The sequence below is a fragment of the Cyprinodon tularosa genome, unplaced genomic scaffold (assembly GCF_016077235.1).
Source record: "Cyprinodon tularosa strain WSP-4 unplaced genomic scaffold, ASM1607723v1 ctg325, whole genome shotgun sequence".
Lineage (NCBI taxonomy): Eukaryota > Metazoa > Chordata > Actinopteri > Cyprinodontiformes > Cyprinodontidae > Cyprinodon > Cyprinodon tularosa.
In genome coordinates, this window is record NW_024039036.1 from 199,752 (window position 1) to 488,109 (window position 288,358).

At 38.3% G+C, this 288,358-nt stretch overlaps 5 protein-coding genes across 11 annotated transcripts; 1 reads left to right on the forward strand and 4 right to left on the reverse strand.

The window, feature by feature from the left end:
* Window positions 1–14,164: 14,164 nt before the first annotated feature.
* On the reverse strand, window positions 14,165–16,747 carry nkx2.1 (NK2 homeobox 1). Its single transcript, XM_038293362.1, is given in 3 exon segments — window positions 14,165–15,382; window positions 16,116–16,239; window positions 16,241–16,747. Coding segments are annotated over 3 exon segments (1,050 nt in total). The 5' UTR covers window positions 16,484–16,747; the 3' UTR covers window positions 14,165–14,699.
* Window positions 16,748–27,027: 10,280 nt separating this feature from the next.
* On the reverse strand, window positions 27,028–28,438 carry nkx2.9 (NK2 transcription factor related, locus 9 (Drosophila)). Its single transcript, XM_038293373.1, has 2 exons — window positions 28,247–28,438; window positions 27,028–28,107 (listed from the first exon to the last, which is right to left on the reverse strand). The coding sequence occupies exons 1-2, from the start codon at window positions 28,404–28,406 to the stop codon at window positions 27,521–27,523; spliced, it is 747 nt and encodes a 248-aa protein (XP_038149301.1). The 5' UTR covers window positions 28,407–28,438; the 3' UTR covers window positions 27,028–27,520.
* Window positions 28,439–44,993: 16,555 nt separating this feature from the next.
* Window positions 44,994–52,309, forward strand: pax9 (paired box 9). Of its 2 annotated transcripts, XM_038293369.1 has the most exons (4): window positions 44,994–45,146; window positions 45,575–46,189; window positions 47,569–47,711; window positions 51,187–52,309. In XM_038293369.1, exons 1-4 carry the CDS (start codon window positions 45,143–45,145, stop codon window positions 51,439–51,441), a joined length of 1,017 nt encoding a protein of 338 aa, XP_038149297.1. In that variant the 5' UTR covers window positions 44,994–45,142; the 3' UTR covers window positions 51,442–52,309. The 2 variants fall into 2 exon arrangements, with proteins under 2 accessions (XP_038149297.1, XP_038149298.1); XM_038293370.1 differs by lacking the exon at window positions 47,569–47,711 and having other exon boundaries at window positions 44,996–45,146.
* Window positions 52,310–57,687: 5,378 nt separating this feature from the next.
* Window positions 57,688–210,381, reverse strand: slc25a21 (solute carrier family 25 member 21). Of its 2 annotated transcripts, none has more exons than XM_038293371.1 (11): window positions 210,221–210,381; window positions 210,021–210,115; window positions 111,052–111,100; window positions 98,016–98,099; window positions 73,037–73,103; window positions 71,926–71,985; window positions 65,919–66,026; window positions 65,648–65,812; window positions 62,401–62,582; window positions 60,202–60,254; window positions 57,688–57,784 (listed from the first exon to the last, which is right to left on the reverse strand). In XM_038293371.1, the coding sequence occupies exons 2-11, from the start codon at window positions 210,088–210,090 to the stop codon at window positions 57,723–57,725; spliced, it is 900 nt and encodes a 299-aa protein (XP_038149299.1). In that variant the 5' UTR covers window positions 210,091–210,115; window positions 210,221–210,381; the 3' UTR covers window positions 57,688–57,722. The 2 variants fall into 2 exon arrangements, with proteins under 2 accessions (XP_038149299.1, XP_038149300.1); XM_038293372.1 differs by having other exon boundaries at window positions 210,021–210,111; window positions 210,221–210,380.
* Window positions 210,382–219,726: 9,345 nt separating this feature from the next.
* Window positions 219,727–273,616, reverse strand: plekhh1 (pleckstrin homology domain containing, family H (with MyTH4 domain) member 1). 5 transcript variants are annotated; one of them, XM_038293382.1, is made up of 30 exons: window positions 273,373–273,616; window positions 267,746–267,923; window positions 258,679–258,741; window positions 253,504–253,653; window positions 253,333–253,416; window positions 253,110–253,191; window positions 250,144–250,320; window positions 248,624–249,384; window positions 247,375–247,453; window positions 244,808–244,899; window positions 244,506–244,653; window positions 241,868–242,004; window positions 241,678–241,788; window positions 238,677–238,763; window positions 238,264–238,422; window positions 236,142–236,222; window positions 235,831–236,010; window positions 235,635–235,746; window positions 232,919–233,031; window positions 231,613–231,789; window positions 231,430–231,527; window positions 231,142–231,319; window positions 230,583–230,738; window positions 228,792–228,889; window positions 228,556–228,697; window positions 225,377–225,519; window positions 224,871–225,000; window positions 224,683–224,766; window positions 224,003–224,149; window positions 219,727–221,085 (listed from the first exon to the last, which is right to left on the reverse strand). In XM_038293382.1, exons 2-30 carry the CDS (start codon window positions 267,887–267,889, stop codon window positions 220,933–220,935), a joined length of 4,266 nt encoding a protein of 1,421 aa, XP_038149310.1. In that variant the 5' UTR covers window positions 267,890–267,923; window positions 273,373–273,616; the 3' UTR covers window positions 219,727–220,932. The 5 variants fall into 5 exon arrangements, with proteins under 5 accessions (XP_038149310.1, XP_038149307.1, XP_038149309.1 ...); XM_038293379.1 differs by having other exon boundaries at window positions 273,365–273,615; XM_038293381.1 differs by lacking the exon at window positions 273,373–273,616 and adding an exon at window positions 268,950–269,075.
* Window positions 273,617–288,358: the final 14,742 nt, after the last annotated feature.

The window sequence follows — 288,358 nt, forward strand, 5'->3', positions numbered from 1 at the left end:
GAAGGGTGAAGCATGGCATTTTAACAGCACTCTGTTAAACAACAGATCATTTATCTTCTTATGGCAAATAGGCACATATAGCTGTCTGAGTTAATATGAAGCACAATTTTTGAAAACAATACTTTTTATGTCAAATGATGTTTAATAGGCTTTTCAGAAATTCTGAGAAAAAGCTGAGTTGGAAAGGAACATTAATAACCAATTCATTAGGCGCACTGGTAAAACCTTTTTATCATCATCGATTTTTTTTTTTTATACAATCTTAAAAAATAGGATTATTTTCAAAGTTCAACATTATGGGTTTATCTGTAGACTGAAAATAGAGGTGAGATTGTCTGAGTTTTTGCAGATATACATCTTAGCAACCAAAAAATAAAAACTGGGGTTTCTCAAATCTTTCTTGTGTCACTTTGAAGAAGATCTCAGAACTCCTTTTTTTTTGGAAGCCTGACTACAAGTGGAGCTCCAGACCAAACCTTGGGAACATCTACCTCATATTCATTGAGTTGATTGTATGCGTGTCACAAACTAATGGTTCACTGTCTACATACAGATCAATATTGCTGTTGGTCCAAAACAAAGCAAGGTTTGACGTCGTTACAACTAAATAGACCCCAACAAATACTGTTTGTTTTTGTTCAGGATGAAAAATTACTGGAGTGTCAAAAATTTCCCTGGGAGCTGCATTTTGGAATAATAAATCTGAGCAGAAAAAAAAAAGATTGAGTAAAGTGTTCTCTCAAGATACTTCTATGCAATAAATACTTGCTCCGTATGTTCCAGATTATGAGTATTACAACATCTATTACTGTAACAACTCTAATGACAAGTTTTCTATTTCTTTTACTCGACATAACTATAAACCACTGCATGGCAGAGTTTGTGTATCCATACTGTAAATAGTTGTTTAGGTTAGAATGTCCTCTATCTCAATGCAGAGGGTTTAGGGTTAGACTTTTATACTTTTTCCTCAAAGATACAAAGTTAGCAATCAGGACTCAAGACTAAATGAAAGACCAGACAAAATACAGGAAGTCTTTATGGGAACAGACCTAAAGTTTAACATCCAGGTGCAGCCTTCTGCCTTTTTATAAACTTTGCCAGATTAAAAAATTTCTTGACAAAACAGAACACAAATAAACTGCACTAAATATCCTAAATACAATTGCAGTGGGCTGGTTTATTATATTTTAATTAGTAGAAGAAATATCTATCAGGCAGCTTGAGCACTCCTAGAAAGTGAGCCCAGTAACAAACATACATATTTAGTGTTTTTTATAAACTTTCCTGCTAAATTCTTCATATCAAGAATGAAAAGACTACTATTAAACAAAGTTTGATTTAACGGTTCATATTTCCTACCTGTATACTTGTTCTAAATGTGTATTTCATTCCTTCTTTTTGTAATGTTTACATTTGTATTTTTTGGTGCCCTTGGTCTGTCCATTTGTTTGTTTCAGTTTATCTGTCCCTCTGATCAACTGTCACATTGCTTGTGTTTAGTTATATGAAAAGAATCCAATATAAAAACATTACATTAAATGCTCAGATGAGCTAGACTCCTGCCAGTGTCTCTTTTCTATCACCTATCAGGATAGAACCAGGGGTGAGGCAACTCCTATTTCTGTGTAGCCCACATAAATTACTTTTAATGAACATGTAATTAATGTAAATAGACTGAACGGGTTTCAAAGCAAACAACGTCTCAAATTGATTTGCATTTCTCTTTTTTAAGGGAAGGGGGGGGCTCTCCGTTTCGTCCTTTTGTCAGGCGCCTCTATTGATCACTCGATGTGTGTATCGCTTCGCATGTGTTTTCCTTCATTAAGAAATAACTGCTTCCTGATTACGCCCATCCCCGGGTTTAACGTGGCTTAATGTCTACTTTGTTCCCGTGTCATGGCGGTGGGCAGAGAGAATAATGTGCAAGTGGGTGGGCCGTGATTGGCCGTGCAGTAGGGCAATGGTGTTTAGGACGCTGGCTGCAAAGGGGATCAGTGGAGGGGTTAGAAAAGCAGAACCTTTTGGGCTGGCTCAAGCTCAGCATGTGGTCCCTCTAGCTCTGATTCATTCCCAGTTCTACCACTGCTTTTCAGTGAAGCTGCAGTTTTTGTTTCCTATCAGCGGGGGCGCTTCCAGGATATTATGAAAGAGGTTGTGAGATGGAAGCCATTGATCATCAAGAAATAGAACACATACCCTATGTGTTTAGTTATGCATACTGGAGCAGTAGGAAGGCCCATATCAATTCATATAAGTTGATAAACAAATATTTCAGTAAATCTATTTACTCAACATCTCCTTTTCCAGTAGTTCCATACTTCTACTACTACCAATAATGTGTTATTGGTGTTGCATACAAGTATAAATTACCCGGCAGTACGTAGGAGGAGCAATATAATTTGGTCTGTTAATATCTGATGCCATAACAACAGACTTGGAAAGACATCTGTGCTAAAAGAAAAAAAAAAACAGAGAAGTTTTGCCGAAATGGAAAAGTAGCAAATTTTACATGTTTTGAGGTGGGCCTAAATAAAGTCAGGAAATGGTTCTGAGCATGGACACGTTTTCAACAACTAAAAATGGAAATTTTACAAATGATGCGACAAAAGATCAGGAAAATGCGAACAAAAGGAGTAGTTAGCAACAGAGGAACAAGAACATTGATAACCACTAAGCTAATATTCTGAGGGATGTGTGGAGAATGACACTGAATCCAGTTGAGAAAATCAGGGGATTAGGAACAGCTGTAGAGAATGAAAAACAGGCAGACTAAAGGAAGGTAAATAATAAACACAAAGGAAGTGAAACTACACACAAAAAACACAGACCGGGAGGGGGGGGAAGACATTCACTCATCTAAGATCATGTAAAGAAGAACGAAACACAAGAATAAATCAAGGACAAAGGATGTAGGAGCATGTTAAAGGCACAATGTTGGGACAAACAGGTTAGGATTAGTCGTAAAGCCAATACTTGTGGTTCATTTATGACTCATTCAATATCATTTAACTGTATTTGTTTGTCTTTTTTATGTTTTCGCACTACTAAATAAGTGAAGTAAACTTCCACTGACCCAGACACTGTAAAACAACCTTTCTCACTGTGCCGTTTGCCTTATCTCACTGGACAGGACACAAACAAATATATAATTAAATGAAATTAATTGAAGTTTTTTCAAAATTCCATTTGATTGAAAATATATAATGCTTATCAGACACCCTGACCAGGGGTACAACTAGGCAATCTCAGTCCTCATTTAATAGTCCCATTGAATCCTCCAGGAGTATTAAACTTCCTGTCAGCCAAAGACTTTTGTTATAGGCTTTTTGAGAAATCTTTAACATAAAGCCTCCTCAAACGCTGCTCCTCTTTGGAGATTAGAATTCAAGCCTCTTCTATTCCTCAGATTTCCTTTATTTAATCATCAAATTGACAAGATTAAAAAAAAAAAAAAAACAACTTATATAGGCTATATCCTACTGTGCAATTGAGGCACCGGAATTACATACAGTGACGACTGGCCACCCCAAAAAGGGAAAACTATTGAGTTGTGAGCAGAATTGCATGTTAGCTAATTGTTAATTTAAGCTGCTCGCAGTGGCTAATTATGTCAGCACAGCCAAGCCATTTGCATGATGGACCAGCCACCTGCCTGAAGGCGCTGCCAGGGCAAACTATATAATTACTGAACAGCAGTGGGGCAATTTTTGACTGTCGCCCCTTTTGTGTCACATGAATTCCTCGTAATGACATATTTCATTAGGGGGGCAAATATCACCCCCTCCTCCGGGGTGCTGAACAAAAAAGCACGAGTCTCAACAGGTTCTAATATACAGGACCTATTTACATTCACCTCCAGCCTGTGTTTTTATCAACCTGCAGTTATGTGCGTCTTTACTGTGAGTTAAATGGACAAGCAGTGGTTGTTTCTCACCTCGCCTCACATAGACTGTGTGCGGGTTAAAATGGACCAGGGCTTTTCTTAAAGTGATTGCAGCCTGAACTCATTAAGCTGTCAAATGTCTGGCTTTGGGATCTTGATTGCATATTGTGTTGCAACATTCAAGGAATTTTTTTTTTTTTTTTTTTGCTTGGCGAAAGAGACATACTATTCACTCACATGGAAAAATGGCTCAGTGATGGACCGATTGGGTTTAGGATGATCCAGCCAGTTGCGGTTCTTGAATGGATAAAGACATGGGTTGTTGTTCCATGTGTGCCCCTGAAATCCCACCTACAGACAGACAGATAGACAGAGATGATAGATTAGCAATGTTGTCAAAATTACACACATTTGTTACCTAAGTAGAAGTATAGATACTGCAGTTTAAAAACACTGGTAAAAGTTGAAGTATCAACTTGACCTCTTTACTCAAGTAAAAGTGAAAACGTATGTGCTCCAAAAATTACTTAAAGTATAAAAGTATAAAGTAACCTTTAAAAAAAACCAGCCAGATGCCACTATATGAAATGAAAGCTAAATTTTTCAACTATTTAGAAAAATTCTTAGAGATAGAGCCAAGGATGAGGGAGGTCTTGTTGGTCTCCGTCTCCCGATACGCTCTCGCCTGTGTCCGACCTTTCAGACATTTCAACATCTTTTTCTGAATCCGACATTGTAGCATGGCATAGACAATTCATGTTTGCTTTTTGAAGAACACCTGCTTGTTTCTGATGATTTCCTTTAGCTAACCAATGAGTGTTTGCTTTATATGACTCCTCCAATGACACTAGTTTTCACTAGATGTGGATGGAGCCAATTATCTGCATTGGATGGAGCACATGATGGGAAATAAATATTTATAAACATAAAACCGAAGCCAAGACTAACGAGTAACGTTTGTTTTAAAAATGTAAAGATTAGAAAGTACAGATACTTGTGTGAAAATGTTATGAGTAGAAGTCAGAAGTAGGAAGAAGAATAAGTAATGGAGTAAAGTATAGATACCTAAAATGTGTACTTAAGTACAGTGATGAAGTATTTGTATTTTGTTACTTGACACCTGTGTAGATTAGATAGATAGATAGATAGATAGATAGATAGATAGATAGATAGATAGATAGATAGATAGATAGATAGATAGATAGATAGATAGATAGATAGATAGATAGATAGATAGATAGATAGATAGATAGATAGATAGATAGATAGATAGATAGATAGATAGATAGATAGATAGATAGATAGATAGATAGATAGATAGATAGATAGATAGATTTTTGTATTAGAGTTGATCAAAGGCAATCCACATTTTTAAAAACAATAATGCAGAAAAGTCCTTTCATATAGCCCTGAATTTAAAGCTGTGGATCAACTCTCAAATCTTACTATCATTACCAATGCTGCTGTATTTTTATACAGTTTGCATGCTATGCACATCCCCACTCATTGAGAAAAATACAAAAATAGCAATAAAAACCCAGTACAGGAAATATCCAACAGGTGCTTTTGTTTTTTAGTTCTCCTGCCACCCCCTAAACTGTGCTTCCCAAGGCTGGCAGCCATGTCACTTAATAAGAAATTGAGTTTTCCCATTTTAAAAATGCTCTTGAAAATGGGTAATTTTCCAATAAGGTAACTTCAGATGATACATCTATAATACCGGTATCTGTTATAGACTGATTAGAAAGTAATTTCAGACAGTTTTGCAGTGTGCTGAAAGTTGATAAAATAACAAGTCAAGATAGAATAGAAGTACCTCAAAACCTGAACGCAACATAGTCGTCAGAAGCCCTTTTTTTCCAGATCAATTCTGCCAAGGATTTATTCTAGAAATCATAAGCGTTCTCTTTGGCATAAAAATCAATTCAAATGAACTTTAGACCTGACTGTTTGAACAGAATAACCTTGGACTATTCAACCTATCATTAAATGGAGCAGTTACTCCCGCAGGCCAATAGAGTGAGCAGCGGCCCCTGGGTCTGTGTGGAGGGTCTGGTGTTAACCGGGTTAGTCAAGGCTCACTGCCTTCTAAAGGACTCCTGCTGGTACTGTACACAGACAGGACAACCCTGCTTTAGTCTGAGTTCATTTAATTGGCATGTTTAACAGGAGTACTGCAGGCATGGAGAAAGAGAGGAGCAGGAATAATGACCACACACACACACACACATTTTGGAGGTAATATCCATACAAGGACCTTCCAATTAACTAAAGTTGAAGATTTTAAGGTGGAAAGTTTAGAAGTAGGGGGCCCATCAATCAACTATAGACAATAAAGCCTATAAAAAATTCCACTACTTTTTTGCACCATGCTACAACCAAAATATATATATTTTATTATAAATGATGGTGTTAGATCAATAAAGATTTTTGGACCTTTGTAAAAGAATACCCTAAGCTCTTAACCCCTAACGGATATATTGAATGAAAATCAAATAGCATGTATGGCTTAATCTACTATTCAAAATTAACGTAACTTTTATTCAAAACCTGGGCATTAATCAGAAAGAGTCAAGAGGTCCATGGGAACTCTGGACCAGTGGCAGCTCCCACCTGATTGCCCCCCTAGATTTAAATGAAAATGCAAAAGATTATCTGGGATTCTGGAGTTTGATAAAATACATCACATAATGCTCACAATATATTGATCTGTTTTTTCTATTACCTGCAGAAAGAAGTTGAAGCCAAGTTCCTATTGACTTTGCATGCATAAACCAATCAAAAATCTGCTCATTATACAGTTTAGAGACATTTATAATATTATAGATGAATCATCTAGAGACCCCTGTGCCTCTTCCTAATGTTGCCCCTGCCACTCATTGGCTCATATTAAAACCATCACAGGTGACAATTGTAAAAAAAAAAAAAAAAAAAAAAAAACAGATAGTAAATTTATTTAGCTGTTTTGCAAAAGTCATGTAGCAGAAACAGCAACATGGTGCACTGGTTGGATGAGACCAAAACCAAACTTGTTGAACTGTGTGCAAAACAATGTTCATGGTGGAAAAGCTAATTTTGCAAATTACTTTTTATACAATCCCAATGATGAAAAATGGCTGAATTTGTATTTTTTGTGGCAGAAAAAGAAAAGCTGGTCCGGATTGACCAGAGAATGCTTTAAGCTAACGGATACCCTGTCACAGGCTGTAAACCATTTGAAGCTTGGAAGAGAGTTTTAACTTCTTGTTGGGCAATGGCACTTAACATAAAATCTGAGCATCAATTGAAGGGTTTAGATCAAAGTCCAGAACTTTATCATGTGGAGCATTTGAAAATTCCCTTGAAATTGATGTCCAAAGGCGTCCTGGAACCAATCTTAGTGTAAGCTTTTCCAGTTTATGTTTAAAGCTGTTACAAAAGATGCTCCAAGGACACACAGATATGTCTGTCATTGCCCAATATAGACAGCCTTAAAGGAATAGTACACCCAAAACATGATTAGCCTTCATTTTCTACTCACCCTCATGCTGAACAACACCCTGGAGTACTTTTTTGATATCTCAAATGCATCTGAAGATCTGGGAGGCTTCTTGCTGTCTGCTGACATTCAAATAATGGAGGTCTATGGTGCCCGAGACAGAAAGGTCCATAAAAGTCCACAAAAAACGTGTCAATATTCCTCCATACTGCTCGTCCAATGTATTCCAAGTGTCCTGAGTGGGTAGCATCCAGAATTTACTCGAAACGAAGTCATTTAGAATGTTTTTAGAGCATAAACAGTAGTGTATAGGATTTCCTGAAAGCGCGCACATGCGCGATCACGACGCTACGGAAGCCGGCAGACCAAACCAGATGAAAGTGCGCATTCAGCGTCTGCTCTTCCAATAATGCAAGCGTAGAAGAAGAAATGTACCGTTTACCTGTGCAAAGAAAGAAACAACGAAAGAAAAATGTCTGAGGACTTCAGTGTTGAGGAAGAGCATGAGTTCTTTGCCGAGCTGAATGCGCTGGTTTGGTCTGCCGGCTTCCGTAGCGTCGTGATCGCGCATGTGCGCGCTTTCAGGAAATCCTATACACTACTGTTTATGCTCTAAAAACATTCTAAATGACTTCGTTTCGAGTAAATTCTGGATGCTACCCACTCAGGACACTTGGAATACATTGGCCGAGCAGTATGGAGGAATATTGAATCGTTCTTTGTGGACTTTTATGGACCTTTCTGCCTCGGGCGCCATAGACCTCCATTACTTGAATGCCAGCAGACAGCAAGAAGCCTCCCAGATCTCCAGATGCATTTGAGATATCAAAAAAGTACTCCAGAGTGTTGTTCAGCATGGGGGTGAGTAGAAAATGAAGGCTAATCATGTTTCAGGTGTACTATTCCTTTAATGTAATCAGGCAAAACTGCAGTGCTGATTTAGTTGTTGGAATCAGTTTTTAGGAAAAGAGAGAGACTCACAGAAAAGATCCTGATCCGTGAGCAAAGTTGATACATATCATGTAATTACAAAGCCAACAAAAAAATGTGTCAATAAAATTTTGAACAAAAACATTTCAAGACCTAGGCTTGTTAAAGCGAGTGTATAAAATATCCCAACCATATATATAAAAATGGAAACTGATATTCTTCAAAAATAGATGCTCTTTCCCAAAAGCCGCAATGGAGAAAAGCCATTGAGCAAGTTCAAAAAGCTGGTTCAAAAGCTAACATTTGTGAATTGCATTAGTGCACACGACCTGGCCTACTTGGATATCAGTAAAGGCACCATTAGAGCTACACAGATTTTCCAACAGCTTGTTGCCATGATAGGATTTTCTGTCTGTTTTTTGTAGCCATCCATTCCTGTCAGCGACTTCAAGCATTTGAAATATCATAGAGCCATAATATTAAGTTTGACCCATCTAAAGCAAAATCTGGAAATATTAGACTTCCAAATCTATAAGAAGCATCATGCTCAAATGCAACGTGTTATGGAAAACATGATGCATGACTATTGAAATTGTTTACTACTTTAAAGGAATATCTTATTTACTTTGTGTAAACAATGTTATTAGATACATTTAACATAGAGATGATTTAACTAGGCGTAGATAAAGTTTGGGATTATTGTTCATGTAAAAGCTAATTCTGGTTTCTTAATACCTATAATCTATACTCTATACCTAGATTTTTGTGAATAATAAATAGGGTTAGGAATGATATTCCGAAATTGCTTAATTTGAGCATTTCACAACCTATATTTTTTTTTACATGTTTTTTTTTTTACAGGAATACATTTTGGACAACTATAGCTAAGTACACCTAAATATGTGTGTAATGTACAAACAGGCCATAACAGGATCATCAACATTAGGTAGCCTTTTTGAGCATATAGTTAATTTTATGTAAATACGGCCATAAACTAATCGCCTACATAGACTACATGTGTTGGTCTATGCTGTTTTTGATGCTTTGGTTTGTTTATTCTCACAGAATAGTCATGATCATGATGATGACACTCTTCTATTTTGTTAATGAATTTAAAGATGTACTGTATTGTTTTCATACGTTACATGTAGTTGAATAACTAATGAAACAACCTAGATTTGTTTATTCTATATTTTCATCTTTTTATTTTATCTCTAATAACTAAATGCTGGTGTGGTTCATCAGTTAACGACTATTTGCAATTATTACAACTTTTGCTTTATTCATATGTATAGTAATTCTTTAAATGAAGCAAGCAACTTAGACCTTTCTGGGACTTTTACTAGTTTAAATTAATTTACTAAGTAGAACTTTCTAAGGCAAATATTGTTTATTAAACTGAATCTGATGTAATTCTGCCTTAATCAATTTATTAAAGGATGAATAATTGTTTTTTCCTAATGTCTAACAATAAATTAGACAAAAAAAGTTCTAGGTGAGCTAAGATATACCAGAATAATGAAGGTTAACTAAATTATAGAATAACAAGTGAGATATTTGTTTCATAACTACAATTGTCAAAATAGATAAACCATAGCAAAGGAACATTATGGAAATATCTAAGTAACATCGCAACACATCAGCCAGTGGGATTCAAGTTTGTTCTCAACAGGATCTTCTTAATCCTACCAAGAAATTTGTCAGAAAAGTGCCTTATGAAAAACAATGTAATTTTTTTAGAGTTGCCAAAACCAAACTACTAAAACAGCTTGTTGGAAAGAAAAACAACATGTTTGACCCTAGTCAGAGAAGTCAAAACACAACTGACCAAAAACAGGAAAAGTGTGGTATGGTTTAACTTAACAAGGGAAATTTAATTATGTATTCATGATATTCCTGAAACTTCCTTTATTTATTTTTTTAAGCTTTGATCATTGCAGATATTTCTTAAGTAACAAACAAATAAGTAAGGCAGCCCTATGAGACATATCTTTATTTTGCTTATCACTTTCTGTTAAGATGCCTGCTTCAAAATAGAAGTTCAGTTAGAGAAGAATCATATTTTTGAAAGCTCGCTATGTAGAAATCATTTTTTTTTTTTTTTTTATCAAACCAAACTTTCTGTCTTTTAAGACTGAAGATAATTCCATTTAGGGTTTCAGTTTGAGAAAAAACCCTCTGATTGTCAAAAGTGTGGTTTTCTCTTCTTTCTTATTTTCTTTCTTTTTTTTTTTTCCTGTCGGCCAGTATTAGCAAAATGAAGTTAAATTGCAGGCAGCACCAGGAAAAAAGTCTTCAAAAGAAACAAAGCCGAATGTACACCTAAGATGTAAAAATTTGCTATGTTCATCACGGGGAGGGGAGAGAGAAAAGACTCCACTCAGTGAGCCCTGAATACTGCATTTCATGCCTGCAACAATTATGCTGAAAGGTCAAGTATTACAGCATCTTATGCTCCGCTTTGCATGCAAAGTATTTCAGTTCGCAAATGACCCTCGTTTGCGCTCTTTGCACAATGGTTTGAAGAAGCAGATAAACGCAGGACAATTAAAGATTTTTTTTTTTTGCATCTAGCTCACAATAACATTTACCAAAGGGGGGTGATTGCAGTTTGCCGTGTAATTGTCCCGTTTGAAATGCACGTGAATGCTCGGGCCTGCAGCAACAAAATGCCTCGGAACTTTGAAAGGAGGCAGAAAGTGAGATTTTTTTAAAGACGGTACGTCTTTTTTGATAACGTCAAATGATTGCTTGAACGTATTAAAAAAAAGTGGAAGAGAGAGAGAGCATCCCTTGCTTTGTCCCCCTTTTTTCTCCAGTTTTCTGTTTTTCAGAACCACGGACAGCTCCAAGCTGGTATTCCTGCTTTTACAATAGAACCCGACTTACTGTGACACGTTAGGTGTAAAATAACGACAAAATTATGTGTTTCATATTTACATATTTCACACATTAAAGTCACATACGATTACCCATATATTTTTTTTTATAGCAAACTTTTCTACAGTTCTTCTTACATTCATGTCCATTAAGAGAAATCTCTAGTGTTTTAGTGTCCGTTTATTTTTAGTTCGCAGGAAAATCGTGGATACATTTCGATCTAAAATTAGTCCCTGTAATTTGGTAAGAGTGTTAGGATCTTTCGTCTATTTTCCATTTAACATATTTATGCATCACCTTAATTTCACATTTGAATACGTTTAAAATAATAATGATAATCACAACAATAGCACCATTTACAAAATTTAGTAGGCCTATTCTTCATTTTACAACGTGCTGCACTTATTTGTATTTTTTTAAGCAGCTTCTTGTTAATTTTCCTCTTTTAGTTTTAAGACGCACACACAATTAATAACCGTTCAAACTTCTCTTCATCCTGTCACAGAGGGAATCCAGTGTTAAAGAGGCGAATAAAATTCACCAGCTAGTCACTAACTCAAATATGATTACCTTGAGATTAGAGACTAATTGCTTGGGGTTCATTGAGGCAGCCCACCATAAAGCCAGGAGGACTCGGGGAGCTGCACCGTGGGCTTTCCACAAAGGAGAGCGATGAGAGCGCACACGCTTCCAACAAGTCATTCTCGACAGCTACAAGCTGTGCACAAAGACCACACACGGTGCAAAAGACATGTTAATGTAATCCCAAAGTTCTCACTTCTCTCCGTGAACAAAACCAGCTCTGAAAAATACCTAATAGAAGACAGTTTCTGATGTTGGGTTTCAGAATTTAACTCAAAGGTCCTCTGGAAGCGCTTTTTATTTATCCCGGGAGGCCTCAGCTCAGCTTGCTTCTGGAGTAAAAGTGTCAGAGGACATGCCTAAATGCAGTCGTATGCTGAGTTAAATCAAATCTTTAATAGTAACTGTGGAAGGGACGTTCAGCTTTTGACAGCTGTTCGTAAAAGAGCATAAAAAAGTCTTCTAAAATATTGCGACATGCATTGCATAAATAAAAGATTAAAGAAAAATATGTCAATTAATGTCAATTAAACTAAGCGCAAAAACCGATAAACTATTAACAATTAACAGTTAAATTCAGATTTTGAGAAACCGTATCAAGAGGAAATTGAAAAGGCAAAGATTGATTATATTAGGCAAATTTGATCATTTTGAACAAAGCACTAGTATTTGTCTTTCCAAACGCTCTGGTGAGACTGAGAGGATAATAAGTAAAAAAATTCCTCCATTCCTCTCCAATGAAGTTATGTTATTTTACAGACATGAACTTTATGGACACATCTGCAGATTTGTAGGCCTACTTATATATATATATATATATATATATATATATATATAACAGGTATATATGAGCATAGAGCTTGTTGGTATGACAAGAGTTAGAATGAGATAAAGGTTCGAGTTTCAAGTTCATTAATTAAGTATTGATTGAATATAGATAAACAAAAAAAATGTGAACCAAGATTATTTCTCTGGCTTAGTCGTTTGGTTTTACAGCTGTCTGCAGTATCCCAGTGCCGACGCAGAAAAAGTCAGAAAGGAGGAATTGTCAGTGATTTATTTTGCAGTTTCCAGCAACAATCTCAATAGAGTCTGACATGCAGCACAGACAAAAGCAGCAGAAATTCTTCCCGTGCTCAGTTTGAACACGCTTATCCATATTATTATTATTATTATTATTATTATTATTATTATTATTATTATTATTAATAATATTAATAATAATAATAATAATAATAATAATAATAATAATAATAATAATAATAATAATAATAATAATAATAATAATAATAATAATAATAATAATAATAATAACAATAATAATACATGTACATTTTTGAATATTTTAACTTCAAATTTGAATTTTGGAGATATACCCTTATGTTAAGGCTTGCGCTCAGATGGACCCCTTCCTACCTGGCGGGGGGTGGGGGGGTTAAAGCCAGCTTAACTCACGTGTGCCTTGTGCCGCTTCTGAACATAAACAGCATAGTGTGGTTAAATCAGCAGCACAGACATAGAGAAGTCAGTAAATATCATATAGACCATATTACAGCATAGGCTGTACTGTGCTGAACGGATACCCAAATAACATAATGAAAAACAAACAAACAAAATAAAAGGCGATTGCTGAAGGAAACATGAATTCACTAAATCAAAAACAGCTTATTATAACCATATGGCAAAGTAACTAATTACAATTGCACCTATCATTTAAACACAAGTTGGTTAAAGGGCGTGGCTTAACTTTTATTTAACGAAAGAAAAGCAATAATTATTCAGGTTTGTTATCGTGACGATATAATTTATAGTCTAAATTGTGATTAAAACACAACAATAGTCAAAGAACGAAAGTTAAACAAAACGAGTGGCGTGAAGTCGCACCAATCGCCTTTCCTTTCAGATCCTCTGATTGATTATTGATGAAGCAGCTGATAAGGGCTCGCGCCGTCATTCGAGAATTCCGCGCGCTGTTTGGTCAGGGATTTCATCGATAAGCTGCCCTATGAGCAGCGCTTGTGTTTGATGTGAAGCTCCGAGAGACCTCGCCTCTCTGACTCAGTGAGTACACATTCGGAAAAAGAAGTGAAGAAAGGGGGAAAAAAGCAACACATAAAGGCTACAAAGTCGTTTACTCTGCGGGCCACGCGGGCGCAACCCTGTGAATAATTGAAAAATAAAAAAAAGAATCAATACAAAAAGGAGTGCTGATATCTAATATTGATTTTGTAATTTTCACACTGAAAAAAATCCTTATTTGATCAGCTTTGTTTGGAAATTAACGAAAAATTAAATTCTGCATCATACAATAATAATAATAATAATCTAATGTTTTCTTCAATATTTTTTTTCAGATAATGCCACAGCGCAGGTGCGAACTTATTTCACAAGAGAACAGTTTAGCTGTCTCGTTTCCATAATTTATTATTAAGACGGTTTTGTAGGTCAAATATCTATATAAGTTACAAAGAAATAAAACGTACAAATACCAATGAAACCACAACAAACTAGCAATAGCATCAAAAGGTTTGTACAACAAAGAGCTATGATTCAAACATTTTACAGAAATATACAAGCTAGAACTACGGCTTACATTAAATTCTATTAGAAAGAAGCAGATTGCATGTGTTTCTCTGCAGTCCAGACGTGCTTATGCGTCCTGCTCAGAGACAGGTGTCCCCTGGCTATTAGTCTACGGCAACAATCTTCTTTTGTCTCTTTATATAATTTACATAAATAAATCCCAGGACGTTCACATCCAGTTTATGAGGGACAAAAAAGTTTCTTCCATTTGAGTTTCCTTAGAATAAAAAGCTTCATCGGTTTCTCTCGGGGTTTTTCTTTTTTGTTCAAATTCGTGCATGTGTGCTGAAACATGTCTTATTTTACTTTAGAGGGAATATATATATATATTTTTTTTTTTATCATAGCCGGTGCTTCTTGTCACCACGTCCTGCCATACAACAGGGCCGAGCACTGTAAGGCCGAGCCGTACTCCGCTCCGGGGGAGTTAAGGTGGGAGAGGCCGGCCACCTGGCTCTGCAGAGACGGCGGGCTGGAGGAGTGTTGCCCCAAATCTGGGGAGTGACCCGTGCTTCCCACCTGCTGGCTCTGATGCTGGCTGAGCCCGGATGCGTTGTTGGACATGATCATAACATTGCCTCCCTGCTGGTGATGTGTTTGCGTGGAGGACGTGGGTGTGTGACCGCTGCCTTGACACGGCTTGCCGTCCTTTACCAACACAGGCACGGCCACCCTCCGAGGAGATTGCTGCTGCTGTTGCTGCTGCTGGCATGAGCCGCTCTCCTGCTGCATCTGCTGCTGCGACACTTTGTCTTTGGCCTGCCTCTTCATCTTGTAGCGGTGATTCTGGAACCAGATCTTCACCTGGGTCGGGGTCAGGTGAATCATGCTCGCTAGGTGCTCCCTCTCGGGCGCCGACAGGTATTTCTGCTGCTTGAAGCGGCGCTCCAGCTCGTAAACCTGCGCCTGTGAGAAAAGCACCCGTCTTTTTCTCCTCGGGGTGCTGGACAGGGAGCCCATGCCTTTGCCCACATCCGCCAGGGAACCGAGGCTACCCATGCTCCCCATGTTCATGCCGGACGAGGAGCCCATGAAGCGAGAAACTGGGGGAAAAGATTTGAACTTGAATTAAACACAAATCTTTATTAATACCATTTTTGGGAAAATGCGATCGATGTATATAAAAAAAAGAACTTATTTGCTATGGACTTATTTGTAGGGAAACTAAAATCACAGCGTAGCATTCTACTTTGGTTTACAAGTTAACTAGTTTAAAAATTTGGCTAATATTATGTGTTTAAATATATATACAAATACCATTATTAAGTTTTATCTGATTTTTAAAAGATAATTGGAGAGTTAAAATAACTCAGGTCGTTCATTTTAGATAAAAATAATATAGCAAAAACAGATTGAAACTGCTGCTGTATCCCTTTGGCTGTGGATCACGGAAAATAAATGTGCAAATATGCTTCTTTCTTTTTTATTTTATATTATACAGTCAAATAATGAAGCGCATTACATATTTATGATGATTGTCCATCTAGTTTTCTGGAATTATCAGCTAAATTACAATTTGTTAGGAGCGATTTTTCTTTTCTTTCTTTAAATATGCAGCGACCAAAAACAAAATGTTCATTTATCTCAGCGCTCGCGTGGAAATATTTGATGCGCTCCAGATGTTGCACTTGATGGAAAATGCTATATATATGAATGTAGGAGAATAAAAACCAATCTTAATAGGAGGATATAATATATTTAAACTCTATTTTATAGTGTCCACAAAATAAAATCTGATTTAAAGCGTAAAAACTGAGCAATGATGTGGATACTCACTGGTGGAGAAGCGCGGGTCGGGGTTGGCTCCGTACCAGCCGGTGGCCGCTGCGCTGCCCCTCATCCCATCCTGGTACGCCGGGAGCTCCCCCATGTTACCCAAGTTGCCGTTACAGTACCCCCCCCATGGCAGTGTGTGACAGCTGGGACACACCTGCCGCAGTCATATGGTAAGCCGCTGACACAGTCCCGTTGTGGCCCATGTGGTGCTGCTGCATCGCCGCCTGGGAGACCTGCGGCTGCCGGTAAGAAGCGAGAGGTGCCCCCAAGTTGTTATTCTCCATACTTACTTTCTTATAGCTCTCCTCAAGGGGACTCAAGATATCGGAAACAGAAAAAGGAGTCGTATGCTTAGGGCTCATCGACATTGTTCTGTGGCTTGGAGAGGGAGAAATTAGAAGGCAAGGCAATCTCTCCTTCTCTTCTCTCTCCCCCTTCTTTTTTTTTTTTTTTTTTTGGCCAAAGCCCCTCTGGTTCCTGTTGTCTCAACGTCGATCCTGGTAGATGAACACGTAGAAGAGCGCCTCAAGTCGCGCCTTTAATTGGATTGAGTGGGGAGCTCGGTGCTGGCTTTGGTTTGTTTTAGCCGGGTGCCAGGTTTAAGGCTACCATCAGAGGCGGGGCATAGCCAACAATACAAAAAAAGAAAGAGAGAAAAAAAAACAGCTCTCCCCTCCTAGCGTAATTTCACTTAGAAGACATGTGCTCCCCTCCCACTAACAATAACATAAGCGCCGCCGCACATGATCATAAGCGCTCATCCCCGGCGCTGCTGCGGGGCGGTTTCCGGGCGCTCCGGCTTCTGCATGCTGGAGTTTGCGACTTGCTGCTGTTTGCTTCCTGACCACAATGCACTTTATTAACTGTAGTGATGTTTACGAGGGCCTCTTGAAGGAAGGAGGCCTATACGGACTTGAGAGTTGGAGAACCACTCCTCGGTTGAACTACTGACTTTTAATGGCCATGAGAGGCCTCCAGTGATTACAGGATTGTTTGTGTTATGCCTTATCGTACTCAGACATGCAAAAGTGCACTTGCAGGGAAGGAAAAACACCAGATAAGTAAATAAATATACATCGGCGTGTTAAGTGGCTGCGTAGTGATTAACCCCTGAGTTATTTTTTTTCTCCCTTCTTGCGTTTGATGTCATTGGAGGAGAGCAGCGCGTTACCCAAATACAGATGCACACCCTTGTAAAAAGAGAGGGGAGAAAAATCTAGTCTGGCGGAAGGAGAGGCTCTCATGTGAAGTTAACAGTGTTCAAGTAGCTACTTTTCTGCAGCACAGGTCCAGGTAGCCCTGAGCACCGCGTCTTGCCTTAATGCTCAAGGATCGATTACAGTTTAACCCAATCATCTGCGCAATTTTACACAGAGGCACAGGAAACGGACTGTGCTTTGACTTCAACGGATTATTGTTATTATCAAAATATGAATCACGGCTTATAGCAGTAGGAAAAACAACCAAACAAAAATAAAGCTTTTTAAAATGACTTTAAACTGATTTTTATACTAACAGGATTTGACCGATGTGATGGAAAATCAAGAAGATATTTAGAAGTGAAATCATTTACCGAAACACACCTGTATGGTTTCAGGTGCTTCTCAAAAGATACTAAACCATTTTTAGGACATGAAATATCTACCTATTAGTTTAAAAATATTTTTTTAATGCATTTTAGTTTGTCAATTTAACATATCTGAAAACACTCATGATTTATTAAACATGGATATTTCATAAAATACTGTGTTTGAATTACAATTTATAGGGAAATTGTACAGCTCAAAACTTATGCACAACTTATTACTATTGAAAAATGATTTTGATGAAAAATATATCAAGAAAAAATAAAAATGCAAAGAAAAAACAGTTGGACATTTTCTAAAGCTTATGCATATTGTGATGTCATCAAAGGTATAGCAAAGAAAAAAAATGGATGTCTTTCTTAACGATTTACAACAAAGTAACAAAATAGCAAATCATATGTTGCTCTGTTGGTGACTAAGATAATTGGAATAATTTTATATTAAACTGTAAAAATGCTTTAAAGTTTAATTGCTAAAATTGATAAACTTCATCTTTATGTTGGGAACAAGTCCTGCATGAGCATTTTGTAAAGATTTTGTTTATATCATCTGTTGTTGTTATTACTAATTGTATGCTGTATCCAGTAATAAGTTGTGTTGTAAATCAAAGCATTACTTTAGTAAAAGTCAACAATTCCAAAAAGAACAGCTTAAGGATTTTGCTCTGGAGCCTGATATAAGCTGTGCTTTTTGTGCTGTAATATGGTATTTTAAATTAGTGGTCACTGGGAGTTAAACATTGTTGCTTAGAATGGTTTTATTTTTGTTCATTTTCCAGGTAGGTTTAGCTTATTGAGCAACAATGCAAAAGCTAGTCTCTTTGTGGGCAATTTGTAGAACCTATATTGATTTTAGCGTGTATCCATTCTTACCAATAATAGTGACAGAGCTATAAGATAGAAAACAAGGTGAGCTCATTCCACCTGAGGCAGCCATTGGTGAACATTACATCTTGATTGTAGTTGTCGGGGTTACTATATATATTCTACCTTAGAATAGATTTAATTTCTACTGTTGTTTTGATGTTTTCTTCACTTTAGAAGAGACAATAAGAAAGATCAGCAGCAAACAATATGTTTCTTTTTTAATTTGGTTGATTACATTCCAGTACTTTAATATTTATATCAAATATACTACATATTTATATTTATGTTAGACCCATTTTTATTGGTTTCACTATTTGTTTTGTCCATCTAATATTTCATGCATTCTTTTATCTTAATTAGTGATTTATTATGCATTGTTTTCTTTTCCTGAATCCTACATATTTATTTTTGAGTTTATTTTATTATGCATGATATATTATATAACGGATGTATAGGGCCTATATTGTTTTTTACTAAATACAGTTATCAAACAAAGTTTTTTAAGATACCCAGTGAAAAACAATGTTTCAAGGATTTGGATTGGGTGAAACCTATTATCTAGGGGTCAACCTTCAGAGCAGCAGATTTCTCCAAGGCTGCACCTTGGAGAAATTGCAGCAGCACAGCGTCTTCTGGTGGCAGCTTGTCTCATCAGACCCTCAGTGACCTGTTTGACTCCAAAGGAAATTTTATCACAGAAAGATACGCTTTAAGTATACAATCTAGGCAACCAAGAGCCAGAGTATGCATCAGTAAGAGTGCGCTGTCTGCAGTATCCTTTAGTCAGGGAGTTATCCAGCCTCCGATAACTATCAGTCATGTCACTTTTTCTTTTTTTTTATCCTGCAGAGCCAATCTTTAATTAAGCACCATGGCTAAACATATTGTTTTTGCACATCAGCCAAAGCACTGGTACATAACTTGCAGCCAGCAAATGAAATTACAGCATCTCCATACATCCACGCTAAAGCTTGCATATGCATTCCTTAATTAAAGAATTCTGCAAGACATTCTTAATCATCTAAATCACTACCGTTCCTGTGCTCCACTACGCGCTCATTATGGCCAATTAGCAGCAATTAGTCCAAATGTTCCCGCTAATTTCTCAGAATAATGAAACATCAAGAAAGTGGTGAATGTGAGCCTTTGTTATCGAGGCCACAAGTTGCAGTTACTCAGCTGATTGGTACATGATATGACCCCTGAAAAAATAAACAAAAGCAAGAAGTAGAAAAGAAGAGGACTTATTTTATTCAGAAATCACTGATTTAGTTGATATTATGGTGTAGATCCACAGTAAGTTCCACAATATAAAACATCTTACAATATGCTTCTTATTCATCTTTAAAGCATGATGTGTGTGGATTTAAGCTGATACTATTTAATTAAAGCTGTATTCAATATTTTAAAATCACCGCTCTTGGGCTATTAAAACATGATCTTTCATACTCAAATGTTTTCTCTGGACAGTTTTAGTTCAATTTGTTAGAGGTGGACTTACGGAAAATTTTAAGTCTTGGTTCTTATTAGTCAATATTTAAACAAAACATCTTTTTTGGCATTAACATACATAATTACTGTACAACACATTATGTCTAAAAAATATTAATTCTCCTGATTTTTAGGCTTTGCTGCCCAGTAGATCAAGCAGATTGAGGAACTGCATTACAAAAATCAAGGAACCTTGATTTTTGTAATGCAATTAGCAGCTTTGATCAGTTTGCATTTGTCTGATCCACAGTATATGATAGAAACTTTTTAAACTGCATGAATCATTTGAAGTCTAAATCTAAGCATTTCAATCATCCTGCCATGGGACCTTTGAGCAAATGTCCATATATTAAGTGTTCAGGATTATGTCACTTTTAGGACTCCCACTTCAGCAGCACCAAGGCTCTTAATGACATGTTGTTTTGGGGTTAAACACCCCCCCTTGTGGATCATTTAAGTCTCTCCACCAGTTGAACTCAGTTTCTTTTATGTCTAGTTTCTTGTATAATGAGTGTTATTCCACCATCTAGTGGGGAATACGGGGACTGGGAAAAGTCATAGTAGGCCTACTATGAAATTGTCAAATAACAAACAAATTAAACAGACAAAAGGATTTGGCTATTTTTAAATGTCTGTTTTAAATGGCTCCCTTTCACTTTCTGTGATACTATTAAAACAATCAGTATTTAACCAATAAAATTGGTGCAATTACGTGCATACATTTTATTTTAAAGTAGAAAATATTTGTCTGTTACTTAAAGAGGTTTCAGGATCAAGACAAACAAACTAAAAACTTTTGGGGAGCTAAGATCTGCTGTTCATCAGCAATCACTACAGATGTTAACTTTGCAAGCTCACTATTATGCTCACTAATTTGATGTCAGCACTGTTCCTAAACTCTACTTAAAACTGGATTCTTGAAAACAAAATTTTCCTCCAACTCAGAGCCTTCTCAACCAGCAGTCTAATGAAAGTGATAATTTCATTAATAATTCAACCAAAATCACCTTATAACTTCCTCACTGCAAAAAAAAAAAAAAACAATTTTTTTGAACCAGTGCTTTTAAACCGAAGTTGCTACAAAATATCAAAATAGGTCATGTGACTGAAAATTAACACATTTTCAGTTGAACTGATATTATTTAAATGAGTGAAATAAATTTATTTCAGACAGTTAACAAATAATAAAAATAATAGATAAATCAATTTCAGAAAATATTTCTATCAAGCATGTAGAACACAAAAAATTGATTGGTTACAGGTTGAACATTAATTTTCAGTTCCAAATAAATGTACAGTAATGGGTGTTATGAGCCGGTCCAAAGCAGACGCAGCCTTTGCTGCTAAGAAGGAGAATCTCTAATTTGGGCCATTGACCTGCATACCACTTGAGAAACTCGTAATATCTTAATAACCCTTACACAGTTCTACAGCTTACCCTTGATCCATTTTATAAATAGTTTTACTAGATTGTAGTTTTCTCTAAACAAAACCTCTCTTGTAAATCACAGTCATTTAAGATTAACTCGGAAATGCGTTATCAGAACTCTGGAAATGAAGTCATACCATACCTATTTTATTAATGAAGCACATTTGACACCCAATAGGACTAAAGTGCTATACAAAGATTTTCTCCCGCTTAGGGTCGCGGTAGGACCGGTGCTCATCTCCGGCACTCTATGGACAAGAGGCGGGGTAAAACCTGGACAGGTCAGCAATCTGTCATAGGGCAACACAGGGACACACAAACTATGCACACTCACACCTAAGGAGAATCTAGAGAAGCAAATTAACTTAACAGTCATGGTTTTTGGACTGTGGGAGGAAGCTGGAGTACCCGGAGAGAACCCACGCAAGCTGAGGGAGAACATGCAAACTCTATGCAGAAAGACCCCGGGTCAGGAATCAAACCAAGAACCTTCTTGCTTTAAGACAACAGTGCTAATAATGATAATAATGAATTTTATTTGTAACGCACTTTACATTTGAATTCAAATCTCAAAGTGCTACAGTTCAAAAAGGGAAAAATAAAACAAAGGTTAAAAGACCATAACAATAAAAACAGAGTACAAGACAATCATTAAAAGCAGTGCTGCAACTAGGTCCACCGTGAAGCTCTCATAGACAGTCCTACTGTCACCTTGCTAATTGCACACTCCCTAAAATCTTGCAACATCTTTAGCATTGTGCTGTATGATAAAACTGCACCTTTCAGAGTTGCCTTTTATTGTGGACAGTCTGAGGCACACCTAATCATGGTGTCTAATCAGCATCATTATATGGCACACCTGTGAGGTGGGATGGATTATCTCAGCAAAGGGGAAGTGCTGACTTTCAAAGATTTATGCTCTGTTCAAAAACCTAGGACGTGTCCTAGGAAGGCCAGATTCAAAGGAAAATTACGTCATAGCGCGGCGCCGTGGTCTGGTCGGATTCCAAGAGTCCTTGTTATGCGGCCTTAAAATGCGTCCTTCTTTTTGCCCGATTTGAAGGACGGGTCCGATGTATCCTCGGTATCCTTGGATATCCCAGGATTCATTGCGAGACCAAGCAAGCCGTGATCAGAGGAAAGGTTACTTGGCGCCGAACAGTGGTGAATATTGGAAGTTCAGTTTAATATGATACAAGTCTGTGAATAGTTCCGTCTGAAATGAATGAAAAAAGTTGTTTTAATGATCATTGAGTCAGATATGTGGCGGTGATGTTTGATTTATTTAAAGGTTTTAATCTGTTACTGTGTAAATGGGTTTGGCTGTAATTTAAGGAAAGATTCTAATATATCTGCAGAGTGAGACCTACAAATCTGATAGGAGTTTAATTTTTTTATTGCTGTTTTGCACAATATGCTTAACTAAATATTTTTTTGTTGTTGAATATTAGAGATTTTGCAGATATATTTTGTACATACATTGTTTAGATTTACTTATATCTTTCTACCCCTTTTATTGAATAGAAAATCCCTTCATTGTCCCACAATGGGCAAATTTACAGCAGCAGAAAGATTATTGAAAATGGTCACACAAATGTGGACCTTAGAAAAATGTATAAGAATAACATAACAGCGAAGAGTTAAAATACAAAAAATAAAACTCTGTAAAGTGTTTTAACAATATAAAACTGGAGAATAAATAACCAATATGCAGCTATGGACATTTTTACAGTAATGGATATTTGAAAATAGCAGTAACATCAGAGATGTGCAAAATGACAGCAGCAGGTTATTTAACTGACTAAGGTTTCTATCATTACATTTGATTTTATTTGTTCCTGCTCCCGGTGGTTGGAACCTTTATTCCACTCTGGATTCTCGTGAGTGTAGTCTTTGTTCACTTTATAATAAAACATAAATGAATAAATAAACAAACAGTTTTGAAAACCTCGGTATTCATTCTTTTACTGCTTTGTGTGTCAACTTTCACGGTTGCTAAGCAACAGAGCATACGGCGGTAAAACCCGCCGAAGGGTAGACCTGTTTGAATTCACAGCCAAAACACTTCCGGTCTCCTTATTTTCACGGACTTCGAAGGAAGTCAAGGATGGTTTGTGTAAAATAAAATTTATGTTTCAGTTCCCCTCATGAAAAATGGGAGCAAAACCAAAAGAGTTGCGTTTATATTTTTGTTGAGTGTATGACCAATAAACTTGATTTCTTAGAGTAGAAGAACAAATTGGGTCTTTGTGGGAAAGAATTTATAAATAGTAAATGGCCTGTTCTTATATAGAACTTTTTCAAGTCAGAGGACTTGACCAAAGTGGTTTACTATTCAGGCTTTAACCCTTCACAGATGCACACTGATGGTGGCACTGGAAAAACCATCTACAAATAAGTAAAAATATCTTAAGTGTATTTACCCTTAATTTGAGCAGAAAAATGAGATAGTTTGCCAATGGAATGAGTATTTTTATTCTTAAAATAAGATAATTAGATAATATGCACTTGAAATAAGACAATGCAATTTTTTTTCTTATTTTAAGTGTAAATTATCTTGTTCCATTGGCAGAATGTCTCTTTTACCTCCTCAATCCAAGAATAAATGCATTTATTTTAAGAAAAAATGACTTATCTAGATTTAGATTTTTTCCAGTGGGCAAACTACATTGTAGCCACAGCTGCCTTGGGGCTCTCTGAAAGAAGCGATTGTATTTATTGCAAAAAATGTGAAGTGAACAGGGTGAACAGTCCATATGCTCATCTTAAGTATTTGTCCAATGTTAAACAACAGCGAGCTGCAACACATGCAATTTTCAAAGGGAAACACAAAAAATAATTTTGTGTCCTTATTGAATAACACAGAATATGTTTAATCAGTTTAAGCCTTACTTATCAGATGACTGGTGCATGAGCAATGCCTTGGTTATGACACTGATGTGAGCAATTCATATTTTTTCCTTTAAGTAGTATGATTTAAGAGTATAGGAGTATTAAGTGGGTAAAAATATCTAGATTTGTTACATAAACACCTGTAATTGGTTTTCAGTTTGGGAGTTGTTGGAGTAACCAAATAATGGCAGGTGGATGACAGGATAATTTAGATAATGATTATATATTTTCCTTAAAGTATTACATGAGAGATACACAAGGAAACAATAGAAAAATGCTGCAGAAGGAGAAACTGCTCAAAGTCAGTGTTCAGACTGAGGAGGGGCTTTTCTGGATCAGGTAAGAACAATTAACACAATGTGAAGCAGCTGATTGGGGACATAATCAGAATTAATTATTGGAAATTGATAATAGCACAAATTATATTGGAGAAAACAGTCAGGCTTGGAGCTAACAGAAGACTATTAATAAAAAAAACTTTGGTCATCATTACAAACTGTAAACCACAATTAAAAAACTTTCTCCATGGGCCACAACTCAACCAACTGTATCCCCTGACTTCCAATAAAGTAATAATTTTAAATGTAAACCATAATTGCTTTTAAATCCTTCCCTTCTAAGAAGGTTTTATTTAAAATCAATGCTTATCTTTTTTTCCTGGTTGTATATAATGTGACTTTGAGGCACACTAAAAAAAATGGGAAAAACTAGAAAATGTGCCATTTAAGACAACAAATGTGTGTTTGGGAGGGATTCTTATGGCATTCCTTCCTGTACTTAAAGTGGAAATTGAACTTTGTAAACATTCAAACTTTTATAAATATGGCACAATGAGGAGCTGAAGATGTATCACCATCACACATTGAAAAGAGTAAAAATAGAGAGTTTAAAAAGTCTCCAAAGCAAACTATTTGTACAGTAAAGCTAAAATTCTAGCTTAAAAAACTGTTATAAAAGGTTGATCAGTCCTAATATTTTAAACCTATTTTGCAGGTGTGCCAATAATTAAGAAGAGAGCTGCAAATAAAGACTCCGGAGTAGCAATTTAAAGGTCAATTTCACTAAATTATTTACTGAGTTTAATCTGTATTGTAATTACAGCACAAGTTATGTCTAAAAACTTTACCAAACACCTTCTGAGGCCTAGTAAATGTGGGTCTTCTAACTTTGTGGGATGCCCAGAGCCAGCCAGTGAGTAAAACTAAAGGATGGGCAGACCAATACAAGCCAGTCCCCATTCAGACAATTCTTCTGACTAACTTAAAAAACCAATGGCAACCTCTAAAAGCCTGTCTTTGTCACTCTTAAACCCCCAAGATGCTCTAAAACACCATTGTGTGGTCAAAGCTCATAAATTTGTCGCAGGGACTGATTAAACATCACGAGAATTGAAACACTAAAGATTTTGTCTCAGTCCCCTTTGGTGGAGGTACAATGGTCCATTCAGGGGGAGACACCCGGACAAAGAAAGCGTTTAAGGGGAGATGCTGCAAGCTGAGGGGTTCAGTCAGTCCCCTCCATATGTAATGCAAGGTGGCCCCAGTGATGGGGACAAAGGGCCAGGTGACAGGGACGATGAGCTTCGGGGTCACAGGACGAGCAAACAACATTATAGGGGGCGTGGAAGTGCACGGGCCCCCCAGGCACTGACATGATTTTAAACACATAGACATATTTTTCATTTTGGGCCAATGATCAGGGAAGTCTTGCTTCCATGAGGCTGCTGACAGAGGAGTTTTACATCTAAGCTGTGCTGGTTCCATAATTAACCTATATAGAGTCATCAAAATTTCTAATTCCACCTTCTGCTGATCTTATGCAGCAGTTTTTGAGCTGCAGGATAAAACATTTAAGTTTCAAGCTGGGAATTAAACGCATCCAACTCAACATTGTAAGTTAACCATACCACCCACTGTTTACCTAATCCGGCAGGAAGGGGCATGTAAAAAATAAAACAAGAATAACTGTTATTAAATGATAACAAATATATGGAAAAAGTTCAGTTTTCTTTATCTTTTTATGGTTATAAGAAGCACAAGCCAACATTTACAGAAAGTGCCAATAGCTGCATTTAGCTTACTTTCATCAGAATAACAAAACATAACAGAATAAGCGAAGGACCCCCTGGCCTCAGACCCCAACGTGGGGCTTTGATAAAAGAGGCTGCCTTTCTCATGCTTAACCAAATCCAGTCCTTTAGAGGAGATGTTTGCTCAGCTTTTGGCTGCATAATTAGCTTTTTTAGCTTTTACATTAACCTGAAACCTTCTTAAATTCTTTCTTAAACAGCAAGGATTTACTCTATTTATATGCATTTTAGAACTGACACAAATTAAAAATATATAGTATAACTATCAATAAACACAATTGATATAATGATTTTTTTTTAAATGCATCTATTAAATATAAAACTAGACAGATAAGAGTAAAAGATGTTTAAATGAGGAAAAACTACATATGCACTTTAACTAAATTAAATGAATAAATTTTATGTAATGTTAAGGTATGCATTAACATTTTTCAAAATAATAAATATTTCCAGCTTTGGAAATAAATCTAGTCAAAAAATATGTTTTAATATGAGAAAATTAAGCAAAATATGCCTGGTCATTAAGATCCAATATCACAGCTGGTTTACATGGGAAAGTAGCAGAATACTCAAAAATGAATTATTCCAAAATAGAAGGGTTTATTCATAAAATTTTTTGCAACATGATGAAACAGTTTAAACTTTAAAGGCAGTTCAAAGGAAGACAAAATAAAATAAAATAACTAAATATTACATTTTCCTTTATACAATGACACTACAGGCTGATTTCTTCATATAGGATGAACCACTCTTTAACTACTGAAATGCGTAAAGTTATATATACACATAATTAAAAACATATAAAGATGGGAAGAGAAAAACAATACAAAATGCATTATCACTTTAAAAATCTCCTACAGTACAAGAGTATCAAAGAAAGATCTTTCATCATTTATATAAAAATAACCCCAACACCAAACATATTCCAACAAAATGTGCAAAATAGTATTTGTTCTAAAATCTAAATGTTTAAGTAGCTCAAAAAATGTTTTAAACATTTAGAAAACATTTGATGCCATTCTAAATGAGTATGTGCTTCTTTATGAGGAGCCTCATTTCAGAGGATTAAAGGGAACCGAGTCGCTCCAAAAGTCCCTCCAAGCAAACCTGGAGGCCGCCGCAGCTGGAAAGTGCTGTTGGTACCGGGGAGGAAGAGGTGCAGTGGAGGGGTGCTGGAGTGGAGGGAAAGCTAAGTGGAAGGAAGCTGCCTGAGGATGAGGAGGAGCAGGAGAGGTTAAGCAGCCCACTTTCTCCGTTTCAATAAAGCAGGTGTGAAACGGCTTCCCGTCCCGGACCAGAATCGGAACAACAACCCTGCGCAGCAGCGGAGGCTGCGGTATGTCTGCGTCCGGAGGCAGCGCGCCTTCTGCCCGGCCTCTCTTCATCTTGTAGCGGTGGTTCTGGAACCAGATCTTGACCTGGGTCGGTGTGAGGTTGAGGAGCCGTGCCAGCTGCTCCCTCTCCGGTCCGGACAGGTAGCGCTGCTGGCGAAAGCGTCTCTCCAGCTCCAGAGTTTGGGCTTTGGAGAACAAGACGCGGCGCTTCTTGCTCTTCTTGATCCTCTCTGGCTCCAAATCAAGGGACGAATCATCCGGCTTGGTTGAGTCGGGGGACAGTTCCAAATTGCCTTCATCAGAAGCTATGGTGGAAAACAGAAATACATATTTTTGAAAACATTGCGTAAAATAATGTTTTACTTTTTTGATAGATTGTTGGAATCCTTATAATTAAATATAAACACTGCATGCATTTGCCTGTAAAATCAACCATGCACTTACACATGCTGGGGCTCCGATCACACTCGACCCAGGAGGTGTATGGTGAGCTGGAGGAGCAGGAGGAGTGAACCGAAGAGGACCGCGGCGCAGCCTCCGCCTCCTTCTCAGGTAAATCCAGGATGCTCCTGACGGAGAAACTGAACCTGTTCGGTGCAGTCATCGCGTACAATCGGGTATAATCCTGTGTTTTCTCCCCTTAAGATGGAAGAGAGCTCTCAAAGTTAATCTGTCCCACTTCGCTGCAGCGTTCAAACAACAATCCGTGCGCCTGGCACAGTGTGTACAAACAGAACTCTCCATGCGCGCCTCCTGTTAGCCTATATAGCCTCCTCCTCCGCTCAGCACCTGAATGGCTGGAGTGCTGTCACCAATGATGGCTGGGTGTGGACTTTAAAAAAAAGAAAAGAAAAACTACACAAAGAACCAAGGAAACACTCGTCATCATTACAGATTCGTCCCGTATCGTCCAACTGAGAAACAGATAATGGTAATTGTTGGAGCTGAATCACGTCTTGGGTGGCAACTGACAACAGAGGCTGTCCCATCATCAAACTGCCCTCCCTCCTCCTCCATGCCCCTTCACTCTGTCCCCCTTCTCCTGCTCTTGTCCAAACAACGTGTCCAATATTTGCATACAAAGTGAACAATTAGCGTGATGCCCGCAGAGTTGGTTTAACTAATGCGCCACTAATGTGCGGATCGCTTGCAGCGTGAGAAGTTTGGAGCTTTATGGACGCTGGAGGATTCCCAAACACTCCAGTAGGGATGCCCTCTCTCTTTCTCTGCCTTTTTCAGGATAAAGTGTAATTTCATGCGAGAATAAACTCTTATTACAAACGTTTTTGGCTATTTGGCTTCATATATGTGTTTTTTTTTAAATAGTTTTGATTGTTAAATTAAAATTATTTACATAAAAAGCAATATATGACTGAATGGACTGCCTTCCCGCCAACCACAGGACGTCTTTTTTTTTATATATATATATATATATATATATGTGATGTCGGTTTGTTCTTGTCTTTACTCATGGCTGCGGTAAAAAACTATATATTTTTTGCCAACAGACAGAACAAAATATTATAATTCACCAAATAGCTATAAAATTAGTTTAATTATCTTATCTTTAAAATAGTTGTACTTAAATTGATTAGTTTAAGTATTCAAAGAGATCTGCTATTGTTCCAATATTACTGTTCTAAATTAGATCACATTTAAAAAGAAATATTTAACAGGTTTTATTAATCAAAATGCTAAATCCATGCTTAACTCTATTAAGAGTCTAAATGTTCCCAAAGTAAAACCTGCCAGATCAGACTGCTCATATGTGGAGACATTTTATGGATGTAGGGGGTCTTTCCAACTACAACAGACCGGTGGGATCGTGTTGGCTGCAGAATCACATGACACAGGTCCCATTTTAAAAATCCGCAGGGTTTAACTTGCAGTTAGTGAGCCAGTGATACCTTTTAGGCGGAAACAAACATACCATTGTGCTCTAGACTTGATTAATTTAATATATTAGATAGTACATTAATTTCTAATATTTAGTATTATTAATAGGCTACCACACGTGTGTCTACTCATCAGCCCTATGTTGGCTGCTATATTCTATAGATTACATGAAAATAAATTACCTACAGTTTAGTTGAATCCCGTTGTTCCTAATCATTAATTTGTCATACGCATAATTATAATAAACCATTGCTTTAATTAAACCAAAGATAATAACATTTAATTAATTAGTTTAGTAATTTTTGTGTCTATAGACGTCTTTAAATTTCTGATTCAGATCGGACAGTAGATGCGGCTTATTTACAATTTTATTAGGACTTTATCAACATGTGCGGCCTAATTAGAACTTAATTTTATTAAGTTGAAAATAAAGTTTCTCCATTAAACCACTATATAACCTTTAACTTATTTTTAACCTTTAACTTCCCTTAGCAAAAAGTAGTTTATTCAAGTATACCGTACTAAACGTGCACTAATTTCATACTTAAAATCAGGCAGTGCACTTAGGGCCTAGTGTACTTAGGCTATTCTAAACTATATTTCATATACCTAACAATGCACACTGTATAGTCAAGTATACTTGACTATGTTTACTTTATTGTTTACTAAAGTATACTTTAAGTATACTTTAGTAAACTTAAAAATGTCCCAAGTTAGTTCGAAGAAGTATTACTTTAGTAATACTTCAAGTACACTAAAAGTACATTGTTCGGTATACTTTCAAAACTTATACTTATGTATTCTTAATAGAATTTACTTCAACTATACTACTTTTTGCTAAGGGTTCTGAGTCATCCTTCACCATTTGTCACATCCTTTAAACCGAAATTATTTCAACAACATATTTTCCTTTTTTATCTATTCGGAAACCTATAAATATATTATATCATCTCTTATAAACTAACTCTTCTGTCCTAATTAGGAGCATAAACCATTTAGAGGGCGTGTCATTTAACTAGTTTTAACTTCCACCAGTTTTTTTTTTCGCGTGATTAATCATCCCTTATATTAATTGGTAAAACAAATGATCAGCAATTCTTCATTCTACCGACCAGGGAAATGGAAATAACATCTTATCATTAATCACTTTCTTCTGACTTCAGGCAACTTAGAAACAAAGACCTGGGGAAAACTTGATGCGCCTGTTGATCCAAACATCTTTTATTAGTTGATTGATCCAAACATCTTTTATTAGTTGATTGATCCTGCCTGATGTGTGATTTTCGCTCCTTCACTGACATCGCGCCTCTCCCTCCTCATAGAGGACCGAGGAGGAGAGCGCGGCCTCCCCGGGCGTCCTGGGTGGTCGGGTGAGAAATGGAGGGGGGCGCAACACCAATACATGCCAACCAGAGAAGGAGAACAAAGAGGGAAAATGTAGCCCCGCGTCCGAGACCCGTTGGAAGCATTTGTTCCAGTCAAGATTTTGCATTTGTTCAGTGCGGCTATAATGGCTGATTGACGCCCAAACACAATGTGCTTTAACCTCACGGGATAAATCTGAGCTTGTTCTGTGTTGTCATGGTTTTCAATGGAGCTCATCCGGGACACTATCTACTGCTCCGCGTCTCCTGCCGCCCAGTCTATAGGCCGGAGCAATATTACATGTGTGATTAAGGCCATATTAAATTCCATTTAGGTTTCAAAGATCAGCAAAAATCGGTGTCTTTTCTTTTCTTTTGCAAGTTGCTTAAAGATATTCATCTGATTTTACCTCTGCTCCAAATACATTAAAAGGGAATAAAAATAACAGCAAGTGACTCAGAAATTAAAATGTAGAAATCTTATAGTCCAACACTATTTGTGCATGTTTACACTATATATATACAGTTTGTGTTGGAGCATGAAGTAGGCTATGTCAAGTCATGAATGCTAATGCTAAGCTGTAGCTTTAAGCTTTATTGCTGTTTAGTAGATTGTTCATCTTAAAAAAAACAAGGTAGTCTGTGACAAAAAGCTCACCTTAGTTGTGGTTATTAGGGAAACTACTAACATGTCAACTTGAATATATATAAAAAAAAGTTTAACTATTTCAAAATATGTTTTCTCTTTATCAAAAGTTTTATTTTATGTTGCAGTAGGAAATAAATATTTGACTTATTTAGTTGAATACATATAAGCTCAAAAAGAACTCTATTCATGTAGACACACTAAATATAATTTGCATCTGCCAAATATGCAGTACGTTAAAGTTTTTGCAAGTCTGGGTTGAATACAGTAGCTCTATTAGGGTCAGCTGAAGTGGATTGCTTACAGAGGCCACTAGATTGGAGAGCAAAAACACGCAAAAGCAAAGAAGTCATGTCCAAAGAGCAGGAATTTCTCTTTCCATAATGACCCAGTAGCCCCCTTAATCTATTTAACACCCACAGGCTTCAGCCGAAGTGGGCACTCTGCCGCTTCCAAGAGCTCTCCACTGCCAAATATTTACTCTGTTGTTTAGCCCTCCTTTCCCAATCCCTCCTCGGCCAAAAGGCAGATTTTTCTCCCATTGTCCCTGGAGTTTGCTGTTGGGCTAACGCTTTCAGCTATCTACGGTTCACGAAATGTATTTTAATTTTGTATTTAAACAAAGGCCAAGACTTTGCAAGCAAAGGCATAGATCAGGTGTAGATGTCTTAGTGTAGAATGTACACCACTTCAATCGAGGCTATTGTTTTACTGCCTGTAAATGTTTGGCTCTCACCTTGGGAGATGATGGATGTGCACAGCATGTTTCGTATTAAAGAGAAGGGCTGTGTTCAATTTCAACTGTTTTAGTCAAGTTTATTTACTGAAGCTATACTTTCAGAAACAGCTTTTTGGGTATTACATTTCAGACAAGTAATAAATCTGATACAGGAAATCAGATATAATAAATCCTATCATCTGATAAGTTAAACGAGAATGTTTGTTCAGTCAAGTGTTATCCAAACTAGTTTAGTCAGAGAGCTAATGCTAAAGTCAAACTCGCAAACAAGATGAGTGGCTTAACCCTGAGAGGTATTTGTCAAAGAAATGAACGTTTTAGCTAGGCTGCCATGGAAAACGTTCACATAAAGAACAAAGTAAGGGCTGTGATGAAGAAGGTATTTTCTGCACTGGGAAAAATTGAATTTTAGATAAGCAATTTTTTCTAAAAATAAGTGCCTTTTTTTCTTGAATTGAGGAAGAAAATTTGCAGATGGAACAAGAAAATTTACACTTAAAATAAGAAAAAAATGTGCATTGTCTAAAGTGAATATTGTATAATTCCCTTTTTTTGAGAGCAAAATACTCATTCCATTGGCAAACCATCTTATTTACACACTGGAAAAAAATCGAAATCTAGATACGTTTTTTTTTTCTTCTTAAAATAAGTGCATTTGTTCTTGGATTGAGGAGGTAAAAGAGACATTTTGCCAATGGAACAAGACAATTTACAGTTAAAATAAGAAAACACAATTGCATTGTCTTATTTCAAGGCCATTTTATCTAATTGTCTTACTTTAAGAGTAAAAATACTCATTCCATTGGCAAACTATCTCGTTTACCTACTCAAATTAAGGGTAAATACGCTTAATTTAAGACTTTTTTTACTTATTTCTAGATGGTTTTTGCAGTGTGCTTGGCAGCAGTGAAACGAATCTTTATTAAATCCAGTGGTCTTTATAAGTAAGTCTATATCAAGAGGATTCTTTTTTTTTTTTTGCATGCCCTTATTTTGTTTGCCATTTGCAAATCTTACAGTATGAATAAAAAAATGTCACTTGTAGCATCTTTGTCGATATAATCAGAACAATAAAAGCTTAAATACTTAGAATGAGTGATTCAATTCGTAAATACATGAAAATCAATATTGTTAACAATATTCCTTTCATGAACTTATGAGTTACTATCTTTGCTCGTTTTCAATGCTTAAATGTACATTTTTATACTTTTTACACTGAATTTAAAGTGCTACACCAATCAGAAAAAGCACATAGTTTACACATGGAGAATAGAAGATAAAAATAGATTTATTTTCTACATAAAAGATTACTTTCAAACACATAACTTATCAAATTTCAGAAACTTATCTCTGTGTATGTGAGGTTATTTGTTTAAGGTCAGATGACAGGGTTATAGCATTGGAAACTTTAATGCTATTAGATAACCATGTAGAATATAATCTGCATTTTCTTGCTCATTATTTTCTAAACACACTAATAGCTCAGCACCAGATATCTCAATCATCACTAGTAAGTAAGTAAAGTATGTAAAATAAAACAGTCAGTGTAACATCCGTTCAGCTTATTTGAATCACTGTTACCTCTTGGTGTTGTCTATTGCTATTGAAGTGTCCTCCTCATGATGGCTAATGAGACTCAATTATACACAAAGTAATAGGATGTATTCAGCAGAGCTTTATCTGATTCCAGTCTAAGGATGTATCCATCACCTAAACAGCCACAATGACCCCTCTGTTGGCCCTTAGCATACTTTAGTGTCTCATTGCAGCATCTCGCTTCAGCAGCTGCACCTGCTGCTGACATCCTCTAGCCTCTCTGTCTCCTGTAAATCTACCATTAGCATTTTGGAGGGGGGCTATAGAAGCGTGGGGGGGATAATTACTTGGCAGCCACATCAGTCTCTCTGTGGTAAACCAGAGTTTTGTGAGGCTGCTTGACCATGCAGCAGCTGCATGTTGGTGCTCTCACTGAGGGCAAGTCAAAAAGTCAGGTTTGTTTAAGCGCTGCAGAGTCACACAAGAAGGCCTTTGTGAGTTCTCCTCTCCATTTTGTAATGAGAATAAAGGAAGCTTTAAAAATGAAAAGCATTTTTAATTAAACTGAACAATGTTGACATTATTTGTAGCATATTTTTGTTTTGGGAGGTGTTACATTTCTGCCAGATTTATACAGCTAAAAATGTCCACTCTGTGAACATCCATTTTCAACTCATACCCCAGAAACAATAAAAGAAGGCATGAATATTGATTTAAATCATTTCTCTGTAACTCTGTCTGGTTTTTAATGTTCAGTTTCTGCAGATAGTCCAACCTCTGCCCCAGACTGGAGGCTTTTGCAGTCACTAATATATTCTCCTCCAGGATTGGCCTTTATTTCCCATCCACTCTGATCAGCCTCTTTGTCCCTCCTGAACATGTCCATTTCCAGAGCATGATTCTGTCACAACCATGTTTCACCATGGGAACAGTGTGTTAGGGTGATGGTTTGATTTTTCAACTCTTACTTTTTTTTTTTTTTTTACTAACTAGGTTAAGACACATTGTTTGTTTTAATAACTTCCTTCTTCAATAAAGGTCTGATTTATGAGTAAACAAAGAATAGCTGTCCTATTGATAGAGCTTACCACCTTCTCCAGTTATATCAAGTAATTTTCTCCTTTCCTGTCCTGTCAGTTCAGGCATCTAACACATTAATAACATTTTCTGAAAAAAAAACAAAAGAACTAAGAGGTCTTTTCAGAACAGCTTCCTCTAATAATGCTGAATTAAACACAGTTGGACTCTATATACCAATTAGACCTTTACATTTAGGGATTTTAGGGAAATCTTTTTGTTTTATATTTTTAGTGGAGAATTATTATTATTTTTTTTTTTTTTTTACAGTGTCCTGTCTGGCAATGTGGCAATAAGAATAATTGTGTAGATTCCAAAAAGAGCCCAACAGATTTTACTTTCACAAGTGTAGCAGTATGGCAATTGCCATATAGCTCCACTTGTTACATGCATATGCTTTATTATAATTATGCAGGGAGTTTTACAGTTTATATGGACACTGCAATGTAAATAGAGCAGAAAAACAGAAGAAGAAATTGAAAAAAGAAAAAAAGAGAAAAGATGAAAGAAAGAAGAGATAGGAAGGAGACAATGACAAAACAGTTTCAGTCTGCTTCATCACCTGTAACGAGATGAAATAAGAACAGCACAACCGAAAGACATGGTATGAGATATACAATAAAGCAACACCTTGAAACTATCGCTAAAGTAATATTGAATTTATTTATTTTTAACACAGCTGCTTTGATTATGGTCAACCACTCAAAATAACAGTAAAATTGAGGATTATGGTGATAATATCTTTATGTGAAAATATTTAGGTACTGTGAATATTGTTTTTTTTTTTTTTTTTTTGAAGTCTTGATGATTTAAATATCAAAGATCAATTTTGTTTTTAGTTGAGTTTTTTTTCTTCTTCATTTTTTGAATCAAAATGTTCAAAAAGAAAACCTGGTTTTTAAAACAAATAAATCGGGTCCCAAAACTTCCATTCCAAACGATGCGTCATACTCTGTCGCCCCCTACAGGACAAATCCTCTCTTTATTTAGACCATAGCAAAGCTTTTGATTCAAGTGAAACAACAAAAGAAAATCTACCTTTAGACTGACTGTAGTTCAGTCTGTGTTCCTTCAAACCAGTCAGCTCTGGTAGTTGTTTTTTTTTGTCCCAAACATTTACAGGATATAGGCTATGTAGAGATGAACAGAACCTTGAAATTTTTATTTTTTTTTAGCAAATTTAAAGATACCTTAAAGGGGAACACCGTTTTTTTTACATTGGGCCCTTGCTTTTACGTTATTCCATCATGTTCTACTCAGCCATATTAATTTTGTGTCATTTGGAGCCGTTCTGAAGATATTCCATTAGGTTATATCCAAGCAACATCTTCCTATGGGCAACGAGTTGAATGTGAGAAACTAAACTGTTCATAATTTATTCTTTATGGTACGCCAGCATTCATAACATGTAGGCCAATCACTGTCCCCCAGACATCCGCGGTTATATTTTTAATATTTATATTTTTAAAAACAAAGCGTTGCCCATAGGAAGACGTTAGTTGGATATAACGGAATATCTTCAGAACAGCTCCAAATGACACAAAACTCATATGGGTGAGTAGAACATAGATTTAAAATATATAGCCTTGGCTCTCAGTGCTAGTGAAAGTTAATGCTGCAGATTTTAACACTGATGATCACTATAGTTCACTGTTCTGTCCATTCAAGCTCTCATCATTTTTATAATTGCAAAAAAATACAGAATACATTAAAAATGTATCTATATAGCACCAGTTTACTAAACGTCTCATCTCAAGGCACTTTAAGGAAATAATTCAATCAGATCATACAGATTGGTTAAAAGTTTTTTATATAACTGATTCACACTTTAAAGCTACAGTGTGTAATAATTACAGGGATATACAGTCAGAAATGTAATATATTAAACATAACTATGTTATTTATCATCATCTACGAGCTCAGCCTCTTAACCTTAATATTTGCGTTGCCTTAGAATTCGTTATTTATAATTACATAGGAGCGGGTCTCGCAGCCATGGAGGCAGACATCTTTGCGCTACGGCAGCGCAGAGCCAACAAACTAGCGATTGCGAGATCGCCAAAACGTCACAACGATGTAGAAAAAATAATGGGTATATTTATTATCTTAAAGGAATAGTACACCCAAAACATGATTAGCCTTCATTTTCTACTCACCCCCATGCTGAACAACACTCTGGAGTACTTTTTTGATATCTCAAATGCATCTGGAGATCTGGGAGGCTTCTTGCTGTCTGCTGACATTCAAATAATGGAGGTCTATGGCGCCCGAGACAGAAAGGTCCATAAAAGTCCACAAAAAACGTGTCAATATTCCTCCATACTGCTCGTCCAATGTATTCCAAGTGTCCTGAGTGGGTAGCGTCCATAATTTACTCGAAACTAAGTAATTTAGAATGTTTTTAGAGCATAAACAGTAGTGTATAGGATTTCCTGAAAGCGCGCCTGCGCGTTCACGACGCTACGGAAGCCGGCAGACCAAACCAGATGAAAGTGCGCATTCAGCGTCTGCTCTGCCGATAATACAAGCGTAGAAGAAGAAATGTGCTGTTTACCTGTGCAAAGAAAGAAACAACGAAAGAAAAATGTCTGAGGACTTCAGTGTTGAGGAAGAGCATGAGTTCTTTGCCGAGCTGAATGCGTGTCGTGAACTCGCAGGCGTGCGCTTTCAGGAAATCCTATACACTACTGTTTATGCTCTAAAAACATTCTAAAGGACTTCGTTTCGAGTAAATTATGGATGCTACCCACTCAGGACACTTGGAATACATTGGACGAGCAGTATGGAGGAATATTGACACGTTTTTTGTGGACTTTTATGGACCTTTCTGCCTCGGGCGCCATAGACTTCCATTATTTGAATGTCAGCAGACAGCAAGAAGCCTCCCAGATCTCCAGATGCATTTGAGATATCAAAAAAGTACTCCAGAGTGTTGTTCAGCATGGGGGTGAGTAGAAAATGAAGGCTAATCATGTTTTGGGTGTACTATTCCTTTAAGTCTACATGAAATCTATACCCTACACAGACTAATGAAATACTATCTGTAAAATTATCTATGTAAACAAACCTCATCACTTGAGAAGGTAGGTGATGCGGACATTGTGGAAGACATTTTGTCCCGTAACGCTCGCAATACTGTTGGGGGGGAGAAGGGGTGGGGGGGAGATGTTCATGTTGCTGCGGTCTGCAGTCTGACCGTTAGATGTCGCTGAAAATTACACACTGTGGCTTTAATATATGCCCTAGAAAAAATAGGCTAATGTTAAATTCACAAACATGATTTCCGAAGTGGAAGAAAAATGACAAACTTGATTTTTACAAAGAAAAATCTGGAAAGTTTACTGCGTATTTTCACAATTACTCTGATACCCGACACACAATAAAATCCCATGCATGTAAGTTAACAAAGTCTAACTGAACATTATATAAGCCAGGTTTTAATATTTCTGGGTTTGTGAAGGATTTGGGGGTTTGTTTAGAGAACTGTAACAAAAACAAGCATGAAGATCAAGAATCACAGCACTCAGGCCAGGGTTAAAGATACTGGGAAATTTCCAGCAGGATTAGGGTACTTCATAAAACCTTAGCAAGACATGGTTCTCACAGACTGCACAAGAACAGCATTGATCAGGGAAGGAGCTAAAAGGGCTGTATCAGTTTAGAGGAGCTGCAGACACACAAAAGGAGACCCCAACAGGAAGAAATTGCTGTCCTGATAAAGAGAAAGGAAACAGATGACCAGGTAACCAGGACTGCAAACATATGAGAGAAGGCGCTGTGGTTAGATAAGACTGAAAATGATTTGCCTTATACATGTACATGCTATATAAAGAGTGAAGCTAAATCTGCGCATAACCTGAACACACCAGTTATATATGGTGGTTACACTGTGGGGATGTCTGCTCAGGGTGGACTGGGAAGCTGGTCAGAGTTGATGGGAGGATGGATGGCGCTCATACTGGGCAAGCAGCTTTGAAATAGATGGAGATCCTTCTAGCAGGACATCAACTCTTACATACCACCGGTTTAAACTGGTATTATAGAGTATGTGTTGGAATGGCCTAGTCAAAACCCAGGCAAGCATCCAACAACAAGATAGTACAGAGAAAAGGAACATAATAAAGATGCAGTAGAAGAGATATTACACTTTATCATTGAACTAGTTAGCTGTTATTGGATAATGTTCGGTCATGCTGTGGTGTGATCAGAGCTAGTTTACTGGCCTTCCCATCCGGTGTCCTGCTGCAGCGCCCTCCTGTGATAGGGGGGTTTCTTTCTGTGTATAATGCTGTACCCGGAAAGAAGCTTCCTGTTATAAATAGTCCCATTATTGTCCACAAGATGGAGCCACTGTGCTATTAAACAAGATTATTGGTTGTTCTTATGGCGAGTGTTGGCCTGAAGTTAGTGACATCAGGGGCCCAAAGCAGAGAAAGACACAAGGGCGCGCAGGGAAAGTTGGAAAAATATAAACTATGTTTGATTTTAACATTAAAAAAGTGGGAGAAGAGAAAAGAGATGCTCATAAAGTATTCACGCTCGTCTCTGGACTCTCTCCAAATAAGCTGTTGTAGAAGAAATAAAGCTTATAGTTGTGTTTCTATTACGCAAAATTTGAATGCATTCATTTAAACTCTTTATTATACAACAATAAATCTCTCAGGAGATACTTTGTCAAAGCTTTCTCTGGCATGCTGCACTCTGCTCTCCTTGGCCTGTGTTTGTGTTTGCTGACAGTAAACACTCAGCCCACTCTGTTTCATCCAAACGCCTGCTTGAAGATTGTGACGCAGCTGGACTCTAACCTGACTAATTGCTGGCATAACGGGATCTTAATGAATGAGGAAATCCAATATAGGTCACATTCAGGTAGGAGTAAACGGTCTCCTTAGTTCCTGAGGTGGCGGCGGGTTCTGTATCAACAACCCATTTGCACTTTTCTGCACAAACAGGCACCGCTGCGTAAAAGCACAGTAAGCGAGGAGCTCTCAGTATTTCCCCCCTCGGTGTCTTCGGCTCCAAATTTAGAGCGGGATGAAATATTTATTACTAATGGAGGCCAGGTGCCAGTGAACAGATGTCAAAGTGATGTATGCGTAAAGGTGTCGTAAATATTGTTGCTTCTCGGTCCCTCTCCGCTGAACCCCGGGCCTGGCCTCAGAAACAGGACTACATAGGTCATTAACCTGCGTTCGTCCTCATTAAGGCCGCACTAAAGTTACCGGGCCGCTGGGCCAAGACGAGTGCTAACCTGCACATAGACTTTAAAAGTGTCACAGACGTGTTTCTTTTAGCTTTAGGGTCAGAGTCATCAGTGCGCATTATTTTAAAGGCAGAAAAAAGACAGAAAAGACCCAGCAGTGTTCACATTAGCCTCCATATAGGCCTGCTTTTATTTCCATTAAATAGCTACAGGTGAAACCGATATTATTTTCTAACACAACAAAATAAAAAAATAATACGGAACTAAATGAATGACATATTAATGGAAAAAATGGAACCTATAGGGAAACACAGCTCCTCTGTCGCAGCTGTCAGTCTGGGGACAGTGAGTTGACTATGGGATGACAGACCTCCAGCCTCTCTGAAAGGAGAAATCATTGCGCGTCGCCATAATAACCCATTAGTGGTGACTTGGATTTCCCACAGGATCACACTGGGAACATTAAACCACCGACTGGGAGCCATTTTTTTTCTTTTTGCCGCTTTCTCCAAGTAGAAACGGCTCAGCGTACCTCTGTCTGGACCAAACAAAAACTTTTATCTTTAACAGACACATGTGATTATTGCCACATTAATTATATTATGAGAAATTATAAAATACATAATAATAAGAAACGTGATAGCCAAAATAAACGAATGAGTAAATATAAACAAAAATCTAATTAAGGGATAGTGCAATGGAATTTATAATAAACATTTTTTTAACATAAAAATAATACCAATAATAATTATTATAATGAAAAACCGCTACATATTATAATTTGTACAAACCTTCAATGAGATGTTTTTATCGTTTTTACTACATTTTCTTCTAAAGATTCAGGAGTTCCTTAAATTAAGAGCTTGATATAACTGATTATTTTTTTTAAGGGGGAATAAACTATTATAATTATAAGCATTTCCGCGCAAATGAAATGGATAAGATGGATCGTATTATTATTAATATTACTATTATTGTTATTATTTATGTTTTTACTATTATATTGATAATAATACTAATAATGATTATTATTGTTCTATATTAAATCGCATAATGCAAAGATGTAGAATATTATCAGGCTCACTCCTTGTTTTTTAAACCCAGGTTTTAACTTAAATGTGGCTCTGAAAGGCGTTTTCCATTCATGAATAAACCCATTTATCTGGTAGGTGTGATAATACACAATTCGAAGAAAACGCCGAAAAAAATCCGATTTTCTGGGGAGAAAGAAAACGATGGTTGAGTAGAAATAATTTCAACCAGATAACAGGTTAACGCTAAAAAAATATTTCTTAATCATCGGATTAAAAGCGCGCTTAACGAACAGCTGATCAGATGCACCTTCTGTCTTCCTCATCATTTTCATGCTGATGTGCAGCTATTCAGAGATGCAATGCATTTCTCTTTACGCTTTGTCTATTTTATTTATCTATAATTTTTTTATAGACCTATCGCTTAATAAAACCCTCTTTATATTTTTATTTTCTATTATTTTTGTTGTTTACAGCGGATGGTGTGAGGATAACTGGGGGTGTGGGTGTCCATAAGCCAATTTATCCTATTTATCTCTTTGTTTACCGCAACCTGGATGGATCAGATCCAACAGCTTCAAGCAGCGCATGATGAATGGGATTTCTAGGAGTTTTTTCGATAAGCAACGATCTAAACGCACCAGGTGGGTTGGAAATAGGTTTGAGCAGCTTTATGGTTTTGGTTGATAACAAAAACAGCCCCAAAGCAGGGAACGGGGAAACAGTGATGCTTCTTCCGACCTTTTCAAGTCTTTGCATGTTCAAAACGCCATAAATCATAATAAAAGTGTGATAGAATATTTTAAAGAAATTTAAATTGTGGGAGAGTTTCGCCTGAAAGCACGGCGGTTTTGCAGTAGCTATGGTACCACCATGCAGGTAAACAAACTACATAAATGCTTTTGTAAGTTCTCTTTGCTCCGTTGGTAGTCAGTGAGGTAAGATCAGAGCAGTTATCGTGTGGTTTAGCCTCATATCTTTCAGTTTGACAAGCTCTAGTAAGGAAATGCAGCTTTGCAGTGAGGAATTTAAGGATGCTTTTTATTTTCATTCCAAGTATGTTTAAGGACACGGACAAAAAGCTGAAACAAATGCTGGAAAGATTACTGGACAATTAAATAAAAATGTGGACCGGCTCCAGTTACTCAGATACAATAAGTCAAAATATCATTTGTTCAAGAGAAAGTGAGAAAAGGCAACTCAATGTCGCACCAAGAAAAACGGACTTATTTGATTTGCTCTGAGGAGGTTGCAGGTATCCGGTTCGATTCCCAAGGCCTCCCCTCTGGGACCCTGAGCAAGACCCTTAATCCCACACTGCTCCACAGGCGCCCCACGATGGCAGCCCATTGTGAGATAAATCTCTCCAATGTGAGATCAATAAAATGTTATTATTAGATTCACAACTTAGAAAGTTGTTGAAAAGAGAAAAAAGTAGAGAACAATGTAATTGTTAATAACCCCCCCCCCCTCCCCCCAATAGTGATAAATCTATTAGAACTGTAAAAACTGCAATGTAGCAGGACTAGTCCTCAAACAAAGCTGATTGGAAAATACTTACATGTCATCTTTTCGTTGAGGAAAAAGGACAAATTCCAGCCTGTCCTGCAATCAAAAAACGTGCGCAATCTGTCAGAAAGACAATTCAACTTGAGACGTCAAGACAGCAATCCTATTTAGAGCGACGCATACACTATATATCCAAATTAATATAAGTCAGCAGAGAGAAAAATATCATTAATATTTACAAAATTTGTAGCGTAAAATTTGACAAAATATCTGCCATATTTTGTTTATTGTTCTGACCGATTTGGTTCGGTTAGACCAAGTAAAAAAAAAATATGACTATAATCTATGTAGACAAAAGAAATTAGTATTAAGTGTTATTATTAGTTAATTATCTTCTAGGTATTTGTATTCACCTGTGTTACCTGCCTGCAGCATCATGGGTCTGCAGCTTGGACATTTATCTTTCAGGCCAGAGGGAGGAAGGGGGCATTTCCGTCCAGTGTGAAAGTGCTGAAGATGAAGAGGAGTAAGCAGAGACCTCTGATCCCTCACAGCCGACCGACCCTCTGCTATTCCAGTTAGAGAAAGAAGTGAAGAACGTTTCCCAAACTGCAAACATTCTACCGACTCGCTGGAAATAAGGAGATTGCAGGTGGGACGCAAAGGCTGAAGTGGCACATTTTATTAGAGAAAAGGGTCTTTTTCGATGTTTGGATGAACAATATTTGCACTGATTTACGCTTTTACTTAAACGAGTGTATTTATTCGCTTCCAGGGAATTATTACTACCCCCCCACACCCCATTCACAAGGTGGGAAAAGGTAAACAAAACACAGCATGCTTCCCCTCCTGCATCTAAACCTCAGAGCTGTGCGTGCTGGAACAAATACCGTGGAATCATCTGTGTACCTTTTGGCCCCTCACAGCCGCTCAGCTTGTTTAATGTCTGCAGAGCCTTTCAACAATATTCCTAATTACATTGAAAGGCCGTTTGATGTCAACATACAAGCTGATCCCTTCACACTGGGAGACCTTTCTGAAAGAAAAAAAAAAAAGGAAAATTTAAATTTTGGAACAAGATTACCTGAAGCATGTGTCATAATAAGGAGAAAGTGGATGTGCAAAGTTGTGGCGTGTTTGTTTCTCGTGTAGAGAGGCAACAAATCTTTTTTTTTTTTTTTTAAATACAAGTTGGCTTCTATTCAAAGTGCATGTTCAAAAAGGTTTGGAAACAGTTATTATTTTATTTGCGTGCGAGCGTGCAATCTGAAGAACTGATGCAAAAGAGGGATATCCTCTCATAAGTTTTAAAAGCCTGCATCTTTCAGGTCAGATTGTAGAATTTGGGGAATATTTGACCTGAGCGCGCAGTCAGGATCCAAACGAAACGGATTCACATAATGGAAAAAGATCTGGATAAAAGTTACATGTAATTTTACACAATAACTATGGAATTCTGTGTTTTAAATGAGCCAAACTGTCAGATCCTCCACTCTGAAGTTAACTTTTTTCTTACTTTCACCCAAAACTTTCCACATGTTCGCCTTTTAGGAAACTATTTTCCTACGAGAAGACTGTTGTAGTGTTTCGTGCAAGAACTGCATTAAAAATAATTAAAATGTTAAAAGATTGGGATATAATCATAATATCATAGCCATGCAAAATGAGTTTTTTTTTTTTTGCTACATATTTAAGCGCTTTTGTCAACAGCAAGTTTCATAAACTTTTTAAATTACCTTCTTCTTTTTTTTTTTGCAATAATCAAAAACAAAATATACAAGCATTGAATGCTCTGGTGATTTATAATGGAACTGTTTCTCTTTTTTTTTTTTTTTTTGCAGGGATATCCCTAATCACAACACCGGGAGCCATCTTTGTGTTGCTCGTCACTCTTCTGAAAGTGAAGGATCTGATTCTGCGTAAAACCCACCCAATCTGTCTCAATAACAAACACATTCATGTTGGTTATCCCCAGATTTTAGAGGTGGGGAACACGAATAAGAAGGAGGAGAGAGATAGATCTGTCAGGTCAAACGTCTCGCCTTCACCAATGACAGCCAGCGCAGGGCGATCCCGACCATGGATTGGAGAGGTTGGCCAATCAGAGGACGCAGACGCACCGGGAAGCCCAGCCTCCCTGATTTCAACAGATTGAAATGTAAGCCTGTCTCTGGCGCCTTCGGGAAACAGACAGAGAATTTTGTCCCCTCTTCTTCATTTTGACACACAAGAAGTGTTTTTTCTTTCTTTTCTCGAGTGTGGACACGCTGGACGCGCGGCAGGACCCAGGGAGGCGGCTCAGAGCGGACACCGTGTACTTCCTTTGCGGCTTCAACACGATGGGTGAGTTCAACTCTCATTTTTACCCCGTGTCTTGACGGGAGGATGCGGGATTCGGTCACTATGATGAGGTCTTAAAATATAGAGAGAATGCTGTTGTAGTTTCAGGAAAACTAGGAAAGGAAAACAGATTTCCAAACATCTGCGTGGCGTTTAGACTGTTTTTATTTAAGCAAACACCTCGCAAAGCTTCTTATGAAGCGAGAAGTTTTCAAAGAAGAAAGCATAAATATTCTTTTTGGTTTTATTTTAAGCGGCTATAAAAAAAAAAGTTTATAAGTGGAAAAAAAACGTTTATCTGCTTCATTAGTTTAAACAGAAATCAGATTGTGAGAAATCGCTTCCATCGTATGAGATGTGTGTGTGAGTGTGTGAGATGGGCCTTGACGTTGCGTCTCACTGCCTTCTGTTCTGCTTGATTTCCACACCAGAACCGGCCTTCGGTGAGGTGAACCAGCTCGGCGGTGTCTTCGTGAACGGCCGACCTCTCCCCAACGCGATCCGCCTCCGGATCGTAGAGCTGGCCCAGCTCGGGATCCGGCCGTGCGACATCAGCCGCCAGCTGCGCGTCTCCCACGGCTGCGTGAGCAAGATCCTGGCCCGCTACAACGAAACCGGCTCCATCCTGCCGGGGGCCATCGGGGGCAGCAAGCCGCGGGTCACCACGCCCACAGTCGTCAAGCATATACGGACTTACAAGCAACGGGACCCTGGGATTTTCGCCTGGGAGATCCGGGACAGGTTGCTCGCGGACGGAGTGTGCGATAAATTCAACCTGCCCTCCGTCAGCTCCATCAGCCGGATCCTGCGGAACAAGATCGGAAACCTGGCGCAGCAGAGCCAGTACGAGTCGGGCAAGCAGGCACCTCACCCGCCGCCTCAGCCTTCATTATCCTACAACCATTTGTACTCCTACCCTGCGTCCAAAGTGCCCAATCCCCCTGGCATGCCCACCCTTCCCGGACACATGGCCATGCACAGGATATGGCCCTCCTCGCACTCTGTCACAGATATTCTGGGGATTCGATCTATCACAGAGCAACAAAGTAAGCAAGGCTGCGCACAGGGCTACAGCCACTCATTTCAGCACATTTTCAGCTACTTTTAGCCTGCCTATGTGTGTAATTTCCAAAGCATGCTGTTAAAAACAGGCCTAATATGTACCGTGCAGTGAGTTGATCTTGATTTGAAATGGCTGCTGAACATGAAACAGATGACATTAGCTTTTAGATGAAGTGTGTCAGAATATGTTGGGTGTTATTTGGCCAAAGGAGTCCAGTTTGTGTGACACATGCAGGTAAAAGGCCCAGATGACTTTGCCTCCCCTCCTCAACACGACCGCAGATGTTTTGGAAACAGTGAAACAGGATCCGGCATAAATCAGTGTTAATGGTGGGCTCGGGCTCAGCAGCTTGTTTACCAGGGGCAGGAGGGGAAGTGCTGTCAAGGTTCCGGGCTCCTCTACACTTCCACCACACTAACAATGTATATCTGTAACTTAAGCGACCTAAACGAGACAAAATGCGAGGCAGATATATCTGCTAGAACTCACAGGGGGAGGATTGTGTTTTGAAAGGCTGCCTTTCTAAACAATTTATGCTTTTCCAAATAACTTGCAGATGGCTGCAGCTTTTTACCTTTTTTTTTTTTCACCGATTTCACCATTTAAAAAGCTTTAAAGGTGGATTTAGAACTTATGGGGGGTGTTTAAATAGGCAGGGAGCTTATTTATTTTATTTTAAATACGCATGTATTAAACTATCCACTGCGAGCAACAAATGCAAAACTGCTGAGATTGATTAAAAATAATGAAGACATTTTTTTTCAGCGTCTAAATCATAATTTTTGTTTAACTGTTTAATAGGGTTTCTCTTCCAGCCATAAACTCTGGAAGTATCAAGCAATGGAATTGGATGAATTGATTCGCTTACATCCTGTATAATAATCTTATCTTCATAAATAACCCAAAAAAACTCCAGCACATCTTCACAAGCATGAACAAATAAGAGAAATAAAACGCATAAATTAGCTATTATTTCAGTTGTTCCAATCAACACGCATTCCATTTATCTAAACATGTTAAATTAATAGTTGTAGAAGTATCAGATTTAGAGTTTAAAAATATTAACATGTAAAAAAAAAAATGCAGAATTTTCTTTTTTTATTGAACGCTATATTTTCAATTTTTACGCATCCCAAATTACGTAGATTTATTGTAGCATTGGTGCGTAGAAATGGCGAATGCGCACGGTTCAGTGCAAAATGTCACGGGGTTTATTGTCTACAGCAACCTGGCTAACCTGCGGCTGATGAATGCAAGAGTAGAAGCGACCTGGGCCGCTATTTTTCTCTTTCTCCCGAAATTTTCTTTAAACGCCCTTCCTGACTTTCCTGTTCTTCTTTTTTTCTCTTTTACCTCCCCCAGTTAGTGACAGTCCATCCTTTCCCAGCACCAAACTAGAAGAATGGAGCGCTATAAACAGGAGTAATTTCCCACCAGCAACCTCTGCACTAGTCAATGGCATGGATAAGGCGCATTTAGAACCCCACGAAGCAAAATACACACAGGTAAAATTTGGAAATGTCTCATTTTTAATCAGTAACTTTATTCAGATTTTTCCCATATCATTTATAACAATCTTCATTTTTATTCATTTAGATAAATATAGGCCTTTGGCTTGGAAATGTCCCCCTTTTAAATGAGCAACAAACCTGCAGGTTGGCACAGAAATTGTGCTTTCCAGGATATTTATTTTCATATTATAAGCAGCTTTTTCTGTTGGTTCTGCAGCTCGTTATTTAGCAAATGAAAAGTCCGATTTTTATCAAATAATATTTTGGTATCAGATTGAATTGCAATTTATTTCCAGTCCTAAAAAAAAAAAAAAAAAATACCAAAAGTCCTTCGTAATATTTTTAGATTTTCTGGTCAATTATTCGAATATGCAAATTAGTTGATTTAACGTGAGTAATTTAAAGCAACATTAGATGTTTGAGCTGTTCATGGGATCAACATTTGCTTCAAAACCTATAAAACAAAAAACAACTAGGCCTATATAAGAGATGCAACAACACTTCTCATAAAGTTGCAATGATTTTTTTTCAGAAGCATGCTGTATGGGTTTGTATGATATACACCACTATCTTTTAAGATTCTGCATAAAATATACTCATACTAGAATAAATGTCGCTGTTGGGGAAAAACATTTAAATAATGTTTAATTACAACTTTTTCGAATAAGTGTTTTTATAACTGAACACATGTTATAGAGCAAAAATACGCGTTAAGATGCTTTTACAAAATAACTGACTCTGTAGACACTACCAAAATGAAGTCCAATTTTTAAACGTAAGCCATTTATTTTTAATTGTAATGAGTTTCCTTAACATAGAAAATACTAACAATTTGATTTTCCTCTAAGGGTTTGTTTCGCTATAGCCGATTTTAATTTTATAGAAATTAACATTTACATTTAATGTAAAAATGACAAAACAAAACAGACTCTTTTGAGTGGTTGAGTGCGGCCATGCGTGTTTTCCAATTCTCTTTCAATTTGCCAAGAAGCGCAAAAACCTTAGAAATGCCCATCAAGTGTGATTGATGGTCCCACTCTATCAGTGGAGGATTTTTCAGGCTGTGTGTAGTAAATCTAGGCGGTGCTGTCGCTTTAAGCGCTCTCCGGAAAAAAAAAAACTAATACGGCGCTTGATAGACGGCTACGCAAAAAAATAAAAACGAATTAGGAAAGCAGGTGAAAAATACGTGGTGAAAAATAGGACACAAAGCCCGTGGAGATAGCTATCTGCTGTTAGAAGAATGGAAACATGTTCAGCTCCAAAGTTTTCTATGTTACAAACACCTTTCTAGATTTAAAGCTGCTGGATTTATGTTTAATTCCACTGGTTCTTAAAAAACAAACGACAACAACAAATCAACAAATAAATCGTTAAAGCCTTTAGAGGACAGTACGGCCGTTTATTTTTAGCTCGAATATGTATTGGACAAAAATAACTGAGAGCTAAAAAGGGCTGAAGGCCAAAGGCTGCAGTAGGAACACATGACCCGCGCGCGCTCATCGCAGATGGACAGATGTATCCATGGTAACCGAGAGCATCACCTAGACTGATTAGAGGACAAATCAAGCTGGAACTAGGATAACGTGTGTAAATGTGCAAAACAAAGGGAACTGTTTGCGTCCACCCCCTAAAATTTTTTAAAATGTTTAAGAATTGAGACCTTAACAAAAAAAAAAAAAAAAAAAAAAAAAAATCCTTTTTTTTTTCTTGAGTTACATTTATATTTTTTACAGTGGTGTTTTTAGTCCAGTTACCTATAATAAAATTATATATATATATATATATATATATATATATATATATATATATATATATATATATATATATATATATATATATATATATATAGCTAAAATACATCAGTTGTAAATATGCAAGAAACTGACAAAAATTTAAAAGAAATTAAGCAAAGCTAGTAGATTATGCAATCTAAACAGTGTGTAAAAACAGTTAACTACTTAAGTGCTATACAGTCATAAAAATGTTTTAATTTTACTTGAAACTGGAAGCAAAAAAAACAAAAACAAAAAAAAAAACACTGCTTTAAACATAACATTGATATTTACAGGTTTTATGATTGTATAAAAAACTTTATTAATTGCCGTTTCAATACAAAGTAAATGGAAATGGAATAAATATCCATGTTGTTTCAGCTGCTGTCTGCATTAAATATTTTCACTTTGGGTCATTCCGCTCATTGTGGAGAAACACAAATATAGAAGTTGGATACTAGCAGGTTAATAACTGTAGATATCTGCTTAGGTAGATAACCTTTCAGTCTACTGCTTTGCAGAAATGGTACTTTTATCTAAGCAAAGTTTTTTTTTTTTTTACCAGCGTTACTAAATGAAAAGCTGCAGGGTGTGCTAGTTTAATTTTCACACAAGAACTGCTGCTGTGTTTTTTTTTTTTTTTTAATAAAACTTTAAATAAGAGCTTATTCTTTCTTATAAGAATGACAAAAAATAGAATTTATTTCAGCCAGCTGACCAGCACTGTGCAGCAACATATTATGGGAGGGGAGATACCTTGTTTCTCTTTGATCCATTGGAAAAAAAATGTATGAAAGGAAATCTGTTAATAAAAAAAGTAAATTTTCAAAACCTAAATGCATTTTAATAGCTAGAAAAATCCCATGTATAACTCTAAATTAGATATTTTCAAAAATGTATATTATTTGAACCATATTAGACAAGCATGTAAATGCAGGGAATTTCCTAAATGTATGAACAAAAAAAAACATTTGGTCTAGCACCAGCAGACCACCCATGAGAAGAAATTCTGCCTCTATGATCCAAATGTGAAATCCTCCAGTTAAATCCTGTTCCTGTGCCAGAGCCGGTTCCTTCTGCAAAGCCCTCCCTTTCCTTATCCTCTTTCATATTTCCTCTCCTCCTGCCCCCCCCCATCCCCTTAATCTATCATGACATCTGTTTTGTGGCATCCCCCAACAAGTATGTTTCTCCATCGTCTGGCGTGGTATGTGGACGCTGATGGACAAATGTCCACTTTCAGAGTTGGAAAAAAACAGAGCAGCCATGCATGTATGGTTGTTACACTCCTTTAATGTGTGCCAGGAGCATGAGTGCGCATAATTGATCATCCTTACTTTCATCAAAATTGGGAAAATGGGATTTTTATGTGGTGGCTGTGAAGTTGGGATTAAGGTCTGCTGTTTATAATTCAACTAACATGACTTTCACTTATTTCTGCAGCTTGCTTTTTATAGCTATTGTGTGTGTGTGCTTGTCTGGGATGGGTCCTTTTCATAAGATCTCTCAAAACCTTAATTTAATCAAAATTCAAAAGGAGTTTTGTCACAAAATAACATCTGTTTCATTTATCTAAAGAAAGTGAGTAATAAAGAGGACCCATTTGGGGACAGTAAAAAAAAAAAAAATCTGACTGAAATGGTCCTTTTTGATCTATAGTGAAATTTAATCTTGATATTTTCTTCTAATTCCAGACGCCGAGTGGATTGCCCACAGTGAACAGCTATGTCACAGCGCCCAGCATCCCTCCCTACCACCCTCCCACCCAAGTGTCACCCTACATGGGGTACAGCGCCACCACGTCGGCTTATGTGACCGGACCCACATGGCAGCCGGCCAGTGGCAGTGCTCTATCTCCCCACAGCTGTGACCTCGCTGCCCCTCTTGCCTTCAAGAGCATGGCAGCAAGCCGTGACGCCATCCACCCCGTCGCCGCGTCGGCACTCTGAGATCCCCTCCAAGGACTGGAGATGGACGAGGGGAAAGAATAGAAGGGGGCAAGTCGACAGGACATAAGAGGAGACTTCACGTCACATCATTTGGTTTCCACTGCCCCTTTTCTTTAAAGGACTCAGAACTTTAATTTGCTCCACTGAGTGCAGGACGCTCCCCCTCCAACCCTCAGCACAGCGAGGCTAAAGACTCGCAGGGAGTGAACGGTCAATACAACAAACTTGTTGTCTAAAAGCACTTGCAGAACAGGTGTTCTGAAGGGACTGGTGTGTGACCACCACTCCACTCTTCAACACTATTCCTCTCAGACTCTTTGGGCAAAAAAACGGGGTAATGTACAACTTCAGAAATATACAATCAACCTAAGGGAAAACACTTTGCATTAGTGTTTCAGGGTGCTTGTTTAATACTATTGTTTTTTTTAAAGTTTGTATGCGATTTTTGTTCATGAAAATGGAGCATTACTTTTCCCACTTCACTAAAAGTGTAGCCAGAGAGCTCCACAAAGAAGTCTTTATTTATTAGATTAAGGTACGTTGAATGAAGTGCAATTAGTGTTGCAAACTGCATGGGAGTTTCCATGCGCATTTGGACAGAATTGGAATTATGTTGCAGAGCATTATCAATTGACAAATGTTGCACAATGAAATTGAATGTATCTTATTAAATTGTTTGGCTGTTTACTGATTTTCCCTGGGGATTTACTGGGTATTTTTGGAGGGGGGGGATGAATCATGATGATGTATGGTACAAATGATCCCAGTGAAGATGTTTTTCAGCTTCACTTATCTCTTCTTTGCTAAAGTCAGGGTATTCCGTCCTGATTTCCATGATTAGGAAGCTGCTTTCCATAAACAAAAAAAACAAAAAAGAGGCAAGCACGCCCTTACAAAGTCTGCGTTTTTGATTTCCATGTGTCATGCCTCATTGGGCAGTTCATCAGAAAGCCTTTGAGTGCACAGAGTTCATAACCGCATAGAGCCGCAGTGGCCAGTAAAACAGTACTCACAGGAGTATTATTTATGCCCTTTATTTTAGTGTAAGACAATAAATCTGTGAAGAAAATACAAAGAATTCCACTAGGAACAGTTATTCTGAAAGGAAAAATGTTCCCAAACAGATTAAAATCATAGAAAATATATTGCCAAGTACCAACAATAATTCAGATTAGGATTTTAAATTATTCTCACCCAACCAAGTAGGTTATTTTTCTCATAAGAAATTAGATGGGTACCTCTCAAAAGACATTAAAACATTTAGAAAGGAATATTGTTTAAGAAAAAACATTAACTTTAAATTTGAGTTTTAAGAATTATCACTTGTCAAATTTTGTATATAGGATCAAAAGTACAGCAAGCGGATCCCTTCTATGGGGGGCAGGCTTGCATTTTCCAACTGGTGTTTTCACGATTTTATCTTTCCTTGCCGTCACCCTTATATTTACTTCCCACCAAATTTCCTAAGTTTGCTCCTAACATTCATTAATATTTATTCCATTGTAAGGCTCTGTTGTTCAAATAAGACAGTTACTATGAACAAAAATCTGCGTATGAATAATTCTAGACCCAGCTGTATATTTTTCATTTAAAACTCTACTAATAATTATATATAAACATTTTGGCAACATAACTTTACAAAATCCTGGAACCAATAAAGCAGGAGAGTCTTCGAAATTAAAATCTGATGTTATCATTTGGAACTTTCATTTTAATTCATGCCGGGATAAATGTCAGCTTTTGGCTATTAAAAATGAATTGAGCATTTTAGGCTATATGTAAGGAATGTTTGCTGGAAGCTGTTGGAGGCACATTGATAAAGGATGAGGAAGATACCAAGGGGCCGACCGGGGTCTGTTTTGGTGGAGGCCCATTTCCACGTTCATTACTAAAGGAAAGCAAGTGAATATTTTTTTTTTTGTAGATGGACACAAAAAAGAAACACTTTAAGCAAGTTTCGAAGAAGGGGAAAGTGTGGAGCAATAAATTATTCGGTGAGTCTGGCAAGCCTCGTCTAGCCCTGCAGTGAAAACCAGAGTTTTAAACAAACTGAGCTCCAGCGTAGAGGTGTAGATTGATCTCTTGATAAAGCTGCTCACCTGCTCTCTTTCTCTTCCTCCTATGTTGCTGCTCAGGGAACTTAGGAGGTGTTTCACTTTTTTTTTTTCACTGTCCGTCCTGTGTTGCAGCATAAACAGTCCCTTTGCGTTGCAGTGTCAACAAGTCCTCCCAATGCAGGAGCTGATTTGACTTGGAAAGCACCTCTCCCCGCATCCAGTGGTCACGGACCGTTGCTCACGGTCGCAGTGTTTGACCGTATGTGAACCACATCGCAGAGGCTGGCCATCACAGCCGTCCTTCTAGCAAAGACAGTCTAACACCAACAGCAAATGACTCTTTCACTTGCAGGAGAGAGTTGCATGTTTAACAAAACATTTCTCTTTACTTCAGAAAAAGACAAGAAATGGCTTTCTTTGACATAAAACATTAGAATTCAACCTAGTTATAGAAAATATTATAATATGTACAAAAACAATCAAGTTTTCAAAAAGACCCTTGCTGCTCAGGTTTATGGTCTAAGATGTAGTTTTGAAAATAGAGGCCGACACGTGTTTATAATTAATTATGTTGAGTCTGACTTCAGTGTCATATGGTTATCTTTACTTCTCCACATGCAATCAGAAACAAGACAGCCCCGTTTTGCAGAGTAACACAGAGCAGAGAATGTTGACACTGGCTGAAAACAGAGCTCCATGCGTGCTTCTGCTCAGTGAGCACTTTTAAAAGAAGCTGACGACAGCCAGAGTGTTTTCCTAATGCCTTGAAACAACAACATTGACCAGACAGGTGAGCAAAACCTCTAAAACAGAGAAAAGAAAAAAAATCAGCAGAGAAAAACCCCAACATGTCTTTGTGTATGCATGCACCCTCACTGGGGTAGATTTTAGCACACATTAATCACCGACTGTGTTTGCATTGGAAAACACAGGCAGAGCTGCACGCAGAGTGCAGGTTTGTCAAAGTGGAGCCACTGAGGTGAAACATTTCATATCAAGACTGAGCATCTTGCTGATTTATGATGCTCGAGATGTGCAGGGAATTCAGGTAAAGGGTGGCTTTGTTGCCTAGCTATCGGCAATTTTGGTACGCATGTTGCAAGCTGTCAGGCCCCAAACAAACATCCACACTGAGCACTTCATTACAGAATGGGCAGGTTAAGCATCTACGATTTCATCAGCCTGCAAGACACAGTTGTTCGTCTGTCACCACATGCCCCTGGGCAAAAAACCGGCGGCCGTTTTAGTTTGGCGCGAAGAAAACTCCCACATTAAGGAAAGCTGTCAAATACCAACGTGGCTCGATTTAAGCTTCTACCAGATGAAGTTATGATGAGTGTCTTCGAGGGCAGTCCCTTCGCCTGCGGCTGTAGAGCAGGTGTGTGTGAGACTGCATATTTGTTGAAAAGATAGGCTGGTAAAGGGAAGGAACGTGTGCAGGAACCCCCCCCTGGTTGAAAACTGCAGCCACATTAGAATTTTTCTTAAGCGTGTTGTTTTAGCTTGCACTAAAAACTATGCTCACACACGGAAGAGACTGACACTTGGCTGGCAAGCGCAGCTTCTTTGGCTGACAGCTAGTCAAACAACAAAAAGCTAGGATGGCAGAGAGACAAGAAGCGAGTGATGGCGCAGTAAACGTCGGAAAGCTGATATGCTTATATCAGTGCTGAACTGAAACACAAGCAGAGAAGACGGGAGTCTGACAGCAGAAGTCGGCCAATAGGATGGGTCGGTGGGGTGTGGGTGGGGTGGAAACATTGAACACTGAAAAGTTAAATGTTTATTTATTCTTATAAAAAAAAAAATGTCCTAAAATTTTAGACCATTGAAAAGTAAAAAAAAAAACATTTCTATAGAGATGGAATTTAATTCAATAAAAAATATTTTATTGATTCAAATGATAATAGTGAATCATACTTCAGAGATCAAAGTATATATTTGCAACTATAAACACAGTGCCTTGAAGGAGAACCCATTTTTTGTAAGGAAACCACCGTAAACCTTAAAGTAATTTATTTGAATGAATTAACATAACCAAACTTTTGCCAAATGTGGTAAAAAGGTGGTGTAAAAACTAACACTGCAAGTCATCATATTACCCCTGCAGTGAAAACAGAGTGGTTGCACCATCTTGCTGTGGTAAAATCATTTGTATGGACAGGGAAACAGATTGAGGAGGATAAGGAGATAGATTGAGCCAAGTATAGTGCAATCGTGGAAAAAATATTAAAAGCTGAAAAAGACGTTATTCTTGGAGGTTTCATTTCAAACAGGAGAATGACCCTAAAGATGCAGCTATAGCTATGATTGAATGGAGTACAAGTAGTTATTTGCATCTTCAACAACAACTCTAAATGACTTTGACTTATAATAAAAAAGAACCAAATGCAAGTTTTAGACAAGAAATATTTCTATTAGAAATCGCCAAAATTTCACAGTTTCAGATATATTTGTTTTCTAGCCAATTTGTACATAATTTTCCACAAATAACATTCCCTAGAAAACAAAATGGATCCATCATCTTTTTGTAAAATGTTGTTTTCCATCATTCCAAAACCAGTTGTCTTTATTCTAAAGGTCATGCAAAATTATTGGCTCTAAATCAGATGTATTTAGCCAAACTGAAGTCAAAAATGGCTCTTTGGACTGTAAAGGTTGTAGACCCCTGGTTTAGATCTGTGAGCCGGGCAAATACCAAACTTTAATTCAATTGACAATCTGTGGAAAAACTTGAACATTGATGTTTATTTTCCATCCATTTGGACAAAGAGTGGGTAGAAATGTCAGCTTTTATAACTGCAAAGCCAGTGGAGACATACCCCAAAATCCTTAACTTACAGTGAAAGGCTCTCCAAAGTGTTGACTGACTGGAGTCTTATACAAATACACACTATTTTTTAATGTTGAAAACCCTGTATCATTTTATCTCCACGTCATGATTGGTCTATCACATTAGATGCAAGTTGAATACAATTTTACTACCTGGATCTGTTAGTATCTGTTAGTATTTGTTAGTATGATTTGGTAACTCTGACTAACCCGAAAGTCCTATTTTTCACATGGATAAGTACAAAGATCCTTTAGATGCCAAGTGATTTATTTTGTGTCGTCCGTGTGTTCGCAATGGTTTTTTTTCCATAAAACTCACTAATTGGTTTGGACTGATTCCCAGAAGGGATGGGTAAAGAACACAATTCTGTTAAAATAAGAACAACCACATGTTTTAATGACAGAAATTACCTACGCGCTTAAAAAAAAAAAAAGGAGCACAATGAAAACCTCAAGGGGGAAAAGCATCACTGATGTGCAATTCTTTCGGTGAAGAAACACCAGAAAAGCTGAATATTGTGAAACACTGAGGAAAAAAAGATTTCTAAGATGTTTTATATTGGCCTGTTGTGTGACTTGTAAACTGTGTCTGTGTAAATCCAAATTTGAAGTGCATAAAAAAAAGCAAAAAGCATTTAACCCTTTTTACTTAGCATGAGTGATAGTTTACCAGTCAGGGAAAAAAACACGTTTGGTTTATAAAGCCATTTACATCTTAATTTATGGCAGACAGAAAATGGATTATCATGTAAACAACTTCAAAGTTTTTTTTTTACTTTCTTACAGTTTAAAGCTTTACATATGTTGGTGTTTAAATTCAATGAGGATCAAAATACTGTAATCATCCACATCGTCTTAACTGTAAGGGAGTCACAGCGTCTCAGACGGTGAAAGCCATCACATGATTCTAAGTTTAATTCATTATATTCTCATCAATTTCTAATAAGTGGGAACAGAAAATAAAAATCTCTCATTCAAGATGACTAATAACTCATTTTAACAATGCTAAGATTTACCTGTAAAATGAAACCTGTTGTTCTGATGTGTTTTCTCAACTAACACCAGAGCTTTGTTTACAAAGGTCTCTTTATAAAGTCAGCATTTGCTTTGCTTATGCTGGGTTGTTTGATACTGAAAAAATAATAAGATAAAAAATATAATTAGGTGCAAACTTAATCTGTTAAAAGATTCTATTGAGCAACAGAACTTCATTAGAAATAAGCTCAGCTTTTATTCCTGAGCATGATGGTATTTCGACCAAATATGCTGATTTGGTATCTTTGTAAAATCTTTAAAAATAAAGGCTTTGTGGTCAGTTGGTAAATCTGTTAAACAGGAATAACTTGGGAAACAGAAATGAAAGGCTTTAATTTATCTTCCCTGTTCACCTTATTACCAGTTTTTCTGTAACCAGGCAGACATGTATTCATAGACCAGTAGCATCACCGCTCCACCTGAAACAAAATACGACACAGTCAACAGAAACCAGGCTTCCTGTACACAAGAAGAGAGTATTAGACAAATGTACTATTAAAGTCTCTTTTCAATGTATTTGGATATTGATTAGAAGATTTTAAATAACAGACAAATACAAAGTCAGGCAGAATGATTGGAACTAAAGATTTGTAAGAACATTATAGAAAAAAACAGCTTTGTGCGGATTTCAGAACTCTGCAGGCAAAATAAACAAGGGAAACTCTCTGATTTTGTTAAAAATAAACTCAAAATGCATCAATTTTTTTAGTTTATAAAGAGCCAGAATGTGTGGAAAAGCTGCTCTGGTTGTATATGATCACAATGTAAATGTTTGGCCTGAATGTAAATCCCGAAACATTAAAATATGTCCCGAAACAACTTTTTCAATTTTGATAAAATATTGTTATTGCAGCTCTGAGTTTTGGCCGATACAAACTCTGACCTGATAAGAGATCAGAACGAACCACAAATATCATTATTACCAATTTCATAGCATTAATGTTAGGAAAGGATTGATCAAGTAATATTGCTTTTATATTACATAAATATTACATAGACAACCACAACAGGAATGAGAAAAACTCGTGTTGAGGAAAGGACATCCTTCCGCAACACTGTATGGCCATCATTTTGAAACATGACAATGGCAGCATCATATTGAGGGGATATTTTGTTTTATAGACAAAGTAACATCAACAGGAAGATGGATGGAGACTTGATAGCACTGAGGAGGTTCTCCTCCCAGCAGGACAACAACCCTAATTATCCCACTGAAGTTCCTGGCTGATGTTCAAAAACACTCCATCCAATCTAATTGTTTTTGAACTATTTCTCATGGAGGAATGCACACATATTTCATTTCTGAATTGTAGTCTATCACAGTAACATAAGATAATAGGATATTCTACAAAGCATTGGCTCAGAGGGGACTGAATGCTAATGCTCAACACTTGCAATTGTTTTCTAAGTAGAAATTTCGATAACAATCTTTTATTCTTCATAATTATGCATTAACTTGTGTCAGACTGTGAAGTAAACTCTGAAGAGCATTCACTGAAGTTTGGAGTTGTAAAATGATGACATGTTAGAATAAGTTACTGTGAAGGAAACTATTAGACAAGTATGGGAAATGTATAGGAAATATTATTCAGATTAGTATACAAAAGAGAGATAGACATCCCTGTTATGACTACGGGTTGCTGGAAATCTGCAAGAAAATTCCCAAATAAGATGTTGGAGTGTATGTGTGGATGTGTTTTACCTGCAATGTGGGGACAATATTTTGTAAAATATCCTACATGTGGGGACTTACAGGTACATATGGGGACATTCAACTGGTCCCCATATGGTATAGTTCTGTCCTGTGAGTTAGGGTTAGGGGTGTAAATCACATCCATCATGACTATTCGATTCAGTATCAAATTCCTGACCCAACGATTCAATTATTTTCGATACTCAAGGATACACCACGATTCGATTCGATTCGATTAATCGATTAAAATTTTTTTTATTATTAGTATATTTTTTACACCTTACAGGCTAAACAAAGTTTCAAGTTTGGAATAAATCAATGAAAGTTGTAATATCGTTATGCATTTTTTTTTAGAAACAACAGCAAATAGCAGAAGTAGAAAATTTGCATCAAAAAATACCGCAAAAATACTCTACAAAATCAGTGCAATGAGTTCAATGAAATACCTCGGCTCCAGAGTGTCGACGGCCGAGAGACGCTCCGCTGCTCCTCTCCCAAATTGTAGCTGACCGCAAACAGTGCCGCAGAGACCAGCTTGTTTTGTTTTTATGACCGAAATTGCGGAAAACAAGTCGTGAAGTTTGACCTGCTAGAAGAGCGAGGTCCGCTCTTTTCTCTCCTCATGTCCCTCCGTCGTCGGACTAAACTCGCTCCCACTTCTTTGCCGCCTCGGCCGTATCTAGACCCACAATGTGTAGCACAGACCACGCTTTAATAATGAGCATAATTAAAAAATGTCTGTGTCAAGCTTGCTGCAACACACTGCTGCAGGAGTATAACCAGGAAGCGAGGTAGGAGAGCAGAATAGGTTTAGCGCCACCGCAGCACGGGAGGGAGAATTACGCCCAGGAGCAAATGGATAAAAATAGACCGGAGGAAAAAAAAAAACATGAATCGATTCTCTTGCGGATGTGTCGATGCATCGGATCGTCAGCTTTTGGATCGATGCATCGATACAAAACCATTATTATTTACACCCCTAGTTAGGGTTAGGTATATGTTGGTAATAGTTGGGGTTAGGGTAAGGGTCTGGGTTAGGCCATGTAAAATGAATGAAAGTCAATGGAATGTCCCCACATGTCATGAAAATACAGCTTTGTGTGTGTGTGTGTGTGTGTGTAAACTGTCACTGAAAGTTTTTACCTGGTCCAAGTCTCATAATCTTGGGAACCAACCCCTTGTATAGAGCCAGGTAACTGCAATAAAAAAGGTACAATGTGTTCAGTTATTCATACAGACAAAAATGAGAAAGTTTTTTCCCAATTCTGCCTTTTTTCAAGAAATGTCTCTATCCTTTATTTGTTGATATCAAACAGGAAATAAAACAATCAGCAATTAGATTATTAGGTATTTAAATTGGTTTAATTCTAACAAAAGCAGATTTATCCTTAAGAGATGAAACATCAAAACAACAAAATCCTTTATTTCATTATAAGATTTATCAATCTGAGAAGAACCAGTCTGAAACATGTTTCTCATGTTTATGTTGATTGATCTCGCCTTGCTTTCCGTCCGTCTCCTTGCCGGCATATCTGTCACCCCATCGGCGACTAACCGGCAGCCTTGCAGAGTACCTGCACCTTAATGCGTTCAAGGTGATCAGTGGCTGCCTGCCTCTGCCTCGTGCTCCCTGTCCTGTTCCCTGCCCCCGCCATTGATGGCGTTAATAAGGCTCGACCCACTTCCTCCCTAGCCCTGTGTCTGATTAGATTGACCCGTGGAGCGCCGCGCGGCTCGTTAGGGTCTGCTTAACGACGTCTCCCATAGGGACCACTAATTAGCTGAGACTGTGTTGTGTTAAAGGAAGGGGACTGGATGTGGCGCAGGGGGCACAGTTTGTGCACGCCTGCCACAAGGTTGCAGTGCCATTCAGGCCACTACCCCCACCTCATCTATAAACTAACAACATCCACTAACGACAAACATCTCTTGGGGTCTTGTCTCACAGAGCGGCATGGGGGCAAAACAGAAAGCCTGAGGCAACTGCTACCATAACATACATCTTTTCTTGAAGCCTCTATTTGGAGCTGTCATTCTCTGAGGCTGGAATATATGTTCACAGTTATTACAGGAATGGTAAACTGCTGCAATAACAGATGAAACAGAGTTTACAGGATTTAAAATCTCTGTCTTATGGTTTGGATTAAATGTATAGTTCAGAAACGTAAGGTGGTGTTAAAAGCTTATAAACAATCAATATGTTTCTAGTATATTTTTTGCAGCTCAAACATTGATTGTGGCTGAAACTTCTGGCAAAACAACTGGAGTGAATAAATATATGTTGATTGCAAATCAAAAGGAGAAAGCTTTTAGTTTTCAAAAGGGTTTAGTTTTTTTTCTTTTACACAATCCATCAAGCACACACCTATGAACATATCATCCAAAGCCTTGGTAATCATGCTGTATGCAGATGGGTCTATAGAGAGATGACACTTTACTTGTGGCTTCAGGAGAAGCATGTTAAACATGCATCAAACATAAATGGTATTATGCCTGTGATCAGTGTTTGTAAGTTCCTTTGTTAACTTATAAATGACAAACATGTAAGATACCGCTTTCAAATTAAAATCCTCTTATCACTAATTGAAAGGCCTGGAAGACAGACCTGGTATCCCAACAGATACGCAACAAACCCAAGCAGAGAGTGGCATTAAGGCTCTTCCTAGCTACAGGACTGCCTGACCTTCCTCACTGCAATGTGTCCAACCTTTTCCGGGCTTTTTCGGTATTTCAAAGTGCCTCGATCTATATTACAACAGTTTAAGAAGCAGATTAATAAGCTTATATTCTCCCATTCTTTGAAAGAGGAAGGTGTATTTATGAGTAAATTGTTGAATTTAAGGCAGTCGTCTGAAATTCCAGTCCTTCAGGGTCCGTGTTTAACAACTTTTAGCTGACTGCACCCCTAACACACCTGACTCCAAGATCAGCTCATTAGCAGAGCTTTGCATAGCTTAACTGCATGCTAGTGAGGCAGTTTAACCATTTGATTCAGGTGTATAGGGCAAGGAGCAGCTCCAAACGTTGCAGGACAACCGAGACTTAAAGGTTTGAGCTCGGCATCCCTGGTTTAAAGGTTAGGATTGGCACAAACTATTCTAACGCTGTGGAAAGTGGAGGGTTTTTTTATGCAATAGAAGTCCACTTCAGTTTCAACCCTTTTTGAAATTACCATTACTTTCACTCTCTGGTGCCGACTACTCAAAATGTATTCTAAATGAAGACGCTGCAGGTAAGTTCTAAACTAATCTTTTAAAAGAAGCTGAAATTTAGTGTAGAGTGTAAAATGCTAATCACAAAAGAATAAAGAAATATCAGCTTTGTTTTACATGCTGCTCGTACCCCTCTTCGTGGGACACCAACGCCATGGTCTGGAAGCAGGTGCGGTACTTGATCTCTCCTGGTATTGCCTGGGGGCCTTGAATGCGGCTCTTTGCTACGTCGAAGGGAATATTCACACATGAGGAGATGGTTCCCGACATCAGGCCAATTGTAAATTTCCTCAGGAACTCTAATGTGGGGTCCTGTTAGAAGATAAAGTGGAAACTTATTATCTTGACAAGCAAAATTTTCCATATCTAACAGTGAGCTTGGAAAGCTTTATCTAAAACTTAAATATATAATTGCTGACAGAAGACAAAGATGACAGTGTTAAAAAAATAAAGCAACAGTTAGTTGACACTCATAGTAATTTGACACTGCGTATATTTTTACACTAGAGTGAAAGTGAAACAGAGTTGATGGGTCCGGAGCGTATGATTGCAAAGCTGGCATGAAAGCCCTGATCATTTTATGGTAGTAAAGGAGGGAGAGGGGGGTGGTTGGAGGGGCAGATATTTGCTTCCTGACTGTGGTGCAGCGTTATGATTGGCTGAGCAGAACCACATGTTCTTTGGATAGCCAAGACGGAGGATTTATAAACAGGGTTCATGCAGGCAGACTAGGGAGGCATATGGGGACAATTTGGGTAATTGGGCTTTGACTCGGCACAGGGGTATTACTGTACCAAAGAAGCCCAGACTAGAAGAGCTCTGACAGCTAATTGGCCAGGATATTTTTTACAAATGACAGCAGCCTCTCCGGTCCAGGGCTTTCTCAAGCGGCTGGACACCCCAAGAGCTGTGGTAAATCAACATCTAATCCCACTTCTTCTCTTTTTTTCAAGTGGGATAGGGGTAAAGGATAGGGTGAGGGGTGGGTGTGGGTGGTGGTATAGCCACGGCCTAAGTACACCCATCAACCCACTTCCTAACAGCCTTAGGCAAACATCTCCTCACACATCCTCTAGTGAATGATGGCAGTGTGCTATCTGCCTCCTATGTGCTATTCAAATGTCCGTACAGCAGGAGCCTGGGCTCGGTAATCTGAATTTGACTATTAACACGATTGACTTGAAAGCTCATTGCTCATGTTGCTGACATGTTGTAGCAATGGGCACATCAGTTCAGGTCACCAATATACACACAAGGCACACTTACAGTACAAGTGAACTATTTTTACTTTTGAAACATAATAACCACAAACTTTAATATGTTAGTGTAAAAAAGTGAGGTTGAGTACAAAAGAAAAAAGGGCTTTAAAAGAGAAAATCTGAAAAGGTATTGTTCTTATATCTCAGGATGTTTAGATTCAACCAGGGCTGCCTAATAAGTAAACAATATCCTTTTTTAATTAACTTAATCTTAGTATAAATTAGGGCTGAACAATCAATTCCATGTGCAATTCACAGTTTTGAGAAATGTCATTTTCGAACTGCACATGCACTCAATGTTGAGTCGTTTTACATTTAACAAGAGTAAAACACTCCATTTCTCACTGCAACACTTTAGATAGTGATGATACGCTTAAAATGAGTTTACTGCCACACAGAAGGGAAGAAAGTGCTGCAGCTAGTGTGCAGATTCATGCCCGGTAAAAGCTCTTGTGACAACAGACTTTGGCCATCAGAACAGAAGGCAAACATGTATGTGTTTGTGGTAATGCAGAGGAAAATTGTTATAAAATCGCAACTTTGATTCAAAAATAAAACAACAAGAAAATTTTTTGGAAGCTCACACAGCTCTATTATAATTCCAGCTGTTCTTGGTCTAAGAGTTTTCTTAGAGGACTTTAGTAGAACAGATTCAAAGAAGATAAAGTAATGCAGCGGACGAGTCAGTTTAAGCTTAAAAAGGGATTAATTAAAAAAAAACATCCCAGGCTTTGTACATCTTACTCAGTAATATTTAATCCAACATCCAAAAATGCAAAGTGTTGGACACAACTCCACACCTAACAAGAGATGGCTGTCCACCTAAATTGACCTTAAAGGACAGCTTTTAGATTTACATTTCACACATCTGATAAAAAGATGAAAGCTATAACTGAGGAAGGAGAAAGAGCAAACATGTGGAAGATGCTCCAGTCAGATTAGACCAAAATGCTGTTTTACATATAAACCTGAAAACAAAAACAATGTGAAGCAGAGGAGCAAAACTGAACATCACCATCGACATCACACACAATGAAACATGGTGTGTGCAGCGTGGATCTAAAGGAATACTTTTGTTTAGTCAAGACAGGTTACCTGCTTTGGGATAATGATATTATGCTAAATGCAGGGCAAAGAAGTGAATCTTTTAGCTTAAAAGATATTTGTATAATAGAGTGGCTTAGTAAAAGTCCAGTTTGAAATCTAGAAGACAATAGAGAGACAGGAAATGTCACCTTCACAGATGATCTCCACCTAAGCTGAGTTAGCAAAAAAAAAAAAAAAAAAAAAAAACAGATTTCCGTCTCTAGATGTGCAAAAACTGAAAGAGATGCATCCAAAAAGCTACGGAAAATATGTATGCCTAATATTTCATATAATGCATGACTTTATCATATTCTAGAAAAGAGAGAGAAATTTGATCTGAAAAAAAATATCAAAGTTCAAGAGGTATGAATTCATTTTAAAGTGATATTTTTAAAAGTTCGCACTTTCATTGGCCTGAATAACTGCAGTACACATACAATTGGATGAGAAATGGCCATAACCTAAGAAGAAAGTTATTCTAGTCACCCAGCCACATAATTATTATTCACAGAGAATGCCCACTTCGTCGTACATTATGCAGTTTTGGAAAAATGTTGAAAATATAACAGCAGGGCCTCCCACTGTAACCCCTCGAAAATAGTACGGTTGTCTGCTTCCAATTAGTTCATTGGACTTCTAATCTAATGCTCTGGTTTGTACATGTGGAAATGGCGTATGGTAACGTTTCCATTAAACAAAATTAACTTTTGTTTGGGCCATCAGGCACTGCCGGATGTGTAATCTGAAACTTTGAGGATGTTATGAAGAGCAAACAGACGAGGTATTAGCAGAGCTGATCTTGGAAGCTCCTTTCTGATTTCTGCTTCCTCCGTGCCGTGCAAGCTAATCATACTGTTAAACACTTGTTATTCTCCTGCAGCAATGTGGCTAGGACATGTGAGGATCACAGAGGCTGAGGTTAGCCAAATGTAGGCAGAGTCAGGAAAGGTTAGGAGGCACTGAAGCGCAGCAGCAGGAGTATACCACAGGAAAAAAACTCAAAGCAGCACAGATTTTTCACTTGCATATTACCGGGCTGGTGGGAATAGCATCTTTGACATTAAAGTAGAAGCCAAAGTAGATCATGTTGAAAACTCCATGGCGTCCCAGTGTTGATGTTAATCCTTTATTCAGACCTCTCAGTCCAAAACCATCTGACTTGATTATATACCGTGCTTGGGCAAAAGCAGAGGGTTGCTGCAGAGTACAGAAAATAAAGGGGTCTTGTCAAAGAGCTACAAGGAAAATGTGAACATGTAGCAGCACTTTTTACAAATTAAATGCGTATTTTGTTCCACTCTACCTCTTTGAAGGAATCTCTGTTGGCCTGCAGACTGACTTTCACCACTTCGAATGGATTGACAACAACAGCCTCAGTCAAGCCTGAGCCGAGGCCTGCTGCAGACAATGCCTGGAGGGAAGATGGACATTATTTAAACCCAAGGATAAGAGGATAATATTTGGGTATGGGTGTAGCAGATCAAAGGAACTGTTGCAGGTGACTTTCGAAACCTCAACGGTGAAGTGCTGTTTCAAGAACTCGTTCTGTTTTTTGTTTTGTTTTTTGTGTGTGTGTCATTTTTCTTTTTAAAAATGCAAATGCGTATGCGTCATGGTTGTCAGTGTCATTGTCAGACAAATGGCTGCAAAAACACACAAGACACCTGAGGGTGTTAGTTGACAATATGCTTGATGTTATCTGTTGGGTGAAAGGAAGGAGAATGAAAGAAAGCAAGACTGCTGCAGTTTCAAGTAATTTATAATTAAGAAGGCTTGTACAGTTTTTATTATCTAATATACCTGTTATATGATGAAAAATGAAATTTACACTGGGCTTTGCATTTCTGTGTGTTTGTGTGTCTTCATGTGCAAATGTATACCAATGCATGCTCAGCAAGAGGCGTAATGGGAACATGTCGAGAACGTGTCTGTAGCTCATTACTCTTCCTACTTCTTTATCCTGCTGTCAGAGCCGCAGGACCCATCCTCTCAGACATGCCTCGTGATGTTTACACAGCCAGGCGGCCATGTTTTAATTGCCTATTTGTATTATTACTGTGCGTGTCCTCATTAATCAGAGTGAAGGCATTCAGCAGTACCATGCTAACTAGGATATGGAGAAAGAGTTCTAATATCTACAGTAATAAAATTGCATAAATGATCTGAAGTGATTACAATGCTTGATATGGACAGACCTCAGAGGAATTTTTTAGTTGACAGGTCCAATGAAGGAAGAGGTGTAAGAGAAGTGGAACAAGAGCATGGATAAGGTAGGTAAACATTTCTCCTCCATTGGATATAAAACTAGCAAATGCGTTCTCTGTGCAGATGTAGCTTTGATTTGGCCTTACAGGTAAGAATCCATTACGGCAAGCAAATTGCAACTACATTGTGGCATTTGATAACCCCACCGTGGCAAGTTAAATCTAAGATTATTCAAAACTGAGCCACCATGAAGTTTAGTTTAATATCTCGTAATAAGAACCGCCCTCATGGCAGAAAACATCAACACTAAAAAAAATAAATATTGATTTAGGCTTTAAAAGCCATTTTGGTCAAACTGAAAATCTACACTTTGGTAAAGTGAAGAAAATAAGTATTTGAACACCCTGCTATTTAGCAAGTTCTCCCTCTTAGAAATCATGGATGGGTCTGAAATTGTCATAGTAAGTGCATGTCCACATAAGTGAAAGCCCTTTGGGAAACTCCTCCAACTCCCATTGTCATTGTGACACAGCACACACAAGTGAACACTGCACACCATGAAATTGCATTTATTTATTTAGTGCAAGGGGGCAGCCCTCAATGGCGCCCCAAGGGAGCAGTGTGGCGGGACGGTACCATGCTCAGGGTACCTCAGTCATGGAGGAGGATGGGGGAGAGCGCTAGTTAATTACTCCCCCCACCAACCTGGCGGGTCGGGAGTCGAACCGGTAACCTTTGGGATCCAAGTCTGACACCCTAACCGCTCACCCACGACTGCCCATAATCTAAAAAAAGAATCCAGAAATCACAATATATGATTTTTTTAAGTATATATTTGTATGATACAGCTGCAAATACATATTTGAACACCTCTATCAGCTAGAATTCTGACCCTCAAAGACCTGTTAGCCTGCCTTCAAACTGTCCATCTCCACTCCATTTATTATCCTAAATTAGATGCACCTGTTTGAGGTCATTAGCCACAAAAGGACATCTATCCACCCCATACAATCAGTGAGAATCCAACTACCAACATGGCCAGAACCAAAGAGCTGTCCAAAGACACTAAATTGTAAACCTCCACAAAGCTGAAAAGGGCTAACGGAAAATCGCCAAGCAGCTTGGAGAAAAAAAGGTCCACTGTTGGAGCAATCATTAGAAAATGGAGGAAGCTAAACATGACTGTCAATCTACCTCAGACTGGGTTACATGCAAGATCTCACCTTGTGGAGTCTTAATGATCCTAGGAAAGGTGAGAAATCAGACCAGAACTATGAGGGAGGAGCTGGACAATGATCTGAAAAGAGCTGGAACCAGCGTTTCCAAGGTTACTGTTGGTAATACCGTACACTAAGAGGTCATGGTTAAAAATCATGCATGGCACAGAAGGTTCCCCTGCTTAAACCAGCAAATATCAAGGCTCGTCTAAAGTTTGTCATTGACCATTTGGATGATGAGGCTGGGTCTTCCAACATGATAATGCCCTGAATCACACAGTCAGGATAACCAAGGAGTGGTTCTGTAAGAAGCACATCAAGTTCTGACATGGCCTAGCCAGTCTCCAGACCTAAACCCAATAGAGAATCTTTGGAGGGACAACCCAGGATTCTGACTGATCTAGAGACGATCTGTGTGGAGGAATGGGCCAAAATCCCTCCTGCAGACTGTGCAAAACTGGTGAAAAACTATAGGAAACGTTTGACCTCTGTAATTGCAAACAAATAGGACTGTATCAAGTATTAAGACAGAATTTCTCTGCTGTTTAAATACTTATGTGTTGATTTATTATACAAATAAATAGTTAAAAAAATCATACATTGTGATTTCATGATTTTTTTCCTTTTTTAGATTATGTCTCTCACAGTGGACATGCATCTATGATGGTAATTTCAGGCCCCTCCATGTTTTCTTAGTGGGAGAACTTTCAAAAACTGCAGGGTGTTAAAATACTTCTCATTTTATGTCTGGTTTAAAAAGGAAAACAATTATACAGTGTATACAAAAAAGTTTTTTTTCCCACATTAAGTTATGTCTCAGCCTTGTTCTACTTGGTTTCAAATTAATCTATTTCCTCAAAATTGTATACACAACATTCCAATCCAAAATGTGGGGAAAAAAATTCTTAGTTGTTGTAAATTCATTAAAAACAGAAAACTAAGAAACCACATTTAAGTAACTTTTCACAGCCATTCCCTTGTATTTAGTTATTCCACCATTTGCAGCAATTATAGCTTCATTTTTCTCTATTAGGTTGGACAGGAGATACCTGTGCATATCTATTTTCATTTGGATTTAAGTCTGGACTGTGGTTTGGCCTTCATGAAATTCACAGTGGTTGGCTTTGTGCTATGGGTCGCTGCCCTAGTCCCTGGAGCAGGTCTTTATCCGTGGTTGACAGTCATGAAGGCTTTGCTCTCTCCTCACAAGAGTACTGGAACTCTGACAGAATAACCATAAGGGTTCTTGGTCCCTGCCGTGAATAAACCCCCTCTCCCCCAATCACTAAGGTCAGATAGCTGAACTATTCTAGGAAGAATCCAGGTTTCAAACTCCTTCCCCTTATAAATAATGAAGGTCACTGTACTCATTAGGAGCTTCAAAGTAAGAGACAATTCAGCCTCTAGAGGTTTACAGACAATTTATCCAACCCCATGGTTAGTGTTTGTTCTCTGACATCCACTGTCAAATGAATGACCTTATATAGAAAGTTGTGTCTTTCCTAATCATGTCCAGTTAAGTTAATTTGCTACAGGTGTATTCTTTTTAGGCTCCATGAACATCTAAAGCAGGCATCCCCAAAGTCGGTCCTTGAGTGCAGTTGTCCTGCAGGTTTTAGAGGTTTCCCTGCTCCAGCACAGCTGATTTGCATTAATAGTTGATTAACAGGCTGTTTCTGAACTGCAATCATCAGCATCAGCTGTGCTAAATCAGAGAAACCTTTTAAAACCTGCAGGACAGCGGCCCTCGAGGACTGACTTTTTAGGATGCCTGATCTAAAGTATGAATAGTGGAGACAGTATGCACTTCAGCTCAATTCTGACGGTCACAGTAAAAACTGAGATTAGTTAAAAAAAAATTGATTACTTAGTTTTCCATTTTCTATAAATTTGCAGCAAAAAAAAAAAAAAAAAACTCTTTTTTTTTTTTACATTTCCACAGTGGAAATAAAGATGGAGAAAGATAAGGCACTGTGAATACTTTTGGGATGCACTGTATATAAAAACATGAGGCAGAATCCGCAGAACAAGCCAAAGCCTGATCTTTCAAGAGATCTGAGAGTTTTTCCAGGACATAAAAAATTAAGGTTTTTTATTAGGTTCTGCAGGAGTCTCCCCTTGAAATGTTTGTATGTTTGGTTACATTAAAAATAGTAACTTTAATGTAGTTCATTGGATTTTATGTGATAGTCCAACACAAAGGAGAACATAACTATAAGGCCAAATGAAACTGGCAGTTTTTCAAGATTTTTTGAGGAATAGAATCCTGAACAGTGCGGTGAAAATTCCAGCCTAGAGAGTCAATACTTTGCAGAACTCTCTGTCACAGTTATTACAACAGCAAGGGTTTTAGGAGATAAAACACAGAACAAAAGACAGACATTTCTGCCCTTTCTACTTTCACTAATCTTCCCCTCACCTCTTCTTTGTCCCTTTTAAACCAAATCATCCCCATCGGCCTGATGCATGTTTTACATTAGTGATGGCAGTTTGGGGTGTTAGTTTACCATCAGACATAGTCATTTGCATGTAGGCCAATGAGAATTTCGGTCTCATCAAAATAAACACGTTCTTCCATGTGTTTGCTGCGTTATCTGAAGCCAGGATCAAATATGTCTTTCTTTCAATCATTTCTTTGTGCAACACTAGGTCGGAGTGATAAAAAAAGGAAAATAAAATCTTTTGAAGTACCTCACCAACAGCTGTCCTTTCAACTGATTATTTTAAGTTTAACTAAGGTCCCTTCTGCTCCTCTCGAGTTTGAATGTGTAATGTTGTCCTTACTTGCTTTGTTAAATGTACAGTCATGTCTTGGCTTTAAACTTCAGGTAACTTTACGTTTCATTTCTCTGCTGTGAACCTCGGTTTTCATGATGCCATTTTTTCCCTAATTGTCTATAACAAAACTCTGAAGCTTTCAAAGAAAAGACAGATTTGGGTTTGGATTCAAGTATACACAGGAGGACTGCCTACAAATCAGATGCAGTTTTAATGTAAATTGATCCCTTAAATAAAGGATCACAAAAATATCTTACACTTGTCGGATTTTTCTTAAAGATATTTAAAAACCCATTTACGCTTTTTTCTACTTGTGAATATTTTTTTTTCCAAAATAGCCCTGATAAACGCTCTTACTGCTAATCTGTTGATTATCATGAAGGTAACTAACTAAAGCCAAATTATACACAAAACTCCATAAGCCCCAAAACAGGCCAACAGATTGCATGTTTACCATTTCTCTTCCAAGACTTCCTTGAGTTTTGGCTTGGAAAAAAACAAACAAAACAAAAACCATAAATTTTAAACAACAATCAACCTCACAGGTTTGATTTAGCAACTTATTAATATGTTATAGTGTTATTAATATAACACTATTAGGCCTGGCATTTCTGAATGTCTGTCAGTCATCAAGGATGCTTAGTGCTTAACATTTGACAAAGGTTGTATTCAAGGCTTTTGTTGGTTGATCCCTACTTAGAGATATTTCTGTTTGTCCAGTGCCATCTAATATGTCTCAATGCCTTATAAAAGAAAAGCAGTGCTGTATTGGATATAAAAAAATATATATACTTAAAATAAACTACCAAGCGTCTACAAGGAGCTGTGTCAATAGATGTATAATGCCAAGAAATGTAATAATCTAGAATGAGCAAAATGGTCATGCAGTTATGCATTACTTATTCTTGAAGCACCACTAAAGGCTGAATATTAAGAAGAATATTTGCACTTACATGAAGTATTATTCCTGCTAAAATTCTTCATGGTTCTTTAAACAGACGTTTGGCAGGTAAGCAGAGCTCAGCTGAACTATTCTTCCTGGTTCTCTGTGTACGTTTATTATTTTTTTAAGCAACGGTGTACTTAGGTGCTGCTGTTTGGCAGACTCACCAAACCCGGAGACAAAGGGCTCAGACTCAGCAACTTCTTGTACTGCTCAAAGGTGAAAAACTGCAAAGGAAAAATGAGGATTAGCAAGCAACACCATCTACATACAGTACGAACAGAGACGCATCTAATTCATCTTTATTCCAGGAACAGAAACTGATCTTAAATCTTGTCATGTCTGTTTGTTTCTAAGGGGTTTGAATATGATGTTGCATAGAGGCCCATTTCTCTCAGCCACCCTCTGGGCTGGATGAGGAACTATACTCATCTTCTCATCTAAAGGGTTAAAAATATTCTCAAAACAATTCACTGTAAGATAACTGCAGCAAATATCCACATCTTAGTGGACCAGATTGATACAAATGCAATAAACGAGTTGTTTGGAAACAAACCATTTTCTGTCCTTCACATATAACTGGGCAATAGGTTACTAACAATCAAGTTGGATCTAAACTGGAACCATGTGATTTGGTCAGACTTGAGATTTGAAGTGGGTTTAACTTGAAACAGAGGATGATTATTTGAAAAGATAAACAGGACCAGTATTAGTACGATCATATGCATTTAAAAACGGAACTTCAAATCTTAGACAGTCAGAACTAGAAAGCATTTTTATTGATTTGTGATCATCTGTGCCAAAGAGCAGCCATTTGCTTTAACATTTTCACCATTAGCTGGTTTTGTTTGCAGTGTGAGCGATTACTCCTTTCTCCCAGCGTGAGCGTTTATTTATAAAGTTCACTTTGTCTCCAGCATCTCATTACAGAGAGGTGTAGTGCCAAATTGCGCTCTCCCCCTGCACCCCGTGCCCCAGTTTAACCTTGGACGAGTAATTCTGCCCCTTAAAAGATGATGCTTATAGGATGGCTTACAGCAAATGCTTGTAAGTCAATATTTGGTTGGTGAAAAAAGAGCAAACAGGAGTGTCTACAGAGGCAGACATGGTTGAGGGCGTTATGTGTTTAATCAACACGTGCGTATCATGTAAGAGCAGTTTGAGTGTTTTCATATGGCAGTAGAGCTGTGCACAATGAAACCAGATCCAGATCCTTGCGTGACATCCTGAGAGGCTTTTCAGCTTTCAAAAGGCAAACACACACATCCTTTGTCCTACCTTCACTGCTCGCTTTGGGGTCTCTGCCAGGATCGGAGGCAGGATTCCCTTGTAGAAGCCAAAGATCCTGCAGGAAGAGAAAAAAAACAAATCTTTGTCTCTTAATTAATCACCACACAAATAACCTTAAACAAAGTTTGATTTATGACCAAGAGTGTCAGTTCAACATTTACTTTAAATTTCACATCAGCAAGCAGGCTTTGAGGAGGACTAATTTAAATCCAGATTAATCAGATTTCATTATTGCTTGTTTAATATATAGACCCAATTTAAACAGAACCTTGGTGGACATTATGAGAACTGAATACAAAAGCAGAAAGCTTTCTCTGTTTAAACTTGTTTTGAGAGTTTTATGCTGCTCCCTCTCAGAACATCAATTGCTGGTTAGGTCAAATGGCATTTCTAAATCTGCAGTAGGAAATGCCCCTTCTCATGTTTACAAAGTGTAGGTTTAACCTGCCTTATGAAATCCTTAGTGTCCGTTTAGTTGATAAGAATACCAGATGGAAGATGACCATAGTTGACACTATAAACCAGACAAAAAAATTATTTTCATTGAGTGATGATCTTTTCTATGCTGATCACCTGCTCCACCGTCACACTTTGTCAAAAATGCTGATTGCACTTATTCTATGGCGATGAAAAATGCTGATTAAGTTCCACATATGGACGCAGTTTGTACCTCTTATTGCAATATGCAACCATTTTCCTCTTCAAGATCTAAATATGACTTTTCAGCCACCGAAACAGACGGTATAGTCGTAATAGAGTTGCAGAAAAACATTTCCTCAAAAGGAGCACCATGTTCAGATGAAATAAGATGTTCTGCACGGCTAAAAAACTGAAAACCTGGAACATATTCAGGACAGCATTTCTAAATGAGTAGTGGTCTAAATGTGTGGTTAAACATTTCAACTTGTTAACTAAAGATTAGGCGCCAAGTAAAATTACCTTTTATTAGGTAGGAAAATAATTAAATGTAGCCAATACAATTATGTACTCTTAAAAAGTTAGCCGCTTTGAATAATAATGAGAGGTGTTATTTAAATAGTTGATGCACGTTCACCAGTCATCTTATATGGAACACCAAATGGTTATTTAAGTACCTAACATTTTTTTTCTGTATTAAAATTACAATGACCTTTTAAAATAAAAAATCCTGCTTGAAAAAAATCTATAATCTTAATAATGTTTGTTAAAAACAGAAGTGATATTTGATTGCAATTACATCATTTGTGCAGTAAATAGAAAAATGTTCTTATTATAAGCTATGTAAAACGCAGATGTGTAAATGGCAAATGGTCTAAACTTACAGTTAAGACAAACTGGAATATTATTTTAAAATAAGGATTTGGTTTCAACCAGAGAAAGCCTTTGCTCATTTCCTCCACTGTATCTACCTCAACTCTGCAGTAACTTCAACTAGCTGTCAAGAAAATCCAATATTCACACACTTTTAAGGTCATATTGGAGCCTTCTTTCAGAGATTCTAAATCTACAAATAATAAAAATGCAAAGAAGGGCTTTTATAAATTACAAAAAACAACAAAAAAATATCATGACCTGGATTATACCATCCTACTTTTCCAGCCTCCACCGCCGTACATCAGCGTTGAGCCACAGAGGACACTATAATTCTTGTATACTTCAGCTAAGAAGACCGGAACAGTAAGTAAATCATGGTGGTTTGGAAGCATGACTACTGAGACATATTTCTAAACCACAAACCTAAGTAAACAAGTTCTTCAGGTGTATGACGAGGAAACGATTCAACAGTACTTTCAGAATATGATATACTGGACATTTCAAAAGTGGTTAACAGTATAATTTGAGTCAGATTTCCAGCTTAGCTTTGCCAGCACTGATTTAAAGCATACTTTGAGCCAGAAAATGAAGATGCATGCCTGTATATAACACAGGCTGTATTTTAAAATGAATCAGTGGAAGTTGAGGCATTAGCAGACAGCTGCTTAGATTAATGTTCAGAAGCGTATAAATCATTTTTGATAATGTACTAGTATGTATTTTGTGTACTGCATTGAGATAAATTTGTATCTTTTTGGTGTACATTGCAAGAGATTTTACAGTGCTTTGTTTTGATAAGAGAGCACAAAGGGTGTTTCGTGCACATTTGGAATTGCACATGCATGCGTTTCCCACAGTCTTAGATGTAATGAAAACATGGGTAAACTGTTCATATGTTCGTGCTTGTAAAGTTTAAATTAATGGGCTACCCTAATTAGTGTTTTGCCAAAATGATACAGGCACTTAGAGAAACTTTAAATCTAATCCTTGGATATTTAGGTTAACTAACATTATGTATTAAAACTCTTTTTTTTTTTTTTTCCTGAACTCCATAGTTTCAAAACACACTAAAGATTAATGATCAGATTCTTGCAGGTTTTTGGTATTTTTGTAGATAAAAAACTGTTGCTGGCAACAGCCAGCTACCTGTGCCCTACTCTCATGCCTAAATGTTGTTTTTAAAGGGATTGTCTCAAAGTAAAACAGGTAGAACAGGTCCAAAACAGCCCTTACACATTTCACAGGACTATCAGCAAATCGAAGATATTCTTTTGCAGTTTTAAAAATATAGAGTATTTCTGAGGAAGATTAGGAATTTGTTTTGACGTGAACTAAACTGAACCTGTGGGAAATAATCAGTGCATAAACAGTAAACGTCTGTTGCTATGGAAACATGCTGTCAAAAGCTTTTCATATCCTAATACTTCCTTGTATATTTGTAAATGGAGCATTTTCCATGGTATTACAGATATTCCATTCATGGAAACTGTATTTGAGCTGCAGCTTTTTAAAACTGCATGAGTATCTGAGTTATTTACTATATATATTACCCTGAAAAGACATTCTCTCATTGCTGGTTGTGTTAAAAATACCCCATGGATTTAATAAAAAGGTGCTTTGACAACTCATTTTCAGTACTGGCCAAAGAACACAAATTTTTTGTACAAAAGCTATATGCACACACACACACACATATATATATATACATATATATATATATATATATATATATATATATATATATACATATATATATATACATATATATATATACATATATATATATATATACATATATATATATATATATATATACATATATATATACATATATATATATACATATATATATATACATATATATATATACATATATATATATACATATATATATATACATATATATATATATATATATATATATATATATATATATATATATATATATATATATATATATATATATATATATATATATATATAATATGGTGTCGGTAGATTCAGAAGAATAATTCTTCAGAGATTTCAAAACTTCAAAACATTGTTGTTTTATATTAATTATGATCATTATAACTTCCAGAAATGTACATCCTACACCCATCAATATGTTTCAAATGTTCTTAAAGTGAGATGAAAAAGAAAACATTTATTCCAATGTAAAGTAGCTTAAATCCAACAAAAGTATATAATATTAGCTGTGCATAATCACTAAGTATTTTAGGAGGTTTGTCTTGTTTAAACCCAAAACATTTAGTTTTCTATGCTCCTGACTACTGATGTTATAGCAGAATCTCACGTAAGATCAAAGAGATGTGAGGTCTTTGCAAAGAGGGCATTAGTGGCTAATAAGTCTGGCAAGAGGTTCAAATAGGGCGTTTAATTAAAAATTTCAATTAACAATTTCACTGTTTGCAAAAAAGTCTTCGAGAGGAGGACAATCTAAAGAACTTCCCCCATGTTCAGAAACAGCAGACCAAGCAAATTCACCTGCCATCTTAATGCAAGATGCTAATATAAGTTTTAGAAAAGAAAATCTGAGCACCACACATACATAAGGCAACCACCTCAAGGTTAGTAGCTATGTTTACATGGACAAAGTTTCACGATAGGTTGGAAATGTATTCAGAGTAAAAAAACTAACTTTTTTTTGTTTTTTATGGATATAATTAATTAGAATAAAACGGCAGATCGGACTAAAACGATTCATATAAAAATGTTGGTTGGAATATCCTGATTAGAGCTAGCAAGGCTGAAATAAATCATATTAATATGGGAGAAAAGTTGTTTGGGAATCCTTTCATACGTCCCTATGAGCACTCTAAACCTGCCTTCAATGCGCTTTCTGTCAAGTGGTGGGAGCTTATGTGTTCACCTACATGCAGCACTGACAAGGTCTTCAAACATACAGGCTTCTGACATGTATGTGCAAATAAATAGGTAGCTTTTTTTAAAACTGTGTCTGTGGCATTACGCTCCTTAACATTTAGCATAATGGCCTAATTTTTATGTAACAAAGTGACAGTAGTCTCCAGTCTCCCCCCAACACTCGACCCGTTCCAGTTTGCCTACCGGCGAAACCGCTCCACTGAGGACGCCATCTCCTCTGCTCTTCACCTGAGCCTGGCCCACCTGGAGGAGAAGAACACCCACGTGCGGATGCTGTTCCTGGACTTCAGTTCAGCGTTTAACACCATCATCCCACAGCACCTGGTGGGAAAGCTGGAACATCTGGGCTTCAACACACCCCTTCGAAACTGGCTGCTGGACTTCCTCACCAACAGACCTCAGTCAGTCCGGGTCGGTCAGAACACCTCTGATGTCATCACCCTCAGCACGGGCTCCCCTCAGGGCTGCGTCCTGAGCCCCCTGCTGTTCACCCTGATGACATATGACTGCGTCCCCAGGTTCACCACCAATCACATCGTGAAGTTTGCGGACGACACCACGGTGGTGGGCCTCATCAGGGACGACAACGACCGGGACTACAGAGAGGAGGTGGAGCAGCTGGTGGACTGGTGCAGTGAAAACAGTCTGATCCTGAACGTGGAGAAGACGAAGGAGATCATCGTCGACTTCAGGAAAAACCGCCCCCACCATGCTCCACTGCTCATCAACAGCTCAGCTGTGGAGGTGGTCAGCAGCACAAAGTTCCTGGGGGTGCACATCACGGACAACCTCACCTGGACTGTAAACACTTCATCTCTAGTGAAGAGGGCACAGAAGCGCTTGTACTTTCTGCGGAGGATGAGGAGAGCCCGCCTGCCCCCGCCCATCCTCACAACCTTCTACAGAAGCACCATAGAGAGCGTTCTGACCAGCTGTCTCTCTCTGTGGTGTGGAGGCTGCAGAGCTTCTGACTGGAAGAATGTGAGGAGGGTGGTGAGGACAGCGGAAGGAATCATTGGGGCTCCTCTTCCCTCCATTAAGGACATTTCATCACAGCGCTGTGTGTCCCGAGCCCGTAATATCATCAAAGACCCCTCACACCCCCACCATGGACTGTTCTCCCTGCTGCCCTCTGGAAAGAGGTTCCGCAGCATCCGCTGCAGATCCACCAGGTTGTGCAACAGCTTCTTCCCCACTGCCATCAGACTGTTGAACCTTTGATCCACAATCCGAACTCTGCACCTATTGCACATTATCGGGCATCAAATGCTGCTGAACTTTTAACTTTTAGCCCTTTAAATTGTTCATCTCATTGTATTTTTCAATAACGCATTTTTTGCACAAATGCCATTTTGCACTGAACCACTGCAACTTGCACACTGTCTCTTATCCTCTGCACTGTTCACACTTTGACCACTGCTGCACTTTTTGTATTTTTCTATAACTCGTGCCATTTGAAATATCAATGCAACGTTCATAAGCTGTATGTAACGCAATTTCGTTCTGTATGCACCCTGTGCATACAAAATGACAAATAAAGAAGTCTAAGTCTAAGTCTAAGTCTATGTCTAGATTACATGGAAATGAGGAGAACCCTGCTATCTCAGTTCCCCTGCTCTGCAGGGCAGTCTTCTCCTGCAGCAGAGTTTCCCCTTTTGAGAAAATTATTTAGTGGAGATAACAAGCTGTATTAAACATTATGGCATTATCAATATGTAGAAGTTAGAATGTAACGTAATATATATTTATTGGGTAGACACCTTATAGATGTAGCTCATACTATGTCTTGATTAAAAAGGTCCACAGGCCCTGATATTGAGCGCTGAATGAATACGGAATAATGTTGGTATAGAAATATTTAGCAAGCAGTCTTTTATCCAAAATCACCAAATCAATTTAATTGAAAACCCTGGCTTTGAATATTAACTCAGCAGACAATAGCAATGAATATGCAAGATTCTCCTGTAAACTGACAAAGAAGAACATTTGAGCACAGACCATGGTCAGCGGAGAAAAGAACAGTGTGGCGTGACCGACTACATCCTGTGAAGGTTTGCTCCAGCTCTGTTGTGGAAACACACTCTGCGTGTCACCAGAGATAATCTTGGCTGATTGAGTACAACTGTAAATATGTTTGCTGCTGGCACATATTTCCACTCAATATAACCTGAGAACGGAAGGCCATTACAGTTCCAAAGAACACCCGCCATCTTCCATAAACTGCAGTGAACCGCAGCAAATTATCAAAACACCTGTCATAAGGAGGTGGAGCCAACCAGGATATTTTTAGACAGACAATGTGACACATTGTTCATAAAGTCGAATGCAACAACATATGACTTCAGTGGAGTGATCACACCATAAGGGTGGTGGAAAACACGTCACTTTACAGTACTTAAGATTATACCAAAAATATCAGAATACAAGGTTAGCAATTTATATATTGGAAAATCATTTAGTAACTTCAATAATTTAATAACAGTGTTTTAAGCTTTGGTTAATCAACAAGACAAAAGACAATTGAAAATATATAAACAATTTGTAATTTCTTTTAAAGCACCACGCTATAACTTTTTACCCAAATATTACCTTATTGTGAGATACCCTGTATATACATTTCCTTTACAGGTCAGTATGGTGCATATTGATGCTCTGTATGGGGTGCCCTCCTGACTATGTAACTTAGAGGGTCGGATCTGTCGCTGAAGAATTCATGTGACCCAGAGCGCAACTTTATGGCAGTCTGCGCTCCCTTTAAACAAGAGGGCCAAGTAAGTAAAATATTGTTACGCAATAAAACAGAAAATTCTCTGATGTAGGAATTAATCTAGCGGAGTAATTGTCACCTCCTCTTTACAATTAACTCCATGACAACTTAATTTGCTAGTCCAATGTGGTCTGCTACCAGATTCCAAAACAAACAGTGCAGTGTTACCTATAGCTTTTAGGGGCACTAGACCTGGTAGTAACAGGTCCAGCTACCAGTTATGGTAAAAACTTACAGCTTTGCTTTAATTTAAGAAAAAAACAAAACAGTGGTGTTTGTTCAGTCCTTGATATGAAATGATACAAGATATTTGGTTCATTAGAACTATGGAATTTTATCAATATTTTTAGGAAGCTAGGAATCCTAATTTTCTATTCATATAAACAGATAAATGCTTCATCGCATCCCTGTGGTGTCATGAATTCTTAATCAGTGTAGAGTATTTTGACTAGTTCAAAAATGTTTTCTGCTTGCCTAATTTCAATGTTGTCCCAATGCCCAAGAAGTACCGACATGCTTCCTATTGCATTTTCAAAAATAGAACAAGCTTTAATGTAAGCTTAAAAGGAACCTTTGTTAAAGGTGTAGTGGAGGATTTTCGCAAAAAAAAAAAAAAAAAACCATGCCCACCCTGTACACGCTCGCGAGAGGGAAGGCCTATTAAACGCGTGCAAGAGCCCATTTCTCCTCGTGCACGCTCTGCTTAAAAGTTGCTGTTTGCATCACTCATACAAGCTTACTTTCCAAAAGAAAAGTTACAATTTTTCCACTATGTCAGACTCACCGACTGTTAGTGTAAAAGGTGCACACATAGGATGGCCTTACATAAAATATCACCAGAATGATTGACACTTAGGGGACCACTTATTTTGATGATCCACCTGGAAAAAGAATGCCCTCCAATATACCTTTAAGTGCAAAATTCTGCAATTCTGCACTTTGTTTTTCTACCGAGGATTCACAAATTTTCCCAGATATCACTTTAAAACTAGCTGGTTTGTTTTGGCTTCCGCAATGCTTTGCAACAAGTGGTATCAGGCAGCAGGACAAGCAACACGTGCAGACTGTGTTCGTACAACGCAGAAAAGCAGGAAGGTATCTAAACTCATAAATTGAAATTCTTGCTACATTTTTAGGGTCGTTCTGATTTTCCAGCTTGAGCTTCAAGTATTTCCTGCTGGTTGTTGAGGCATCTCTCTACCGGTCTCTCATTATCCCTTTCCAGTCTTGCACGTGATATTCATTCAGTAGAAAAGTGTTACAACATGATGCTGCCTCTAACTTGTTAAAAATAGAAATAATGTGTTCAGTTTTAATTCTCAGCCACAAATCTCCTGTCACGCAAAACAAGACTTGAAAAAAAGTTTTTTTACAGAACTGTTACAGAACAGAACTTTCTTCAAAATGTTTGATTTGTTCACTTTCTTCTTGCCCCTTCTCCATATAGGATACATATGTATAGCGTAGGACTACATAGTAACTCCCATCAGCAGCATTTAATGCGTATTGCAAAAAGCACTCATATTATCTTCAATAAAACGCCCCATTCTAGTAACATTTAGCGAATGACCAACAGTGCAAAGAATGGTGCTACTGTACATAATCCTGTTTGAAATGGAGCTTTGTAAATAAACTGAAATTAACTAATTCTCGTCGTCTCCCGCTTTATCCGGAACCGGGTCGAGGGGGCAGCAGACTAAGCAGAGACTCCCAGACTTTCCTCTCCGCTGACACCTTCTCCAGCTCTGTTGGGGGAAGCCCTAGGCGCTCCCAGGCCAGCCAAGAGACATAGTCTCTCCAGCGTGTCCTGGGTCGCCCCCTGGGCCTCCTCCCGGTGGGGCGTGCCTGGAACACCTCCCGAGGGAGGCGTCCAGGGGGCATCGGCAGAAGATGTCCGAGCCACCTCAACTGACTCCTCTCGATGTGGAGGAGAACCGGCTCTGCACTGTGCCTCTCCCGAATGACCGAGCTCCTCACCCTATCTCTAAGGGAGAGCCCAGCCACCCTGCGGAGAAAGCTCATTTCAGCCGCTTGTATCCGGGACATGAACTAATTCTGATTTATTCAAATAAAACAAGTCCAATCTAGTCCAAGGGTTCCTTTTGTAAGTAACTAATAATCTGAATCGATATTTTTAAACAGAGCTACACAATTACTGTTACCCTATGGTGCGTTTGTCCATTATTCAGGTGAGGACAGTCCCTCGAGAGATTTGATGTTTGAAAAAATAAATAGCCGATTCTCTGGATGTGCATGGGTGTTACTCTCACCGCGCACACTTCCTCACCTGGCTACTTTGTTGAGCCATTGAAGCATCAGCGAGAAAACAGCCATCACATACTACACAGAAGAGTGAGACAATAAATTGCTGAAAAGGAACAAATAAAACTCAAACTTAAATCCAAATTTAAATATTTATAACTTTTTTTCCTCAGGAGACATTGTGCCTCTGATAAAAATAGCTGTAGAGTGGCAGTGTCACACTATGTTATTTTTCCTCCTTTCACATGGTACGTGCACAGGTGTCATTTCAACTTCTGCAGAAACTAGGTGTGCTGTTATGGCAGGTATTTTCCATCTTTGGATGACTGTTGAACAAATTCCTATGACTTCAAAAAAGAAATGGACCAACACTATTTTTTTAAATTTTTTTTAAGGCCGATGCCAATACAGATCAGTCCAACTCAGTGGTTTTAATACTCGCTCCTCAGCTAGTTTTCAGTATTTCCCTGCCTCCACACACATGATTTAAATAAATGGGTCATTAGCAGGTCCCTGCTGCCCGTTGTGGCTGATGAGGAGGGAGTTTAATCATTTAATGCAGGTGTGCTAAAGGAGATACATATCTAAAACATGCAGGACATTGGGTCCTGAGGACATATTTGAAAGTCCATGGTTTAACTGATGAACTGCCAACTTTTTGGGACGTTCTGATTTTTGAAGCCAGTGTTACCAGTGTTACCACATCTTAATTTAGACAACAACAAAAAAATCATGAACAAATAAAACAAAACATTAACAATGAATAACTAATGAATATATATACATACATATATATACAGGAGAGCTATATGTGTATATATTTTATCTATTTTTATATATTTTTTAATCTTTAACAATCTTGTGTTGTTGGATGTGTGTGTGTATATATATATATATATATATATATATATATATATATATATATATATATATATATATATATATATATATATATATATAAATAAAACTGTAACTGGAGCGTGTAACAAAAGTAATTTCCCTCTGGGATTATTAAAGTATTTCTGATTCTGATGGAGCGAGAAGCAACACATGTGCTTCAAGTTATTTCTGCTAGGCTAATAAATCTGCAAAAAAAATCACTGAATCCATGCACTTATCAACTGATGTCAATAGCAAAAAAGACACACAAATGTCGGCTGGCTGATGTATCAGTTTATGTCTGGTTTAAAACTCGGGGTATGTTTAAAAATATAACATATCTTTTTTTCAATTTCAGATCAGACTTTAGAAAAATTAATGTCTTGATTTTCAAAATTCAAACAATTTTAAACAGAGTTTAACAGAATTTTAACTATAAAATTAAATTAGCATTTGATATATGTGACTGAATTCAGATTCCAGCAGTTGATCCCAACAAAACTTCGTGTGTTTTTTAAAGTTATATTTCATTTTGATGACATCTATTATGGAAAAAAAAAAATGAACCCACCAAAAAAACTTCCCCTTTCCCTTTTCAGTGAATGGGGATCTGTTTACATGCTAATTAAACCAGTGGTAACAACTTGCTCTCCCAGCCAAGTCTCACAGCCTGCCAAATCGCAGTGGTTGGTCAAAGCTGAATCCCAGCCAAGACCCAGCTTTTCATTTTATCAGTTCCTCATATAGTGTTGCACATGCAAATCAACTAAACTCCCATTCAGTAAAGGGTCCAGATTATGTCCCCAGATAGCCCACACAGACTGGATGACTAATTTTACTGGTCTAATTCGAAGAAAGTTTACGAGGATTTAAAAGTACCATTAGTAAAGCCAACAGAGAAAGCAATTACTTGTGGATTTTGTTGATTGGGGACAAACAGTATATTGTAAGTGTTCATAATGTCTTCTCATTTTACTACATAAAAACAATGAATTTCATTGTTTTTTGTAGTAATTTTAAGAGACAGATCAACACAAAACAGTCCATGGATGTCAAGTGGAAACAAAATGATGGTTTTATAACCTTTGACCAATAAATATCTAAAAACAAGTGGTATTCAGAAGAAATTTTAGTGGGAATTAGCTAAAAGTCTCTGTAAGCTCTCCACAACTAAAAAGAAATTTTTGGTCATAAACAAAATAGTTCAAGTTTAGTTGCACTAGATTCAAACCCAGTAGAAATGCTATGATTTTCTTTATTGAACTGTAGCTTTCATTGCACACTTCTGAAGTCTTTTGCAGACTCCAAGGCCAGCTTCACACGAGGCGTCCAGTATGCTTCCTTATCTGTTGCAAAATATGCTGTTTAGCAATTAACAATGAATGCATATAGAATCTGTTCAATTCTATTCAAAAATGTTTTATTAATCCCAAAGGGAAACTAAATGTTACATTAACTCGTGGTCAGTTTTTTATAAGATGTTAGAGGTGTTTATAGCTGTAGGCAGGATGGATCTTCTGTAGTGGTCTGTCTTGCACCAAATGTCGCTCTATGGTTGTTTCATGATCTTTTGAAGATGATAACTGTTGCCCATACTGTTTTCAATTTAAGAAGAATTCTTTGTGAAATCATCCCCAGAGGTTATAGAGGATTTCATACAACAGAGCCGGCCTTCTTTATTAGCTTGTTGAATTTTGTAAAGTCTGTTCTGATGCTGTTACCCCAGCAGATGATGGTAGAAGAGATCACATTCTCCACAACAGACTCATAGATATGCAGAATCTTGTTGCAAATGCCAAAGCACCTAAGCGTACTTATGAAGTACAATCTGCTCCGTCCTTTCTTGTAAATCACTTCACAGCTGCGTTTCCAGTTGAGTTTGTTGTCTAGGTAAACACCAAGGTACTGTATTTATACTCCACCACCTCCAATCCCTCTTCCTTGACGTTGAAAGGTTTCAATTTGTTACAGTTTCTACTGAAATCTACAATAATCTCCCTTGTTTTGTTGACATTCATAATCAGATGATTGTTTCCACTCCATGCCACAAAGCAACTCTACAGCTTCCTCTAGTCAGCTTCTAGCCTATCTCTGATGCACCCGATGACTGCAGAGTCATCTGTGCATTTCTGCAGGACAGGACTCTGTCTGGTAATAGAAATCAGAAGTGTACAGTGTAAAAAGAAATATTGAGAGTACTGTCCCTTGTGCTGCTGACTACTTGATTGGACAGTTGACCCTTCAGTCTAACAAACTGTGTTCTGTTTGTTAGGTTGTCTTTGATCCATATAGTTGTTGATGCCTCCACCTGAGTCTTCTGGAGTTTCTCACAAAGTAAGTTTTGCTAAATAGTGTTAAATACACTGGAGGAATTAAAGAACATGATCCTGACAGTGTTGCCTTGTCTAAGGCTATGTTCACACTGCAGCCCTTGATGTTAAATTCCGATTTTTTTTGTGAAATCTGATTTTTTTCAAATGCGACTTGTATGTGATCTCCTGTGTGAACTGCAGTCATACAACGCAAGTGTCCTGCATGCGCAGTAGAGGACGCAGTGACGTCACAGGCCAGCGTGCTCCATGTTTATGGAAGTAAACATGGATGGTAGTGCCAGCGCGCATCTAGCGGCCTTTTCCAACCATAAAAACTCATTCTTTGCAATATGTTGAACTGTAAAGCGCCTTGAGATGACATGTGTTGTGAATTTGGCGCTATATAAATAAACTGAATTGAATTGAAATTGAATTGTTTAAACATAAATACTGCTCTCCGCATCATCATCTGCTATTGCTGTTGTTTTTACTGCCACTTCTGCGTAGCAAGGCGCAGAATAATGACCTTTGTCGGTTATTAATGACGGCCAGGTCGGACACAGGTCGCATTTGAAAAGATCAGATTCGTATCGGATTCAGGACCACATAGCCAAGTGGCCTGGGTCGGATTGGAAAAAATCGTATCTGTGTTGTTCAGACAGCCATGAAAAGATCAGATCCAGGTCGCATATGGGCAAAAAAATCTGATTTGGGTCACTTCAGGCTGCAGTGTGAACGTAGACTAAATGACATTGGGTTTGTTGAGGAGGGTGTATGGTGGAATCTTAACTCCTAATCTACAGTGATAAACAAACTGCAGGGGGTCTTGCTAGCCGTTTGTTTCCTGATGTCAACCAACAGAAGTCTCTCTAGGACCTTCATGATACGGGATGTCAGCAAAACATGACAATGGTCATTGACGACAGTTGGCTAAGTTTTTCTTGGTACTATAACAAGGCAGGATATCTTCAATGTTATTGAAACTGTCTGCTGGGTCAGACTGAAGTTGACGAGGTGCTGTAGAATCACACAGAGCCGCTCTACACCGGGCTTCAGGACTCTTTTGCTGACACCTTCAGGACCTGGCACTTTTTACGATTCAGTCTCTCCAGTTGCATCTTCACTTGACTTCTGGAGACAGATAGATGAAACGCAGAGGGAGACAAATCTTCTGATTTGGCTGGAAAAGTTCATAGAAGCAGATGAGTCAAATGCAAAGGAGGGCAGGATGTCCCTACGTCTGTGGGCAACAGAGAAGGATGCTGAGCTTGTTCCTGCACTGAATCTGTTGAAGAATGTATTAACTTAATTTGCTGTTCAAACTTCCATTTGTCTGATCATCCTTCTGCTTGAAGCCTGTGATTTTCCTCATCAGTGACCATACGTCTCTCATATTCTTCTACTGAAGCTTGCGATTGAGCCTCTTCCTGTATGCTTTCTCTCAAATTGACTTTAAAATGCTTCTGAATACTCCTCATTAATTCCCTCTCCCCCTTATTGAAGGCTTGTTTATGGTTGTTAAGCAATTCCTTCAGATCACTTGTGATCCAAAGTTTATTACTTGGAAAGCATATCACTGTTCTGGTGGCGATTGTCTTATCTTCACAGATATTTATGTAGTCAGTCACACACTCTATCATTGCATTAAAATCCTCTTCATGTGGCTGTCATAGTGTGTACCCTCAAAAAAACCTTGCAGGCTTCTTCAGCTTCCTGTGAACATATTCTTCATATTCTTGCAGTTCCTTTTAACGTAGGTTTTCTCTCATAAAGCTGCTTATATTTAGAGCGAAGAAAAAAAACATTGGGATATTTTTTTCCCCAAGAGGAGGTCTTATTGTAGACATGTATAAGTTTTTGACATTTGGATAAAACAAGTGAAAAGTTTTGTATTCTCTGGTACAACAGCTTAGAAACAGTTGGAAAGTTGGCAGTGTAGTATAATTGAAATCATCAGTTATTGCCACAAACGTATTTGGCCTTCATGTCTGTAGCTTAGCTACAACTAAACTGATTACATCAAATGCAGTGTCTGCAATGGCAGAAGGTGAAATGTAAGCGGTTGCCAACAAAACACTGGTAATGTGCCACAGTGACATAGTTATATGCCCTGAATGATGCCATCTGCCAACCCACCTCCCATGAGTTATTCAGTCTTCTTTAAATCTCCGCCTGCTTGTACGGCCAGAAAGCCTGGCAGAGAGACACCAGAGTCCTACATATCCTGCAGCCACATTTCAGTAAAAAACAATGTTGCATTGCTGACATTCTGGCTAGTTCTTGCAAATTTTTTCTTAAATATCTCACATTTCCTAAAATGATTGACGGAAGAAATGGCTTAATTTTCTCCTTCTGCATCCCGGGCTTCGCCTTTTCAACTCAGCTGGTACTTGCAAAAGTAGTTCAAGTATTACTTTAACTCTAGAGATGCTAATGAGGAGATCCCCGGTTTAAAAAAAATCTCCTTGCGATGGTTGCCATGGCCATGCAAAAGTCAGTGTTGCCAACTCAGCGACTTTGTCGCTATATTTAGCGACTTTTCAGACCCCTCCACCGACTCTTTTTCAACAAAGCGACTAGCGACAAATCTAGCGACTTTTCTGGTGTCTGCCGTGGGGAGCTTCACCTGTCCCAACCCCGTTCTCTCTCTTCTGCAGGAGTCCCTCTCAGCTCTGCAGTTAGAGTCACAGCATGTTTACCCACAGCGTCAAGACTGCAATTGAGCTGCGTAGATGTGCCGGGATTGACGGCGCAGGTTGATCACGCTGGACTCAGCTCCCTCAGTTGCTGAACCTGCCACAGAGAGCCTTGACCAACATGACGATGACACACCCTTTCTGTGAGCAGGCAAGCACAGCCTGTGTGTGTGGAGGGGAATCTTATTAGTTTAAAAAAACAAAACAATAATTACCATTATTTGCTCACACTGTGATTTATTCTTTTTAGTCTTATTTTTGTTCCATTTAGATTGTTAATGTTAATGTAATGTAAAAAAAAATTGTATGGTTGAAAATGTTCATGTTTTACACTGCTTTCTAAGCCCCTTAGTTGACCACAAGGGAAAAAAGAAAAAGTAAAAAAAAAAGTTGGAAAAAAATAATTATGCAAATTAGACAATGACGTCATTCAGCGACTTCTAGCGACTTATAGCACAGCCAAGAGCTACTTACCTTACTGAGGAGTTGGCAACACTGCAAAAAGTGCCAAAAAAATTAAGTACAAGATGTAAAAAAAGATATTTCCAGTTTTACAGCATTCAATACCAGAGGCAAAAAAAAGAACATCAGAAAAAGAAACTCTTTAAAACTTTAAAAAACCCAGAGCTATGTCCAACATAGAGTGATATTAAGCAGTGCAATTCTAGAAAATGTAATTTCAGGCATCTAAAAAAGCCTCTCCTCTTGTTATGATATTTATCATATATACATTACTACTGCCATCCCTGACCTCCTTTATGGCTCATTTGTTTTTTAGAGCAAATTTTGTTTAGTTTAGTGCCAACATTTGACAGAAATCTGTATTTCTCATGTCGGGAATAAAGCCATCGCCTTGAATTACTTTAATTTGCAATGGGATGGAGGATGCAAGGATGACGGAGTCTGTGTGCATGAGAGGTAAGGGAATTCTTTAAAGTTAGTCCTTTTTTTAGCTCTTATCTTTGCTTTTATCTTGACAAGCTTGTCTCTCCCTGCAGAAGAAAAGAAATGTCTCAGCATTGTTCAGCCACTAACAAGGGTTACTGTGTACAAGTAGGATTTCCAATTGCTTCTGTCTTTTCCAGGTGCGGCTAGCTAAGATTTGTCCTGTATTAAACTGAGCCGTGGATGTCCACAGCTCATCCCCTTGGCTGCTTCTCTGTAAATCTTTACCTAGCTTGCCCTTTAACTTTTGGTGGACCATGTTCTGGTAGGTTTTTACATATTGCATTTTCAGACAATGGATCGAACTATGATCCAGGAGACGTTCAGATCTTTTAATATTGTCTGATCATAATATTATCAGACCATTAAACTTCTCCAAAACCTAACTGACCTGTCTGTTATGGATACTGGTTTCCATGATTCCACTTGTTCTTTGAAATAACTCAAGAGACCTTCACGTAATAGTTGGCTTTTATATAGAATAAGTCACACACAGGAGCACCCTAATTACAAAATCAGGGACCTTTGAATAAAAATGATTACATTGGATCAATTTAAAGGTATCAGTGTTGATCTATAATTGTCCTTTCCTTTGGAATTATGCGCACTGCTTTGTGTTGATCTGTGTCAAACCTAATATCCCAATAAAACATTTTGATACTGCTAATAGTATGATAAAATAAAAAGTTATCCTTTAGGCCAGGGGTCACCAACCTTTTTAAGGCTGAGGGCCACTTCAAGGGTACAGAGACGTAGGAAGGGCGACCATTACTGACCCATGAGCTGCAAGGGTTAGCGTTAGCCTAAACTTTGTTCATTATCAACATATTTTTATTGTTTCTGTTAATTTCTAAGTTCATTTAGACATTGTCATTTTGAAATCTCTATAAATTATTAAAAAGAAGAGCAACAGAATAAAATAAAATTTCAAACTTAGCCCACTGGTGGGTTGTTCTTTATTTAGAAGACTCTGAGGGCCCCCCATGTGGTCCTTGAGGGCACCCTGGTGCCCACGGGCACCGCATTGGTGACCCCTGCTTTAGGCCATGTAGACTAAACAGTAATTAGTTGCATAATAATTTTATCACAATAAACCCTAATTCATAGCTGTTGTAAAAAGCTTTGTCTGTCTGTAACCACAAAATAACAAAAAACAACTAAATTAATGTTTGTGAGGAAAAAGATTCATTTCACAACTTACTGTTCAGCTGTAAGCATTTAGATTTCTTGGGTCTAGTTTATTACAATAATCTTTAAAACTGAGTTTTTGCAAATATTTTTAAGCAAAAGCTGAAATTGGTTTTGGTATTTCTGCTTAGCATGTTTATTTTATAGAAAACAGAAGGAATCACTTGAGTTGTCTGTGTTAACAAGTTATTTTAGTCAGACGGAAGGCCCTTCCCTCGGCTCTCTATGTTCATGCAAATGGTGGCCACAGATTTCCCGGGTGTGGTCAGACTGGGGAGCCACTGGGTGATGAAGGAGGAGTGAAATTTGTTACAGAACAAATATGGACTCCAGTGAGTGGCCGTCATTTGAATCCTCATTTGATTGTCAATGTAAAATACGCACTAAGTCCCTTTTTGTCTTCCCTAAACAAATGGCCTTATGACACAGAGTTGGGCATGAGGGGAGAGCTAAATGGATGCAACTTTGTGTTTGTTTATTCTAGTGTGTATAATTTGGCTTTCATTTTCATAAACCTTTCCTTTTTTAACAGCCTCCATCCATCTGGACAGGAGTGTGCCAGTGACAGAACTGCTCTGATGAGAACAATCAAGTAAATCCATGAATGTGAAAAGGCATACTGTGCAAACAGATGTTTTTTTATTGCTTAAGAAAAAAAATCTGCTTGACACCACGACTTTAAGAAGATTCACAGGAAATATGAACCAACAAGGGGAACATTCTACCACATAAACAAAGAGTCTGCCTTATCTGCAAATATTTTCCATTTCCTTATGTCTGCTTTCACCTTGACCTTGTCAGTGAGGAACAACCCAGCATGACACACAAAATGTTAATATAGAATTAAAATATTTTAACTCTTTGAACATAAATGGATTTGATCCTACTTTGATTTGGCATTGCTCTCTCTCCTCTATGCTAGACCTGGTGTTCCCAAAGTGAGGATTGGCCACAAGATAATTTTATGGTCATTGTAATCTGACTGTATGGACGGTCAAAAGGGACAAAATTAGATTTAAAAAATTAATAAATTAACAAATGTCAATTTCTCTATCAACAATTAAAGTAAATTAAGTAAATGTGCCATTCATATTTTTTATTCAAATAAATATTAAAGATATAATAAAATTATTATGAAATACACAATTGAATGATTAAATATCCCAATAATTAATAGACATATATCTGAAAGGATAAAACTGAACATATTCTTAAGTGTCCTTTTTGATCAAATTAATTTAGAAATATGTTTATTTATTAAAGACAATACTTAAACATAGAGCGGAATAATTCTATGAATCTTTAGGGGTTTACGTGATTCCCAATAAGGGATTAAGTCTCTAGGCAAGGCAAGGCAAGGCAAATTTATTTGTATAGCACAATTCAGTACAAAGACAATGCAAAGTGCTTTACATGATTAAAATACAGGAAGATAAAACAGAATCAAAGCAAGTAGGAAAAAATAGAAAATGAATAAAAAAAAAATGCAGAAACAAAAAAGAATATTAAAAACAGTTGGGTTAGCATTTGATCAAAAATTTCTCCTTGGGCAGTTGACAATTCCCCAGAACCTTGCCTTTTGTTCTACTACCATATAACTGCAAAACCTTTCCCATTATCTACAGGTAATTTAACTCTGCCCGATACACACCAATCCTATGGTGCCAACCTGGATAACTGGGGGGGGAATCCCACTCTAGATTACCGACGTCTCAGTAAAATTAAATGCCTTCTGGTGGCACCTACAACCTTCCTCTCAGTCTTAGAGAGAGCCTAAGCATTTCTATTTTGAGGGTGGTCACAGGTTTAAGTCATATGGGTACTCCTGTTTTATTCTATCAAATGTTATATTCTATGGGTTATATTAAAGACAGTTGTTGACTAGATGTAATTTCTAAATTATGAGCAAAAAAAAAAAAAACTGGCAGGACTTTCATAGTGTGAAAAAAAGGGAAAACCATCCATGACTGGTAATATAGCAACAATTTGAAAAGCACAGTAAGTTGGTGAACAGCATGTCTGTTGAGACAGCCTTCTGCAGACTGGCTACCTAAGCCAACATGCAGATTAATTATCAATTCATGTTGCAATGGGCTTGTTAGACCATCAGAACAGAACTTGAATTAAGAAGACCAGAACTGTGAGAAAGAATAATCGTCTTCCAAATGTAGTGGTCATGGTCTATATGGCAAGCCTAACCACTTTTTACCTCTATTTGCAAAAGGAAACAAAGCTCAGCTTCATGTTAACCAATCTAATGCTTTTAATAAACCAAAATAAGCTCACAACTTTACAGCAGATGTGGCATAAAACAGAATCAGCCTTTAGTTCTTGCGCTCCACTAATCTGGAATAAACTCGCAGAACACTGAAAAAGTGCTGAAACACCAAGTTGCTTTAAATTGAGATTAAAATGCTTTTTTGTCAGAGTGATATTTGACTGCACTATTTCAACATTATTACTTACATTTCCAGCCCATTGTGTCCTTTTATTTTTTTTTTTATCATTTTCATTCTCTTTAATATTTGTGTTGCATTTATGCTATTGCGATTTTCTTTTCATTTTTTTATGAACAGCACTCTGAATTTTTGGGCTACCTAAATATGCTTCATCAATAAATGTGCCTTTTTAGAAATGTTTAAAAAGCCTTTTTTTCCAAGATACAGTCAAGTCTCGAATAAATGAAGTAATATTTCAAACTGCCCTTACATCGTCTAGCCTGTTGAAAGTGTTTAGGAACTTTGAAACATAATTTTATATGACTCATGCTAAATCCCTTTTTTATAAATCAGACAGTAAATAAATGAGAAAAACACCATAAGTTGCTTTAATAAATGTGAAAAATTTATAAAAGTGTAATATTTGCCAATTAAGTAATCTAAATCTGGATTTAAACTTAAAGGAAAATAAAGGAAATAAAGAAATTAACGTCTATTTAACACCAACCATTGACTACCATAGATGGTATTATTATTTAAGTTATTTCACAAAGTTATGCTGCAGTTCTTTTGGGGATTCTTTGTGCTACTTGTGTTTATGCTTATATGTTCTGCACAGAAATTTAAATCTGCAGCATTTTTACTCTTTGTGGCTTTTCTCCACTGTACCTAATACTCTGACAGTCTTTAGGGGGAAGTTTATGGCAGAGACAGCAAGCATAGGACACCATACTGCATATAGAAACAAAAAAATCCAATATATTTGATGCCTAATGTCATCCAAAAGTCAGTCATTTTTTTACAAATGTTGATCACAATCTGTTGGTCACAGTTATATTTACAGTATAGGTTACCTCCTAAGGTCTCTAAAGACGTTCGTATTTGTGAACCTTTGCAAGTAGGAGCTCTTGCTTGTTGGTAATGTTCTTCAATGGAACTGTCTAGGACTTTGCTAATCCTCCAAGGTAAGATGTGAGTTGTGCAGAAGTCCCAATGAGACGGCTGGCTGCTGAAATGGTGTTATTTTGCCACATGGCTGAACTGACATTGTGGACATATTATGCATTACCCAGCTTAAAGCAGCAGCAGCAAGTAGAGGAGGCTTTTGGTTGTACTTAAAAATCTTTCTGTTACTCCTGTGAATCAGTTTTATTTTCTAACCGTTATTATACCATTGGAATGCCACACTGGGCATGCCTACTTCTATTGCCAATGCACTTCTGACAGCTACTACATAATAAAAATATCAAAACAAATAAAATAAAATAATAACCTGCTCCATTAATTGTTTTTTTTTTATTATACTTATTCTGCAGTAACTTTAAGTAAACATTAGGGAATTTCATGAATAAGGAAATAAAAATACATCCTAGAGAATATGTTTGTTCTCCTTTCACTCCCAGATTTGAGTTTCTAATATGTTTTACAATTTAGAAAACCAACTTTTATATGCCTGCTTTTCGTGTTTAATCTTTCAGGCTTTGTTCAATTTAAATGCATAGCTTAAGCTAAAAGCTCAGATTTCCTATTTCATCAACTCAGAGAGAGAGGGGGGTCTGGTGTTAGCTGAGTGCTGCCATAAGCTGGCCTGAAATGTTTATTTTTAATAATAACCCTACAATAGTGGGGCCTATCATACCATTTGTATAATTATAACTAAGTGGTTTGGCCTGGAGGTGATCCACAAGGTGCTACTGGAAAGCAGACTGAACTAAAATATAATGCAAATGAGGATTTACCAGAAAGGAAAGAGGATCTACTGTCTTTTAACTCCTTCAACACATGCCAGTAGTTTGCTGGGTAAACCTTAAGTCAGGTTACTTTCCTAGCTCATCTTACGGATATGGCTTAGTTCGGCATGTGTTTTATGGCGTCACAGAGCTCTGGAAATTCACATGGGCCAGCTTCCCCAGTAGCCAATTTAAAAAAGATTCAGTAGCAAATATATTAAATATCAAACTGATAGCGACTACTCCAGCAGGGTAGCCATGTTTGATGAACCCCAGCCAACTGAAGATTATCAACTGTCACTAACCGCCCTTTCACCGCATGTCTGCTTACACCTCTCTGCAGATCAACTTTATATCCGCAGTAAAGCTGTCGACTCGCCGTAAACAGAGCAAGTGGCAAACACTCTCTCTTACACCTGCACTGTCTCACAGAGCTGTCATGAGGCAGGCAGAGCAGGACGGAGCACAGCGGGATCTCTGTCAGTAGTTAGTTTTCTCTCCTCTGGCGCAAACCACTGAATGTTTAGGTACTAGCATAGGACCATGTTTAAGAGTCGAGAACCAATTAAAGGGAAAGAACAGACAAAAAGGTTTTAACCTTTGAAAAAAATTTTGTAATCAAACTTAAAGGGCCCACTAGCTTGTGATTTCAGCCTTAACATGACAATATATGGCCAAAGTTTGACTTTGAGCAGGACAATGGTCTAAAACACACAACCAGAGCTTCAATGGAATAATAAACACCAGTTGTGCCAGAGTCCAGTTCTTCAGCTCTGCAGATTTAGGGGTGTTGGATAAGGGATTCGTCTAACACTGGCAATATAGTTGCTTTGGATTTGGGCACTAAGTGTAGCACAGTAAAAGACTTATGCCCCATTTACATTACCCCTCTGAAACTGATCCGTGCCGAGCTGGGACTGAGCTTGGATCAGGTAACCATACCGAGCTTGGTTTTTACGACTATTTCCACGTCATGCTAGCACGGTTCCCCGCCTCATACCTACGGTCCACAATACTACAGCTATCAAGGTGGGAACTACGCAAACAAAAATGGCGACGCTCATAACATTCAGAAACATAACGTCCTGCTCCCAAATTTAAATCAGAGCCTCAATCTCTGCATCATCCCAGGTCACACCACATTGTTTTGATGTCAATTATTGTTATAAGCTGAGAACTAGTTGGTGTTGTGAACAGATGAAGAGATCTGTGAATTACAAAGCTGGAAACGCCAGAAAACTCTAAAAAGGAGATGACACGGTCTGCTCATGTGCTCTTTTGCCCCATTTACACTACCCTTTTGAAACCGTGCCAAGAGCGGTCAGAGCTCCATAACAAAGATAACTGTTGAGTGTAAATGGTACGCAAACTGAGCCAAACCATGCCAGACACAACTGAACCATGCTAAATTTAGTACTATTTCATAAGTAGAGCTGGACGTTACTCAGTTCAGGCTCGGTTCTCAAGGAGCTCACGAGCAGACTAATGTCTCCTTAGAGTCAAATAATCATAAAAATACTAGCTTTCCTACCAAGCCACACAATTTCCAGTGATGATTTTGCTTAGCTGTGTGATGAACCTCAACGTTTGTCATTGTTTCCTGTGTCTGTAAGCCCTGATTAAACTATAATTTATTGTATCAACTTCCCAAAAGCCGACTCTGTCAAGTAAATTCACTTAAGGCTGCCATTTTTGCCTGACTCTCCGCAAATAACGAAATATCACAATTATAAAGAAATATAACTTCCTAAATGTTATGGGCACCGCCATTTTGATTTGCTTGAATCCCTCCTTCAATCCTAGAGAGCAGTGGTACTACAGATTGTCACTAGGAGGCGAGGAACCGTGCTAGCGTGATGTTTAAACGGTCGTAAGGAACCAAGCTCGGCACGGTTAACTGATCCAAGCTTGGACTGAAGTCGGCACGAAACGGTTTCAGAGGGTAGTGTAAATAGAGCTTTTGTTATCAGAGAACTGAACCACAACTGAACCGTGCTGAGCCCTACTGTTGAACTAGTACTAGTTTTAGCACGGCTCTGTTGTGTCTGGCACTGTCCAGCAGTGTTGGGCACGTTACTTTGAAAAAGTAATTAGTTATAGTTACTAGTTACTTCTCCCAAAAAGTAACTGAGTTACTAACTGAGTTACTTCACAATAAAAGTAACTAGTTACTAGTAAAAGTAACTATTGCGTTACTTTTGCGTTTCTCGCCCCCGTAACCCTCACCACCCAGCCCCCACCTTCTCGCCGTGTGTTTCTAAAGCCAGCTGAATAGAATGGATGACAAAGACAAGAACCTGCAGAGAGTTTTGCATTTATTGCAACTCAACGTAAATGACATCAGGGGGGAACGCTATGTGAAGTTTTTTAACAGGGCATTCAGATCTGGTGAGTTAACGAAATTAATAACTGGGGATGTCTAATTCTGAAATCCTGTGTGTTTGGGTTGTTATAGATACTGCAACATCTATCTATTCATCTATCTATCTATCTATCTATCTATCTAGATGTATACTCTGTGTGTGACATAAAATATGGATCTCCATCTCTGCCACAAAGGCCATCAAATAATGTTTAAAATAAAAAATACAGTAGGTTGAAAAGGCAGAGTATCCATCCATCCATCCATCCATCCATCCATCCATCCATCCATCCATCCATCCATCCATCCATCTTTCTCCCTTTCTTTATATAGGCTATCATTTGATCGTTCACGCTCTCCATAGTTCTCCTGTGGCGCGAGCACAGGGCGACTTTTGCGCGCCTTTAGCGAGCATGTGCGTTTCCTGTCGCTTGCGCGGTGAATCGTGCCGCCTGCGCTGTGCGGAGATGCAGGGGAAACCGTATGTGAAGGGGAAACGCAGCTCGACATAACACTGGTATTTCCATGTGGAAAACGCTGTTTTGCTGCTGGATCCTCCTCACTCTCCATCTCTCTGTGTGTGCTGTACGTTAACACCCGCCAGCAGAAACACCCACCTACCCAACTGACAGACGGAATCTCACTATACATCAGCCAATCTCATCCTCCGCTCTCTCATGACAAGGCGTGCACGAGTCCTATCATGAAAAAAAGGTTAATTGTGCGACCTGAGTAACGCGCAGTAACGGGGTGTCTGCAATGGTAATTGCGTTATAGTTACAGTCAAGGTAATTAGTTAGATTACTCGTTACTAAAACAAGGTAACGGCGTTACTTTGAACGCCGTTAGTCCTATCACTGCTGTCCAGTTCAGTTAAGTTCACTTTACACTAAACAGTTAGTTACTGTGCTCGGACCTTTCTCTGCACGGTTTCAATAGTGTATTGTAAATGGGGATTTAAGCTACCTGTGAACCTTTGACAAGAAATGAAATGTTTTTTTCATCCAAACTGACCCCAAAAAATATTTTTATAAGAACAATAAACAAAAAAGTCTTCAGGAAGCCCAAAAGAAGCATGCAGCTTTGATTCTGACTATTGAAGTAGTGTAAGGCACTATAAAGGGAATTCATCATAGACATTTATCTGTATATACATATATATGCATTTTCTGTGCATTCTAATGTCAAACCTGGTTGTGAAATACATACCCTTCTCTCTGGAAAATTGTCCGGAAGCAGTCTCCCAAACTCTTGTAGCTGGTTGGGTCACTCGCTCCACGCTGGATTTGAAACCTACAAAAACATTTTTTTTTACTCAAACTGTGATATTCCAACAAGTAGTTTTTGTTCAAACTGGAATTTCACCTATGTTTGTGTTTCCTGGAAGCAGTTTCACACGAGCGTAAAACACACTGAACAAATTTGATGCTATCATTAATGAGCTCATTTCCCACTTTATTTTTCTCCCCTCTCGCCTTCATGTGACCCCTCCCCTCTCCTGCAAAGATGAGAGGCTCCAAATCCTAGGTTGTGTTAGTACGGGGGAATACTCAAACATTTATTTAACCCAACTGATCCAATTAGTAACCCTACACCCCAACACTGAGCGTTCACGGAAAGCTTGCCAACAGCTAAAATGCCAGTAAGCCTATTTTAACATGTACACTATTGATGTGGTTGACATGGTTGTGGGAGTTTTTGTTGCATGCCAAATATGCAGGTAGCTAATTACTAAAGGATGATCTTATCTGTGTAAAATTGTAAAATACTAAAGAAAAATATATGCAAATCCTAAACCATGCTCTTTAAATGATTGCCAAATAGATTGTGGATTATTATGATGTTTGGACCTTTGGCATAACAAAAACATCACCAAACAGATCATCGAAATTATTGGATGAAATGCAAGAAAAATTGAAAAATTAGCTTAGGATCATATACATATAACAGACGACAGCAAGTCTGCAAGGACCCAGAGAGATGTCAGATGTAATGGTACAAGAGAAAGATTCCCTCTTTATATGGCTTCAACTGCCAGGTCACAAGGTTAGCAGTACGTCCTCCATGTGGGTGCCTGATGGAAGCATAAAGAGCTCTGGGTTTCAGCCATGGGGGAAGTTTAGTGAGGTTAGAGGCCTTTCATATCGCTAACAAATTGACATCTTGGAGGGGCGTTCCTAATATCCTATATGATGGAATCCCAAGAGCTTGTAACCATTCCTGAAAACCAGTAAAAACAGCATAATAAATAGATGTCTGACACCGTATTAAAAATGAAGAAGAGGAGAGGGACTCAAGGTATGAGAGGTGGTGAAACCAGAGGGATGGGAGAGAGAGAAGAGACCTCGATGATTTAAGACCACTGTGGCTTGTAAAAAAAGTTAAATCTGGCTTAGTTGAAGTCAAGGTAGGGTTCTGAAGGGTTTAGAAGACTCCGTGTCAACGGTCCACAGTTTGCCTTACTCTTCACGCTTCGACCTAAACCAGCCCTAAAAAAGAGGGGTTGTTAGGGCCTTGGTCCAGTTCCAGCCCCTTGACTCCACTTGTGACACAGGGGTCAACTCATTTCCTCATGGCCCTCTTCTACCCTCCTATAAAAGCCAGGGACCAAACAGGGGGCCAGAAGAGTGGGAGATAATAGGGTGAAGTTGAAGTACTTTTGGCAGCAGGGGAACTATCAGGGAGCTTCTCATGTTACTTTTAACAGCAAATATGTTTTAAAAAAATAAGATTTTTATATTTTGTGAATCCGAGATGGATTTCCTGTTTTTGTGATTTGCACAGGAAAAAAAAAATCTGGTTTTAGTTACAATGACTCAGCAATGTCAAGTAAATTGATTTACATGTCCTTTAAAGAGACGCAAACATCTATATGACTCTGGCAAATTCTTTTGGGCTTGTAGATCATAAACTCTAAATAGGAGCCCTTGAAAACCTTGAGGCTTTTTCCAGACATACAGTTTGGAGCATCCTTTTAAATCGTCACTGAAAGATAAATATACAGCAAACTCAGAAGTGATGAGATGTGCGAGTCTATCAAGACGCTCTCCCGGGACCTCTTCACCCACATTCCACCTTTCCTGTATTTGAGGTTTACGGGCCCAGAGGTGCCCAGGTGAGGTTGAAGGTGAGGGCAGGTTGGCGGCTCCATTAACAAGACAAGCACTGGCATAAAAAAAAAGATTGAGTCCATCTGACCCTACTGCCTGTAAAAGTACAAAAGGTATGCATTCACAAGGAGTCAAAAAGGTAAATTACATTAAAAAGGCGCACCAGAGCCCCAGTCTTTGCTTTTTATGAACATCAGCGAAGAGTTTGTGGAATTTCAGAGGTGCCAGACTGGTAAACTGAAAGACCTGGGAAACTAAAAGGAGAACAATTGTTTATACATTTATAACTTCTAATAAGGTTACAAAAAAATCTTATAAACATTTAAAAAAGAAGTGGTTTAATATTCTAATTGCAGAAGTTCATCCTCATTTTTACCAGATAATTTAGCCCTATCATCTGTAGGGTTGTAACATGGTATTGTGGCGTAAGATACGATGCTTCTGGTCAAAGGAAAATCTCTTTCACATAGCGCCCTCCAGTTGTTGTTGTGCCTTTGATAGCTAAATTAACATAAGTTGTTATGATAGAAACATGGCACAAGTGCTTTAGGTTTAGCACCTTGCAACATTGTGTGGAACTTGTATTTTTATTTATTTATTTTTTTAATGAAAACAGCCTATGAGATCCTCATGTTTTCATAGTTTCATTTTATTTGTTGAACAATGAACAATTATCAATAATTAAGCTCATGTTTGACTAGTATATGAGGATTTTATTAAAAAAAGAAAGAAAAAGGATTACAAAGTAAGGCTAAACATTAAAAAAAATCAGTACTTTGTTATAAAGATTAAAGACTTGATTTGGTTAAAAACACAAGTCGTCAACAAGTGGGGTCAGGGATGTTTTCCTGAACCGTCATTTTAGAGCAATGCAGTTCATATTTGATGTATTCATATTTTTTGAATGGTTAAATGGAGTCTAGATTCCAAAGTAAAGGAAGCAATTTATCATATAAATTCTATTTTCTGAGTATTGAATATATCCAGCTTTTACTATTGTATTTATTAAACACAAATACAAATACAATGGGGTGAAAATCCTAAACACAACAGAAAACCATTTGAAAGATTACTTATTTGCTTAAGTATTCTCACAAGATTGGCGTCCTGAGCTATGTGAGTTGCTATCATGTTGTACTAATGGATTTGGTTAATAAGGACATCATCAAACTGGCAACAACGTCCGGTTACAGAAGCATTGCTAAAGCCAGAATCTTTGTTTTACACTTTTTATGTGACAGTCTACAAAACAGTTTAAAGTCCAATCCAGTCTATGATCCAAAAGGAAGCTCAATAAGAGATCAACATATTTGTTTAACAAAGAGGTGGCCAATTTTAATACTAGCCCATTGTCTGTCTGTATTAACGAAAATAGCAGTCCTATCTGCAACCATCCCGTTTGCTTATGAATGAATATTTTCTTACTTTAAAATCTCTTAGTTTTTAATGTATTTAAGCAAACTCAAATTCTAAATGTTATTGAATATATGGGTTTGTTGTGTTTTAGTTGTGTGGGAAACTGAGAAGGGACAATTTTTTTATCACCAGCCGCCAAACCTTCCTGAGAGCAGCTTGGATTTTAGCTGCATCTTGATTTTTTAAGCACTTGCTGTTGTACTGACTGTGGATAAGGAAGGATGATTTACTCTAGTTGTTCAAAAGCAACAACATCTTTATGTCCATTTTGGACTCTTTTTCACATCCATAAAACTGATTCCTCTCATTTCCTAAATAGCTATGTTGGGACCAGTTTGTTCGTCCAGATGTTTGCTTATGTACTACGACCCCTGTGTCTTGAGATCGCAAAGTGTTACTGGAGAGACGCAGGAGATAAAACAGCACAGGGAGACTATTTAAACCTTAAAACTAGTTCAATGGTAAAGGACTGTTATGTCAAAGCAGACTTTTGGAAATCTTAAAAACATGGCTCAGGTGGTAAAACAAGCAATTTCAGCATCGTGTCCAACGTATCAGTATAACAAGACCTCCTCTCCAGTGATAAGGTTACACCTAATGCAACCAAATAAAATTTGGTCTAAGTGATAAAAAAATTAACAAAAATACTTGTTTTCTTTTCCTGCGGTCCTGAAACAACACATCAAAGGTGACATCAAATGCTTTCCATCTAAACCTAATAACCTTTTATTAGGAAAAAGACAAATCTGTGTGGGAACTTTTGATGTATATAGTGTAGATGTGGTAAAGGTAATGTGATTAGGTCAACTACTGTTGCTATCGATGAAGATGGAAGGTATAGAGGGTGCCACTCTGATGTGAGGAAATGCTGTAGGAATCTGAAGGCTATTTTGAAAGCAGGACATCACTGTGCACCCTAGAGAGAATTAACTGCATGCCTCCAAAAGAAAAATAGCGGTTAGATGTAGTATGTAGTCTTCTGTACTAAATCTTTTGGTTACACTTTCAGTTTTTTTTTTCATTTGCTAAAGTGTTTATTTGGCCTTGTTCAAAAATAAAAAAATAAAAACAAAAAACAGTGGAACAGTTAACATGGAAGTACTGCACCGACTTTTGAGTGATTATGATTATTTTCCTTTGATTTCACATTTTAGTTAAACCTGGAGACCTAAGTAGACCTTTATATTTTGTTTGATGTTCATTTTTAACTTTATACCTAGTTGTTCTTGTGATCACTTAGCCACAGCTGTATTATACTTATATGTCACATCCTATCAAAAGCTTTTAATTCGCCCACCCTTCCTCTCTGACCATGAGCCATTTTCTTCAAGCATATTTCCTACAAATTTGTTTGTTTAGATTGTTTTTGACCACAGTTCCCTGTGTTGCAGCCTGCTTCCTGCATTTGGTTCCCTTGAAGTGAACAGAGACCTATGTATGCGTTTAGGTGGGCCAGAGTTTGTTTCTTTGATCTGCACCAGATTTTGATTTTAACAGGACTAGTGAGGATTCCCATAACAGACAACTTTATGAAGATTTCCCTCTACTTAAGCCCATCTATCTTCCTAGAAATGTTGACGCTTTTCTTTTAACACTCAAATACATTATTATTCTGCCACCATCACTGAGCTACACCATGACGATGTGTGTACAAGAAAACATACAGCCCCCATACTTATACATTTTCATGGGAACTAAAAAGTTTCTTGTGCAAACAGAGCAAGTTCTCCACACACCTGCTGTGTCTGTTAGAAGGCATTTAGCAGCAAATTGAACTTCTTATGTTTTTATCAAATAAGGGTTTACCACTGTTACATAAAAGTTGGACTTGCAGGATGAACTTGTAGCAGTTAATCTGCCAATCTTCTCTCATCTGATTGAAGCTCTTACTGTTGTGTTTCATTTATTTATTGTCTGTACTGTAGGTTGGCAGTTGTGCCCTAATTGTATTGTTATTGAATGATGAAATATAAATTGCTCTATAAGATGCTCATAAATTAGGATAAAGGTTTAAAGCCTACCATGTCACCAGCCTACTATCTCCTTCACAATTTATCTCAAGAGTTACTTAGTTTTATATGATGACATTTGTTTATTGAAGCTCTCCAGCAAAACTAAGGCAGTTGGATTTAAACTTTGATTTAAATGACAGTTTTTATTTAATTAATTAATTATTAGTATTTAAACAAATTATTAGTATTCAAACAAAAAAAACGGATCTATACCAAAAAACTCTTTTATTCCAAATTTATTTGCTATTTTGTCTTGATTTATCCATCTGTTTACAACATGAACAGATTTGAAAAAGTTCTAATTAAGTAAGACGGAGAAAATTATTTTCCTTGGCCAAGTTATGATTTTAATTTTTTTGGATGACGATCCTAAAGAAAAAAAAAAAAAAAAAAAACCTCTGCTGAAACATAGATCCAGAAGGAGATTCTGTCCTTTTCAAGCTGCAACCACAGAAGCCTTTTTTAAAAAGACTTGGAAGGCACACGGTGGGCCTTGAACATGGCAAAAGTGGTGAGCTGTGGTGGAAGATGTGCTGCAGACGGAGTACTTTGGTTTTGGTAATTTTTCCCATCACTTGCATGATAAGGTTGGATTCCTTTTATGTGTGGTTTTGCTGCTAAACTCTGCCTATTACTTTATGAACACAATTTCACAAAAGCATTCACAAAGAGGGAGGTCACCTAAATTGAGCTAAAGGCGCTATATTTAAAACAAAGCTTTGTTTAATTAAGGAAGAACAGATGGGTTCACTGAGCAACTGGTTGTGCTGCTGCTATTCCAGCTAGAACACGAACAGCCGAAGAAATAGACTATTAGTAATAAGTCTCTCTTTTGTTTTAAAGTTTCTAGACATGATAGAACTAGACCATGAGACAAGGAGCCACTTTTTGAGTTAGAGCAGCAGGAGACCAACACTGTGGTTGTTTCTCAACCAGTATTTAGAAAAATCAAAAACTTGTTCTCTGTAATCAGCATACCGGAATGTAAAGCCCTTCCATGATAATGATGAAAGATAATTACTTTAAAATGAACATCTGCTCTTCATGTAAATCTTTATCTATATCTAAGTTTTCTATAGTAAACCATTTGCGGCTGTTAGCCAAATCCCCAACATCTGTGAGTAACTACAGCAACATCTGTCACCACATTAAAAGTTATGCGTCTGAGACCTAAAGTTTATTTTTTTGTCATTCGCCTTTATGAGATAACTATAAAATGTGAAGAAAAATGGATAATGTAGTTACATAGTATCCTTGACAAGACCCTTTAAACATAAATAAACTTAGCTTGTATATCTACGTTTTCAGATTACCCCAAAGTTACATATTAAATCTTACTAAATCTATACCTACTCAAACCAGATTTGTTTTCATCTTACCAGTATTGGTTGCCTATAGCTAAGCCTTACTCCACACATTTGTTCCATAAAATTGCTCTTTTCCTCCCAAAAAAACAGAATTACATCAGAGTATTTGTTCATGACATCCAGTAATGACACACCGGGTGCCTAACAGCTCCACTGCCAGGGTCTGTTTGGGAAAAAACTCAAGAGGCTACCAACTTTAATAAGACACCTTGAGGTGAGATGCGGTTTTAATGGATCAGGTGAAGTTAAAACTGTGGCAAGTAATAGAATGGCTTACTGACAGGAAACACTGACAGCGGCTAGTAACAAGAGCGCATTTATTTGCTCCGTTGAAGAAGAATCAACAGCCTTTTATTCATTTTTTTTAAATTACAACCATAAAAATAAGGTGATTAATAGAGTTAGGCCAATATAATTTGCTTAAAAAAGACAAAAAATGAAGCATTCAGCTGTATTAATCTTGTACCACCATCATTTGTTGCATTTACAGCTGTGACTCTTTTAAAGGAATAGTACACCCAAAACATGATTAGCCTTCATTTTCTACTCACCCCCATGCTGAACAACACTCTGGAGTACTTTTTTGATATCTCAAATGCATCTGAAGATCTGGGAGGCTTCTTGCTGTCTGCTGACATTCAAATAATGGAGGTCTATGGCGCCCGAGGCAGAAAGGTCCATAAAAGTCTACAAAAAACGTGTCAATATTCCTCCATACTGCTCGCCCAATGTATTCCAAGTGTCTTGAGTGGGTAGCGTCCATAATTTACTCGAAACAAAGTCATTTAGAATGTTTTAGAGCCTAAACAGTAGTGTATAGGATTTCCTAAAAGCGCGCGCCTGCAACTCTTCCTCAACACTGAAGTCCTCAGACATTTTTCTTTCGTTGTTTCTTTCTTTGCACAGGTAAACAGCATATTTCTTCTTCTACGTTTGCATTATCGGCAGAGAAGATGCAGAATGCGCACTTTCATCTGGTTTGGTCTGCCGCGGTTTCCATAGAGTCGTGAACTCGCAGGCGCGCGCTTTTAGGAAATCCTATACATCACTGTTTAGGCTCTAAAAACATTCTAAATGACTTCGTTTCGAGTAAATTATGGACGCTACCCACTCAGGACACTTGGAATACATTGGACGAGCAGTATGGAGGAATATTGACACGTTTTTTGTGGACTTTTATGGACCTTTCTGCCTCGGGCGCCATAGACCTCCATTATTTGAATGTCAGCAGACAGCAAGAAGCCTCCCAGATCTCCAGATGCATTTGAGATATCAAAAAAGTACTCCAGAGTGTTGTTCAGCATGGGGGTGAGTAGAAAATGAAGGCTAATCATGTTTTGGGTGTACTATTCCTTTAAGGTGTGTTTTTCCACCAGGAACTGAACACATACAAACCACGTTACATTTGACCTTACATTTTTATATTTACAGATTGTGCTTTTCTTCACCTACAGATAAGATGGTACCCTGTGGAGATTTCACATTTATTTCACAAGTCAGTCACTATTCATGTATTTTAGAAACCTAAATGGTTAGATGATTTAGATGCAGTAGGGTTACTGTAAAGATTACTCAGAAAGCAATGAATCAAAGTTAATCCTACTGAATATTCTACGATACTGCTGTGATGCTTGGAAACTATCTGCTCTACATCCCATGACAGGAACTCTTGAATTGCTCCTTCCGATAAGCGACACTAAGTTCATCAGTTTATTGTGGATACACACAGCATGCGTTTGTCTTAACGCTGCGAGTAAAGTCTTGCCCTGAAGTCTCACATTGCCAGAAGGGATTGGAAGCCAGTTTGACTACCGCTGACCTGCATGCTCCTTTACAATGAAAGATCAGCTATCAGGCCTGTTGCTGCTTTGTGCCCTGCTGTTTGAGGGTGGTATAAGGGATTCCTCTTTAAGTGCAAAGGGGTTCACCAAGCAGTTGGGGGTAAACTGGGGCAGATGGAGGAGGAGGTGAAGACTTTCAGACATCTTTGATGCTGCATAACTAAAGACTGGTTGTCAATAGTAAATGCCTTTCTCAAAAATCACTCTCAGGCCCTATAAGAGAATTATATCTTCAGGTAGTTCTGTTTCAAACACTACAGTAAGCAGCTTTTTCTAATCAGACCTGAAACAGGCTACTGGCAGGCTTAGTGGTTAACACTGACAGCCATGTCATACAACACAATTTACAGTATTGCACAAGTCAATACAGACTCCTTCATGCAGGCCCATTTTTCTGAAGCTGAGGACACAAACAAAACATTACATAATTGTTTTTAAAAAAAATACAAATTCACCAGAAAACCACAGGAAGCTAAACAATAGATTCTACATCTTATTTATGAGGAAGTTTTGTAATACGGTTTGCTGTTAACAACAAGCAGAGGAGCTTATTCAACCACGAGTTAACTGAGGTAGCTGATGAAAAACTGAAACCACAGAAAAATCATAGTTCATATTGGGGGAGGAGTTGAAGCTGCAGAAAGTTGGGAAAATAGGAATTGAAATAGAGAGGGGAGTGAGAGAGAAGGAGGGGGGCGTGGAGAAGGGGCTGGAGACTTACTTTAAGAAATACACTTCTGGGGTCTGTCCAACACAAATTAGATCATGGTGTAAAACATTCACAGAGACTCAAACACAAGAAAGGCGTGGTCCTTCTGCTCTGAAAGCATGCAAAAGAAGAATGGTGAGAAGCTGCTTCTAGATTGGTAAGTACTGTTTGCACATGCATGTTTTTTGAGGGCAGAGTCCAACGTAACAGGATCTTGACATGAAGGGAAATCCAGGCTCACAGCAACTCTCTAATGAGAAGTAGACCCTGATCAGAGTCAGATGGGGTGCCTCAAGCACACAGCCCCCCCCCCCCGACAGAAAGAGCCGCCTGGCACCCTTTGTTACCTCCAAGTGAGCTGAGACCAGCCCATGAACCATGTAACTTGGTGGTTTCCAGGTTAATGAAAAGCTGTAACTCTGGTCCCACTGTCCCCGACGAAGGCCTTTCACGTACCGCGCCACCCCTCTGTCTTCACCAACACATTCCCACCTCCATCTATGAACACGGTAACAGGGTCAAGGCTAATTAACTGTTTACTTTGTGTGAGCTATGCTACATTTACATTTTGGCATGATTATGGTCAAGATGTGCTTAATATTTTGAAGGTCTGATTTCACTTTCATATTCAAAATGCAGAGACGATAGTTATACACAATAATAAGTGAAAAAGATGCAAACTGAATTTAGAAAAGCTGTGCCACAGCAGACACTTCTAGGCGCATTGCTCTATGGTTTTGATGATGCTGTTTGTGCAGGTATGTTTTCTAACAAACCTCTGAGGCCTTTAGAAAAGCTGGTGTTTTTCTGACGTAAAGGTTCAGAACTGATTTTTTTCAGGGTTTTCAGAGTAAAGGAGGTTAAATACAAATATAAACAGCACATTTCAGATTTAGATAAACCGATTTCAACAATTTTCACATTAAATCCTATTAAAAACATCAGAGAATATGGCTGTAATGAGGCAAAATGTGAAATTATTACTTTTGTTTAATTTCCAGCGACAGACACTTTGTGGTACTAGATTTGTGACATACTAAAATGATCCATTGACAAGATTTTGATTTTTTTTTTCACATTTTTAAGGTTTCAACAGATGTTCTTCATATGTCTGCACATAAAGAAAATCCCTTTTTATTAAAATTGCAGAACAGCTCTGTGTCTGCTTCTGTCTCCTTTGCTTACAGTATGTCAGCAGTTTAACAACGGTCATTGGTCGGCTCCATCTGACCTGCAGGGTTCAAAGCAAACATGCTGGTTAAAGCTGTTAAATGAAGAACGTTGGAAGCTCTGCACGATGCATGATGAGCATCTAGAAAGAGATCATACTTTGGCTCAACTAAGGAGTTGAAAGAAAAGACAAAGAAACTGTGTTTCTTTAAGCTGCTGATTACACTCTAAAAGCACAGATTTTTTTTTATCTGCAACTTTACAGAAATATTTAAAGAAATACTCAGTATGGTTGTTTACCACTGGGCCTGAGCATCTTAGCAGATGCTCTCTTAGGAGAACTTAAATCCACATCTTTTATTTCCAATTCCACTTTAAAATATTTAGCATTTACAAAATGCTAAATATTTGTGTTTTTTAATCAAGAAATAAAATAAATAGTTGATTTATTGTATTTATTATGCTAGAGGAGTCCCTTCATTCCAATAATTAATTCTTTAAAGGACAGATTATTTTCTCATTTATATTTATAAAATTTATCAATTATTTATTAAAAGTTAGAAGCAGCAATGAGCACAAGCATTAAATCTAAAAAAATGGCAATTGATTTATAGTATGAGATCTGTTTGGCACAATACAGATTATCTATGCATCAATTAGTAATTTTACAGAATTTGCTCTTGCACATCTATCAGAAATTTTCTCCCACTCTATCTCAACAAAAACAGAGTTTTTAAATTCAACCAATTGAACGAGGAAGTCCCTGAGATGTAAGAAATATGTACTTGTTTGGAAGAGGGGATATGGCTTTACTGATCATCGAGTGCACCAGAGAAGTAAAAAGAAAACACGAAAAGAAAAAAATAAATTTAATTTAATGCAATGTTTAGGGGAGAAGCTCCAAAAATATCTACAAAGTGTTTTTTCTGTCATTGTGTTCCTCATCATGAGTGTTACTTAAAAATAGATCAAAATGTGGTTCCGTTTTCCCAAATGGCAATCTTTGTTCTGTTTTTAATTTAAAACAGAAGGATTTTAGCTATTTGTTTCCAACTTTTGCTAATTCCTTTCATACATAAATAGGACAGATAAAGCCTGGTGTGAATACAATCGGGTACCTTTATTGCCAAGATTACCTTTCCAAAAAAGGAAAAGGGGTAACAAACCTCCAAAAACCTTTGATTTTTTTTTTTGGTTGTGGAAAAAAAGAGGTAAATTCACTCCAGTTGCTTTTCAATTTGGACTGGTGGACATTAAAGCAGGAGCCAGTCCCTAATAAGAGCCATGCCTGAGAAAGAAACACACACAAAGCTGGGGAGAGAAACCCAGCCGAGGTGTGTCTGAGTCTCGGCTCCAAGGTTCCTGCTAATAGATTTCAGCTCCCCAAGTGTCCCAATTAGCCAGTATTTATCCGCGCTTTATAAATTCATCTCTAGATGTTGGGAGTGTGAACATGAACATATTTTCACATGACTTCCTTTGGCTTCCATTTCATAAAATACAGTAGAAAGCTTCCTGTTGATTAGCCAGACATATTTATTTCTATGCTATTCACAACTTTAGACAAGTTATTGGGTCTCCTGCATGCATATATGGAAACAATTAAACTAATTTTTAAAAAAGGAACCAATTCACTAAGACCTAACCTAGAATAACAAAAGTCTCATCAGAGACACAAACAGAAAAACAAAGATATAGCGTTCCAGTTCTAAGGCATCTTTTATCACTTCTAAGGGAAGATCATTACAAAGAAAATAGCAAGCGCACTTTTAACCCTGACCTCATGTGTGGACGGACAGCCAGAGCTCAAGACTTACCTGTAATAAAGCTAGCAGTTTCCACACGTGACCATAAATCACAGTGTGTGCCTTCAAAGTATCAAATATCGACCAATACAGCACTACTCACCCTTGGCTTTTATCCCTGCGTCTAGCTCTCTGTGCTCTAACAGTGGCGCGGCCTTCAAAGTGAAAGCGTCTCAGTTTTTTAAAAGGCACGCCAAGCAATTCATTTACGAAGAAACTGCTGCCGTAAATGACAAAAAGGGGGGTGGGGGTAGGTGGTTTGTGAAGGCAGAGGTCTTGGCTGGTCTTGTGGAAGACTATAAAGCTTTAGTAGTGGCCCACGATCTGTTTATGACTGACTGAGACACTGTGGTGTTAGGCTCCTAACACCACAGAGAAAAGGAGCCCAACTCGGCCGATGCGGTTCTTGAGATGGTAACGGAAAGGCAGCCGATGAAATCATAAGGTGCTTTCATTCGGATGTGACTGGTTTAGCGGGATTTGAAAAAAACAAAAAACTTATTTTGATTTTTTGATTACATAGGAGACATTATTTTAAGCAGCGCACTTGGACATTTTTGTGAGGTATGAACTGTGAAATGGAGCATTTCATTTGCAAGAAAATGGGAGTAGGTTACAACATTGGCACCTACTGTTGTGGGGAATGAGTCCAGAATCGAGGGGCCTACTAATCTTAAGATTTAAAACCCTGCATACTCTTAGCAGCGGAAACCCTCATCAGAAGAATTTCTGAGGCAGACGTCAGCTAAATTAGTTTTTTCTTTAATCTTAAGGAAACAATAAAGCAGAGTATGATTTTAATGTTCATGGCTTACCTTGTCTTAACAACATCAAGTGGATGCATCAAACAAATCTCTACCAGACCTGATGAAGAAAAAAAAGAGATGATTAGCTTTCAGTTTTCAAATCATCTCATTTAGAACACTGCTTTAGGGCTTGAAAGCTTCCTCACAATCACAGCATATGTCTTGTCAGTGTGTAAACCTAAGATAAGAAATCCAACCAGGGTTATTCAGAACAGACAGGCAGTAGATAGCTATCTGTTCATTTCTTCTGTTTCAAGACTTTTACAGACTTTATTTGACAATTGCTTCAAAATGATGTGTCCAATACTTAAAGGAATAGTACACCCAAAACATGATTAGCCTTCATTTTCTACTCACCCCCATGCTGAACAACACTCTGGAGTACTTTTTTGATATCTCAAATGCATCTGGAGATCTGGGAGGCTTCTTGCTGTCTGCTGACATTCAAATAATGGAGGTCCATAGCGCCAGAGACAGAAAGGTCCATAAAAGTCCACAAAAAACGTTTCAATATTCCTCCATACTGCTCGTCCAATGTATTCCAAGTGTCCTGAGTGGGTAGCATCCAAAATTTACTCGAAACGAAGTCCTTTAGAATGTTTTTAGAGCATAAACAGTAGTGTATAGGATTTCCTGTAAGCGCGTTCACTAGTCTACGGAAACCGCGGCAGACCAAACCAGATGAAAGTGCGCATTCAGCGTCTGCTCTGCCGATAATGCAAGTGTAGAAGAAGAAATGTGCTGTTTACCTGTGCAAAGAAAGAAACGACGAAAGAAAAATGTCTGAGGACTTCAGTGTTGAGGAAGAGCATGAGTTCTTTGCCGAGCTGAATGCGCACTTTCATCTGGTTTGGTCTGCCGCGGTTTCCGTAGACTCGTGAACGCGCTTTCAGGAAATCCTATACACTACTGTTTATGCTCTAAAAACATTCTAAATGACATTGGACGAGCAGTATGGAGGAATATTGACACGTTTTTTGTGGACTTTTATGGACCTTTCTGCCTCGGGCGCTATGGACCTCCATTATGTGAATGTCAGCAGACAGCAAGAAGCCTCCCAGATCTCCAGATGCATTTGAGATATCAAAAAAGTACTCCAGAGTGTTGTTCAGCATGGGGGTGAGTAGAAAATGAAGGCTAATCATGTTTTGGGTGTACTATTCCTTTAACTGATAAACAGGAGTAAAAAGCTTAAGCCAGATTAAAATCTTGTATATTTACAGTATGATCATTTCTGACTGTTTGCACCATCTCTCTGGATCAGGGTTGCCCAAGTCCAGTCCTTAAGAGCTACCATTCTTCAACTTTTGTTTCTTCTCAGGCCCACTTAAATCTCAGCATGTAATTTAGCTTAGCACAGCCTGGTAATAAGTCACCCATTTGATTTAGGTGTGTTGGAGAAAATATGCATCTAGAAGTTGAATGATGGTAGCTCTTGTAGGCTAGACTTGGGTACCTCTGCTCTAGATAATCCAGGGTGTCTCGTGGTGTCTTCTATTCCACTCCACTGTTCTAGGATTTACGGTATGTCTAGATACTGAAATTAGCACAGATATAATTTAGCCTTTGATTCTGGTGAAAGATTTCTGCCCCAATCTGGTCATAAGCCTGGATAAACACGAAGTTAAAAGATTCAAAGACCCAAACAAATAAAATATTGTGTCACTGACTAGGCAGGAGGTCCCAGTCTGTGACAAGCAGAGACAATCCCTGTTCCTAAAGTCAGCAGGCCTAAAGCGCCAAATGATTTTTGACCAGTCACCCTCACGTCTCTTTTGATGAAATCATTGGAGAAAATTACTTCTAGGGGGGAATGCATTTTCACTTCACCTTATGCAATTTGCTTAAAAGCTCCTTGGAGATGTTGAAGATGCAACACTTACCCTGGCAACATTTTTATTTAAAAATCTGGAACGGGAGATTGAATTTTATTGATTTTTTATCAGCTTTCAACTCCAGCTGACCTCACATTCCAGCCATGAGGCTTAATGAGCCCTTCTAGCTAAACCAAAATCTGCTGGGCTTTAGCATTTCATTTGAATCTCTATGTTGCTCTACTGAGTTACCTCAGGGATGTTTTCTCTCTGTTACTTTTTATCCTTTAAACCGATATTTGCAAGAGTTTCTATGAAAACAAACACATTCTAAAATTAGCAGACATTAAAATAATTGCAAGTTTATTGCATAACAGTGAATCCAGCCATGGTCCACTTTGGAGGATTTTATCATTTGGTGCAATCTTTCAATCTAACCAGACGCACCTGATATAACATCCAAAACAAAGGACATGATCATCAATTTTAGAATGCAGGCTGCAAGCCATTATCCCACAGCTATTGATGGCCAATCTGCAGACTACTGCATGTATGTTGGGATGTATGTTGGGATGCATGGCAAACTGACTTAACAAGACCTGTGATGCAGTTTGGAAGACGAGACATCAGTGATGCTATAACATTGACATAACTATACTAATCGTATTTACAACTTATAATGCCTTTTTGAAGCTTATCGTTTGCCTTAGTGTTTCGGTTTAGTGGTTCCTAGAATTTCTAAAAGTAGAATGGGAGGCAGATCTTTTAGTTATCAGGCTCCTCTCCTGTGGAACCAACTACCAGTTTTAGTCCGTGAGGCAGACACCCTGTCTACTTTTAAGGCTAGGCTTAAAACTTTCCTTTTTGATAAAGCTTATAGTTAGAGTGGCTCAGGTTATCCTGAGCTATCTCTATAGTTATGCTGCTATAGGCTTAGAGTTCTGGAGGACATAGGGACCCCCATTTCATCATTTTGCTTCATTCTATCTCTATTCTCCCACTCTGCAGAATCTGTTAGTTCAATCTCTAACGTTCTGCTCTCTCTGCTTTTCCTCATAGTAGCTTCATCTGGTCTGTTCCTGTTTGGCTGTGACTCCATCCTGGAGAGAAATATCTGCTGTGCTGCTGCCATCAACACTGTTGTTTATAGATGTTGGAGATCGGCCTGTTTTCCAGTGTGGTCCTGTTTCTCTGACCGTGACTAACTGAATGTGCTCTCTTCGTCCTCTGACATGGGAGCTGGCTCGGAGCTCGTCTGCCTGGCTGTGTGTTTCCTGGACGGGGCCGCCTTTTACAGCTGCTTTTTGTATCTCTGCTTCTGTCTCCTTGAACCCCAGTGGGCCTCAGCAGATGGCCGCTCACACTGAGCCTGGTTCTGCTGGAGGTTTCTTCCTGTTCAAAGGGAGTTTTTCCTCTCCATTGTCGCTACAAGCATATTTAGTCTAAGGGATGGCATTTGAGTCAATGAGTTGATGCAATCAACTGGTTTCCCTTAGATAGAAAACTTCAATTTGGCTGTATGATGTGGTTGAACTGTAAAGTGCCTTGAGATGACATGTGTTGTGAATTGGCGCTATAGAAATAAACTGAATTAGATTGAATCTATCAGTGCTGGTTAGAATTACGGTACCTTGAACCAAATCACTATATGTGCTCGTGGGGCTAATTGGAAAGCTCAACTCACATTGCCCCTTTCCCACTGGCCAAAAAACCCATATAACCCGCAAACAATTGGGTTTTAGTGGGAGTATGAACAGCTTATTGACCCGTGCCCACCCACGTCAAACGACTTGGCAAGCAACGTGGGTTAAGATCACGTTGAAACAGCTCAGATCGGAATAGAGTCACAAACCAGACCTGGGTAGACCAAGTCGCACCGGACATAACAAGTCAAAACAACTCTGCTTGTATTCATAAACATAGCACAGGACTGGGGAGAGAGATTTGGACATACAAAAGAGCGAAACAAAACAGCACGTCTACGCCTTGGCTTCGTTCCATGTTGCTCTCCATTGTTTACTTTACTAATTGTTTACATTGTTTACTAATTTTTGTCGCATTGGTGACATAATCAACGCTAAACAAGTGGTTGGACATAGGGGTGTCAGAGCGGGTAGACCCAGATTTAAAACCCTGTGTCGACCCGCTCATTTCAGCTAGTCTTCTCATTATGACACACGGTTACAACATAAAGCTAATTGCATTCTCAAAGATGGCTCACACCCTTTTATTTGGTGTGTTACAGCTCCTCTGGCCATCTTGGTCCCCAAGAGAAGGACAAAATAGTACAGAAAGTACTTTGGACAAACTGAAACTGTAATGCTGGCCAGTAAGGCTGAGAGGTGATCAGCCTTGTTTGAATGGAACTATTGATGCTGATGTACTTTTTCAATGATTGCACTTTTAATGAGTGAATATGCTACACAGCGTTTTTTTGCTGTCACTTTATACTGACATTGCTGTTTCCATTCCTGCTTTCACAACAAATTTACTAGGAATAAAGAAACCTTGAACCACTAGTTATTTCAAACCCCTGATTCTCTCTGCATCACTTCTCTGCTGTTAAGAGGGCTTTTTTTTCCAGATTCCACATGGGAATGTGTGTGTACACAGCTGCCCTGCAGTGTGGACTCTTTCTAATTTGCCCAATTACACATATTGTCTATAGAAGAGTGGGTCTTCTGGGAGTTTTCTAGGGAAGTAATTATCAAGCAAAATTCCACAGATTAAATGACTTTGTCTACAGTTGCAAATTAATGTATGAATGGGAAAAGCAAGAACTAATGAACCAGGGTGGTAGGGGGCGAAAAGTCAAACAAAATCCACTCCTTTGACCTGGTTGTGGTTGTTAATGATACTATGTTGAAAGGGTAGTAAATGCATCACCTTGCTGGAATGATCATTTTCTGTCTCTTCTATGAATAGCCTTGCACAGGGGAGCGTCAAATCTTTCAGTAGCTAATCAGATTACATGACGAAACTAAACCTGTCAGCCAGCGCCATCGGTTTCTGCAAACAAAAAGAAGCTGGGAGGTGACCGAACACGTTTAGGTTGAGCTAATGATGGGGAGTCTGAGTGAAAAAATAACAAAACTCCAACAGCTTCCACAGAGCAGTCGAAACCAGGCCAGATCCTTTTTTTTAACTAAATCTGTGACATAGAAGAAAAAAAAAATCATGCAGATTGTATATCCCTAACTGAGCCATAGAGACGATTGGAAATGAAAATAGCCGAGATGCCGACAATAAGCCATGTTGTAATACTAACATCCCCCATTCCTCCCTATGAACCTGTGACCTACAATTCAAGGACATTATTGGGTGGTGACTAGCAGAAATCCAAGCATTTTTCTCTCCATGTAAGCTGATGGCAGATGAGATGACAACCTGTGAAGCTTTGGGTAAAAGATATCTTAAGTGGCAAAACAATTGACCCTAACCTGACCTCTGTGGAACAGCTGGCGCAGCAGTATCAGGTTATTAACAGTAACTATGAAATGATTCATCATCAACTTCATTCCGGTTAGGTTAAAATGAAAGAAAAACATAACACACAATGCTACACTGTCTTGTCAAGTCAAAAAAGCAAATTCAAAAAACCCCAGCTTAACAGAAAAAAAAAAAAAACACCATGGGAATTTTCCTCATGCAGATTGTGGGTTATGTTTTTTCTACTCCTTCCTGCTGTTTTTGTTTTGGAAAAGATAAGATTACACCTGATAAGGAAGACCTCAACCCTAATAGAGGCCTAGTCACGCATTGTACATGATATCACAAATTTCCATGAGTAGTTCTCTCTAGTTGATATTGATAAGTAATAAATAATTACACCCTGTTGGCTTATTATGTCTTTCTTTGTAAGTTTTACACTTAATTTTTTTCCTGTTAACATACAAAATATTTATGTGTATATCCTCCATAACAAGACCGGAGGTATGATGTTGCACATGCTCCAAATGATAACTGCTGGAGCCCTATGGAATTGAGCACAGCGAATTAATTCAATTCAATTCAGTTTATTTATATAGCGCCAAATTCACAACACATGTCATCTCAAGGCACTTTACAGTTCAACCAGATCATACAGAATTAGCAAGGCTCAAGTTTGAGATCAAGTTTGCAAAGGAGCAAAAATAATGGTCAGTGGCAGCTGGTCACTAGAGGGCGCTAGGGTGCCGCCCCACCCATCCAATGAGCTTGATTAAGACATAAAAAAAAACAAATAAAAATTAAAATGTAATTATATTAATCAAATATTTCTAAATACATTATTATATTTTTTAGGTGCACAAGATAAATATCTAATCTTAAAAGACGAGTTGAAAAATTAATTGTTTCGTATATCATCAGATTGGTGACGTATTTCCACCCTGGGGTGCAAAAATCTTTGGCCGTAGACTCTCGTTAAAAGTTGTACATGCGCTGTAGCTCCTCTGCAACACAAAAGGATAGGAGAGCTGAGGTGTCGTCACAGTTGTAGTGCGGCTGATTGAAAGGTCGAGTCGTGGAAGATGAGGACGACCAGTGGAGAGAGAGAGAGAAATGATGCAAGAAAAATGTAATTAAGTTAAGTCCCTTAAAGCAAACTTACAAAGAGATGACACTGTTTGGACCTGTTGAGCCAAACATAAAAATTAATCAGCAGTCAAGAGACAGATGGAGACGGTTCTCCATCAGACTGTCTTTTTCCAGGACCTGGTTTAGCTACAAGGCTAGGCTAACTGCATGGAGCGAGGCCAACACTTTATTCTTCTTTCCCTGCCTCCTTTTTCGAAGGTCAGGATCTGACCCAGCATGACCCTGAAAAGACAGGTAGAAACTTATTTAAAGCACTTTTTAATTATTTATTTATTTATTTATTTATTTGATCATTTATTTCGAACACTTAATAAAAAGCAAATATAAGTAAATTATTAAAGTCATACAAAACAAAACAAACAAAAAAGAAGAAAAAGAAAAAATAACATATGTACATCCCATCATGTTCGAAAAGGAGTAGGAAGAAGTAATAAAACTTATTAAATCCTACCCCTGTTCTATATTAACATCTACCTATGTTTAAGCATACATACATATCCATATATACACACACACTCACCCATACATATATACATATACATACACATACTCACAGATACCTATACATATATATACACACATGCATACTTACACATACACCCGTAATAAAGGCAAAGAGGCATGAACAATCTGGGATTCATAAGGAAAATAATATAATATAGTGTACTCTTTCTAGGTGTTTGTTAATTTGCACAGTTACTCTTAAATAAACAAATTCTCTGAAAATAAATGGTTTTTATATATAAAGAAAATATCAAGCTGACTAATAGCTTTTCCATTATTAAACTGGTCCATGTCCAATATGGTGTTTGTGACACCATATTGGATCATGCAAAAGACAGATTTGCCTCCACAAAGCCTCAGAAGGGCAAAATATATGTACAAATTATGTTTTTGTTTTTATAAAGGGTTTTTATAACGTTTTTTGTTGTTTGCATTCATATAAATATACTGGTGTGATAACTATGTTTGAATGCTTTTTGGTTTACGTCTATTTTGAATTTGTAGCCTCCCCTGGAGAAAACTCCACGATATAGTTTTTATTTTATTTTAGCCACTAGTAGCCTTTATATATCTATTTATTTTAGGCACTTGGCAGAAAAGAAAAGGGGTTAGAAAGAGAGGGAAGACATACAGTAAAGGTCACCTGGCCTGGCGTTGATCCTATGACGAGGACCAAAGCCTCTGAACATGGTTGCGCGTTTAACCCCTGTATCACCAATGCACCCTACTTGTGATATTACTGCTATTATGAGCTTCATAGTAATATATACTGAAAGGTTTATACAGTACGTAATGTGCACAATATTCACGCTTTTTGAAGATTCTAATGTGGTAATATAAGCTACAGGCATATTTTATGTTTATGGGCGCAGATTACTCCCGGTGCAAAAATTATTTTCAGACTCAAAGATAACTGATTAAACCTAATCAGATCCAGAGAAATTATCCATAATTTATCCTTTGATATCTCTTCAAATCAAAAAAAGGTAGCACAAAACTTTAAAGATACATGATTTCTAAGGACTTCATAAATGAAAGAAAAAAGGAAGACTGAAATCATACATGGGTTGGATGTGTCTGTAAGGTTATGCAGCGTCAAGACTGCCTTCCTCTCTCCGCAGTGACCCAGTGGATCACCGCCCTTCAATTCCAGCTGTCAGCACATGCTACTGTTTAATCATAGAGCTCAGCAGTACTGAACCCACACACTCCAGAGCACTTCACCCGCCTCTAAAGCCTCCCTCTGATGCAGTAACTTAGAAGGCTGATGGCCCCGCTTAAAAGACAATGCCACCGAGTTACTTTCATTCACTTCTCTTTCTGTCGGGCTCAGACTTGTCTTGCAAGCACCCACCAAACCCCAACTGTGGGTCACATCATAATATGTCAACATTTGCCCATCTGGTTGAGGTTTATGCCTTTGCTTTACACCAATGACAACATTCAGGGATATTTTGTTATTTTAAGAGTCTTTTGTTTCTGCGCTACAATGCAACTGAAAGGGCTCATCATTCATTAGGACATTTACTCCGATGCAAATGTCTTAATAGCAAAGGAATGTCTAGTGAGGAGCTTATATGTATAACTATGAATAGACAATGACTCATGGCAAAAGTATATATACAGTGCCTTGCAAAAGTATTCGCCCCCTTAAACTTTTTTACCTTTTGCCAGGCTTCAAACATGAAGATAAAAAAATATATATTTTTGTGAATAGTGGGAAAAATCATGAAGTAGAACAAAACTTATTGGACATTTTAATAATTTCTTAATAAATAAAAACTGAAGAGTGGGACGTGCAAAATTAATCAGCCCCTTTACTATCAATGCAATGAACTGTCTCCAGAAGGTCAGTGAGGATCTCTGAATGATCCAATGTTGACATTAATGATTGATGATGATAAATAGAATCCACGTGTATGTAATCATGTCTCCGTATAAATGCACCTGCTCTGTGATCGTCTGTTTAAAGAGCAGAGAGCATCATGAAGAACAAGATACACACCAGGCAATTCTGAAATACTGTTGCGGAGAAGTTGGAAGCTGGATTTGGATACAAAAAGATTTCCCAAGCATTAAACATTCCAAGGATCGCTGTGCAAGTGATAATATTGAAAAGAAAGGAGTATCAGACCACTGAAAATTTACAAATACCAGGCCGTCCCTCTAAACTTTCTGCTCAAACAAGGAGAAGACTGATCACAGATGCAGCAAGAGGCCCATGATAACTCTGGATGAACTGAAGAGATCTAGAGCTGAGGTGGGAGACTCTGTCCACAGGACAACAATCAGTTGTATACTGCAAAAAGCTGGCCTTTATGGAAGAAAGCCATTTTTTACCCATAAAAAGTCTTGTTTAAAGTTTGCGACAAGCCACCTTTGAGACACAGCAAACCTGTGGAAAAGGGTGATCTGGTCAGATGAAACTAAAATCTAATGTTTTTTTGGAAATACATACCGTAACATTACGTTTGGCATAAAAGCAACACAGCTCCTCACCCTGAACACATCATCCCCAATGTCAAACATGGTGGTGGCAGCATCATGGTTTAGGTCTGCTTTTCTTTGGCAGGGACAGCGAAGGTGGTTAAAATTGATGGGAAGATGGATGGAGCCAAATACAGTATAATTCTGGAAGAAAACCTGTCGGAGTCTGAAAAAGACCTGAGACTGGGACGGAGATTTATCTTTCAATAAGACAATGACCCTAAACATAAAGCAAATGTACCATGGAATGGTTCACAAATAAATGTATCCAGGTGTTAGAATGGCCAAATCAAAGACAAGATCAAAAATCAAGGGCAAAAATTTCAGTCTCTTGATGTGCAAAACTGAAAGAGACAAAGTATTAACTTTTTATTAACTTACAAACACCATTTTTCTGTTTTTTATTTCTTAAAGTTTAAAATGTCCTATAAATCTCTTTTGACTTCATAATGTCCCACTTGTTGATTCGTCTGAAGCCTGAAATCTGGCAAAAGGCCAAAATGTTCAATACTTTCGCAAGGCACTGTACCTCATATTTGATCATATCAAAACAAACGTTTACAAATCCTTTGCAGCATTCAAAAGGTTTTCCTATTATCACTGCTCCATATTCATTTCTCCATCCATCTTTCTATTAACAGTCCACCTCACGCTTCATTGCTGCAGAAAATAGATCCTGACACCATGATGCCATCACTACTGTGTTTCGAAGTGGACTTTTTGTGTTAAGGACTGTTTGCAGTGATAAGTGCACATATCATGTTTAAAGTTCAGAATATTATTTTATAACATAACAAAGCACAATGAAATCTTGATATAAAATATAACAAAAATTCCATCCAGTTTCATCCAGTGTGTTCTGATGAATTTAGAGAGCATTGTTAGCATTTCTCTGATTTTTATTTGCAAAAATAAGTTGAATTCATGCATCCTTTTTTGCCTTTACGATTCTGTTCTTATCTGTATTAAACTATCAAATAAAATCTCAATATTATGCAGTGAGGTTTGTGATCTAAGCGGCACAAAATATACTACAAACGAACAGCCTAAGTACTACATTTAAAGAGACGAAGATGATTTAGAGTTTATTTTATATTATTTTATATAAGGACTTTTTTATTTCAGAAACAGGAGACAGGTTTCAAAAGTGCTGCATCATGCTTTATTAACATTTGCACACAATGTACAGGTCTGAGAGGCTGAGCCAACAGGTAGCTTCACTGGTAGCGCGAGAATCACGACTGCCCTACTGGCAAGACATTCCACGTCTCCTGATAACTTGTCCTCCAAAGAGAGCAGATCATACATCAAGCAGATGAGATGATTATCTGGGTTGGTTTTGGCTTGGGGAATGCACACAGTTAGCTCCCACGCAAAAGTGAGAAACAAAAACAATATAACACCAGGGAGTGATTGCTCAACGGGTGCAGGTGTCATTCATCATGCCGAGACACTCAATGAATGACTGTAATTTCCAGCAGCCGTTGGGAGAAGGTCACTGCAGCTGGAAGAGAGGCTATGTTCTCCATTCATGAAAGAAATAGAGGCCCATCATTGCACATGCCCATTTAAGTCTAGGAAGATACAGCAGCTTGCCTACGCCTTACTCCTTAGTTTCACTGAATACTCAGAAAATAAATGTGGTATGTGTTGAGTAAGGCAGAAGTGTTTTTATCAGTTTTTTAAAACAAAAGAAATAAGAAATACAAAAATGTGTTCAACTTGAAATTTAGAACTGACCTAATTGTTTTACAAACATGGTGCTTTTCTTGGTTCATTGAGAGCCAAGGTAGAAAAATGCAGCTTGCCTTGTGGTTTGAAGGTGTGACAGTAGTGGAGTGATGACAGGGCTGACCCTCACAGGCCCGCTTTGGTTTTGACAGCATGTCCTGACTCAACCTGCAGGTAATATCTCATTCCTGCATTTCCTCCATTAATACTTTTCAAAACATGGCGAACCTGGAATGCTAAACAAAGCCTGCAAGGGGATGCTCCCCTGTAATTTGTCTGCTACAGTTAACAAAGACAACATGACATGCATTAGAAGCAAGTCTGAGGTACTCTGTCTCAGACAACTTGAACTTGATTAATTTCAGGTTCTTTTAGTTTTCAGGCAGATGGAGGGGTGAGAGAACAAAAGAGTCAAAGCCTTCAGCAAAAAATAACATACACAAGAAGAGTTGGCGCCATCATGTTTTTTTTTATCGAAAGCAGACTAATATTTAGCAAAAATAGTTAAAATCAAAGGCCACCATTTCGCTGTAAACACTGCAAAGATAATTGTTCATTTAAAAAGCAATTTGGAGCTAATATTCAATTGTTTTATATAAATGGGGCCTATCAACTGTAACAGATGACAGTAAATTTACACTTTAACAAGGTAAATCCAGGATGTAGAGCTTAAATGTAACATTAAGCATTAAGTCTTTGCCAATAAACTGTAGTTAGAACCAAGTGAAGTGAGTAAAGATGCACAAAGCCAATTTAGAGCCAGTGTTACAATCCTAAACTTTTAATAAGATCTCTGACTGACAGCTGAAGTCCATTTATCAGGTAAAGATTGGCAACAAAAAGTCTTAAAGCTAGCTTATCGTATATCCCTTTAGCCTGATTTAACACTGAACTGTGCCAAAGCATTTATTATTAATATATATGGAAAGAAAGGAAATAAAAGACAGATAAGCAGTGTTTTAAGGTTTTGAGTGACTGTGTAGTTCCTCTCAGAGCTGTGGGCTCAGTCAGAAGAGGAGCCCACAGTGGAAACTGTCAAGTACCCAGACGCAAAACCTCTTTCGGTCAATCAGCTTTCATTGTACAAGGCACCAAAACATGGAACACATTACCTGCAGAACTGAAGGGAGAGGCAAACTGGGTCCTTTTTAAACATAAACTTAAAGACTTTTTATTGAGAGGTCAGTCATGTGAACATTAATAATCTAACTGACCTGATTTTATTTCTGTGATGTTTTAATGTGTAATTTGCTATGTTGTTCTTGTGTACAGTCACTGTGTTTTGTGTAAAAGCCTAACTGGGGACAGACATTGAGAATTAGCCTTAGCTACAGTAAAATGTTGTAGTGTGTGACATGATGCAACATACTTGTCCCTATCAAATAAACGAATAAATAAATAAATAAATGTTTCTTTTTGTGCTTAGACAGCACGCAGTCTTGTCCTGTAACAATATATACAAGCCAGGTGTGTACAGGTATAACAATCTGTAACCATTCTTCTCTGAGCCCTCTCTCTAAACACGGTTATTGGGCTAACCTCTCAGGTTATCTACAGGATTTACTTCTGTGGACCAAGATGAAGATATCAAAAAGGTTGTATTTGTGTCGGGTAAAGCATTTTTTGGTTATGTTTTTCCTTTGTCAGTGTTTTTATTTTATCATATCCTACAGAACCTCCATATGCTGATCTGCAGTATTTGCAATTTGCACCTTGATAAGGTGATCAGAACAATTGGAAAACATCTCAACAGGAATGTTATTCAGAAAAGGGTGTTTTTAAATTTCCTATGAAAAGAACTACAACAGCAGCAAACAGCTATTAAGCTAAATTTGTTAATTAAGAATTGCATTTAATCTGTTTGCCCTCAATGCATCCTCCTCATTGTAAATGGTGAAATAACATGGGTCCCAATCTAGCCAATGAGATTAATAGCAATGACAAATAGGCCTATACTTTGCCTCCTATTTATACCCCAGGGAAAAAGAAATGATGCATTTAATAGTCAGAGACTCAACCGTAAATATATAGAGTATAAAATAGTAGTTATTTTTATTTTAAAGAGATTGTTAAGGGTATACCCATTATTTCATAAAAAAAGGTATTTGTCTCGTTTAGTGCCCAAATAAATCAATTAACTTTCCTTTTTCAATGTAAGATTCTGCTCAAGTAGTTAAAGATAAATTTACTCATATTTGAGTGTTGATAAATAAAAAATAAAAAATAAAAAAAATAGATTAAAGCTTAGAATATCTGGGAGAATATACAACAGGACAGAAATCTAGAAATTACAGATCTCAGGTTTCCTGATTCCGGAGCATAGAAAAGTCAAATGATGATCTACACCAGCTCAACCATATCTAAAAATAAATCTTATAACATGCACATAAATAAATAAGGCACTTATTACAAAGGTGAATAAATAAAGAGGCTAATTAAGAGATATATAAATTTATGTCTCACTGTATAATTTAGTTTCTACCTACATTAATTGCTTTTTATATTTTGGGGGAAATTAATTGCATGCTTATCTATTTATTGAGCATTTATTTCTGTATTTATTTTTAAATGTGGTAGAGCTGATCCTCCATAAAAGAAACTAAAAGCATAAAAAAAAGAAAACAAGTGGAACCATCTCCCATGATAACAGCAGACATTTATGGGCCTTTGCTTGCTGCTGGATCACAGCCTCTACGGTTGTTTTGACACATTTATTTGAGTACTGTGAATTTCTAAACATTGTTTGAAAAGTTACATGTAAATATGTATGTTTGTTGGACATCCTCAGCATGTGTGTTCCACAAAAGCATGTTCAGAAAAACATGCTAAGCGCTGTCTGAATACAAGAGATAATTTCCCAACAAGCAGCAACTTCTAACATCTTCTGTTTGTCTGCTTATTTGTTGCATTAGTCTTTATGAGGCACTAATAAGGGATCCACAGATCCTCCACATGATGGTTTTTGCATGATTTCCAACCTTCATTGCAAAATTTAGTATCCAGTGGTGAGAAAACACACACAATTACACCAAAACTGTGTGCTTCTTTGGATCAAAATTAACATAAAAATGTTTCTCCTAAAAAGCAGATGCTAATAAATATTAACATGGATCCATTTTCTATGTTCATTGATAGAACCTCGTCCGACTGCGGAGATTAAACTTATAAAACAGCAAACAAAAAAACCCATAAATTTAAAAAAGAAGAGCAAAGATGCTATGGTAAAAAAATCCATTAAACTATTATCTAATAATGTGTTTCAGGCCTTTTAAATAATTCACTATCAGTAACATTAACAAAAAAAGGGTTGCATGTTGCTTTAAACTGTCAGATTACGCTTTATTTGGAATGAGCAGCAATTTAATTTCGATAAGCAGAGTTCCTAATAAATGCCTGTTTAAATGAGTCAATTTATTACTTATTTCCCATAAAGATGTTAATTAGGATATTTAGGTGTTGATCTCATGTCAAGTCGTCATCTGTAATTATTTCACTTTTTCCTGAATGTTAAAGAACCAATTGATGGAACAAAGTTTGCTTGTTTCCATCTCATGCTTTGGCCTTTTTCACTCAAAAGAATATACTAAATCATAAGAATTATTAAGACTAATACATGAATAATAAAGACTAGATATAGGATCTTTTTTTGCTGCAGTAAGAGCCTTTACCTGCATAAACCTCTTTACTAAAGAAATGAGTGAAGCTCTTTTAGAAATTGATTTATTTTGAAAAATATTTGGCTAAAACAAACAAAGCTAAATTCTGCAGCGTATTACAACATTTTCAAAATCAAAAATAACTTCTTGCAAACCAAAATCAGAAAAGCTTGAATTATGTGGGCTTTATTTTTGTCTCAGGAGATGAATCCACTGAAAGATATATGCTTAACAACAGTTAACAAAAAGAAACATCCAATTAAAATTTAACCAAAGTAATTACAGAATATGTACCTTTTTTAATTCAGATTATTAAATGAAATTATTTGATTTCATTATAATGATTTGATTATCATCAAATAAATGAAGTAACCTTACTTAATCAGGTAAATATCAAATTAATAGTTTTACTATTATATGAAGATTATTTTAAAGCCGCTAATATTTTCCTCTCATACTGTTCTGATTGTTTAAGTTCCTTTTCGTTGAGAGATCAGTGATCCAGTCCCTGTACTTTTTACCAGCTTTTTGATCCATTAAGTAGCGATACTTACATTCTTCTGTTGTGCACTGCTGGTCAGCTGACTGAAAAAAGGCTAACTCAACCTTATTATACCAACACAAAAGAAAAACATTTTGGTTTGGTAATGGTTCTGGTTGCAACAAAAACAGAAGGCCATGAAGTGGTAATTAAACCCACCCCACCTATTAACATAAAGCTGTTGTAAAGCTACAGTAACTAAACTACAACAAGATGTGAGCCACCGGTCTCAGAAGTCATCATCTGACTAATTTAGCCTTAAAGCTTTTGGTCATTCTTCTTTTAATAGATCAAAATAAGATTTAAGCACTGGCAAACTGGGCAAAGTTGTTCTGATGTTTTGCTGAAGTATGTGTTACAATCGATAAAGAAAATGTTGCAAATAACATTATAGCATTTAAATTGTTCTAATAATTAGTGCTTTTAAAATATATAATTAATAGTTTTGATAATTCTTGTTTGTTTTTGAAGAAAGTTGATAGTGTGAGAAAACGGGAACTCTGACCTCACCTGACTCCTTTTTTGTAGAAAGGTGGAAGTCAAATGATGCACACAAACAAATACAGAAAACAATAAAAAAAATGCACCCTCCCTTTAATATGTATGATATACACCTTTACAAATTCATGCAAAAAAAGACAAATATTTGATTCTATACTACACTAGTGTGCGCTTTGTTCCTGATTGTGGTTTGAGCAGTAAAGTCTGCTCCTGAAAGTGATGTCACAATCACCCTGTGACTAAGCACAGAGATAGGCGCTGGCATGGTATGTCCGCATCTGTCAAACTTGAACTGAACTCTGTGATGTTGATGGATGTGTAAAGGTGTGAGCGGCTGACTGGGTCAACCAGGCCTGCCTGGGCGGACGTGCTTATGATAAATGTCAGCTGTCAGAAGTCGGTGTCAGAACCTTTTTTTTTTCTTCATTACTGTCTCTGTTGTGGCTTGTTGTGTGCGTTAGTATGTGTGTGTGTATGTGCACATGTGCACGCTAGTGTGTGTGTGTGCATGTGTGTGTGTGTGGGAGGGGTGGGGGGTATTTGGAAATACATCATGATCAATGCAAATAGGGATACCTAAGTGACGGATGTGTGGGACAGAGTAAAAAGAAAAAGGCACAAAATGGATGCAAAACCTGCAGTAACTGCTGTTTTGGAGAGGAACTGTTGTCTCAGACTCCTTTCTTTTATAAGATTTGCTTTTTAAACAAACTATCTCCATCCCTCTGCACGAGACCTGCTTCCAGCTAAACAAACAGTAGCATCCCCGAACAAAGGCAGGAATTCTAGATTTTTACATTTGACCACAAGCTGCTTCAAACCTTTATAATGAGAACAGACAAAAATCCTAGAGATGCTCAATCTTTAGTAAACATGACACCTTTTTGTGTTTGGAAAAAAACATCCACATTTATCTCACAAAGTTTGTACACTAAGAAAATGATTGTTTCCTTTTTTGCTGAAATATTATATGCTCAACTATAGTTCTAGATATAATGGGAATGTTGCAAATGTTGTTTAAATAGAAGAAAACCAAAAAAATATGTTGGGCATTAAATACAAGTAATCGAAATATTCGAAATTGAAATGCATGTTTAATCATTTATGATGTTTAGCTCTGGTTTAATTTTAAATAAGTTAATTGCAATATCTTAATAAAAATATATCTCACCTAAATGTCTACATTTGAATTAAATAGAACATGTGGTCCAGTCAGCTGTTATTCTAATTTGTCGTCTGTAGTATCCAACGGGGAATCGGTATGTTTAGATGGGTTGTATTGTGAATGTATATGTCTTAGCCAAAGTCAAGATCTGTCATAAGACTTTTTGCAGAGAAAGTTTCTGTTTCAGGGGTAGAGTCAGTGTGTGCATCTGATGGCGGGAGCGAAAGATTGGGCTGATGGAAGGTAATAAAGGTGAAAGAAGCTTTGAAACATTAAAGATCTGTAGATATTTAACTCATTTTACTTTATTTACAGAGATGGTGATCCCAATTTCTATTCAAACTAACCTTCTTGGTTAAATGAAAATGATTTTAAATCTTATGCTGGGAGTAATTTTCGTCTTTAAAATCACTTTTATTTGTTGTAGGAATTGTCAACAACAAAACTTTTCCTTTTCTTTTAACAACGTATCCTTCAGGCAGCAGTGAGCACCTTGGAAAAGCACTGGAGGATTAAGGGTCTCGCTGAGGGACCAGAGTGAGAATCTGATGTCTAAAATTATGATTTTAGAATCTCTAGGATGCAAACACTTAACACCTAGGCTTTCAAATGCAGCTTTTAAAACATAAAAAAATTATGCCTTATTCATAATAACATATTCTTATTTTTTGGACATTTTTAACATTAGACATCGATAGATCTTGATAATTCTGTCAATGAACAGATGGACGCGCTTTAAAAGTTGCTTTCCCAAAAAGAGCTTAAATCCTCATTAAATTTATTATGCTCACAAGTTCAGGTCTTTAACTTGCACATACTAACATTGTTAAGTAAAAAAAATAAGTTTTTGTTTGCATTTTTTTTAGTAGAGCCAAAATAGTTTACAGTATTCTAGCTTCATTAATCGTCTGGCAGGGAAGGACATTATTTGATTTAAAGCAGCAACACTGTGCTGATAAAAAAATCCTGACACCCTTTAAGAAAAATTGAAACCAAAACTAGAAAAAAAAATAGTAAATGAGTCTAAATCTGATACTTTGAAAGTGTACAGAAGACCATCATGGCGAGACTTTATATTCTGCTGAGTGATGTGGAGCAGTGCAGGAAATACGTGGACCTTCCTCTATAGGCATTGAAATTATTCCCTTTACCACATCACTATAACATCACTCCTACCCTGCCCATACCCTATAGGCCTAAGTATTTTACCTTGTGTAAACAAAGATTACACTGCATCCCATCCCCAACCCCTAAAGGGGAGACCTGTGTCATTACTGTCACCTAGTGGACAGAGGGGAGACAGAGATTAATTGAGGTGATGTAAAGCACATGTGGGAACCACACAAAAGATGGCTCTTTACTTGAGAAAGAAGGCAGCTGAAAAAGCATATTTCCATTTCATGCAGCAAATAGAATTGCAAATGAGTGAACTGACTCAGTATCTACCCCCTCTAACTCTACCCTCTCGGTTTCACAGCTGCGGTGGTGTTTTTATACGTCATAACTGACCGCTTGGCCAAAACATGCAGAAAGTTCTGTGGAAGCTCACCTGTGTCCATAAAAGCTGATAATAGAGGCAATAATTGGGAGGGAACAGCAATAATAGTGTTTTAGTGAGGCAGTAAATTCTTTAATTAGTTGTTAACACCCTATGTCTATAGGATAGGTAGAAGCCCCCCCCCCCTCCCCTCACAATCCCATTAGAGCCTGCTGTCTAGTGCAGACTGGATGGACACTCCGGCAGAAGGCCAGAGACTTGTCTTTAAAAGAAAGGCCTTCCCTTTAACTGTTACCAGGACATGCAAACTGCTGGGAGACAATTAAAGACAAAAAAAGCCACTGAGAGCTTGAAGCTTTGCAGCTATGGGGTGCTTAGAAGTGGAAAAAAATATACAGGGGAAGAAACCCCCTTTACTGGCAGATGTTTCGGGATCCACCACCGAAGAGATGTTCTCCAAACACACAGTCATGGCGGGCACAGAAAAAGGCTGCAAGGTAGATAAATGCAAATGATGCAGGGACTGAAAAACCAGCAGACATTCCTGTGGGGTGATATGATCTTCTGTGTGATTTACAAACTATTCATGGTAGGAGTGATACAGACGTGGCGGTGTTGAATAAGCTCACGGGGTGGTCTGTCTCATTTGGCTCAGGATTTTAGACATAAGAGGAATAAAATAAAGAGAAGTTGTAAAGGTCTGTGTTAGAAGAAAGGGAAACCTGCATCCTTCTTTCTTATCCTCAACTGTAGGATCTCAAGTCAGGAAGTGATTACCAAAGAGCTAAAGGCACTCACCCATTACTGGTTAAACACAGTCACAATATGCTCCAGCACTTAAAAAAGTAGCAGGAATTACAAGAGGGTTGGTCTTGTTCAAACAAAAAGTGTTTTCATATTCATACTACCTACACAACATACCGGCTTCACACTCATTGTTAACAAGTTTGCACTGAGTCTTTCCAAATATTGCATAACACCGATCCAGATGCACAATGGCAGTTTGCTCCTGATGAGAGACAGTGATTATGCTCCATAAGACAGCGGTTGGATGCAATAATTATGTAATCAGCAGCTGAGCTCTGTGTTGTGTCTATGATTCGTCTCCATTATTTGAATTAGGCTAATTCATTTTCACAGCCGGGTGATGAGGCAGGCTTATTGGCTTTCTGTGTGAAAGGGCATCTCTGATGGCTTTTGTTTTGGCAGGTGGCTCTGTGCCATGTTGCTCGCCCTGCACTAGTCAAACAGCCCTTGAGTTTAATCACAATTCGTGCCTTTCATTGCTTCCTGGATTATACAAAGACACAGAAGATGAAGAGATAGCACAAAATTCACGATTCACGGTAACAACCGGATCTCTCCTGCATTGGGTTAGTACAGAATGTAGAAAAAAGATGGTCGTGTTTAAACGATCGCTTGTCATCAGTGCTGGAAATGAGACTTCAGGCTCTCTGGACATTAGAGGGACAAAACTTGGAGCCGCTCCACTGCCGCTGAATGAGAGGCTGACTTTAGGAGGTGATTTGGTGTCTGAGGTGCTGCTGAGAAAGGTCAAGCAAACATTCTTTGAGTGCATAAGTCTTGCATTCACTGCTGATGGAGCAAATCAGTGTTTTGTCTCCTGATGGCATCAGATTATATTAATGCTTGCTTAGTTTCCTGGCTTAGTAAGAAGCTTGAAGCATTTGGACAAAGTAAAGAAACACATGTGAGCAGGTTTTAAAATGAGATATTCCAAAAAACCTTGAAAGCATCTTCAAACCTGTGTTACTTTGAATAAAAGTTCTGGTTACAGCTGTCATGATACTGAGGTTTAGAAAACAATTGCAGTTTTACAATTCTTCTCTTGATTTGTAAAAATAGATTTGAGTTGCAGCTGGGTGTAAGAAGGCCACAAAATATTCCCCTACATTACATTAAAGGTAATTTGGATAAAACCCTGTCAATTCAAACGGAAAGTTGCAGTATAGAAACTAAAGGGTCAGACTATTAGAGGCAATTTTTAAAAAAAAAATTTTTTTTTTATAAACTGTTAGCAGCTTGTCTTTAAGGCAGCTGCCTGATGATCCTACCTGAGGCTCACTGACCATCTAATGTACTGCTTGTTAAAAAAGTTGTCAATTTATGAGAAAGGTCCCCAAACGGTTCTACACTGTCAACATCTAGACCCAAATAGCATCTGATCTGTACTTAGACTCATTGTGATTTTAGGGTTTTTCTAAATGTGCATCTTTTTTTACCATGTTTACAGCAAAACATTTGTATGTGGGGCTTTATAGAGTGTATGGTAGTTGAGGTTAAATGCAGAAGCCACATGCTTTCTCACATTCTGCAAAGTGAAAGGTGGGTAAAGCTCAAGAACAATACTTTAAAAAATAGGAAGAAGCTCTTTGATAGGTGGACTAGTTTTAAATTTGATGAGATTATTTTCACGTGAAGACAGAAAATAACCCATTTACTGCTTTTTTCCCCTAATATCTTATATTGAGTTCTTCCAAGTAATTATTATTATTTTTTTTTTAAACTAAAGTGTATTAATGTCCTTCTGATTAATCTATGTAAATATGTTGTACCTTCTCCCACTTCTTTGTAAATATGTAAATTATAGTAGTATTTTTTCTTGCTGTTGTTTTTTGGGGCTGTTTTTTTGTCTGTGTTTTCACAGGTATTGATTGAAGAATTAATTTAGTGTATTTTCCATTCTTTACATGTTCAAAAATAAACCAAACCAAATGTAGAAATCATGGGCGTAGGTTTGCATAGGACCATAGGGACATGTACCTACCAAAGTTTTGGACCGACCTACCAAAAATTAGATGTGAATATCATGTTTATAATTTACAATACAGCTTTGTTGCAGCTGTAGAGGGGATGCAGAATATTGACAGACGAAAACATTTTGGTTTATATATTTTTTTTGACAATTTTGGTATAATTCCTGCTCTAAGTGGGTCGCTCTGTGAGCTAAATCATGTTTTAGAGTCTCTATACAGTTAACGATTAATTGATTACTAATTTTTGTTGAAATTTCAATAATGGATTATTCTGATGAATTGTTTCAGCCCAAGATAAAAATACATGATATGGGTTAAATAGAGTTACTATACAATAAATTTATTTGGTGTCCCTTGAATCTATTATTTTGCTTGATACAGAGAGAATATTTAAAAGATAAGTTTGGGTTTTACCAATGTACAATTGTAAATCTTCAAAAGAAAAAAACAGGATAAATCCACATATAACAGACATATTTAGACTATATTTTGTTAAATAGGCACAGATTTACTTTCTGTCTTAGTTGCTGGTAATTTGAAATGCAAACCTTTTCAAAGTGGAAAATTATTATTATTAGAGCCGATGATGCTTCAAACATTGATAAACAGCATCTAGTGTGTGTAGCGCTTATAAAAGTTGTACAAATGTAGCAAGAAATGCAGCTTTTCTCTTTAAACAAAATACACCCTGATTTTCACGTCAAGCATAAAAAACAGAGCATGCATAATTTTGCAATAGGACCAATGACATCAGACCAATAGTGTCCCTACCAAAGTTGAAATTAAACCTATGCCCTTGGTAGAAATCTTTAACAGTATAACAGGAACCCTGCTGCACAGTTTCCTGATTGTTTACCCTCTACATGTTGTAGGTTTACCTTTGCTCAACACTTCCAGGTTTTTAAAGTTGGAAAAGACTAATATTCATTTCCAAGGTTCAACTCAGCTCAGAGTGAAATTATGAATCATTTGGGGAGTAACTGCATGCCAAGAGGACCTTCGCCATATAGCATGAAGAGCATGGCTGTTAAGAACCTTTTTTATGTATTTAAATAAATATCAAAGAAAAGTATTATATTGAATATTACAATTGGCAATACAAAAGATGTATTTTTGAAAAGAATTGACCAATAATTATGGAACATCGGAGGTAACGGTTTCTTTCTTTTAGAAATAAAAGAAAATAGATGATTTATTGTTTCCTTCTATATTTCTATATAAATAATAATAATTTGATACTTGGAAACCACACAGTTCTTAGTTCTTAGTGTGCCACAGGCCCATTCTCAGTGCTGCATGTCAAGAATCTTAAAAATGAAAGCAAAGGAGAACAAAAAAATTCCATGCTGCACAAACGTGTGAATTCCTGTTTGCTAATGAAATTCAGCAACACGCAGAAGAAGAAATAGCTCCGACATCTTGTAATTGAGAGGTCAAGGGCTTCTACTTGGACAAACTCCAGCCTAACTGTACTAAGAGGTTTGCTTTCATCCTCCTAGTCATCAGAAAAGACAAAATAAGCCCAAAGTCTCAGCAGAGTTATGAATTAGTTTCTTTAGGAAGGAAAACAAATATTACCAAAAATACAACTGATAAAAAGAAACGATTGAAAGGTTAATTTTTCAAAATTTAAAGATTTTTTTTTTTTTTGGCGGCACATACAGATACAAAGATTTCTTCTGGATTTGGCAACCGAAAAGCTCATAAAAGAAACAGATGACACCCTGAGTCAGACTCTCCCCAATGTGTGAGGGCCATTTTGTGCAGGAGCCAGTTGGGTCATGGGACAGATCCTAACATGTCCTGTTTGCTTATGTTTAACCATCACCCAAGCCAGTTTGGCGACTGCAGTTGCATGGCCTGTAAACATTTAAGGTAGGAACACCAAGCTGTGGTGCAAGAGAAGCCAGTGGTTTTTTGGGCATCGGCTTTGCTATGACAGATGCTGATGATGAACTCTTGACACTGGCTCAACCGGTTTATGTTCAACATGTGTGTCTGTGTTACTGTCTCTGGTTTCCAGGAGACTGCCCTGACTGGATGCGAGGTATGTGTGGGCCTATGTGTGTGTGTGTGTGTAGTGAAGCCTGGAAGAGATGAGAGGAGCAGCAGGATCTGCAGCTATCTGGGAGGTTGGACATAATGACACACCGGGGACAGATTAGGTTCCTGTCCATCAGGGTTCCATCAGGAAGACTCTGATTTACAGCCATGCTGACCAGCTAGTTTGCCCTCCACCCAAAGCAAACAGCCACAGAAAACACCACCGCCTCTGTGCGGTGGCAGCTGGTGGGCTTGCACACATGTTGCATTTGGCTACCTCATACTTTGGACAGAGTCTGCAGATTTAACAACAAGGCAGTGTTGCTGCAATAAAAGACAGCCTTGAAATTACAATTTAGTCCATTTTGATACGAAACCAAACCTGCGCTAGTGCTATGCATGCACATCTAAGACAAATATGTAAAACCGGTCATGCTACTTAGCTCTTTTTTTTTCAACCGTCCAGGGAAAGAAGGGAGATGGACAGATCCATTAAACAAGATGTCATCCGCAAAAACAACAATGATTAATCACACGCTGCAAATTATAAGCACCTGTATGAATGAATGGTAAAGCAAAAGGTCTCTCTCACTGTCTGACTGCATGCTTTCACTCTCAGACAGCCCCCCCAGCCCCCTTCCCTCTTCCCTGACCTTCAGCGCCCTCCTTTCACTTGAACCAAAAGGAAGTCTGCTCGAAAAGAAATAACTCAGCACGTACACAAACGGCCATTTTGACTTAAAGTCAGCATGAAATAACAGATTTTGATGTTTAATGCAGAGGTGACCCTAAGGGTGTGTGAAAGAGGCCGACATGCAGAGCAAACGTAAACCTCTTAGGAGGGAGAGATTTTAATATCTCAGCTGATAATGAAGTAAGGTAGCAACATAATGAATGACTCATATTGGACTGCAGGTAATTGTTCTGCTAAATGTTAAATCTGTTTAATATTTCCACGATTAATCTTTTTAGAATTAGATAGCTGCTTAAAGAAGATTTTATACAGAATTTAAACCAGGAGAAGCTAAAACTATTGCCACTTGAGGAGCTCTAGACAGAGCGCAAAGTTGTTTTTTTCCATTTTGAATGCAAAATTTATATACACATATATTTATTCTTCAGTTAACAATTAATCAACTACTTAATTAGTAATTATTTCAAGAGTCAATTAATCACAATTGATCAAACTCCCACAATTTTATAGAAAATAGATCATAAAAAAAGGTTTTTAAATATATAAAAGTGTATTTAGTTTTCAGTAGGTGTAAAATGATGGAAATAAAAACAAAAAACTTCACATTTTCAAATTTTACAATTTTTACAATTGTACACTATTTTACAAAATAGTTTCAGTTTTCAGACATGGTTCGGTTACTGATGCTAATTTATTTCAGGGTTTTTGTAAATAATAATGTTTTTTAAACCAATATAGCTTTACTGTTCCTACAGAAAACATGTCAGAGGAACAGGAGTTTAGCCTGAGTTTAACCCAGGAAGGAACACTTCCTGGGTTAAAGTTTTATATCAAGCTTGCTTAATATTGTGCACAGCAAACAACCTCAAAATATTGTTCTTATTGTTTATTGTATTTATTTATTGTATTTTATTTATTAATGAAAATATTTCTGTAGAATTTTGGAGTCTTTGTTTTGATCCTTGTGGTATCAAAAATGGTATCGAGTATCGAGTATTTTCCTTAGTATCGGTATCTAGTTGAAAATTTTAGTATTGTGACAACCCTACTTCAAACCCAATAAAAAACAGTAAAGACTTTTATTTTATTTTCTTGTTTGCACATTCTGTCGTGGTGTTTAAGGGATACCATTCAGAGCAGATGGTGGCCTAGATGTACCCAATTGAAAGTAAGCAGGCCACATTGATGTTACAGTAACCTGTGTTAGCACAACCGTCAACCATTTGCAATAGCTGTGCATTAACATTTTCATTTTCTACACCTCAATGAATCCTTGTGATTCATAAACACTGTTTTCTGGTGAAACCTCCTCGGTGAGTAATGTGATCTGCAGGCACAACAGTAATATATTTGTTATACATTAAGCAGCTAAAAGGTGCAAACCATTTGGATGATTCAAGATTGGGACTCGTGCAGAGTTGAATGAGTGGCGCCTTTTTTTTGCTAACATAGACATTGTAGTAACCCTTTCTTTTTTTGCTCTCACCAATAACAATATTTGGATCATTGTAAGCTTGCAGCCCTGATACTACTGATGCAGCTGAACATCTGTTTTGAAAGTTGTAAGGATTAAGTAGAACATTAGAGTCCACCATGGTCCTCTTTCCATAAGTGTTTTCTTGCTAAATTGTTATAAATACAATAGTCTAAAACTAAGTGCTGTAAACCGATTCCCTCTGTTATATTTTAGAGCTGTATTCACTAAACGCCAAAGCTAATATTAAAGGATAATTTCAAACAGTGAAATAACATTTAAAAAAAGACATAACTGGGAAAACTTCATGATGTATAGCTTTGTATTAAGTAGTCTAGTCTTTTAGTTTAAAGAAATGAATATGCATAAGAAATGTAATCTGTATTTTATTCTTCTTCCAATAGAATGAGTTTGCCAGCTGAAGACTGGGTCCCTCTGTGTAAAATCACCTGCATTCATTATGCTAACAAGCCAGTCCTGCTGATAGGCACACTGGCTGATGCGAGGAAATGTGAGTTTGATTAATGTGGGCAAAATTGAGCTGTGCAGACAGCACCCCAGTCCCAGTTAAAGCAGTCATCGACCATCAGGCTCAAAACGCTGAGTGCTCTGAGCTGCAGTCCTCCCGAGGCTTTCCTGCAAATCTGCAGAAGAACTCTCCTTCTATGCTAGAACAAAAGAGGGGCATGTTGGGATCTTTTGCTGGCTCACCGGCACTTAAAGCACTAAATTAAAGCCCTTTGTTGAAAAATAACTAAGCTGACTTGTTTTGTCTTGATGGATACGATCTTCCAGCACACTTAAACTACTGATGCCACAACACGCAGGCCGGGACAGCACACTGAAAGCCAACACTCCTGCAGGCCCCAGACGATCAGCTGCCGTGATTCAAAGAGCAGCTCCCCTGGCAATATCCAGCCCTTAGGAAAGCGTGGCCCACCGGCGCACATGGAGAAGTACTGGGTGGAAGAAGGGAGGGAGTCTAAATGGAAGGGGAAAAGCAAAATTGAGCAATACACAGAGCGCCCAAGTACCTGCCTGTACAGTCGCCTCTCTGCAAATGTTTACTTTGGACTAGACTGGCGGCCAACTGGTTGCAATTGACCCTCTACCCGGACGAGTTAGAGAGTGAACATGAGCCTTTTCCTTTAGGGAGAAATATGGAGAATGCCACACACGTGCACACTACAAGCATACATGTTTACAAATTTGTCTCAGCACAATCTGAAAATCACTTTAAGGAAAGAAAAAAAAAGATATAAAATCAAATACGTCACCAGAACCCAAAAAGCAGGCCAACATTTTTCAGTTTTTCACATTAAATATCCGCCAGCTACAAATGTTCAAGCTTTATTACGGTGATGTCAAACATTGGTTCTCACCAAAAATGTACTTTTCTGCAACAGTGAGAGGTTTCGGTGCAAGAGAAGAAGGTTGCAATAAGTATTCCTCCTGGCTCCACAGACAACATAAAACCTCTTAATCCTCATAAACTGCTCCATATGAGTATTACATGTCTTAATTCTGTGCAGGACTTCCAGGAGAATGGAACTCATTTTGGAGCAGGATCCTCCTGTTTTCTGCCTGGCTTTCATAAACGTTCTGTCTCGAGCTGAACGTCTGCTGTGATGCGAACCCTCTAGCTCCCTGCTTAACATTGACGACAGAAAGTACTTACGATGAAAAATGCCCCGGAAAATGTAAATGAATGGGATGGTTGGATGTGGCGATCTCTCTGGATGAGTGTTCGCTCAAGCGGAGCATGTTGCCAAGCGAAGGTACAAATTATGTGAAGCCCTTTAAGGATTTCTCGTGCTTCAAAAACAGGACAAAACTAGTTGGGATGAGATCACCAGAGCCCAGCTGAGCTGATAGGATTCAAAGATTGAATCTAATTCAAAACAAACTGGGATCTTTGCAATCATTACCTCTTCAGGTGGCCCATTCATGCTTGGCACGCGAGCCTTCTGACCATACACCTGAGTAGAGTAAGCAAGCGTCTGCCGCAGCAGGAAACGAGGGGGGGAGGCAGGTAGGTATTTGACTCCAGGCCGCTCATTTGTCACAATTGTCACCAAATGCGCAAACACAAATTACTGAATTATACTTGCGGATGTGTATGTCCTGCCTTGACTAAATCAAGTCAAGAGCTTGAAGCTGTCATAACACGAGAAGGCAGAGGTGGTCAGTTTATGGGATTCGTGTTATGGATGTTAGTGGGAACCGTAAGGAAATAGCTTGAATAGCTGATAGAGCACAGAGGAGAAAAACAAAACATGTAAGGTAGAGAAACTCCATGTGATGAATAGGTACCATTACGTAATCCTAGAACATCAGTCTCTCCTTTGCTGTGAGTTAATGGTAAAACTGGAGTAAACAAATCATAGAAACAAGCTGCAATCATACACCAGTCCCCTCGTTTCCTGACCAAAATATACAGAAAGACACAATTTTTGGTCAACAGGATAGAATTGCTGGAAATACTGCTAAATAAAGTCATTTACAGGACAAACCACCACATACTGAAAAATAAAATACTTTCCATCACTATGTGAGTGAATGGGAATTAATTTTGATTTAAAAGCATATACAAAAAACTGGGAAATTACAAAGATACACTGGAAAAAATCTAAATCTAGATAAGTCATTATTTCTTAAAATAAGTGCATTTGTTCTTGAATTTAGAAGGTAACATACATATTTTGCCAATGAAACAAGACAATTTACATTTAAAATAAGAAAATACAATTACATTGTCTTATTTCAAGTGCATTTTATCTAAATATCTTATTTTAAGAGTAAAAATACTCATTCAATTGGCAAATCATGTCATTTACCTACTCAAATTAAGGGTAAATTCACTCAATTTGAGAAATTTTTACTTATTTCTAGATCGTTTTTTAACATTTCAGTTGATTTTTGGCATAAAGGCTGAGAGGGAACGCATTCACTGCATGAACATAAATAACAAAAAATGTCACTCGTTGTTTTATACAATGCAAAAACAAATTTCCCGTTCACACTACTTGTGTTTTAGAGAGTTTTTCTTTTAGCAGTATTTGCATTCTTTGTAATCATTGAATTTTCAATAATCCATTGGCGAAAGTCTTGGTATCAGTCTTTTTAAGTGCTTCATAAATAGGGCTTTGGATGATTTCAGCTGTGTAACCCAAAACCATCACCCTTCATAAGCTTTATGTTGGTTGAATTTTATATCTTTGAGAAACATTAAAACAAACAAAAAAAAGTACTGGAATTAGGGATGGGAATCGAAAACCGGTTCCTGTTCATAACTGGTTCTGTGTGTTCCAATTCCATGGCACCGTTTGGCAAGAAAATCGCTTGACGATTCTCTTAACGACTCCAGGCAGCACCAGAGCCTGGCGCTGGGCGGCACTACTTACGTCACGTTTTTACGCAAGCTACGCACAACGCATTCAGTAAGCAAGTACGACTTGACCAGGTGTAAGTCTAGAAAATCAAAACAAAAAGCGCTCAAAGGAATCGAAAGTTTGGCTTCATTTTAAGGAAGAGAAAGATGGCAACAAGGCTCTTTGCAATCATTGCAAAGTGGCAATTATTTCCGGGGCAGGAAATTAATCCAACATGCAGAAACACCCGCGCACACAACATGCCATACATTTTAACGAATGCCGTGTTTTTGATGCTTCCGGACAGAAGCTAAAGTTACGACCAGCATTGAAGGCAACTCTGGTGGTAAGTAGCTAGTTTTGTATCACTGGCTGAGCTTAATGTGGTTCCTAGTAAATCATATAACATTTCTGGAAATAAACCAATTTCCTACCTCCCGTTGGGGTTATTAAACAAGCTACGAAGTTGCTCAGCAGTTCAGGGAGCGAGAGAAAGGTGATTATTTAAATCAGTTGGAGATAAGTTTAGTTCCCGAAATTGTACAGTAATGCTTTTTCAATAAACGGATGCCTTCTCCATTAGATTTAGATGATGTGACGAGACGGGTAGCCTGGCTGGCTCAGAGGCTGGTAGCTACCGTTCACTGCATTCTGTTTTCACCAAGGCAGGCAGATACAGAACGTCTCAGGCGAAGGTAGACGAATGTCACCGTGCACTCACCAAGTTCATTGTTTCACAGAATCGATAAGAGAAACGATGAGTGAAAATCTTAATCAATTCCCAACCCTAACTGTAATCAGGCAAGTGTTGCTTACCTTATAATGTCAACTAGATATAGCGTTGGATAGTACAACAATCATATAATTTCTAAGTCTCTGAGGGTAAAAGGCCTCCTTTAACTTGGTTTATAACTGATGTGTCCACGAGGTCCGCGTGGCAAATTACACATTTTTGGCTTCCAAGCCCCTCTGTGTGGTGTCCGTGACAGAATTTGTTTTTGTAATGACGCAGACAGATCCATGCAGCAAAACATGGCGAATGAGCAGCAGATCCTGTAAATGTAAACATCTAGAAACATCCTGTGATTTAGTTCCTAAACAGCACCACTATAACACATTGTGGACAAACTCCTAGAAAGAAATGACCGACACTCTTGGAGGGCATGAAAAGGCTGGGAAAAAGAAGTGAAAGCTGTGTTTTCTACTTCCTCTGGTAGTGTGGTGTATTCAGCTTGCTGTATGTGCTTCGCTTCCACGCGGGGGGGAAAGCTGCAAATTCTGTGACTGGCAGCTTATTTTCCCGGTGGATTGTACAAGTTTCAAGCATAATGAACCCTTTACCATCACCCTGATTGTTATCTTCTTCCAAAAGGGTATGAAAAGAAAGGGACTTCACTATATACCTACAGCGGTGATGCTTCAAGCATAAAATAAAGGAAAAAAATCAATAACTAGAAATTAGAAAACAGAGAAGATTAGTAGAATAAAGGGAGAGAGAAGGTGGCATGCAGACATTTTACAAGAGAGGACTGAAGAAAAAAAAACAATAAAATGTAAGACAACATTAAGAAAATAAAAGAGCGAATCCAGTCTGGAAATACTTTTTTCAAATCCCCTTTCTCTTTTCTCCACTTAACCAGGTTTGAAATACAGAAATCAGATTTCTTAGTCTTCCAAACTGTATAGGAAGCTTGAAAGCACAATCATCAGTGTTGCCAGAGGAAGTATAGGTTTGCATCTGGTTTGCCCAGTTATGAGGTGAGTTTGTTTCGAGGTGAACCACACAGGTATGGTGGCCAAGATACAGGAAATAAATTAACACAGACCACCGTTTGCTTTCCTGACCACACTGCGTCCCACAGGGACGGGGGATTAGACAGCTCAGGTCAAAGTCTCTCTTTACGCACATGCAAATAAACAAACCTAAACATGTTAGTTTTTGTGTAGGTTAAAGGTTAGTAAATCAAAAGGAAACATTTCTGTATCAGTTGCAGAAGTAAACACATGGTAGTGTGAGTAGAAATTCAAAAACACAATAAGTAGAAGAAATTATAACCAACGTCAGCGTCGTGCACCTTTCACTCGGCACAGATGCTCTCACTGACGGACAGGAGGGACTGGTTTCTCAGCCTCGGCGGCCTAGCACCTGACTGCACAGACGTGCACACACTATCCATTAACACCTACATAAAACACATACAGGCACCCGTATTCTATTAGAGGTCAGCACCCAGCTCCTCAATTTCATGGCCCATGTATGAGGGCACCAGAGGTGACTATGATGACAGAAAGGCATGTGAGCTGCAGCTGAAATCGCTTCTTTGCTGATACCAACACAAACACACAGGTGGCAGACAGGATTCAAACATCTATGATATAAACACCAGGAGATTGATTTCTTTGTGTGGTTTTGACAAGGGAGATGCTCATTAGTGTTTTTTTTCTTTAAACCTACTCCAACCTATTTAGCTCTTTCCGCTCTCTCCTGTTTCTCAGCAGACCCCCTCCTCCCCGCTCAGGAACTGTGTCCCTTCCATGGCTGGGAGGGAGTAATTTGTTACAGGCAGCAGGCCTAGTAGAGGGGTCTCCTTGTTATCTGGACAGGGGATCACCACGAAAATCATATCAGAGCGAAGGCGTGTTTAAACACAGCCGTAATTACGGCCATCATTTCTTGCTGTCTCTTTGGCCCCCACCTCCCACTTTAAGAGTCCCACCCTCTGTTCCCCTAACTTTCTTTCTCCCCAGCAGGCCCCCAACGTTCCCTATTCGCTTTTTTCCCTGGATTTTTTTCTTAGAACAACCTCCATCTTCCCGAGCATTTCCTCTTCTAGTATCCAGTTAATCCTGGCTCTTGGTGTGGGCTAAGGGGCTGACAGTTGCATGACAAGGAATGTTTCCCTTTGTAAAAGCCTACTTCCTCCTTGCGCAGTTTTAGCCTAATTGAAATGTTTCCTATTGAGCTCAATCAAGGGTGCAATTACCTAATTATTCGCTTATGCCTAACTCGGCCCTGCAGAGAGAAACTGAGAGCTGGGGAAAGGGGAGAGGGATGGAAAGAGGGGAGAGAGGAGGAGGTGAAACGAAGGAGAGGAACAGGAATATTGTGAGTAAAAGCAGTAAAACAAATGAGTGGAAAAAGGACACAAGGGAAAATACAGGAACAAATTAGTGGGAGCATTTTTCTTTATGTTTAGGTATGTTGAGAGCATTGAGAAAAAAGTAATGTCAAAAAGAAAGCTATTTACAAGAGGGGTCTCTCAATAGGAGCCACATCACAAAAACCTTTTCATAATTTAACCACAAACTTAAATTTTATTTAAACGGAAGTGACTAACTGTAAACCCAACTGGTCAGCAGCATTTCCAAAATTATTTGCAGAGTTCTGTCTTAGAAGGGCTTAAAAAAAAAAATACTTTTCATATTTTTACTTTTGTTGAAAAAATTGGAAGACCATTATTTATTCTGCTACTGCTCCTAAAATGTTGTCAGCCCTGTTCTGTCACATAACAAAATGTCATAAACCTACGGGCGATGTAAACATGGCTCGATGTTAACCATCGCCCGATCTCCTGGGGCAAGTAGTTTTTATTGTTGGGAGAGTACAAATTTCATTGCATTTGCCCGCCGGGCAAGTACAATGATTGCAAAAAAAAAAAAAATTATCACTCAAAATTACTTAAAGCTACAGTGTGTAACTTTTAGCGACATCTAGCGGTCCGACTGCAGACTGCAGCAACATGAACATCTCCCCCCCAACAGTACGGCGAGCTTTACGGGACAAAATGTCTTCCACGACGTCCACATCACCTACCTTCTCATGATGAGGTTTGTTTACATAGATAATTTTACAGATAGTATTTCATTAGTCTGTGTAGGGTATAGATTTCATGTAGACTTAAGATAATAAATATACCCGTTATTTTTTCTACATCGTTGTGACGTTTTGGCGATCTCGCAATCGCTAGTTTGTTGGCTCTGCGCTGCCGTAGCGCAAAGATGTCTGCCTCCATGCCTGCGAGACCCGCTTCTATGTAATTATAAATAACGAATTCTAAGGCAACGCAAATATTAAGGTTAAGAGGCTGAGCTCGTAGATGATGATAAATAACATAGTTATGTATAATATATTACATTTCTGACTGTATATCCCTATAATTATTACACACTGTAGCTTAAAAAAAAAAACAAACAAAAAAAAAAAAACAATAATTACTTGGAAGAACTCAATATAAGATATTAGGGGGGAAAAGCAGTAAATGGGTTATTTTCTGTCTTCACATGAAAATAATCTCATCAAATTTAAAACTAGTCCATCTATCAAAGAGCTTCTTCCTTTTTTTAAAAGTATTGTTCTTGAGCTTTACTCACCTTTCACTTTGCAGAAAATCACAGACATTCGATGAAAACGACCCAAAAGTGTTGCCAGCCATTTTTGTTGTTTTCTACACATTCTCGCGTGATTTGAAAAAGCCGGGTGATTTTCCGCCAGATAGCGTGATTTTTGTCCACCTAGCGGTAATTTTAATGTAGTTACCAAAACGACAAACGGTTGCATTTATTTTGTCAGGGAAAACTAATACATAGTCAGTTAAAAGTCAGGGAATTCTGAAATGATGTAAGACTGTATAAAATAACTATGTATAATGATTCTCTAGAAAAGTCACATTATATTAATAGTAATATCTTGTACTCTAAAATAAAAGTTATTCATTTGTGACATTGACTTCTGTCTTGTGATTTATCTTCAGTTTTTAACCTGTCAGGTTTTTTTTTTATTTTTAACATTACAATTTATATTTTTCCAAGCACACAACAGTTTAAAGCAAAGTTTAGTTTGAAAAGAATGTGCAGGAAGGATTGAAAAGCATGTTAACACGGTAATGTAGGCTTGAGTTCATTATCTGACGCATGCATATACACACCAGGAACCTGGAAACTTAAAAAATACTGAATTACAAAAAACATTTAAAAACAAACATGTTTCATTTATATATATACAAAAATGAATATTAGGAACTATATTTATCAAACATTATACTGGGCAAGTAAAAATTGTTTCTGGGCAAATGAAATGTGAAAGTCACTTGCCCGAAGGTAAAAATCCTTACCGTCAACCCCTGATGTAAAGGATGTTTTAAGTGTACATAGCAACGCATATATATATATACACACATATATATCTACATCATAAAGCAAAAAAGAAAAAATTTCTGAAAATGCTGAATTCTTTGAAATAATCAGATTATGTGTTAATCTGTACATTCTATAACATCTTGATTGTTCAGACGTAAAAAAAAAAAAAGTTTCTCTCTCTGAAAGCATCTGGTTTAATGGAGTCATAAGGAAAGGTTTTATCAAAGAGAGGAATGAGTGGGATGGGGGAGACGAGAGGGAGACATTAAAGGAGCTGGAATGTTTTGTCCCTGCTTAGCCGGCCTCTAACACATTTAATAATGAGACAGGTAATAAAACACACTGGCACTGCATGCACGCTCCAATATACACACACACCCCCCACACACACACACAACCACAAATGGGAGAACGTGTTTTCATTCGCTCTCTTCCAGGCCCTCCTGACATTAAAATAGATGGCCTATGTCATGTTCAGAACCATAATAAACAAAATTTTATAGCTCATTTAAAAATGGAGTATGTTAAAAAGCAATCAGTACATCGTTAGTAGTATCCATCTTGTGTAAAGTAAAGCTTTACTTTTGAATTATTCATTTGGGCTCTGTGAATAATGTCCCTCAGCTGCAGGATGGATGGCGTAAATATCACTACCTGCGTAAGAGGGGGGCTGTGTATTTTCTGCTTAAAATTCGGTCCCTTCCTCTCTCTCATCTCCTCAAGCCGGCCTCTATTCGCGGCTTCAACAAGTGTTGGCTGGATGACTCCTAAATCAATCATCTAAATATATGGATAAATCAGCGACCCGTCTGGGTTTAAGCACACATGCCATAGCTTAATTCACCCGAGCACAGTGGCCATATTTCAGCCAACATGTGCACCACTGTTGTCTAAACAACCGCTTCGAGGCAGGCCGCAGAGGAGGGTCCTGGCTGGAGGTCATGGAAAGCAGTTACACACAAATATTATATGTATATATTTATATATACACACTCATATACACCCGCACAAGCCTCTAAAGGAGTGAATGCCCCAGCTTGAGATTATAGAAATAAACTATACGGTTGCTTTTCACCAAGATAAAAACAAGAAGAGGTGTGTCTAGAGGACAGAAGCTGCTTTCCTGTGATGCATACAGGCGCATATACATGAACACACATGCTCTGCGGAAACAAAACTGCCTGATAACCCAACACACACACACACCCACACACATAAAGTTTTGCTGACCTCTACGTCCAGAGAGGAAAGAAAAATGGGCGTCCATTCTCTCACAGGCTGGGTGGGCTGGTCAGCTGGACTTGGATGAGGAAGCTCACTGGGGAATTCTGCTCAAACGCTTTATGCAAAAGATTCAGAACTTATATGTAGGATTTTGACACCTTCATTCGGATTTATCCTGACAAACTGAGCGCATCAGAGTGGAAACAAATATATAAGAGAGATAAATAAAATACCCTTAAAAAAATACAAGTCAAGTAAAAACTTGAGTAAAAACAGAGGAGGAGGAAAGAGAAAAGTACCAGTGGATCATCAAGGTGGTCTTTTCCCCAGAGGCTGAAAACCTGAAACCAATGCAAATGTGATCACCAGAATCAGCCTTGATTGGGATGGCCGCTTACGATTAAATATGATTGCAAATAACCCTCTTTTTAAAATACTGGTGGTTTACAAAAACTAGGAAGGGAGAATTTAAAACTATTTCCTTGAAGTTTGGGAAAAATTAAAGGGAAATTAGGTGCGCATGAGCTTGTAAGAAAACCTGAATAAAAAAAAAAAGGAGTGGAGTCGGGAAGTGATAACAGCAACAACAACATAGCGATTAGCTTCTTTCACATCAGGGCTGGTTGTTACATGTATGTTCTGTGCAGACAGGCTTTGCTGGCAGATATAGTAGGCTGGGGTTCAGGGGCAGAGCCGTCACACTCGGATGATTGATGGCTCCGTCTCAATGCTTAAGTAAACAGAGCCTGAGCACGTCTCGACAGACCAGCCTCAGACATACTCTGAGCACCGATTTAAGGGTCAGGTGCTTCAGAACGCATTCCCTGTCCAACTCCTCCTATTACATTTATCAAAGACTGCACCGAGGTGCTAAGAAATGAAGAAAGAAAAAAGAAAGTGTGCACTCTTAAGTCCTAATACTCAAAAGGTTTGCATGCAAACATGTCCAAACCTGATAGTGGTACAAAGGTGATCTACTAACCAGCTGCAAAACAAACTGCATCTGTGAAATTAGCTAAAATGCAGGCGCATACTGTTTAACGTGTCATGAATATCCAGTCATATGCTGCTGACACAAACAGGCACATTTATGGGTGGAGGATATGATAATGGAATTGCCACCTGCAAATCAATTGATCAAACTTGACGTTATGAGCAAAGTTTTAGCACCATTTCTTAGGATCTTTGAATGTCCAAAATTGAGGCCAGAAAAAAGGCGTTGCTACAACGACTGCTCGATGTCAGTGTGCATGTGAACATATTTGGACTGTCAGAAAAAAAAACCAGTAGAATAATATCAGTGCAAAAAAAAAACATTTGCACTAAAAAGATTAGTCACTTCCATATTGTGACATGTTTATAGAAAAAAAAAGCCCCGGCTTCCCCATTAAGCGCATCAGTCTCACTTTCACCCACCACCGCCCCATCTCCTCCCTCACTTTTAGGCTCTTCTTAGAGCCTCTGATCCTCCGACTTACTCCACCACCAGTGTCTGGCCCTGGAGTGAAGACTACTCTAATCCTCTTCTTAAGGTATTCATCTAAGTTCATATCAACTCACATCGTCATGTCTTCTGCCGGGGTCCGTGCGCCAAAGAAGTTATTTAATTCATGAGAAAAAGATTAGTCCTTGCTCCCCATGTGTTTGGGTCTCGATTTGGGTTTTAAACCCTGTATTACTCTCTCCAGCTGATTCATGATCTGTCCTCAAGCATTAACGCTCATACTCTTTGATGTACAGCCCTCTCTAGAGAAATATTCATATTTGCATGGGCCTTAGATTTGTTAATTGGTAGCCTGCCAGGGGAGGAACTAAAATAAAATAGTAATAATGACAGATCACTTACTTTACATCTTATAACAGGATCAAATTATCAGATCAAAGTATTTCTTAAATTATTTTGATAAGTAGAAGTTACAAATTAAAGATTTTAACACTAAAGGAACTGGTGTACATAATTATTACAAAATCGCGCTCTATTGATTTAGTGATGAAACCATGAGAAGTTCCTACAAATAGCTAATACCTTTAGTTTTCTTGTGCCATCATAATGGATACCAAACTTGAGGTGCCTCACTGTCACCCAAGCTTAGACTAATGTAATCACAATTCAGACTTAAGTCAGTTCAGACAGTCCTGCCGTTTTTTTTCTAACTTTGCAAATCTTACTTAAAAAAAAAACCAACCATAAAAGTCACCAATGCACAAGTCTGTCATATCTTTTTACCTGTTATTTGACAGGAGATTCATTTTTCTTTATTAGGTGAATAGTAAATATCAAATTTAGAAGCAGCTATCAGCTGCAGAAGAACCAAAAACACAAAAAAATGCCAGCATGAGGCACTCTCTTAACCAGAACCCTAATGCAGGCGACAACAAGATGATATTTGAGCGAAACTTCAGTTGGAAAATTGTCGCCTGTTGAAAACAACCACAATTTAGCACAGGTTAAACTAAGAGCACTGCGATTATTCCACAAGAGGCTATTAACAGTAAAAAATAAAAATAAAAAAAAATGCTTTGTGCCTTTAGGTCAACTCTTAACTAAATAGTGCATTTATTTCAAATTTAGAAAAGAAATTATGTTTCAGAAAGGGACTATGCATTACCTCATCTCAAAAGCTTGATTTATCCTTTTTATTTCTACACTACATAAAAAACTGAACAAATACTGTAATGCCCAACCCAAATTTAAAACTACTGGGGGAAATTTCTGAATTCCTGACAAACTTCCAAGTCTTTTAACCTCACAGTGACATTATAAGAATTCAGCCTGAATCTGCATGTTTGTTACTGAACTGTTATATATATATATATATATATACCTCCCCATTTCAGGAAGACGGATTTAGAAAGTTTTGGGTCACTTGCAGGTGTCCACCCTGTTGCTCTGTAGCAGCAACACTTTTTATTAAACCTGTCAAACACTTCTGTGAATCCCCAAATAAATCATTACTATTTCTGCAGAAAATCTAGCAGTCCAGTCCCCTTTTTCCTAATGAGAGTATCTTTATTTATTTTTTCTTATCTCCTGGAATACTAGCACTGTAATGTCTACGACTGTCAAATGAAGATACAAGCGATTAAACCTTCACTTTCAATTGATGTGAGGCTTCATGTCAAAAGACCTTACTTGATGGCAAAAGTCCCAGGCCACCCTGTCTCGTCTCAAATGTATGGAAAATCAAACATCAACTGGAACAAATAGCCCAAGAAAGTCATTAAGGGCTCAAAATTACATTATGATTTTCCTTTTCTAGCTCTTTGAGTATGCACATGTTAAATGTAAAAAAAAAAATCAAACGCAGATTCACATAACATCCTCTAAGACATATCAGGTCTTCGACCAGAGAGTCTTTAAACAAAGTAAAATTCAATTGTGGAGATTAAGCCGGAGTTTAAAATGTGGTCCATGTGTTATGCAAGTGTGTGTTTAAAAGGCTGTGGAAATGCAGATATATACAAAGCTGAAGGGTCTGCATGTTTAATATGTCTGGAACCTCCCCAAAAACCAGGGAAGGCTGCAAAAAGGAAAGGAGCAGAGACAGAGAGGTGAAGTCAAAGAGACGAATCCAGAAAGAAATGCTCTTGTGGTCTGAGTCATTTTCATCAGCCTGTTTGTCTTTTACTTCAAATGAATGACAGATGCTACAAGGTGGGTAACTGAAAATCAGCAGGGAACCTACAAAACACACAATAAAGTGAGCACACAAACAGAGTCGCTTATTCACATACTCAGCTTGGATTGATCAGCATGTAAAGTTTAGTTGTAATCTTTCTGATTAGAGGAAAGCCTGATTCACAGAGGACAAGTTGCAAAGAGATAATCATTGTGAAGAAGATAAATGGGGAAATGAAACAGCTCTGACATACTGTAGGTTTAACCTGGAGGGCAGAGCAATAAATCACCTCCATTTCAAACTCTACCACTCATAAGCACATTGCTTAAACATCTATTAATATTTTGCATATTGTGTTATTTTACAACCAGATCTTTTATTCTAGTTATTTTATAAATATTTCATGCATTATTAAAAAAAAAGTATGATTTAAAATATTTTTCTGAATAAAAATCTGAAGAATATGCTGTACATTTGTATTCAGCGTCCTTTAATTCAAAACAATGAATTAAAGTCAGATAAGACATTTTTAAATTTTGTGTGGAATCTAATATTTGTATAAATTGAGGTAAAGGCATCATCCTCATGCTGAAACAGAGTAGGCTCAGTATCATGCTGTGGGGATTATTTTGCACAGGATAGACATGGAAGCTAACGTGCCTGGGTTAAAGAAAAGTCTGGTCAGCATGGAATAACCAATGGGTCATCGTTTATACCTAAAACTAATACGTTTGCAGTGATTTTATGAATTTAGCATTGATCAGAAAAAGAAAAAATAATTTTCGTTGAGATCACTGAGTCTGGGAGCGGCCATTTTTGCCCAAATATAGTAACACCTCACTCCTGACATCTTCCGGCAGTGACGTCACAGTGCGATAAGCCTAGCGCCATTCTCCCCCGCTTCAATCAATGGGAGCTACTAGACACATCTGCAATCAACAACTATTATTTAAGATTTTCAGAGGACCTCACCATTGAAATTCACCAGAGCTATAGTGAAACTGACAATGCCCACGTTAATGGCAGTTGGATGTTGTAATGATGATCCACCATGGGTTCATCGTTGGATTGCTAACTTGAAGAGGGAGGATATGCCATTGAACATCTGGCCAGAGAATAAAACATTAAATATTTAGCCAACATTTGGAAGAAGAATGTTTTCAAGACGACTTGGATAATAGCGCGTTGTGACAAACACCAGATGCAGCACTGGGACTTGATCAACACCAGATACAGCACTGGGACTTGATCAACAGCCGATACCGCACCGTGACGTCACAAACCAGTAGGTGGCAGTAGTGTTCTTTGATAAACATGGATGCCTCCAGTAAAGCAAATAAAATGACATTTACTCTTAATTAAAAACCCTTATAATTTATTGAAAAGTATGTAATAATTTCATATTTAAAGTACTTTCAAAAGTTTGATTTCTGGGTATGACCAGACTTCTCCTTTAAAATCAAAAGACTTTATAAGATAATACAGTAGGATGACTTAAGAAATAACTTGTATTAATTACATAGAATAACCCAGTAAAAGTAAACAGATTCATATTTGTCACCCCCCCATCCAAAAACAGGCAAAAAAAAAAGAAAATATCATAAAATAAATATTTCAGCCGTGACCTAAGATGTGAGAAACCTCGAAGGCTATGAATGCGTTAACAGAATGTCTCTCTTTGCCTCTTGTGGATCCTGGAAATGTGACAGGAACTACATCACAACACAAACATCGGCAAGCAATCCTGATCACAATAACTGGATCGCACAGGATCAGATTTAGTGACTCAGCAGGAGCCTCGAGAGATGAAAGGCAACAATCACATGTAGACAAAATACACAAAGGAGATACACAGGAAACCAGAGCTCCATTTAACCTTCACTCAGTAGGAGGATTCTCATCTCTGATTTTCCCCATTTCCCCCCACTGGTTCTCTCTCTGCTGGAGCCAGATGAGGACGAGGATGGCACAACAAAGGCTGGTGCTCTTGATCTTCTGCCTGGTCATCAGTGTCCACATCATAATGCAGGCTAACCCCACCCTACCCTACCTCCCCTCCAGACTCTGACTAACTTAGTCACTAACTGCCACCCCTCAGCCCAATAGGTTGAGGGCCTCCCAGCTGCAGCCCAGCTCGTCCTGATTGCGCTTGATTTGGGTTAAGTGATTATTACCCTGCTGCGGTTTGGATAGGGACTCTCCCACAGGCTGGAAATGAAAGGAGGGGGACCTACCTCTCTGGCTCTCTCTCTCTCACACACATATCCTTTATATTGTATATGTATATGCAGAACCTTGCTAAAGTTTTCACACACGCTAAATACTCTTTCACAGCCATAAACCTTTATGTATTTTATGGGATTTTACACTAAGCAGGACCTTTTTGAAAAATGAGGCCTTTATATCAGCCCTAAAAGTCCTGATAACCTGAATGTAGTGAAACCAAGTACCAACAGTTGCAAAACATATGCCTTTAAATCTAATTATAAATGCCTTACAGATTACCATCACTGTCATGATAACATTTTTCTATGGTTAATGATAATGTAAAATAATTTATTGTTCAGCTCATTCATAACCACAGTAAACAGTAAAAACTGAGATTTTTGGATGATGAGGTCCAAGGCACTCAGTAAAGCACGGATTTCTTAAAGAGCCCCAAGGGTATATAGTTGCTGGTTTTTCAACCGTTCAACTGCACACACAATGTTTCCTGAAGATGTTTTCCTAGTGGAGCAAAAGAAACCACAAACTGCAACTTGCAACTTGCCACCATTGGCTAATGGTACATATGATGACTTTTATCAACAGGATCTCAATGTTTAGAATTGTCCAGTTTCTCTTTAACTTATTTCTAATTTTAAAGATTTCTTGCACTACTGGCTTTGAATTTTTTATTTTTTACTTTGGACTGACACACTTTGTCAAGATTTTACTTTCTTAATACAAGACAAAGCATCTCCTTATGTATCACCTGAAGCATCACCTTACGTATACATATGCTGAAAAATGGCTTACAAAAATCCAAAAGCGTTTTTGTAAGACAATAAAATGACTTTTATCATCTCCTTAAAGGAAAATTCCGGTTTTTAACACTTTTAGCCCATTTTCTGTAGTGTCCAGGATGAAATCGAATGATCGACACCAAAATTTTGACGATTGGTCCTGTCTCTGCTATTTGGCTCATGCAGAATCCCCCCCTGGCTGCTTCAGAATGGCTTCCATTGTGCATGTCCGATAATGTCCTTAAAACAACTTTAAACGTTCTTTTTTTAAAATATGCTACTCACCGGGTCGTCAGCGCTGTTCAATGACGTTCCAAAAAAAGTTTCGTGAAGAAAAACCGTTCCTGTCTTGTTTTATTTAGCATTTTGTAAATCCCAGAACTATTTTTTCCGATACATCACAACCGCTTATAAACTTCCGCTTCCCGTTCGAATCTGAAGCGTTGCACACTCCAGACCACTAGTTGGCGACGGTATCCTCTACCGTCAAACTCAAAGTCCAATATGTCCTCCTCAAGAATCCACCTTTCGTATTCCATTTTCAGAGTTTTTTAAAGTGTTTAACAGAGACGTTAGCACCTCAACGTCGGAGTACACAGAGTGAAGCAGAAACACTTGGGCCTTGCGAAAAGACTACAACTAAGCGTAAACAGGCCCCATTTCCGTTTCCGGTGGCGGAGGGATATTGACTATTCCAACAGAACTCAATGGGATTTACAAAATGCTAAATAAAACACTACAGGAACGGTTTTTCTTTACGAAACTTTTTTTGGAACGTCATTGAACAGCGCTGACGACCTGGTGAGTAGCATATTTAAAAAAAAGAACGTTTAAGGTTGTTTTAAGGACATTATCGGACATGCACTATGGAAGCCATTCTGAAGCAGCCAGGGGGGATTCTGCATGAGCCAAAAAGCAGAGACAGGAGCAATTGTCAAAATTTTGGTGTCGATCATTCGATTTCATCCTGGACACTACAGAAAATGGGCTAAAAGTGTTAAAAACCGGAATTTTCCTTTAACAGTTCTGGATTCTGTGTGCAATGTGAGTTTAATCTGCAGACTGATTGGTCAAAAACGTATTTGAAAATTAAATCCAGTGTTGGCTTTTCTGTGAGTGAATCAACTTAACTATAAGTTGACTATAAGCCGCAGGTTTTTTATGTTTAATTACCATACGGTTCGTGCACAGAGAGGATTGTCGGGAAAGAGGCAACTTTTTGGGGGAGCTCCTATTTACTAACATTTCAACACAATTGAATTGAGACAATTCTTCCTGCTGGCGTCTCCAACGTCTCACCATTGACTCGTTGATTCCAAGGTAACGTGCAGCGGTTCTGTTTCCTTCGTTTACTGCCAAATTGACTGCCTTTAACTTAAAAGCTGCATCATATGCATTTCAACGTTTGTTTTCCATAATAAGGGTGTCACACAAACTGTCTTGCGCTCGCAATGTCCGTCTTTCTCGGAGTCTGCCACTAGGGTACCGTATTACTCTAGTGGGCATTAGCTGTAAAAGTCCATAGATAAGCCGCATTGTTATATAAGCCGCAAGGTCGAAAAATGGGGGAAAAGTTGCAGCTTATAGTCCGAAAATTACGGTATTTTAAACATGATTGCATTGAGGATTTTCATGTATGTACAAGTGTGATACTAAATGTTCATATCATTACACTGTTACTTATAAATTCTTAGAGAATATTAGCAAACAAACAGTATCATGAAGAGGAAAGAGCAGAAGTTGTGGACAAGTTTGCAGCTTAAGTACCAACCTAGGCAGGACAAGGAAGAATCTGTTGAAACTACTAATATTAGGTGTGCAGTCCTCCAAGTGGGAATATGGAAGATGGCTTTTAATTGGTGATAAGTAATCACAGTCTGAATTTTCAAATATGTGGAAAAAGGTGTTCTGATTATAGACTGTCTCTGATCTGATCGGCCTTCATTAGAACTGCTATATGTCATAAAAAAAGTGCACATAACCTTGAACCTCCCAACCCTAGAATAAACATGGTGGTTTTGGTATCATATTTGTGTGAAGCTTTTCTTTAACATGGGTTGGGAAGCTGGCTACTAAAGCAGGAGTTCCTGCAGTCACAGATTGTCTCAGTCTCTGTATATCACGAAAAGCACCAAGCAATATTCTTTACATTCCAGTGAACGGTGCTTGGTCTCTGTTCTGAATGTCGGCTATAAATAAAAACTTGGAAAAAGGCCCACAACATAGAAAACACCTTGAAAGCTTGATCACCCAACGTAATTTTAATTTTTCTTAATGGTCTTAGAATTGCTTTTTTAAATTGTCAGTGATGTTAATTCTAAATATCTACAAATTTCTTGTAATAGTTTTTGCTAATTCTTTTCATATTTTATTTAATCATTATATTATTTTTGCCAGGTCTTCTTTGAAAAATAGATTATTAATCTCAATGGTGACTTTCCTGGTTAAAACAAGGTTAAATAATAACTACAAACATACCAGTGGTTCCCAAAGTGGAGGGTTCGCCCCCTAGGGGAGGGAAAGTGTAATTACATGATTGTGTGTCAGAAATGAATTTAACAAATCACACATTTTGAGGGATGTATTCTCTTTAAAGTTATTTATAGCCATCTGATTATCTTACAAAGTTAAATAAACAAACTCTCAATAAGTACCCTTTAACCTTGATACTTTTATCATTTAAGAGGGGATTCTATTTAAATCTATTGCAATGTGTTCTTGACTGGAGATTTCTTTAATTTTTTTTTTTTGCAGTTTAAACCACCACAACCACGGAGGTTCCCACCAAAAACAGTTTAGTAACAACTGGTATATACTTTATGCCTATTCTGATTGGCTCATAATAAGCAATAATGGAGCTAAATGCAGGACAGGAAAATCTATTGAAGCATCTTAACCCTCCAGTAGAACAAAGACATAAGCACAGACATAACATTATATTAACTCTAGAATAATGCATTAAACACAGTCTTTTTGACAAAGCACAAATAAAATCTAATTTAATTGGTGGCTGAAATGTGATGAAAAGCAAAGAAGAACTTTTAGGGGTATGAGAAGAAAATGTATAAATAGAAACTTCCCCAAAGAAGAATACTGCTAATATCACAGAGCCTTTTAAAACTAACCGATGGAGCACAATACTAGACATTAACAAGTTAACAGTTAACGAAAATGATGCAGAATAATGATAAATATAGTAGATAATGTCATTTTCCATTACTGACAGTCACTAAGTTCATTCCCTGATTATTCTGTAACATCTGCTTCAGTCACTATTTGGCTGATCTGGCACATATTTTTTTCCTTCCTTCCATTTCAACCAAGATCGAAAGATGTTTTGACAGAATGGTATAAATTTTCATGTAAAATCCCAACAAGAAACTAAGGAAATTAGCTAAATGTTACACATACATGTCATAAAACATTGAGTTAGGATATACCCAGTTACACTCCAAAAGATCAGTGTAGCAGAGTGAAATAGATGTCACAGGAGAAGTGTAGAGGAAGGGAAAAGAGAGAATGTTCCAGACATATTTATGACTATGAGTTAAACTGTCAGTCACTCTGTAATTCTGAGATTTTTTACTGCAGCCTGGGGCAGAACAAATGCATTTTCTGTTTTTCTGCTGTGCATCTCTTCTTACATCCAGCCTTCAGATTTAAAGCTGAGGTTTCAGGATCTCCACTGTAGAGAATCTTAGCTATATTCGGGGAAACACTCTTACACTTGGGTGGGTTCAGAACCGGGCAGATTTGATTCCTTTCTGATTTGTAACTTGTGGACAGGCAGCACATTTGCATTTACCCAAATTTCCATTTGAATTTCTGCCAACATGCTGCATTCTGACAGATTTTTGGGCCCTATGGCCGAATGTTTTGATTTGCGGCTAAGAAAAAAATGTTACATCTGCTTTATGAGCCTTTATTCCACCTTTAAAATGTGTTCAAGCTTTGAATGACTCTATCTATCTATCTATCTATCTATCTATCTATCTATCTATCTATCTATCTATCTATCTATCTATCTATCTATCTATCTAGATAGATTGCCACAATCCCTATATTAATGTGTGCATGAATTACACAATGCATTTTATTGCACTTTGGAATCCTCTGATTTGAAAGGCGCTTTATGAGTACAGCCCATTAAAGTATATGATCTCTGAACATACAAATATTTAAAGGTTTGTAGGTGAAAAATCTTGCTGAAAAAAATCACAATTTTCCTTTAGTTTACTCATCTTATCAAACATCACTATCAATTGAAATGTTGAAGGTCTGGCTACATAGCAAAGACGGTAATTGAACAGCTGCAGCCCACCTTCATTAAAGCCCATTTCAGGGCCAGCTCAGATAATCTACCCAGGAGCACATGAAAAGAGAAACAGAGACGAATACGAACATAAACTCTAAGCCGTGAGGAGCCAAAAAACACAACATAATTGAAAACATACTAATTTAATCATGGTGGGAAAGATTCAACAAGGCATGAACACCTGCTAAACAGAGAAATTCCATATGGACAGCAAGTTTCTCAAGTCCTGTGATGAATTTTAATATTGGGGCTGCAGCTGACAGAATGCAAAGCAACTGACTGAGCCAAATAGCTTCATCTCTGGAAAGATCTATGAATTACCACAAGCATCCTAATAAAAACTGAACGGTCTAACAGACGGCGTTATTCAATTTCAAATATCATAGTGTAATATATATATATATATATATATATATATATATATATATATATATATATATATACACTATATTGCCAAAAGTATTTGCTCACCCATCCAAATTATTGGAATCAGGTGTTCCAATCACTTCCATGGCCACAGGTGTATAAATTCAAGCACCTAGGCATGCAGACTGTTTTTACAAACATTTGTGAAAGAATGGGTCGCTCTCAGGAGCTCAGTGAATTCCAGCGTGGAACTGTGATAGGATGCCACCTGTGCAACAAATCCAGTCGTGAAATTTCCTCGCTCCTAAATATTCCACAGTCAACTGTCAGCTGTATTATAAGAAAATGGAAGTGTTTGGGAACGACAGCAACTCAGCCACGAAGTGGTAGGCCACGTAAACTGACGGAGCGGGGTCAGCGGATGCTGACGCGCATAGTGCGAAGAGGTCGCCAACTTTCTGCAGAGTCAATCACTACAGACCTCCAAACTTCATGTGGCCTTCAGATTAGCTCAAGAACAGTGCGCAGAGAGCTTCATGGAATGGGTTTCCATGGTCGAGCAGCTGCATCCAAGCCATACATCACCAAGTGCAATGCAAAGCGTCGGATGCGGTGGTGTAAAGCACGCCGCCACTGGACTTTAGAGCAGTGGAGACGCGTTCTCTGGAGTGACGAATCGCGCTTCTCCATCTGGCAATCTGATGGACGGGTCTGGGTTTGGCGGTTGCCAGGAGAACGGTACTTGTCTGACTGCATTGTGCCAAGTGTAAAGTTTGTTGGAGGGGGGATTATGGTGTGGGGTTGTTTTTCAGGAGCTGGGCTTGGCCCCTTAGTTCCAGTGAAAGGAACTCTGAATGCTTCAGCATCCCAAGACATTTTGGACAATTCCATGCTCCCAACTTTGTGGGAACAGTTTGGAGCTGGCTCCTTCCTCTTCCAACATGACTGTGCACCAGTGCACAAAGCAAGGTCCATAAAGACATGGATGACAGAGTCTGGTGTGGATGAACTTGACTGGCCTGCACAGAGTCCTGACCTCAACCCGATAGAACACCTTTGGGATGAATTAGAGCGGAGACTGAGAGCCAGGCCTTCTCGTCCAACATCAGTGTGCAACCTCACAAATGCGCTTCTGGAAGAATGGTCAAAAATTCCCATAAACACACTCCTAAACCTTGTGGACAGCCTTCCCAGAAGAGTTGAAGCTGTTCTAGCTGCAAAGGGTGGACCGACGTCATATTGAACCCTATGGATTAGGAACGGGATGTCACTTAAGCTCATATGTGAGTCAAGGCAGGTGAGCAAATACTTTTGGCAATATAGTGTATATATATATATATATATATATATATATATATATATATATATATATATATATATATATATATATTTATTATTAGGGCTCCAACTTATGTATTTAGCTGTGTTCAGTGGAGAATGGAACATTTCAGTTGCTTGTAGATATGACAACAGTATACTTCTGAGGTGTTTTTGTGACTGCATCCTAAAAATGAATCAGATACAGAATACCTCTCATTATCCTGTGTGTTTTCACTTCAGGCTGGGTGCAGCCAGTTATTTTCATTGTCAATGCTTATCTGTAGAAGTGTAATTTATCCATCCATCTTCTAATCCAGCTGTCACTGGGTGAGAGGCGGGGTCCACCCTGGACAGGTCGCCAGTCCATCGCAGGGCAACACAGAAACAAACAGGATAAACAACCACTCACACCTAAGGAGAATTTAAGTGTAATCTAATTAGCAAAATATATTAAATCTATATCTGTTCATTTCACAGGCAGAGGGGAGCAATCAGGTGTGGATCAACTACAGGAAGGATGTAACAGATGTTTGATGCAGCGTTGATGTTAGTCAGGGCTCCAGCAAGGCAAAATACACCACAATATCTAAATCATTACCACAGAAATGTATTGTATTTATAGTCTTATCTTGACACTGCTCAGATTAAAGCTACAGTGTGTAATTTTCAGCGACATCTAACGTCCAGACTGCAGACCGCAGCAACATGAACATCTCCCCCCCACCGCTTCTCCCCCCCAACAGTATGGCGAGCTTTATGGGACAAAATGTCTTCCACGACGTCCGCATCACCTACCTTCTCAAGTGATGAGGTTTGTTTACATAGATAATTTTACAGATAGTATTCTCAGGCATAATACTGCCATCTATTCCCAAAGACAAAATGCAAGCTCAGAGTAGACCGTGCTTTTTCTGTGGCAGCTCCTAAGCTGTGGAATGATCTGCCTCTGAGCATAAGACAGGCCTCTTCTCTTGCTGTTTTTAAGTCCCTTCTTAAGACTCATCTTTTTTCCTTGGCTTTTGGCACAATTTGAGACGTTTTACTTTGTTTTATTCTTTTTGTATACTAATATGTATTTTACACTCGTTTTTTCTCTATTTTATAATTTTATTGTATTTTATGATTGTGTACAGCACTTTGGTCCTGTTCGGTGTATAAAGTGCTTCATAAATAAAGTTGGTATGGTATGCTATCTATTGTTCAGTACCGTCTCAGTTCATCTCTCTCAACTTGCCGTAGTTACTTTCGAGCGTAATGGGCGATCTCGCAATCGCTAGTTTGTTGGCTCTGCGCTGCCGTAGCGCAAAGATGTCTGCCTCCATGGCTGCGAGACCCGCTCCTATGTAATTATAAATAACGAATTTTAAGGCAACGCAAATATTAAGGTTAAGAGGCGGAGCTCGTAGATGATGATAAATAACATAGTTATGTATAATATATTACATTTCTGACTGTATATCCCTGTAATTATTACACACTGTAGCTTTAACGAAAAATATCTTAATTCTATAATTCTAGTCTCTGTTTCTTTGTCTTGAATCATATTTTTAGTTATTACGAGAAGTTGGACAATGCATATCCCCCCTGTATGATCAGTTTTTTTTTATATTCAGGCCAATATATATATGGGAAATCTGCCAATATATTGGATATTGATTTTTAAAGCCCCCGATATCGATCTTCAAAATCCCATATTGTTCAGGCTCTAATTTTTATTGAGACCTATTTACTCTGATACCTCTCATTAAGACCTAATGTAACAGTTAAAAATGGAAATCACCTAATAAGTAAACAGAAATGACCCGTGTTATTTATCCTCAGTATTAATCTCCCCGACCACTCCATCCCCTCTAGTAAAGCTTGGTGAAAAGATTCAAGGGACGTGTTTACTCTTAAACCTAATGCACAGCATTCCCCTTCGCTCTTTTAGATGCAAATAAGTCTGCTTGAATTAAACAAAAAAAGATATATGAATGGTGATGCACATGCAGTGAAAACTCATCTCAAATAATAAAAATGCATGAGTTGTGAGAACATTTGAAAACAGTAAATTTAAGTTGTTAAATTATGCTGGTTCTGGATAAATTAATATACTACTATTACTACATTGTTAACACTTTACACATAAAAAAGTGAAGCTGGTTTGAAGAGTTTGAAATAAAGATAAAAAGCCTTAATTTGCTTATGATTTGCAGATTAGTGTGCCATTTCCTGACTGGTCTTTATGTGCATCCATCTAAATTTAAACACCAGTGACAACATAAAATCTAAATCCGCTACCCACTACCAAAATACAGTAGTATGCACTAAAGAAAAGCAAAGCTGAAGACTCAGGGGCACCACAAGGCACCAAACACTGTTGTCCAAACAAGGGCAGAGGAAAAGGAAAACATCAGCTGAGAAATTAGAGGGAGGGGGGGACCCCAGACCACCAGTGTTATACCCCTTCTTTTCATATTTACTTAAACTTTCAAGACTTGACTCAGGTCTTGTAGGACTATCTTTCACCCTGTGTTTTTCTTCGCCTTCACACCCCGAAAAAGCACGCAACAGAAGACATTTCCTGCTGCAACTATTTAACCTACACATGCACACACATTTGCAATCCCCAATGGTCAGTTTGACCTGTGAGGAAGGTCAGCACATTGGGAATGTCTACTATGTGTGATTTTACACAGGGGGAGTAGAAGTTTTTATTAAAGTAGTCGTCAGGGGAAAAAAAGAACGGTCTAGTTTGTTTAGCTTTGACAGTATTCACCCATAAAGCCTATTTGCATTTAGAAATAGAGTTTTTGAGGGGAAAAACATAGACAAACTTTCTTTCTGTCTGGGTGAGGCAATTTGCATTGAGAGAAGGAATGCTGTGGGTTCTCCTGCTCCCAGGAGTCCTCAGACCAGGATGGCTGCTTGTTTTTACAAAGTCCCACAGGATTCACTTCACTGCCAGTGAATCTCTAAAATGACTTTAAAAAAGAGGGAAAAACATCACAGGAATATTCTGATTGTGACATCACATCACAAACCACCGGCCGGCGAGTTTTTCTCAGTCCGAAGTGAGACCTCCTTGATGAGTGTGGTAGTTCACATCTCTGCTTCTTGTATGTTAGAGGCTTCCCACAGACAGCTTCTGCTTTGACAGGGATGGTGAAGGGGAGGGAGCATTTTTCTTTTGGTTGTCGAAAATAAAGGAGGCGAGTTTTATGACCCATGTTCCCTATCCTCCTGTAAAAATCACACCAGTCTTTTTCCAAAGCTGCAGCATCATCGACTGTGCAGCCAATGAAAACAATGAAGTGTGTAGAGAAGAAACGGGGCAAACAAACGGGAAAAAAGGCCTCACAGATAGAAATACCTGTAGGTTGACTTTCTGCATATACATTGTTTTTTTTTCCCATTGCACACTAAAGGAGATCCATTACCTCCTCATACTCTTGAAGACATTTTGAAACCCTCCAAACCCAAAGTTCTCAAGGGTCCTCAGTGGCAATCTAATCTGGCCATCTTCCAGGGTTCTCTACAGGCACTAAGTTTAGCAGAAGGTGGGGGTCTTATGGGTCAAACCCAACACAGATGCATCACTGCGTAGACCCACCGCATGTGGATGGGCAAAATGGGACATAGTTTTGTAATTCCATATTACCAAAGGAAAGCTGCCAGGGTACTTTGCCTTTAGCTTAATTGTGATTGTCAAACTCTCTATTGAATTATGTGAAGAGAGAAGGAATGCACTTCATTGCAAAGCCTTGAAGATGAGAACACAGGAAATGCTAAAGTGCCTTCCCTGTGAGGTCCTGTCTCTACGAAGCATGGATGAAGACATGCATTGTGTGCGTGATTCATATGCCACATTGTATTAGAGCACAACAAGGGCTGAAAGAAGGCAGAGTTGCTCGGAACAGTACGGGAGAGGGACAAGGCATTTGTATTCTCCTGTGCTCATAATACATGGTAACAAGGGTGATTTGCACAGTTTAATCAAAACCAAGTGATGGTGACATTGAAGTCCAGTGCATCTTAAAGTGATAAAGCTCTTCATTGTGCTTTGAATCAGAGCACATTTGCTTCTCAGGAGATTCAGTCAGTCGAGGTAACATAAAGAATTAGATAACCTGTGAGAGCGTGCTTGAACTCTAATGCACTGCAGATGTAGCCGTCTTACGAGTCACACTTTTTATTGAAAGCTTGCTGCATTACTGCTTCATTGCTTCTCCCTTTAGAGTTTTGGAGAATTGCATCTAGTTAGATGGCGGCGTAAGGAACAAAGTTGCAACCACTTTGATGGGGTCACACGTTTTGCATTAACAACAACATAAGTGTTCACTTATTTGAGAACATTTAACGAAAAACAGGTTCAAAGCACTAAAGATGTACTAATGACTGATAGGTGCACAGCTAATGGAAAATGAAGAACCTCTATGGAGAGCTGAAATTTACAATATTTTTAAATGCATTCCTAAAGTATTCATGACCCAAAAAATGTACCTTAAATAATATCATGCAAAACACAAATGTACAGTGGTGGATAATTTTGTTTATTGGGATCCAGAGTTTTAAAAGCTTTTTTAAAATTCTGAAGACACAGCATGCCTTTGTCGTAGCTCCTTCTAACTTTTCTGAACTCAAATTCTCAATTCTGAAGGAGTAATGCGTTTAAAAGCCACCTAATTAGTTGTATAAAATTTGAAGTGATAATTCCACCTTCAAGTAATGTGACCTCAGAATAACAGCTATGCTAAGGTCACAAAGGTTGGTTGAGGAAACAAAAACCATCATGAAACCCGAGGCACATCACCGACAGGTCAGGGATGGAGTTACGGGCAGATTTAGAGCATATTACTTATATAAAAATTATTCAATGCCAAGTATCTTCAACAGATTATTGCTCGATCCATTTTTCTAAAATAGAAAAAGCAGAGCAAGCCTACGATGACATGGCTGCCCAAATTATTAATCAGATGAGCATTAATCAAATAAACCACAGTATTTCTGGAGGAGAGGCAGAAATGACCAAACACAGGTGGAAAAAGTGTTGACAGGATAACTATTGGTGATGCATTCCCAAAATCCTGGCTTCATGGAAGAAGGTCAGGAAGAACTCTGTTGTTGACAGAACTAAACAGTATGAGCCAGAAAGCATGCTACAAAATGTGCTATGGTCATTTCCCCCCCCAGCATTACTGTTGTCAGTTTACTGTCAAAAGTACAGCTCAACGAAATTAACTCTCTGCATGTAACCCATCGCCTTGGGGAGCAGTGGGCTGCCATTTGCGGTACCCAGGGAGCAGTGTTCTTTTGCTCAGGGACCCAGTGTGGCAGTCTGTGGGAGTGGGTTTCGAAATCACAATCTCAGGATTCAGGTTTATTCTTTTATACATCATGTGTATTGTTACTTTGTTAGCCAGATTAGAGAGAGTAGAAGGCCTCCCTTCACATTGTGGATGTCATTGTGTGTAAGGAGGTAATCTTATTAGGACAGCCTTCTTGTCTTTTAAAGATACACAGGATATGGGCACATCTTAGAGCCAGACTGATAGAGGAGAGCTATCTGTAACCCCGAGGCATAGAGGCAAGACGCATATAGGTCAGGGCATTAATGGCGTGTCAGTTTCTGATACGGACAGCCAAGCATCCACTTGATGCGACAAGCAGGAGAGGACCTTGTTCGGGGCTCAATCTTTTTACATGGTTTTACCCAGTTTGAGTTAAGAGTAGTAAAGAACTTGCTCCCAGGAAAAGAACCAGAAGGGAAGTCCCGAGGCGCAACTGCCTTCAAGGGGACATAACTTCCTCATTTAACATGTTCTAACCACTAGGCCCCCACTCCCCATATCAGACCAAAAAAGACATTTTGCTTACATTTAAAACTCTATTTATGGAAGAACACTGGACAACACCATCACTATGAAAAACCTGGAACTGGGAGTATCATCCAGTGGAGTTGCTTTTAATAGCATCTAGCAATCATGTATGGTAGGATCATGTATGGCAGGATGCACAGTGGCCAGGTTTGTAGCACTGCTGCCTTGCACCAAGAAGGTTCTGGGTTTGTTTCCCAGCCCAGGGTCTTTCTGTGTGGAGTTTGCATGTTCTCCCTGAGCATGCATGGATTCTCTCCGAGTACTCCGGCTTCCTCCCATAGTCCAAAAACATGACAGTTAGATTAATTGGCTTCTCTAAATTGTCCTTAGATGTAAGTGTGTGTGTGTGCATGGTTGTGTGTCTTTGTGTGTCTCTGTGTTGCCCTGCAATAGGCTGGCGACGGATGGACATGTATGATAAAAACATGAAAAAAACTGTTCACATTTGTCCCCATACCCCTTTACGTATAACTACAATTCCGCTACCACTAATGTTTGTTGTACAGCAGTTTGGGTACATGCTGTTTTTAAATGTGTTATAGAAATTAAGTTGACATTCACATTACCCAGGTAAAAGAGATGTTGTGGCTTTAACTCCCAGGACATTTGTTGGAAAAATGCCTCATGTGTAATCTAATCAAAGTTTAAGTTATGCTTAATGCATCTTATCCAAGGCAGAATCCAATGGTGGCTCTATGATACTAAGTAGATTCTTTTCTTAATGAGGGACTGGGACGTTGGTCAGAATTAAAGAAAAAGGGGACAAAGCTAAACATCAGCTGATCCAGAAAGAAAACCAGACTGGCCAGGGTGCACCTTCCAACATCACAACAACATACAGCAAAAACAAAGCATATTGTGTGTCACAGTGGTCCAGTCAAAGTCCAGACCTAAACTTAATTAAGAAGCTCTGCTATGATTAGGACATTACAGTAAGGATTCCCGTCTGATTAAGCTAAGAATATTTTGCAAAATAAAAGCTAAATAGTCGTCACTTTTTAAAAGGTGTCAACTCAATTGAGTTTAACGCATCTGATCACCAACCTTTTGATTTTTATTTGGAAACAAAAAATAAACTCATATTTCCAACTACGCTACCAATTTTGCTTTGTGTTGATATATAAAGCCTCAATATTGGAGGCTTTTGGTTGAAATGTTTAAAAACCTAGAGAAAAACTCAATGGGTTTAACACTTTTTTTAAGGCCCTGCAGTTCGCTAGTTGGTCGTTTCCAACAGATTACAAAGACCTTATGTCAGCTCATGGTGGCTCTGTACACAGCCTGCAGCGAGGCTATCTAACAGTCAGGATTTATCTGATGTTATGATCAGACCCACAGCAGACCTGCCTAAACACAACTTATCTCCCGCCTACATCCAAGATCAAATCACATCTGTGAAATAAATCTTGACAAGAAGATCAAGATGTGCAGACCAGCAGCATTCAGAAGCTTAAATCATATGAGAAAGTAGAATCAACACAATAGAAGCGCCTCTTATTCTTAATCAGCCCGCCGCCCTTTTAAGGCTCCAACAAATCCCCCACTTCTTGCCCCCCTGCCCCGCCTGCAATAGGTTCCATTGCTCCAGGAGATCCTATCATTTCTCCCTCAGACGAGATTTCTTGGGTGACTTCAAAGCTTGTTCACTAAGTGTTTAGAAGAATGCAATGGAAACAGGAAAATAATGTTCTGATTTCTGTAAACTTTATAACATCTGCTTTTGCTTAGTGCCGCTGCAGTGTGAAGCAGGGGCTCCATGCTGCATTCACTTTGGGACTCTTTTTTTCCCCCCACAGTATATACAATATCTCGCACAGTGTATAAGATGGAAAAGGTATGTCAGAAGCATATAAAGTGTAATCTTAATGGGTGCAAGAATGACATTAATTACGCTTTGGTAAGGCTGCTTGTTTTTATGCGCGACAACATTTCCAGTCGTGTCACAGAACATTTAAAAAGCAGGTGAAGATGAATCCCACAAGAAAGGTAATAGTTTAACCCTCTAAGACCTCATTTCCATGACTGTTTGTATAACCTTCATCTTCTGAGAGTTAAGAGGATGCAATGAGTACATTTCCACTGAAAGGGAAAGGAACCAGGCGAGGCGTTCCTGGTGTCCCAAAAGGCCGGTGAGTAATGTTGCTGGCACCGTACAAGCATACACACAGACTAACGCTACCTCCTTGTGTATACACAAGATGACAAGCAGTTTTTAGGGCCAAGCCAGATAACTCCATCACAATCTCCCCATGCTAACAGGGCAGCATGACAAGAGCAGCGTATATACACACACAGCATCTGACTGGCAGCCTCGGGGCTCCTGTCTCCTTTCCCCTAACTCAATCATGCTCAGGTTTCACTCTCGCCCATCCGAGGCTAACTCGCTTCCTCTCTCTATCCCCCTCATTTTGTCCCCCCCGATGCTCCTAATCTTTAACTCACATCCCACCCATACAGTTTAACCCTTTTTTTTGGTCATAATACAGTAAAGGCATTTAAAAGGTTGGGGATTGGATGGGATATTTTGCAGAAAAGAGTCGATTTAAATCATTTATATAATGAATGCACCATGCATCCAGAAAGCCCTACATATTTATCAAACGGAAAGCTCCAGATGAAAAAAAACAATCCTTAAATCAGTCTGTCATTGCTAAAAAAAAACAAAAAACTTTTCACTGGTAATGCACTTTGCACTTCTTTATATTTTTGTTTGCATCTTCTCCACATTGCTCATAAAGTAATAAATATAAAAAAGAAAAAGAAAAAGAAATAGACATATGTTTATTTTTGTACAGGTAAAAAGATGTCTAACATGGTTTCTCCTTCATTTCAAAGTAAACATCAGGGTTCAGTTCCAATCTGTCTTCGGTCTTGTTTCCCTCCATCATGTGACCAAATAATGGAGGAAAAGTATGAAGAGATAGTTATACCGTATCCACAATTAAACAACCCTCGCTAAAATATAGTCTCTCACAAAGAACTACAGACATGTCTTCTTAACGAGCCAGGAAACTGGGCTCCCTGATCTGACATTTTGGGACAGAACATTTTCTTCTCACTGAGCAGAACTTCCATCAGATGGGCTGGCCTTTTTATGCCCCATTCCAGAATGAGATTTTGTTTTGTTTATACTAAACCCGCAGCTGTCACTTATTCTTAATGAGTTGGAAAAGTTTCCATGGTCCCATCTTTACATGTGACTGACTGCCTTTTACAACAAGTTGGAGCAGAATTTTAATGGATAATTGTCATATTTGCTTTTGGAAGAACAGCCTGTTTGCAAAGTTAAGGGACAGAAACAACATTGCAAAAAATAATTGCAGTGTTTTTTTTAATTAATAAAAAAAATAATTTCTGTGACAACTAAGACATCAAACAAATACAATTATATATATATATATATATATTATTTTATTTTGTTTAGGTAAATAGATTATGACCCAGATAATATTTGTATGATGCTCTGACAGGCACTCTTGCCTAAATTTGCAGCAGCCTTTTAGGAGACGTTTTTACCTCATTTATATTTTTATTCACCTCTCACTGCAGCTGATCATTTCTATATTAAACTTCATATTCTGAAATTTAAACATTAAAGCAACCTAAACAAAAACGTACATTTTCCTAGTCGTTCTGAGCTCAATCTGAGCTATAACTGTGGCAAATATAAAAGTAAACAAAACATTTATTTTTGCAGCCTTATAGTTCTGTGTTCCATTAAATCAGGTGGACATATGATGTGCAGTCTCTGTTTATAAACCTATCTCATTTTGCATGTGCAATATATATTAAATAGCAACATGCCCTGGCTGTCAAAATTCCAACTAAGACAGCCTAAACATGGACATTACTACCAAATCCAACTTCCTACTTTAGAGAACAACTGTAGGCTGCAGCATGAGCTTTCTGATTAAAGTAATCATGGTGAAAAATAGCGCTAAGGGCAATTCACAGCATTTGTAGTATAAGCCCCCTATAGGCAAATATAATATAAAAGTATGCCCCTATCACTACGAGTATTAATTTGTATGAAATATTAGTTATTTTTAGGGCTGCAACAACAAATTGATAAAATCGATAAAAATCGAATTTTAAAAGCGTTGGCAATGAATTTCATCATCTATTAGTTGTGTCACGCGATTAATGCGTCATCCGCCGCCGTCGTCATCACTGCCACTTGATGAAACGGGGGAAGAAAAAAAAATACAGCAGAGCGAGCCAGCGCCGCAGGTGAGCAAAGGCTGTTTTCAAAAGGCAGTTACGTCAACTGTTCTAATGACTGATACCGCAAACGCAAGCTGCGTCGCAATTCGCAGACAGCCTGCGCTTTGTAAAGCGAAAAAAGTCGTAACATGCAACTTTTGTAAAAACAAATTAACATGGCGCGGAAGCACCGCTGTTATGATGCAGCACCTGAAAAGAAAACACGTTGGAGCCTTTGATGGCAGTGAAGAGAGCTGATCAGCAGGATGAGCGACCATGTTTGTTTGGTTTTAAAGTGGGGAAACGTTACGTTAGTTTCTCAGGTAGCTCATCTGATGCTTTCCTTACCTTGTTAGTAGGTTACAGACAGTGATAAGGTTGGCTACTTATTTTACTTTTAATTTCATTTGAATTAGCTTAAGCAGCGTTTATATTTACTTTATAAATAAATTAACTTGCAAATTATGAGGGCAAGGCTTTTAAAGTTTAAATCTTCTAGCAAAGATAAAGTAAAGAAGATCCTGCAATTTATGGAAGTAAAGCAGAATAAAATCCAGCAAGATCAGTAATATTAATTATCTGCCACTTTCCCATGTAAATATCTGTCTTTGGAGGATGTGTTTTTTAGCACCCCTAGTTCTCTCATTTTTATTCCAAATACAATTTATAATTTGAATCACAGGGCTATTTTTATCTCTATGGTTCAGTATTTTCTCAAGTAGCAACTTTAACTGCTATACTTTCCTGTCTTAAAAGGCAGAACTCTTCTAGTCTAAAAAACCTCATTTGTTGAAATGGGGGGGCCTATTGTTTGAACCCCTTAGGGGCTTTTAAAAACAAAAATGTCTTTTTTTGGGCTTTATGAAACAAAGTACCCTATATTTTGTGGATGTACAACTACATTTCTCATGTAAGTTTGCGTAGTTTTAACACAAACATTTATTTTTCATATTGCACCAGTACAGTTAATGAGCAACCTGTACTTGTGTGCTTGTTTGTTCTGTCTAAAATGTTTATTTTGGAATAAAGAGGTTAATATAAAAAATATTTTTTGTCCGATTCATCGATTAATCGAAAAAATAATCGGCCGAATAATCGATTTTTAAAATAATCGTTAGTTGCAGCCCTAGTTATTTTGTTCCAGCCCCAAAAAACACTTACATTCAGGTAAAAGCAACTCTCCCGGTCTGGGTGTCGCCCATTTAAGGTGTTGCTGTAACGTGTAAAAGCTGAACACATTCTGAAACCTCTCAAGGAAAACAATTGCCTTTTATAAAAAGCTTGATATATGTTTGATGCGAGGTTGGCAAGGCCACATTGGGTGATATACAGATCATAAACATTTCAAACCTTCTCATTTTCCATCTTTTAGACTTTAGCTAAAAGTTTAGCTGGAAAAGTTGCTGCATTGTGCAGCTTAACTGCTTCCTGAAGGGGACAATATGTAGATATTCTCCAATCGCTAAATTAAAAATGACACAGGTTGGGGTGCTGCTGAGACAGAAGAACTCATGAAGATTACTCAGACATGCATCAATAGAGCTAAATACCACTTTGTGCTTAATATTGATCAGGGAATAGCATTGATAACATAGTTAAAAGCTGAAAAACATTAATTTTGCTTGGAGCCTTTTAACAAAACATTACATTCAAAGGTGTCAGACACTGACTTTCTCACTCCAGGCCTTTGGGTGGAGGAAATACACTTAAAAGGACGGGAAGACAGATTCAGCTAGCATGCATACAACAATAAACAAACAGTAAAGTCCTGCCACAACACACAAGCCTTCTTTCAAGATCATAAAAAAGAAGAAACCTTCTGTAAAAACATTAACCTGCTAATGGTTTAATGATTTGTATCTTTATTTCGAACATGCAAGAGAAAAAAAAAAAAAAAAAAAAAATGTTTAAAAACATTTTAGAGAGAAACAACAAACAAGGTACCTTTCTTTCCTGAGTTAATATACCTCTATTACATGTGCGAAAAGGAGTAGGAAGAAGTAAAACTTATGTACTCCTACCCCTTTAATTCTTGTATTTCTTCAATTTACAATATTTGTAATTATATTGCTATATATATCCATATATATCCATATACATATACATATATATATATATATATATATATATATATATATATATATATATATATATATATATATATATATATATATATATATATATATATATATATACACACCCACCTACACATATACATACCGGTACATAAATATTTATACACATATACCCTCATATATATATAAATGAACAAAACAAAAAAAACTTTCTACAATGGTTAGTGTAAAAGAAATAAAAAATCAACGCAAGTGCAATATTGTTTAAAAAATGTGAATTTGGCTAAAGTGTTTAGCTCAAGTTAAAATATCCCAAGTTTAAAACATGTTAATATTTACCATTGAGACAAACTATAGTTTAAAGGCCAGCTAAGGTTAGCACCCTAGCAATGTGCAGCAACAAGTGAGTTTGCTACATGGCTCCATGATCCATCAAGCCAGAGAAAAAATGACTAACTTTTGACATTTCTCCGCAATTTCATTCATTAGATTTCAAAATCTTGCACAGAAAATGATGCTGCTGAGAAAGACATGACTTTTATTAGACACCATGACATCACTGTTAGGGAAGCACAGATACCCAGACTGATATCAGGCCCAATATCCGTGTCAAGCAATCATACTTGTAAAACCACCCGATACGCCGAACTAATACCACATCTATATTGGAAAAAGATAACATTATAAAAACACTTTAAGTTTACAATAGTTGCAGCTGTCAAGAAGCCCTTCCCTGTTGGAAAAAAGCTCTGTCTTCCGCAACTAAGCTGTACTGGATCTGACGTAAAAGGCTTAGCGTTTTCGAAAAAAAGATCAAGACTTTTATATTTGACAAATCTTTTTTATGGAGAAATTTTAAAGAAAAACTAGAATGAACTGAGAGCAGAATTATATCAGTCTTACCTTAAAGAGAAAGAAAACTGGTAGATTTTTTTTTTGACATTTTGAGGAAATATTTAACAAATAATACTTAAAAAGATAAACAGGGAGAAAGACTTCATAAGCAATCGAGAGGACATTTTTGACAACTCTGATTTTAACAATTTAATAGCGGCCAATCAGGAATGTAATCCTTCACTTCATCTCCCGTTTCTTCAAATTATATCTGTTATAGAGATTATCTCTGTGTTGCTTCTGTAAATACTTAAATTCAGATCCAGTAAATTATCTCTTCTGAAGTCTTACAGTGGTTATATCTCTCATTAAGAAAATAAAGCATGAATCACAGTAATTGTATTGTCATGGAAGACTTTTGATATTTAAATTAGATTATTATTGTTTTCAAAGAGGAACTTTCTAAATTCAAATGAGTTTTTAAATTCAAGACCAGCTGAACACGGAAAGGTAAAACATGTGGAGGGCCCAGTCTGTCCAGCTCAGCTCTGTTCTGTGTTAGATCCAACCATGACAATGCCATGCTGTTTGCAGCATTGCTTTGTTTTAGTAGTTGATGACTTGCAGATGAAACATCAGATCTGTTTCTAAAAGGAGGAAGTAAAAGGGTGTAAAACAGTGAAGGTGTTGAGAGATCACAGGAGTGTTGTATTGTCAATGTCTCACCAGGTCTGGCAATCTGTATGAACTCCAACACATATGTTTACTTGGCTCCAATGTCAAAAATTGAACTTTTTTCCCAAACTAAATGGGTTAAATGTGTTGTGTCAAGTGTATACAACTAAGTTATTGAGCACATGGCACCTACAACGGCTAAGGCATGTCTGAAGGGTAGCTAGTAGGATTTACAGGTTTAACTGTTTAGTAATCTAATTTTATCAGTTCCTTCACTCTTTATTCAAAAAATATTCTCCCAAAGGCAACCGCTTAAAAAGATATCTACAGTAGAGCACTACATGAACACTAAAAATGATAAAAACTTTATGCTAACTTGCTTACTAAGAACGCTTTTTATTTTATTAAATGACTGATGGTAAAAATGGATCACGTTATAAATGAATGCGCCAAACTGTGAGAAAGTAGTTAAATTACCATGCAACATTTTCTATTCATGGCTTAGCCATGGCAGCTCAGACATGCTGTCCTCAGTACAAGATCTTGGTAAAGAAAATGTCCTACTCTGACCCCCAATGTCAGAGCTCAGTCCTGGTGTCTGAATCGTCAGGCTCTACGTCATTGGTTGTCAGTGTACAATCTGTGGTAGATTGCCAGCAAGACTCAAACACCACGTTCACAATGGTTGAAAAACCTATTTAAACTTGGGAACACTCGGTTTTTAGTGGCAGAGGGAACGGCTCATTGACGCTCGTCTACTCTGGTCAAACAACTCGGCAAGCGACCATTGTTGAAATCACCTCGGCTCTGATCGGCATGCAGTTGGAACACAAGACCTGGTTGACCCACTAAATTACATGACACCATTGAATGCAACGTCGGACATCAACGCACCATGCCAGTCGTTTCCGATCTAACAAGCTGAAACAACTCGGTTTGCATTCGATAAACATAGAGCGGCGCTGGTAAGACGGATTCAGACAGATACAACAGCAAAATAATAAAGAATACCGACTACGCTCTGGCTCCCGTCCATGTTGATGGCCATTAAATTAGCGATTGCATTGTTCTACTGGGAGTTTGACAGTGACTGTAAAAGAGATGTTCTAGGCCATTGAAATAGAGTTGATAATTAAACCAGTTATATACAAAATAATAAAATGATTAAAATGATAAATATTATTCATAGTGCACTTTACACAACTATCTCAAAGTGCTACAAGCAAAAGCAAAAAATAAAAAAGGAGATAAAATAACAAAAGTTAATCATAAAGGATGTAATATCAATCACAACGTCTAAAAAGTTGTCTTTGTTCCTTGATATAATCCCGATAACATTGAACACTTTGATATCATTAAACTTAATTCCATTGAAGACCTTGATAGCATTGGAAACCTTCATGGCACTGAACACGTTAATGCCATTGGACACCTTGATGCCATTGAACACCTTGATGCCACTGAACACGTTAATGCCATTGGACACCTTGATGCCATTGATCACTTTAATGCCATTTAACACCGCGTTGAATTGAACACCTTGATGCCACTGAACACCTTAATTCCATGGATCACTTTAATCCCATTGAACACCTTGTTGAATTGAAAACCTTGATGCCATTGAACAACTTAATGCTACTGAACACCTTAATGCCATTGAACACCTTAATGGACTTGTGGACAAGGGCAATCTCTGTGTTGTGGTAAGCACAGAAGCCTGAAGGTAAGGCATTAAAGTGGCTTGTCATTCTTAGGGAGGTGCTTTTCACCTTTTTCTATAATCTTCCTGGTTAAGGGCACAGTTGACATGGGCCTGCAGTAGCAACTTTTTCAAGTTTTTTCGTTTTCATCATCTGTGTGATAATCAAGGTTTTTAGGACCTAGGGAAAAGGATTATGACAGGCAGAGCCTTCACAAAGAAAGCCCTAGGTAACACGTCAAGACAGCAGAATTAAAACCTTAGTCGGTCAAGCATTTCTTGCAGATTTGTATTGTTTATTGTGTAAAACTATGCACAGACTGGCCCTTAAAAAAAAAAAGAAGGTAAAACATTTGTTTCAGGACCTAATACAGTTTAGTTCAGATGCCACAGTCACAAGAGGTTTTATTAACCTGTTGCTTACCATTACTAGCCAACATGTTAATATAAGTACAATTTGCCCGATAGCGATACATTCATTGAGACTTTCTTAATGATGTGTGGTCAGTGCTAGATTACAGCCTCTACTTCCTGTATATTGCACGCCATGTGTGATGACGAATGTGGACGACAACGACGTATCACTCCATTACGCATAGTGGTGCTTGGTTAATTCGCTTCAACCCAAATGGAGACAATGCAAATTCGCATTTACTTTTTGCAATCTTTCACTAGTTTGCTTAAAATGTGCATTTCTGTTGGATGGAAACAACGCTAGTGTGGACCTGAACTCCAGCCTTTTACCAGGTGAACTCAACTTTCCTTTTTTCCTCTTTTGAGCGGCTGAGCACTTAGTATATTTCTTTCCAAAAACAAGCCTCTCTTTAAAAATTATTTAATATAAGTGTTTCCCGATAGGGCAACATCTATTACAGAGACCTTGGAAAAGTTTAGACCCTTGGTGATGATAAGTCCAAAATGTGTCCCTCTTGTTGCATTTTTGCTCTATATGTTGAGCCCAACCAAAATTTATGAGTATCATAGTTCTTTTACACCTCTGTCTCAAGTGTTGTCAGTGTGAATGTTGAAGTCTCCCATAATAATTAAACAGTGATAAGCAACACATATTACAGAGAGAAGGTGAAAAAAATTGAAAATATTCAAGAACATGGTTTGAACCGGGTTCTTTATCTGGGGAGCAAAACATTTCAAAGGTTCTCCCCAATCAAGAAACCATTAACACCAAAGCATCATGAAAGCTAGATTAAATTTTGGAAATGGATAAAAAAAAAAAGGACCTTGACCATTGATTACATGTTCTGTGTTCTGATAAACTCAAATTCAAGTGATAGGATACAATGACTATTTTTGAGTTTGAATGAAATGAAAGGAGACATTAAGCCTGAAAACTCCATCCCACCTGTAAAGCACAGGGGTGGAAGTTTTATAGTTGAATAGGTGCTTTTCCAAATGTGGTTTTCACAAAGTCAATGGAATCACGATGAAAGAGCATTAAGAGGAGATATTGGCGGAACATCTCAATAAACAGAACTCACTTGTTGCATAGCAAAGTTGCATCATTCAAATAGACTAAATTGTTTAAAGACTAGCAATGTTTTCTTAGTATAGCGAATTCAAATGTCTATTTTTCTCTTTGCTTATCTGGTATTGGGCACAAAATGCAGCACAAGGGTCTCATGAACCTCAGGAGACCCTGATATCATCATTATAAATGGAAATATAACAACAATTTTCCTAATGGCCATTTTTACCCTGACCACATGTGTCAAGCTGAAAGGGTAAATCCTAAGAGCTGTTAATTCGGCTTCATCATGAGTAAACATAATTTCATGGCTGGTTGGATTCAGGTTGTGTCTGTTTTAACTGGACAAGAGGAAAGAAAGTGACATCTTTTCAGTGGTCTTATTTCCCCATTTGTCACATCCCTCAAGCCATTTGCTTCCTGTGCAAGATTGTCTCTGCCATGATGAATGGGCCCAAGCTCTGTTCAATTACACCTAGAATGCAAAGATGCAGGAACAATGGAAGCTGCCCTTAGTGGTGCAGTGCAGACCCTCAGCATTTTTCGCAACAATTTAGTCTAATTAGCATCAACTCCTGCGCAATCCATCATACTCCTCAAGAAACATAAACAAACTGTCAGCTCTAGCGTAACAAACAGATCGCCCAGCTACTTAGCACAAATTATTCTTACATGAAAAGCAGCTTCTCAGGCAACCCCTCCCCCCTCAGGCCATCTGTGTGTGTGTGGTGGTGGTGGTGGTGGGGGTCTATTAAAATTGAAGACATATGTTTCAGTCAAGTTCAACTCTCCAGAGTGCAAAAGTGGACATGGTGACAGTTCCCTCTGTTCTTTTGGCACTGATATCTCAGGGCGGCAGGAGTAGGTGTATGTGTCTCTCTTCCTGTTTGGCCATTTCAGTGAGAACCATTTTTTATATTTTATTGGCTTTAAGGTCCGGTTGTAGCATACTTTCTATCTCACAAGCTCTTATGCACGGCGTCTAAAGCATTATCTTAGATTTGAAAATGGGGACGAGCACGTAGGACAGCCTTACGTAAACATCACTAGAATGATTGACAATTAGTAGGACCCCTTAATTTGATGATCCTCCCGGAAAAAGAACATCATCCACTATACCTTTGAAGTCAATGGTAGTCAACACGTGGCTTTGTGTTTTTACATTTTGCCATGTAATAACTGCAACTTCAAAGTATGGTATCGATTACATTAACTTTTGTGATTGAAGACCTTATTTGAAGTATTGCGTGTATTTTTGGTTAAACTCCAAAAATACACGCGTCAATGAGTCAATGGAACAACTTTCTGTTGCATTTACAGCTACAGTCTATTTTTCTCCCTAATCCTTTTTGAGTGTTCATAACAACTAATATATAGCTACTAATATTCAGACTATACCATATCAACATGAATTATCCATACTTTTATTGCTTAGCATGTAGTGGGGAATGTGAAAGAAAAGGCTCATCCATTTCTTTACACCCTTAATCCCAAGTGGGGTCGCAAGAGGTGCTGGTGCCTATCTCCAGCTGTCAATGGGCGAGAGGCGGGGTCCACCCTGGACAGGGCGCCAGTCCATCGCAGGGCAACACCATTCACACACACACTCACACCTGAGGAGAATTTAGAGAAGCCAGTTAACCTAACAGTCATGTTTTTGGACTGTGGGAGGACTGAATACCCAGAGAGAACAATGGGCGAGAGGCGGGGTCCACCCTGGACAGGGCGCCAGTCCATCGCAGGGCAACACCATTCACACACACACTCACACCTGAGGAGAATTTAGAGAAGCCAGTTAACCTAACAGTCATGTTTTTGGACTGTGGGAGGACTGAATACCCAGAGAGAACCCATGCATGCTCAGGGAGAATATGCAAATCCAGGAATCGAACCCAGAACCTTCTTAAAGCAGTCCGTCTTTGCAGAAAAAATATTTATAGACAAATATGCTGTTCTATTTTAGCCATGAGAGGAGTTCAGAGGACAGAAAACAACTGAAGTAGAATAGGGATCTTCTTTAAAACTCACAAAGACAAAACAAGAGGGAAAGTACAGAAATGCACTGCTTATCACTCTCCCCTCTTCATGAAAAAAAGTAAAACAAAAACTCTGGCAAACTTCACAGACCGCTCACTGATAAACACCTCATGGCCTAAACGTGGTACCTAGACTATATAAACCGTCCCAAAGCATTCGTTGCTTTTAAGCATAGTTTATACTAGATTTTGTTTATGACCATGCTGTGCAGACTGGTCATGAAGTAAGGCTTTGTAGATTCAAAGATATTTTCTTAGTTTTCTTGTTCCTTTTTAACTTTTAATATGTGGGACATTGTTTCAACTCATAGGGTAAAGAGATAGATTGTGAAAAAAATCTGCTAATATCAGGATAGGCTACCCTATGCATAAGAGGAGCCTCTCAATTCCTATTGCAGCCAAAATGACACATGGAAAAAACAAACAAAAAATTGGAGCAGAGATTCAAAAGTCAGACGCAAGTGGTGTGACCCCGGCTTATGGCTGGTGTCACACTGCATATGGTGCGGCTGGTGAGGGCATCCCAAGGTAGAGTCCTGCAACGGGTCGGGTCCCCGCGGGTCCCCGACGGGTCACCCGCTAAAATGCTCTTTTGCGGGTGAAAAATACATAAAAAAAATGAACAGGTACCCGGTAGGGCTGCAACAACGAATCGATAAAATTGATAAAAATCAACTTTTAAAAGCGTTGGCAACGAATTTCATCATCGATTAGTTTTGTTGCGCGATTAATGCGTCATCCGCCGCCGTCGTCATTGCCGTGGGGCGCCTTCCCTATCCCAACCCCGCTCTCGCAGGAGTCCCTCTCAGCGCTGCAGTCAGAGGATGTTTACCCTCAGCGTCCAGACTGCAAATGAAGCGCGCATGCGCCGGGATTGACGGCGCAAATTGATCACAATAATTAAAATAGCCTGCACTTTGTAAAGCGAAAAAAGTCGTAACATGCAACTTTTGTAAAAACAAATTAACATGGCGCGGAAGCACCGCTGTTATGATGCAGCACCTGAAAAGGAAACACGTTGGAGCCCTCGATGGTAGAGAAGAGAGCTGATCAGCAGGGTGAGCGACCATGTTTGTTTGGTTTTAAAGTGGGGAAACGTAACGTTAGTTTCTCAGGTAGCTCATCTGATGCTTTCCTTACCGTGTTAGTAGGTTACAGACAGTGATAAGGTTGGCTACTTATTTTACTTTTAATTTCATTTGAATTAGCTTAAGCAGCGTTTATATTTTCTTTATAAATAAATTAACTTGCAAATTATGAGGGCAAGGCTTTTAAAGTTTAAATCTTCAGGCAAAGATAAAGTAAAGAAGATCCTGCAATTTATGGAAGTAAAGCAGAATAAAATCCAGCAGGATCAGTAATATGTCAATTAATTATCTGCCACATTCCCATGTAAATATCTGTCTTTGGAGGATGTGTTTTTTAGCACCCCCAGTTCTCTCATTTTTATTCCAAATACAATTTATAATTTGAATCACAGGGCTATTTTTATCTCTATGGTTCAGTATTTTCTCAAGTATTGTTTGAACCCCTTAGGGGCTTTAAAAAACAAAAATGTCTTTTTTTGCGCTTTATGAAACAAAGTAGCCTATATTTTGTGGATGTACAGCTACATTTCTCATGTAAGTTTGCGTAGTTTTAACAAAAACATTTATTTTTCAAATTGCACCAGTACAGTTAATGAGCAACCTGTACTTGTGTGCTTGTTTGTTCTGTCTAAAATGTTTATTTTGGAATAAAGAGGTTAATATAAAAAAAATTTTTTGTCTGATTCATCGATTAATCGAAAAAATAATCGGCAGATTCATCGATTTTTAAAATAATCGTTAGTTGCAGCCCTAGTACCCGGGGTAGGGCGGATATTTTTTTATTGCGGGCGGGTAGTTGGTGATATTTTTTATGCGTGTGTGTTGTTATGGACATCAGAAATGTTATGTTAATCAGGCACTGGGGTCACCCTTGTTGTAGCTTAAAGCCCTGCCGGCAGTGTGGGCTTCCCTCCAAAAAGGCCACAGTCAGGGCATACACGTCTGCTGCAGTGTTAATGGTGCTGTTCTGCAGTGCAGCGTACTATAGCCTATTACTTGATGTGTTAACGGGTCGGGTTGCGGGTTAAATATCAACGGGTTCGGGCGGGTGCGGGTTGGTAAAACTCGACCTGTGCAGGACTCTATCGCAAGGTACCAAGATCATTTAAATCAATGTGTAGACTCACATCAACCAAAATGCAGTGGTGGTGGAGTTACTGATGCAGTACGAAAGAGCAAGGGATTCTGCAAGAAGGAAGTGCCAGAATCTGGGAGGGTCCTTATATCAAGCTCCTAAATTTAACAAGCCTAACACAAAAAAGTTGTCAGTAGATTTCACACTAACTCAACCTACTGACCTTCCCTAACTTGAATGGTGAAAAAGGAAAAGCAGGAAAAGAGGTGGTAATGAAAAGGGACATTCATGTGGACGGATAAAAACTTTTGCCAATCATCTCCTGAAAAAGTGTGAAACCACATAAACTTCTTTTCTCTCAAACATCGTTTCTGCAGCCAGAGCTGCAGCAGATAGTGACTCTTTGCAGGACACCCGCCTGGCATAATCGGACTAAACGAACTTTAAACTAACAGCCATTAATCATCAATTTACCATAGGTTAAGTATTTGTTTGCAACTTCTGAAGGCAGCTGGTGTCGATGGGTTTTATTACGGAGTATCTGAATAAAATGAGCTTAATATGAATGGACACCCCTCCTTTTAACATTTTACATGCTAACAATTTTCATGCATCTTTTTCTTTTTATATCATATCACATAGATGTAATGTAAGAATATGTTTAAAAAAAAGTCTACATAAAGAGCTTGATCTGATTCCGAACCAGAAAGCTTTTTTTATTTTTTTTACAGGGGCAGACAACACAAATGAGAAGTTTACACAAATTACACCCAAAACCAAACACATTTTGATCCTATTTAAGGCTCTGCATTTGATTGTGTTTTAAATTCTACCCGACCTGCCCAGGAAGTGCAATAACATTCCTTCTGTTTAGAAATCTCATTCGAGGCGCTCTGTGGCTCATTAAAGCAGAGTTTAGCACATTCTTCTAACAGGTAATTAGGTGCCTGTAAAAAAATAAATAAATAAGAGAAAAAAAAAGAAAAAAAAAAGGGATATATGATAAATAAATATAAACAAATGAACTGCAATTCATTCAGTGGAAAAAAATTCTTGTAAAAATGCATCCAGCCGTACAAGAGGCTGTGTTGTGTATATTCTCTTTATACAGCATGCCGTTTTAAAAATGACCATATGCTGCACTGGTGCTCAGCCATGACTTCATTGTAGAAAGACCCTCCCATTTTACACAGACCATACTTAATTTACTCACTTCGCATTTTCCTTATTGATGTTGCGCAAAGTGTGAAATGCTTCACTAATTATGCTAAAAGTTTGGCAGTCGTGGCTCATTGTTTTTAGAGAGTCTTTGGTAGGGCTCGCTCATCAAGAGGAAGAAAACTGCAAATCCTGAATTATATATTAACCAGGCCAGGTATTCAAAAGTTTTAACCAAAGATGTGGCATGTTAAAGACTCAGACATCTGATAGTGATGGAGCGCTATTCTAATCAAGATAATCTGCTGAAATTTTCCAAATTATGTCATCCAGCCTATAAACTCTAGTCAAGAAGCAAAGCCTTTTATTCTCAATCTGTTGTAAATACAAACATGGACACTTCGACCTTTCTCTTGGCAGCTCTGATGGAGATTTAGTGTGTGTAATAAAACAAAGAACAGGAGGTTGGATTCACTAGAGTGACACATGAAGAGTGACATCGATCATTAAGTCAGATCACTTTTCCAAAGCTTGAGTCACCTACATTGAACAAGTATTTCACCCCCTTTCATCCACACAGAGCTCAATCTTTCAAGCAGGAGTTTCTTGGAGAACTTTCTGGCCTGTTTCTTCTCTGATGTGTATCACTCGCAGGTCATTAAGCTTCTGAAGGGCTCTTTAGTCCTTACTGTCAGTGCTCTGACTCGGCTTGTGGAGTGATTCTGAAACAGAAATCATGTCTGAAGCAGAGAGGAGCAGGTCAGTACCAGCCTAAACCATCTATCCTTATTTTGCTTCCATTCCTTTATCTCTCTGAGCTCTTCTTTCTTTTCACATCTATTCAGCTTGGCTTCCCTTTTCTCTTTCCCGTGAATATGATAAGTTTACTTGTGGAAAAATAGTAATTAAAGTCTGTTAAAGGCACTTTTTAGGAAACCATTGGATTAAAAAAATAATAATAATAACAAATACGGGTCATGAGAAGGTAGCTTTAGACCTGACCTATATTATAAATTAGCTAGGATGAGAGAAATGGCAAGTTTTCCAATTCTTTATTGATCTAAGAAAGTTAAAAAATGATGAAAGTCAAAAAGGTTTTTAAAAGTAAAAGTTTAACAATGAAGCTATTCCTACCAGTGGCTATTTTTCTATGCAGGGGTCATTTGCACCTGGTCTGTAATATAAAGCTATATTCTGAACACAGCAGCTGGAGCAACTGACAAGAAATAAACTTATCAAATTTCCCAAGTATCATTCACTGAACAAATGCGGCTATTGGACCAGCAAATATCTATCATCCCATCGGTTTAAAGAATTCACTGCTTCTTCTGTATTTACTTAAGAAATGTATGAGGTAAGCATAGACTGTTTAAAGAGATGTTAGAGGTGTTCTGATGGCTGATGGGCAAAATGGGAAGGGATTGAGCCTAAAAGTGAATTTAGATAAACTGGATATTTCAGTTAAAAATAGCTTCATCAAGAGATGCACAGAGAAACTTGTCAGGTAACCTAAACTCTGTGATTTTACTCTTGAACATTCCTGATCTGTGATCAGATGGTCAGAAACCAAAATTCCTATCTTAATCCTCCATCAGCAAACACATCATCATCTGAGCACCAACAACACTAACCCTTTGTGAAAGTTGTTAGTGATTGAAGAGCTTTAGCAGGGGTTGACGTTAAGGATTTTTACCACTTGCCCAAAGGGCAAGTGACTTTCACATTTAATTTGCCCAGAAACAATTTTTACTTGCCCAGTATAATGTTTGATAAATACAGTTCCTAATGTTTGTTTTTTTTAATTTTTTTTGTAATTCAGTATTTTTAAAGTTTCCAGGTTCCTGGTGTGTATCTGCATGCGTCAGATAATGAACTCAAGCCTACATTACCGTGTTAACATGCTTTTCAATCCTTCCTGCACATTCTTTTCAAACTAAACTTTGCTTTAAACTGTTGTGTGCTTGGAAAAATATAAATTGTAATGTTAAAAATCTAAAAAAAAACTTGACAGGTTAAAAACTTAAGATAAATGACAAGACAGAAGTCAATGTGACAAATTAATAACTTTTATTTTAGAGTCACGGTATGTTTATACAAGATAATACTATTAATATAATGTGACTTTTCTAGAGAATCATTATACATAGTTATTTTATTCAGGGTTTCCACAGTTACATAATTTCAGAATTCCCTGACTTTTAACTGACTCAGGATTAGTTTTCCCTGACAAAATAAATGCAGCTGTTTGTCGTTTTGGTAACTACATTAAAATTACCGCTAGGTGGACAAAAATCACGGCCTATGGCGTAAAATCGCCAGGCTTTTTCAAATCAAGCGAGAATGTGTACAAAACAACAAAAATGGCGGCGGCAACACTTCTGGGTCATTTTCATCGAATGTCGGTGATTTTAAAGTCATTTTGAGTGATAAATATTTTTTTTTTGTGATCATTGCACTTGCCCAGCGGGCAAATGCAATGAAATTTGTACTCTCCCGACAATAAAAGCTACTTGCCCTGGGAGATCGGGTGATGGTCAACATCGAGCCCTGTTTAGGTAGTCTTCGATATTATTTAGATATTTTGAAATAAAGAAAGTGAAAAAACAAAAGGTAGGCTTCAAGTAAGAAACTGTACTTTCTAATACCCCCATTGGCTGTTTATTTTACTGCTACAACATGGTGGCTTCAGCAGATAACTCCTGTGCATATTGATACAAAGTTGAAATGAAGAGTCCAATTCTGACACATGCAGGACCTGAAGAAGTTGGTGGAAATTTAGAAATCAAAAAGTTACATTAAAGCTCTGTCAAATCTACAGAAAATGCTAACTGACTGCTTTTTAATTGCTTACCCAGCTCAAGATGTTGATCTTTCAGTCATTTTGTCTTCATTTTTAATCAATGAAAAGAAGGAAACCCTGTTAATTATGCAGAGCTGTAAAGATTTAGTTAAAAACACATTTTAAGAAGGTAAGATTTGTGAGATCATGGTTAGATTTATACATGTCTATGAACTGGTACTAGTTGTATATTTATATTCTCTAAATCATTGGAATATGAAAAATACACAGCCTGACAAATGATCAATTGCACATTGCAATTACCCATGAACTTGTCTTGAATAATTTACTTGAGAGGAAAAAGTGTTAGAAATGCATCAAAATAAATGCATTGCAACACTGCACCATGTTTGCTTCTAAAGTTCACTTTTCCAAAGGGATTAGCGGGATTCTTTGTTGTTACCGCCCTAAAAGTTGAAAGTAAAGGCCCAACAATGCAACGGTGGTTGTTTCTGTTTAGAGATCCGCACAAACACTGTCAGAACGCCCAACAGAGGCTGAAAGAAAACAACACCCAGCAACATACTTTCTCTCTGATCTCCAGTGTTGGTTAATCCGATGAAGCTGTCTGAAGGATTGCATGCACATGGGGGCACTCGGCATAGTACAGTGAATTGCTCCCCCTTCTGACTGTAGTGGAGCGGCTGGATTTCAGGTGCAGTTCATCTGGCAGAAGTTTCAGGGGCCTGCCTCCGGAGAAAGAAAACAAACCCTGATCTGCCTCCCTGCGAACGGCTCCCATTGAGCCAGCCAGCGGCCTCCGGGAGGCTGTCCAGCCACTCCGGCCCCTCGGACCAGGATGTTTGGGTTAGAAAATGACTTGCTACTCCCTCAGCCCCTTTCTCTAATTGCCCCAAGGGTAATTACCTTGTCTCCTTCCCACTTAAGGAAAACCAAAAGGCAGAGTGTTATTGTATAAAGTAGAAATTGAATTTAGGAGAATTAGTAATATTTGTATAATCATTATTACAGCTAGAATAATAAATGCACTAAACTAAAAAAGCGAGTGTTATGAATACAAATGAAAAACTAAAATAAAGCATACTGACAACTGGTGGTCTAATATGGGCGTATGTAGATCATTACAATCATATCGCAGAGTAAAACAGACAGTAATAAAATTATTCAGGAAAAGATTTGTAACCTACATAACATTTTAAAAGTAATCACAATAAAATTTTAATTTGTCAACCGACCTTACTCGCATGCAATGTGGCCTCAAAGGTGGGGGGTGCATATAGTTGCAAATTTAAAGCAAATTTTGGACATGACGGGGGGCTGTAATCGTAGACGTATGAGCATGTCATTTTGTCTTCCTCAAACTGGGGACTGATAGATTGGTGCAGAGCACAGTTTCTCCCTGGGGTGCGATACATCAGCCTGCAACGGTCCAAGTACCATTATGAAACACACCCGAGAGTACCGCAATTCAGGAAAGAGCAGAACACCAATGGAGCGTTGGAAAGATTTCTTCATGTGTGGTATAGAAAAAGGGATGGCGGGGGGCATTTTTAAGTATTTTTCCTCTAACTCTTACAGAGCAAGTACAAATCTGGAAACACAAACATAAAAATCCGGAAAACAGTTTAGTAAATGGTCAGTTAATTGTGTCAAAATAGAGCAAGGCGTCAGAAAGCACTGAGATTTCTGACATACGATTCCTATGCCACGGTTTAAAGTTTGTTTAAAAAGATAACCAGAGAGACTGCTGAACTGAACTGTTTTTCAGTTCTTCTAAGCTCAAAGGAATGTAACCCTGACCTTCCCTCACCTGCTGCCGAGCACTGCTATTCCGCCAGCAGAAGCAGGGCAAATTATTTTCACCTTGATTTCAAGAAAAAAAGAAAACTGTGGAAATTTTACAAATGGTTCAGATCTATTTTAGATAGATGTTTATAAACTAAGAAGATCCTAAAGCAGGTCTTCCTGGTTGTAACTGGCTTTCATCACATGTAAAAGGTGGTGCAGTTGATGTAACATGAGGTGACATGAGACCTTCATTCCATTAAAAGAATGGTGGAAGTATGCCAAAACAAGTCCTTAAAGGGTTTTTTTCATTTGGCATTTTTTGAATACATTAATCATAAACAGATAACAAAGATGACGTATTTAATAATTTGTTTCGATAAACTGACATTAAAGACAAAAAACACAATTCTCTTATCAGAATTTTTTGTCTATAATGCAGAAGAAGGCAAAATAATGTGTCTTTTATGGGTTTTCTACGTAACTGAAGTGACGAATAACAGCTTCAAAAATATTTAGTCTCTCTTCAAAAAAATATTTAAAAAATAAGGAAGTTGTGCTTGTTTGTTTCATTTTTTCTGTACACTAACTCTGAACTGGTTTCACTGCAAAAACTGATCTAAACATAAGTGTATTTTCCCTGAATTTAAGCAGGTATACATGATGTTCTACCAATGAAAATATCTAGATAAATGGAAAAAACTATATATGTTGCACTTGAAATTAGATAAAGGGGTTGTTGTTTTTACTTATACGAAATGTAAATTATGTTATTCTATTTGCATATTGTCTTACCTGCTCGAATACAGCGTAACATACACATACATATATACGTACATATATATATGTATATATACATATATATATATATACATATATATGTATATATACACACATGTATATATATATATATACACATACACACATATATACATATATATATATATATATATATATATATACACACACACTGCTCAAAAGAATACAGTAAACGTGTAAACAAAACAATAACTCCTATGAAATCAAACTGTCGACTTAGAAAGCAATACGAATCGACCATCTATATTAATGTTGAACACTGACTACTTCTCAGTACCGATGCTTTCTGGCTGATGTTTTGGTGACTTTTGAATGTTGGTGGTACTTTCACACTCATGATAGCATGAAACAGACTCTACAACCCACACAAGTGGCTCATGTATTGCAGCTCATCCAAGATGGCACATCAATGTGAGCTCTGGCAAGAAGGTTTGTTGTGTTTGTCAGCGTAGTGTCCAGAGGCTGAAGGCACAATCAGGAGATAGGCCTTTACACCAGGAGATGTTGAGGAGGCCGTAGGAGGGCAACAACCAAATAACAGGACCATTACCTCCACATTAGTGTGAGGAGGAACAGGAGGAGTACTGCCAGAGCCTTGCAAAATGACCTCCAGTAGGCCAAAAATTTGCATGCGTCTGCAAAACCGGGGTGGCATGAAGGCCCAATGTCCACAGATGAGGGTTGTACTCACAGCTCAACACTGTGCAGGAAGCTTGGCATTTGCCGCTGAACACCAGGATTGACAAATTCACCATTGACACTCTATGCTTTTCACAGATGAAAGCATGTTCACACTGAGCACATGTGACAGATGTGACACTCAAGACACTGTAGAGAATAATCTGATGCCTGAAACATCAGCAGTGGGTCATTGATGGTGTAGGGTGGCATTTCTTTGGAGGGCCGCACAGCCCTCCATGTGCTCGCCAGAGGTAGCAAGACTGCCATTAGGTACCGAGATGAGATCCTCAGACCCTTTGTGAGATCATATACTGGTGCGGTTGGTCCTGGGTTCCTCCTAATGCAAGACAATCATGTGGCTGGAGTGTGTCAGCAGTTCCTGCAAGAGGAAGGCACTGAAGCTATGGACTAGCCCGCTCGTTCCAAAGACCTGAATCTGATTCAGCACATCCGGAAAATCGTGTCTCATTTACTCCACCAATGTTATGTTGCTCCTGATCCCCCAGGAGACCATCTGCCACGTCATCATGAGTATGCCCAGGCATTGTAGGAAGATCATACAGGAACGTGGAGGCAACACACAATACCGAGACTCATTTGGACACGTTTTAAGGACATTACATCAAAGTTGGGTCAGCCTGTTGTGTGCTTTTCCACTTTGTGTGTGACTCCTTCAAACCCAAGCCTCAGTTAGTTAATAAATTTGATTTCCATTGATGATTTTTGTGTGACTTTTGCTGTCAGCACAAACAGAACAAAGTATTCAATGCGAATATTTCACTCATTCAGATCTAGGATGTGTTATGTGAGTGTTTCCTGCATTCTTTGAGCAATATATATATATATATATATATATATATATATATATATATATATATATATATATATATATATATATATATATATATACACATCACAATCAGAATCATACATATATAATAATAATCTTTGGTATTCTTTACTCAAGGTTAGGAAAAGGAGAACCTGAAATTGGTCCACAGGAAATGCTAACTCTCACAGTTGATGAAGCCCCCCCCTCCAAGATAAATCATATATTCAATAATGATAAGTACATGTTTCAACTATTTACCGTTGTCAGATCAGGATGAGGAGATGATGCCATGTGGCTGAAACCTGTACTCACCCTAACTAAGTTAGTGAGGAACCTTAGAATGTTATTTTCTCCAGAATATTTGCATCTATTCCACCATTTTTCCGTTTTGGAGCTGTGCACATTTCTTTCCTTCCATTGTTGACCTCTGACAGTCCATCCACCATGCTACTGCCATCGCTTCATCCCCGACCCCACTTCATATATTTTCAGAATGTGGCTTCTCTGTTCCATCCAACCCATCTCAGTGGGACCTCGTTGTAAAACTCACGCAGACTGCAGGAAAAACTTTTTGTGTCATCCCTGAGTCATGAATTGGATCTCAAAGCAGACAAAAAGGTTTTCAAGTGCTGAATGAAGGCTTGGAGAAGTGTCAGCGTAAATAAAGACATCTGTTGGAAACATGAATCTTTCCAATGGTACCTGTGACAGTTTAAGCCTAGATGTGATTGGATCAGCTTATATTCTGACAGTAGGACATCTTGGTTAGCCGAATTTACTTACAGTTACAGGGAAAAGAATTAGCAAATATATACTGACATTAGCCTAAAGATGGTGATCATGGCCAGACTTTTACGCTTAAAGTACTACTAAGATAAAAACTATTTTTTACTTTCTGTTCCTTTTGGGCTAAGAACCAAAAATCATCAGTATTATGGCTCTCTTCTGCCCTCTATACCTCTAACTTTAAAATGTTTTAAATATTTGGATAAAGGGCTTATCGGCCAGCTGTGCAACAAATTAAGAACCGTTTTTTCCCATTCTTCCTAATTTAAACAGATGTTAAACTTTGCCCTTTAATCAGAACTGAAAACTAGACTAATTTCAAAAACAAAACAGTGTCCTCAGGGTTACAGCAGATTAACATTAAGACACTAACACACTCATCCTTTCAGCAAGCTGGCAGCTTTTTCAAAAATCTCCATTACTTGCTCTTTTTTCCAACAAATTGAGTATAACTGTTGGATTCCTCTCACATCTATTCAGAGACTATTTCCAGACTGTGACGTCTTTTTTTATGTCTGCTTTGATTTCACTCTACGACTTTGATTTCAAAATGATAATGGTGAACAAATCCCAAACACGACCTTTCATTCAGCTTTGTTTCTCATTAAATCATTAGACTTTTTCCTCCTCATCCTTTGCCAGCATCGTTCCCATAAGTATGTCATTGTCCAACCACAGGAGGTCAGAAATAATACAAAGTGACTCAAAATGGGAGCTTCTTTAATTAAAGCCTTGCCCTGAGACATCTCCCAGCATGGCCACCGGGCAGAGGATAGACTTTATCCCCTGAAATGGCATAAATTGGCCCCTGAGCCCAACAAATTGCATTATAATTACTGCACTGGCCCAAAGCGCTGCTCTTCTTGATAGAATTAACCCAAAAGCGGCTAAGCCGGCCTCCCAACTGCAGGACTAAAAAGGGTAGAAAGAATGACAGATTCTGGCTGAGGCTTTTCCTACAAACCTGTGCTGTAAATCTCCAGTTCATCCAGAGAATCAACACATCAAACGTGAACACACACACACACCAAACAGGCATGTAATTCAGGGGTTTTAGTCTGTCCGGTTTTGTTTTTGTTTTTTGACAGTACTTATTATGTTTATTTATATATCAGTGCTTGGAGCAAGAGCATGAAGGGCTTGTAATTATTGGATTTGAACTCTGCAGTCACATTCAGACTACTAAGAACAAAAAAAAAGAAAAAGAAAAGTTTGACATGACCCTGACCTTTTTCCGCTTTTGTTTATGAAAATTTTCTGAAACAATAGAAAAACTATTAAAGAAGAGATCAAAAGCCAAAAGAGGGTGGGAACAAGATTAGCAATCCGTCTAGTGGCAACCTCTACCGCAAAAGAAAACCCCCCATACGTCTGACCTGCCACCAACCGTGGCTACGAGTTGCAGGGCAGGAGGTTAAATGCCCAATTCAAGACTTTTCAACACACGTCAAAGTTCATAAGGAACAAAGTGTTGGAGAATAAACAGACGCCATTTTGTGGCTATTGAGAAGCTAAAATTGAGATATTTAAAAATGTAATGCTCTTGGATTTGTGTCATCTCTGATGTGCTACAGTATAACATAAAAACAGAAAAATCTGCGCTCAGACTTCAAGGACATAAACAGCCCTGTCTCTGCTTTAAAAGGTAAAGACTGCTTTTTTTTTTTTTACTAAAAATACCAAAGTTGACAACTGCAAAATAAACACACATATTATGACAGAATCCAAACACAAGCAAACGCAACAAACTCGAGCATATACTCCTGCTTTGATACAGATTTCAACCCACAAACCCATCCAATTATATCTGCAAATGTATGTCAGTCAGATGAACGGCATGCAGAAACAGACATAACATAAACCTGACTCTACCATCTCATAACAACACAGAATAGTTTTTTTTTTTTCTTTTTTGCAAAAATACATATTCCAGATGCATGCCAGCACACAAACTGTCCCCATCTCCCCAAACACCACACACACAAAAATAATAAATTCTCACAACTGCGCACCTGGTCTCGTTTTTTCTGTTCCTTAGAGTTGGAGCTTAATTAAGCATTTGGTACTTGTTGATTTCCCTCTAACTTTATTGTGTTGTGCAACGTTTCTATTAAGGTTTCAGGTGCTCAGGAATTTTTGTGGGAATGTCAACTTTTATTTATGTCTTTCCTGAGCAATCTTATGCTAATAATAGAAGAACTTGTGCTCTCAGAAAGCTAAATTATGTGGTGACATAGGAGCTGATAATAAAGAGAAAGCAATGCAGTATAATAAACCTCATAAATCTACTGTTTCTATGACAACAATTTTATCATAACAAATCATTTAAATAAACAGTCTGAGAAAAGATCAGTGTTACTTGATCACTTCTTACTCACTATTTAAGGGGCACTAACTGCAGTACGTAATCTTTTAAAAGAAAAACTATTAACTGAGATTTGTTTAACAAAACTTATTAAGTGATATAATTGGCTGAGAGTACTGCTGTAGTTTTTAATGCACTATTAGCTCCCTCTGTTATCTTTAGCCATTCAAAATAGTACCAGTAATGGAACAAAAAAACATAACATTATTTCTGCTCTTGACTGTATTCTCCTCTCTTCTCTGCATTGCTGTACTGACACCATTCATAGCTTTGCCATTCAAGACAGCAAAGTAGTGGCTGACTGGGCTTTAAGTGCAAAGGATAGAATAATTGTTTTTATGATTAAAGTTTTTTTTATTCGGTAATGTTTTCTTAAAATCAATTTAGTTTTACACTGTCTTGAAAATTACAAGCAGCTTCTTTTTCATGCAATTTTAATAAAAATCTTAATTTTATTATTTTACTGTTGAGAATATAATAAAGATAACAACATCACATTGACGTTTTTTTGGGGTTTGATTGTTATGCTGAATAACAATCAATAAACAATAATAATAATAGCCATTTTTTAAGTATTATTATTTTTTTATTATTGTGAGCAAAATATGTGGGCAGATCTTAGCTCATATGCTGCAATGCCTGAAATCCATGTTGTCCGTTGGGATTAATAAAAGAACTGCTATTCATCTACTTCCATAATTTCATTTAAACGGGTTTAATTTGGCGATAATACAGCTTTTAAATGCATTTTTTCATTTGAGAGATTTTTTTATTATTATTTAACAGAAAATAGGCCTAATAAAATTAATTAATCTTCGAACATTTCTGTTTTTGTTTTTTGTTTTTAAGTACGTTGTCACGCTGAAATAATGCACCACTGCATGTAATAATGCCATCGGTATTAATGCAAGAAATATTCTGCTTGCCTGCAACGACAGAACTACGGTGCAGTTTGGTGAGTGATGCGGTGCGCGTGAACCGTTCCAGGTAGCAATGATGGCCTGTCGGCGCGTGGCCTCCTGTCTGCGCTCCATCAGAACACGGTGAGTCACGCGCTCAGTCTAGGCTTCTCATTAATCAAAAAGATAACCTCGCAAACCCGGCAGATGCGCATAGATCAGCAAAGCTTTTTAACTCAGGTACAGTTGAATTAAAACATCTGGAGGAAACTCGACTTAAAAAAATAAAACTTCTGTTTATTTCTTCGTTGAACATTTTTAAATGCGCACTTAGGTTGGAAACTTTTGCCATATAACGAATGTTAATTCTGAGGGAGGTTAATTAATTTCAAATTGACTAAGAACTTAAATGAAACACATTTTACATGACATTAGAATAATTCTATTAAGATTTCTGCATGTATATTGAGTAAAAGAAAAAATAAGGATAAAAAAATATTCACAGTCTTGCTATGCAGCATATATACAACTTATATAGGCCTACCAGTTGTTTTAAAACATACATAAATTAATGTAATATCATATAAGAATATATCTGCATATAGCTATATATGATAGATAACCTATATAAGAACATATAGAAACAAGTTGTGTGTGCGTTTTTGTCGATTTCTGCATTGGGTTTATCAGCGGCTTTGCACCCAATAGCAAACATAAATATATGCACAAATCAGTGAGCTCATTTTATTAATTATTTACAATTAACAATTAACATTTTCCTCCGGCACAAGAGGTTTTTTGCATCTATCACGTGTCTTATTCACGGTTAATTTTTATTAACATTTATAATGAGAGGATAGCAACAAATAATTAATATTCTTATTAGAAATTGATCAGCTTCTTATTTTTCTTAAACAGGGATCACTTTATTTTAGGACTTCGTATCGGTCACAATGAAGGAACTGGTAGGTCTCTCAGGAGGTACAGTATAGTAATTCCTCTCGTGTTTACGAGGATGACAGAAGAGCTGCGCTGATGATAAATCCTGATCTTTCTGCAGGACAGACGTGTCTACAACAAAGGACACATGTGTCCCGTTAAGCAGCCGTTCTTCACCACTATCATGGCCTGTTTTAGCCGTCTCCGTATGCATGAGCATCTATCTGTCAGCGGTGGAACAAAAAATGCAAAATGTGGGGGCATTTAATGCGAGTCAAAGCACACATTAAATATGAGCCTCTGCATATAAAGACTGCAGACAAAAAAGATGAGGGGGGGGGGGGTTCTCAGTCCCATCCAGAACCAACATTACTTCAAACATGAGGTCATCTTAACATCTGTCTCCAACATGTCCGCCAGGAGTTCAATCAAAGCCCCCCCCTAAAACATGCAACAATTGTTTGTGGAAATAAATATTAGTCCTAATTGGAATGTGATTGGTTGCTGCCACTCGGGAATTGCGGAGGAAGGAAAAAAAGAAAAAAAAACATCCGTCACCAAGCGCATCCACGCGCACGAACAGGCATGAGGCGCGCGCGCACAGACGCGCATTTTCTTAAGACATTATTTGTTTTATTTCCCTCCTCTCTTCTCTTTTTTTCCTCTCTTTCATTTTAGGTGGTGGGCCTTATTTGTTCTTCCCCATCTGATTTCAACCCCCCCTGTTTTAAACCAATTAAATCAAAAGGGTTGCGGTGCAGTCGGAGCGAGGCTCTGACAGTCTGGAGGGAGAGCTGCGGCAATCACATCTGTCTCATGTCGTCACAGTCCATTTGCTAGAGACGGATCGATTTACTCATGGAGTTACGAAAAAAAAAAAAAACTTCCAGGGAGGAAATAACAAAGGACCGAGTGAAAACATTACAGCAAACATCATGTAATCAGATAGATTAGCCATTTATACATTTACTTCACTCGTTATTTCTGCGCTATTTTCTTTAAGATTTCAGCTTCTAATTCCATTTTTTACAGGTTGAGTCTGTGTCTTGTTATTTCATTTTAGACCATAAGATTAGTTGCGGAACACTCATCCATCAATCTCCCTTTACCTTAGAGACAACTAAATAAAGCCTCACATTTTCCCAGCAGAGAGCTACTACCCCCTTGTGGGCAAAATGCAGATGACATTCATATAACTAATTACTGGATATCAATATTAACGCCTACCCAATCAATAAAAAAGCTAAACTGTCGACTCCAAATTTGACTCAATGTTTGGTTTAATTTCCTTTAAATTTTTAGGTTGCATGAGATATTTAAACAAAACTATACGGAAAAGGATTAGGGCCACTGAAAAAAAAAAGTTAACAGATTTTTTAATTTTATTTTAGTTTAGTATGGAAAAAAGTCAGAATTCTGACTTTAATCTCAGAATTCTGACTTTTTTTCTCAGAATTCTGACAGATAAACATGTTAGCATCAAGCCATAGTCATGTCTGTTTTAGAGACTAGTTCTCTTGTTTTAATGACCTTCTGCACCTCTATTAATGAGGGGACCCCATCGGGCACGTAAAAAGTTGCCTAACTCCGTCATTTTCCACCAATGTGTTACTGGCCCTCTCAAACAACTCACATCTTTGTCAGTGAACTTGAGTGCTCCCACATCTCTCCCTTCATAGTGCTCATCTATATTAAAATCCAAAATTCTAAAATTAAAGTCAGAATTCTGAGAAAAAAGTCAGAATTAAACTAAATTGAAATAAAATTTTAAAATCGGTAAACTTTTTTTTTTTCCAGTGGCCCTAATCCTCCTTTCGTACAACTATGATCATGTTTGTGGTGTTTAGAAAAGTTCATAGCAAAGAAAGAGCATTTTTCAGGCATAATGTTGTTTTTCTTCCTGTAAGAATTGTTGTATCTTTATTTCTAATAGTGTTTAGCACCAAAACATAGCAAATCGCATGAGCTTTTTGGGATTTCTTGCTAGAATGGTTCAAATTCTCAGACAAATTAAATGCTGCACTGATGTTAGAATCATTTACAGCAAAAATAAATAAATAAATAAATATTCCCTAGCTTTAAAAAGCTCAATCTAGGCAAGTGGACATTAAGTTTGATGTTCTCTATTCCCTAAGATATTCCAAATGTAAAACCTTAAACTCTACTTTTTAAATGTAAAATACAGCCTGCTAGATTGAGTCTAAATGCATCAGAAAAATATGTTGAACTATTTGTCATTTATGTCTATTCTTTGGTAAAAATTTCTTCTATCAGAAGAATAATGAACATATTTTACTTTTGATAGTTTGTAAACCACTCTTTACAATGTGTTATTTAAAGGCCCTTATTATTTCTTGCTATTTGCCAACAGTCATCAATGAATGTTGTCTTTACATCCCACTTGATAAACTCCTAAAAGCAATCCTGTTGGTCCACCGAGGCGGCAGGCTATGACCTGTGGGGCTGAAGATGCCATCATACAAACACACTATCATTTAGACAAGGCAGGCATCACTGAGGATCATGTTCTTTAATTTATCCCGTCAATTTCACATTATTCTGTCTGATTTGATTCATCAGCAACGTGAAAAGTTGGAGGAATCAACATTCACCTAGATCGAAGACTACCTGACAAAGAAACTGCAGTTGGTGGCATAGTATGGGAAGAATCATCTGGTCGTTAATGTAAACAAAAACAAGGGAGATGATTGTTGATTTTAGAAGAAACGGGAAGTTCTTATAACATAATGGGAGAAGTAGCGGTGGATGAGGAGTATAAATACCTTGTAATTCACCTGGATAACTATCCTGACTGGAAATACAACTGTGAAGCAGGCTGCTCCTCTTAGGAAAGCTTAGGTCCTTCAGTGTTGACATTAAGATGCTGCATATCTTTAATACCTCTGTTGTGTAGTGTATTTCTTCCATCATCTGCTAGGGTAAGAGCGGCGGCTCAACTTGCTAATAAAGAAGGTCGGCTCTGTTCTGAAAACTCCTCTAGAAGCTCTGCAGAATTTTTCACAATGAAGAATTTCTCTTAAATTGAAGAACATTATGGACAACAATGAGCATCCCCTTCAGGAGGTTGTCATAAAACAAGAAGGTCTTCACCTAAAAGCTTCTCCAGTTCCAGAGAAAGGCAGAACAATAAAGAGGATCTTTCCAGCTCATATAATCTACAACTTCTTTTTTTTTAACTGAGTTAAATTTCAAAACATTTCATTTCCCTTTTGGATCAATCAAGGATTTTTCAATTGAATAACATTTTTTCTGAAATTATTAACCCTAATTCTAAATGAAAGGCTTCGCTCTACTTTCATTGGATTGGTATCAATCAGAAATGACCAAAACTATAATTCTATTGCTTTATCAATAATTTAGACATAGAATTGACCATTTATGTAAATTATTCTTTAGTTCAATGATAACAAAGCTGTGTCAGAGAAATATTATTTTGGATTGATATCAGTTTCCTCAGTTCAAAATCAACCCCCAAATCAGACGAAGCACTAAAGTTGTGAGTCTCTCATTTCAAGTGAGACCGACCATGCTCTATGGGCTATATGTATATAAAAACATCTCTTTTTTAGAAGGGTTTTCTGGTGAAGGGCTTTTTGATGTGGTTCATTAATACACAGGTTGAAGTAGAATCCATGGATCTATCCTAGGCCTCATCATTCTTTGAGTAGTTTACATATTAAAAAGTTGACAAGGAGGACACTACTGTCAAAAGCAAAGTATGCAAAAGTCAGACCGGACTTTGCCAAACTACATGCTGACAGGCAACTAAACTTCTGGAAGAAAGTCCTATGGGACAAAAAATGAACTTTTTGCTGAGGCACATATGCTCTATGTTTACAGATGGAAAAATGAAGCATATCAAGAAAACAACACTGTCCTGGTGTGAAACACTGAGGAGGCTCTGCTATGATCTGCAGTTGCTTTGCTTCATTTGGCACAGGGTGTCTTGAATCTCTGCGGGGTACAATGAAATCTGAAGACTATAGAGAGATTCTAGAGAAGAACGTGCTGCCCAGTGTCCAAAAGTTTGGTCTCGGTCGAAGCTCATTGGAATTTAATAGGATAATGACCCAAAGAATACAGTCAAAAACATCAGGAATTGCTAAGAGGAAATAGACTGGACTATTCTCAGGTGGCCTTCCATAAGCCCCGACCTAAATCTTATTGAGCAACTTTGGAAGGAACAGAAACATGCCATCTGGAACATGTATCCTTCAGCTTAGAGACAACTGAAGCAGTTGGAGCAAGATACCTGCTGAGAGGAGCAGAAGTCTCACTAGCAGTTACAGGAATCGATCGATTGCCTCATAAGGTTGTGCAACAAAATATTAAGTTAAGGGTATCATCATTTTAACCACCTGTTTCATGAGTAGAAAGTAGTTAAAAAATCATTGAAAAGCAATGTCTGACCTTCCTTTGTTCACTTTTATATTTTTTTTTTCATTCATTATTAATTTACCATGTTCCAGGTATTTCTTTGACCCCTGTGAGTTTGTCTATCGTTAAACTCACATAAAAAAGCCAAATACATCACAAATGCAGGTTTTGTTCTCTGCTGCGTTTGAAGGAAAAGTCCAGTCATATTCAGAATTCAAATTTCTAAAAGTACTTTAAATATGAAATTATTACATAATGTTTAATAAATGATAAGTGTTTGTAATTGAGAGTAATTTTCATTTGAATCTGCTTTACTGGAGGCATTCATGTGTTTCAAAGAACACTACTGCCACCTACTGGTTTGTGACGTCACAGTGCGGTATCGGCTGTTGATCAAGTCCCAGTGCTGTATCTGGTGTTTGTCACAACGCGCTATCATCCAAGTCATCTTAAAAAATAACATTCTTCTTCCAAATGTTGGCTACATTTATTTTTTTTTTTTTATTCTCTGGCCAGAAGTTCGATGGCAAATCTCCCTTTTCAAGTTGGCAATCCAACAACGAATCCATGGAGGATCATGAATCGGAAATGTGAAATAAAAAATTTTTTTTTCACTTTTACCGATGTATTCCAACATCCAACTGCCATGCACGTGGGCATTGTCAGTTTCACTATAGCTCTGGTGAATTTCAATGGTGAAGTCCTCTGGAAATCTTCAATAATTGTTGTTGATTGCAGATGTGTCTAGTAGTTCCCATTGATTTTGCTTGTAAAGCGGGGAGAATGGCGCTAGGCTTACCGCACCGTGACGTCACTGCCTGAAGATGGCAGGAGTGAAGTGTTACTATATTTGGGCAAAAATGGCCGCTTCCAGACTCAGTGGTCTAAAACAAAAATTATTGTTTTTAGTTTTTTTTACTGATTAAAGGCACACTATGCAACATTTTTCAGTTAATTAATGTGTTCCATAACGTTATGGATGATTAAATGAGTCATTTCAGGTTGAACAAAGGTATTCTCGGCCGCCCTGGTGGTCTGTGGGGGAAATACTGCACTTGCAACTGCAGGAGCACCGACCCGCACCCACAGGCTCAGAAGTCTCGCGGGAGTCGGTCTTGCTTTACGGCAAGAACTGCTACACCCCCCAGTTAAAAGCATGCTCGTTGCTAGCACAGTGGCGATCTTTGTGCAGTTATGCTACGTTCACGCAGCAAAAGCAGCAAAATCGCCTCTGCTGCTTCATTTTTGCTGCTTGTACCAGTTAGTTCTGACGCGCGGCTGAAGCAGCTTTGCTGCTCTGGCTGCGCGGTGCAAAAGTGGGTCTGACTCACGTTGGGTGGAGCTTCACTATCCTTTCTCTGCCTTGCAGCTATATTTGCTGTGATCAGTGGGAATAAAGTAGTTTTAATATGTGTTTAAGTGAGAAAATACACCTAAAAACGTAATCAGTGCAGTCAGTTCATTCAGATTATCATCCTGCCTTCAATATTTTTTCTGTCGGAGCCGCTCAGACCCCCACATACCAGCGGTACGCGTAGGAATCCCTTCATCAGCAGCCTCTGGCCAGGTCGCCTCCTCGCGGTTCACCGCGGCAGCTGGTAGGTGTTTTTCATCTAAATAATCCAAACTGCATATTCTGCTGGCAGATTTCTGCATTTTAAGTTAATTTAGGCGTCAATAAACTGTTTAAGAGGAGTGATCATAGCCTCTGATCATCAGCGCTGTGTCTCTCTCCCTGCGTCAGATGATTAAACGCGCTGCTTCAGCTGCTCAGACGCGCTGGGCCTGCTGCTCAAAATGCGCCGCGGGACCTTTTGCTGCGCCTTGACGCGCGTCAACCATTGACTTTGCATGTAAACTCGCTGCTTCTGTCGCGCCAGCTGCGGTGTGAACGCAGCATTAGTCATTCGTTGCGTTCGCCTGTCTGCTAAGCTCAAAACAACCGCGCCTGGCTTGACGGAGAAACCAGGAGAACAGCTGTGCATATTTACGACAGTGCACTTTTACTTTCGCCCTCTGGGGGGAGCCTCGCTGGAAAATCAACACCGGTTGCATAGTGTACCTTTAAGGCTAAATTCATTAAGTCACCGCAAATGTATTTGTTTTAGGTATAGATAATGATTCATTGATTATTCCCTGGTGAACAGACTTTTCCTTTAAAAAGCAGCCATGTGACAGGGGTACAGATACATGGTCACTCTGTCTGTGTTAACACCAAACTAAGCCAGAAAAAAGTCATCCTAGTGGGGAGGTGAAAGTGTGAAGACATTTCCTCACATAAAAACTTCTGTCCCCTGTTTGCCCCCATCAGTGAGGACAGCTGAGCGCCCATCAGCTACAGGATAGGAGTTCAAGTCAGTCAGTTAGTAGACCCAGGAGACCTGTGAGGTGATAACAGAGCTGGGCTATAGGCTATAATGCAAGGAACACTAATGTATTTTATGTTAAACCACATGTTTCATAAAAGCATAATCATATCATTATTTATTGGAAAAACACTGGAAAGGTAAACCCTGGGGCGGATTTTCACATCTTAATCCCTACACTGCGGTATTGGATATATTCCGACACAGTATTGTCCATAACCTACTGAAAATACAGTAAACACATTTCAACAACTATATTTGACTTAAATTATAATCTAATTTTACTATATAAATATAATAATAAGGTTGACTCAACTTTTGAAGTATAATAAAATCTAAATTGGAAGCTTCCAAAGAGGCCAACTTTCTTGCATATGATTTACAGCCATCTGTCATAAGAAGGGAGACCTCACTGGTTGACTAGGAAAAGAAAAACACTGAAACATCAGCCAGCATTAAAAGAATAAGGAAACAGTTTCATGTTCCTGTATTGTCAACAGAAGTCAGTTTGTACACCTTGAAAAACCAACATAGTATAGAAACAATCTGCACTTGTTCCTGGTTCCTAATCCGTATGCCAGATCAAATGACACATCCGGCTCCTTTTTCCTCATTCTGTGAGATCTCTCAACTGTTTTCTGAGAGCACAAATAAAAAGAAGCCAGAAAACCAAACAAAAAACACGATTTCACTGAAACATTTACAGAAAACTAAACTGAAAATAACATCGTCAAGTTGTTTCGTGCACAAATTTGAAAAAGCTGTAAGTCAGTTAAACTGTAATGACAACAAAACAGCTTCAAGTTTAACAAATTAATATCATGTAGAAAATTTTAGAAAATATTAGGCTTTAAGCAAGCAGCCATGATTGCTCTTTGGTCTTCTAAAATTTCTTGCAAACACTAATTCACATCTATTTTGGAAGAAAGTCACAAACACACGAAGAAAATTAGCCATCAGAAGATTTCACAGTTCTTGGGGCTCGGATTCCAATAGAAGACATGAAAGCTGCGAATGACGATGAGCTTGGATGATCAAGGTGAGATCAGCATCAGATATGTCTGGTGGTGGAGTGAAGGCCAGAGGAGAAGGAAGCCAGCGCAAGCTTGAGAGCATGATGGCGGAGATGGAGTGAAAGCGGGTCGAAGCCCAGCTGAAGACCAGGAGAGTCTGTGAATGGAGAGCTTTAAGCAGAACCTTACAGGATCGTTGACTGATGAGGAATGAGTGATTGCCTGGAGCAATGGCGCATGATTATTGAATGCAGGTAACGCTGGGATGAGTCTTCCAGTTTGAATATATATGTGTTTGTATTATATATATAAAAAAATATATCGCTTTTCCAGAACCAATTCTGTCCTTGTAGTTACATATATACCGGTAGTTTTATTCAGATTTAAACAATCTGCATAACATTATAGTTTGTGATAAAGCCTTTAGTTTGTAAACTGCTAATCTGTTACCAGAGGCCCTTGACCAACAAATACAGCTTTACTTTGTGGCTCCATGTAAGTCAAAGCATGCTTTGGTCAATTTGATTTAACAAATGAAAGCAGGAAGCAGGAAGGGACAAGCTGTCCAAAAACTTAGGCACATCTTCACAGACTGCACATGCTTAATACCCACTGCGGTGGGCTGCTGGTTATGTACATGTCTTCTATAAGTTAGCACACTGATTGGAAGGACAATAAGCCAGACGACTCCCAACTTCCAAATCAGAGAAACTGTCCTGTGATTCAAAGCAGGCAGACAGATTAAATGGGGTGAATAAACTGAAGGTTCAATGAGGGAAATGACCCAAGTTGACACGACACATAAATACAACAAGCATGAAGAGTTTAGCTTAATTAAGGAAATATGAGAGAATTACTGACACGTTTGTATTGAATTGGCGCACCAAGCTGTGGGCTCCCAGCTTTTCTGGGTTTTTTTGACAGATCTATGCGGGTCCTTATCAGTAGCATCTCCTCCGTGATCTACTGTTGTAGTCTTTGCAAATATTAGCTTAAGGCTGGTGCTTTGCTTTTAAAAACTGTCTTCACTGTTTTATTAATGGTGTTACAGAAAAAAAATATCTTAAGCCAGCTCTGCCGAGCTCTCTGCTGCACAGTTCCCATATGTAAGAAAGAGAGAATTTAAACACACGTAGAATTATTATGGAAGAAAATATAAACAGATATCTGCCAAATGAATGAAGAAGCATCTTCCAAACATATGGGTTATATGTTGAACTATGGTGGAACTGTACAAAGGGAAATGCATATTGATCATGCTGAAGCGTACAATTTCAGACATGTAAATAATAAAAATGAAAAAAAGATACATTCATGTGGGCTATAATCTGTCTTTTAAAGGAGCAGATAAGAAGTTTATGCTGTTAAGTGTAAGAAGGGTTTTGTTTTTGCAGAAACCTCTCTCTCAAAACCGGAAATATGTAGGATTTATAGATTAAACTGATGCAGAATAAGTCAGTTCTGTAACTTTGGGCTGGTTCTCAGAAATTCTATGTTTACATTTTTCATTACGTATAATTTTGTTAGGACAGTTATATTTCCAAGCTGTCTAAAATTAAAACAATCTGGGGTTGTTTTTTTTATAGTTGGTACACTGCAAAAAATATAAATCTCAATAAGTTATTTTTTCTTAAAATAAGTGTGTTTTTCCTTGATTTGAGGAGGTAAGTAAGACACTTTGCCAATGGAACAAGACAATTTCCTTTTAAAATAAGAAAAAACTATTTTATCGTCTTATTTCAAGTAAATATTATCTAACTATCTTATTTTAAGAGTGAAAATACTCATTCCATTGGCAAATCATCTTATTTACCTGCTCAAATTAAGGCTAAATATACTTAATTTAAGCCATTTTTTACTTATTTCTGGATTGTTTTTGCAGTGTAGGAAAATTAAATCAATATGGGAGGCAGAAGTTTAAGAAGAAATAATTGGTTTATAAATATTTGTTATACATCTTCTCTTCTATTTTAACATGCAAATTCTAGGGCATTTAGTGAGTCTGGAAAGCTTTTTCATCTGGAGGCAGAGGAAAGCTGTACAAATATTTTAACTGCCATCTCATGAGCTAATGTCTGCCGTGTGTCATTACTGTTTCACTTCAACCCAGCAAATGCTACTTGTCAAAGTGTAAACATGTCAAGTTGAACGTTATTAAGCCCCTACTGAGAGTGAATAAGAAAGAGTTGAAAGTTTATATTGGAAAAGATTAGCAAATATACTTAAAAATTTACTCCTTTTAAACGTCCTGGTTAAGACAGAGCATTACCGGCTGAATAAAACAACGACAAACAATGGCTGAAATGCCAAAACCATAAAGGTACAACGTGAAAAAATAAGAGTGTAACATCTGCGACGTCAGGCAGAATAGATTTGTGATCAGAGTATTTTCAATTCAGCTTAAATGAGTTGCAAATATCAGTTACATTACTACACAAAGCAAACATTAAAACTGAAGTCCTTCTTAATGTTTAAAGATCATCTGTGACATACTGATCTAAAAACACATGAACTACTTAGTAGTGCAAAGAGAAACTGCAGAGCATGACAGATACCTTGGTCAGGTCCTCATGGAGAAAAGCGATATATATTAACAGCCACATGGTGCACAATCAAAACAGCAAACTTATATCAAAAACAAACCGGAAAAAAACTTCTATTTAATGAATGGATTCAGGTCAAAACAGGACAGAAAAAAGCGGAGCGTCTTTCAATTTCCTTTAGGTTAAATTGTTGTAATAGCTGCTGGTAAAAATTCTCATGACCTCATCCAGGTCATAGTCATTCCAAAAAAGTAAAAAAATAAAAAAACAATCCACTGGTTTTTGTTTCCAAGTTTGAAGACATTTCGCTTCCCATCCAGGAAGCGTTTTTAATTTAATAAAGAAACATCTTCAAACTTGGTTACAAAGTCAAGTCGATTGTTTTTTTTTTTTTTTGTTTTTTTTTGGAATGTTGTAGTAGCTATTATTGGGAACTGACACGTGAAAGTAAATAATAATAAAGAAAATGATAAGGTTAATATGCAGCTGTAGCTCATTTAAAACACCAGTGAGAGAGCTTGTTTTCTTTTTTTTAGGACAAAAATGAACAGAGCCAGCTACTTTTTATCTGCACTAAAAAACATGACTGTTTATAGCAGATTGTTTGCAGTGCTTCAGTGCTTATTTATTAGTTATTTGCTTATAATTTACCATGAATATGAATAAAAACAAAAATTATTTTTACAAGATGTGTATTTCATGTGTTTTGTTTCAATTTAACACAGAAGAGTGTATTTATTTTTCTGTAAAACACATTAGGAGACCTTGTGCATTAAAGTTGCTTTATAAAGAAATATTTTCTGCCACAGATTCAGTTCAAAAATACCTAAAATACAAAAAGCATACCTAACCAGTCCTACTCAAGTTAAACAGTTAAAGGACTTAAAATAATTTGTATTGATTAAAGGTTAGTTTTGGTATTTTCTTTCATTTCAGTTATTTAAGCTAATAAAAAATAATAATAAAAAATATAAAAGTACTGCATACAAAAGAAGAAAATATATGATACAAGTATACAAACTTAAATACCAAACACAGCACAACTGCTCATATGGAGTAGAAAAAAGTTAAAAACCTGTAGGGTTCTACCACACTTCTCTCCCTAACACAAATCATTAACTATTTTTAAGGCAACATTATTACATATTTTAAAAAATCACAACCTTTAGACAATCCTTCATCTTTTATTTCGTCTCCAACAAACCTGAATCTTATGAGTTGCTCGTTACCAGGCCTCTGAGCTGAATGGCCTGCTGAGGGAATAAAGCCATTACATCCAGATATGTTGGAGAAAGTGTTCATCTAAAAGTTGCATTGATCTTAGGAACTCCTTCTTTACATTATTCTGTTTCATGATCTGCAGAAGTATTGTGTTATCTAATATTGTTTAATAAAAATCTGTAGCTTCTTCTCTACACTTTGAACACGCTTTATTTCCCTCTGTTCCTCCCTCTGCACTTATCTCACTCTGTCTCCCTTTAGTGTCTGCACTTTGTAACTACAACTACAATGTTTCTTCTCTGAGATTATCATAAAGAAAAAGATTAACAATGCCCCTGACTTATTTGCCAGAGTCAACAGGTTATGGGAGATGAACTCTAATCTAAAAAGGCCTGCAAGGACTTTGCAAAGTTCTTCACTGAGAAAATTCAAGGTATAAGAAAAACAGTCTGTACATCAATGTCAACTGTAGTACTGATACTATCTCCTATTAGAATTAACTCTGTACAAATGCCCCAAATCTGCAAAAAGTTTAGAACCTCTTTTTCCTGCTGCCTTGACGTTTTACCCACAGGTTGTATTAAGAAGTTTTTACCAGTTTTAGAGTCTGATTTGATTCAAAACATAAACGCATCCCTTCTGTCGTGTATTTTTTTTCCCCAGGCCTTAGAAACAGCAATTATAAAACATTGTTGAAACAGAGAAGCTTGAAAAAAAAAAAAATTTACTCTGCAGAACTACATGACCATCACTAGGGGTGTAAATAATAATCGTTTTGTATCAATGCATCGATCCAACAGCCGACGATCCGATGCATCGATACGTCCGCAAGAGAATCGATTCATGTTTTTTTTCCCTCCGGTCTATTTTTATCCATTTGCTCCTGGGCGTAATTCTCCCTCCCGTGCTGCGGTGGCGCTAAATCTATTTCGCCCTCCTACCTCGCTTCCTGGTTATACTCTTACAGCAGTGTGTTGCAGTGAGCTTGACACAGACTTTTGTGATTTATGCTCAGTATTGAAGCGTGTGCTACACGCTGTGGGTGTAGATACGGCTGAGGCGGTGAGGAAGTGGGGGCGAGTTTAGTCCGACGATGGAGGGACATGAGGGCCAAAAAGAGCGGAGATCCAGGTGGAAAAAGGGTCCCAGCATTCGCGCCTTCTAGCAGGTCAAACTTCAGGAGTTGTTTTTTCCGTAATTTCGGTCATTAAAAACAGAACAAGCCGGCCTACTGTCTGCGCACTGTTTACGGTCACCTACATTTGGGAGAGGTGGAGCGGAGCGTCTGTGGAGGGGGCGGGACGTCTGGAGCCGAGGTATTGCATTGCACTCATTGCACGGATGCAAGGCCTTCAGAATCTATAACGCAGGGGCTTTATTATTTTTCAGTGAATGAGGTTTTAATAGGAATAGGTGGAGTACAACTTTTCTACTTCTGTTATTTGCTGTTGTTTCTAAAAAAAAATGCATAACGATATTACAGCTTTCATTCATTTATTTCCAATTTGAAACATTGTCTAGCCTGTAAGGTGTAAAAAAAAAAAAAGAACCAATTAATCTCAACTCAACTCAACTCAACTGTATTTATAAAGCGCTTCCAGTCAGCCAAAGCTAAAATCAAAGCGCTGTACAGGTCATTTGAGCAGATTATAAAACACAATTATCACCACAACACAGGACAAACTCAAAGATTAAAAAAAACAATAAGTATATATATATAATCGAATCGTATCGTATCGTGGTGTATTCTTGAGTATCGAAAATAATCGAATCGTTCGGTCAAGAAATCGATACTGAATCGAATCGCCATGACAAATCACAAACCTCCCCATCATCAGGAAAATCATTGAGAAAGTTGGGTTTCAACAGTCAAATGCCTTGTTAACGTCCAGCTGCTTCGATGTCTTCTAGCAAGGTTTTTGATCAAACCACAGTACAGAGATCGCCCTGATTAAGATATTCAATGAAATCTGTATAAATTCAGACTGAGAAAGAACCACTGTGCTGGTATTATTGGACCTCAGTGCAGCATTGACACTGCTGATCACTTGATTTTATCAGAACGTCTGAAAGAATGTGTCGGCCTTTCTGGTTCACTGGTTGAAATTTAACTTGAAGGACAGAGATTTTTGTCTTAGTGGGGAATTCTAAATCAGAGACCAGACAAATCACATGCGGTTCCTCAAGGATCCATTCTGGGACCCCTCCTATTCAACATTACATGCTCCCCTTAGCTCAGATTATAACAATTAGTTGGCTTGATATTTAGAACAGATCAGTGTGTGGATGCTCCATCATATTCTCCAACTGAATAAAAACAAAACAGAGATAACAATCTTCAGACTAAAGGAGTTAGCTCACAGCTTCAGCTACTACAGCTAGAAACCACCGATTATGGCCGAAATCTTGGTGTCATGACTTTAAAATCCTTCTGTTAGTCTATAAATCACTGAATGGATCAGCACCTCCATGCATAACAGATTTGCTGTCAGTCTATCAGCCTCCCAGACCACTCGGGTCTTCTAGTTCAACCCTAATCTGTACACACAGGACTATCTGAAGCAAACCTCTAGAAGACTGTAAAAGCGCTGAAAGCCTTAGTTCTATTAAGTCCAAATTAAAAACCCATTTGTTTTGAACTGCCTCTGACTGTTAACTGAGGCATTAGGTTTGTGGTTGTATTGTTTCCTTTGTTTTACTACCTGCTTTTGTCATGTTTTTTTTTTATCTTTATTTGCTTTTATCTTTCTTCTGTTTTATTGCTTAATTCATGTAAAGAACTTTGGATTTTCCTTGTACTGAATTTTGCTATTCAAATACACTGGCCTTTACTTCCCTTTTCTTATTTATCCCTTCCCTACATGCCTTTGATGTTGTAATCGTCGCAGTGGTTTCGATAATGAGGCGTTATTCATTTATTCAAACATTGCCAATTATTAGACAGGAGCATGGAGACAAGCTACCCTGGTCTGTTGCTAGGAAAGTCGAATTTTGTGATTTAAAACATTTAAAGTGATACTCTTCTCTTATATAGTAAGTAAGTAAAATATATATATATTTGAAGTTTTATAACATATAAGCGAACTTTACGCAAACCTTAGGCAAGTGATAAATAGCAGAATACAATGATTCCTGTTTGAGTCTGAGCTGGAAGCCATTTTACGCACAAAAACCTTTTATGTACATAGTTTAGCAAGTAGCAGCATGGGCGTTCTAGATAAGGGACACCAGGGGTCATAACAGGTCCCCTGTACTGAAGATTCCATATTAAACAAAATTCTAATGATAATATGCACTGGAAAAGACTGGAAGACTCATGGTTCCTTTAGATCCATTTAAGTTGTTTTCTTTACAGTTCTGTTTTAATTATTATTTTAAAATGAAGGTGATAGTGTTAGTCGTATTTGACTGTATGATCTGGTTGAACTGTAAAGTGCCTTGAGATGACATGTGTTGTGAATTTGGCGCTATATAAATAAACTGAATTGAATTGAATTGATAAACCTGATATGTTTTCATCTGCTAAATGTTATTTTGAACAAATTAAAGGGAAAAAACTCTTAATTTGTTACAGCTTAATTTATCAGTTTATCAGTTTAACAGTCCTGTCCTGAAGCCTGGGTATGAGGGTCACAGATGAAAAAAAAAACATTTCTCCTCTCTTACTGCCTTTCTCCACCTCTTAGCTAAAGTATGCCCAAACTGCTCCATTTGAACATCACCCCCATATGATGTCATAAGGGGTAGTAAACAGTCCAAAGAGGTCTGTATCTGCCCATAGGTCAAGCTACAGCCTTCATCTAATATGTTATTCTGTGCTCTCAGGCTATCTTTATGAATTCTGACTGCTTGTCATGGTTGCGGGTTGAGGGGGCACGGCCTTCAAGAGGATAGTGTGGAATGCCAAGACAACTTGTTTAGAAAATGGCTAGATAAGGAGTTTTTTGGTGGATGCTATCTGCCTAATCTTAGAGGAATTTCCCTGCACAAACAGCAAAAACATTCTCATTGTTAAAATGTTTTATTTTCAAATTTAGCATTACATGGGACCTTTAAATCAGCTCTACAGAACTACCAGTTTGGTTGATTTTGGCTCCCCCCAGTGGGCAAAAGCTGTAATATTTTGCCTGATGGAAGACAGCATTTTCCACGAGGACCAACGTGCCTCCAGTTGGATTGAACTACATTTCCGTTTTTGGTGGCAGTGTGAAAGATGAATAGCAATGAGATCATTAATATAATTGTGGTGAAACAAAGTGATATGACAAAAAGTTAAATAAAAAAAAAAAGTTTAACTGTGGGTTTTTTTTTACCATATTCCTGCAGAATAGACATCTTTTCAACATCTATTATTGGACTAAAGTGGGACAAAATCAGCCCAACCAAACCAATTTTCAACAACTATTTCTGGACTAAATCAAGACTATGATGGACCGACCAGACTTAGCCTAAAAACCAAAGTCTAAATGATGCCTGGTGTTTGGGGGGAGCCAACCCTCCTCAAAGTTGCTTAGTGCAAGTGAAAGCAATACAGACCCCCACGGGCCATACCAGCAGTGTCATTCAACTAGGTCTAAGTCAACATATAATCACAAAAGTTATGAAAATATTTTAAACTTGTCATTTTCATTTAAATAAGTCAAAAATATGTATTATTGAAATGTGTGTATTTGAATACAAAATGAGAATAAAGTTTGTCTAAGTCTCTATTCCTGAGTACATTGACCTAATATTCCAAAAAATATTTGCATTTTATCTTTTAGTAGATATGCATTTAGTGACTAATTATTATTTAACTTGCTTTTTCTCCATAGTGACTTTTTTTTTTATAAGGTAAATAAAATCAACAGGTTTAAAGTAAAAATAGAAACTTTCATCCGGAACAGCATAACATTTAGATTAATCTAAAATGACTTAGAAATGTTTCTTTAATCAGTGCAGAGCCACAAGTGGCTTTTTGGGTCTGCAGTTCCCTCGATCTATTTTAAAAGATAAACTATTTGCCTGTGTTTTGTTTCTTGTTTTTCTTTGTCCCGATGAAAACACGCTGGCCCCGCCCTGTGCCACTTAAACATGGTCTAGAACTGCCACTGAGTAACAGCCTTTAGTCAAATAGTTGCTTGTTGATTATTATTCCAAGTCTCTAAGTCTGAATATCCTTCCTCGCTATTTTGTCTCATGTCATTTTGAACCACATGAAAGAGTCTCTGCATCGCAGGAACTACAATGTTGCCTTTCTAAGAGGCGGTTACGCATGCGTAAAACGTAAAATGGTGCGTAAAATGGGAGGGAACTATCTTGGTGAAAAACTATTACAAGTCAAACATCCATTGTAGATGATATATTCATATTTAGGCTCAGGTGAATATACATGGAGCACTTCTGGGATTATTTGAGAAAGGAAAAACTGGAAGAGAGGTGCCTCCACCGCTTCCTCAAGCGCTTCATGCGTTACCGTAAAGCGGGGGTACTGTTGCGTAATCGGAGCAACGGCGTCAAATTTAATGGCTGTGGATAATAAACTCACCAGCGGATCCACCGGCGATTATCTGATGGGAAGCTTCCCGGAGCGCGCTCCTTGGCCTGTTGGTTGTCATGTTTTGCTCTTTAGTCAGGTCCTAACTTTGGGAGCATAGAGGAAAGCTGTTAGGAACAGTGCAGTTAACCCTGTCTGAATTCAAGCTCTTGAGCTTTAGGGGTGTAATGTTGCTTTTCAGTTTTACAAACCTGCTTGTTTCCTGCTGCTGCGACTCGGCTGTTCAGGTGTCGCTGCTGAAAGTTTGTCCTCCTCTGCACGCGCTGAGCTCCCCTCGCGCGCCACTGGCTAAATCAGCTAAGCTAACATGGAAACAGATACACTGCTGAACCTGTGCTGCATTCTCGCCTTCATGAGCCCTCATTAAAATGCAAAGAAGTTTCCATAAGATAAAACTGTCTTGCAGACCCTGTTCTAGAGACAAAAAATAAATAAAAAATAACCACAATGAGCTCTTAAATTATTTTATTAACTTTAAATTACATTTATGGAACGTAACAGATGCACTTGGTTGTATTTCAAATAGTATGACTCATTGTACACAGAGTGTATACAAACAAATTTTTTCTTTTTACAGCTTTCATGACATTTCCATTTCTTTAAGTGCAGCAGTGATCAAAAAAATAACTGCATTGATATGGAAGTTCAGAGCATTAATATATATGGTGCATTGATGTAGTGTTTCGGTTTGGTGTTATCAGTCATGCAGAGTCTGTGACTTGATTTAGAGTTTTCTCAACAGTTCAGTCGTCTGATGGCGGTGGGGAAGAAGCTGTTTCTAAATCTGCCGGCTTACCTGCATCAAATTTCACTAGGTTAAAAATAAGTTTTTATTTTGAATTTAGAAAGCAGCTGCGCAGCTGGACTAAATTATACATTCTCGCTTCTTTACCTAATATAACTACATGTGTGGATCCTTTACTAAATAAGATAATTCATTTTACCAATTTCCTGTTCATAATCTTTGCCGCTGTAGGGAAGCTTCTATTGGATTTTCCAGTCAAGTCGTCTCAATCATGTTATCCCGATTCAGAAAGTTATTTAGGGAAAGGTGGCATTTAAAGCTATTAAAGGTTAATTTATCAGCAATGAAAAAGTTGAATGATGGCTAAAATCTTCACCAGTGAGGCTCTCAAATGTAAAAACATAACATTTTTGTTTGGTTAAAATGTTGGGTTGTTAGAATTCTCTGTGGAAATAAAGCCTCTATACTTTTCTGAGTAAATTCATTCATGGATCATACTGAAAAACTCGCCAAATGCCACTTGCAAAAAAGTGATGTCATTGCTGGGGGCAACTTGATTGAATATTAAGATCAGAATGAACCACCAGTGTCAATCCCATTTCTCTTCAAACTAAGCATTGTCCTTAAAGATGAAACAACCCTTGTCCCCACAGAGCAGGGTTGACCAGGGACAACCTTTAAATTCTGGGATTAGAGAGGTCAGAAAGGCCTCGCTGTGGTCTTCACCAAAGCACTTGTGAGATCAGCTTTGTAGTGCTGTTATCGCCAACACAACTACTAGTGAATACAAAGAATCAGCTGCTAACCCATAGCAGTGTGCCACCAATCTGGTGACCAACATTACAAACAAAATTAGGCCCACGTGAAAAAATTCCTCAGTTTAACAAACTTTTCTTCAAATTACTTACAAATACATGAAACTAGTAGAATACATTGTTTGGGTGGCAGAGTTATGTTAGTGGAATAAAAATAATGAAAAAAGTAAAACTGAGAAAATAGTTTTGTTGCCTGAAAAAAAGCTTAACGTGCAATTTTACACAAACGGGTAGCCGACCAATTTATTTTCTGGTTTGACTAGTTTGTGTATTCATAGGCCTTATTTTCAACTTAAAATACTTGATTAGGTTAAAGCTACAGTGTGTAACTTTTAGCGACATCTAGCGGGCAGACTGCAGCAACACGAACATCTCCCCCCCACCGCTTCTCCCCCCCCAACAGTACGGCGAGTGTTACGGGACAAAATGTCTTCCACGACGTCCGCATCACCTACCTTCTCAAGTGATGAGGTTTGTTTACATAGATAATTTTACAGATAGTATTTCATTAGTCTGTGTAGGGTATAGATTTCATGTAGACTTAAGATAATAAATATACCCGTTATTTTTTCTACATCGTTGTGACGTTTTGGCGATCTCGCAATCGCTAGTTTGTTGGCTCTGCGCTGCCGTAGCTCAAAGATGTCTGCCTCCATGGCTGCGAGACCCGCTCCTATGTAATTATAAATAACGAATTCTAAGGCAACGCAAATATTAGGGTTAAGAGGCTGAGCTCGTAGATGATGATAAATAACATAGTTATGTATAATATATTACATTTCTGACTGTATATCCCTGTAATTATTACACACTGTAGCTTTAGATATTTGGATTTTTTCATAGTTTTTCTTTTAAATTAAGTGCATCTTAACAACAAAGAAGGATATGTGGCAGGAATATACAAATTAACTTAATTACTCATTTTGAGTAACATAATAGGCATGATGCTGGTCTGTTGAGTATGAGTATGAGTAAACTATCATGCTTAACAGTCCACTGTAAGCACCCATACTTTTCTCAGTCTTTTTCCTTAGTGGTTTTAAATATTTTAAATAAGCCACGGTGGCTAAAAATAGACTCTCAGTTCCCATTACTCATACAGGACAATAATGCCAAAGAACCAGAAAAATGCAATAAAAGTTTACAATAAAAATCAAAAGCCCATCTATAATACAGTATCTTTTATAATATATGAAAAATGTATTTAAATGCTTGTAAAGCATGTGGTCTGAACTGCTTCATTTGAGCCTGGAAGAATGGAGAAACTTTCTCTTTGTTGGTGAGGGATGAATGCAGCACAAATTCAGCAGTGAGCCCTATGATGAGTTTTTCCCTTTATATAAGTCAGCAACTCATGAACAACAAGAGTTTCAGACAAGCTATAAAAATCTGGCATTTACAGCTTAAATCTGGCAGGAAAATGCCATTACCATGTTGACCTTGAATATGAAATAGCGGAACATTGCTGAGTCCAGCCTTGGTTCCATTTAAACGTGAATAAAAATTCTGCATTACTAGCACACAGGGTAATTATTCAGTTAATGAAATAAAAGAATGAGAATCATCAGTTTAAGACATTTTGTTCCCTATAAGGATCATTACATTTCTTGATTTTTTTAGTGTTTACAGACAAAGGGGAAAAAAAGTGCCGCTTTTTAAACTAAGAAAATGTTACACAATTCTTCCATGATCAAAAGTACATTTATAATGGGTTTAAATCATTACAAACTCTAGTTATTTATAAATAAATACAGTTAATAAAGTAGCTGAGGTTTTAAATATATTGTTGAAAAAGTTTTTGCATGAAGAGATGATTGTTCAATATGACACCTGTAAGAGATCCCGTTAAGTTTCAGCCACTTACAAAAAGGGTTAAAAGGTTAAAAAGTAGGGATGCACGATATTGGGATTTTGGCCGATATCCGATATGCCGATATTTTAAAACTCATGTAGCCAATAACCGATATCGATACTGATGTTAAAGCTGGACAAAAATAAGTAGTCATTGAAAATAGCAGTTTTGTTCTCCATTTCTGACACTTTGAAAAATAATATACTCAAATATATTTTCATATGCTGATATCAAATAGATTTTTAAAAACGCGGTATCGATCTATTTTACTTTCAAAATCTTGTGAAATTTCATCGTTCCGTTACAAACTCTCGTGATATTTTGCAAATTCTTGTGAGATTTTGTTAGTAAAATAGATCGATACCGCGTCAATATATCAACATATAAAAATATGGCAACATTTGGTGAATTTTCAGGGGATTTCGTAGCATAACGATGACATATAGCAATATTTCATTAGTAAAAGAGATTGATATGGTGTTTTTAAATGGCAATATATCAGCATATGAAGATATTGTGATATTTTAATGTATCAATATTTTTTCCCTCGTCTTTAGAAGTTTTTAAGTCTGTAAAAAAGAAGTTTTTGAGGAAGAAGAAGAAGTAGTATTTTATTTTTATTTTTTTAGACTTTAGAAACTCAGAAGCTGATCAAATATCGGGTTAAATATCGGTGGGGTGGCCGATGTCCGATATTCAGTTTTAAGGCCGATACCGATAGGGGGCAGATTATATCGTGCATCCCTATTAAAAAGGAATTTATTTTATTACTCACACATCATCAACACGCTTCATTGTGATCCTGTAACATGATATTTGACTCCTCAGGTAAACAATATATCTAGACCAGTGGATCTCAGATGTTGAATACATTTCCCAAGTACTACAATCTTGACAAATGATTCCTTAAAATAGTACTAAAAATATGTGAGACATTTATGATTTAGACCCTTAAGAAAGGAGATTTTTTTTTTTTTTTTTTATCTATTACCAGTTTAAGACATTGAATGGTGTGTCCTATGCTGGTTTTTTTAATTTCCGAGTTTGATAAATTACCGAAATCGCTGTAGAAGTTGGAAATTAATCAGGAAAATAAAAAGATTCCTTAACAACCTGACCTCAAAATATCCAACATGGCCACTTTGAATGTAATTTATACTGACAGCTGTGCTTCAAATCTATCTCACAAGAACAGTCTGCCTCATCAACATGCTACAATGTGTGAAAGAGCTAACATAATGAGCTTATATTTTTAGTAACCTTCATACATTTTGGTGATTATAGTACGTTGCAAACAATTCATATCAAAACTCTTTAGTAAAACATAGGATGCCTTAAGTACCTCGAGTGTAACTTGTACTGTACTACAGTTTGAGAAGCAAACTTCCAAAGTCCTGGACTTATTGTGGAGCTCTTTTCCTTGGCTTTTCAGTAGGAATAAGTCTAGAAACTCTTTTTGTGATGTTTCTGGTGCCTTTGAAAGAGAAACAGACCCACAGCATCACAGTCAGTCACTGTATCTGACAATGTATGAGGTGCCAAATCCAGCAGAAAACCTCACCTTGGGGATTATCTAATAAAAACCTTGCTTCGGTTTCTCCATAGATGTTGCAAATTTAATGTTTTTACATTTTTTATTGTATAGCAGAAAAGCTTGTATTCTAGCATTATTCATAAGATGGATTACCTTTGGACTTCATTGCAACTTTTCAACAACAAAAAAAAAGAGCTTTGGGGATTTTCTCTGTACCTTTCACCCCTCCATGGTGAGATGTTCACTATTTGGCCTAGTGATCTGTGTGTAACAGAAATGGGCATCTGTATCTTTATGGGTTTATTTTACTAACACATTATATTGTCCAAGGAAATCTGGTAAGCTTAAAAAGTAAAAAATAAAGATTTTCAGATGTTCCAACTATTGTGTCATCTATGACTTATATGAAAACAATTATCTCCTAACAGGGGTTAAAACAAAAGTTTCTGTTTTTATACATTCTTCAAAATATTATGTTACTGCAATTAATAATCAGGGTTCGTACGGGTGCTGGAAATCCTTGAAAATGCTTGAATTTTGACATTGTGTTTTCAAGGTTTGAAAAATGCTTATATTTTGGATGAAATGCTTGAAAATGCTTGAAATTGTAACTATTTCTGTCGCAACAAATACCTATCTAACTGAATCGTGTGTTTATTAAATGGAGAAATAAAATGTTGGAGAGCCCAAAAATGAAACTTGCTCGCTTATGTGTGACTGCGATCTGCCAGTCTATTTCCATGTGTGACTCCGCCCCCATGAAACCACTACTGCACCATGCCGGGAGGTTGTCGTTTCAATGAACGTTGGCTGGAAGATGAAAAATACAAATTATGGATTAAACGGGGACAAACCCCACGAGTTGCCTTTTGTAAAGTCGCTCTTGAGTCACATGAAGGGTAAGTCATAGACTTTAAAGTAAGCCAACTGAAGTAGCCTGGTACACTTTAACGTTAGCGCCTATTTGTTTACGCTAGTAACTGCTAGCTAGGAATTCACAGGCTAAGTTACTGAGTGACTGAGAGTACGGTGTGATAATGTAATGTTAGTATTGCAGCGTTTCCCACAGCACTATCTTGGCGAGGCGGCCGCCTCGCCAAACTCACTCTACCGCCTCGCCAACGTTCCAAAAAAAAAAAAAAAAAGCCGAAGTTTTAATTCATTGCCAGGCCCAGACCTTAAAACTACGGAGCCCCCTAGGGGACATGGGGAATTTTTTTTTCTTTTGCATTCCCTCGCAAAAGTATTGCGTTACCTCGCCCGAGCTGGATGCATTACATTGATCTCTATGCACAGGCAGCGGCCAGGCGAATGGTTAGGGACCGTCTGCAAATGGTAAAACAACAGCAAAACGTTGCAAATAAAAATCAATAACTCCACTGCCATAAAGTGCAGAGACTCCAAAATCACCACACACACCAATGGGCTCTTGGTGATCGCACTAGAGATCAATGTAATACATCCAGCTCGGAGAACGGCTCGTTTTTCTTGAAAATAAAGCTTTTTGATTCTTTTAATACATGGTCTGTGCTATCAGGACATGAAAGAGGCGCCATTTGGGTTTCAACAACGAGAATTATTGATCCTGGAAGTCTGAATCTGTGAATATCTTTCTAACTTGGCCGAAGTAAGGTTTTGCGTTCTCATGCAAGAAGTTTTTCGTGGGAACGCAAAACTTTCGCAAAAGGTTTTGCGAGGTAACGCAAAAGAAAAAAAAACTCCCCATGTCCCCTAGGGGGCTCTGTATAAAACAGCAATGATAACTCTACGGCTGATAATACTGAATTGCGACACCCTCTGGTTGGTTATATTACTACGCCATGGGAGAGGAGTAATTTTCTTTGATCATGAGAGTAATAATTTTGACTATGTATTGGTATGTAATTTACGGTGGTGTAAGGTGCTGGAAAAAGTTTTAAAATGGATCTTGAAAGTGCTTGAAAAGTGCTTGATTTTGACTTTGGAAAAGGTGTACGAACCCTGAATAATGTATAATTTTCTAATTTTGTTACACAGAAATGTCAATAAATAAAGTAAATAAAAGAAAGATCAATAAGAGAGCAGAATTTATTTTTGAAAAACATAAAAAAGATATCAAGTCAAAGTTAAGGGATCGTACCGTTTAGTTTATTACCTCACATGTGCACAATCAGCATAACAAAAAAAAAACAATACAAACCAACAGAAAAGGTAAATTTTCAAGAGTCCCAAATCATCACTGATCAAATAAATTAACAAAACAGTAACAAAAGTGAAAAAAGTGGTTTACCCAAAGCAGTTCAAGTCTTCCAAATGTTTGACAGCTCTTTGTACAAACCGGGATTATAACGGAGAGTATTGGTCACTGCAGCACAGGAACACTTCACAGGTTATGCTCTGTATAGCAAGTAGCTGGCAAATAGTTCTCATCCAGGGTCTATAACCTTTAATCATCAGTCCATTTAATTTTGCAAGATCTGACAACTAAGGAAACTTTTATTTAAACATAGATTCTTAAGAGAAAAGAAAATAACTAACAAAGCTAAATCTGCTCCTGTTGATAATTTGTAAAATACAGACAGTTCATAAAAGCTTAAAAATTGTTCTGATTACCTCCATCTACAATAACCTAAGTGTGACTTTTATTACAGTAACAAAATAAAACCACTTCAATGTGTATAGGACACATAATCAAAGTACCTTTCATAAGGTATTGCTGCTTGTTAAACATTTCCACATTTTGTCACACTACATCCACAAACCTGCATGTTTTATTGAGATTTTTCATGCTAGATGAACACAAAGTGATGTATATTGTGTTGCAGAGGGAAATCGATGTGTGGTTTTCACAAAAAAAAATTCAAAATAAGCATCTTATAGCGTGAATTGCAAGGACTCCTTTACTCTGACATAAAAAAAATAATAATAATACAGAAGTTTAGGAAACATTGTTAATAGGTGTAATCAAATATGGGTTTAAAGCAGGGGTGGAATGAGTGATTTTTTTTCCCAAGTCTCAAGTCTTTCCAACCAAGTTTTGAATGAAGCCTCAACTAAAAATAGAACATGGCAGACTCAAATTCTAGCCCTAAAATATTAATTTTAAGTCTTAAATAAGATATTTCACCAATCAAAACGTTAACATTATTTCTGGATTGGTAAACCATTTTTAAAAGGTGTTTTTGTTAGCCTGAAAAACCAGTAAGCGGAAGTGAACTTTAAATATCTAAAAAAATCAGTGCTGTTTCACCTTGCAGTTAATATTACCTGGAAGCATTTAAATAGCAAGTAAACAGAAAATAAAAAATGAAGTAAATAAAAAATGAAGAAATTGGAAAAAGACAATTCTTCTACACAAAAAATGGAACTATGGAAACTGCATTTAAAGCTACAGTGTGTAATAATTACAGGCATATAAAGTCAGAAATTTAATATATTATACATAACTATGTTATTTATCATCATCTACGAGCTCAGCCTCTTAGCCTTAATATTTGCGTTGCCTTTTATTTATAATTACATAGGAGCGGGTCTCGCAGCCATGGAGGCAGACATCTTTGCGCTACGGCAAGCGCAGAGGCAACAAACTAGCGATTGCGAGATCTCCCATTACGCTCGAAAATAACTACGGCAAGTTGAGAGAGATGAACTGAGACGGTACTGAACAGTAGATGGCAGTATTATGCCTGAGAAGCGTTTAGTCTGCCTGAAACCAAAGAAGAAGAAGAAGCAGGTATACTGCGCTTCAGTAACAAGAAAGGTCAACAAGGCGGCAGGCGTGAGTGACTTTGCAAACTGTTTGGCCAAACATCAGACGAATGGAGGATCATGCCTACTCTGTATCACAACGAAAAGCGGCGGACACCGAACCCCCGTCATCTAAGAAGCGGAAACACGACGAGAATAAACGCAAGCGTGACAAGAAACGACAAAAAACACGGATCAACATTGGCACGGCATTTCCACGATGGAAGTCACTGATGGAGGAAAAAGGTTTTCAAAGTGACGCTCAAGTTGCCAGTTTTCTCTTGGACAGGTAATTAATCCTACACACACAATTGTCTAATATCACTGCAGTTTTTGGAGTACAGGATGCTCAGACCTGTCTAAAACAATAACATGCTGCGTGATGATGCTGTTACTCTCCAGTATACTTATTCAGCAACGTCCCTGACGTTTCACAGGTAATGATTCAGTAATTTTCTGTAAAATAATTTTCTGGATATATACCTCGGTTACTTCTCTCCGGCTCCTTTGGAGATCTTCAAGCCTTTCCTCCTCTGCTCTAGTCACCCCGCTGGCTCCCCTCTCTCGCCTGGCCCTAGCTGCACGCCCTCGCCCTCTTCCTCGCCTTGTAACCCCCGTGCCACAAACAAGACTTGGACTCTGTAAACGGGGAATATATATTCTTCCAGCGAACACAATCTCGCTGTTAAACTAATGACTACAATTACTTCGTTTGTTTATATCACCATGCAAAGCAGCTCACCAAAACGTCACAACGACGTAGAAAAAACAACGGGTATATTTATTATCTAAAGTCTACATGAAATCTATACCCTACACAGACTAATGAAATACTATCTGTAAAATTATCTATGTAAACAAACCTCATCACTTGAGAAGGTAGGTGATGCGGACGTCGTGGAAGACATTTTGTCCCGTAACGCTCGCCGTACTGTTGGGGGGGAGAAGCGGTGGGGGGGGGAGACGTTCATGTTGCTGCAGTCTGCAGTCTGACCGCTAGATGTCGCTGAAAATTACACACTGTAGCTTTAAAATACTGCATAAGTTGCATCAGATCATTGAAAAACAAATCTGTTTTTTCTATCAGCTGCACAGCAACAAACACCCTCGTCTATCTGGTTCTATTAGTCATGGTTAAAGCACTGCTGTTTGCCTGCTTGGTTTGGGCTCAAAGCTTAGATGATTCACAATTATAAATCCATTTGTGTTGCTCTATAGAAAAAAAAAAAATCACATAGCTTGAAGTTGCCACATGAAGAAATCTGGAAAAGTTAAAGAAACATAAATGCCTTTAACTATTACAAGCACATGCCACTTGGCCTATATGTTCAAGCAGTACCTGAAATAAATCAAATCAAATTTTGTTGGTCACATCCATGTTTTTCATGGTAAATATCTACAAGGACAGAAATATTAGAGGTCTGTGACTAACAGTTTACCTTGCAAGCAAGATCAACTGTTGCAAGATTTGTAAACTCACAAACTCCTGAAAATGCATCTTGCCAGAAGCCAACAGATGTGTTTGGCCTCCATGCAGAAATGTCTCAGGCCAATAAAAAGCACTGACATGTATGACGTCAACACGTCACCCAGCGGCATAATTCTGAAGCAAAACAAACATGGCTGCACCAGTTTCAACTGGAATACCTTCTCTATAAAAACAAGCAAAAGGAGACGATTTGTGCCTTTTGTGGATGGAAAGAATCTTCAACAGAGCGCCGGCCGTTCAAGGGTTCACCCCGGCTCTCGCACATTGACTGACGGAGATAGGCGCCGGCCCACCGCAACCCTGACAGGACTAAGCGGGAGAAGATGGCTGGCTGGATGTTCTTACCGACTGGATTTGGTATAAGTTTGACTCATCAGTTAACTCCGTAAAACTATTTCAGAATTTGAAACTTCTCAGCTGCTACTGCAGCTTTGATTGGCTAAAAGCTCGACATGAGAAGCAGGTAACCTCTGAGCTCAAAGAATTGCTTCCCAGATTGATTGATGTAGTTCAATTTGAATTCAACACAATCTGGGTTATGCCAGGTTATCTAATAGTACCTCAAATGTCCAAAATAAATAAAACAAATAAAAGCTGAGCTTGATGGTTTAGTAGGACTAATCCAGCTACTTTTAATCTCAGAACCAAAAAAAGACAGTCTCTGTTGGATAATAAAAACATAAAACCAGGATGTGGTGCAGCCCAGTGTACTCCGATGGTAAGTGGAGCCGTGAAGCCTCTCCTACAGTAGGGTTGGGCCCTTAGTGGTGTAGTTCATGGCAGGAAAGTGCCGGCTGTCCACATCCCAGTGGGCGAGGGGCTGTTGGGGAGCTGATGGGACAGTTGGGTTCCAGTGGTTTATGTAGCTAGCCATCAGCAGAGTCAGCTCCAATATCTGAGACAAAATCACAGTAGAAAAAATTAGATGGATCACAGTTGATCTAATCACTTTAAGATTATGACACAAAAGCTTTTTATTTGAGTCCAGGGAGGTGGCATGTCACTTTTTTTCTGAGACTATAAAAACTTGAGAAACTCTCTTACTCCTGCCTAGAGCAGGGGTCGGCGACCCAAACTGCTCAAAGAGCCATATTAGACCAAAAAAAAAAACAAAACAAAACAAACAAATTTGTCTGCAGCCGCAAAAATGTAAAAGTCTTATATGTGTATTAGCCCACTATAAAAAAGGACTATGTGGGCTGAAATATAAACTAAGCATTTATGATTAAATGTTTATCCTGGAGCAAATGTCACATAGTAGCACGAGGTGATGGACGAGAAGTGAACACTCTCACAGCATGGAATTCACAGGGCACCGCTTCCTACACCGCACAGTTTAGGTGTTAGGTTTTGTTGCGTTGATTAAATTATAGAAACATGATTAAGGAATCTTTTGTTGGTGAGCATGTTTCTGTTGGGAGGAGTTTATGAGGATCCAAGCAGTAACTGACATCCATCTAGGCAGTGCTCTCTAACCCCCGGAATCACACATCCTTTATATCAGCGTTCCTTAGTGTTATTTTTATTTTTATGATTTGGGGGGAAAAATGGAAGAAATTTCACATATATGCATCAGAGCGCTACCTGTTTGTTCTCTGGATGGTTTTCTATGCTTGCAAAAAAAAATAGCAGCAGAAGTGGAGTTTGGAGATGCAATCCACTTCTTAAATCTCTCTTTGCTCTTCTCTAATTTATCCAGAAGTTCTACAATCACACTTTTTCCTCTCACTCCCAACTTGGTGATCGGCTGCTTATTTAGCATGTCTGCACTGAAAATGCCTTTCCAAATTACTCTTTTTATTTTTTGACAAACTCTCATTACAAAGCAAAAATACAGGCAATCTTTCTGCATTGATAATGAAAGCAAATGATGCAGTACATTCTTCTTTGAATCCTGTTTTCTTATCAGCTATCTGCCTTTTTTTCCCGTTTGGGATCCATGGCCTGAGAAACACCTGCTGCTTTGTTTGCCAGGCACCGCACCACGCTGAAACATGCGTTGCAGGCTATGACCAATTATCTCTCTGGCCATGATCCAAATTTTCCTTGAAAGAAATGTTTACATTTATTTATTATACTAAAGTTTACAGCATTGGAGCATAATGAATGTTTGTTTGACCTCCTGCCCACCATATTAAAATAAACAAAAACAAAAAAAATTGTTTTCACAAATTTTTGAGGGGTAACATGACCCTGTCTTTAAGCTCTACTGACATTCTCCACACTAAAAGAAGGAAATCTATCCTCTACATTTACAAAGAGAGGTATAAAATCAGATCTAAGCCTGTTTTTTTCTCTATCCTTTCTTTTAAAAACCCGTTCCTCACCTTAAACAGACAATATTTCAACTAATATTTAAACATTTTGTCACTCAATTTTTAAGCAAATTATCTTAAATGTCCTTTTTTTCAACCACCTTTTCTGTTCTTTCATACATTACATCCCGTTATTCATTTGGCCCCACAGGTGGAAGTTATGACCCACTAATCAGCTTAAGTGAATCTGATCAACAATAAATAGAACATAACTTTTAGTTTTTGTCGGATCAGTTTGTAGAATTGAATTACAATGTGCTATTGCTGGTTTCTACATTCCTGGTGTACAGAGCTGAACAAGAAACCATCAAACCTCCTTAGGAAGTAGTGTTGTAGTTAAGACCACACCAACCGAGACCAAGGAGTACAGAGACAATGCTAAGACCTATAGAGGCCTTGTCCCGGTACTATATAGGGCCAGATTTATCAAGATCCAATTTTGTGTGCAGTAATTTGCGCTCGCAAACTGGAATTTTGCACAAGGGGCTGAACCATGGTTTGCGGGTGATTTAACAAGAGCGATTGCGTAACTGGTGGCAGGTGCAAAACTGTTGGAGACGCCCTATTTAAATGATGGTTTTGCGCGTTTTGTGGTTTGCGGCAAAGTAGTTTGTAGTTTGTGCAAACTAGTGCATTAAGAAATTTTAATCTTACAGTGACACCCCCACCCCCTCCAAAAAAATAAGTGCTAAATTAATATATTTACATGTTCTCCTCCCACAAGACGCACTTTTGCGTGTAAACGCCCCATATTGCATATTCATTGCAGAAAAAGTACTAAATGGATAAGAGGCGCTATTTAGCATGTTTTAAAGACCAAATCCTTTTAGCACGCTGTTGATAGATCAGTTTGTACATTTTTTAGCGTGCGCAGTGAAATAGCTCACGTTTTTATACATGCAAACCTTTGATAGATCCAGCCCATAGTCTTGGTTGGTTTGGTCTTGACAACAACGCTATTAGGAAGAAGCAAAAAATGAGCTAAAACATAGAGGAACATTTTGACAAGTGCAGCCATCCAGTGTTTTGTCAGTTCTGATTGCACCCTCCCTTCCATAGTCTGCATTACCAGAGGCTGTGTTGCAGAAAATACACTGCAAACTGTTTAACTGCATCATTTAAAAGCTTTCCGTCTTTCTGAATGATATGATTTCACCTGCAGAACAACAGTCTGAATGCAGCACTGCATCCTGTTCATACATTCTGTTATTTTGAAAGTTTTTGGTACATTTTTTCTCTTCACATCTTGGTACTAGGGTTGTTACTATACAAACATTTCAAATGTGATACGATATCAATTTAGCAGAAAACAACTTTAATCTTGAAGATTTAAGGCACTTTCTAATAAACTGTTAAATATATATCACTCAAGTTTCTTTACATTTAAAAAAGAAAAAAAAAAACTACCAGCTGAGAAGATGTTTTTAAGATATTAACAAAAACATTTCATTTAATAATTTCTCTTGAACTTTTCTCTGATGCACACAGAAAACGTACCTTTGGTTTATCCATTGCGAAAACCAGCTTTTCTACATTCTTCTTTCCAGCTCCAGACTCTCTCTGCTGGCTGGTGACCACCATAAAATCCTCCTGGCACCCACCAAATGTGATTACTGAATGGTAGGGGTATGTGAACAAGGTGTGCTGCAACATAATAAAATAAAAACAGTAGAAAACCATAACCATAGTGTATGTTTGGGTTTCCCACGGAAAATCCCTTCAATTTTGGCTTTTTTGTGGGCTTAACATAGCATAACGGTGTGAAACAGTTTTCACTACATTTCTGTGTCTCTGCTCTTCTGAAACGACTAGCCGCACAGTGAGCCAGACCGAGGAATGAAACACATCAACACAGGCTGTAGAAAATTACAGAGCTTGCATTACGAGAGCTTACATGTTGGGAACTGCCGTCTGTCAGGATTAAGTTTGTCAAATCTGAGGCAGACCATTTTATTTTCCTTTGGACTTCTGGCTCTTGACAAAAATAAAAATCTCAGGCCAAAGGGTCAAGGCAGCTCTGCAGTTGTGGCTGAACCAGTTGTGCAGCATAGCTTTAACAACCAATATCCGTTTTTGAGCTTTAGAGTAAAAAGCCTTCAGATGTCACCTAAGGGAGAATTCCTCGAGTGTTAAATGAGCTAGATATCGTTTTTTTCCCCACAAAGCTTCAAGCTCACCATCGTAGCATCCAGCACACACAGTCCATCCTCACTAACTGCCAGCCACACCTGTCTCTGGTCAACAGGAGAAGGAGGCACAGGCTGTTGATAGAAATATATACCTGTCAGATATAACACCTACTTGCTTGACAAAAAAGATTTCATCCCAACAACAGCGATAGAAAGGAAGAGACTGAAAACCATACCTTGGCGCTGAAGAGTTTGGCCCCAAACAGAGGCCATTTTCTCGCCACGGTCAAATATATTCTCACACATTCAGATGCACTGCAGCCACGAAGCATCGACCACTTGGAGGCCAGACGCTCAGTAAGATCCCTGAAAGAAGAAAAGAACAAACATCACCTACACTGGAAAAAAATTTTACATTTGTTCTTGGATTAAGGAGGTAAAAAAGACATTTTGCCAATAGAAGAAGACAATTTACACTTAAAATAAGAAAACACAAATGCATTGTCCTATTTGAAGTGCATGTTATCTAATTATCTTATTTTAAGAGTACAAATACTCATTCCATTCGCAAACTACCTCATTTACCTACTAAAAGTAATGGTAAATACACTTAATTTAAGACATTTTACTAATTTCTAGATTGTTTTTCCAGTGTAATGAATCTCATCATTTTGTTTCATTGCACCATAAACCTAATAAAAGCAAAGCATCATGTCCACTGAAGGGATGATGTTTGTTTGACCTCAGCTGCTCCGTGGTGCAGTCCTGCTTGTAGCGTTTTGGGTAGAAGCGCTCCAAGGCTTGCAGAAGAATTAGCTGCGATTTAGAGTGAGGGGAGCCAGAAGGAGAGGAAACACCAGTTCGCTCATAATCACCATGTTCAACCTAAAGGAAAACAGAAACATTTGAGGATATTTAAAAAATAACAACCAAGCTGTCACAGAAATTGAGCGTGGAATGGACATGAACCTCCCCCTCACATTAATGTAGCTTTGGATAAAAAACATTTTTTTGAATGGCCTTTTCATAAACTAGGGTCATGTTAAAAAACCTTTAGGAAAAATGTACCTTGCTTTACTTTACCGCTACCTTAGGTGGTTCTAGACCCTGTTGTGGCCCCTGTGGTAAAGACATATTACGAAATAAATTTATGATAAATAAATTATCACATGTAATGGTATAGAAACTGTTGATGGGTCCCTTGGACATTTTTTTTTTTATTTTTTAAAGTTTTTTTTCTTTACAATAATGGAAAAATGAAGCGGTCGCAATTTGAGCTTAAAGCTGCAGTCTGTAAGTTTTTAAAAATCACTTTTTTGTATTATTGGCTAAAACTGTCCCTATGCCCAGACAGCAGTACATGTGATATGTAACCTGTGAAAAAAACTGCTTCAATTGGTACCGCCTACTGCCTGTATTTCAATCTGGAAAGAATAATTCGGGAAGAGTCAAAACAACCAATCACAGCCAGAGGAGCGTCTGATGGAGTGTCAATCACAGCTCACACACGCTGAATCCCGCCCCCTCCCTCTCGCCGCTTAACCTGCCGCAGCGCCCGGCTGCCGCAGTCAGTAGGACGCGTGTGGAAGTCATGCCGGAGCGACAGCCACCAGCGAAAGAGAAACTGCCCTTACTGCCCCTGCCGACAACTGCTTACACGGCAAACTTCGGTATAACCAGCATCTTATATCTAGCTGCTTGGAGGCGAGTGTTATCGCTCTTACCGGTTCACACTCCATGTTACAGATGTTACAGACTGCAGCTTTAAGTCATATTGAGATATGATCACATTTTTTCATCTGGTCCATATAAGGTTTCCAGTGTTTCAGATGCCTTTTTGATTCTCTAAATATGATTGTCAAATGATGAACCATTTCCCAGTTTTTTGTTTCATTTTTTCGTTTGGTGCCCCCATGAAAAAGTAATGCCCTCTACATCACTACCCTGTGCTCAGTGGCAGTTCTATTACCAAACGGGCTATCACCTGGACAGAACCTTCAAAAATACCCTGAAAGAATGTTGTTCTTTTCACAGTTCCAGTTTTTTTCAGCTGAAATTAAAATTTGGCGGAAAGACAATACAAAGGTGGGCCTCAAGATGACACAGATGGCAGCACTGTTGCCATGGAGCAAGAAGGTTTCAGGTTTGATTCCCATCCCGGGGTCTTTCTGAATAGAGTTTGCATGTTGTCCCTGTGCATATATGCCTTCCCTCCAGGTACTCCGGCTTCCACCAACAGTCCAAAAACATGACTGTTAGGTGAATTGGCTTCTCTAGATTGTGGTTGTATGTTTCTGTGTGTCTCTGTGTTGTCCTGCAACAGACTGGCAACCTGTCCAGGGTGCACCCCAAACCTTTTGCATCTGATCCAATGGAAGATCGTGTTGTAGGATGTTGTTGTGTTTATTTTATTTTTTTTTTATTTATTTATTTGTTTATTTATTTATTTCGAACAGACAGTAAAAACAATAAAGAAAGGAAAAAAAATTGAATGAAACAAACTTAAGAATGAAAATATAAAACTAATTATTTTGCCCATGTGACATGCAAATTTTATATTTTCTGTTCGAAAAGGAGCAGGTAGAAGATACATCTTATACTGTCCTGCCCCTTTCCTACTTGTCAATTTATCATCAATTAACAAAACAAAACACTTGTTTCCATTCCACACGATGTTTAGCCATGTACAATTATTTTAAGTACTATTTTATGTTATCAGTTACATTATAGACTATTAAACAGTCATCTTATATAGCGTATTTTGCTCTCATTGAAATTGAAAAGAACACACAAGAGAAAGTTTTATGCAAGAGGGCTTGCATAGCTCAGACTGAGAAATACACCAGGTTTAGAGAGATGCGATTACACAGTAAAGCACATCCGCTTTGGGGAAAAATAGAAAATAACATCGCACAGAGAATATATAGCAGGTTGGACTGACAATATTGATACTTTAGATGTTTATTAGCTCATTGGTTTAGCTGAGACACTAGTGGAGTTACAACAGTTGTAAAGCTGTGACCTGGATAAGGTCAGGACATTTCTGGATTTCGTTTGCTGTCTGATTCCACTGTTTATAGTTTAAACTGTGGTTGTAGTAGTTTATGAACATTTATACTATGTGGAAAAACGAATATCGAAGTTACACCCTGGGTCCATCTTCTTACAGCAGGAGTCACCAACATGGTGACCAAGGGCACCAAAGGACCACATGGTGTCTACTGAGCATCTCACCAGTGGACTAAGTTTGAAATTTTATTTTATGTTGCTCCTCTTATTGTTTTTTTTTTTTATCAATAATTTAGAACATTTAAGCGGTTGTAGGGATTTCAAAATAAAAATATCTAAAAGCAAATTATAATTGAAAATAAACAATAGAAATATGTTTATTATCTATGAAGATTAGGTGAATACTGACTCCTCCATTTCATAGGTCAGTACTGGATGCCCGTCCAAAAGGCTGAGTATCGATGAAGTAGCTCCCAGTCATAAAAAGGTTGGTGACCCGTGTCTTACAGTGATTAAAGACAATAAAACATACAGGAGTTAAATTCCTCCTCTGGAACTGGGGTTAGTGGTTCAGCCAAAATAACTTTAGAGATGACTGGACTTTAGATGCGTGTAAAACTAGGGTGGAGTTTGAAGTAAAAAAAAAGGAGAAAAAAAGAGATTTTTCTGAATATAATGCTCCACATTCTAAATGTTTCCACTCTTCAAAACATACAAATATCTGATGGACTATTTTAGCTCAAAGTGTCTTTCTGGTGGGAGACTGAAATTAAAAGCATGCCATACTTGGCAGCTTTAAAACTATGCACATTTTTGTTCTCCTATCTCATAACATCACAATAACAGAAAGTTCGTATTTCTGATGTGAGACATTATATATATCACCGTTATATGAAATGATCCTTTTCAGACCTGTGCAATGAGTGCAGCCACCTCCAGAGCCAGCTCTTTGTTCACAGGGAAGAGGCCTCGCTGGACTTCATCATTCACCTGGTACACCAGCAGGAGGCGCTCTCGCTCCGTCTCTCCTTTAACCTGAGCTCTGAAACGCAGCCTGAGCAGAGAAGGGCAGCATCCTGTGATCCATCACAGCAATCGGCCATATCCATATTTTCAAAAAAGATTTCATGACAGAATAAAAGATGAACCTGTTTTTGTAGGTTAGCCGAACAATCCGTGTCCCTTCATTTTTCCCAGGATGCAGTTCTTTCAGGGCCTGCTCCCACTTAGAAATTACATCACAGATCTGGAGCAAATAGATAACAGCCATGGTTTCAACACAACATATTGACACCATACAATTATCAGAAAATAAAAAAGCAATCAAAAATTGAGAAGCCTTTGTCCTTTTTAATATTATTTAGAGCGCTGTTTCCCCCTAGCGTTAACTTTTGTTTAATAGATGTATGATTAGGGGTGTGCAAAATAATCGTCATGATGATGCATCGTGATTCTAATTTTCGTGATCTACTGCATCGATTCTTGACGCCAAGTATCGATTATTAATAAATAAAAAAAATGAATAAATAAAACTGCATGAATGGTTGGCGAACATCAGCCAAAAACAAGTGTAATACAACTTCCAGTCCAGCAGATGTCGCTGCGGATGTGTTGACGCACGCTGCCTTGTGTCACAAGCATTTCCGGCCGCGGGATACTGAGACGAGTCATTCAAAAACAAAACATGGAGGAGATTGAGAAACTTTGTCCGGCTCCATCACATTTCAAATCCGATGTTTGGAAGCATTTTGGTTTTAAAAACAAAACCAATTGGAAGACACTACCCAGATCATACTCAGCCAGTCAGCCACTGGTAATGGCTGTATTTTTTTCTAACAGTGTTCAGTGAAAATATTGCAATGCATCGCAATAATTCAAGTATTGTGATGCATCGTGATAGAATCGTATCGTAGCCTGTGAATCGTGATTCGAATTGAATTGTGACTTCTTTGGCAATACCCACCCCTATGTATGATCTTAATTTATTTTTATTTTTTCTTGTCTTTCTTCCTTATTGTTTTGCACAAAATGAGTACATTTACTTGAATGGTAAAAATGTGAATTTACACTTGTTGAAAATGTCTGTAAATAATGGTTGTTGTGAATACCTATAGTGCAATATGGTTGCTCTGTATTGTTCTTTGCAGAAACAAATAAAGTTGTATTAAAGAAAAAAAAAAGCAATGGCTTCAACACAATGATACTCTAAAAACTTCCATTAGTCCTTTCAACCAGGAGATGGCAGCTCTGAAGTAAAAAATATTTGCCAAATGGAGGTCCAGAACTTTTTTGACTGTTTTTGAACATGATCAAATATGTGGACGTTTACTCCACTAAATGCAAATACAGCAGGAAAGTATGTTGTACTGACAGTCAGAAGCACCCAAGTTTATTAGATGATATTGGAACAAAATTATCTCTTTCAAGGAAATCAATGTGTACTAGCAGCAAAGTCACAAGAAATAGGGAAGCTTAAAATAAAATTCCAACCAGAGTGACAAAATAAATATGACAATCAAAACAATTTTCATTCATTCTTCTGAAAAAGCATTTTTTTCATCATTTTAATTTAGTTAATTTATTTTTCAAATTCCCTTGTAGCAGAACATGATTTTATCTTTTTCCAGTTTTTGCTAATTAACCAATTATATGCTGAGGTGTTTTAAACAAATCATCTGGACATAATAAACGATTCATTAAGGTAATTATCTAATTAATCAATAAAAACTGAAATGTATTAATGATGTTAAATTTATAAACTATCTCTGTTGGAGTTATTTCTATGGTCATAACCAATCGTAGACTAGTTTGTTATTTATAGAATTATTTGATATAGATTCTACACGCACATATATTCATTTTCTTGGTTTTTTCTGGTATTTATTTAAATAACAGTAAACATTTTTTGTGCACATCTGTCCAACACTTATTGGTCTTACCTTGGCTGATGGCTGCAGGCAGTGCTCCAGATCTTTACCAGACGGATCATCGGTGAAGAGTGTAAACCCTGTTAGCTGGGGCTTCCTCATGCCGATCCGCTGGTTCAGTGTGTTTAGGAACTCTTCCACAGTAGTGGAGCCGTCAAACCCTACAACCTGCGCAGAGCACATGTCTGATTGAGGGGTCAACTTTGTGGTGGTGCTTCGGCTACAAGATGCATGCAAACTGCAACTGCATACATGCATCTATATTAAGTGGTTCTTTTCTTTCTTATTCAATTTTCTTATTCATTGGTAAGGATATATGTTTTTGGAATTGTCTGCCAAACACATAGACAAATAAACAGAAATGTCCCAATCAGATAGAATATCTGCTTATTAAAATAACCTGTAAAAATGTATCAGATGAACAAACAGGTGGAAAATACACAGCTACAAAGACACAACCCATTTTAAAACAAGATAGACTGATCAGTGTTGATCAATAATCCATGCTGTTAGAACAGGGAAGAGTTTTAAGGAATTATGATTTGGAAAGCATTTTAAAAGTGCATGGTACCTGATAAGTGTTGTTCATAAAGTGAACTGGGATGCTGAAAGGCAGTGAGTGATGATAGGGGTTTCTAAGCAGGATGGACACTATCTCCATCCGGGAGGGTTTCGCTTCCCGCTCTCCATTCTGTAGCGTTCTCTCCAAAGATCTCTGACAGTATACAGCATACTTCCCAACCTCAGTCCTTTATAGTAAGAGAAACCACAGAGTAAAAAATGACATCGCTTAAAAAGGGCCAAAAACTGGATTCAATGACTTTATAGTAGTTTGCAAAGTGATGGTATAAGTTTTCACCTGGGGTCAGCACTAAGCTGAAGATACTGCCTCAGGTACCAAAGGAAATGCTGCTGTGGGAGGAAGAGCGCCACACACAGCGACAACAGCTGCCAACACTGCAGAAAGGATCACATAATACGCTTGTTTACACCATCAACAAAATCAATGTATTCCTTTTATATTTTGGATAACTGAGCTGACCTGGGTGAGGGAGTAGTTGTTCGGTATCCGCCGGTTGGTTTGCTTGATCAGCTGGCAGTACATTTCGTTCTGCAGCTCTGGGTGGGTCAGACACACTTGCAGAGCATTCTGGGCCAGGGATGTGTGGTAATCAACAGAAGGAGACTCAACCAGCACGTTGATGAAAAGCTGACAGGACTGCAAAGAGGAGCATTATCACTAATATTAGCTAACAGAAGACAAAGGAACTACAAAGGAAATGTAATTTATATCTTAATGCCGTCTATCAGCTATGCACACTGAAATATCAAAATTAATACCCATTATCAATTTAGATTTCTATTACATATTAATTTATCCTATTTACTCACTATGAAAGTTTTCACTCAGTCTGTTTCACCTTCAAGGCCACACCATTCTCTTTCAACAAGGCGTTGTCAAACCGGTTAATATGCAGCTCTTGCTATAAGTTCCTTTTCATGCCTTCAATGTCTCAAATGAAGAAATTAAGCCCCAAAGGACCATATCTAATAAGTTTTGTGCGTATGTCATGACATAATGTGAACAAGGACAAAGGGTTCACTAGAAATAAAAAAAGCACATACACAAAAAACTTTAATAGTAGATTTCTTTTGTTTGAGCTGAAAACAGGGGCACTATTTAATATTTTCCATGAGGCTCTTCTGATTCATTAAAACTTCAAAAGGCTGAGATGTAAAAGGCTGTCATTCATTCCATTTAGGCTCATTGTTTGCATTTGGGACAGTTTTTAGGGCTGGCTGGTCAAAGATAGAGATGATCATTTCTGCCTTCAATGGAGCATTTGGGGGTTTGGAACATTGACGGTTCACGGAGGGGGCTCCTGAGGGGCCACATTCAGAGTTAGAGAGTTGAGACACAGAAAAGGGAACTGCCAGCCCCCCTACAACCTCCTGGTTCTGCTTTGATCACATTTTGTGTCCTTCATCTAATCTTTTCTATGTGCAATGGTGCATGACCTGTCATGACTTTTCTTAAAGGATAAGAGTGGGGGTTCTTTTCCAGTGGCAACAAACCACAGGAACAGTTAGCCTCAATCAGGGAAGATAATCAAGACTATTATCTCTCTTCCAGACTCTTGATGAGGTAGGCCCCTCGGACGCAAGCCTCTGATCTATTTTAGAAACAGGAGGGAAGAGAAAGGATGGACCAGGAAGCACATCCATGATGCAACACAGGGGAGAAAATATAAGAGATGTAGACAGAATGGCAGAGGATTCGGGGGTTGGGAGGTTAAGTGGAGCACAAACAGAAAACAAACAGAGGGATGAGGAGTTTGGAGACAGACCTTGAATAGTTTAAGAGCTTCAGTCTGCAGAGCTTCAGATGGCAGGGTGGTGAGAGGCGAGCGCAGACCCTCCTTACAGAAACTCAAGGCCTCGCTCTTCCACAACACAGACTCTGCAAAAACACAAAGAGGAAGATGTGTTTATATGTAAACCTACACAGACAAAGCAATATTGAGTTTCAAAGCTATTATGAGTCAGAAAACCAAATTACAGGCTGCTCTGCATTGGTAAACAGGGTCTGGAGTGGGAACTGGAGCTAGCCCACATCATGATTCAGAAAAACACAGTACGACCTTGTAAAGAATTAATTTACACTCACCGGCCACTTTATTAGGTACACCTGTCCAACTGCTCGTTAACACTTAATTTCTAAGCAGCCAATCACAACTCAGTGCATTTAGGCATGTAGACATGGTCAAGACAATCTCCTGCAGTTCAAACCGAGCATCAGTATGGGGAAGAAAGGTGATTTGAGTGACTTTGAACGTGGCATGATTGTTGGTGCCAGAAGGGCTGGTCTGAGTATTTCAGAAACTGCTGATCTACTGGGATTTTCACGCACAACCATCTCTAGGGTTTACAGAGAATGGTCCGAAAAAGAAAAAACATCCAGTGAGCGGCAGTTCTGTGGGCGGAAATGCCTTGTTGAAGCCAGAGGTCAGAGGAGAATGGCCAGACTGGTTGGAGCTGATAGAAGGGCAACAGTGACTCAAATAACCACCCGTTACAACCAAGGTGGGCCGAAGAGCATCTCTGAACGCACAGTACGTCGAACTTTGAGGCAGATGTGCTACAGCAGCTGAAGACCACACCGGGTGCCACTCCTTTCAGCTAAGAACAGGAAACTGAGGCTACAATTTGCACAAGCTCATCGAAATTGGACAATAGAAGATTGGAAACACGTTGCCTGGTCTGATGAGTCTCGATTTCTGCTGCGACATTCGGATGGTAGGGTCAGAATTTGGCGTCTACAACATGAAAGCATGGATCCATCCTGCCTTGTATCAACGGCTCAGGCTGGTGGTGGTGGTGTCATGGTGTGGGGAATATTTTCTTGGCACTCTTTGGGCCCCTTGGTACCAATTGAGCATCGTTGTAACGCCACAGCCTACCTGAGTATTGTTGCTGACCATGTCCATCCCTTTATGACCACAATGTACCCAACTTCTGATGGCTACTTTCAGCAGGATAATGAGCCATGTCATAAAGCTGGAATCATCTCAGACTGGTTTCTTGAACATGACAATGAGTTCACTGTACTCAAATGGCCTCCACAGTCACCAGATCTCAATCCAATAGAGCATCTTTGGGATGTGGTGGAACGGGAGATTCGCATCATGGATGTGCAGCCGACAAATCTGCGTCAACTGTGTGATGCCATCATGTCAATATGGACCAAACTCCCTGAGGAATGCTTCCAGCACCTTGTTGAATCTATGCCACGAAAAATTGAGGCAGTTCTGAAGATAAAAGGGGGTCCAACCCGTTACTAGCATGGCGTACCTAATAAAGTGGCCGGTGAGTGTATGTCCTTTATCTGACACTTTTATCACATCAATTTTTAAAAGAAGTAGAATAAAGCAATACATCCCCCTTTAGAAATACATTTCAAAAAGCACACAGGAGGGTCAATGAAAGGCAATCGTCATCTCCCGCTTCATCCGGGAACGGGTCAAGGAGGCAGCATTGTCAGCAGAGACTCCCAGATTTCCCTCTCCCCAGACACAGCCTTGAGCTCCTCTTGGAGTGGACCAAGGCACTCTCATTCCAGCCGAGAGTCATAGTCTCTCCAGCATGTCCTGGTTCGTCCCCTGGCCTCCTACTGGTTGGACGTGCCTGAAACATCTCCCGAGGGAGGCGTCCGGGGGAGATCTGAGAAATATGTCAGAGCCACCTCAGCTGACTCCTCTCGGTGAGGAGGAAAAGCGGCTCTACTCTGAGCGTCTCTGGAATGACCAAGTTCCTCACCTTATCTCTAAGGGAGAGCCCAGCCACCCTGCAGAGGTAGCTCATTTCAGAGGCTTGGATCTCTGTATTTTATGACAATAGGTGAGGGTAGGAACATAGACCGACTGCTAAATCTAGAGCTTTGCCTTTTCACTAAGCTCTCTTCACCACGACAGGTCAACATTGTAGCAGCAGCCAATCCGTCTATCGATCTCACACTCCACTCTCCTCACTCGTTGCAGTTGCAACTAAATATTTAGGGGGCATTGCTGCTCCGATATTGAATATCACAAAGAACAGAGTCCATTGGTTTTCAAAATTATTTCTGTGTCTGATCCTCTTCAAAACTCAATATAACCTCCTGAAATGTGTTGCTCTTACATCACATCCTTTCTTCCAGGTACACTGGACTATATGTTTTCCTCTTTACAGCAGGCTGCTCTGGATTTCTGATAAACCAAACCCAATGCTGGCATTGGAAACAGACCAGGGTAAAGTTGGTATACTTCAGAGTCCTGAAATGGGTTCACACTGGTGTAATTAAATTCAAAAACCAAATTTAGAGCAAAACACGTTCCAAGCATTTAGAGCAAAAGCAAAACAAAATCTAAATAAAGTATTTACATCTTTATAATCTAATAAAAAATATCAGTCTTAGTCCTAATGATTTGCATAGAAATTAGGGTCAGAACCTTCCCATTTTAGCTCCCATTCATGAAACCTAAGATAACCCGAAAAGTCAGATTCTTTATAATAAAAACCTCTCACCTGGGTCTCCCTCCACATCCATGAGTTTACCAATGAGTTGCTCATATTCTGTGCCTACTTTCAAGGTTGCACTGCTGCCAGCTGCTACTGTCAGGTGATACAACCATGTGTCCTGCAAAGAAAAACAAAAAAAACACACTTTTAGATTTCAAGGCAGAAAAAGATGCTTGATAATTCAGGTTTCCTCTTCTGCGACCTTCTCCTGCTTGGTGCCAATGAGCAGATAAGTAGGACTCTGGTCTTTGGGTTGGACCACTAAGGTGCAGTGAGAGGAGAGGAATCCCCGATCCCCTGCCTCATAGTCCTCGTCTGAATCACATGAGCGATCCACTTCCTGCACAGATGCCTCCTTCATCTGCAGCTGACCCAGAGGCAGCTGGAAAACACAGATTAGCACAAGCAATAAATTAAAAAAACAATCAAAAGCTAATTTTTGCTTATAAGTTATTCAACTGCACAAAATAAATGATTTTCCAAAACATACAGAGACGTGTTAATATCTCAAACCTTGTCCTCCTGATTGCGAAAGTAGTGAAAGACTTTTCCCACCAAAGAGCACCAGACCAGCTTTGAGTGTCCATGTTTAACCTTATAAAGGAGAATTAGCACAAAGGACATAACAAAAGTTAGAAAAAACTTGGACACTATGGCCGTTTGTAAAATAACTTTTTTTTGTGTGCCTTATCAAAATTCTCCGATTACTTAAACACAATTAAAGTTGTTGCACTTAAACCAGAAACCTGAGCTAAATGAGTAATTCAGTCTAAATCAAGATGTAACACATCTGTGCACTTAAAATGTATGTATGTCATCCCCCTCATCACATTTCAACATTGCTTGAGCTATTTTTCCAAAGAAAATGAAGAAACTTCTCTCTTAATTGTCTAAAAGTGGAGAGATAAGTCCAGTAGTAGTGGTATGGTTGTTACATGTCAGGTACGCCGGTCACTGAGTTTGACCAAGGCACCTTACAGTAGCCTGGGTGCCATTCCGAACTTAGTCCCGCCCACAAGGTTTGAGGTCGGGAAGTTCGGTCTGGCATTGTTCAACAGTAGCGCGAGTATGCTAGCACAATATCAGGCGGGCCAATCAAATTGTCAGGGCGGGCTTTATACGATGATTGACAGATGATCAACAGTAACGTAATCAACCACGTGACCAAAGCGCGCTTGGGTGACAACAACAATGGCTGCCGCTGGAGAGTTTGGGTGAGTAGATTCTGCTATTAGGTCTGTTCTAGAAGATATCGACAGCAAATTCATTTTAAAAGAGGAACAGAGAAACGCGATCAAGGCTCATCTTCTTATTCTAGGCGTGCAACTGCACGCTTTGATTTTTGTTATGCGTCGCTTAACATACGTCACGCACTCCGTTGCTCTTATTGGTTGTAGGTCTATCCACTTGAGTGCAGAGGCATTTTTTTTCCTTGTTCGTTCGAAACACGCCCCATAATCACAGCTCTATGGAGCAGAATCAGACTCATATTCTGACTAGAATTGAGTCGGACTACGTCAGGCTAACTTTACAGTAGAACAGCAGTCAAATTTCCCACTGGGATCAGCTTCATAGTCATGGTAGGCCACTTCTTTCATTTTATTTATTTGCTCGGGCGACTCGTAAACCCACAGCCACCCAAATGTTGAAAAGGCAATATTATTGCTATTACTGTTAATATATAGTAGAAATTTTACACATTCAGTAATAAAATGTCACAGGGGATGGTATGGGGGGATGGTCATTTAAGAAGGGGGATGATTCTAGGATTTTTTTTTTTTTTTTAAGAAGGGGGATGCCATCCCTCATCAACTCCGAATAATCCCCTGAAAGCGTGGAAACTGTACGTGCAGTGGAAGAGGGTTTTAAGCATAAACAATCAACTTTCCAGAGATGTTCAGTAATGTAGATACTTTTTTAAAGGCATTTAATCCTTTTTTTTCAAAGAACTTAAAATGTATTTAAGTTCTTTTTTTCAATCCCTACATCCAAACCGGAGATCCCTCAACAGTCTGTCAACAGGAAGGGAAACCCTTTAAGCTCAACCAATGGCGTTGAAGGGAAGGTGACAACTAATTCCTGCTAAATGGAAACACACAAAATAAACAAGGAATGCAGCTGGGGATAATAATCACATATCACTGTCTGCTGAAGCTTCTCTGCAGAATTACAAATGCAGAACTAACCCCTTCAAGAGGAAGCAAAGGGGGTTCGGACTTAACTTCCTCACAGAGTCAGGGCCTCCCTATGTCTGAGCTGCCATTATGTCGCCACTGCAGATCAAAGCGGGTTTGCAGAACCCTTCGATGTGTCAGCGAGAGGATGTTAGCTCCATCATCTCAGCTTTAGGCTGTCATTCATCTGCCACAGACCGTCACACTCACCCCCAGAAGTGTCTGTCTTAACAGCAGGAGGGTGGAGGGTAACATTCCAGCACATCCTGACCCTGTGGCCATGTCTGAACGTGAAGGAGTTCACAAATGTCTAAAGACCATCCTGTGTAGACTTTTCCCTTCTTAAAAACAAAAGCACATCTATATTTAACTATCTCCCATTTCTATACATTTTTGCATCTCTTACCGCAGCAGTAAGCATAAATGTGGATTTTATGGATCTAGTAAATCAAACTTCTTACCTTTGTGAGCCAGCCTCTCACAGTGGGCTTTGCCCTCGTCTCCACAGTAGTGGGGCTGCTGGCCTGAACTCTCAGGATGTTTTGCAGAACTCTGATCCACTCCTCCAGCAGGTTGGGCGAGTCAGCTGTCAGGTAGAAGGTCTTCTTCTCAGTAATCAGCTGATGGGGAAATATAAGTGTTTTTGATTTTGTCTAAGATCACAATCATCTCTCTGAAAACATTTCTCTGGGTTTTTCTGGTATGCAGCAGTTTAACTCTACTCAATTCCTGATTTTATCTCATCATATTTTTATTTTTTAGCTCTTCAGCACTATCTTCACAGATATGCTTCTCATACTGTTAAATACCCTGCAGCAGCAGCAATAATATTGCAGTCTATGAACACAGCATTTAAGGTCGAACATCAACTCACTTGAAAGGTCAGTGCTCCTTCCCCACGTACTATGCAGCACGACGAGTTCAGCTCAATCTGACCCTGAGGTTTTCTTATCACATCACTCTGAAAAACAAAGGCAGATCATAAACAGAAATGGCCAATCACAAGGCAGCATCAAGCTCTGGGCTGCATTTCTTCCACAGAGATGGGGCTGATAGAGGACAAATACCCTCAATAGTTCATGTTTCCAATGCAAATCGCCCTCTTCAATACATTAAGGGATGGAGAAGATTTACAATTCATAACTACAAAAGTACAGATACAATCTCCCTTTACTCTGATATACCTAAATAGAAATTTGTGAGAGAACAAGCAGGGCTTGGATTTAAAACAGCATGCAAACCATGTGGAGATAGAGTGCATTTTAATTAATTATCCATAAATGGCAAGAGGATGGTGTATGTGCAAAGCTACCAAAGACCGCCGTCCACTTTAAGCCGGACATACACTGATACCCACAGCATGATGCTGCCAAAGCCATCTTTCATGCTGGGGATGTTCTGGTGGAGGTGAATAGTTCTCCTCTTCTGTCATCTCCTACAAAACTTAGCAATTAGCAGACAGAGCTTTGCATAAATCTCACTTTTCTTCGAGCAATTGCTTTTTTCTTACCACTTTTCCATGAAAGCCAGCCTTACAGAATGTCTGATTAAAAGTTCTCCTCTCTTTAAATTGTCTTTTTTTTTTGTAGTTGTGGATCTTTTCAACTCCGAAGTTACCATGGACCTTTTAGCTAACCTGACTCCGCCAGATGGATTTGCTCCCCATCTAGAAACCTTCCGTTGAAGTAATTTTGGGAAGGGGCGAAAATACTGGTTAGCTGATTGGCCTATGTTGGTGATAGACGGGCCAAATAAACCAATCAGATCAACGAAGCATATGACATACTAACAGAGCGACGACAAAGAGGAGCCAATTGATAGCCGAAACCAGTCGGGAGAAGAGCAAAAACATCTTTTCCTCTGAGAAAAGCCTCCAGAGCAGTGTTTTGCTCCTTTTTCAGTGAAGAAATACTCTGTAATTCCCATAAAACTTGCTCGATAGCCACGCTAATGCTAGTTTCATCGACTGAAGCCGCCATGTTCTTTAGACTGAACTGTCGCGCTTCTCGTTGCGTCACACCTCAACCCGCCTCAAAGCCAACGCTGATTGGACGTTCGTTTGGTGAACGGCTCCAAATTTTCTTTAACGGAGAGTCTCCAGACTGATCTGTGAGTGAAACCTCTAAAGCTCGCGAGATCAGGATGGTCTCACAAGGCTACCTTTTAGCAGCTTCTTTGATAAATTATCTGCTTCCTCTGAATGCTAGTTTAAAGCCTGGCCTACACTGTGCAATATTTCAATCGTTACATGCAGTTGCAGCTTAAACTGTATGACTAAACCAAAGGGTTTAAAAGTTCACAGCTCTCGATGCATGTTCTCACAATGTGCGGCTTCAATTCAATTCAACTCAGTTTATTTATATAGCGCCAAATTCACAACACGTCATCTCAAGGCACTTCACCCTCTGATGCGATCTTACGACAGCCGTTTGCAATTCAAACATGTTTGATTTTCTCCCGATCTTACGATTCCTGATCGGGATGTGGTCGTGAGAGAGTAATGGCTACTTGTTAATCCCTGTGCTTCACAACGCAGGACGCACAATGAGGCTGAAACTTGGCCTGATCGAAATATTCGCCCCAAAAAGGCAAAAAAATTGTACAATGCATGCCCTGTTTAAGCCTCCAGTCATGCGAGAATTTTTCAAAGGGCAGAGTTTCATCCTTGTTGTGTGTCGTGTAGTACAGAGGGGGTAGAGAGGGATGAATAGCCTCTCACAACCACCTCCCTATCAGGAATCGTAAGGTCGGGAGAAAATCAAACATGTTTGAAATTCAGTCGACCATCGTAAGATGGCATCACAGTGTCGAGCCGCACATTGCGAGAGAGCTGTAATCTTTTAAACCTTGTGGTTTGTCGTACATTTTGAGCTGTAGCTGCGTGTAACGATTGAAACTATTGCATAGTGTCTGTCCGGCTTTAAACTAGCATTCAGAGTAAGCAGAGAATTAATCAAAGAAGCAGCTCAAAGGTCTATGGAAACTTTGGAGTTGAAAAGATCCACAACTAAAAAAAAAGACAATTTAAAGAGAGGAAAACCTTTAATCAAACACTCTGCAAGTCTGGCCTTAAAGGAAAAGTGCTAAGAAGACAACAATTGTTGGGGGAAAAGTGAGATTTTGCAAAAAGTTTTGTAGGAGATGACAGAAGAGAAGAACTATTCCCCTTCCACTAGAACTTCCCACCATGAAACATGGCTTTGGCAGCATAATGCTATGGGTATCAGAGGTAGACTGATACTTAGGCCAGCCGATATCTTTGGCCAATACTAGCACGTTTTTCTTGTATCAGCATTGGCCGATACAGCAGCCATGCTTTGAGATCTTGTGGATTGCCTCATTGTTACTCGTCCATTTGCTATCTTCTCTTAATATTTTGCTTAATTTGCTAATATTTGTTTGTTTGTTTTTTAAATTCAGACTATTATATCATTGTTTAGCATTATGTCATTTTTGTCATGTAAATAGTAAGGGAAAAAAGCAATATTGGCTCCAACAATGTTGGCAGCACATATCAGGAATCTGTTAGATGATGGCAAAATAATCGGTATCAACAACGGCCTTAAAAACCTGTATCGGTTGATCAGATGTGGGTTATTTTGGAGTCATATTGCAAAAAGACTGCCAGAAACTTCATTTTCTAGCTGTGAAAATCAAGTTTAAATTTATCAGAAAAGATTTGCAACTATTGTACTCAACCTTAAGTCAATCATTTAAACAAATGCAATTAACATGTTTTAGATTTTTATTTTCAGCAAAACCTGCAAAACTATGTATCAGTTTGGTTTGTAGAGCTTCTTAGAGGGACAGCAGAGCCTTCTTCTGCAGTGTTTCGGAGGCAAAGGGAAACAGCTGGATCATAGGAAGGAACTCACAGGAGATTTGTAGTAGAGAATCTCTCCGTTCCTCAGGACGAACCAGCGACGTTTCCAGGCTTTTACTTGACTACCCATTTTCAATAGGTACCCCGACTTCTCTAGCGTGTCCTTTAAAGACAGAAAGATACTGTTTCTCAACTCATCTGTCAAACCCAGCAGTAAATTAGCACTGCTAAAGTGGACTTACTGGTGGACTACTCTCACAGGAATAGGAGGAGGTGCGTTGGACTTTGTGTTCAGGTTCAGAGTAGTCGCTGTCCAGAGAGTAAGCATCAGGTGGGATCGCATAATCACTTTCAGAGCTGATGGAGGACATGGACACACCTGGGGAACAATAGAGACAGTATTTTGGCTGTGTAGTGCAAACATGTTGTGCTGTTTTTCTGGTACCAGAGCAGTGACAACTCTGTTTTGCTTTAAAGGTTGTTGGGTTTCTTACTTAGCCAAAAATTACTCAAACTGTTTTAAACTAATTAAAAGCAGAGGTGTAAATGTTTACTTTTTATGTAGGCAAACTCAAAGTCACTTTGAGCTTATTGGGCTTCATGTAAGAACAGTTTGTATGAACAAAGCCATTCTTCAATCGTTCCTTCAAGGGATTTAGGAAAAAATGTCACATTCACCATTTTTTTGTTGTTCCTATTTCTAATCTCTCAGGTATGACCAAAGTTATCCTTGCCTTTTTGCATAATCAGTTAGCTGTTATCCAAAACTAGTTTTTCACTGAATGAATGACTGAATGAATTACTCGAAACAAAGTCATTTAGAATGTTTTTAGAGCATAAACAGTAGTGTATAGGATTTCCTGAAAGCGCGCGCCCGCACGTTCACGATGCTACGGAAGCCGGCAGACCAAACCAGATGAAAGTGCGCATTCAGCGTCTGCTCTGCCGATAATGCAAGCGTAGAAGAAGAAATGTGCTGTTTACCTGTGCAAAGAAAGAAACAACGAAAGAAAAATGTCTGAGGACTTCAGTGTTGAGGAAGAGCATGAGTTCTTTGCCGAGCTGAATGCGCACTTTCATCTGGTTTGGTCTGCCGCGGTTTCCGTAGAGTCGTGAACGTGCGGGCGCGCGCTTTCAGGAAATCCTATACACTACTGTTTATGCTCTAAAAACATTCTTAATGACTTCGTTTCAAGTAAATTCTGGATGCTACCCACTCAGGACACTTGGAATACATTGGACGAGCAGTATGGAGGAATATTGACACGTTTTTTGTGGACTTTTATGGACCTTTCTGCCTCGGGCGCCATAGACCTCCATTATTTGAATGTCAGCAGACAGCAAGAAGCCTCCCAGATCTCCAGATGCATTTGAGATATCAAAAAAGTACTCCAGAGTGTTGTTCAGCATGGGGGTGAGTAGAAAATGAAGGCTAATCATGTTTTGGGTGTACTATTCCTTTAAGCTGCTGACTGCCACTACCTCGACGCCAGAGTGTTTGCCAGTTTTGGGTACTCTAGCCAAGCGAGTTTTGCAGAGTCGAACTGAGTTTTTGTCTACCTGAGTTTTAACCTTGTTGTTTTTGTCTTTGCCTCTCGGCAGGAAGTCATCCTGCAAACCGGTTGTTTCGGACCTTCTGCCCCCTGGAAGGAGCATAAAACTGAGCTGAGGATTCAAGCTAGTGGTTTGGATCTACTTTCCCCCCAAGGATTGTTTGGGCGTCTCTCTGAGCAGGGGATTCATCTACACAAGAAACCGTTCAAGTACCGCAGGAAAACTAAGTGGCAGTCAGCTCCTCCGTTGGAAAAACCCCAACCTAGGGTAAATCCTGTCCGCCCTCCAACGAGCAAGTCATTCACTGGAACAACCCACACTGACTGGATTGAACAAAAGACACCTTTTTCTGGAAACTCCCGGTTCGTGTTCAGAGCAGCACTGGACTCCACTCAACCTACTCTCAATAAAACCTGTTAAACTTTTCCCCGGTCTCTCTGTTTGGTCTTCTGCATGTGGGTCAGAGCTTTAGATAAAATCACGACACTACTGAAATAACATCTGGAACAGAAAATGGATGGAAAGTTCAGCAAAGCTCTTCTAACGATGAGACTTTAACTTCATAGCAGCTCCTTGGCTTTGGTGTTACACTAAATACTGAATGTTTGGGTCTGTCTGAATTCATCAAATTACAGATTCGCTGTTAACATTTTTATTTTTATGTTTATGCAATGGAGAGATGACAGACATGGTATGTCCGGAGATATATAGTAAATGTATGCAGGTGTTTATTGTTGTCGTGTTGGTTAATGGTGAACTCATAGAAAGCATTTACATCATAAGTTGTCCCTCTTGCCTCCATCAGTAGTTTTCATTGACTGTTTTTGGATCAAATGGTTTTTCTTTTTATATTATTTTAAGTTTTTTAATGCTATTTTTACTTCTGTAACAGCATAACAGTTTTTACAGCTCTTGTAATTTATTCCTACTGCTTGGCTTTACTCGTCCTTTAGTTCTGCTGCTCAGATTACAGAGAAGCTCTTCTCAGTCACCAGAAGCTTGATCGTCAAAGTTTTTCCTTCCTCGTCCGCATTTCTCTAAATGAACACCTTCTGACAAGCGTGTGAAGTCGTAGCCTTCTCATTTATATGTAGCCTTATATGAAATTATGGGGGCACTGATTATGCAGATTTAATCTCAGACTGCATCGGGTTTACGGGGATCATTTACTGAAATTTAGAATATTTTATTTATCTGATGTGCCGTGTTTGTAGGAGTCGACACAGGGGGAAAAAGTAAGAGAAATTCATGAAAAGAATACAAAAATGTTGTTGCATGAGGCCCATTATTTGATGACCTTCTTTGAGCTCTTCACATTGTCCTCACCCCTCTTTACAGCCCGCGGGCTCCCAGGAACGCTGCCTTTCCTTTCTGGGCTCAGGATGGAGGTCCGCAAACTGGCCAAAGAGCTGCTGTCATCCTCTGAACCAGAGTCATCCTCCGGTAGAGGGACGCTGCTGATCTGAGTGGCTTTCTGGGAAGAAAAAAAAAGCCTAAATTTAAAGGTTGCTCTCATAATTATAGCAATGATCTTTGTTAAACTAGGGGGTAAATGGCTGCATTCAGATTAAAGTTTAAAATGCTCTGTACTTTGTATGATATTGAGACACACAAAGTGTTGGACTTACCCCTTTCAGTGTAGTGTAGACAGGAACATTGATGTTTTTATAAATGAGCTGTGTGAAAGGACCTGTAGCGGGATGCTGGGGTAGGGTGGAGCCTGAAACATTAAAGGTTTATTAGAAACTAAATTATACATTGGAAGGAACAAACCTGCAGCATTTGAGGCCCAACAGAGACTAGAAGGTAAAAACTGTGGCGACAAATTACACAGAAAGTTTGTAAGCCTCATTCCTTTTTCTATGTTGCTGCTCGGAATCAAATCTGAAGAGGCAAAATGTTTCAGATGGCCTCCACAGATACCAACAGAATGAGCTACAAAGTCTCAAACCGACACTCTACAATGAGGGAGATGGGTCATAATTAGCTGTGGCTGCAAACTTTTTTTTTTCCATGTCAGAGCCCGATGAATAACAAATTTAATAATAGTATCTAGGCTTCATTTTTAACCACAAATAGGAACCTTGTTGCAGACGGACTCATAGTTTCTTTAGCGTAACAGAAACTGTCTGGAGAGTAACATTTTATAGCTATATTGGTGTAATGCAGTTGAACTCTAAGTAAAAACAGAAGACTTTCAGCTGCTTCCATTCGCTGAGGATTTACACAACCACTGCATGCAAAGTTGGCATGTTAAAGTAACAATAAAGGGGGAAAATAGAGCAGAAATTCAAGATCTACTGCTGCCAGAAATTACATTTATCAAATAAAAACCTTTATTGGAAAAGAGATTTGCCACTGCAGTGAACCACTGAGGATTTTAAATCTTTGTGTAGGATGGCAGTCTGCTGAATATGGGAATTTTTTTTTTTTTTACTGACAGGACAAATTGGCTTTTAAATCCTCACCTGAAAAACTCACATTTCAACTTGAGGCATTGCTTTGACTGTTTTGTTTTTATATATAATATCTTTCTATATAATATCTTCACCTTTAACACATTTGGGGGCGTCTGCTGTTCAATGTCCTTTAAAATATTTTATTCCCATTTTAACATGGAAAAAAGTGATCTTTATAAGTCTGAAAAAAATGACTTAGATTAATTTCAGAAATAAAAAGCAAAAAAAAAGGATGCACATTTGATCATATATGCCTTCCAAGCCAAAAAAATCTCTTCTTCTTTGACAAACTTTTGCTTTAGACCACAAAAAATATTTTGTGATGTGAACAGAGATGATAAAACTAAAACCTGTTATTTTTCCGTTTCTTATTTATTCGTTATTATTAGTGCTGCACCAAGACTGATACCAGTATGGGGCGGGGCCTCGATCCAGCACTAAAATGGTGGTATCGGTATTGGTGAGTACCAACAAATAGGGCACCGATACCATTTTGAGAGCCAAAAGTTTATTCAACTATTGTCACCCATTCCTGGTAGGCAATAAAAAGTTCTACTGGATTCACTTTGTATTAGATTTTTTCCTGCTTCACAAAGGTAGGCAGCAGCTTGACAAAGCAATGATGGCAATTATTTTACATCACAGTAGTATGCAGTTCTTCATAAATATACACACACACACATCAATTTCAAACAGATGGTATCGGTGTCGGCCAATACTGCACAGCCAGGTATTGGGTATTGGTATCGGTGCCAAAAAATGGCATCAGCGCAACACCAGGTGCGTATAAGAGCAGGTCATATCTTTAAACAATTTGCATCAGAGTGTATATATCCATGGCTAATCTGAAATTTTATTTCATCTAAATAAAATTAACAGGGAGCAGAATTTAATGTCCAGCTCTTATCTACCCACTCAAAACCCCTATATCTAACCAAAGGAAAAGTGAAACTCAAAGGTTGGTGTACTAAGAAGAAAGATAACCTCTTACTAAAAAAATGTTACCTTTAAAAATTCTGGCTTGTCTTTAACCAAACTTCAACCTAGAGGGGAATATTTTCACATCAGGTACAGCGTGGTCTTTAAATCAGCTGGAAGCGTGTTTAAGAGTTTGCAACCCTCAACCAAGAAAGGTCAAAATATAACTAATACCTGCAGGAGGATAGTTTGTTTTATAAAGTCCTGACTTGTGATTATTATGGTGACTATATTGCCATTTGTATTTTAAAAAACTTAATGTAATAATAAGGCAATAGTAGAAGATGCAGGCCTACCTCAGTACCTGCACTCTCACAAAAAGAGAAATCATTTAACCCAGACAGTAACATTTTACTGCTGCTGATTAAAGAGCAGCCTTTCCGCCCTCTCATCTTTTTACCCCATCCATATTGTTGCTTTTCTTCTCTTCTTTTCTTAGTAAAGGAAAATCATAGGAGGCAGCTAAGGAAAAGCCTTCTTGAAGAGAAGCAGACACCTGTGCAGGTGTGAGTAGCCCCAAGCAAGATGAAGGGACATCAAAGCATCAATGGCGGATCCAAACAGGCCACCCTCGCCATCACCGCAGCTTAGGCATCAGTTAAATGACAGGTCCCTTGGCAGTACTGATTCACTTCCCAAACAGGTCACTTTGTCAGGGCCCTTATTGCATGGCCAGACAAGGAGCATAGAACTATGGCTTTGATTACCGTTAGAACACCATTGTGGTGATGAATGAGAGGAAGCTGTCAGACACTCACCTCGTCCAGGGCCTCTGGCTACAGCCCCCGCCTCAGATACTCTCATTCCTGACTTTGCCACAGCATAGATCCGACTCTCCTGCAGGAAGCAACAATTAGAAACACCAAAGCCTCAGTTTAAACATCATTTATTTACAAAATCTTTAAAATAACTGAAGATGTAATTTAAAAAAAACGCTATCTGACTACTTGAAAGAAAGAGAAAGAAAGAAAGAAAGAAAGAAAGAAACAAAGAAAAAATTGAAAGAAAAGGGTTCAAAATTTGTGCATATATTTGGCTTTTGTCTTGTATAAAAGGTAACTTAAAAAACTTTTACCTGCCCATTTTAACTTGTATTTTACGATATACACAAACAATATTTAACCTTGTTCATTATATGGCCATATAGCCATGGTCCTGAATGATATATTTACATATTTACTCTTAACTAATCCAATTAAACACACATTTTAATTGATATTTTCATTAAACATTTAAGCATAATAGGGACATACAAAGAAAAAGTAGCAAAGGAGCAGCATAAAATTCTAACTAAGACTGTAACTTATTTTATACTTATTAAATTTAAGTCTTTGCAAAACTTTTGAAAACTGTTGGACTTGTATTTTATTTGTAAGTTTATCTTATGCATCTGATTGGAAAAAGCTCCAGAAGGTTTAAGATTTTGAAACTGTCCGTTTTAAATTTTTTATTTTTGGTAAGCTAACCAGGATTAACTAATACAGACCTACCATAAAACTTCCAACATCTTAAAGATTCAAAATATGGTTCTGTTGAAAAAAATATCTACCTAATTTATCCCAGACATCTGCTAACCATTTGGATGGATTTTCAAGAAAAGGAATGCTGTTTGGTGATGTTACAGGAGGTCAGGCAGTAGACATTTCCTCCACCGCACAGTGGAGGAGCCGTCATGATAAGGGAATATTGTTCTTTCAAAGCAGCAGTGGACAAAACATTCCTGCCTTGGTTTTTTTTTTTTTTTTTCTTCTATGGTTTTAAACTTTTGAACATCCAACAAACTGTCTGTTTCAGTTTAAATCTACTGCATTTGCCAATTGATTTCTTCTTTTTTGTCCATTTAAGCTTAAATTCGAACCTGGTTACAATACCAGGAAACAAAAAGTGATCCTTTTATTTAACCCCCTGGCCTGTACATTACGATAAGGTGAGTACTTCTGTTTAGTTTTAGATGCTTCTATAAGCTTGAGAAGTCAACCAATAAAACATCTGTAGGTGGTTTTGTACCCATGAAGGGAAGCGATGCAAAGGAGGAGTTGGTGGCTTGATCAACTCTGGATCCAACTGCTCCAGCTCCTCTGCTAGTCCCACAAAGGAAACCCCATCTTGAGACGGCACCTCTGATTCTGTCCCCTCCATCACTCCGTCCATGCAGTCCAGAGGCCCATCATCAATATCAGTTTCTTCTACAAGCTGAGCGAACGGCGAAGTGCTGGTAGCAGAGCTCTTCAGGGTGGACGAGGCAGAGGACGGCGTCATGATGTCTATGTTGACGTTGAGCTGGTGCAGTCTGTCCAGGCTGGGCTGCGGCTGGCTGTAGTGCTTCTTCACCAGCTGGATGCTGTCTCTGGGGGTGAGCGGGGTTCGTACTTTTGGTAGCGTCATGCTGGTGCCCGAATGATGACCAAGAGACTGAGGAGTAATAGGAAAGGGGTTGTTGGTGGAGGGCGAGCGGGAGAGGAGGGGGCTTTTGGGTGCTACTGTCATGGTCAGCCCGGGAGAGCTCGGCCTGTGCGCCATCTCATACGCAGAGGATGAAGATGAAGAGGACGATGACGAGTGAAGACACTGAGAGCGGAACTTGCTGCTAAGCTCATCGGAAGAGTTGTCTCTGTCAGAGTCCCCTGCTTTGCTCTCCAGTCCCTCTATGAACTCTTGTCCACTCGTGGAGCCGCTCGGTCCATCCTTGATCCAGCTCTGAGCATCATAGGCTGTAAGGTTTCCAAGACAAACTTTTTTGCTCAGCAGTTCTGGAGACTTTTTCACATCTGTGGAGACAAAACAACCAATTATTACAAAATAAAGCTCTATAAAGTACCAGATTAGGCGTTTTTCTTTTTACATTACTGTAAATGCTCCAGACTGTCATATCTGCTCTTTCAAATACACTCTGGTCTTTATTTCTTTGTAAACTTGAAAGACGGTGGAGCTACTGTACGATGATTAATAAACACCTGAGCTTACTGGATGCTTAAACACTAGAAATGCGAATGTGCAGCACAATGAAATTAGCATATATCACATAGATGTGGGACAACCGATAGATAAATGATACCTTTAAGGACTGGAAGTTAACCAAAATGAAGTACCTGGAAAATGTATTCATTCTGCTTTAACTTCAATATATTTGGGAGAGTTTCATATAATAAACAGACATAAAGTGGTGTATAATAGAGAAGTGGAATAAAAAGGAAACTTTTTTATGTTTAAAATCATAATAGTGTAGCAAACATTTGTATTCAATCTCTCTTGGTGATTAATTAATGGAAATACCTTTTACTACCTTCCTTACACCTGAGCAGTAGACCTTTGCAGTTCCTCCAGTTACCAAATGTCTTTCTAAGATTAAGGAATGTGTAAACATCTAAAAGTTTAATTTTTTTGTGATGTGTGCAGAATATTAGTGGTGGGATATAAAAAAGAATATCTATATTTTGTAAAAGAGGAGCAGCTTTTGCATCTAGCAGCCAGCATTTTCAAACTTTCTGCTTCTTATGATGAAATATAACAAGGTCAAAGTTGTTCACCTGGCAGGCTCTTGATAGAGGCAGGCCCACGCAGACCAGGCTGCCTCCAGCAGTCCTCCTGGGCGGGAGGCGTGCTGGGGCAACTTGGAGGAAAGAGCGGACTGTTGGGCACCAGGTGGGCATCTACAACAGGAGACATAGCAGGAGATCCAGAGGATGCAGGTTTCTCTAAAAGAGCTGCAAAACAAACATAAAAGCAGCAGAAAAGCTCTGAATAACAGCTTTAAACAACTCTGAATATACTTTTGTTAATATCCAATTAAGTTAAAAAAAAAAAATCTTTCTGTCCTGAATGATATCCCATCCCAGTTAAGGCTACCAGTTAACATCAGTCTAGCAGCATAATAGAGGACCCATCAGCCTAAACACAGACAAGAGCAGGATTACAGGACAGCCCTGGTACAGAGATGAAGAGATGGCTTCTCCACTCTGCTTAACTATAGGTATACAAACCAAGCTTTTTGAAGAAGTAGAGATTGCACAGTTCATCAGACTATCAACACAGCCATTCATCATAAGAAGCATGTTTTGCAGCAGTTTAAACACCAAGTATCGCACTACAGGCTTAGAACTGGCACCAGTAGTTCACCATAGTGTTAGTTAGCCATGTGGTGTTACTGTCTGGAGGGTTTGAGGCCTGCTCCTTTGATCAGGAAAGGAAATGCAACAGCGTGGATGGACACAAGGGGGAAGTCATTATTCAACTGGTACTGAAAATTGACTTTTAAAGGATGTAAAAAAATGTTTTTCTATATTCAAAGTATATAAAAAAACATCAAGTGGGCAGATATGGGAAGGAATAAGGGCTGAAAACATTTATTAGCGTATGATGAAGGGCAGGGGTCCTTCATGTTTTCAGTCCAGGACCCCCAGATTGATAAAAGGACAGAAGAAGGACCCCTTGCTACGAGCGTGGGGGGTGGGCTGGTAGAGGGGACGTTTTTAGCAATTGGTTGAGGGGAGCCAAAAAAGGTATTAACATCAGAGGTTTTAGAAGCTGACAATGAAGATTTAACCCAAAGTGTTTTAGAACTAATTTCAATCTGAAAAAAAAATAAAACTAAATGATTTAAGAATAACTCAACAGCTATCAAAACTTTGTGTAAACTTGTTTTTTTTTTTTTTCTTAAAGGTAAAGAAATTCAAAACCCTAATATAATGCCTCCAACACTCACTAGGGGGTTGTGACCCCTGTATTGCGAACTATGATTTAGGGAAATAAAGTGGATGGGAATTTAGGGTTTGTACAGCTGGGAAAAGAATTGCATTGTTTATAGTTTTGTGAAGTTTGATTCCAGACGATAAGCCAAAAACCTGTGACAAATTAGCAGCATCCAAATTCTGACTCAATCTGTATGCTACGGTGGCCCTGAAGTGCAAACTGCAACTACAAATCTAAAAGCGCAACTACATTAAGGAAAACACAATTACATTAACCTACCGGAAAAGGTAGGTGCCAGTGGGAAACATGAGACATCGCTGATTGGACGACGGCGCTGTTTGACCCTTGAACCCGAAGTTGCGTAGTCTAAACAGTCCAGCTTCTTTTAACTGTGTCTTCAGTGCACGCAAACTAACTGAAATTTCGTATCACCTCGTACGGATGTCCTGATTCAAAATATTCCCTGATAACGGCAGCTATGTTTGGGGCGCCGACAATATCCATGTTTTCAAAAGCCGCAGCAGGCAGAATGACTTCCGGTTCAAGGGTCAAATGGCGCCGTCGTCCAACCCTAACCCTTTTTTAAGGCGACTCAAAGAGCTTACTGCCCTCTTAAAACTAAAACACACTCTCTTCAGTTCCTGTCAGAAGAGAGCAGATCACCTGGTGTGATGTCACTGGTGTTGTGGTCGCGGCAGAAGCATTTGGTTGCTAGGGTGGTTGCTATGGCACATTCTCGGATTTCATTTAACGATCTGATAAATTTATTTTGCCGTTCGTGAATAATAACCATCGAGACTTTGCTGTGAAAAAAATGAAAGCTCCATTCATCTTTTTAACTAACTTTTCATCTGATCTATTAGACCTACATATAATCTTTCAAAGAAAAAAATGAATAATAAAAAAAACTGAACACTATATATATATATATATATATATATACATTTAAAGAACATTTAATATCATATATATATGATGAGTTCCTTAAAAGAACCTTCTACTTAAAAAATTGCAGCAAAGCAGGAATAGATTTCAAAACATTTCCTTATTTCTTTTGTAGTCTAATTCAATAAGATGTAAGTATTGCTGAAACAAAGTTTTCTAAGTGTGTAAATCTCATTTGCTACAGAAAAATACCTGCACTGCCTATTTCAGCTGAAAGATTGTAAATGCAACAAAAAATAATTACCAGCTTTAGGCATGTATATTATGACAGAAATCAGTTCTTTTAACTCAAATGAAAATCCAGACGTGGATTTATATTTTCTGTCAATAATCAGATGTTCATGAACAGTAATACTGAATAAAATTATGCTAAAGTTTTACTTAAAAAATATCAATTCTTCCTTACAGGCTATAGGCCCAGTTTTGTGCGCACAGCCAGCATGACCAATTACAAGGTGATGATGATGATGATAGCAAGGGAAATCCAAATAAATCGAGAACAGATGGGCAATTTATCATTGATTAAGGCCTGTTGTGAAAGTAAAATTCATCCAGCATGCTGATTTATGATGATATGAAACTAAAGTGGATTCTTGAGCTGCGACACCTCAGTTCTACAGAACCAGCGTTATTAGCAAGTTTGTGCAGAGACGTGAAGAATTTAATTTTGGTCCCACTTTTCACATTAGTGTAAGGTTTCTAAAGATATTAGCTGATATTTTTCCTACCCTAGATCTATAAAGGTCTAGGAGCGAGGGAGCAAAAAATTGCATGAAACAATATTTCAAAAAAAGGTTTCACAAAAAAAAAAAAAAATACGATCTCAGATTATCGTAAAGCATCTTTTGGGACGACTCACATTGTAGTTTGTCTTGCAGCAGCACAATCTGCTCCGTCTGTTTTACATTTGCAAGTTTCAGTTGCTGGTTTTCCAGCTCCATCTGTAAAAGAGCAGAAGCATACGTTTGTACCATAAAAGGTAAGCCAGAGTAGTCAGGTCTATCTAAATAGACCAACTACTCTGTATTTAACAGGATGTATCTCCTTCTGCAGTAGATTCATCTGAACATGTCAGATCTTACCTCTCTGAGCCTAAATGTGACCCAGTCTTTAATCTTGGCAGCCTTCTCTTCAATAATCTTTGCCTCTTGGGCTCTTACTAACATCTGTAATACAAGGAATAGGCTTTGTGGGATTTGACTTACACTTTAAGCACACAAAAAGACATTTTTATCTTTAGCTTCCGGCCATACCTGTTGCTCCAGCTGGATCTCTAATCTCTTGATTATAGCATCCTTCTCTTGAAGCTGACTGGTCAGGTCTTGATACTTTTTGTACAATGAGGTCTCCGTTTTATCAGTTTGCATATTTGCAGACTTCAGCTTCTCCTCCATGACCTGGATCTAAAATACAAAAGTGAAACAAACCAAAACATGTCGACTCACATCAATGTGATTCCTTTAGTTTTCATTGACTGCTGACAGCGCATTAACCAGCTCTGCTCAGGAAAGGTTTTTAAAGCCCTGAGGTGATTTAGGATTGTAAAGAATGGGTGTCAATAAATTACTACCTTCAGAAAACACCTGGAACAGGCTGAAATGATGAAAAATTGCCGATTAAAGGTGACAGCACAAGAGCGGGGGAAAGAGGGCTTGTGGGATCTGAATGAGGTTTCAAAACTCAGACTACTCTGCTTTTGATTTCATAGATCCAACCTTTAGGATCACTTCAAACCTCTACAGTGCTGGTTGTTTTCAACAAAGTGTCAGTTAACACTGCATAGAAGTAAAAGACTCTTCTATTAGATGTAAAATATTTATATTTATTGTCCTGGAAGTTGATGTCAGGGTTGCTGGAAAATCAATTCTGACTTTAGGAGATAGTTCTGGTTTTAAACGTAAAACTTTGACTTACCTGCACACATGGAAGGCTACAGCTTTCTTTTGAAAGCTGTCTGAATGAAATATTGGTGATAAACTTCAGCTGTAATGCAGCATGGTTATGCATTAAACACACCTCTTCAGATCTCTTCTCCACGCAGCTGTTTCCCACATGGAATCTGTTTTTTTTTTTCGAAACTGTACGCTCAAATTATGCTCCACAGTATTTTAGGACGATTACTCAGCACTAAGGTTCACAGCAGCACTCTGTTAACTCAGATTAGCAATCAATATCTAAAGCAGTTCTTTTTTTAATCATTTACATTTTGCTCATTGTTATTTTAGACATTAAAAGTCGATAGTGATTAGGGGTGTAAATCACATCCATCATGGCGATTTGATTCAGTATCGATTTCCTGACCCAACGATTCGATTATTTTCGATACTTAAGAATACACCACGATTCGATTCGATAAATTTTTTTTTTTTTTTTTTTTTTTTTTTTTTTTTTTTTTTTTTTACACCTTACAGGCTAAACAAAGTTTCAAGTTTGAAATAAATCAATGAAAGCTGTAATATCATTATGCATTTTCTTTAGAAACAACAGCAAATAACAGAAGTAGAAAAGTTGCATCAAAAAATACTGCAAAAATACTGCACAATATCAGTGTAATGAGTTCAATGCAATACCTCGGCTCCAGAGAAACTGTCCAACATATTTTTTTAGAATGTAATAAATATATATTTAGGAAAGAGAGATGTTGTGTAGAGAGTTAGACAGGAATAAAAATAAACTAGATATAAGGGAATTGTTTCAAAGGTCATCTGGGGATGTAGTTTTGGTAGTATTTTTAATTTCTAAGAAGAACGGGTATTTTAGGGAGAATATAATAATTTGTCTGGTCCATACTCCATTCTGGAAGGTGGCGGTAATGCACCTATAAGTTGTTTGCCAACCGCCATTAAAAAAAAAGAAGAAGAAGAAGGCTCCAGAGTGTTGCGTCACCGCCCCCTTGAGAGACGCTCCGCTGCACCTCTCCCAGATTGTAGCTGACCGCAAACAGTGCACCAGACAGGAGGCCGGCTTGTTTTGTTTTTATGACCGAAATTGCGGAAAACAACTCGTGAAGTTTGACCCGCTAGAAGAGCGAGGTGCGCGAGAACGCTGGGAGCCTTTTTCCAGCTGAATCTCCGCTCTTTTTGCCCCATTGTCCCTCCGTCGTCGGACTAAACTCGACCCCACTTCCTCATCGCCTCGGCCGTATCTAGACCCACAGCGTGTAGCCCAGACCACGCTTCAATACTGAGCATAATTTAAAAATGTCTGTGTGAAGCTTGCTGCAACAAACTGCTGTAAGAGTATAACCAGGAAGCGCGGTAGGAGGGCAAAATAGGTTTAGCGGCACCGCAGCACGGGAGGGAGAATTACGCCCAGGAGTAAATGGATAAAAATAGACCGGAGGGAAGAAAAAAAACATTAATCGATTATCTTGCGGACGTGTCGATGCATCGGATCGTCGGCTTTTGGATCGATGCATCGATACAAAACGATTATTATTTACACCCCTAATAGTGATACAGCTTTTAGTTCAAGCCAACTGGCACAAAGGTTAGAATAAGAAAATATTGCAAATGCTACATTTGTTAAGCTGAATAGTTGCTTTCATTTAATTGTTTAATTGTTTTCTCCAATTTAAATTCTATCAACTGCATGTTGAAATTAGATTCGTTCTTCTTTTTTTTTTGATAAAATTTTTAGGCCTTTAATTTTTTTAAAACTTAATATCGGACGTCGGCCAGCCCACCGATATTTAACCCGATATTTGATCAGCTTCTGAGTTTCTAAAGTCTAAAAAAATAAACAAATACTTCTTCTTCTTCCTCAAAAACTTCTTTTTTACAGACTTAAAAACTTCTAAAGACGAGGGAAAAAATATTGATACATTAAAATATCACAATATCTTCATATGCTGATATATTGCCATTTAAAAACACCATATCAATCTCTTTTACTAATGAAATATTGCTATATGTCATCGTTATGCTACGAAATCCCCCGAAAATTCACAAAATTTTTCCATATTTTTATATGTTGATATATTGATGCGGTATCGATCTATTTTACAAACAAATCTCACAAGAATTTGCAAAATATCACGAGAGTTTGTAACAGAACGATGAAATTTCACGAGATTTTGAAAGTAAAATAGATCGATACCGCGTTTTTAAAAATCAATTTGATATCAGCATATGAAAATATATTTGAGTATATTATTTTTCAAAGTGTCAGAAATGGATAACAAAACTGCTATTTTCAATGACTACTTATTTTTGTCCAGCTTTAACATCGGTATCGGTTATCGGCTACATGAGTTTTAAAATATCGGCATATTGGATATCGGCCAAAATCCCAATATCGTGCATCCCTAAAAATTTTGAATTCATATTAAAGTACATTACATTTAAAAATCTGAATTCCCTTCTTACTGCTGGGTTAACAAGTACAGTTATATTATTTTAAATATTTTAAATTTAAATCTCTAAAACAAAGAACCCTTAGCTTATTCCTATAAATTTGGACAGTGACTTGTTTTCTTCACTTTGCTGTTTTTAACTTTCTTAATTTCCGCACTATCTGGATAAAGATGATACAGTTACTACTGCCTTGACTTTGTGTACTCTTGTGGATTTTCTTACATTTTGGACTGTTGATAATTCTTCTTGATAATGCTTCTATCTTTCTTTGCCCATTCTCATATAAAGGTATTCCTGCCTTTTTAACATGAGTACTCAGCATTTCTTTGTCTTAGAAGGTCCCAACTTAGAATTTCTGTGTTCAACTGTGATTTTTTTGGTGCTACTAGCTTCTTGTCCTCTTTTCTTTTGGAATTTAAAGCGCTCTTGTGTTTAACTGTGTCTCTTACCAGGCCTTTAATTAAAGCTTTTGCCATTAATCTTATGTACTTTATATTTTGTTGCAGATGGATGTGTGTTTAGTTGTGTCTCTTTTCAGACTGAGCATTTGCTGCTATTAGCTTTGGAAACTATCTTCGTTTTTACATTGAAAGTCAGCTTATCTGGGTTTCATAAGATGACTACAGATTTATTGCTGCCACTAACTTTGTGAGAAATAAGCTTCTTTGTAAGGCTGCAAATGTACAACATGAATCAAACTGAATTCAATAGGATTTGAGTTTCAGAACAATTACTTGTATAAACTGGATGTGATTTTGTTGATTTTAAAAGGTGGTAGAAAAAGAAATAATAAAATTTAATCAGTAGTCTGAGTTGGGAAGTCGGTGTAAAACAATAATATCTTAATGCAGCATTCAAGCTAGCTACTAACTGCATCAACAATAGCTAAACTTTTTTACTTTACTTTATTATGTATGTTACTCTAAGTCAGTCTTTTATGCATTTGTATTTAATTTGGAAAACAATATGTTTTAATTATTGTTTTTCGTGAAATTTAGCAGGAAGCAGTCTTCTGTTTTATAGTTATGGTTGTAATAGTTCCTGCGGTGGCCATATTCAAACTGTGGAGAAAATGAGTGACTTTGACTGCAAGCTGAATTCTCATGGTATTGTGATGTGTCTTTTAAAACTCAGGCATGTCCTTTTACTTAAGCCTTTCGAGACCCACCAAAAATGGGTCAGCCAATCCCGTTACAGTATTACGAGGAGGGACACGCATAGCTGTGACGAGAGCAACAGCTGCCAAACTAAAATGGACATGCAGGACAGGAGGACATATGCATTTCTGAAACTATCACATCTGTTCGGTCTGATTCACGATTTCATCTGTGAAAGAAGAAAAGCAAGTTGCAGCTAGTTTACTTGTTATCGGGATTGGCTAAACCCAAACTCCATTGGTTTTATCTTGGCCTAATGAGTTTGACAGCTTCTTCAGAAGTTCATCCTTTCCTCGAACAGATTTGATGGAAGCAGTTCCAGCTTAATAATGTGTAGAACTAAACCTGAGCTGAGTTGATGGTAGCTACTCTAATTCCCCAGTTCCAGGGTAAACTGATGACTTATTGAATGAAACATTTTCAAACTAAGAATCCATCAAAAAGGTTGTAATTTTAGTACCTAAATAAATTTAAAATCCTTAATACTGATATATATCCTCAGGTATATCATAATATGTTTATGCATTTACCAGACGTTTTTATCCAAAGCAACTTTTACACTATTTTACAGTTATCATCAATATGACAATAAGTTCTCGAGACAAAAAGTCCGTAGTCAGAATCAGTGATGACAGCAAAGAGAGAGGTACAAAAAGAGTCATAGAGGGGTACAGAGGTATGGGTAAGAGTTAGGAAAGGAGATGCTCTTTGAAGAGGTTGGTCTTTAAGAGTTTCCTGAAGGATATAAAGGGATGCTGCTGTCTTTGCAGTGCTTGGTAGGTCATTCCACCATGTTGGAACAACCCATGGAAACACTCTAGATATCCATCGACTTCTTATGTTTAGTAGTAGGAAGTAAATAATACTATCATTAATTTCTATGTGTGGTGAAAATAAGTCACATTCGACCCTTTACCTGTTTCTCAGCTTTCTCAGCCCTCTGGTCGGCTTCGGTCACCCTCTGTTCCAACTCCTGCATCTGAAACAGACGATAAACAGATTAGATTACTGTAATCTTATCTGTCTGAAAAAAAGAAACTGATCCTAAATTAGATTTGACTAAAATGCTCAAAATAGCTTGAATATTAAAACTACTATAACACCAAACCAAATGTAAAAAAGAGCATAAACACATTAAGAGACACTGATGCTGACCTCACCTTTAGAAAAAAATGGATAGAGGCTTTAACGCTTGGAAAACAATTACCTAATGGGTGGAAACACTCTGTAATCTACTAACACCTGGCAGAACAGCTAACATCTAAACTATCAAGTTAAAAATGGCAGCAGGCCAGAAACATGCTGACTCATCTTCAAGACCTGAGGCAGAACCACATTAGAAACAGACATCATTGGATCACTATTGGTATGATCCAAGAACTTCTAAAAATGCAAACCTTAGATAAAAACCTTTATCTATAAAAATTTTAATCCACAGCCAAATGTTTTAGATGTAGTTGTGGCTAAACAGCAGTGTGTATGTGTCTTCACACAAGTTTGGATCAACTCTTTGTGCTTTTAAAGGGAAACATGTCCATCATAACAGTAAACATACATCTGCAAGTACCTTCCCTTACACTCACTGCCCTGAAAGCCCGGATGGCTTCCTTGTAAGTTCAGTGACCCGGTTTAAAGGAGAATTTACATACTAATGGTTTCTTTCTTTTTTAAAGATGCATGTGAATTACACTGCTGTACTGGTCTTCATCTATACTACTTCCTCCTCATCACCTTCAAAAAGGCCTCCAAATTCTAGGATGTGAAAAATTCTCTCTGCCAGATTAACATATGGGGTGATGGCTATATTGAATTACTGCTCACCCTAAAGTTATCAGGAGTGGACGACTTCCAGCCTCGAACAAAAAGAGGCAAAGCGAACGATTACCTGCTATCCTGGCCTTAAATGTTGTGTGGCTTAATTATAAGTAGAAATGAATAAAAGGAAATGTAAAAAAGAAATGATGATGGTCTAATTCTTTGGTAATTCATCATAGATGGTGAAACAAGATTTGATTGATTGACTTTATTGATCTCATAGTGGAAAAATTAACTCAATAGATCAGTTCAAATAGTCAAAGAACAAGAATGTTTTTTTTTTTAATTCTTATAGTAGGATCATTATACAGACAGCAACATGACAACAAAGCTAAACTTAAGCGACAGAGTAACAGATTAATGACGTTTTTTTTTTCTCTGGCCAGAAGTTAGATGACAAATCCTCCCTCTTCAAGCTAGCAATCCAAAGACGAACCCGTGGTGGATCATGAATTGGAAAGGAGAAAAAACTATTTTTTTTATTTTACTTTTACCTGATGTATTACAACATCCAACTACCATGGCAGTTTACCAGGGCAGTTTAACTATAGCGCTCACAAATTTCAATGGTGAAGTCCTCTCGAAACCTTAAATGATTGTTGTTGAGTGCAGGCGTGTCTAGTAGTTTTCATTGATTTTTCTTGTAAAGTGGGGACAAAGGCCCTAGGCCAACCGCACTGTGACGTCACTGCCGGAAGATGGCAGGTCAGGAGTGATGTTCTACTATATTTGGGCAAAAATGGCCGGTCCTGGACACAGTGATCGAGACAAAAAGTATAGTTTTTTTTTTTACTGATTAACACTAAATACATTAAATCATCCATAGGGTGTGCTTTGGTGGTGCAGTGGTTAGCGCAAGTGATCCATGTACGGATTCATTAGTCTTTGACGCGGCCGACCCTGGGTTCGAATCTGGCCTGTGGTCCTTTGCTGCATTTCTCTCCCCGTCTCTCATACCCTCTTATAGTAAGGATCCATTGGTTATTCCTTGGTGAAAAGAGTTTTCCTTTAACATTCCTTTGCACAAACATGTTCAAACTAGCTGGTCTATGTGTAGATGATGCACAACTCTCTCTGGCATCATCTAAAAACACTCTATTTGGTAGTAAATAAAAGCTCAAGTAAAAAAAAGCCCAGTTTGGGTACATGTCTCTATGGGGAAACTTCATTGATTGTAGTGCGTGCTGGTTTGGAGTCTGGTTCCAGACAGGGAGTGTTTCTATGCATAGCTGAGTCAAATAAAGAATTGCAATATTTCATTTCTAACTTTTCACCTTGAATAGGTGGGTGTTTAATAATATCTCAGATTTCTTTGATCTACATGAGAGATGTCAATACATGTATCTCAAAATGGATAAATGTAAATTGCTATAAAATATCTATGCAAATTAAAAGACCGAGAATAAGGGCAGCTTCATTAAGGTGTTATCCATATGAACATATTGTTTAAAGGAAAAAAGAAACAGAGGAGCATTACATAATTAGGACAACAAAGGCTAAGTTGCAGCTGCAGCGAAAGCAGTTTATTGATATGTGAAATGGAGTGTGACAACATGACCTTTTATCCAAATGTTAGAGCTGAGTTAGCATTCTGTGACACAGAATCTTTAGGTGCCCAACTATGAACATCAATTAATTCATTTCGGTTCACTACTTTGAAAACACAAAACAAAGAGCTGGTAGACATGCTGTTGGCTCTGGGTTGGCAGGATCGCCTGTAGAGGTCAATAATACAGTGGCTCTAAAGAGGCATCTGATTAAACACTGTTGTTAAACAGCATAACAGCCAGCTGAAGAGGGGGCTCCCGGTTCTCCACAATGTTCTTCAATTTATAAAGGATCCTTATTTGCACAATCATTCCAGGAAGTCTAGAAGTCCTCAAAACATAGCCAGCTTTCTATATCTGCTTTTGTTGAGCTATTTAAATGGTAGATGGCCTGTACTTATATAGCGCTTTTCAAGTCAGAGGATTTGACCAAAGTGCTTCAACCTACAATTATTCATTCACCCACCCATGCACTGATGGTGGTAAGCTACAGTGTAGCCACAGCTGCCCTGGGGCTCACAGACAGAAACAAGGCTGCCAGACACTGGAGCCACCAGACCCTCTGACCTCCACCAGTAGGCAATGCAGGTGAAGCGTCTTGCCCAAGGACACAATGATGCTGAAAGCCAGAGCCTGAACCATCAACCCCCCGGTTGTAGGGCAAACTTCTTCATCCTACGCCACTATTGCACACAGAGCCAATTGTTCAGAGGTAGCTAACACAAAACATGTTTGAAAAAGCAGCCTTACCAATAATCCACTCTACCTTGATGGACTTAAACTTCCTCAACAGTTACGTTTCTTCTGTACCTTCTCAAAGATGGCTTCACTTTTCTATTTTCAGTGCAACCTGTGGTCTAGGTAAAAACCAAGGTTTATACTCCTCCATCTCTGCCTCTCCCAGTGACATCAATCATCTTTCTTAGACGCAGTCCTTTGGATTAGTTTGTTTCCACATCATGTCACAAACTGGTCCAACAGCTCCCTACTCGCAGCTTTCTTTGAATTTATGACTCTTATTTATACTGAAGAAAACTTTCTATTCATCTTCTCTATTTGGTCATTTTAGTTTGCACTAAACCCTATCATCTGTCATACTATGAGATCTTCAGTTTAAATATCTTACCACGTCATTCATTGCAGGTCATCTTTAGACACAAGTTTCTAACAACAACAACATCAACGTGGAAATATAAGACCACTGATTCTGAGCCACAAACAAATATTCCCCAATGATTTTCCTCAAATTGTCGATTATTTTTAATCAATGCACTATTGCAGTCATTGCAGTGCAGGACTTGGTCTGCAGCCGAAAGAATCAAATTGGTAGTGACTCGTTTACCAAAGAGGTGTCTGTTACCTTTATGATAAGCAGTGTTGGGCACGTTACTTTGAAAAAGTAATTAGTTATAGTTACTAGTTACTTCTTCCAAAAAGTAACTGAGTTAGTAACTGAGTTACTCCACAATAAAAGTAACTAGTTACTAGTAAAAGTAACTATTATGTTACTTTTGCGTTTCTCGCCCCCGTAACCCTAACCACCCAGCCCCCACCTTCTCGCCGTGTGTTTCTAAAGCCAGCTGAATAGAGCGGACGACAAAGACAAGAACCTGCAGAGAGTTTTGCATTTATTGCAACTCAACGTAAATTACAGACCCCGTCAGATAGCGTTCCTCCTGTTTAACATGGGGTTTAGGTATCTGATGCAGTGTCAATATCATCAGGCTGCATTACCTCTACTCATGGGTGTGAAGTTTTTTAACAGGGCGTTCAGATCTGGTGAGTGTATGAAATTAATAACTGGGGATGTCTAATTCTGAAATCCTGTGTGTTTGGGTTGTTATAGATACTCGACGTAACACCAGTATTTCCATCTGGAAAACGCTGTTTTGCTGCTGGAGCCCTCCTCACTCTCCATCTCTCTGTGTGTGCTGTACGTTAACACTAAGGGTGTGCAAAATAATCGTCATGACGATGCATTGAGATTCTAATTTTTGTGATCTACTGCATCGATTCTTGAAGGCAAGAATCGATTATAAAAATAAAAAAAAATTAACAAATAAAATACATGAATGGTTGGCGCACATCAGCCAAACCAAGTGGAATACAACTTCCAGTCCAGCAGGTGTCGCTGCGGATGTGTTGACGCCCGCTGCTTTGTGTCACAAGCATGTCCGGCCGCGGGATACTGAGACGAGTCATATGAAATAAAACATGGAGGACACTATGAAAATTCGCCCCATTGCTCCATCACATTTCAAGTCAGATGCTTGGATGCATTTTGGCTTTAAAAACAAAGAAGGTAAAAACGAAATTGATATGATGCACGTAATTTGCAAAAGGGGAAATATACATTTGAATGTTTTCGTTTCGTTGGTTTAAAGGACCACTGAGGCCATGTAAACGGCACTGATTATCCTTATTTTGTTATTTAAATTTTTATGAATCCTAAGATCGTTTTGTCAGTGTGTCCACGCCAGTAATAGTAATATTTCTGCCCAGTATTTGTTTTCATGGCAACACCTCCAAAAGTCGTTTCAATAAATACAGCAATGTATGAATCCAGTTGCTTTCAGTTATGTATCAGTTGAAGACACGATCCAGATCACACCCAGCCAGTCAGCCACTGGTAAGGGCTGTATCTTTTTCTTACAGTGTTCAGTGAAAATATCGCAATGAATCGCGATGCATCGCAATATTTCAAGTATCGTGATGCATCGTGATAGAATCGCATCGTGGCATGTGAATCGTGATTCGAATCGAATCATGACTTCTTTGCCAATACCCACCCCTAGTTAACACCCGTAACAGCCAATCTCATCCTCCCATGCTCATTTGTGGACTGGGTTTGGTTTATCACCATAACTAGCTAAACCTTAACTTTAACATTCCTTTTTTCCATTTTGTGATGTGGTTATTTATTCAGTTGTGTATTTTTCATAATTGTTAGGAATCCAGTTTGTGTGGGTTGTATTTTTTGTGTTGTTCTCTCCCTCCACCACCAGGTGGCGCCCTGTTCTTGTTGGTCCTCCCACACACCTGCGGCTGGTTGGCTCATTACTGAGGACTATTTGAGCGGTGGACTGTCACTACCTCGAAGCCAGAGTGTTTGTCAGTTTTGGGTACTCTAGCCAAGCTGAGTTTAGCTGAGTCTGAGTCTTTGTTTTCACTGAGCCTAACCTTGTTTTTTGTCTTTGCCTTTCGGCAGCAAGCCTTCCTGCAAGCTGGATGTTTGGCCTTCTTCCCCTGGAAGGATTGTTTGAGTCTCACACTGAGCAGGGGATTAACCTCCACAAGTTCTGTTCAATTCTTCCTGGATTTCCAAGTGACAGTCCGCTCAATAGCTCCTCAGGATCCAACCAAGTCTTAACCTGTCCGCCCTCCAACGAGTCTCTACCTCTGGATAAACCCACACTTACTGGATTCTGGGAAGAAAGTCTTCTCCAGTAACGCGAGTCCAGTTTTCTCAGTCTCTCCAGCCATCGCTCAAAGTTCCCACAGATCCTGAACTAACCGCTGATACTTCCCTTCCCTCCTCCAGTTCACCAGCACACTGAGTTTCCTGAATCCAACCCCCGCTGACCTTATCAATAAACCTGTTAAAACTTTTACCCTGCTTCTCTGAGTGGTTTACTGCATGTGGGTCAGATCTCTTAAGAAAATCATGACAATAATGAGCTTTGTTTCCTCATATTTCTTTTTTTAATCCATTTCCTAGGTGTAAATGTCCTCTCAGCAATTACCATCCCAACTAAAACAGCTGTTCATCTCTTTGTCGGCTCTTACTGTCAAGCTTTGGTTTTCCCCCTACTTTTTCTGTGTACCCCTTGCGTTCAGACAGAACTTTAGGTTTTTGCACTGATTTCTCTGATTTTTAACTGTTTGATTTTACTTTCTGATGCAAATTTTTATTCCTTTGCTCCTTATTTCTCTGATTCAGTCATCTGCTGAATATAAATGCTATGTCAAAGACAACGAGTCAACTTTCATTTTTTCACTCATGTTTTTCCATCCCTAAGTGGGTCAATGCATAAAACACTCCTAACTTGGCGAGAGAGGAGATGAAGAGCATGAAACAGTCTTTCCAAACAGCAGTAGGATGACAGCATGGTAGTTCCCCATCCCATTCCTACTTCACACTGCCTTGGCTGTAAAACTTCTATGATTGTGCTTTAATTACATAAAAATAACTAAATAAATAGTGAGCATTCATAAAAAAAAGAAGAAACAAAATGATTTCTGTTCACATGTCTAAATAGATCACCTTTAACAGTTTCAAATAACCCATCACCCAATTTGCAGCCTATTTCCATTCAAAAGCATGTAACTGAGGAAGCTAAAAAAAAAAGCAAAAATAGAAAATAACACATTTCTATTTGCTGTTTTGTGAGTAACCAGTTTGTTTATTTTCGTAAGTTCATCCAGTTTGATCCTAAGTGTAATTTAGTGAAGGAACAAGTTGTCCAGGCTGATGAAACAATCCCAATCAGATAAAAACTTTCCTTTGGAGAAAAAAGTTAAAGTTTTACTCTCAGAATTATTTTCTTTATTGATGGTTAGTGATGTCATGACATGTCTAAGGGCCCTGTGACACCTTGCCAGCGTATGCCCGACATCCCAGAATCTCCTAAAACGCTGTCATACGCTGAACTATGTATATTTAATTTTGGGCATACACATAATGTATTCATAGCGAGTCTTATGTAGAACAACATCCTAACTTATGCATAACGCACAGCAGTGGAATGCCTATGAAATGATGCACAAGGTTTGCAGTCGCAGCAGATTCAGCGTCATGTCTGCTAGGAAGTTTTTTTGGTCACGGCCCTGGCAGTGAATGCAGGAATTATCCATTACACTCACCTTTACTCCCACCCTATGATGGGGATGCAGTCTGGAGGAGAAGTTACTCATAGGTTTTGGATAAGCTAGACACCAGGACCTATGAGTAACTTACACTTAAAATATGTCATCGATCAGATAACTTACCTGTAACTTATGACCCCAGAGAGCTTTCCTCTAGTCTTTTAATAACATTATCTTATCTTAATATCCATTCTAGGATGAGGCCCCTGTCCAGACTGCTGCACACGTGACTGCAAACTAATCTTGTACTTAAAGACCTTTGTTTGAGGATGCAAACAAAAACACCATTATTTGCAGAAAGTAAAGAAGAGACTTTTAGGTTCTCAAACTAAACACTCATCCACAGCTCCTACTAAGGGAAACATGTCGCAACATTAATCAGTTAGAAGCTGATAAAGATTTCAAGGTTAAAAAATAAATATATATTTTAAACCACAAGCATACTCCTCTATAAATATTCTAGTGATGAGAGAATTCATGATTTTGATTTTTTATGCTTTCCAAATGGGTTTCTGTACAACTTAAGATCTCACAGGGGAGCTGAAGTCTTACAGGACTTGACAGAGGCCACAGCATGGAGTCGTCTTCCTCTAAACGGCCACAGGGTTATGTTTAGACTGTAAACATCCTGTGGACTGGCTGAATGAACCACTTTGCTCTGATCTGGAATTAAGAGATGACACAGAGGGCCAACAACAGCGACAAATGCAACCTGAAGCTGTTTAGATGCACGATCAAAACACTCTTTAAAAGTAAAACAGTGGAAAAACCAAGACATAACTGTTTCTACCTTCAAAATATTTCAATGAGTACAAATGTATATCCTGATGACTTCTTTCCAAATGGTCAGCCAAACTTTTACAAGCGTTTGGTTGGCTGCTGCTTCCTCAATCTATAGGAGACCTTACCAGAACGAATGAGCAGAAACGTTCTATTTAGCTTAAAGTTTTAACTGCACCTGATGACACACGATGACTGGACTAAGTGTTTACCAAAAGCAGAGGGTAATCTCACATATTTACTCACACAAATAAACAGTCATCAGCACCTGGAGTTCAAGCTGATCTGCATGCTCTGTTTGTTTCCTCCGACACATGATGCTAAATATGTAAATATATCATCATATCGCCCTCCTTTCCCCAATAACTGTAAACAGAGCTAAGAGCCTTTCCACAAAGAAAATCTGCCAATGAGAAGCAGATGCGGCACTCAAATGCAGTTGAAACTATTCACACATTCTCCAAAAAATCTCCATCACTGGGGAACAACTTTCAACTGGGGACATATTTGATGTTGAAGAATGCTGGCGCACATTGAAAATGCTATTCAGTCCTTAATATATCACAAGCACATGGAATTATTTTGAAAGTTGCCATTTGCACAAACAATACAACGGTACAAGCAGAAATAACTAATGACAAAAGAAAAATCTTCACAAACCAGCAATAAATATGTATATGTACTTTCTCGACTTTGCGATTTTAAACAAATCAAAAATACCCTTGTAACATAAAAGTAAAAAAGACAAAAAGACCAAATAAAATAGGCTATAAATGTGCTATTTGCAATAAGAAGCAGTCTTTTTGGCCTATAGTTTGTCTGCAACTAAAAGACAAAATCAAAGATCAGAAAATGACCATAAAAAAATCTAATTTGTGAATCTTCAGTTATTACTCTTAAACTCCGACTCCTACCATGTTATGTTTAGGGAGTAACTGATCCAGCTCTCCATGCAGCCTTTTCTCAACATCTCACCTTTTCTGCCAGCAGCTCTCGGATTTTCCCAGCCTGCAGGCGGAACCTCAGGAGCTGCATCTCCAGAGCGACGCAGCGTTTCTGCCAGTCCACGCCGGCCGCTCCTACAGCTCCGGCTCCGCTGCTATCCAAAACGTCAGCCATGGCAGAGATTTAGGCCTCCGCCTCTGGACTCAGGCTGGAAAGAAAAGGGAAGTTTTTATTAGAGCAGCTCACGAAAAGAAGCTACAAATCCCTTGTATAGCTCAGAAAATGAGGCACAGCCAGTCCTGTGATGGTATTTCTGTGTTCAGTCCAGATCCTGTTTTCATTTACATCACATGGAGAAAATAAAGTGACTAAACATCTAAAGTACTTGTTGCTAACCGCGTTTCCCATGATTCACAGAGGAAGCGTGAGCAAAGCAACCCCCAGTGATGAGTCAGAAGTTAATTAACATTAACGAAAGCTTCCTCGAACTTTCTGTGTTAGAGACACGTGTTGCCGGAATAAAACTAGCATACACATACATGTTGGTCACAAAGAAACAGATTACCACAGTTTGCATCCCCCTCTCCTCTTCCAACCTCTCACCACATGCCCACACACACTGAACAAAAACTCAAGAGGGAGGCTCTGTGAGTGGGGGAGGCTGGAGTTCCCAGGCCTGCCTGCCCACCACCAAGCAGGTCAAAGCTTTTCTTTTTAGCCCAATTACCTACTAACCCAGTACCCTGCCCCCTCCTCAGCCACAACTCCCAGGCCATGCAATCCCTTCTTAATTACAAGGAAGGAGCGAAATAGGATCCTGTGCTGCACAATAGTGCCTTTCTGCATGACAGTCCCATCGCAGCTAGAGGTTGGAGCCGTCAGCTTGCCTCAGCAGAGAAAAGAGGGAAGAATGTGCGACAATGAATAGGCAAAGAGCCAAAAGGGGGAAACTGGTGCATTCAAGTTATTTCTACCAAAGCCCGACTGGCTGTTGACCAGCTTGCATGCTCATTCACAAAATTATGAAAGCCCTGCAGTGTGAGCTGTCAAAAGGACATAAAGTAAAGAAAGAAGTGAGGAAGGCTTAGCTTTACAGGGAGTCAAAGCCCGGCCAGACAAGCACCAGTTAGCGAGCAGACGTTCAAAGTCCAGCAGCTATAACTGCACCATGTTGCTCCCTGCAATTAGCGTGCTCATAAATACAGACCCAAAAGACAAATTATAGAAGTCATGCCTGCAGAGGTTTCACCAGGCAACCGCCGTGCCCAGGCTGGCGAGTCAAGGTCCACTACCGAAATCTCTGCTTCTCTCTGAGGGTCAAACTTCGAGGTCTGCACCCCTGAGTACAGTCGAGTGAAAGAGGTGGGAAAAAGCCAGCCTGCAGCCCTTTTTGGTCAGACTAAGTGAAGAGCGGGGTCAGAGCGGAAACAAATGTAAACAAGCTCTTTTCACTGCCATGCTAATCCTTCTGAAGCACATGTTTTTTCCCCCTTTAAACAAAGTTTAAAGTTGTAAAGCCCAAGATCGGTGAAGTAGCAGGAGATTTCACCAGTACCCTTTAAAAAAAAAAAAAAAAAACACCTCCACTGAAATATTCCTAATGTTTTAACGCTACGGATAAAAAACGCCTTTGGATTTCGGTGCTAGACCAACTTAAACTGCTAGATAACAGAGTATTTAAATATCTGGAACATGTGGTCTGCATTTATATCCGAGTAGAGGTATCTAAAGATATTTAAATCCTGCTTTACACCTTAAATCTGTCTTCTGTTTCGATTTGCTTTGCATTATTCAATTTGCTTTCTAAAGTGCCCCCCAAAGAACAGCTGCATTCATACAAATATTTAATGAGGGAAAGGTGGATTGTGTTGTCTAAGATATGTGTGGCAGTACTACCCCAAGATATTTGTTATTTGCCTGTGCTGGAAACAATAAAATACAAGAAGGATTTTTTTATTTTAACATACCTTAAAGGTAAATCCATCTTTGGTTACGTTTGAAACACCCAGAGCATAAGAGGACAATGCCTTCAAGTTAATCTCTCAGTTCAATAACTTGATGACTTTAAGAGATTCATTGTTTTATATTGATATATGTACAAGTATCAAGCAATATCTTCCCTGATTTTCAAACACATCCTCCAAAGCCAGTCTTAATTTCTCACTAGGGAACAGAGACACACGAGGAGACAAACAGAACAGATTAGAACCAGACATGTGTGCATGGGCACTCACACACACAGAGGCATACACTGCTGAGCATGCAGCTGTGGTGATGTAAGTGATTAGGTGGTTCAGTGATATCATTCCCAGCAGATTTTTCAATCTCCACCGCTGCCGTCTCTTCTGCTGAGGTCCGACTTGGCCCTCCTACGTTTTGGAAAATGAGAGCAACTCCTGTCAGGATCTGGCTCAATCACTGCAGGTTTGTGTCAGCGTGGCAGTTCTGTGTGCGTACGTGAGGCGACACAGACAAATGATCTGAGAGGATCTGAATATCATCGCTTTATGAGTTTCCTCCTATGTCAATGTTTTCTGATGGGTTGTTTTATCAGTCATGCTGAGCCGGTCTCTTCTTTTTTTGTAAAAACGTGGCATTTGAAGCTGTAGCTGTGCATTGCAAAAATACTTCCATTGCCACGTCATTGTTTCCTAACCTTTTGACCCAATCTGTGCAAAACAACTTAAAGTCAAATAGTAAAAATGGAAAATTCAGACTAAAATGAATGCCAAACTGCATTAAAATGTCAGTTTTAATGGTCAGCCAGCTTTAAAAATAAAGAAAACTACCTATGTACATCTATTCTACTTTTACCTTCTCATTCCTGTTGCATCTGCATCCCTTCCTCTCTGCCTTTCTTTTCTCTCCTCCTGCAGCGCCTTTCCCACCCTCCCCTCTTTCCTCCACATCTTCTCTCCTCCTCCAGCTGCTGCCTTTGGAGCAAACCTGCAGCTCTCTCTTCTCCTAGTTCAGGTTAATGACAGACCTTGACAAAAACTGACCACACTCATTATCACTCTTAAACTTAAACACAGGGTCCTGACATTCCTTGCTCTGAGGTGTAAACATCAACCTCTGCAAGCTCTCTTGCCCTTCTGTGCTTTACACATACTTTCAGGTCGAAGATTTCCATCTAAGCCTGCAGGCTATTTTTTTTATGGTGTGAATTATATGAAAATCTGTTTTTAATCTAATATAAGCTTCTTTTTGTAAATGAACTGATGACATCAAGAGGACCCTGCCTTATGCCCATAGACTGCCGGTGTTCTGTCAGATGAGCATACCTGGTGAGACCAGCATAGTCACAGTCAAAACCTGTTTATCCCTTTAGTTTTGTACGTAAAATTCACTTTAAACTACCTTAACGGGCATGTATTCCTTTAGTCGTGTACAAAAAAAACAATTTGATTACTTACTTTTTGGTGTTTTTTGAAGCGTATGGCAATCTGACCTTAAAGTGTTTATTTGGGACATGACAGAAGGGATACATGTCTGTTGAGGTAGTTTAAAATGTATTTTTCTTACAAAACTAAAGGGATAAACGCAAATCTGATGTCTTGCGCATGTATATTGACTATGAGTATGCTGGTCTGACAGAACACCAGAGACAGGCACGGCCCCCCACTGCGATCCTGACGGAATAAGCAGGACAAGATGGATGGATGGATGGATGGACGGACGGACGGACGGATGGACATCAAGAGGATTTTGAAATGTTTTTCTGCAGCTATACAGATTGTAACGCCTACAAAGGAATAGATTTTGTATAAGACTCCACGTATAAATACAAATGAGCACTGTTAAAACAAGTCTGATCAGCGAAAATCTAATCTAAGAATCAAATGTCAAGGATTTAATTAAAAATTATAGCACATGACATGTGCTATAATTTGGTCTCCAAAACATCGATTGACTGGCGACCTGTCCAGGGTGCATCTTGCCTCTCGCCAGTAGACAGCTGGAGATTGGTACCAGCACCCCTCGATACCCGAGCAGGGATAAAGCATGCTGGAGGATGGATGGATGGATGGATGGATGGATGGATGGATGGATGGAGGGATGGATGGATGGATGGATGGATGGAGGGATGGATGGATGGAGGGATGGATGTTTTAGCCTGCTGTCTGAAATACACTGTTGCAAGGACTCATCAATCGCAGTCACTTTTACATCTAAAGGTTTATCACACCCTTTAGGTATCGACATATTAAATACATTATCTAATTTTAACACTAAATGTGGCAATAATAAATTATACAATAATGGTGATATTTCTGTTAAATAGATATCTATGGTTACAGTATTTGTCATTGTCTGACATTCTGGGTTTTATTTAGTTTTAGGTGTTTTTTTTTTATATTTCTAAAATTTTACTTTGCAGGCCTTCAATAAATACAGTGATTGTGAGATTTTTGCTGAAGTTCCTGTTAAAAACTCTAGTTTAAAGTGCACCACCATAAAAAGACCAGTAAGATCAGAAAGTTTCTGGTGCATATCTGGAAGTCAGATATTCCCAAACTTCCAGTTGAAATAGTAAATTAGTAGAGTTTAATATTCCACATGGCTGCCATACATAAATATATCAAAATTTGCAAACTAATTATTAGTACTGATGGTTTTCAGGACGTTTATGTACTGTAATAGTTTAAAGGCTGTACTTTTGAATAAACAAAATGGGGATAAATATATTTTTCATCAGTTTATGTTGATTTTTTTCCAGCTTGTGTTAATGGTTGCAGTAAACATCAAGTCAGATGACTTTCTAATATGTAAATGGAAACACTTAAACCTTATGGAAGAGGATTAGGGCCACTGGAAAAAAAAAAAAGTTAACTGATTTTTAAATTTTATTTCAGTTTAACATGGGAAAAAATTCAGAATTTTGAGATTAAAGTCAGAATTCTGAGATTAAAGTCTTTACTAACTGAATGCACCAAAAGTTGTTTGCCAACCGCCATAAAACACAAGAAGAAGAAGAAGGAGGGAAGAAGCAGGTCGCACCACGCTCTTTTGAAGACATTATTTAAAATGTTGCGTGGAGAAGATTTCGATTGTTGTTTATAGTTGTTCTTCTTCTTCTGTTTTGTGTTGGTTGGCAAGCAACTTCCGGAGGGGCATAACCGAAATACTGAAATAAAATAAAAATCAGTTAACCTTTTTTTTTTTTAGTGGCCCTAATCCTCTTCCGTAAAACCTCTATTTACAAATGTCAAGTGGATCTTTTTTGGGGGGTGAATTTTATACATTTAGTAGAAAGGTCTGGTTATGCTTTAAGTTGAGAACCTTTCATATCCTTTTCAGTATCAGTTTGAAGTTTATTTCTGACCCCTATTTTACAACACAAACTGTTTTAATTCTTTTATAGCTGCTTTAAGAGGCACAGTGCTCTCATTCTGCACTAAAAGGGCCATGAGCAACAGGTGTGCGCTGTTATAGCTCCATATTACAGCAGCAGCAGACCATAAACTGTCGGTCAGCAAAAAAAAGAAAAAGAAAAAAAGGTTGAGCCAAGCATCTCTGAAAATACACAGCTGCGTTTGGCGTCTTTTGTCTTGAAGAGCCTCCGGAGGCGAAATGAACTGTATCCCAGCTAAAGCAGTGGGGATAGTGACAGACTGCAGTTAGACAACAAACGCTTCCAGGCTTTACCTTCACACCTTCTTGCCTGCTTCTCTCCTCTTCTTTCGGATCTCGTCCTCAGCGATTCGTCGCAGTCCGGTTCATAACCTGTCCTCCTCTCTGCAGCCTCCCTCTCCTCTCCAATCATTCATCTCTTTTTTTATTTTTCATATAAGCTCTGCTCTGTGCCGCCGCCGCTGCTCTTTGCTTTTCTTTTGAACTCTCCGGTGAAATTCACTCATAGCTCCATTCAACAGACTCATCCCATTTTCCTTTAAAGGCTTGAAAGCGGATCATATTTCTCTCCCCCCCGCCTCTTGTGCGCGCAGAAGCTGCTCAGGATATTGCATTAGGGCCGCCTTGGGTTTTTGCTTTAACCATGTAAACATGCAGCAGTGGAGAGTCTTGAGGAGATTTCTTTTTTAAATACTGGATAATAGGTCAGTTTTTAATTTTCTTCATGATTTTTTAACGCTCCCATAAATCCTAAATCTGGTAGAAAAATATGTAGATCAAAGTAACGCTTCCCTTGTAGACCATGTGGACTGAAGTTAAGCTTTTTATTTTTTGGCAAGTTTTGTGTCATTCTGTCTTTTTTTTCTTTGTTTGAATAGCACTATGGCTCACAGCCCAGGGTATAATCTTGTCAAGGGTTAACCCAAGCACATAGGGTGGTGATTGTTTTACCCCATTTACACTTAGGCCCCCACACGAAGTCAAAACGAACACGAAACGCTGATATTTTCCAAAACGTTTGCCGTAAAGACGGAGACATAAAATAAATGTGAGCGTCTACACGAATGCATGAAAACGCTGCAAAATGTATGCCAGGCCTGTAAGTGGCGCTGTGGTGCCAAAGCAAAAATAGGCAACGAAATGTTGGGCATGCGCACTAATATTTATACATGGTTGCCCTGCTGGTCCATTTTCGTGGTTCAGTCAAATTCAGGTGCTGAACTATGTCGTTGATATTGCTCTGTTCTTCCTGGAGATATTCCAGAAGAAGAAGATTCTGTTGTAAGCCCGACAGCAGGGTGAGTAGCATTAGCAGCAACAGCGCCATTGTTGTTGTGATACTGTGTCGCGCATGCGTGTTTAGAGGCAACGCTATGATGCATGCGTTTAAAAAAAAAAAGCGGTTAGAGCGTAAAGATGGAAACGCGAAAACGGCGTTTCGAAATCTTCCCACTCTGAAGGCTGAATAAAAAAAAGATTGTTTACAGACCCCCGAAACGCCGGCTTCGTGTGGATGAGAGGCTGGTTTTTGTGCGTTTAGGCCAGGGTTCGTCTTCGTGTGGACGGGGCCTTAGCCTCATGAGACCATCCTGATCTTGCAAGCTTTCAAGGTTTCACTCGCTAATCAGTCTGGAGACTCTCCGTTAAAGAAAATTTGGAGCCGTTCACCAAACGAACGTCCAATCAGCGTTGGCTTTGAGGCGGGTTGAGGTGTGACGCAACGAGAAGCGCGACAGTTCAGTCTAAAGAACATGGCGGCTTCAGCCGATGAAACTAGCGTTAGCGTGGCTATCGAGCAAGTTTTATCGGAATTACAGAGTATTACTTCACTGAAAGAAGAGCAAAACACTGCTCTGGAGGCTTTTCTCAGAGGAAAAGATGTTTTTGCTCTTCTCCTGACTGGTTTCGGCAAGAGTAGCCTGGCTTGTGGTTGTGCTTTCGTCGTCACTCTGTTAGTACGTCATATGCTTCGTTGATCTGATTGGTTTATTTGGCCAGTCTATCACCAACATAGGCCAATCAGCTAACCAGTATTTTCGCCCCTTCCCAAAATTACTGCAATGGAAGGTTTCCAGATGGATATGCGGAGCAAATCCATCTGGCGGAGTCAGGTTAATTTACACTACCCTTGAAAAACCGTGCCGAGACCGGTCCGAGCTCAGTAACTGAGATAACTTATCGTGTGTAAATGGAAAGCAAACTGAACTGAACCGAGCTAGACACAACCGGACCGCGCTAACTACAGACCAGCTCTAGAGGTGGGCTCGGCTCGGTTTTTCCCCGGCTCGGTTCTCTGATAACAAGAGCGCATGAGCAGAACGCGTCATCTCCATCTGGCTGCACATCCCGATTCACACTCCATTACAGTAGTTGGCGGTTATGCCCCTCCGGAAGTTGCTTGCCAACCAACACAAAACAGAAGAAGAAGAACAACTATAAACAACAATCGAAATCTTCTCCACGCAACATTTTAAATAATGTCTTCAAAAGAGCGTGGTGCGACCTGCTTCTTCCCTCCTTCTTCTTCTTCTTGTGTTTTATGGCGGTTGGCAAACAACTTTTGGTGCATTACCGCCACCAACTGCTTGATTTCCTCCTTCAATACTGACAGTAATACCGCAGATCATCACTAGGAGGCGAGGAGTCGAGGAACTGAGATAGCGTGATGTGTCGTCAGAACCAAGCTCGGCCTGGTTAACCGGTCTCGGCATGGATCGGTTTTTCAAGGGTAGTGTAATTGGGATATTTGTATCTGGACAGAATGACTTCCTGTTAAGGGCTGGTTATAATCCCGCAGCAGTGTGTCGCAGTGAGCTTGTTGCAGGTATTACTCAGACATTTTTGATTTATGCTTAATATTGAAGCGTGATCTGCGCTATGTTTATTCCACGCCACAACGCAAAAGGGGAAAATCACGAAGTAGCTGCGGGTCTAGATACGGCCGAGGCGGTGAGGAAGTGGGGGCAAGTTTCTCCCAACAGCAGAGGGACATGAAGGCGAAAAAGAGCAGGGATCCAGGTGGAAAAAGGGTCCCAGCGTTCTCGCTCTTCTAGCTGGTCCAACTTCACGAGTCATTTTCCGCAATCGTGGTTATTGAAACAAAACAAGCTGGTAAGGTACCAAACATCAGTAGAGTGGATGTAGATTCGACTCATCAGGCCTCCTGTCTGCGGTCACCTACAATTTGGGAGAGGTGCAGCAGAGTGTCTGTGGAGGGGGCAGCGATGTCTATGCGTTCACCGGGACACCTACGCAGGTGACCTAGTTTTGAAGTATAAATCAGCTTTTACTGATGATTCATCCATAGTTACAGAAAACATTTACCAATCTTTTAATGAGGCTAACATTTTCATCTGAGTTTATAGGACCCTTTGCCAACCTTTTTTTAAAGGGGTTTAACATTGACATATCTTTAGAGAATCAGGACAAGAGCTCTAGATATCATACCAACCATAAAACCTGCATTTTATGGTGTATAGAGATTATTTAAAAGACTGTCTGAAATGTATGCAACCTAAAACCAGCCTAATTATTTTCAATAAATAAAGCAAATGGGTGGCTTTATCTACGCTCATGTCTTTTGATTTTCTCGCACAAATAAAAAACATCAGTAATTGGTGAAGCTTCTTTACTTTTTAAATCAGCTTTTGACACATAAGTTTTAATCAGCAATGCATGACTTTTGCTTCATATGAACTGAAGTGAAACAGGAGCCTATGTCTTAAAGCAGTGATTCCCAAGCTTCAAGAAGATTCACCTGATTCCTTTATGCATCGTCAATCACTAATGACTTCAATCCAGATTTAAGGTGAAGGGACAGAAACTTTACATCTCTACCTGTTAAATGTGAAAATATGAATAAACCAATATAACATACAGGACAATAAAACACTTTTTTGGAGGGATGTAGTTTGAGTTTGACATTTGATTAGAAATTAAGAGCTACAGGACCACCAAGTAAGAACACTAAGCAAGTTTTTAGTTTCAACCTAGCCTAATAACAGAAAGTGTTTGCTTATTGGAAAGGCTTGCAGCGCAGACTTTACTGGAATGATATGTTGTTAAACCCGCATGTGGAGCTTTTCAACTGTAATGGCTCATTATCTAGGTAGTAAATGAGTTGCGTGGGAGTCATTTTTGGGAGGGCTAAGACTATAACCTTGAAATCTAAGCCGTTTTGGGTCCCCCAAGTCATGGCTCCCTGCTTTAATGAAACCTCTCAAAACTCTTAATCTCAGAGATATAGAGAAAAAATGCTGGGCAATGGTGGCACACACACCACAGTGCCCACACTGCAAAAAAACATCTAGAAATAAGTAAAAAATGTCTTAAATTAAGTGTATTTACCCTTAATTTGAGCAGGTAAATAAGATGATCTGCTAATGGAATGAGTATTTTTACTCCTAAAATAAGATAATTAAATAATATACACTTGAAATAAGACAAAGCAATAGTTTTTTTCTTATTTTAAATGTAAATTTTCTTGTTCCATTGGCAAAGTGTCTCACTTACCTCCTCAATTCAAGAAAAAATGCACTTAATTTGAGCAAAAATGACTTATTTAGAATTCCATTTTTTGCAGTGCAGTAACTGATCAAGATGATAACCACAAGACTTTTTTGAATCTGCTGGTCATCATATTAAGTGGCAGTTTTTTTATGATTCTGTTTTATACAGAATTAGATTTTCAAATAAACAGCAAAAAACCCCTATAAACATAGATTTTCTGATAGTTCCGTATCGCAGTCTGTAAACTGATTTAGACACATGGATATTTAACATTCTCAAGTGAAATATGCGAGTATCTTTCTTGTTTGTTTGCTTAAATATTTCTAGTGGCACAGTTGTCATAGAAGTCATACCAGATGTGGGCAAAAAAACCAAGGGATCCACACACAAAAAATTAGTTAACTTAAGAACTTATGGCTGAAGAATTGGAAGAGATCCAGAGGTTTCTGGAACATGTTCACAAACTTTCAAGGGTCAACAAAATGGTGAGATGAAAATTTCAGCACTATTTGAAGTGTTTGGGACCAACTTTTTTAGTGTTACAGCTTGTAGCCTATATGACTCTGAAGAAGGCCACAAGCTGAAATGTAAGGAGCTGGAAGTGCAGAGGGAACTCTGGACTGCTGGACTTAAACCAGGCAGCCTTCCAGCCTTCCACACGTCATAACTGGATGGAAATGCACATGGATGATGCCAAAACTTGGACTATAGCCTTCCAGAAAAGAAATACAAGAAACAAAAGTTGCAGAAATGTAGTTAAATTCCATTAGGTGGGTGGTGCCTAAAAAGGGTTGTTCACGCAAAGGATTGTGGGCAACCGTCTAGCTCCTTAACTGAAGATAGGAATGTCCAGAGGTCCCTATGCTATATGGACTATTGATAGGAATCATCCTATCTCCCTACCTCCCTCCTTACTGCCAGCCCTACACAGACAACACTTATCAGAGCAACTTCTGCTTACAGATTAGCCCAACTGGATTAAGGCCGAGTCCTACTATTGGTGGTTCTGGGTGCCATCACAATGCACTCTGATCTTAAGTTATTTTAATAGATATAGATAATAGATATTTATTTTTGTTGGAAGTCAGATAACTGGCTGACCAGCTATTCTCCCTGGTTTCTCTGAAATATCTTCGGTGAAGTCATTTCATATCTATATCATTAGCAATAGAGAGTTGTGTTTGAATGGTTAAATGCATGATTTACTTCTGAATACGGTTATTTTTGTGAACAATCATTTTTAACATAATTAATAACCCATTATTTATGGCTTTAAGTTTTAAATAGGCCTTTTATAAAGAAATTCTATCAAACGTTATCTGCACATATTGTCATGATTGGTTCTCAGAGAAGCCCAATATGCAGAACACCACGGAAACAGATGGAAAGTTTTATAATGTTTATTAAAAACACAAGCACATGAATTATGTGAACTGGAACTGGTTCTGGCCGGGGACTGGTTCACTGGAGTCTGTGAGGATGACAGTTCAGTTAGCGTTGGCACTGAGGAGTTAATGTTTGGAAGTTTCAGAAGATTACCTTGAGGAGTCCGGGTTTCTCTTTGAGGAAGGAACTGTTGGGTCCAGGGACTGATTTGTTCAGCAGAGTTCAATAACCGCTTCAGCGTCTTACTTCTAACTTGAATGCAGACCTTGGGTTTTGGTTTCCAGCTCTTAGCCAAGAGCTGCAGAGGAATCCAGAGGAGAGTCTTCAGGTTTGGCTCTGAGGGCAGGCTCGTCGGGGTTAAGCTCATCCAGAGCTTCCAAGGGAACAGGTTTCCTGTGAAGCATAGACAACGAAGGTTAGAAGATTGATTGATCACTAGGGAGATCACTTAGAGATTCTCAGGAGGTTCTAGGCTTAGGTGCTAACCAAACTGGATCAACACTGCGGCATTGAGGCTAGGGGTGGGTATTGCCAAAGAAGTCACGATTCGATTCGAATCACGATTCATAGGCCACGATGCGATTCTATCACGATGCATCACGATACTTGAATTATTGCGATGCATTGCAATATTTTCTCCTCCATGTTTTGTTTTTGAATGACTCGGCGCAGTATCCTGCGGCCGGAAACGCTTGTGACACAAGGCAGCGTGCGTCAACACATCCGCAGCGAAATCTACTGGACTGGAAGTTGTATTACGCTTGTTTTTGGCTGATGTTCGCCAACCATTCATGCAATTTTATTTATTCATTTTTTAAAATTAATAATTGATACTTGGCGTCAAGAATCGATGCAGTAGATCACGAAAATTAGAATCACGATGCATCATCATGACGATTATTTTGCACACCCCTAATTGAGGCAAGGTCTGAAGGCCGGTTATATACTGCAGGTCCTCCTGATGACGAGATGCGCCTCAGATGTGTTGGAGGCTCAGCTTCAGGAGGATCCACGGCGCACTCTGCTGGAGACGGATGGTACCGCTCCAGATCCCAACACATGAAAAAATACATGAAGATAATGTTAAAGACACTATTAACGTGATTTTTTTATTTTGCATTTACCCCAGCATATTAAAAAAGGTAAATTGAAGGTCATTTTTATGTTGAAGTTTTAGACAATTGGGCTTACTTTAAACTCAATGATCAGAACTAAAGAAGCTTTTTGGATTTGAGGCGATGCCAAAGTGGTCGAACGTCCATTTGCCTTTTACTTTAATCAGATTGTCATGTCCTTGATGATTGAGAATCTAAAAAAAATTATTTTCTCTAAATTCGAATTGATGCAGATATGGTTGCATTGTTTTTGCAAACAAATGTAATTTGCAGCTTTGCTTAAGCAAACAGTTTTATTTTGTTGCCTTTCAGAGAGAATGTGTTGAAAGCACGGCATTTAATTAAACAGTTAGAATGTTCTTTGTCCACTCAGTATTGATGTGGTTCTTAATGCGTCTTAAAAAAACGGCCTCTAAAAATCTTCGAGGGACCTCAGTGGGAGGGGTTCTCTCCAGAGCAATGAGGCGCTGATTAGATTAACACTACACAATTTGATTTTCTAGTTTCTGATATGATTAACTGCACCTCTCTGAGGGAAACATTTTGCAGCAGAGGGGACGTTCTAGCAGGAATTACAGTTTTTTTAGCTGGATTGGCTGAAGTATCTGCCTTGTGTTGCACAATAAGTCAGTGCCTCAGTGCTCTCAGTCAAAACAACTGGTGTCAGGACCTACATGGTTTACAGGCCTTCTTCCCCAGCATGGCTACCAGTTAGAAAAAGAGCAGGCAGGCAGGGAAGTTCAAGGGAAGATTGAAGCTACTTAGTTGCATCAGGTTTGCAGATTAGTGTTTGTCCTTGCAGCCATTTAACCCCAGAAGTATGTGATTACTTAGGCTGCAGCCAGGTCACAGTGCAACACTTTTTAGGGACCTGGCACACTGGCTCAGTCCCATTTTTCCCACTTCTAAGAACATTCATAGTTGTCCGAGATCTGCGGAGGTGAAGTGGGAAAGAGGAAATTGGAAAAATAAAACAATTATATGTAATACTTCTGTGATACATTTAATTTTAAATAACCTTTAAACAAAATCGATGGATTCCAATAAGTCTGAATGCACAAAATGTGATTAATGCATTTGCTGTTAACCCTGATAAAGTGAAGTACTGTACTCTCTTATAGGTTTTCTACAATATTTATGTCAGGAGAAAAAGAGGAGGAATGATACTTTTAGGTATAATATGGGTTATGATCATATGTTTAAGATCATTATACATTTAAAAGATCTAGTGATGAACTTTTTTCGGACCATTTAGAGGCAACTAGATTTTTTATTTTAAATCTCATCACATTTGTAAGATCTTCTGATGCAGTACGTTCTGTCAAGGTTCCCAAGGCGTTTGGAGGAGGAATAGCCCCACATCATCACAGATCCATCTCTCTACCTAACAATGGACTCATGGTTTTCAACACATTAACCCCTAATGTTATTCTAAGTCTACCCGAAACAATCCTAGTTCTGATCTGACAAACTCACATACCATTGTTTCAGTTAAAGGTGAGGTAGAGTTTTCATTCATTCATGGCTGAATTATTACCAAACAGCTTGTTGGAATGTAATTAACATCTAGTGGTTTTCAAAGCTTATTTAGGCATATTTGGAAGGCTTACCACTACATTTCTTTGAAATTCTTTCTTAATATAAGGTTGCAGCATTCAATAAAATAAGGGCTTTTCCAAACCAATTTAGTTGAACCCTTTGATGCTTTGATCTCATGTACGCCTGATCTCCTCTGTGTACCACATTTGGAGGATGTTGATTACTAATCCTCAATTTAATCCAATAAACTAGAACCACATGGGTGAAGCATTGTTTTTTATGCTGCTGGTAAATAGTATGGTACATGCACCCATCCCACTTTTATGTTTTAAAGCCACTTTTTAGAAATGCACATTTCACTTTTCTTGAATTTTCTACATATAAGTCTATTATACTATATCTTGAGTGGGTGTTCTCCTTGTGTTAACTTGCTATGTGACTACATATAAAAAGAAAAACTTAAAATAACTGACAGGGGTCAGATTCTGACTAATATTCCACCCAGACGCTGACCATGGTGAGAAATATCTCAGCAGCTGTTAAGACACTTGCCTTTCCTCTAGACTTAAGTAGAGTATTGCTCTCTTTCTTTTGCATGTTGTCCGGTTGCTCAACCGCTGGAGGTTTTCTTGAATTGACAAATAGGTCTCCTTTCCATCTCTCACGTCCTTTTACTATTTTACTGCCGCTTGGCCAGCCGCTCTGGAACCACAGAGGGAGTGGAGCTTGATGGAAACTCCATATAAAAAGAAAATAAACCAAGCTTACTTCAGCAGCAACTTTGTCAAAGACAAGGCGGCATTCTGGATGAAAAATGCAAAGGATAACACATTTGATTCCTAGGGGAGTTGGTGGACATACATTATGAGTTTTTATGGCGGAAAAAACTACTCACCATTTCATTTTTCTCCCCTCTGTGATAACAGGACAGTTCACTCCTCTCCCCTTTGCCTCTTTTGTCTTTCTTTTCACCTCCTTTTTGGGCTTGCCGAGCTTCCTCTCACTCTGTGTGTGGTCTGCTTTAGGAGTGTCAGAGTGGCTTTAAATTGACAAAGGCCGACGTTGCAGGTTAGAGTTATTTCTCTTCAGGACAAAGCTGTGAAAGAAGAAAGTTGAAACACCGTCAACTTTTTTTAAAACTCTACTTTTTAAAAGTCAGTCTTAGATTATTGTTTGATGCATTTTAAGAAATTAAACACTGAAACTGGATAAAATTTTACATGGATGTTGAAGCATTACAATCATTTTGTATTAGGTTCTCCAACCCTATTAAAATTCAAGGCTGTGTGCGGTAGTGTAAATTTAGCAGTGTTGTCAAAAGTACACACATTTTTTACTTAAGTAGTATAGATGCAGTTTAAAAACACTCTGGTAAATGATGACGTATCAACTTGACATCTTTCTCAAGTAAAAGTGAAAAAGTATGTGCTCCAAAAACTGCTTAAAGTATAAAAGTATAAAGTAAATAGATGAATTTAAAACTCAACTATTTTGAAAAAATTCCTTGAGATAGGGCCAAGGATGAGGGAGGTCTTGTCGGTCTCGATCTCCAATACACTCTCAGCTTTGTCCGACCTTTCAGACATTTCCACACCTTCTTCTGAATCCGACATTGTAGCATGGCATAGACAATTCACGTTTGCAGTTTGAAGAACACCTGCTTGCTTGAATGGATGGCACCAATGATCTGCATTGGATGGCGCGCATGGCGTGAAATAAATATTTATAAACATTAAACCGAAGCCAAGAGTAACGAGTAACGTTTGTTTTAAAAATGTAAGGAATAGAAAATACAGATACTTGTGGAAGTACAAAGAAAAATAATTAATAGAGTAAAGTATAGATACCTAAAAAGTGTACTTAAGTACAGAAATTAAGTATTTGTACTTCGTTACTTGAAACCTCTGGATTTTAGTACTAAACACAGAAGTGGCCGAGAGGCTTATGAAATCTCAAGATGAGTTTCAGAAATCAACATCTCACATCAAATTACATTGATATGGTAAGTATTAGCTGTATTTTCACAAATCTGACCTTTATAAAGGAAAGCTAGGATGAAAGAAATTGTTAGAGGAAAATCCTAAGAAATGGAAGAACGTGCTCCAGTCAAATAAAAAACCAACATAAAAATGTTTGTAGGAAACTAAAACTGTACATCACGCCCTGTGAAATGTGGGGGCGGTGTCATACTGCGGGGATGCTTTTTTCTATTAGGACAAAAAGGAGGAGAATCAGATTAGATCAAAAATGGACCTATATATAAGGCAGTCCTAGAAAAAAACAAAATCTTAATGGTTTAAAGAAGTATTCATCTGGTAAAATGGCCCAGTCAAAGTTCAGACCACAATCAATAGAGTCAAGTTTGCAGACACCATCTATCCTCTGACTAATGTTGAGCAATTTTGCATAAAAAAAGGCACAAAAAAAATGGTTTCCAGTTGTTGAAAGCTGGTAAAGGGCATAACTTAAGCAACATCCTACTAACCTAAAAAAAAGTGATATAATTCCAAATTTGACTTGAAGATATCTTAAAAAGGGTCTTATTTTTATTCCAATCCAAACTCTGTGATATCTTGTGTTGTTTCATGACACAACATTGTTGTATAAAACATTGGTGTGTTTTCTTCTGCAAAGTCAGACAGGGAAACTTGTTTTTAAAAGCCCATTAAAAGAAGCAGCTGCAACTAGTAAAAGTGTATGATTTTAGTAGTTCAAGCAATCAGTGAACACCTTACAAAAGGCAAAGTGCTCTCTCAAAAGGAAAAAGGTTGTATTTCCACATTCAATGTGTTCTAATGTTGTCTTTCAAGTAAATGAGCTCTGTTTTAGTTTACTCACTGTGACATAACACTGGGCATTTGTAACATGTGTTTAAGCAGAGCTTTGGGGTTGGCGTTGTGTGTGCTGTCAACGTCGTCACCATTTAGGGGGTATTGGAAAATATGTCTGATGAGTGAGTTGTAGCGCTGCGGATCTGGTGACAGTGGCTTTGGAGGCAGACGGAGCGAGTGTGGTCAGGCAGTGATCCTCAAATCACAGGTTTTTATAGTGATGGCTGTTTAACCAGTTCACAATACTACTCATTTAAAAGAGCTACTGAAGGGACTGCCTGCATGGTTTGGTGCCTCAGAACATGATCAAGCCTGTATTCTCTGCACAATAAGTATAAGTGTTTGCTGTCATAAAGTCCTGTCTGTTGCAGGATGAAAACCCTGTAAGGATTAGACCAAAAACAGAAAATCATACAGTGATGCTTTGGAAATATTGTAGTATGATCCAACCACAGTGTTTACAGCAAAAAAACAGATCCAGTCCACAAACCATCAAAACCACAATTGTTTTTGATAAACAGAGTATGTATGTCTGTGTATATATATATATATATATATATATATATATGTATATATACACGTGTATAAATATGTATATATATATATATACACGTATATATATATGTATATATATTAGGGGTGGAACGGTTCACAAAATCCACGGTTCGGTTCGATTCACGGTTTCTGGTCACGGTTTTCGGTTCGATTCGATACATGTTGATTGTTACACCGAAATCCCATAAAAAAATTATGAAAAAATCCCCCCAAAAATAATGGATTGTAATTATTTTAAATGATCCGCGGAAACCCTGGATCATTTCCGTATGTTTTGCTGCTTTGAATTTAATCATCTGGCGCATGCTCTCTAACCTGACAACAGCCAGATGCATGTCTCGCTCATGCATCTGGCTGTTGTCAGGTTACATGCTCTCTACCATCTCCAAGGAACTCAGAGGGGAGCGGACGAAGCCACAGTGGGGGCTGTAGGCTTTGCTTTGAGCAGCCGGTCTGGAGCGCAGCGGGGGTTGCTAACGGAGTATGAGGGATTTCGGGGTTAGCTTGACATGTTGCTGTTAGCATAAACAAAACGTGTTGCACAATGCTTGCACACTGTTGCACTTTTGTCCACAACTTTCTTTCCGCCGTCATCGTAGGTCACTCTAAATGCAAAGCGCTCCCATACAGCAGACCTATAAAATGCTGCTGGCGCGTCTTCCAACTTCTGTTCTTTCCCACTCGCCATACCCACACAATTCTCCACAACAATTGATTTTTTTCCCCTGCTACACCCGGCTAAGCTGACTTCTTCTTCTTCTTCTTGTTTACTACTGGCGGTTGGCTTTGGTCGCAGTACCGCCACCTTCTGCTCTGGAGTGTAATCGCATCCTCAATGAGAAAAAGGAGCAGCGCATGAACCGAACGAAACACACGCGAACCGAACCGAGACAGTCGAACCGAACGATTCTGACGGTTTTCATAAATCGTCCCATCCCTAATATATATATGTATATATATATATGTATATATATATATATATATATATATATATATATATATATATATATATATATATATATATATATATATGTATGTATATATATGTATATATATGTATATATATACATATATGTATATCCCTTCAGGGAAGAGTGCATGTATTATGGAGGCTTTAGTCCTTGACGTGGGCGACCCATGTTCGAATCCAGCCTCTCCCTTTGTCAGCCTACTGTCCATAAAAGGGGCCTCAAGTGGTGTAAAAACTCAAAAAGTGACAGTGTATACTTTTTCTCCCAGTTTGCAAGTATCCACTGCCTTGTTTGCCTTTAAGTGAATGGTGGAGAACTGAGAAAATACCAAAAGAAATTAATATATTGAAGTGGTATGAATATCTCTGCAAGGTTCTTTACATCAGCTGCAGCACAGGATGAGGCAGATTTGCTCTTATGTAGAATTAAGCAGCCTTTCATCCATTTCTTTAGTTTACCTATGAAGTTAAAAAGATAAAAAAAAAACATGAACTGAATATGCCAAATTTTATTGAGACATAAAGCTGAGTCATTTGTTATCAGCAAATACTTAACTGCAAATATTTTGATTCTGCTACCCAATGTTAGTTTTGGAGTATGGAGAGTAACAACTTAAAAGTTATCAGTCTGTCGTGTATCATGGTGATTCTCATAAACAAAACTATTGACACCAAACACAAAGACAGGATCTCCTTCAGCAGTTTTGCATTTTCACAAAAAGGGGGATTGAAACGAAGAGAAAAACGATGTGGGGAGAGATGGAATCAACAAACTTGCTGGATAACTTACACGTGTTACAAAAATTAGACAAAAACAGCTGTCAAACAGGGTGGAGGAGAAGACAGATGGAAGGAGTTTTGCAGGCAGAGGATGAGGCAATGTCACACGATCTTTGAATCCCTGCGGATGGGGAGCTGTAAAGGTTCAAAGACAATGGAGACTGTGAGAGCATAACATGGAGCAAACCCAGCAGCACCATAAATGTAACTCTGAAGCCTGAAACCTCTTACTTGTATAATGAAAGTTTGACTGCAGTCCTGACCTCCTCTAAATAGCTAGACGAAGCAGGGCTTTGGCTGACACAAAGACGAGATGGGAAATGTCTTTGTTTTCCTAAAATTAGACTTTATTTAATAACATAATTTACCCCAAACTTTCTCATCACGTAAGATGTATCTGTCTGTCTGTCTGTCTAGATCCATTTAAAAACAGGCAAGGGGTAAATATGCTATGAAGGCTCACAATACAACAATACATTTTACTTTGTCAGGAAAACTGGGAGATTTCTATGACCATCGAGGCTAGAAGAAAAACAGTTGACCATATTTTAAATTCCAAAGGATAAGCTCCTTGAGTTGAAACATCTTGTTTTCAAGGGGATCCTAATACAAACAAAAAGCAACAAACAGATGCACAAGACAGCAGCATATGTATGACAAAACATTTATATAAAGACACAGTCAAACGCAGAACCTTTCAAAAACACAAGGCTCTCAGCTACTGCAACAGTTAAGCAACATTACAGTTATGAAAAATGAGGCAGAGTCAAAAACAATTACATATATTTTGTAAACAAAACAAAACACAAAACAGAGGTTATGGAGCGGAGTGAGGAAGGGAGATTCTTCCGTTAAAGGAAAAGTCCGGTCACATTCAGAAGAAAAACTTCTGAAACGTACCAGTTTGTGTCACGGCGCAGTATCGGCTGTTGAGTAAGTCCCAATGCTGTATCTGGTGTTTGTCAAAATGCGCTATTATCCATGATGGTAATGACTGGTGCTCTATGCAAAACAGAGAGTAATGGAATAATGACATATTTTTTTTCTCTAGCCATAAGTTCAATGGCAAATCCTCCCTCTTCAAGTTGGCAATCCAACGACAAACCCATGGTGGATCATTCCGTAAAAATTCAAAAATACACTGCATGAAAAGTGAGATTTTCGTCCCCGTAAACCCCCGTAAACTCCCGCAGATCTGCCTGATTTTCGTCAGTTTCCGACAATTTGCAACCCGTGCTTGTCCGCGTTTGTCGTGCCACAAATTGTCGGAAACGGACTCTGACGTATGTGGAGAGCGATCAGCTGTACTAATGGCCCTAATTAGCATATGAATGCAGCAAACCCGCGCGGCTGGCCAGGTCTGGCTTGAATAACCTTCTCAGTATTGGCTGAAACCACTATTCTCAAACAAATGAAATCGCTCGTGATTGGCAGCAAAACCACACGTGGCCACGCCAGGCTTTAATTTTCTTACTGAGTATTGGACGGAACCACTTCTTTTTAAACAAGTGAAGTCGCTCATGATTGGTTGGCATATATATATTTACATATATATATTTATTCATATATATATTTACATATATTTATTCATATATATATATAT

Bases quoted from the DNA above. Each gene is read 5' to 3' on its own strand.
- nkx2.9 (XM_038293373.1), bottom strand. From the start codon at position 28,406: ATGACTGCACCGAACAGGTTCAGTTTCTCCGTCAGGAGCATCCTGGAT. The intron at 28,108-28,246 runs GTAAGTGCATGG...TTTCCACCATAG, and splicing joins TGATCGGAGCCCCAGCATGT to CTTCTGATGAAGGCAATTTG.
- pax9 (XM_038293369.1), top strand. The intron at 46,190-47,568 runs GTAAGCAAGGCT...TACCTCCCCCAG, and splicing joins ATCTATCACAGAGCAACAAA to TTAGTGACAGTCCATCCTTT. The intron at 47,712-51,186 runs GTAAAATTTGGA...TTCTAATTCCAG, and splicing joins ACGAAGCAAAATACACACAG to ACGCCGAGTGGATTGCCCAC.
- slc25a21 (XM_038293371.1), bottom strand. From the start codon at position 210,090: ATGACAACCAACAGGCCAAGGAGCGCGCTCCGGGAAGCTTCCCATCAG. The intron at 98,100-111,051 runs GTAAGCCATGAA...ATGTTTTTGTAG, and splicing joins CTTGATGTTGTTAAGACAAG to GTTTCAAATCCAGCGTGGAG. The intron at 60,255-62,400 runs GTACGAGCAGCA...TTTTTATTGCAG, and splicing joins TTGGTGTCCCACGAAGAGGG to TTACCTGGCTCTATACAAGG.
- plekhh1 (XM_038293382.1), bottom strand. From the start codon at position 267,889: ATGGCTGACGTTTTGGATAGCAGCGGAGCCGGAGCTGTAGGAGCGGCC. The intron at 225,520-228,555 runs GTCTGAAAAGGA...GTTTTCCTTTAG, and splicing joins TGGCTGCACTCATTGCACAG to GTTGAACATGGTGATTATGA. The intron at 224,150-224,682 runs GTGAGCTTGAAG...ATTATGTTGCAG, and splicing joins GTGTGCTGGATGCTACGATG to CACACCTTGTTCACATACCC.